Below are 243,793 nucleotides of genomic sequence, written 5' to 3'. Positions count from 1 at the left end.
ATTTTGGTCTGATGTCTTGCCTTTTAGGAAGGTAAATGGCAGTAATGCTGGGACGATGCGCAGATTTGGTGTCTTGACAGTTTCACTTACAACTACATTTTTTGCGGATCCCTCTAACGCAACTTGCATCAACTTATTTTAATGAAGCAATCATATATATTGCACTGTATACTTAAAATTGCTCATTTTACTCTTCTACTCAATTTAATTCTTCTCTTTTCCATTAGGTCTATGACATCACGCTATTAAAAACAGACTAGCTAAATCCTTTTAAGCTCTATGTAGAAACAGGAAGTCATTTTTCCCTGGATTTCGTAATGTATGTACTATAAGGTTGCTTGTGACTGCACCTTCATACTTCTGGTGAAAAACAATTCTGACTTCTAACGTAATACAGTAACTGCGCTGCGTGAGAACAAGGGAAAGGGCCATTTAGAATGGAAGAGAGGAACATGAAAGGAAGAAATGTTTCTATAATAAAATAACGCATACAGGTTCAGTCCTTCACTGCTGCTCAGGTAGTCCCCCCCCCCCCCCCCGCAGCAATGACATATCAGCACGTCATTCACATGATTGCTGCATAGCTGTACATACTTGTTAATACTTGTTCAGCAGTAACTTGCTGCCTTCATGTGAATGATGTACAGTATGTGTTTCGGAAAACAGCCATGTTTTTTTTTAATTCTATACAATTTTTTGCATTATATTTATATAACCCCATACAAGGGTACATTTGTTTGTCAAAACGCCAGCCTTTTAAATTTAAGTAAAATTTAAGAGAAAAATGAAATGAGCAAATACCCTGCAGTAAATAAATAGCAATAGTGCATGTAAATAACACAGGATTCTTAGTTAATATAATTTTGATTAAAAAAAAAATGTAAAAGCTACCCCACCGTCAAGGTGATCCTATTTGGTACAGTCCAAACCTCTTAGTATTAAAATCTTACCATATGTTAAATGACGTAAATGTGAATAAGGGCCAAGCAGGACCGAGACCACAGCTACATTTTTTTTAGTCAAAATTATGTTCAATGAAGTACCCTTTATTTTATTGCACTACTGCTATTTATTTATAGCAGGGTATTTGGTAATTTTGTTTCTATTTTAGATTTTGTTTATTTAGTGGCTAGTTTGAACATGCACCTACACATTGCATGCCCACCAACTTATATTCCAGATCATCGCTTTAAGTTTTTGTTTCAGGTTTTTGCATTCTTATGTAGGTAAGGGCATGGCCTCCCTTTTCTTTGAGCTGGACATTACGTTTTCTATAGTTTCACATGGCTGGGTGTCTATTAGTTGGGGTCTAGGTCCTTATAGGTGAATAGGGTCACCTTGATGCTGTGGAATGACTTTTACTTTTTTTGATCAAACTCATGTTAACCAAGTACTAGAGATGGGCGAACCCGAACAGTAAAGTTCAGCATCCGTAATGAACACCTACTGTTCGGGCACGGACACTAAACATGGACTTCAGGAAGCAGGAGCAGCTGATGGGAGTATTCATCAGCCGGCTCCTGCGCTGTAAATAAAGAATTTTTTTTTAAAAATGGCGCGGGCTTCCCCACTGTATTTTTGATAACCAGCCAGGCAAAACTTACAGCTAGGGACTGCAGGCTACTATTTATAGGCTGTGGAGGGGCAATATCCATGGCCCTCAGCTGTCTGGTTCAGCAAGGCTGGTTATCAAAAATAGAGGGGTCCCCACGCCATATTTTTAAATTATTTAAATAAATAATTTTAAAAAACGGTGTGGGGTCCCCCCCATTTTTGACGACCAGCCTTGCTAAAGCAGACAGCTGGGGCTGGTATTCTCAGGCTGGTAAGGGGCCATGGATATTGGCCCCCCTCCCCAGCCTAAAAATAGTAGCCCGTGGCTGCCCAGTAAAGGCGCATCTATTAGGGTAGGTTTCCACATTCAGGAAACCCAGCGCTTTGAACGCAGCGGATACCCCGCTCCTCCCAAAGTACCGCCCCTGTTGGATGCGTGGTGATTACCGGATGTGTTCATTGAACACATGCGGAATCACCGCATCGTATTCGTAGACCGGGTTATTTATCTTGCGGAGACGGAGCGTCTCCGCAAGATAAATAGACATGCTGCGGTCGGTAAAAACACGCCGCATGACCCGATTCGCAGGGCTGCCGGATGCGGCCCTGCACTCATAGTGGAGACAGGATTTCATAAAATCCCTTCCATTATTCTGTAACATCTGGATGCCGCGAATTGGACGCTACGACTGTACGCAGCGTCCAATCCTTAGCAAATCCTGATGTAACCGGCACGTGGAAACATTCTTAGATGTGCCAATTCTGGCGTTATGCCAGGCTCTCCCCACTGGCCCTGAAGCAGTGGCAAGTGGTGTTCATGTGGGGTTGATGTCCCCTTTGTATTTTCAGGTGACCTCAAGCCCATGAATTAGTAATGGAGAGGCGTCTGTAAGACACCCATCCATTACTAATCCTATAGTTATATGGTAAGTAAAGAAGCAGCAAGTATAAACTCCTTTATTTGAAATAAAACAAAACCTGCTTTTACTTTATTTAAAAATAACAAACACAGGTAGGTGAGTATAACGCCTAATTCCACTGAATCCCTCATTTCCTGTCAGAAAAACAAAAAATAAAAAAACACCGATATCCCTCACCCGTCAATCGTTTTGTCCCATGCTGTAATCCATGTCTGTGGGATAAACAGATTTTAACCTGGACGATGCCAAGATGTGACCTCCGGTCTGTGAGGCTGCGTTCCCAACCGGGCTGAACTGTGGTGACTTCGGTGACAGTGAGAAAGTCTCACTTTGTAGAGGAGAGGTCACCACAGTTCAGGGAACACAGCCTCAGTGACCGGAGGTAACTTTAATAATGTCACCGACAGGGATGTGGAGTCGGTAAGCCAAACTTCCGACTCCACCAAAATGGGCTCCGACTCCACAGCTCTGCCAGGACTGTGGAGTCGGTAAGCCAAACCTCCGACTCCTCAATTTCCATTACATAGACTCCACGAATCCAACTCCACAGCCTTGGTCACCGACGGTCACTGAGACTGCTCTCTCAGCAGTTCAGTCTCCAGTGGTTCTCAGCATGGACGGTCACATCTTGGCACCGTCCAAGTTGAAAACTGTTTATTTCCCAGACATGGATTATGGCGTGTGACAGAACAACGAACAGGTGAGGGATACTAGTAGCCCGCAGCCCCCAGCTGTGAGTTTTACCTGACTAATTGTCAAAAATACAGGGGAACCTTCGCAAATTTTTTTTTAATATTATTTATTTACAGCGCAGAAGCCGGCTGATGAATACTCCCATCAGCCCCTCCTGCTCTCACTGTTATTAGCGGTAGTAGGCACCAACTGATGAGAGCAGTAGTCCCATCAGCTGACACTAGTGAGGTAAACTTTATACCATCGATCACAGCTAAGCGGTAACTCTGTTTTTTTACAGCGGGGAACCGTGGCTGTCTGACTGGCAGGGATGATTCCACCGCCGTTCAGAAGCAATGTTTACTGCGCTGTCAGGCACATGACAGCATGGCAAACACTGGATGAATCGGGTCCAGGTATCGTTCTGGTACCCAAACCTGAACTTTTTGTAACTGTTCGGCCAGACCCAAACATCCAGGTGTCCGCCCATCTCTACGAAGTACCCTGTGTTATTTTCATGCGCTGTTGCTATTTATTTACTGCAGGGTATTTGTTAATTTTGTTTTTATCTAAGGTTTTGTCTGTTTAGTGGCCAGTGTGAACATGCGCATACACATATGCATACCAATTTATATTCCAGTTCATTGCTTTTGTTTTAAATTTTAAAGTAGCTTCTTTCCAGTATCTTTTCTGAGTGAGCTGCTGTGTGTGCATTAAAAATAATCATGAGTTCAAGTGTTGGTGGTAATTGGCTCATAAGTGGAGAAAGAAGAATATTTATCTGGATACAATATATTTACACGTTGCTTATATTTGTTTGCGCTGTGGATTTGTGCATTTTGTTTAAAGGATGGTTCAGATGAAAAAGGTAAACTGATCTCTGTATTTGGCATAGGCATCTACCACATTTTCTGAAGCCCTAGGAAATGGTTTGAAAATGCTTGAACTAAAATAATGTGAAACTTAGCAATAGTATTGTAACATTTAAAATCTTGACCATGTAGTAGTGGTACACCACCACCAGAAATGTTAGTCTGGTCAGGGACTGGAGACACTTTTCTAGAATATTATGCCACTTTAGTGGTGTATAAATGGTCAGGAATTGGGTATGCAAAGCAGGCCCCTTTTCTGCCCCAGATCTTCCCACTTCTCTATATGTATGCAAAGCTGGTCGGAAATGGTGTAAAAATGCCCAAAGTTGCTAAATTGTTGTGCAACTATGAGTTGTGAAAAAAGGTTTGCAACTTTTTCAAGTTGTTTTGTTCTGGTGAAAATACCTTGATGAACCAGGCCCATAATCTTGCTTCAATATTTCAAAAAGGCTGTCATACTCAATGGCTAGCTGCTGAACATGAGAAATTTCTAGAGGAAAGAATGGAAGATTTAGTGCTCCTTTTAAGACCCTGGTTGTCTGAAGGCCCATACATTGCTTCTATACAGAAAAATGTAAGGTCTTTGTATGTCCTGCAGTTGGCAATGCTACAAAATCCATGTGAAGCATAGCCATCCAAATCATTACAAACACTTTTGTGATAAGATTTTAAAGTCCTTTAAAATAATGACTGCAGTCATCCAGAAGATGGTACTATTGATCCTTCAGATTTAATTTGAGCAGAAAATAAATTTTTTCTTAATGTCATGTATAGTATACAGTGCTTTAAGCCACAAATCTGAACGCTATTCATGTGTATGGCTTCTGACTGGTCACTGATCCCTCAGTGGCCTGCCCCCTATTTTACATAATGAATAATATACATATTGAGAAAAAAAATGACCTGCAGCAGGCAGATGGCGGTGCCTATGCTGCAGTATGATTGTCTGTAAAATGTTCATATAATTATTTTATATCATGCTAGAAATAAATTATTTAAATGTGTCTCAAAATGGTGCCAGGAGCAGCTATTGGCGATCCAATAGATGCTACTGCTCAGGCATCGGCGGCTCCATATTGGAGGAGGCAGTTTTTTTCTCTAGCAAGATGGCACCACCGGCACCTGTGCAGTAGCAGCTATCGGATTGCCGATAGCTGCTACTGCACCGGCGCGGCCAACGCCATTTTGAGACACTTTTTAAATTTATTTATAGCATGAAATAAAATAATTATATACACTTTTTACATGCTGTCATGCTGCAGCACAGGCAATTTTTTTTTTTCTTCTATATATATAATATTCATTATGTAAACTAGGCGGCAGGTCAGTGAGGGATCAGTGACCTGTCGGCAGTCTGCTTTATGAATACCTAAGCAGAGCACCACATCTAGACCCAGCCCTCCACAGGCTCGTCCTGGGGTGCGAGCATATCATTAACTCAAAACTGAAAATATAGATTAAACAACCAAAAGACGGATTTCATCAATTGAGGTATCATTTTAATCAGACCTGACACTACCTGCAGCACAATCCTGCTGATGGGTTTCCTTTAAGGCTTGTAGGTCTATATATTTGTCAGGAATTGTTTTCTAGTAACTCTACCTAAACTATGATGAGTAGTCAAGAGCTCAACCATAAGAAAGAGTTTTTAATGTCTGCCTTTTAAAAGGTTGGCCACTTTATTTTAATAATTGTGCTGGTAGCCTGATTTTTGTGGCATTTGCTATTATGAATGTATTTCAGGTTTTCCTCCTGTTAGTATAGACCTCACAGACTGCACAGTTCTGTGATGAGGAGGCTGGGTGTGTAAGTCAGTTCGCCACCTTCTGTCTCCCCTTCATCTGTGATGGAAAGTACACTTAAACAAAATGTAAAATAAAAAATTTATTGTATATAACCACAGTGTAATATATGTACTTATACTTACATTTATACTATTTCCTACAGATGAAGTGCCCAACATCTAAATGGCGTTGAACCAATATTTACACTATCTGGAACCAATTATTTGTCTCTCTTTGGGTTCCAATTTAGTAGTCTAGCACATTTCTTTGTCATGTAAAGCACCTTCATCCTTCCGTTTCAGTTCTATAAAGATGGAGATAGTTGAGAAGCACAGTATCTGTACATATAGGACTCCTCCTGGTTGTGGTTATACAAAGCAGGTAGGTCATCATCTACATTGAAATTCAAGTTGACCACACAATCTTTAGATGTAGAATCCAAAACCAAGGAAGGCTCTAAGTTTGGGTACTGTGAGTTATGTATAGGTGACATTGCCCAGGCAAGATTTTCCAGTGGTTGTATGTAGTTGAAATCTGAGCCATTTACATCATGATTTGTATTCCCTGTATGCTGGTCTTCATCACTTTGAAGGTCAAAATCCATAGCAGAAGCAAGCCAATCTCCTTCATTGTACTCTTCACTCTCATTGAAGCTGCCACTTCTGGGATTTTTGCTCCACTCCAAATCATTTACATTTTCAGTAAAGTAGTTTTTCATCATGTGCTCGTTTGTTGACTGATCCATCTCCATGTCATTTAAGTGAAGGAAAGGAGGACAGCCTTGCTGACCTATGGCTGTGCTTGCAAGGTCTTCATGGTTCCTTATCTCGCGTGAGAAAGGTAGCTGGAAAAGAAGGGACAATCAATGGATTACATATTCTGTAGATCTTTTCTCGTGATTAAGGTATCTTTCTTGTAAGTACATCATTTATGATTGATAGTTGTAAATCAAAATCTTACTTTTTTGTTATGGGTAGTTATATCTGCCTATAGTGATATCCCATACTATGATAAAGGGTATGATTCTGCAATGTACTTCACAATGCTATTCCTTCATGAATGAGCCAATACATCCAGAATGTGCATGTCCCATCTATTCCATTTTGAAATCAAAGCTACATAGTGGTCATACAGCTTATTGGGCATGGGAAACGTTAACTGTTGGCTGCATTAAATAGGGCTGTTTCAAGGAGAGCCTTAACTCAGTGAGCCAGAATTGAGATCCTTTCTGCTGGAGTCTAAATGGCCCCTATGTTAAAATACTAGAAAATCTGCCTACTGTGGCTGCAATTTTAAAAACGCTCACCTTCATTAAAGAACTTCTTTAAAAGGAATCTCTCAGCAGAAAATGACTGATCAGGCTAAGCACAGGCACTCTGCACACTTGGCATTGCCATGCAGTTCAGTACACTTTCCCAACTACTTGTTTTGCATTTATCTCTGACTCCTCTTCCTCAATTAACAGCTCTAGCTTCACAGGGTGGAGACAGATGGAAAGGGTCAATGAACTACTATGCTTTCTTAGTAGCTGGACATGGCTATTTATTGTAACTGTGACAGTTAGAGATGCTCTTTGTAGCAAGTTGAATTAAAGAATTCATCACTATCAATGCATACGTACCTTTTATTTTGATAATGCTTTGTTTAGGGTCTACCACTATGACATCTCATATTATCTATATCTCAACATTGGTCTTCTTTCGTATTGCTGTCCTTTGTGGTACAGGACAATTGTTTATGTGCGTTCTAGATTTTTTTTTAGGGATCAACCAGTTCTACTAGGGCTAGACTATGAGGAGTGGGGGCACCATCTTTTGCGTTGCCTCAACGGTCAGGCAGCGCCAGTTGTTATGAACAGGTAATTCAGAACCACAATGGACATAGAAGTACAGAGCACGCAAGTGACCTGACAAAGACCAAAAATTAAGGACGAGCTCTGAGACGTGGGAACTCCCTAATCCTAACACACCACACTAGAGGTAGCCGTGGATTGCGCCTAACGCTCCCTATGCAACTCGGCACAGCCTGAGAAACTAACTAGCCCTGAAGACAGAAAAATAAGCCTACCTTGCCTCAGAGAAATTCCCCAAAGGAAAAGGCAGCCCCCCACATATGACTGTGAGTAAGATGAAAATACATACACAGAGATGAAATAGATTTAGCAAAGTGAGGCCCGACTTACTGAATAGACCGAGGATAGGAAAGATAGCTATGCGGTCAACACAAAAACCTACAAAGAACCACGCAGAGGGGCAAAAAGACCCTCCGCACCGACTAACGGTACGGAGGTGCTCCCTCTGCGTCTCAGAGCTTCCAGCAAGCAGAAAAACAAATATAGCAAGCTGGACAGAAAAAATAGCAAACTTAGCTTATGCAGGATAAACAGGCCACAGGAACGATCCAGGAGGAAGCAAGACCAATACTAGAACATTGTCTGGAGGCCAGGATCAAAGCACCAGGTGGAGTTAAATAGAGCAGCACCTAACGACTTAACCTCATCACCTGAGGAAGGAAACTCAGAAGCCTCAGTACCACTCATGACCACAGGAGGGAGCTTGGCCACAGAATTCACAACAGCCAGTCTTTAGGGCCATTTAGGGATTTCTTTAGTTGGATTGTAATTGCTTTCTCCGTTGCTTACCCTGTTTACTCACAAAATCCTTTTTATCATGGTAATTCTGTTTCGCTCGTCTTTTAATGCATATCCATTAAAATATTTACGATTTTAGTTTCAGAATTATAATGGGGGATTTTCTATAGTCTTAACTTACCTTTTTGTATCCTTTACATATATATACTTTTGTTAGTTTGTGTGCTTATTTCTTTTGTGATGGCATGATTCCAGGCCCATCAACATTAACTCTTGGTTAGAGGATGCAAATCTCTACAGATAAGTATTCGATTACAGCCAGTGACTATTTCACACTGAAAACACTATTTAAGGACTTACAGGTTTATTACTAGGAGAATTTTAGGTCATGGTGGGAAATAAAAGCCATTGAGAATTATATAAAACCGAAGCGAAGTCTCCCTAAGCTAGAAGATCGTTGGGTACACCCGGGACCAGCTGCTTCGAAAGCATCACCAAACCAGAGATTCAAGCTTCAGGAGGCTAATTTGCATATTCCAGGTGCCTTCTGGGAGAAGCGAAGTCTCCCTAAGCTAGAAGATCGTTGGGTACACCCGGGACCAGCTGCTTCGAAAGCATCACCAAACCGCGCGCCTTACGGCGCGCGAATTTTTGCCTGTAGGACATTATTGCAAGAGAGCTTGGCTGAGTAGATTACACAAGAAGGAAAACACACAGCAAGTCAGCAGGATCTAGGAGCAACATGGCAGATGTGACAACCTACATGGTGAGCTGCAGCATGTGCTACATGTTCACAGATCGACCAGAAGAAGAATTAAATTTCACCTGTCAGAAGTGTAGACTAGTGGCCCTTTTAGAAGAAAAGGTGCGGGGTCTGGAAGAAAGAATAGCAACCTTGAAACTCATCAAAGAGAATGAAGACTTTCTAGACAGAACAGAAGCATCTCTACTGGTCACAGAAGGTGAAAAAAGTGTCAGAGAACCTCCAAAAGCAGATGAGTGGAAGCATGTGACCAAAAGAAGCAAGAAGACCATGGAGAAATCACCAACCACACAACTGAAGAACCGATATCAAATCTTTGTAGAGGATGAAGATGGCACACCTAAGAATGAAGCAATACCAGCAAGCAAAAAAGAAAAGGGCACACAGCAACAAGTGACAGCAAAAAGTACAGCCAAGAAGCAACGAAGAGTGGTGGTGGTGGGAGACTCACTACTGAGAGGCACCGAAGCAGCCATCTGCAGACCGGACATAACTGCAAGAGAAGTATGCTGCCTTCCAGGTGCGATGATCAAGGATGTGACCGATAGGATACCAAAGCTCTTCAGCTCCAAGGACGTCCACCCATTTCTTCTGATACATGTTGGCACCAATGACACGGCAAGGAAGGACCTACCGACAATCTGCAAGGACTTTGAAGAGTTGGGGAAGAAAGTAAAGGAACTGGATGCACAGGTAGTTTTTTCTTCTATCCTTCCAGTAGACGGGCATGGCACCAGGAGATGGAACAGGATCCTTGATGCAAACAACTGGCTAAGACGATGGTGCAGACAACAAGGATTTGGATTCCTGGACCACGGTGTGAATTACTGGTATGATGGACTCCTCGCCAGAGACGGACTACACCTCAACAAACCTGGGAAACACACATTCGCCAGAAGACTCACTACACTCATCAGGAGGGCGTTAAACTAGAAGAAGAGGGGACGGGAAGAAAAACATTAGACTCGAACAAAGACGACCCAGGAAAACATACTCAGAAGGGAGGTAAGAACATTTCTAAAACAATCCACAGTGAGGAGATTGGAACAAAACAAAATCCTCTAAACTGCATGCTCGCAAACGCCAGAAGCCTGACAAACAAGATGGAAGAACTAGAAGCAGAAATATCTACAGGTAACTTTGACATAGTGGGAATAACCGAGACATGGTTAGATGAAAGCTATGACTGGGCAGTTAACTTACAGGGTTACAGTCTGTTTAGAAAGGATCGTAAAAATCGGAGAGGAGGAGGGGTTTGTCTCTATGTAAAGTCTTGTCTAAAGTCCACTTTAAGGGAGGATATTAGCGAAGGGAATGAGGATGTCGAGTCCATATGGGTTGAAATTCATGGAGGGAAAAATGGTAACAAAATTCTCATTGGGGTCTGTTACAAACCCCCAAATATAACAGAAAGCATGGAAAGTCTACTTCTAAAGCAGATAGATGAAGCTGCAACCCATAATGAGGTCCTGGTTATGGGGGACTTTAACTACCCGGATATTAACTGGGAAACAGAAACCTGTGAAACCCATAAAGGCAACAGGTTTCTGCTAATAACCAAGAAAAATTATCTTTCACAATTGGTGCAGAATCCAACCAGAGGAGCAGCACTTTTAGACCTAATACTATCTAATAGACCTGACAGAATAACAAATCTGCAGGTGGTTGGGCATTTAGGAAATAGCGACCACAATATTGTGCAGTTTCACCTGTCTTTCACTAGGGGGACTTGTCAGGGAGTCACAAAAACATTGAACTTTAGGAAGGCAAAGTTTGAACAGCTTAGAGATGCCCTTAATCTGGTAGACTGGGACAATATCCTCAGAAATGAGAATACAGATAATAAATGGGAAATGTTTAAGAACATCCTAAATAGGCAGTGTAAGCGGTTTATACCTTGTGGGAATAAAAGGACTAGAAATAGGAAAAACCCAATGTGGCTAAACAAAGAAGTAAGACAGGCAATTAACAGTAAAAAGAAAGCATTTGCACTATTAAAGCAGGATGGCACCATTGAAGCTCTAAAAAACTATAGGGAGAAAAATACTTTATCTAAAAAACTAATTAAAGCTGCCAAAAAGGAAACAGAGAAGCACATTGCTAAGGAGAGTAAAACTAATCCCAAACTGTTCTTCAACTATATCAATAGTAAAAGAATAAAAACTGAAAATGTAGGCCCCTTAAAAAATAGTGAGGAAAGAATGGTTGTAGATGACGAGGAAAAAGCTAACATATTAAACACCTTCTTCTCCACGGTATTCACGGTGGAAAATGAAATGCTAGGTGAAATCCCAAGAAACAATGAAAACCCTATATTAAGGGTCACCAATCTAACCCAAGAAGAGGTGCGAAACCGGCTAAATAAGATTAAAATAGATAAATCTCCGGGTCCGGATGGCATACACCCACGAGTACTAAGAGAACTAAGTAATGTAATAGATAAACCATTATTTCTTATTTTTAGGGACTCTATAGAGACAGGGTCTGTTCCGCAGGATTGGCGCATAGCAAATGTGGTGCCAATATTCAAAAAGGGCTCTAAAAGTGAACCTGGAAATTATAGGCCAGTAAGTCTAACCTCTATTGTTGGTAAAATATTTGAAGGGTTTCTGAGGGATGTTATTCTGGATTATCTCAATGAGAATAACTGTTTAACTCCATATCAGCATGGGTTTATGAGAAATCGCTCCTGTCAAACCAATCTAATCAGTTTTTATGAAGAGGTAAGCTATAGGCTGGACCACGGTGAGTCATTGGACGTGGTATATCTCGATTTTTCCAAAGCGTTTGATACCGTGCCGCACAAGAGGTTGGTACACAAAATGAGAATGCTTGGTCTGGGGGAAAATGTGTGTAAATGGGTTAGTAACTGGCTTAGTGATAGAAAGCAGAGGGTGGTTATAAATGGTATAGTCTCTAACTGGGTCGCTGTGACCAGTGGGGTACCGCAGGGGTCAGTATTGGGACCTGTTCTCTTCAACATATTCATTAATGATCTGGTAGAAGGTTTACACAGTAAAATATCGATATTTGCAGATGATACAAAACTATGTAAAGCAGTTAATACAAGAGAAGATAGTATTCTGCTACAGATGGATCTGGATAAGTTGGAAACTTGGGCTGAAAGGTGGCAGATGAGGTTTAACAATGATAAATGTAAGGTTATACACATGGGAAGAGGGAATCAATATCACCATTACACACTGAACGGGAAACCACTGGGTAAATCTGACAGGGAGAAGGACTTGGGGATCCTAGTTAATGATAAACTTACCTGGAGCAGCCAGTGCCAGGCAGCAGCTGCCAAGGCAAACAGGATCATGGGGTGCATTAAAAGAGGTCTGGATACACATGATGAGAGCATTATACTGCCTCTGTACAAATCCCTAGTTAGACCGCACATGGAGTACTGTGTCCAGTTTTGGGCACCGGTGCTCAGGAAGGATATAATGGAACTAGAGAGAGTACAAAGGAGGGCAACAAAATTAATAAAGGGGATGGGAGAACTACAATACCCAGATAGATTAGCGAAATTAGGATTATTTAGTCTAGAAAAAAGACGACTGAGGGGCGATCTAATAACCATGTATAAGTATATAAGGGGACAATACAAATATCTCGCTGAGGATCTGTTTATACCAAGGAAGGTGACGGGCACAAGGGGGCATTCTTTGCGTCTGGAGGAGAGAAGGTTTTTCCACCAACATAGAAGAGGATTCTTTACTGTTAGGGCAGTGAGAATCTGGAATTGCTTGCCTGAGGAGGTGGTGATGGCGAACTCAGTCGAGGGGTTCAAGAGAGGCCTGGATGTCTTCCTGGAGCAGAACAATATTGTATCATACAATTATTAGGTTCTGTAGAAGGACGTAGATCTGGGTATTTATTATGATGGAATATAGGCTGAACTGGATGGACAAATGTCTTTTTTCGGCCTTACTTACTAACTATGAATATAGTCCCCAAGTTTGCATGTGAATATCTCGCCCTCTCACAGACTAGAGAGTCCCCATCTATTGTTTCTTTGGAAGAGGGAACCTGTGGTTTCCTCTGAGAAGTTTATGAACATACTCCTGGAGGAAAAGAAACATTTTAGTGATTCAACTAAGAGGCTGATCTTATAACCAGGACATTACAATGGAAGACCATCCCAGTCTTTAGTAGAACTGAGACTATCTTGCAGACAACAGTTGAGAAGTATCAGAACGCACAGAAACAGTTCTTGAAGAACTTGAGTGACTTTAAGGAAAACAGCGTATAACTTTGTGACTGAATACTTGAGTTTGACGGATATTTCCACCTCACAAAAGGTTGAGCACAGGGGACAGTGGATACTCTAGTAATTCAAGTTGGCAGGGCCAAAGAGGCAGACTTTCATCAAATTCAATGCACAGGAACACCAATGGGTAGAGTGAGGTACAAAATCTCCCCATCACCTCTACCTCATCATGACCCTTGCCACCCTCCTCTTTTTTAGATCAGGGAACATAACATACCTACTAAGGAAACAGACTTAGCTTGGACAGGCAGCCCTCAATCTGGTCAGATCATTAATCTATCCTTTAATTTGACATGATATGCTTTTCGTACTCCATTAAGGTATGTCCTTTGACCCTATTGTCCCATTTAACATCATTTTTATTGGATAAAATAAGATCCATTTATTTGGTAAAAAAAACTTAAGTGGCACAGGTTCTTTACGAACCATGCCAAAGAACATTGTTTAAAACTGGATTTTCCCAGACTCCTTGCAGACATGCTTACATAGGGAGAACATGAGCAGGGCATTGGTCCCTTCACAGACAATAAACCGACTAGGAATTAATGCCTTCCTCAGCTCATTTGACAAGTATTGATATTTTCATCATAGTTGTAGAGGGCAAATTGAAGCTTATACAGTGATCTGCAAAAGTATTTTTTAACCTATTTTGTTACATCAATATACCTAATTTGGACGTGTCCGTGTATCTATGCACAATGAGTCATCCACAGTTGGGCGTACCCATGGATACCTAAGGAGAGAAGCTCCCCCTGGTGGTGAGTTAAGGCATAAGCCTTTTTTGAATGCTAGCCTGTGAGGCAACACTGTGAGGCAAGATTGCAAAGATGGATCAAATTGAGCGCGCTGCTGCACGTAGAGAAGCAAATCGCATACAGATGCGTAACCTGCGTCTTAATGAAACAGAAGATGAACAAAATTGTCGAAGAACTGCTGATGCTGCCTGACAGAGGGCGGCCAGAGCAAGAGAAACAAATGAAGTAACTGAATCACGTAGAGCATCTAATGCTGCACGACAACGAGCAACACGCAATGCACAAAGTGATACACATATTTCACAAAAAAGAGAACATGATAGAATGTGTCCAAAATGCAAGAGCCACTCGATGACTGCAAGTTACATTTGCCGCTAGAAGACTTCTCAATCAAATTGATGAGCCACGTATTGAAGAGCAATATGCTGGCGAAGGACATTTCGATGTCAGTTCTGCCAATCTAAAAATTTCAAAGACAAAATGGCGCAGGACAAAACATTCCCTTTCTGCTGCAAAGAGAGGGCACATCCAATTACGTCCCATTCGTATGGATGGACGATCAATTAGTCAAGTTGATGAAAAGAGAGCATCAGCACTTCAATAACTGTATGGCTAATATAAGGCACCTCCTAGGCATGGTCCATACTATTTTTGAATTCATGGACAAATTTACCACAGAACTTCCCCATTGCATCCCGCTGTGGGTAGTACTCCCAAGTTTGCCCAGATTTATATCTTGGACAGTGAAGAAGCATTAAGTACAAAAAATCAAGCAAATAAAAAGTGCCTCCCAGCACTGCTATCATTTCTTGGAGAGAAAATGAAAACAATTAACCCACTCGCAAGAGCCTTCACAATGATGAGGGAATTTGAAATAGAGGAAGAGAGGATTGCTGAATTAGAAAATCACGATCCACTCGAAATAACAATGTCAATTATAAATTAATACAATGATGACCAGAGGCGCTACAATGCACCAAGGTGCAATGAAGTAGCTATAATTTATCAAAATGCAATGGGTGAACCCCCATTTAATAGGGACATTAGAGTTCACCTCAAAAGTGAAAACCAAACTGTTCAAATCAACTTTCTTCACAGAAAGTGTAATGCAATGACATAACCACTTCTATTCCCATATGGGGACAGTGGATGGACAATAAATTTGACAACTCCAATTGCCCTAAGTGTGCAACATCAAGGAATTGGTGACATTCATCTACCATCCATACCAGTGGATCAAGATCGACAAGAAAAAATCACCCTGTTGCAGTACTATGCATACAGGCTTGCCATTCATGATGACTTCAATCCCCTTTTAAATGCTGGGAAGTTGACACAACAATTTATCGTTGACAGTTACATCAAAATTGAATCCGACAGGATCGAATATATAAAACAAAATCAAAAGGCATTACGCGTCGACAGTTATGCCGGGGTTATGGATCACATCCATAATGCTGCATTACACCAAGGGCTAAAAGCTGAGACACCAGTATTTTTACCGTCCAATTTCATTGGAAGCCCAAGAGCTATGCAGAAAAATTACCAAGACGCCATAACAATTGTCTGAAAATTCAGAAAGCCAGATCTTTTTGTTACGATGACCTGTAACCCAAAGTGGAAAGAAGTTACTGAAAACTTAGAACCATGGCAAATGCCAGAGTTCAGACCAGATTTGGTTGTACGAGTATTTAAAATCAAACTCCAAGCCATGCTTTACGAGATTTTGAAAAACACATTTTTGGCCGTATAGTTGCCTATGTGCATGTAATAGAACTTCAAAAGTGTGGACTACCACACGCTCACATGCTCTTAATCCTTGGAGAGGAAGATAAACCGAGGGACAAAGAAATAATTGACGAATTGGTCTTCTGAAATTCCAAATGAGACAGCAAATCCAAAACTGCATGAGGCAGTGATGAAGCACATGATTCATGGCCCATGTGGCGAAGATCAACCTGGTGCTATAAGCATGACAGATGGTCAATGTGCAAAAAAATTCCCAAAGGAATTTAATACACAGATAAACCCCAATGTTGATGGTTATCCACAGTACCGTTGACACAATACTGGGAAAACCAGAAGAGGAACGCGAGAAATCGACAATAGATGGGTAGTTCCATACAACCCTTATTTATTACTCAAGTACAATAGCAATATCAATGTTGAGATGGGTGCTTCAATAAAAAGTGTTAAATATCTTTTAAAACATGTATACAAAGGACATGACTGTGCCAATATCAAGTTTGATACATTGAACTGGAATGAACCAGCCATTTACCTAGATTCTCGGTATATAAGCGCCCCTGAGGGCATGTGGAGAATCAGAAAAAATAAAATGCATGATGCTTCACATACCATTGAAAGACTTGCTGTTCACCTTGACAACATGCAGCAAGTGTTTTTCGAAGATAGTAATATGGATATGGTTATTTCAGACTCAAAAGCCTCTACTCTGCAGGCTTATTTTGAGCTAAACAGAGTTGACGCTTCCGCCCGTCAGTATTTGTACAGTGAAATCCCTGAACACTATGTCTGGGATAGAAAAGCTGTACTAGAAGGATGGGAAAAAAAAGGACGGGCTCAATTTGGGAAAACAATTGCCCGAATGTATACAGTCTCTTTAACAGATGGTGAGCTGTATTACCTAAGACTCGTTTTACTTCACGTAAGAGGAGCAAAGTCTAATGCTGACTTAAGGACTGCCAATGGAGTCGTACATGACACGTATAAAAATTCTTGGATTGATCTTCATCTTTTGGAAGGCGATGCCCAATGGGAAGACAGTATAATGGATGCAATCACTTTCCAAATGCCCTACCAACTTTGCAAATTATTTGCTATAATTTGTGTATATGGGGAACCAGCTAAACCATTGGCATTATGCCAAAAAATATAAAACCAAATTTATGGAGGATTACACCAGGCGGTATACTCCAGAAATTGCTGAGCAACTGGCTCTTCGTGATATTAATGAAGTGCTCTTAAGCAATAAAAAGTCCTGTGCTGACTACAGATTGCCAACTCCAGTAAATGTTTCAGATGAAATACTGGACGAACTGAATTATGCTGTAATAAAGCAGGAGGCTGAGAAATTGAAAGCTATGCTTAATGAAGCTCAGAAATCAGCTTTCGATGCAATTATGCAAGCAGTCAATGCTGCATCACAGCCAGACAACACTAGCTCACACTGTTTATTTCTGGATGGCCCAGGAGGCAGTGGGAAGACATTTTTGTACAACTGCTTGCACAAGACACTACAAGCAGAAAAGAAGTCTATTTGCTCAGTACCCTCCACTGGATTGGCGGCTACATTACTACAAAACGGTAGCACCTACCATTCCAAGTTTGGCCTTGGAATTACAACAAACGAGACCACAGTGTAAAAAATTAAGCCAATCTCACTTCAAGCAAAGGAGCTTATGTTATTTGGACAAAGTAACAATGACTCCCTGTTTTAATATGAACCCTGTGGATAATTTGTTCCAAAACATATGTGGGGAAAAAAAAAGACCATTTGGTGGAAAAGTTTTCATAAACGGTGGTGACTTTCGTCAAACCCTATCAATAGTGGAAGGTGGAAAAAGAGCCCAAATTGTACAGTTCACCATTAACCCCTTAAGCCCCAAGGGTGGTTTGCACGTTAATGACCGGGCCAATTTTTACAATTCTGACCACTGTCCCTTTTTGAGGATATAACTCTGGAACGCTTCAACGGATCTTGGCGATTCTGACATTGTTTTCTCGTGACATATTGTACTTCATGATAGTGGTAAAATTTATTCAATATAACTTGCGTTTATTTGTGAAAAAAACTGAAATTTGGCGAAAATTTTGAAAATTTTGCAATTTTCCAACTTTGAATTTTTATGCCCTTAAATCACATACATATGTCACACAAAATAATTAATAAGTAACATTTCCCACATGTCTACTTTACATCAGCAAAATTTTGGAACAAAATTTTTTTTTGTTAGGGAGTTATAAGGGTTAAAAGTTGACCAGCAATTTCTCATTTTTACAACACCGATATTTTTTAGGGACCACATCACATTTGAAGTCATTTTCAGGGGTCTATATGATAGAAAATAACCGTGTGACACCATTCTAAGAACTGCACCCCTCAAGGTGCTCAAAACCACAATCAAAAAGTTGATTAACCCTTCAGTTGTTTTACAGGAATTACAGGAATTTTTAGAATGTTTAAAAAAATGAACATTTAACTTTTTTTCACAAAAAAGTTTACTTCAGCTCCAATTTGTTTTATTTTACCAAGGGTAACAGGAGAAAATGGACCCCAAAAGTTGTTGTACAATTTGTTCTGAGTATGCTGATACCCCATATGTGAGGGTAAACCACTGTTTGGGCGCATGGCAGAGCTCAGAAGGGAAGGAGCGCCGTTTGACTTTTCAATGCAAAATTGACTGGAATTGATATGGGACGCCATGTTGCATTTGGAGAGCCACTGATGTATCTAAACATTGAAACCCCCACAAGTGACACCATTTTGGAAAGTAGACCCCCCTAAGGAACTTATCTAGATGTGTGGTGAGCACTTTGACCCACCAAGTGCTTCACAGAAGTTTATAATGCAGAGCCGTAAAAATAAAAAATAAATTTTTTTACACAAAAATTATTTTTTAGCCCCCAGTTTTGTATTTTTCCGAGGGTAACAGGAGAAATTGGACCACAAAAGTTGTTGTCCAATTTGTCCTGAGTACGCTGATATCCCTTATGTGGGGGGAACCACCGTTTGGGCGCATGGTAGAGCTCGGAAGGGAAGGAGCGCCATTTGGAATGCAGACTTAGATGGATTGGTCTGCAGGCGTCACGTTGCATTTGCAGAGCCCCTGATGTACCTAAACAGTAGAAACCCCCCACAAGTGACACCATTTTGGAAACTAGACCCCCCAAGGAACTTATGTAGATGTCTTTTGACAGCTTTGAACCCCCAAGTGTTTCACTACAGTTTATAATGCAGAGTTGTGAAAATAAAAATTTATTTTTTTCCCACAAAAATGTTTTTTTTAGCCCCCCAAATTTTTATTTTAACAAGGGTAACAAGATAAATTGGACCCCAATAGTTGTCCAATTTGTCCTGAGTATGCTGATACCCCATATGTTGGGGTAAACCCCTGTTTGGGCGCACGGGAGAGCTCGGAAGGGAAGGAGCACTGTTTTACTTTTTCAACGCAGAATTGGCTGGAATTGAGATCGGACGCCATGTCGCGTTTGGAGAGCCCTGATGTGCCTAAACAGTGGAAACCCCCAATTCTAACTGAAACCCTATCCCAAACACACCCCTAACCCTAATCCCAACCATAACCCTAACCACACCCCTAACCCTGACACACCCCTAACCCCAATCCCAACCGTAAATGTAATCCTAACCCTAACTTTAGCACTAACTCTAACTTTAGCCCCAACCCTAACCCTAACTTTAGCCCCAGCCCTAACCCTAACTTTAGCCCCAACCCTAGCTGTAGCCCTAACCCCAACCTTAGCCCTAGCCCCAACCCTAACCCCAACCCTAGCCCTAACCCTAGGCCTAACCCTAATGGGAAAATGGAAATAAATACTTTTTTTATGTTTACCTAACTAAGAGGGTGATGAAGGGGGGTTTGATTTACTTTTATAGCGGGTTTTTAGCAGATTATTATGATTGGCAGCTGTCACACACTAAAAGACGCTTTTTATTGCAAAAAATATTTTGTGCGTTACCACATTTTGAAACCTATAATTTTTCCATATTTTGGTCCACAGAGTCATGTGTGGTCTTGTTTTTTGCGGGACGAGTTGACGCTTTTATTGGTAACATTTTCGGGCATGCTTTTTATTTTGATTTTTGTGAGGCAGAATGACCAAAAACAGCTATTCATGAATTTCTTTTGGGGGAGGCGTTTATACCGTTCCACGTTTGGTAAAATGGATAAAGCAGTTTTATTCTTCGGGTCAGTACGATTACAGCGATACCTCATTTACATCATTTTTTTATGTTTTCGCGCTTTTATACGATAAAAACTATTTTATAGAAAAAATAATTATTTTTGCATCGCTTTATTCTGTAACTTTTTTATTTTTTCGCTGATGATGCTGTATAGCGGCTCGTTTTTTGCGGGACAAGGTGTCGTTTTCAGCAGTACCATGGTTATTTATATCTGTCTTTTTGATTGCGTGTTATTCCACTTTTTGTTCGGCGGTATGATAATAAAGCATTGTTTTTTGCCTTTTTTTAAGGTGTTCACTGAAGGGGTTAACTAGTGGAACATTTTTATAGGTCGGGTCGTTACGGATGCGGCGATATTAAATATGTGTACTTTTATTGTTTTTTAGTTAAAGAAATGTATTTTTGGGAGCAATATATTTTTTTTTTCTTTATTTAGGTTTTTTTTTTTTTTTTTCACATCTAAAATTTTTTTTTTTTTTACTTTGTCCCAGGGGGGACATCACTGTATAGTGACAGATCACTGATCTGACACTTTGCAGAGCACTGTGTCAGATCAGCGATCTGGCGTGCCCTGCTCCTGGCTTACCAGCGCCTGCTCTGAGCAGGTGCTTGGTAAACCACCTCCCTGCAGGACCCGGAAGTAGCCCCGTGGCCATTTTGGATCCGGGGCCTGCAGGGAGGAGACGCTCAGTACAAGGTGAGCACATCGCCTTGTACCAATCGTCTCAGGGAAGCCCGCAGGGAGCCCCCTCCCTGCGTGATGCTTCCCTATGCCCCCGGAACACTACGATCATGTTTGATCACAGTGTGCCGGGGGTTAATGTACTGGGAGCGGTATATGACCGCTCCTGGCATATAGTGCCGGATGTCAGCTGCGATAGTCAACTGACACCCTGCTGCGCTCCCCCCGTGAGTGCGGCCGATCGCATATGACGTACTATCCCGTCCCTGGGAATTAAGTCCCAGGTCACCTCGACGGGATAGTACGTCATATGGGATAAAGGGGTTAAATACTTAAAATCCTGGAATCAGTTTTCACGGTTTTTTTACTTTAACGCTGGTAACCAGGGTAATCATCGGGTTACTAAGCGCGGCCCTGCGCTTAGTAGCCCGATGTTTACCCTGGTTACCAGTAAAGACATCGCTGAATCGGCGTCACACACGCCGATTCAGCGATGTCTATGGGAGATCCAGCGACGAAAGAAAGTTCTGGCCTTCTAGCTCCGACCAACGACATCACAGCAGGATCCTGATCGCTGCTGCCTGTCAAACTGAACGATATCGCTAGCCAGGACGCTGCAACGTCACGGATCGCTAGCGATATCGTTCAGTGTGAAGGTACCTTTAGCTGAAAAGCTTAAAAGCAAACGTTATTCATGCCATTGATTTAAATGGAAATGCAAAGGGTCAGACAGTTCTTATTCCAAGAATTGACCTGATTTCCAAAGATACAAACTTGCCAGTCCAGATGCGATGGCGTCAGTTTCCTGTCATGTTGGCTTTTGCAATGACCATCAATAAATCTCAGGGACAGTCCTTGGATATTGTAAGAATTTATTTGCCCCTCCCAGTGTTTTCACACGGGCAGTTATATGTGGCTTTCTCCAGGGGAAGAAAAATCCAACAAATAAGGGTCAAAATATTTGAGACACAAGCAAGGTAAACTTATTCCTAACGTTGACAAATGGCTTACTGTCAACTGTGTGTACAAAGAAGTCTTTTATTAAGCTTTTTAACAATTGTAAAAGCCAAAAAATGTTGTACACAAAAGCGGGACTAACTCCTAGCCGCGGTCTACGGACCAAACATTGGGCATGGGCAGGGCCTTGGGGGCAGATTCCAAGTGCACTCAGCCATGTGAAATAGCTTACGCTCAGGAACATTGAGGAATAGCACTATTGGATAGCTCTACCCGTTCATTTCCTTTAGGAATAGGGCTATGGGATAGCTCTACCCGTTCACTTTCTTCATGGATAGCGGTATGGCTACGTTCACATTAGCGTTCCGCTAATGTGCGTCGCTGTTGCGTCGGCGACGCAGCGGCGACGCAGCGGCGACGCGCCCCTATGTTTAACATAGGGGACGCGTGCGTTTTTTTGGTTGCGTTTTTCGACACGTGCGTCGTTTCCGACGCTAGCGTCGGACGCAAGAAAATGCAACAAGTTGCATTTTTCGTGCGTCCGATTTTCGGCAAAAAACGACGCACGCGTCGCAAAATGCAGCGTTTTTGCGCGCGTTTTTTGTGCGTCGTGCGTTGCGTCGCCGACGCACCGGCGCGCAACGCTAATGTGAACGTAGCCTTAACTGATAGCTGTACCGGAACAGTATTAACTACAGAGCTTTTATATACACAAGGTAGGAGTGGCAGGACAGGTACACCAGGTATTTATGTTTGCTATTAGTCTGCACATCCGCCAGTCTGGTGCGTGGGTACACCCCATTGCGTGGTTCGTAATCACTGCGCGCCCGAACTGTTTAAATATTTTTGTAATAAAATTTCTGTGTGATGCATCAGCATTAAATAGTCTGAGGTTGGTGAAGTGAGAAAAGTATCGTGCAAGAAATTACCTTCATAAGTCACATGCTTAGTGAAAGGAAATACCCCTGTGTGCAATCTAAGTGTCACATGGGCTGTCAGTATATACACACCTTTTCTGAAAAGCCACAGAGGCGGCAACACTATTACGCAAGAGGCACCACTACTCAAACACCATTAAGACCAAGGAGATCTACAAACGAGTCAGTGACAAAGTTATTGAGAAGTACAAGTCAGGTTGGGTTATAAAAAAAAAAAAAAAAATCCCAATCTCTGATGATCCCTGTTATGATCCGGTGATCTTGGAGCTGCATGAGAACTTTCACTGGAGAAAGTGGCCACTATACTGACCGCAAACCTAAACTTAACACCGCAACTAGAAGTAGCCGTGGAGTGTACCTTACACACCTAGACACCTTGTCACAGCCGGAGGACTAAATATCCCTAAAGATGGAAATCGGAATACTGTCTTGCCTTAGAGAAAATCCCCAAAGGATAGACAGCCCCCCACAAATATTGGCGGTGAGTCGGAGAGGAAAAAACATACACAGGCAGAAAAAACAGGATTTAGCACAGGAGGCCACTCTAGCTAGATAGGACAGGATAGGACAGAGTTCTGTGCGGTCAGTATTAAAACCCTTCAAAAAACCACAGCGGAATATACAAAAAACTTTCCTACATCTAACTAAAGATGTAGGAGCGTATATCTGCAACTCCAGTGAAACCAATCAGACTGAGAAAACACAGACACAGTCTAATCTGGACAAAAGAAAAACAAACGAATAGTACTGAAAATAAGCACACTGCATGTGTGCCACAGGAAAAGAAACAAACACTTATCTTTGCTGAACTGGCAGATAAGCAGGAGAGGCCAGGCTGAGATCCAACACTTCCAGAGAAACATTGACTACTGGCCAGGGCTAAAGAATCCTGCACACTTAAATATCCCAGTCAGAACAGCAATTAGCAGATACACCTGGCCAGAACTGTGACTCAGAGACAACTGCATTCCCAGCTACAACCACTGGAGGGAACCCAAGAGCAGAATTCACAACAGTACCCCCCCCCTTGAGGAGGGGTCACCGAACCCTCACCAGGACCTCCAGGACGATCAGGATGAGCCAGATGAAAGGCACGGACCAAATCAGCAGCATGGACATCAGAGGCAAAAACCCAAGAATTATCCTCCTGGCCATAACCCTTCCATTTGACAAGGTACTGAAGCTTCCGCCTCGAAAAACGGGAATCCAAAATCTTCTCAACAACATATTCCAACTCCCCATCAACCAACACAGGGGCCAGAGGATCAACAGAGGGAACAACGGGTTCCACATATTTCCGCAACAAAGATCTATGGAAGACATTATGGATAGCAAAAGAGCCCGGAAGCGCCAGTCGAAAAGACACCGGATTAATAATCTCAGAAATCCTATAAGGACCAATAAACCGAGGCTTAAACCTTCATAGGAACTTGACGGGAAGACAACCAGACCAGATCCCCAACCCGAAGCCGGGAACCAACACACCGACGACGGTTAGCAAAACGCTGAGCCTCTTCCTGGGACAACACCAAATTGTCCACCACATGAGCCCAAATCTGTTGCAACCTGTCAACCACAGAATCCACACCAGGACAGTCAGAAGGCTCAATCTGCCCAGAAGAAAAACGAGGATGAAAACCAAAATTACAAAAGAAAGGCGAAACCAAAGTAGCCGAACTAGCCTGATTATTAAGGGCAAACTCGGCCAATGGCAAAAAAGCCACCCAATCATCATGATCAGCAGACACAAAGCATCTCAAATAAGTCTCCAAAGTCTGATTAGTTCGCTCGGTCTGGCCGTTTGTCTGAGGATGAAATGCAGAAGAAAAAGACAAATCAATGCCCAGCTTGGCACAAAAGGCCCGCCAAAACCTAGAAACAAACTGGGAGCCTCTGTCGGACACAATATTCTCCGGAATACCATGCAAACTGACCACATGCTGAAAAAACAACGGAACCAAATCAGAAGAAGAAGGCAATTTAGGCAAAGGCACCAAATGAACCATCTTGGAGAATCGGTCACAAACAACGCAGATAACCGACATCCTCTAGGAAACAGGAAGATCGGAAATAAAATCTATAGAAATATGCGTCCAGGGCCTCTCAGGGACCGGCAATGGCAAAAGCAACCCACTAGCACGGGAACAACAAGGCTTGGCCCGCGCACAAGTCCCACAGGACTGCACAAAAGAACGCACATCACGCGACAAAGAAGGCCACCAAAAGGACCTACCAACCAAGTCTCTGGTACCAAAAATGCCAGGATGACCAGCCAACATGGAACCGTGAACCTCAGAAATCACTCTACTAGTCCATCTGTCAGGAAACAAACAGTTTCCCCACAGGACAATGGTCAGGTTTGTCAGCCTGAAATTCCAGAAGAACCCATCGTAAATCAGGAGAAATGGCAGAAAGGACCACCCCTTCTTTCAGAATACCGACCGGTTCCAAGACCTCAGGAGAATCAGGCAAAAAACTCCTAGAGAGGGCATCAGCCTTAATATCCTTAGAACCCGGAAGGTACGAGACAACGAAATCAAAACGAGAAAAAAACAAGGACCATCGAGCCTGTCTAGGATTCAACCGTTTTGCAGACTTGAGGTAAATCAGATTCTTATGATCGGTCAAGACCACAATACGGTGCTTTGCTCCCTCAAGCCAATGTCGCCATTCCTCAAACGCCCACTTCATAGCCAACAACTCCCGATTGCCGACATCATAATTGCGTTCAGCAGGCGAAAACTTACGGGAAAAGAAGGCACACGGTTTCATTAAGGAACCAACAGGTTCCCTCTGAGACAAAACAGCCCCTGCCCCAATCTCAGAAGCGTCAACCTCAACCTGAAACGGAAGAGAAACATCCGGTTGACGCAACACTGGAGCAGAAGTAAAACGACATTTAAGTTCCTGAAAGGCAGAGACAGCCGCAGGGGACCAATTCGCCACATCAGCGACCTTCTTCGTCAAATCAGTCAAGGGTTTAACCACGCTGGAAAAATTAGCAATGAAACGGAGATAAAAATTAGCAAAACCCAAACATTTCTGAAGGCTCTTCACGGATGTGGGCTGAATCCAATCATGAATGGCCTGAACCTTAACAGGATCCATCTCTATAGATGAGGGAGAAAAAATAAAGCCCAAAAAGGAAACCTTCTGCACCCCAAAAAGACACTTAGACCCTTTCATAAACAAGGCATTGTCACGAAGGATCTGAAATACCATCCTGATTCCTGACCTGCTGCACATGAGACTCCCAATCATTGGAAAAAATCAAAATATCGTCCAAATATACAATCAAGAATTTATCAAGATAATCCCGGAAGATATCATGCATGAAGGACTGAAAAACAGATGGAGCATTAGAGAGTCCGAATGGCATCACAAGGTATTCAAAATGGCCTTCGGGTGTGTTAAACGCAGTTTTCCATTCATCACCCTGCTTAATACGAACAAGATTATAAGCCCCCCCGAAGGTCAATCTTAGTAAACCAACTAGCTCCCTTAATCCTAGCAAACAAATCGGAAAGCAAAGGTAAAGGATATTGAAACTTGACCGTGATCTTATTCAAGAGGCGATAATCAATACAGGGTCTTAAGGAACCATCTTTTTAGCAACAAAAAAGAACCCCGCTCCCAACGGTGAAGAAGATGGCCGAATATGCCCTTTCTCCAAAGACTCCTTAATATAGCTCCGCATGGCGGCATGTTCAGGTACAGACAGGTTGAAAAGTCGGCCCTAAGGAAACTTACAGCCTGGAATCAAGTCAATAGCACAATCGCAGTCCCGGTGCGGTGGAAGGAAACTGGACTTGGGCTCATCGAATACATCCTGAAAATCAGACAAAAACTCTGGAATTTCCGAAGGGGGAGAAGGGGCGATAGACATCAGAGGAACATCATTATGAACCCCCTGACAACCCCAACTAGTCACAGACATGGATTTCCAATCCAAAACAGGATTATGTACCTGTAACCAGGGAAAACCCAGCACGATAGCATCATGCAAATTATGCAACACCAGAAATCGACAATCTTCCTGATGGGCTGGCGCCATGCGCATGGTCACCTGTGTCCAAAACTGGGGCTTATTTTTAGCCAAGGGTGTAGCATCAATGCCCCTTAAAGGAATAGGGTTCTGCAAAGGCTGCAAGGGAAAACCACAACGCCTAGCAAAGTCAAAGTCCATTAAATTCAGGGCAGCGCCTGAATCCACAAACGTCATGACAGAAAATGATGACAATGAACAGATCAAGGACACAGATAACAGAAATTTAGGTTGTACAGTACTGATGGTAAATGAACTGGCGATCCTCTTTGTCCGCTTAGGGCAGACAGAAATGACATGAGAAGCGTCGCCACAATAATAACACAACCTATTGAGACGTCTGAAACCTTGTCGTTCTGTTTTAGGCCGGCGTCACACACAGCGTATGAAAATACGGTCCGTATATTACGGCCGTAATACGCTGAAAATTCCCGAAAATAGTGGTCCGTAGCTCCTCCGTAGGCAGGGTGTTTCAGCGTTTTTTGCGCATGGCATCCTCCGTATGTAATCCGTATGTCATCCGTACTGCGTGTTTTTATCGCAGGCTTGCAAAACCGACATACGGCTATACAAGGGATCCATGTGTAAAAAAAAAAAAAAAAAACATATATACTGTATGTATATATATATATATATATATATATATATATATATATATATATATATATGTCAGTAGACACATATATGTATATATATTATTATTTCATCCAGCGCGATCTAGCAGAAAGCCGGTAATTCAATTACCGGCTTTTGCTTTCTCCTTCCTAAACCCGACATGATATGAGACCTGGTTTACATACAGTAAACCATCTCATATCACCATTTTTTTTGCATATTCCACACTACTAATGTTAGTAGTGTGTCTATGCAAAATTTGGCCGTTCTAGCTATTAAATTAACCCCTTCCCGACCTTTGACGCATACGCTGCGTCATGAAAGTCGGTGCCATTCCGACCCATGACGCAGCGTATGCGTCATGGTTTGATCGCGTTCCTGCGGGTCGGGTGACCGGGGTCAATGAAATGTCACCCGACCCGCAGGTACGTGAGGACCTCTAGTTGACCCCAGGGGGGGTGGCTTTGCCCCCCCGTGGCCACGATCGCTCCTGTGCCCTCTGTTTCACCCCCCTCCAGCTCTGATTGGAGAAAGCGTCCATGTGACGCTTTCACTCCAATCAGCGGTGGAGGGGCGGAGTGAAACATGTCTGACATCACTCTCCAGCTTCATCCCGTCCGTGGAAGCTGGAGAGTGAGGTCCCTGCGTGCCGCACCCGCCGCCGCCACTGCCAGATCGCCGCCGCCCGCTGCCAGATCGCCGCCGCTGCCTGATCGCCCCCTGCTGCCTGATCGCCGCTGCTGCCGCCTTCCGGTACTTCCCCCTTTGCCTCCCTCTCCCCCCACCATCCGATCCCCCCCCCGCCATCCGTTAACCCCTGCACTCCCTCCGACGCCCCAGAAATCAGACCCCTGCCCAGTGATCACCCAGGCTCCTACATCTCCCCTGCCCCCTCCTCCCCCCCCCTCCCGCTCCTGACAGCCACCTTCTGACCCCCCCGTGATCACCCACCCCAGTGATCACTCTGATCACCCCCTGCCCCCCTGATCACCCCCCCTGCTGCTGCTGGCTCCTGCATTACCTTAGGCCCCTTCGCTTGACTGCTCCCCCGTGCCCCACTGATCGCCGCCTGTCCGCCTTCCCATCCACTGATCGCCACCTGTCCGCCTTCTGGTACTCCCCCCTCTGCCTCCCGCTCCCCCAACCGTCCGATCCCCCCCCTGCCATCCGTTAACCCCTCCACTCCCTCCCACACCCCAGAAATCAGCCCCTGTCCAGTGATCACCCTTCCTTGCTGCAGGCTCCTACATCTCCCCTGCCCCCACCTTCCCCCCGCTCCTGACATCCACCTTCTGCCCCCCCCGTGATCACCCGCCCCAGTGATCACTCTGATCACCCCCTGCCCCCCTGATCACCCCCCCACTGCTGCTGCCACCTCCTGCATCTCCTCAGGCCCCTTCGCCTGACAGCTCCCCCGTGCCCGGCTGATCGTCGCCTGTCCTCCTTCCGGTCTGCTGATCGCCGCCTGTCCGCCTTCCGGTACTCCCCCTCTCTGCCTCCCGCTCCCCCCGCCGTCCGATCCCCCCTCCCGACCGCCACTCCCTCCCACGCCCCGGAAATCACCCCCCTGCCCAGTGATCACCCTTCCCTGCTGCAGGCTCCTACATCTCCCCTGCCCCCACATTTCCTCCGCACCTGACAGCCACCTCCTGCCCCCCCCGGTGATCACCCGCCCCAGTGATCACCCTGATCACCCATCCCCCCCTCCCCCCCGCGATTCTGCTGCCGCCTCCTGCGTCTCCTCAGGCCCCTTCGCCTGACAGCTCCCCCGCGCCCCACTTATCGCTCCCGCGTGATCGCTCCCGCGCCCTGCTGATCGCTCCCGCGTGATCGCTCCCGCGCCCTGCTGATCGCTCCCGCGTGATCGCTCCCGCGCCCTGCTGATCGCTCCCGCTTGATCGCTCCCGCGCCCTGCTGATCGCTCCTGCGTGATCGCTCCCGCGCCCTGCTGATCGCTCCCGCGTGATCGCTCCCGCGCCCTGCTGATCGCTCCCGCGTGATTGCTCCCGCGCCCTGCTGATCGCTCCCGCGTGATCGCTCCCGCGCCCTGCTGATCGCTCCCGCGTGATCGCTCCCGCGCCCTGCTGATCGCTCCCGCTTGATCGCTCCCGCGCCCTGCTGATCGCTCCTGCGTGATCGCTCCCGCGCCCTGCTGATCGCTCCCGCGTGATCGCTCCCGCGCCCTGCTGATCGCTCCCGCGTGATTGCTCCCGCGCCCTGCTGATCGCTCCCGCGTGATCGCTCCCGCGCCCTGCTGATCGCTCCCACGTGATCGCTCCCGCGTGATCGCTCCCGTGCCCTGCTGATCGCTCCCCTTACTGCTGCTGCCGGCTCCTGCATCTCCTCAGCCCCCCACGCATGAAAGCCCCCTCCTGCAGTAAAGTTTGACTAAACACTCACACATACACACACGCACACTAATAAAGCTTAGTTTTTTTACACGCACGCACACACAATGTCCCGCTCGTCCCAGTCACAAAGGCTGTACTCGGCAGAGGAGGCATATTCTTTTATTGCCTCCGAAGCTGATAGTGAGGGAGAGGACCCTACCTTTCTCTATTCCTCCCACTCTTTCTCCTCCAGTGACACGGACTCGCCACCACCACGAAGTCGCAGGACAAGAAATCGTCCGCAGCCCAGGGAAGAAGAGCCGGAGCCCAGGGAAGAAGAGTCGGAGGCCGGGGGAGAAGACCCACAACCAAGTGTGAGTAACCCCCAACCTAGTGCTAGTCACGCCCAACCTAGCACTAGTACCCCCACCTGGACCCCCGTCCCTGAAAATTTTGCTCCACGGATTCCTGATTTCATTCCCCAATCAGGAATCCAATTTGAGACTGCCAACCTCAGGGAAATAGACTTTTTCAAAGTCTATTTCTCGGAGTCAATCGTCAGTCTCATGGTGGAGCAAACAAACTTATATGCCCTGCAATTTTTTGCCCAAAACCCAGTTTCATCATTTTCTGCTTGGAGTCCCGTTGACTCTGCAGAAATGTTGAAATATTGGGGACTGGTCCTTCACATGGGAATTGTGAAGAAACCAGAACTTCGCCAATACTGGAGTACTGATATTTTATATCAAACTCCAATATATGGCATGGTTATGATTCGCAAGCGTTTTGAGGCGATTCATAAATTTCTCCACTTTAGGGACAACACGGACATCCTTCCCCGCGATGACCCGAATTTTGATAGACTGTTCAAAATTCGGCCGGTCATCGAACACTTCAGCAACAAGTTTGCTGAAGTGTACATTCCCCAAAGGGAAATTTGTGTGGATGAATCCCTCATCCACTTCAAAGGGAGGCTTCAGTTCCGTCAGTACCTGCCCAGCAAGAGGGCGAGGTACGGGATTAAGCTCTATAAGATCTGCGAGAGTACCTCAGGGTACACTCTCAGCTTTAGAGTTTATCAAGGAAAGGACACCAGGATCCAGCCCCCAGAATGTCCACCTGCTCTGGGGGTGAGTGGGAAAATAGTGTGGGATTTGGTCCACCCACTGCTTGATAAAGGTTACCATCTGTACGTTGATAACTTTTATACAAGCATCCCACTCTTTCAATCCCTCTCTGCCAGAGCTACTGTTGCTTGCGGTACCGTGCGCAGAAACCAGAGGGGTCTACCTTTGTCACTAATTGAGCAGGTTCTCCCAAAGGGTGAGAGCCGGGCCCAATGTAGTGGCAACATGCTTGTGGTCAAGTTCAAAGACAAAAGGGACGTCTTTTTCTTGACAACAATCCATGGTCCCGGCACCACGGCCACCACCGTTCGAGGTACCACAGCACAGGTCCACAAACCGGACTGTGCGCTGGGGTACAACAAACACATGGGGGGAGTTGATCTTTCTGATCAAGTCCTCCAGCCCTATAGTGCCATGCGGAAGACAAAGGTGTGGTATAAAAAACTGGCTGTGCACATCGTACAAATGGCATTGTATAACGCATACGTGCTATCACGATGTGCAGGTCAGACCAACAACACCTTCCTTCAGTTCCAGGAGGCGGTGATAAAGGCCCTGATGTTTGGAGACGAGGAAGGAGCGGGCCCCAGCACTGCTGGAACTCAAGGTTCCCGTATGGTACCAGGGCAACATTTTCCCGGTGAGGGGCAAAAAAGAAAAAGGTGCCGGGTATGTTATAAAAGGGGGATAAGAAGGGAAACTCGTTTCCAATGTGAAACGTGTCCCGACAAACCTGGACTGTGTTTGGATGAATGCTTCAGAATTCATCACACGTCCGTGGACTAGCCACATCCTGATATTCGACTACAGCACTCACCCACACCAGGCTGATATACACAATACACCACACACACCAACCTGACGTACACTACACCACACACCAACCTGACATACACTACACCACACACACCAACCTGACCCCACGTCAGGTTGGTATGTGTGGTGTGTATGTCAGGTTGGTGTGTGGTGTGGTGTACGTCAGGTTGGTGTGTGGTGTGGTGTACGTCAGGTTGGTGTGTGTGGTGTAATATACACCACACACACACCAACCGGACGTACACTACACCACATGTACACTACCCACCAACCTGATGTGCACTACTCCACACTCGCCAACCTGACCCTACGTCAAGTTGGTGTATGTGTGTGTTGTAGTGTATGTCCGGTTGGTGTGTGGTGTGGTGTACGTCAGGTTGGTGTGTGTGTGGTGTATACTACACTACACACACCAACCTGACGTACACTACACCACATCCTGATGTACACGACGTACACTACACACCAACCTGATGTACACTACTCCACACTCGCCAACCTAGCCCTACGTTAGGTTGGTGTGTGTGTTGTAATGTATGTCAGGTTAGTGCGTGGTGTAGTGTACGTCAGGTTGGTGTGTGTGGTGTAGTATCCAACACACACACACACCAACCTGACGTACACTACACACCAACCTGATGTACACTACTCCACACTCGCCAACCTGACCCTACGTCAAGTTGGTGTATGTGTGTGTTGTAGTGTATGTCCGGTTGGTGTGTGGTGTACGTCAGGTTGGTGTGTGTGTGGTGTATACTACACCACACACACCAACCTGACGTACACTACACCACATCCTGATGTACACGACGTACACTACACACCAACCTGATGTACACTACTCCACACTCGCCAACCTAACCCTACGTCAGGTTTGTGTGTGTGTTCTAATGTATGTCAGGTTAGTGCGTGGTGTAGTGTACGTCAGGTTGGTGTGTGTGGTGTAGTATCCAACACACACACACACCAACCTGACGTACACTACACACCAACCTGATGTACACTACTCCACACTCGCCAACCTGACCCTACGTCAGGTTGGTGTGTGTGTTGTAGTGTATGTCAGGTTGGTGTGTGGTGTGGTGTACATCAGGTTGGTGTGTGTGGTGCAGTATACACCACACACACCAACCTGACGTACACTACAACACACACACACCAACCTGATGTACACTATGTATGTCAAAAAGTCAAATGGCGCTCCTTCCCTTCTGAGCTCTGCTGTGCGCCCAAACAGTGGTTTACCCCCACATATGAGGTATCAGTGTACTCAGGAGAAATTGCTCAACACATTTTAGGATCCACTTTATCCTGTTGCCCATGTGAAAATGAAAAAAATTGAGGCTAAAAGAAAATTTTTGTGAAAAAAAAGTACTTTTTCATTTTTACGGATCAATTTGTGAAGCACCTGGGGGTACAAAATGCTCACTATGCATCTAGATAAGTTCCTTGGGGGGTCTAGTTTCCAAAATGGGGTCACTTGTGGGGGTGCTCCAATGTTTAGGCACACAGAGGCTCTCCAAACGCGACATGGTGTCCACTAAAGATTGGAGCTAATTTTTCATTCAAAAAGTCAAATGGTGCTCCTTCCCTTCTGAGCTCTGCCGTGCGCCCTAACAGTGGTTTACCCCCACATGTGAGGTATCAGTATACTCAGGAGAAATTGCTCAACACATTTCAGGATCCACTTTATCCTGTTGCCCATGTGAAAATGAAAAAAATTGAGGCTAAAAGAAAATTTTTGTGAAAAAAAAGTACTTTTTCATTTTTACGGATCAATTTGTGAAGCACCTGGGGGTACAAAATGCTCACTATGCATCTAGATAAGTTCCTTGGGGGGTCTAGTTTCCAAAATGGGGTCACTTGTGGGGGTGCTCCAATGTGTAGGCACACAGAGGCTCTCCAAACGCGACATGGTGTCCACTAAAGATTGGAGCTAATTTTTCATTCAAAAAGTCAAATGGTGCTCCTTCCCTTCTGAGCTCTGCCGTGCGCCCTAACAGTGGTTTACCCCCACATGTGAGGTATCAGTATACTCAGGAGAAATTGCTCAACACATTTTAGGGTCCACTTTATCCTGTTGCCCATGTGAAAATGAAAAAAATTGAGGCTAAAAGAAAATTTTTGTGAAAAAAAAGTACTTTTTCATTTTTACGGATCAATTTGTGAAGCACCTGGGGGTACAAAATGCTCACTATGCATCTAGATAAGTTCCTTTGGGGGTCTAGTTTCCAAAATGGGGTCACTTGTGGGGGTGCTCCAATGTTTAGGCACACAGAGGCTCTCCAAACGCGACATGGTGTCCACTAAAGATTGGAGCTAATTTTGTCATTCAAAAAGTCAAATGGCGCTCCTTCCCTTCCGAGCCCTGCCATGCGCCCAAACAGTGGTTCCCCCCCATATATGGGGTATCAGCGTACTCAGGACAAATTGGACAACAAGTTTTGTGGTCCAGTTTCTCCTTTTACTCTTGGGAAAATAAAAAAAATGTTGCTAAAAGATCATTTTTGTGACTAAAAAGTGAAATGTTCATTTTTTCCTTCTATGTTGCTTCTGCTGCTGTGAAACACCTGAAGGGTTAATAAACTTCTTGAATGTGGTTTTGAGCACCTTGAGGGGTGCAGTTTTTAGAATGGTGTCATTTTTGGGTATATTCAGCCATATAGACCCCTCAAACTGACTTCAAATGTGAGGTGGTCCCTAAAAAAAAATGGTTTTGTAAATTTTGTTGTAAAAATGAGAAATCGCTGATCAACTTTTAACCCTTATAACTTCCTAGAAAAAAAATTTTTTTTTTTCCAAAATTGTGCTGATGTAAAGTAGACATGTGGGAAATGTTATTTATTAACTATTTTGTGTCACATATCTCTCTGGTTTATCAGAATAAAAATTCAAAATTTGAAAATTGCAAAATTTTCAAAATTTTCGCCAAATTTCCAATTTTTTCACACATAAACGCAAAAATTATCGACCTAAATTTACCACTAACATGAAGCCCAATATGTCACGAGAAAACAATCTCAGAATCGCTAGGATCCGTTGAAGCGTTCCCGAGTTATTACCTCATAATGGGACACTGGTCAGAATTGCAAAAAATGGCAAGGTCTTTAAGGTCAAAATAGGCTGGGTCATGAAGGGGTTAAAGGGTTAAATGGCGGAAAAAATTGGCGTGGGCTCCCGCACAATTTTCTCCGCCAGAGTAGTAAAGCCAGTGACTGAGGGCAGATATTAATAGCCTGGAGAGGGTCCACGGTTATTGGCCCCCCCTGGCTAAAAACATCTGCCCCCAGCCACCCCAGAAAAGGCACATCTGGAAGATGCGCCTATTCTGGCACTTGGCCACTCTCTTCCCATTCCCGTGTAGCGGTGGGATATGGGGTAATGAAGGGTTAATGCCACCATGCTATTGTAAGGTGACATTAAGCCAGATTAATAATGGAGAGGTGTCAATTATGACACCTATCCATTATTAATCCAATACTAGGAAAGGGTTAAATAAAACACAAACACATAATTAAAAATTATTTTAATGAAATAAAAGCAATGGTTGTTGGAGTATTTTATTCTACGCCCAATCCAGTCACTGAAGACCCTCGCTCTGTAAAAAAAAAACATAATAAACCAACAATATCCTTACCCTCCGCAGATCTGTAACGTCCAACGATGTAAATCCTTCTGAAGGGGTTAAAATAATTTGCAGCCACAAGCTGTGCTAATGCAGCTGCTCATGTCTGCAAAACCCCGGAGAATGTAGGTAAAGTAGGTCAATGACCTATATTTACCTGCATTTGCGGTGAGGCGCCCTCTGCTGGCTGGTCCTAGATCATGGGAACTTTCCTAGAAAGCTCCCAGACTCGAGTTCGATTCTGGGAGCTTTCTAGGAAAGTTCCCACGATCTAGGACCAGCCAGCAGAGGGCGCCTCACCGCAAATGCAGGTAAATATAGGTCATTGACCTACTTTACCTACATTCTCCGGGGTTTTGCAGACATGAGCAGCTGCATTAGCACAGCTCGTGGCTGCAAATTATTTTAACCCCTTCAGAAGGATTTACATCGTTGGACGTTACAGATCTGCGGAGGATAAGGATATTGTTGGTTTATTATGTTTTTTTTTTTTTACAGAGCGAGGGTCTTCATTGACTGGATTGGGCGTAGAATAAAATACTCCAACAACCATTGCTTTTATTTCATTAAAATAATTTTTAATAATGTGTTTGCGTATTTTTTTAACCCTTTACTAGTATTGGATTAATAATGGATAGGTGTCATAATTGACGCCTCTCCATTATTAATCTGGCTTAATGTCACCTTACAATAGCATGGTGGCATTAACCCTTCATTACCCCATATCCCACCGCTACACGGGAATGGGAAGAGAGTGGCCAAGTGCCAGAATAGGCGCATCTTCCAGATGTGCCTTTTCTGGGGTGGCTGGGGGCAGATGTTTTTAGCCAGGGGGGGGCCAATAACCATGGACCCTCTCCAGGCTATTAATATCTGCCCTCAGTCACTGGCTTTACTACTCTGGCGGAGAAAATTGTGCGGGAGCCCACGCCAATTTTTTCCGCCATTTAACCCTTTAATTTAATAGCTAGAACGGCCAAATTTTGCATAGACACACTACTAACATTAGTAGTGTGGAATATGCAAAAAAAAAATGGTGATATGAGATGGTTTACTGTATGTAAACCAGGTCTCATATCATGTCGGGTTTAGGAAGGAGAAAGCAAAAGCCGGTAATTGAATTACCGGCTTTCTGCTAGATCGCGCTGGATGAAATAATAATATATATACATATATGTGTCTCACTGACATAGAATAGGTATATATATATATATATATATGTATATATATATATATATATGTGTACACATTTATTCTACCTATTGTACTGTAAGCTGTCAGTGTGATTTTACTGTACACCGCGCTGAATTGCCGGCTTTTCTCTCTAACAGCGCTGCGTATTCCTCGCAAGTCACACTGCTGGTCCGTGTGTAATCCGTATTTTTGGGGCTTCCATAGACTTTCATTGACGTTTTATTTGCGCAATACGGTGACAAACGCAGCATGCTGCGATTTTCTACGGCCGTAGAAAGCCGTATAATACTGATCAGTTTAATACGGCAGATAGGAGCAGGGGCATAGAGAATAATTGTGCCGTATGTTTTGCGAGTTTTACGGACGTAGTTTCTGCGCTCTTACGTCCGTAAAACTCGCAAGTGTGATGCCGGCCTTAGACAGAATCCTATCACACTGCATAGGCTCAGGAATTTGCTCTGAGGATAACGCCATAGCGCGCACTGTTCTGCGCTCCCGCAAGCGTCGGTCAATCTGAATGGCCAGAGACATAGAATCACTCAGATTGGAGGGTATGGGAAACCCCACCATAATATCTTTAACGGATTCAGAAAGACCCTTTCTGAAAATTGCCGCCAAGGCATCATTATTCCATTTAGTCAACACAGACCATTTTCTGAATTTCTGACAATACAATTCAGCCGCCTCTTGCCCCTGAGACAGGGCCAACAAGGTCTTCTCAGCTTGATCCACCGAATTAGGTTCATCATACAGTAATCCTAACGCCTGAAAGAAGGAGTCTACATTAAGCAAAGCAGGATCCCCAGATTCCAGGGAAAATGCCCAATCCTGTGGATCACCATGCAGCAGTGAGATGATGATTTTAACCCGTTGAATGGAATCACCAGAGGATCGAGGTCTCAAAGCAAAAAACAGTTTACAGTTGTTTTTAAAACTCAAAAATTTGGACCGGTCACCAAAAAACAAATCAGGAGTAAGAATCTTCAGTTCTAAAACAGGAGTCTGAACAATGTAATCAGAAATACCCTGTACACTAGCAGCGAGCTGGTCTACACGAGAAGCTAATTCCTGAACATTCATGCTAGCACAAGGCTCTTCAGCCACCCAGGGATTAAGAGGGAGGAGTAGACAAAGTAGACTGCAGAAAAAAAAATAGCTCAAGACCTTTCTTCCCTTCTTCTGAGATGCATTTAACTCATTATCGGCCAGTAGTACTGTTATGATCCGGTGACCTTGGAGCTGCATGAGAACTTTCACTGGAGAAAGTGGCCACTATACTGACCACAAACCTAAACTTAACACCGCAACTAGAAGTAGCCGTGGAGTGTACCTAACACACCTAGACACCTCGTCACAGCCGGAGGACTAAATATCCCTAAAGATGGAAATCGGAATACTGTCTTGCCTCAGAGAAAATCCCCAAAGGATAGACAGCCCCCCACAAATATTGGCGGTGAGTCAGAGAGTTAAAAAAACATACACAGGCAGAAAAAACAGGATTTAGCACAGGAGGCCACTCTAGCTAGATAGGACAGGATAGGACAGAGTTCTGTGCGGTCAGTATTAAAACCCTTCAAAAAACCACAGCGGAATATACAAAAAACTTTCCTACATCTAACTAAAGATGTAGGAGCGTATATCTGCAACTCCAGTGAAACCAATCAGACTGAGAAAACACAGACACAGTCTAATCTGGACAAAAGAAAAACAAACGAATAGTACTGAAAATAAGCACACTGCATGTGTGCCACAGGAAAAGAAACAAACACTTATCTTTGCTGAACTGGCAGATAAGCAGGAGAGGCCAGGCTGAGATCCAACACTTCCAGAGAAACATTGACTACTGGTCAGGGCTAAAGAATCCTGCACACTTAAATATCCCAGTCAGAACAGCAATTAGCAGATACACCTGGCCAGAACTGTGACTCAGAGACAACTGCATTCCCAGCTACAACCACTGGAGGGAACCCAAGAGCAGAATTCACAACAGATCCCCCAGAGTGCCATCAAATGGAAAGAACATGGTACCACAACAAACCTGCCAAGAGAGGAACGCCCACCAAAACTCTCATCTCTGACAAAGAGGGCATTAATCGGAGACCAAAGGTAACCCTGCAGGAGATTCAGAGTTCCCAGTCAGAGACTGGAGTATCTGTCCATATGACCACAATAACCTGTACATGCCATAGAGGTGGCCTTTATGGAAGAGTGGGCAGAAAAAAAGCTTTACTTACACAAATTGTAAGGCTTGTTTTGAGTTTGACAAAGACATGTGCGAGACTCCCAAAATGTATGAAGGAAGGTGCTGTGGTCAGATGAGACCAAAATTGAACTGTCTGGCCACCAAGCTAAACGCTATGTCTGTTTCCAAATCAACACAGCTCATTACCCCAAGAACACCATCTCTAAAGTGAAGCATGGTGGTGGCAACATCATGCTGTAAGGATGTTTTTCACAGCAGGGATACGGAAAATGGTCTGAGTCAAGGGAAAGATGGATGGTGTGAAATACAGCGATACTTTTGAGCAAAACGTGTTTCAGTCTGTCAGTGATTTGAGACTGGAATGGAGGTTCACCTTCCAACAAGACAATGACCCAAAGCATACTGCTAAAGCAACACTCGAGTGGATTAAGGGGAAATGTGTACATGTTTTGGAGTGGCCCTGTCAAAGCCCAGACTTAGTCCAATTGAGAATCTGTAGTTCAACTTGAGGATTGCTGTTTACCAGAGAAAACCATCTAACTTGAAGAAGCTTGAGCAGTTTTGCTTTGAGGAATAGGCAAAAATCCCAGTGGCAAGATGTGGAAAGCCTCATAGAGACTTATCCAAAGCGACTTGCAGCTGTAATTGCTGCAAAAAAGAGGCTCTACAAAATACTGACTTTAGGGGATCAATAGTTATGCACACTGAAGTTTTCAGTTATTTTATCCTATTGTTCGCTTTACAAAAAAAGAAATAAAACATAAATGTTTACAGTTGTAGGCATATTCTTTACATGAACTGATGCAACGCTCAATTCCAGTTTGTGAGGTAGCAAAACACAAAAAATACCAATGGGAAGGGGGTGAATACTTATACAAGCCACTGTACATGTTAGACAAGGCATAAGCTTGAACTTCACTGTTAGTGAGAAGACTGCTCTAGAGGACCTGGGGACCAACTAAAATATAATCATCAAACCCTCAGATAAGGGGGGCAATCTGGCAATTTTGAACCATTATCTATTCTGTTTTTTACCCTCTTGGGATCAGTCTCAGGGTGGTCAGAGGTGTACACATCCTACCTCCTGTAAAACATTGTGTACATGTGTCCTACCCCATGTAAAACATTGTGTACGTGCGTCTCAAAGTGTAGAAGAAGGTTACTGAAGTCAGGTGTCTGTATAATCTCAAGATTGTATGAGTGAAGACCTCTGCAGAAAGGAAAATACACACTCCCCCCCCCAACCCTTCACACACACCCCAAATGCAGGACAGAAAATTCCAATGGAGGGCCTGATTGTGTTGTGGTCCATGGAGGCAGACTGGAAGTAATCTGACACTTGTTTTTTAATCATTTTTGGCTTTGGAATCCAAAAGTGACCCTAGTTTTCTCTATCACATCAACTTTTTAAGCTATAGGATACCCTCTGTTTGTTCCTAAAACCATACAAAATGTATGTTCAACCAAAAATTTAATGTTTATTTAGAGCTATTTTGTTCATACTAAAGGATATATTGTTACTGTAAGTCAAATTGTGTGCAAGTAGTAAAATTAGGTACCGGTTAAGGTAAAAATTTACCTTATAGCTTTTTTTTCGGAGTGTTAAATATGTGGACAATGTTGTCTGATGCTCCAACTATTGTCAGCCATCATATGTACTTCCCACTTACTCTGATTCCATACCTCCATAACCTTCAAATCTTGGTGGAATTATTCAGCTTGCTCTTCACAGACTGCACCAGGGTTTTCAGGGAAGTTAGCAAGATGGCTATACAGAAAATGTACCTTGATGCTCATGTTGCAACCAAGAATTTTGTAGCTCTCCAAGAGATTCTGGCTAATTTCATTGTAATTGTGTATTTCCAAGAAAGTCCTTGACAAGGTCTTTGAATGATAATTTTTCAAATGTCAAGCGAGGAAATGCCAAAATGAGGTACTTGAAACCAAACAAAAATTATGTTCAAAATCCTTCCTCGGTGTTAAAAGAAAGGCTCCCGCGTCCCAAAAGCCAACAACTCCGCCATCCAGGACAACCTCCTATAAGTGCTTAGTTTGAAAAAAGAATGTGTGCCTGTTCATCACACTCTATAAACTTCTCCTATTGGTCAAATAGACATGTCTGTCTTTTGCCAAGTGATGCCACCTCTTCTGTCAATGAAGTTGCCTGTAGATTATTGATGAGATGATTTGGTGCATGGTTCCTTCTCCATCTACCAGCAGGGCAAGTGGCCTGCAGATGCTCAGGCTGTCCACATCAATAGAATCTGCACTGTGCCACACTCTCTCCTCTCTTTATTCTTGGGAAGGAGGTAAGAGTAGCCGGTGACTGAAGCAAATGTGTCGATGAAAGAGATGGTCGTTAGCTTTGAGGACAAACTCTTAACTGATAAGCTGAGCATGTGACTTACAGATGCCCATGATGCCTACATCTATAACATTCACATTCTATTTTGCTCCCAGATGCATTCCAGAGGAGAAGGAAGGTTTAACTGGAAGCTGATATAAAAGGTAGATACATGTAGTGGTCTAGTTTAAGGATGGACATTAGGGACTGGAAGATAATGAGCCAGTTGTGCTGGTGTGTTGGAAGTCCTCTCTCCATCCACCAGCAGCTTCCAGTGAAGCTTGTTTGTGAGAACCTCATCAGCTAAAATTGCCGCTTGCTATACTGTCACTGATTTCCTCTTGCACACCCATTTGCTGATTTTAGCAGGGCATTTAACATAGAACTGCTCTTTTTGGGATGACCTGTAGAACCTCCAGAATTAAGGCTCACTCCTACCAGCCAGCAATTACATGCTTGTTTAATCCCATGGGCATACATTTTAAAAGCACTTTTCCCATGCTAGAGAACGTAAGTGACCTATGTAAGTCTTTGGATGGAATTACTGCGTGATTGTCACAACTCTTGTCGGGTGTCCTGGGACCAGGGGCTCATTCCCTGTCCCTAACGTTAAGGGCGTCCTAGCTTGCCCTGTTCCCCGGTTTTCCTCTGATGTTGAAGACCCCAGTGCCACGTACCTTGCCTTAGCTCCTGAATCTGCCCTAAGTCTGGACTCTTCTCCCACCCAGGGAAAAGGGGAATAGTAGTGTACCGTAATACACCAACCAAACTAACAAGGTACTATGAACAGGGATAATGAAAAATACCAAACATACAAATATACTCACACAAGACAACAATAACAAAAGAATGCAGTGGAGGATGGGGTTATAACAAAGTAGGAGAAGAAAGAAAATTATCACACATTTGAAACCTAGCAACTGTCACAGATAAATCCATGAAACGTCTCCAATAATAACCAACAACAACCTCCAGCCATGCAGCATAAACTAACTCTGACAATGCGTGCCAAAACGCATGAAAGCTGTGATTAAAAATCATAGTTATTCCACAAAATATTGATTTGTGATCTCTTCCCAAGTTAAAACATTAGTATTGTTGTTTCTAAATGATTATGAACTTGTTTTCTTTGCATTACTTGAGGTCTGAAAGCACTGTTTTTTTTTTTATTTTGACCATTTCTCCTTTTCAGAAAATAAATACTAAATTTATTGCTTGGAAATTCGGTGACATTTTGTCAGAAGTTTATAGAATAATTGAACAATTTACATTTTACTCAAAAATATACCTATAAAAAAAAAAATCAGACAAGCTGAATGTTTTGCAGTGGTCTCTTAATTTTTGCCAGAGCTGTATAATCTAGCAACAGATTATGTGTTAGGCTATGTTCACATCACATTTTATCCACATTTCAGTGGCTCCATCTTGGCTTCCGTCTGAAGCCCTAAAAAAATTGGATTCAGGCATAGCAGCGAACGGTATTATTGACTTTAACGAACAAGACAGAGTCAGCTTGTGTTCTGTCTGACCTAATTTTTGGCAATATCCAAAAGCCAGGTTGATTGTGTATTTTTGCCCACCTGAAAAATGCAGACACTGCTAAAAAGGAAGTTACACAGAACACAAAGTGACTCCATCTACTTTATTAAAGTCAATGGCCCAACCAGTGGCTATGCCTGACTGAAGCCCTGATGGAGATATTGGCTTTTGGCTAAATCATGATGAGAACCCAGTCTAATTGAATGAGAAAAGTTGAACTTGATGGACCAATGTATTTTTTCAATATATGTAATATATTGGGAGCAAACAAAATAAGTAATGTGAACAAATCCTTAGGTAGACAAAGCTGCGAAAGTCAACTCCTGGAAAATGACACAGTGGATTTCACTAGTGAGCCACGTAGCACTAAAGTAGCCATCTTTACAGGCCATTTTCTTTTTAGTTCACATTTATGCGTCCTAAGCTGCACTAAGTAATGGTAGACATAATGACAAATGGAAGCTGAGCTCTGTTGTAAAATGCTGTAGAGCAAGTTGGCATGGCTATCTATATTGCAATGAAAGTGTCGTAAAAAGTAGGTAAAATGTGTTCTACCCTCCGGCATAGTTCAGAGCATGCATGCGTAGTCAGTGGAATTTAAAAATCCTTGCAACCTACTAAATGAGATGTTAAAACAGAGAGAGTACAAGTATACTTCACTGCTATTTAAATCATTTAAAAAAAAGATGTCACCATGGAAGGATTGTAGCCTGCAGCATGGTTGTATGTCATACAAATGGGAACGGACACAGATCAGGTTCAAGAACACTTTGTCCTCGGCAAATGACCAATAAGAAAATATATGTATATACACATACAGCTCTGGCAAAAATTAAGAGACCACTGCAAAATGTTCAGTTTGTCTGATTTTTCTCTTTATAGGTATATTTATGAGTAAAATGTAAATTGTTCATCTATATATATAATTGTCACTTCTGTCTGTCTGTCTGTCCTTCTGTCACGGTTATTCATTCGCTGATTGGTCTCGGCAGCTGCCTGTCATGGCTGCCGCGACCAATCAGCGACGGCCACAGTCCCTCCCCTACTCCCCTGCACTCACTGCCCGGCGCCCGCTCCATAATCCCCTCCACTCACCGCTCACACAGGGTTAATGGCAGCGGTAACGGCCCGCGGTGTAGCGCACTCCGTTACCGCTGCTATTAACCCTGTGTGTCCCCAACTATTTACTATTGATGCTGCCAACGCAGCATCAATAGTAAAAATGTCATGTTAAAAATAATAAAAAAAAACAAAAAACCTGCTATACTCACTCTCCGCCGCCTTTCCCGCTCCTCGCCACGCTCCCGGGACCGCTCCATTGCAAGCGGCAGTTCCGGTCCCAGGGTTGGTGTGCGACAAGGACCTGCCATGACATCACGGTCATGTGATCGCGACGTCATCATAGGTCCTGCTCACATCAGCCCTGGGACCGGAAGCTGCCGCTTGCAATGGAGCGGTCCCAAGAGCGTGGAGAGGAGCGGGAAAGGCGGCGGATGGTAAGTATAGCAGGACTTCAACGGGCCTTCGGAAGGTGAGTATATGTTTTTTTTTTGTTTTTTTTTAAGTCTCTATACTACGTGGCTCTGTGCTGTATACTCAGTCGCTGTGCAATATACTATATGGCTGGACAATATACTCCGTCGCTGGGCAATATACTACGTGGCTGGGCAATATACTACGTGGCTCTGCTATATACTATGTGGCTGGGCAATATACTACGTGACTGGGCTATATACTACGTGGCTGGGCAATATACTACGTGCCTGGGCAATATACTACGTGGCTGGCCAATATACTACGTGGGCTGTGCAATATACTACGTGACTGGGCAATATACCGTACTACGTGGCTCTGCTATATACTATGTGGCTGGGCAATATGTAACTGGGCAATATACTACGTGGCTGGGCAATATATTACGTGACTGGGCAATATACTACGTAGCTGGGCAATATACTACGTGACTGGGCAATATACTACGTCGCTGGGCAATACACTACGTGGCTGGGCAATATACTACGTGACTGGGCAATATACTACGTGGCTGGGCAATATACTACGTCGCTGGGCAATGTACTACGTGACTGGACAATATACTACGTGGCAGGGCAATATACTACGTCGCTGGGCAATATACTACGTGGACATGCATATTCTAGAATACCCGATGCGTTAGAATCGGGCCACCATCTAGTTTATTCTATAAACTTCTGACATCATGTCTCCAAATTTCCAAGCAATACATTTTTTTTTCCTAAAAAGGAGAAATGGTCAAAATAACAAAAAAAAAAACCCCAGTGCTTTCAGACCTCAAATAATGCAAAGAAAACAAGTTCATAATCATTTAGAAACAACAATACTAATGTTTTAACTCAGGAAGAGTTCAGAAATCAATATTTTGTGGAATAACTAAGATTTTTAATCACAGCTTTCATGTGTCTTGGCATGCTTTCCACCAGTCTTTCACACTGCTTCTGGCGCAAACATTTAAGCAGTTCTTCTCTATCTGATGGCTTGTGACTATCCATAATCCTCTTGATTGCCCCCCCCCCCCCCCGCTACAAATACCAGTCCACAGCCGCCCCAGAAATGGTGCATCTGTAAGATGCGCCAATTCCAGCACTTAGCCCCTCTCCTCCCACTCCCGTGTAGCGGTGGGATATGGGGTAATAAGGGGTTAACGTCACCTTGCTATTGTAAGGTGACATTAGGCCGGGTTAATAACGGGGAGGCATCAATAAGACACCTATCCTTTATTAATCAAATAGTAATAAAGGGTTAATAAAACATACACACATTAAGAAAAAGGTATTTTAATATTCTTCATTTAACCATACTTACCATACTTCAGCGCCTTTAAAAAAAAACGTAAAATAATAAACCATATACTACCTGTCCACCGTAGTCCAATTAATAACGAATGTCCCACGACGATCTCCCCTATAGAACAGTGACATCGGGTGATGTCACTGCTCCATAGGACCCTCAGTGACACACTGACAGGAGACAATGGCTCCTGCAGTGCATCACTGAGGTTACCTTAGGACAAAGTCTCACTTTATGGCAATTGCTGCGTGGGAAAATTTCTCACACAGCAATACCAAAAGTGAGACTAGGGACTACTTTCTATTTACAGCGGCAGAGTAATACAGTGCGAAAGGATACCTTCCTCCCGTCATTGTGTTCCTGGAGCCCCTAGAGAGCGGTCGCATCAGCTGATGCTGCCGTTCTCTACGGGAGATCGTCGTGGGACACTCGTGGATTTCTGCGGACAGGGAGTATATTGGTTGTTTATTTTCATATTTTTTTACAGATGACACTGGCTTCGGGGAACAAAGTGACAAGTAATGGTGAGTATGAACTCTGTTTAATGTACTGTATGTCTATATGTATGTATTGTATGCCATGTATGAATGTAATGTATGTAGTATGTATGTAGCATGTATGTAGCATGTATGTATGTAGCATGTACACCATGTTCCAAATTATTATGCAAATGACAATTTTCTCGGATTTTCCTAAATGGTTGGTGCAAATGACAGTCAGTCTAAGGCTATATTCACACGTTGCGGTTTTTACCGCGGAACCGCAGCGATTTTGCCGCTGCGGGTCCGCAGCAGTTTCCATAGCGTTTACAGTAACATGTAAACCCTATGGATACCGCAAACCGCTGTGCACATGCTGCGGGAAAAACCGCGCGGGAACGCAGCGATTTACAACCCGCAGCATGTCACTTCTTTGTGCAGAATCGCTGCGATTCTGCACCCATAGGAATACATTGAACCGCTTACTTCCCGCATGGGGCTGTGCCCACGTTGCGGGAAGTAAGCGGATAATGTGCGGATGGTACCCGGGGTGGAGGAGAGGAGACTCTCCTCCAGGCCCCGGGAACCATATTTGTGGTTAAAAAAAAAAAAAATTTAAAATAAAAAATCATGTATACTCACCCTCTGAAGTCTCAGCGCTGCACGCGGCCGTCCGGTCAGAGTTGCTGTGCGACCAGGACCTTCGGTGACGTCGCGGTCACATGACCGTGACGTCACGAAGGGTCCTTCGCGCACAGCATCTTTGGAACCGGACCGCCGGGTGCAGCGTCGAGGAGATCCGGACGTCAGAGGGTGAGTATACCGATTTTTATTATTTTTAACATTACTATTGATGCTGCATATTGCTGCATATGCAGCATCAATAGTATAGGCGGAAACCGCGGAACAAACCGCGATAAATCTGCAGGGAGAACCGCAGTTGTTTTGCCCTGCAGATTTATCAAATCCGCTGCGGGAGAACCCGCAGGGACAGGACGCAAAGTGTGAACATAGCCTAATAAGTCATCACCCGTTAGAGGATACATCGGATTTTATTGAAGAAACCTCCCAATAATAACAGTATAATCTCCAAAATGAATAAAAACTCAAAATGCACTGTTCCAAATTATTAGGCACAGTAGAATTTCTAAACCTTTGATATGTTTTAAAGAACTGAAAATGCTCATTTGTGGAATTTGCAGAATTAGGAGGTCACATTCACTGAACAAAAAAGCTATTTAACTCCAAAACATCCTAACAGGCCAAGTTACATGTTAACATATGACCTCTTCTTTGATATCACCTTCACAATTCTTGCATCCATTGAACTTGTGAGTTTTTGGAGAGTTTCTGCTTGTATTTCTTTGCATGACGTCAGAATAGCCTCCCGGAGCTGCTGTTTGGATGTGAACTGCCTCCCACCCTCATAGATCTTTTGCTTGATGATACTCCAAAGGTTCTCTATAGGGTTGAGGTCAGGGGAAGATGGTGGCCACACCATGAGTTTATCTCCTTTTATGCCCATAGCAGCCAATGAATCGGAGGCATTCTTTGCAGCATGAGATGGTGCATTGTCATGCATGAAGATGATTTTGCTCCTGAAGGCACGATTCTACGTTTTAGGCCATGGAAGAAAGTTGTCAGTCAGAAACTCTATATACTTTGCAGAGGTCATTTTCACACCTTCAGGAACCTTAAAGGGCCCTACCAGCTGTTTTCCCATGATTCCGGCCCAAAACATAACTCCTCCACCTCCTTGCTGACGTCGCAGCCTTGTTGGGACATGCTCGCCATCCACCAACCATCCACTACTCCATCCATCTGGACCATCCAGGGTTGCTCGACACTCGTCAGTAAACAAGACTGAAAATTAGTCTTCATGTATGTCTGGGCCCAATGCAACCGTTTCTGCTTGTGAACACTGTTTAGGGGTGGCCGAATAGTAGTTTTATGCACCACAGCAAGCCTTTGAAGGATCCTACACCTTGAGGTTCGAGGGACTCCAGAGACAGCAGCAGCTTCAAATAACTGCTGCTTTGTAATGGTATTTTGGCAGCTGCTCTCTTAATCTATTGAATTTGTCTGGCAGAAACCTTCCTCATTATGCCTTTATCTGCATGAACTCTGTCTGTGCTCTATTTCAGTCACAAATCTCTTCACAGTATGATGATCACTCTTAAGTTTTCATGAAATATCTAATTTTTTCATACCTTGTCCAAGGCATTGCACTATTTGATGCTTTCAGCAGCAGAGAGATCCTTTTTATTTCCAATATTGCTTGAAACATGTGGCCTGCTTAATAATGTGTAACATCATTCTTAAGTAGTTTTCCTTTAAGTAGAATCACCTGGAAAACTAATTATCACATGTGCTTAACATTGATTTCAGTGATCCATTGAACCCAGAGACACATTACCATCCATGAGTTTATTTGAAAAACAAAACAATTAAATCTTTGACACTTAAATCCAATTTGCATAATAATTTGGAACACATTGTATGTAGTATGTATGTAGTGTGTAGCATGTATTTAGTACGTATTTAGTATGTAGCATGTATGTAGTATGTATGTAGTATGTATGTAGCATGTATGTAGTATGTATGTAGCATGTATGTAGTATCTATGGTTTTGTTTGCACAGAGCCCCGGCAGCCCGCACAGAGCCCCGCACGCCGCACAGAGCCCCGCACGCCGCACAGAGCCCCGACACACATGCACAGAGCAATGCACGCCGCACAGAACCCCGTCACGCCGCACAGAGCCCCGGCATGCCGCACAGAGCCCCAGCACACTACACAGAGCCCCGCACGCCGCACAGAGCGCCGACACGCCGCACAGAGCCCCGACACACACTCACAGAGCCCCGGCACGCCGCACAGACCCCAGCAGGCACGCATAGACCCCCCCACGGTCACGCACAGACCCCGCCCATACACACACGCAGTCTCCGCCCACGTACCGCCCACACTCCATTATAGTGCATCATTGCACTACAGGAACTTCCAATTCCGGTATCCGATATCGCAAAAGTATCGGAACTCGGTATCGGAATTCCGATACTGCAAATATCGGGTATCGGCTGATATTCGCTGTATCTGAATGCTCAACACTAGTCGTGGCAAAACAGCCACGACCAATCAGCGACGGGCACAGTCCGGCGGCAAAATGGCCGCTCCTTACTCCCCGCAGTCAGTGCCCGCTCCATACTCCCCTCCAGTCAGCGCTCACACAGGGTTAATGGCAGTGTTAACGTACCGCGTTATGTCGCGGTGTAACGCACTCTGTTAACGCTGCTATTAACCCTGTGTGACCAACTTTTTACTATTGATGCTGCCTATGCAACATCAATAGTAAGAAGATCTAATGTTATGTTTAACACCAATCTCTCCTTCACCTCTTCTATACAATCTCTTTCTCGATCTTGCCGCTTACACCTAAAGAACATCTCTAGAATTCGCCCTTTTCTCACCATGGAAAAAACAAAAACCCTCACTGTCACCCTGACGCAATCCTGCCTGGACTACTGGACAATTTTTTTTATATTTTTAAAACTTTTTATTTGCTTTTTGCATTCTTCTAGAGTCTCCATGTGAGACTAGAAGCTGCAGGGCGGTTCTCATAGCAATCTGGCTATGACAACCATAGAGGTCTGCTGCAGACGTTTGGTTGTCATGCCGACCCATCGGTGACTCGCAATCATTTGACGGGGTCACCGATGGGTGGGATTAACGACGCGCTTCCAGTAAGCGCTAGTTAAATGGCACTGTCAGAGATTGACAGCTGCATTTAACTAGTTAACAGCTGCGAGTGGATCACGATTCCACCCATGGCTGTTGCAGGCACATGTTAGCTGTATAGATCAGGGAAAGGGGGAGTGGAGACCCCTAGGCAGATGTAATAGCCCCCTACCTCCCCTACCGTCCCTGCATTGAATCCACACCAATCACCGAGCAGGAACCTAAGCCCATTATATCCCTAAAGTTAGGTCCTAAATAGGGAAGGGGGGATAAAACTAGTCAGTCCCCACTGTACACTAAAGAGAAGAAGGGAGACAAACAGGAGGAGGCAACTTGAGCAGACTCAGGGAGGTAACATCCAACAGCACCAGAGAAAAAGTAAGCTGACTGCTATAGCTACAAGCCTTCACAAGGGGAAAATGTGAATATTATCGGCAGCTCCCTGAAGCAGACTGGGAGTCTATAAACACCCAGGTCCAGGTGTGTCAATTAGAGCCAGAGGGAGGTTGCCACTCAGTCCAAAAGTCAGAAGGATTAAGAAGGCATCTGCAATGCCAAATACAGAGACCTTCTGCAGCCAGGTGCAGAGCAACTGTCTGTAGTATCTGACACACCCATGACACCGATGTGGGCGTACTATTATGCTCAACATTGAAATTGGGTTAAAATGCAAAAAATTACAATTTTTTTTGCCTAAAATACAAAGGATATATGTCCTTTTTAACTTTAGGCCTTTTAGAGATCATTTCATCTTCAACTTGCTTAACGGTTCACAATAACAGTAATTTTGACAAGGGGTGCTCAAACTTTTACATGCCACAGTAAGTAATTATTGCCCTCACAATTGGTTGTTAGAATTTTGCAGTAGAATTTTGGGGTTATTTTTTGTGTCGACATTCTCAAGATGCTGTTGCATGATGCATAGACTGTGTTTGTACGTTTCATTAATTCGTCTAATCTAAATCAAATTAATAAATCGACTGATATTAACAGCAGCAATCCCAGTAAGGTGCTATCGCATTAAGGCTAAGTTCACACGTTGCAGAATTGCCGTGGAAATTTCCTCTGCAATTCCGCAACTCCTGTCGCGGGTATATCGCATGCGGAATTGGCTTGCGTATTTCCGCTAAACACTAGCGTTTTGCAAGCGATCTGTAGCATTGCTTGGAAAACTGATTGACAGGTTGGTCACACTTGTCAAACATAGGGTTTGACAAGTGTGACCAACTTTTTACTATTGCTGCTGCCTATGCAGTATCAATAGTAAAAAGATAGAATGTTAAAAATAATTTAAAAAAAATCATGATATTCTCACCTTCCGGCGTCCCCGGCAGTCTTCCCGCTCCTCGCGATGCTTCCTTTCCCAATAATGCATTGCGAAAATGACCTGTGATGACGTGCGTTCTCGCGAGACCGCTACGTCATCTGAGGTCATTGCCGCAATGCATTATTGGGAACGGAATCATTGCGAGGAGCGGGAAGACTGCCGGGGACGCTGGAAGGTGAGAATATCATGATTTTTTATTTTAATTCTTTTTTTTTTAACAATTATATGGTTCCCAGGGCCTGGAGGAGAGTCTCCTCTCCTCCACCCTGGGTACCAACCACACATGATCCGCTTACTTCCTGCATGGTGGGCATAGCCACATGTAGAAAGTAAGCTGATCAATGCATTCCTATGTGTGCGGAATCCCCGCGATTTTGCACAAAGAATGAACATGCTACTTTTTTCTGGAATACGATTACCCCGCGGAAAAAAACACAACATGCACCAAAATTGCGGATTGCATTCTAATAATAGGATGCTTAATGTATGCGGGGTTTTTTTGCGGTTTTATCACGTTTTTATAGCGAAAAACAGCGAAAAATCTTGAACGTGTGCACACAGCCTAATGGTTCCATTCTGATTCTCAACAGTGACTATCATTTTCACAGTACGCTACAATATCAGGTTCAAGTTCCCTAAAAGGCAGTCTAAACACCAAAACTGAAAATGAAATATTTACACCTTCATATAGGGGACACCCCACAAGTAGCCCATATTTTAATCAAACTTGTTTTGTAGATTTTAGTAAATGGATTTTAGAGTAAAACAGTTATTAAATATGTAAACTAGGGGACTTGGTTTGCCTTTTTCCACCAGTTCAATTATAATACTCTGTCTCTCCCTTCATGGTGATTAGCAGTGCTTGGAGCAATGCCTGACCTGACTTCCCTAGCCCTGTACATTCTGACACTAGAGCAGCAGAGCACCTGCGTACAGTTTCAATGTGCACAGGAGCAGAGTTCTCATCCCTCTCTTTTTTTTATAGCCGCTACCCACAGGATTACAAGGCAGCAGCAGATGATGCTGACAGATGAGGGATGAGAACATACAATTTCAGTCTATGCGTACTCTCACCCCCCTTTCCTGTGTATAATAGCCACTGGCTACACACAGGATTACACAGTAGATGCGGTCAATATACATAGTAGCGGGAGATGAAAGCGGGCATACATTGGCATCCAATCAGGGATTATGTCATCTATAAGGCACCTGGATGTTTATTTGTGATACTGACTACATCTCATCAGTACTGTAGTTCTTATATGGTCTGATGATGGAAGTTAACAACAACTCCTACTATCTTCTTACTATTGTTAAGTATATACTTGGAGTTGTAGGTTTATATGATACTAGCTATTGAACCCGTTCTACGCCCGGGTGGTGAGCATTTATATTGGTATATGGTCTCCATCCTGGTATGTGCTGCTCCATCCTGCGTCCCCATCCTGTCATGCGCTGCTCCATCCTGCGTCCCCATCCTGTCATGCGCTGCTCCCATCCTGCGTCCCCATCCTGTCATGCGCTGCTCCCATCCTGTGATGCGCTGCTCCCATCCTGCGTCCCCATCCTGTCATGTGCTGCTCCATCCTGCGTCCCCATCCTGTCATGCGCTGCTCCATCCTGCGTCCCCATCCTGTCATGTGCTGCTCCATCCTGCGCCTCCATTCTGTCATGTGCTGCTCCCATCCTGCATCCCCATCCTGTCATGCGCTGCTCCATCCTGCGTCCCCATCCTGTCATGCGCTGCTCCAATCCTGCGTCCCCATCCTGTGATGCGCTGCTCCCATCCTGTGATGCGCTGCTCCCATCCTGCGTCCCCATCCTGTCATGTGCTGCTCCATCCTGCGTCCCTATCCTGTCATGTGCTGCTCCATCCTGCGTCCCCATCCTGTCATGTGCTGCTCCATCCTGCGTCCCCATCCTGTCATGCGCTGCTCCCATCCTGCGTCCCCATCCTGTCATGCGCTGCTCCCATCCTGCGTCCCCATCCTGTCATGCGCTGCTCCCATCCTGCGTCCTCATCCTGTCATGCGCTGCACCCATCCTGCGTCCCCATCCTTTGTGCTGCTCCATCCTGCATCCCCATCCTGTCATGTGCTGCTCCATCCTGCGTCCCCATCCTGTCATGCGCTGCTCCCATCCTGCGTCCCCATCCTGTCATGCGCTGCACCCATCCTGCGTCCCCATCCTTTGTGCTGCTCCATCCTGCATCCCCATCCTGTCATGTGCTGCTCCATCCTGCGTACCCATCCTGTCATGTGCTGCTCCCATCCTGCGTCCCCATCCTTATGTGCTGCTCCATCCTGCGTCCCCATCCTTATGTGCTGCTCCATCCTGCGTCCCCATCCTTATGTGCTGCTCCATCCTGCGTCCCCATCCTTATGTGCTGCTCCATCCTGCGTCCCCATCCTGTCATGTGCTGCTCCATCCTGCGTCCCCATCCTGGTATGTGCTGCTCCATCCTGCGCCCCCATCCTGTCATGTGCTGCTCCCATCCTGCGTCCCCATCCTGTCATGTGCTGCTCCCATCCTGCGTCCCCATCCTGTTATGTGCTGCTCCCATCCTGCGTCCCCATCCTTATGTGCTGCTCCATCCTGCGTCCCCATCCTTATGTGCTGCTCCATCCTGCGTCCCCATCCTGTCATGTGCTGCTCCATCCTGCGTCCCCATCCTGTCATGTGCTGCTCCCATCCTGCGTCCCCATCCTGTTATGTGCTGCTCCCATCCTGCGTCCCCATCCTTATGTGCTGCTCCATCCTGCGTCCCCATCCTTATGTGCTGCTCCATCCTGCGTCCCCATCCTTATGTGCTGCTCCATCCTGCGTCCCCATCCTTATGTGCTGCTCCATCCTGCGTCCCCATCCTTATGTGCTGCTCCATCCTGCGTCCCCATCCTGTCATGTGCTGCTCCATCCTGCGTCCCCATCCTGTCATGTGCTGCTCCATCCTGCGTCCCCATCCTGGTATGTGCTGCTCCATCCTGCGCCCCCATCCTGTCATGTGCTGCTCCCATCCTGCATCCCCATCCTGTCATGTGCTGCTCCCATCCTGCGTCCCCATCCTGTCATGTGCTGCTCCATCCTCCGTCCCCATCCTTATGTGCTGCTCCATCCTGCGTCCCCATCCTTATGTGCTGCTCCATCCTGCGTCCCCATACTGCCTCTGACCCGCTCGGCGCCGAGTGCTGGGGGGCCTGAGCAGGCAGGGACACCGGCGCGCTGTGGGGGTCAGGTGCCGGTATCGCCGCCAGCTCAGGCCCCCCAGCACTTACTATACTCACCTGTCTGTCCCGTTCCACCGCTGAGCGCCGCCATCTTCCCAGTCTCCTGGCTGTGACTGTTCACTCTGTGAGGCCCAGACTGCGCCGGCGCTTGCGCCTGCGCAGTCTATAAAGGCTTCGGACAGAGTGACGCTCCCAGCGTTATATTATAGATAATTGTATATGGGGTTAACCTGATAACTGCAATTGATCGGTGTACTAACCTTGGTGCTGTATTCTTGCACTGATGGTGGTTCTGGTAATGAATTTTTGTTCTGTTTGTGTTTCTGTTGAAGCTATATTTTTGTACTGTGGGTAATTTTGGTGCTTTATTAATCTACTAAAGGTGGTTCTGGTGATGTGTTCCTGTACTGTTGGTTGTTTTGGTGATATATTCCTGTATTGATGATTGTGATGTTATATTTCTATGCTGTTAATGGTTCTGGTTATGTTTTTGTGTAATATTATTGATTTTGATCCTGTTTAATGTAGCAATCCATACCTATTCAGATACCATGGTACATAGCTACATGAGTAAACTATTGTGCTGCCTGACAAGGTACTACATTTATTTTTTAGTTAAGTACTGTAGCATACAAAATACTAACATTGTGTAATATACTCATTGCCAGGATTTCACATTACCACTCATCTGTAATATTTGTACTTACGGTCATGTGACAACTATCTTCTCTTCCTTCTCTCAATGAAGCAGGGGCTATAGTTTTTCACTGAACATTGAGAGAATCAGAAAAAGAAGTTGGTCGGCATATGAGAGTATACATATGAGAAGTCACATGATGACTATGCAAACCGCTTAATTTGTGTATAGGAGAGGGTAACAAACTGAACTTTTGCAGGAAAACCTCGATTTGTCTCTGATATATGTATATTTACTCACACAAGAAAAAACCTACAATCAATACCTCAATATCAGTGTTTTGCTTAATCTCTGCAGATGTTGATACAATGGATGTGCGCTTCTTCTGTGCAGGCCTTCTGCCATCTGACTCTAGTTTTGTTTCTGGTTTTGGATGATCATGAACACCTTTTGTCTTGAGGGAAATAAAAGATTTTATAAGTAGATGTACTAATTCTGCTTAACAGCTCTTTCCTGTAAGATAACAACAATGATAATAATAATAATAATAATAATAATAATAAAACCTGTGAAACATAGGTTGGAATTCCTAATGGTCCTTTAGAAATTCTATATAAACAAGAGGTTGTAATGGTTTTCTATGCCCTTTGCATTTTCTGGGTGTAACTTGTGGCATGTGCCTGTAAGCAGCTCTTGTTTATCCTGTTTGGTTGTCACATAGTCCTTTAACATGGAGTAAGTCCTATAATTCTTAAGTCTCAAAAGAACTGCGAATAGTAGGATATGGATGTGCAGCATGATGTAGATTTCCTTAAGGTCGTTTAAGTCAAAGTACAACCGTAAAGGTATATTGGCATAGTAAGTGATTGTTGGTGATGGCTATTAATAATCTTTATTTTTATATAGCGCTAACATATTCCGCAGCGCTTTACAGTTTTGCACACATTATCATCACTGTCCCCGATGGGGCTCACAATCTAGATTCCCTATCAGTATGTCTTTGGAGTGTGGGAGGAAACCCACGCAAACACGGAGAGAACATACAAACTCTTTGCAGATGTTGTCCTGGGTGGGATTAGAACCCAGGACCCCAGTGCTGCAAGGCAGCAGTGCTAACCACTGCGCCACCGTGCTGCCCATTGCGCCACCGTGCTGCCCTATTCAGCAAAAGCAAGAAAAGAGACTTGCATAAGAGGATCAAGATGACATGAACTTTGATTTATGATTTTCCAATTCCAAAGTCATTGTCCCATTATAGTTTGTGCATACTGTACATTGATGACCTTTAAGACAATATGTTTCTGAGCTGCTATGTGTGGAAATCACATATTAAAACAAGTTATGCATCTCAGTAATTGGGGGATTTGAGAAACCATTATTAAAGTGGCCAATTCTAGCTGAAATCAAATCAATAGCTTGCAATCAAAATTATTCAAATCCCCATTGCAAATTAGGTTTATTAGTAAAATGTATAAACCTTTTGCTATTTACAATAAACCAATCAAACAAGAACACATTAAATATTTCAACACATGTAATATAACAAGGTTTTTCCAAATTCAACACAAAATGACGCTTTTACTGACAACTGCATTCTCAGAGATATTCATCCCTTCATGACAAGTATCCTTAGTACTTAGTTGAGCTCCTTTTTTGCTGCTATGACCTACTGCAAATGTGATGCATAGACAGATCCCAGCTTCTAGCTGTGTTCTTAACGTAACTTAGCCCGTTACTTGTGGGCAATGGGTTTCAGTTCAGTAATATTCTTCAGTTTTCATGCTATAACCACCTTTTTCAAATCCAGTGAAAAATGTTTTATGGGGTTCAAATCAGGTGGCTGTGAAGGTCACTCCAAAGTGTTTCTTCATACACCAAGTCTTTGTAGGATTTAGTTATGGCTGGGATCATTTTCCTATTGAAAGGTCCATTGATGTTCATACTTCAGTATTTTCATATAAGGCATGAATCTTTTTCCTAGAACTTCCTAATACTTGACTGAATACATCTTGCCCTACACATGATGCAGAGAAAACAAAACAGCCTCAGAGTGTCACCGAGCCACCTTCGTGCTTCACTGTAGGTAGTGTGTTCTTTTCAGTGTATGCTTTATTCTTCCACCACCAGACACACTGCTGATCCATAAGCCTGAAAAGTTCCAGTTTGGGCATGAGGACCTTTTTGTGTTTTATTATGCCTCAGAGGTGTATCTAAGGGTTCAGCTTGAGGCAAAACATCGGAGTAGGCCCCTAACCAGTGGTCCTGATTACAGCTACGGTCGCGCAGCCTAATCGCAGAGAATGGAGAACCTCACCAAATGACCGTGTTAGGCCACGTTCATAGGTTCAGAATTTGGTCAGTATTTGTAAGCCTAAACCACAAGTGGGTGAAAAATGCAGAAGTGGTGCACATATTTTTTATACTTTTCCTCTTTTCCACTCTTGATGTAAAAGTGAAAAATACTGAATATGGGAGTGTGGCCTTAGAGGTAGATGCCAGTCTTGCAGAACATATATGAGAATGCAGTATAGTTATAGATAGTGACTTAAAGCTTACTTTCTTTCTTATAGAATTATTCACTTTTCTCGTCTTTTCCATCTGGCCCAACCAGACATGACAACTTCTCAAGCCAGGACTCGTCTGCAGAAATTACAACAAAGACACATTTGACTTCTCACATTTCCAACAACATCCCCATCTATTCCTATCCTGCACACACTCCTCATCCTGCTGACACCCCAGTACTGAGCCACTGCTGCCATGTCCCTATTACTGCACCTGCTGTGTGGTACAATAGCTGCTCCTCTTACTGCCCCACATAATAATTCCCACCACTATGCCCCTTTCGTAGTAATATTGTCTCCTTTGTGCCCTCTAGATCAGTGGTCCCCAACTCCAGGCCTCGAGGGCCGCCAACAGTGCAGGTTTTCAGGATTTCCTTAGTATTGCACAGGGGTTGGAATCATCACCTGTGCAGATGATCACATTACCACCGATGCAATACTAAAGAAATCCTGAAAACCTGCACTGTTGGCGGCCCTCGAGGCCTGGAGTTGGGGACCCCTGCTCTAGATGGTAAAATTGCCCTTAGAAAATATTAATGCTTTTGCAAGTGCCCTAGAAAACAGTGTCCACATTTTGTCTCTGTGAAGTAAATATGCCCCTGTTCCCTTTTGACAGTCACAGTGCTCCAAGTACCCCAATAATAATAATGCTTCTTAAGTGCCCTGAGTGTAGTCCCCCAATGTACAGCTCCTCTATATACATTATGATGGGCCTCTACATTAGTTCCCAAGCTGTATAACTGCCCCCACATTTGCTCCCACACTGTATAATGGCCCCTGCATTAGTCCCCAAACTGTATAATGGCCCTTGCATTAGTCCTCAAACTATATAATGGCCCTTGCATTAGTCCCCAAACTGTATAATGGCCCTTGCATTAGTCCCCAAACTGTATAATGGCCCTTGCATTAGTCCCCAAACTGTATAATGGCCCTTGCATTAGTCATCAAACTATATAATGGCCCTTGCATTAGTCCCCAAACTGTATAATGGCCCTTGCATTAGTCCCCAAACTGTATAATGGCCCTTGCATTAGTCCCCAAACTGTTGTGTTAACCAATTCAGTACCACAATGGACATAGAGGTCAGAGCACATACAGTGATCTGACAAAACCCCAAAATAATAGAACGAGCTCTGAGACGTGGGAACTCTGCAGACCGCAATCCCTAATCCTCTCCAACAACACTAGAGGCAGCCGTGGATTGCGCCTAACGCTCCCTATGCAACTCGGCACAGCCTGAGAAACTAGCTAGCCTGAAGATAGAAAATAAGCCTACATTGCCTCAGAGAAATACCCCAAAGGAAAAGGTAGCCCCCCACATATAATGACTGTGAGTTAAGATGAAAAGACAAACGTAGAGATGAAATAGATTTAGCAAAGTGAGGCCCGACTTTCTGAACAGAGCGAGGATAGGAAAGGTAACTTTGCGGTCTACACAAAACCCTACAAAACCACACAAAGGGGGCAAAAAGACCCTCCGTACCGAACTAACGGCACGGAGGTACACCCTTTGCGTCCCAGAGCTTCCAGCAAACAAATAGACAAGCTGGACAGAAAAAATAGCAAACAAAATAGCAAAGAAGAACTTAGCCATGCAGAGCAGCAGGCCACAGGAATGATCCAGGAAGAAACAAGTCCAATACTGGAACATTGACAGGAGGCCAGGATCAAAGCACTAGGTGGAGTTAAGTAGAGCAGCACCTAACGACCTCACCACATCACCTGAGGGAGGAAACTCAGAAGCCGCAGTACCACTTTCCTCCACCAACGGAAGCTCACAGAGAGAATCAACCGAACTACCACTTGTGACCACAGGAGGGAGCTCTGCCACAGAATTCACAACAGTACCCCCCCCTTGAGGAGGGGTCACCGAACCCTTACCAGAGCCCCCAGGCCGACCAGAATGAGCCACATGAAAGGCACGAACAAGATCGGGAGCATGGACATCAGAGGCAAAGACCCAGGAATTATCCTCCTGAGCATAACCCTTCCACTTAACCAGATACTGGAGTTTCCGTCTTGAAACACGAGAATCCAAAATCTTCTCCACAATATACTCCAACTCCCCCTCCACCAAAACCGGGGCAGGAGGGTCAACAGATGGAACCATAGGTGCCACGTATCTCCGCAACAATGACCTATGGAATACGTTATGTATGGAAAAAGAATCTGGAAGGGTCAGACGAAAAGACACAGGATTAAGAACCTCAGAAATCCTATACGGACCAATGAAACGAGGTTTAAACTTAGGAGAGGAAACCTTCATAGGAATATGACGAGAAGATAACCAAACCAGATCCCCAACACGAAGTCGGGGACCCACACAGCGTCTGCGATTAGCGAAACGTTGAGCCTTCTCCTGGGACAAGGTCAAATTGTCCACTACCTGAGTCCAAATCTGCTGCAACCTGTCCACCACAGTATCCACACCAGGACAGTCCGAAGACTCAACCTGTCCTGAAGAGAAACGAGGATGGAACCCAGAGTTGCAGAAAAATGGCGAAACCAAGGTAGCCGAGCTGGCCCGATTATTAAGGGCGAACTCAGCCAAAGGCAAAAAGGACACCCAATCATCCTGATCAGCAGAAACAAAGCATCTCAGATATGTTTCCAAGGTCTGATTGGTTCGTTCGGTCTGGCCATTAGTCTGAGGATGGAAAGCCGAGGAAAAAGACAAGTCAATGCCCATCCTACCACAAAAGGCTCGCCAAAACCTCGAAACAAACTGGGAACCTCTGTCAGAAACGATATTCTCTGGAATGCCATGTAAATGAACCACATGCTGGAAGAACAATGGCACCAAATCAGAGGAGGAAGGCAATTTAGACAAGGGTACCAAATGGACCATCTTAGAAAAGCGATCACAGACCACCCAAATGACTGACATCTTTTGAGAAACGGGAAGATCTGAAATAAAATCCATGGAAATATGCGTCCAGGGCCTCTTCAGGACCGGCAAGGGCAAAAGCAACCCACTGGCACGAGAACAGCAGGGCTTAGCCCGAGCACAAATCCCACAGGACTGCACAAAAGTATGCACATCCCGCGACAGAGATGGCCACCAAAAGGATCTAGCCACTAACTCTCTGGTACCAAAGATTCCAGGATGACCAGCCAACACCGAACAATGAACCTCAGAGATAACTTTATTCGTCCACCTATCAGGGACAAACAGTTTCTCCGCTGGACAACGATCAGGTTTATTAGCCTGAAATTTTTGCAGCACCCGCCGCAAATCAGGGGAGATGGCAGACACAATTACTCCTTCCTTGAGGATACCCGCCGGCTCAGACAAACCCGGAGAGTCGGGCACAAAACTCCTAGACAGAGCATCCGCCTTCACATTTTTAGAGCCTGGAAGGTACGAAATCACAAAGTCAAAACGGGCAAAAAACAGCGACCAACGAGCCTGTCTAGGATTCAACCGCTTGGCAGACTCGAGATAAGTCAAGTTCTTATGATCAGTCAATACCACCACGCGATGCTTAGCTCCTTCAAGCCAATGACGCCACTCCTCGAATGCCCACTTCATTGCCAGCAACTCTCAGTTGCCCACATCATAATTTCGCTCGGCAGGCGAAAACTTCCTGGAAAAGAAGGCGCATGGTTTCATCACTGAGCAATCAGAACCTCTCTGCGACAAAACAGCCCCTGCTCCAATCTCAGAAGCATCAACCTCGACCTTGAACGGAAGTGAAACATCAGGTTGACACAACACAGGGGCAGAAGAAAAACGACGCTTCAACTCTTGAAAAGCCTCCACAGCAGCAGAAGACCAATTGACCACATCAGCACCTTTCTTGGTCAAATTGGTCAATGGTTTGGCAATACTAGAAAAATTGCAGATGAAGCGACGATAAAAATTAGCAAAGCCCAGGAACTTTTGCAGACTTTTCAGAGATGTAGGCTGAGTCCAATCATGGATGGCTTGGACCTTAACAGGATCCATCTCGATAGTAGAAGGGGAAAAGATGAACCCCAAAAATGAAACCTTCTGCACACCAAAGAGACACTTTGATCCCTTCACAAACAAAGAATTAGCACGCAGGACCTGAAAAACCATTCTGACCTGCTTCACATGAGACTCCCAATCATCCGAGAAGATCAAAATGTCATCCAAGTACACAATCAGGAATTTATCCAGGTACTCTCGGAAGATGTCATGCATAAAGGACTGAAACACTGATGGAGCATTGGCAAGTCCGAATGGCATTACTAGATACTCAAAATGACCCTCGGGCGTATTAAATGCAGTTTTCCATTCATCGCCTCGCTTAATTCACACAAGATTATACGCACCACGAAGATCTATCTTGGTAAACCAACTAGCCCCCTTAATCCGAGCAAACAAATCAGATAACAACGGCAAGGGGTACTGAAATTTAACCGTGATCTTATTTAGAAGGCGGTAATCTATACAAGGTCTCAGCGAACCATTCTTCTTGGCTACAAAAAAGAACCCTGCTCCTAATGGCGATGATAACGGGCGAATATGCCCCTTCTCCAGGGACTCCTTCACATAACTGCGCATAGCGGCGTGCTCAGGCACAGATAAATTAAACAGTCGGCCTTTTGGGAATTTACTACCAGGAATCAAATTGATAGCACAATCACAATCCCTATGCGGAGGTAGGGTATCGGACTTGGGCTCATCAAATACATCCCGGTAATCAGACAAGAACTCTGGAACCTCAGAAGGGGTGGATGACGAAATTGACAGAAATGGAACATCACCATGTACCCCCTGACAACCCCGGCTGGACACCGACATGGATTTCCAATCTAATACAGGATTATGGACTTGTAGCCATGGCAACCCCAACACGACCACATCATGCAGATTATGCAACACCAGAAAGTGAATAACCTCCTGATGTGCAGGAGCCATGCACATGGTCAGCTGGGTCCAGTACTGAGGCTTATTCTTGGCCAAAGGCGTAGCATCAATTCCTCTCAATGGAATAGGACACTGCAAGGGCTCCAAGAAAAACCCACAACGCTTAGCATACTCCAAGTCCATCAAATTCAGGGCAGCGCCTGAATCCACAAATGCCATGACAGAATACGATGACAAAGAGCAGATCAAGGTAACGGACAGAAGAAATTTTGACTGTACCGTACCAATGGTGGCAGACCTAGCAAACCGCTTAGTGCGTTTAGGACAATCAGAGATAGCATGAATGGAATCACCACAGTAGAAACACAGCCCATTCAGACGTCTGTGTTCTTGCCGTTCAACTCTGGTCAAAGTCCTATCGCACTGCATAGGGTCAGGTTTAAGCTCAGGTAATACCGCCAAATGGTGCACAGATTTACGCTCACGCAAGCGTCGACCGATCTGAATGGCCAAAGACATAGACTCATTCAGACCAGCAGGCATAGGAAATCCCACAATGACATCCTTAAGGGCTTCAGAGAGACCCTTTCTGAAAATCGCTGCGAGCGCACCTTCATTCCATTGCGTGAGTACGGACCACTTCCTAAATTTCTGACAATATACCTCTATCTCATCCTGACCCTGACAAAGAGCCAGCAAATTTTTTTCTGCCTGATCCACTGAATTAGGTTCATCGTACAGCAATCCAAGCGCCAGGAAAAACGCATCGATATTACTTAATGCAGGATCTCCTGACGCAAGAGAAAATCCCCAGTCCTGAGGGTCGCCACGCAAAAAAGAAATAATGATCCTAACTTGTTGAACTGGGTCACCAGAGGAGCGAGGTTTCAAAGCCAGAAATAGTTTACAATTATTTTTGAAACTCAGAAATTTAGTTCTATCTCCAAAAAACAAATCTGGAATAGGAATTCTCGGTTCTAACATAGAATTCTGAACCACAAAGTCTTGAATATTTTGTACTCTTGCCGTGAGCTGATCCACACATGAAGACAGACCTTTAATGTCCATTGCTACACCTGTGTCCTGAACCACCCAAATGTCTAGGGGAAAAAAAAGGCAAAACACAGTGCAGAGAAAAAAAAATGGTCTCAAAACTTCTTTTTTCCCTCTATTGAGAATCATTAGTACTTTAGGCCTCCTGTACTGTTGTTAACCAATTCAGTACCACAATGGACATAGAGGTCAGAGCACATACAGTGATCTGACAAAACCCCAAAATAATAGAACGAGCTCTGAGACGTGGGAACTCTGCAGATCGCAATCCCTAATCCTCTCCAACAACACTAGAGGCAGCTGTGGATTGCGCCTAACGCTCCCTATGCAACTCGGCACAGCCTGAGAAACTAGCTAGCCTGAAGATAGAAAATAAGCCTACCTTGCCTCAGAGAAATACCCCAAAGGAAAAGGTAGCCCCCCACATATAATGACTGTGATTTAAGATGAAAAGACAAACATAGAGATGAAATAGATTTAGCAAAGTGAGGCCCGACTTTCTGAACAGAGCGAGGATAGGAAAGGTAACTTTGCGGTCTACACAAAACCCTACAAAACCACACAAAGGGGGCAAAAAGACCCTCCGTACCGAACTAACGGCACGGAGGTGCACCCTTTGCGTCCCAGAGCTTCCAGCAAACAAATAGACAAGCTGGACAGAAAAAATAGCAAACAAAATAGCAAAGAAGAACTTAGCTATGCAGAGCAGCAGGCCACAGGAACGATCCAGGAAGAAACAAGTCCAATACTGGAACATTGACAGGAGGCCAGGATCAAAGCACTAGGTGGAGTTAAGTAGAGCAGCACCTAACGACCTCACCACATCACCTGAGGGAGGAAACTCAGAAGCCGCAGTACCACTTTCCTCCACCAACGGAAGCTCACAGAGAGAATCAACCGAAGTACCACTTGTGACCACAGGAGGGAGCTCTGCCACAGAATTCACAACACCAAACTGTATAATGGCCCTTGCATTAGTCCTCAAACTATATAACGGCCCTTGCATTAGTCCTCAAACTATATAATGGCCCTTGCATTAGTCCCCAAACTGTATAATGGCCCTTGCATTAGTCCCCAAACTGTATAATGGCCCTTGCATTAGTCCTCAAACTATATAATGGCCCTTGCATTAGTCCCCAAACTGTATAATGGCCCTTGCATTAGTCCCCAAACTGTATAATGGCCCTTGCATTAGTCCTCAAACTATGTAATGATCCCTGCTTTAGTCCAGAGCTGTATAATGACCCCCATATTAGTCCCCAAGTTGTATAATGGCCCCAACATTAGTCCCCAAGCTGTATAATGGTCCCCATATTAGTCACCAAACTGTACAATGGCCCCTGCATTAGTCCACATTTGTCCTCCAGCTGTATAATGGCCTCTGCATTGGTCTCCAAGCTGTATAATGGCCCAGCATTAGTCCTCCAGCTGTATAATGGCGATCGCATTAGTTACCAAAGTGTATAATGGCCTCCACATTGGCCCTTAAGCTGTATAATAGCGACCACATTGGTCACAAAGCTGTATAATGGCACCTGCATTAGTCCCCAAGCTGTATAATGGCCATTGCATTAGTCCCTAAAATGTATGAGGGCCTCCACACTGTTTTAGGGTCCTCCACATGATCTATGTGGGTTCCCCATTGTCTATGATGCTCCAACATCACACAAGTTTTATAAAAAAAAAATGCTCACCTAACCCTGGATCCCGACTAGTCCAGCGGCAAGGCAGCGCGCTGTTATATTGCAGGCACAGAATGTCAGAGTCCTGGTGGGATGCAAAAACGTCACCGCACAAGCACTCTGATATTTTGTGCGTGCATTGGTACCTCGGCATTTCTGTAGACTGCAGGCTTAAAGCAACCTGTGGTCTACAGAATAGAAAGCAATAGTGCGGGGAGACCATGTCTCTGCTCTACCGCAGGGGTGAACTGTAACAGTGTACTGTGCATGCTGAACAGTTAAGGGTAGCGTAACTCCATGTGGGCGTTTCTGAATGCGGGGCATACCCCCTCTGCCCCCCGGTAGATATGCCACTGGTATGTGCATTACTTTGGTAAATGAAACTTCTGTGCTTGATGACACCAAATCTTTCTTCAGATCTTTTGCAATCACTTGAGTGTATTTGACCACCTGCCTCCTCGGGAATCTGGTGGATTCCTTTTTCTGCCACACCCAGGTAGTGTAGCCAGTGTTCCTTTCACCTTGAACTTGTGAACTATTCTATCAACTCTGTCTTGGAACATTCAATGCCCTTTCTATATTTTTTGGATAAGTTTCTTGTTTGTGCAATACAATAATATAATTTAACTTTTTGTCCACTCCTGACAACCCAAGAATACTAGTGAACTGGAAGCCATGAGCAATAGGCCAAGATTATGGAACACTGCCATAAGGTGGTATTTGTCTGTACATCACATTTGCAGCATGTTATAACTGCCAAAATACTAAAGAACTCATGACAGAGGGTTGACTAATTCTTAGAGTGGAGTAGTAATTAAAATTGGCATTTTGTGTTGCATTTCCAATTGCTATATTAGTTATTTTGAGATATTTAAATTGTTCTTGTTTTAACAGTTTATTGCAAAAAGCCGAAAGTTTGTAAATGTTGCTAATAAGTCTAATTTACAATGGGGGTTAAATACAATGCAATTTTGATTGCAACTGTATATACAGTAGATGAACAATTGAATATGTTGAATTTCAACATGCTTAATACTGCGTTCCAGTGCCGACTGGCCTTCTGGCAATTCATGCGAATGCCAGATGGGCTAGTTCGGCAGTGGCCAGATTTGTCAGTTGACCAGTCCGGCCTTGGCACGCAGCATTAAGCATGTTGAAATTAAATTGTTTGTCATTTACTATATATACAATTGCAATCAAAATTATTTCACTCCATTGCAAATTAGTCTTATTACTAGCAACATTTACAAACTTAGTGCTGTTTGCAATAAACTAATACAACAAGAATGCAATGAAAACCCATGATCTTTGTCATGTGGGATATCTCTCTCCCTCCCACTTCACGATAAGTGGTTATTAAAGATGAGTGAATCGATTCAAATGACCCTAATCTTATAGCCTTAGACAAGAGCCCTGCAAACTACCTCCCAACTGCTGGCACACACAGTACTTTTTTTTTTATTAGCTGGCATTGTTGTGGCATGATGCACACACAATGTCACGCTAGTCTGAGGATCCTGGCAGATAGGAGGACGTTTTCAATTCGTTCATCTCTGTTGCACATACTGTACATTGTAAGTACATGCCACATGAAAATTTGGTTTGTCACTAACCTGAAAATATATGAATGGACCTTCATGTCTCCAAAAGTTGGTAACTGGAAATCCACCATGGCCACGACATGACACTAATTTCAATGATCCTTTACAGTTTGGGCATAGTTTACCTAGAAGATTTAGACATTTTATGTATGCTACTCTGCATTGAGCTAAATAACATTGATATCCTGTCAATAAATCATATCCATTTTCAACCCTGGGGTTTTCTCCAGGAAAGCTGATATCTATGGACTGGGGTATGGATATGGAGTATGGTGTGTGTGTGTGTGTGTGTTTTTTTTTTTACAAAAGCTAGAAAACCCATTATGAATGAGACCTATAGCAAAATTGAACTTTCCTACAAATTAATACAATTTCAAACAGACGAGAAGTCCATGAAAACCAAAAATATTTGTACAATTTCATGGACTAAAATAATTATTTATGTGTTTAACACATCATAAAATGTCTGATAAAGTTTGGTTCTGTGCCTCCAACCTGAGGTCTAAAGGTTATGGCGAAAGCTGTAGCAGCAATCCATCTGGTTAAACCTAGGGTTGCTAAAGGAGTTATCCAATAATCAACATGCATCACTTACCGATAAAATTACTAAGAGTGGTCGTTGTATAATCTTATTAACACTAAATTTATACAGGGTTCTATTTTACCCCTGTTCTCAGGATCCTGGGGTCTCCACCCCTTAGCTTCAATTGATCATACATTTATCTATCCTGTGGATAAGAGATAATTTTTTATTTTATTATAGTTTATCATACAAGTGAACTTAATTTTAAAGGGGTTGTACTTTACTGCATGGTGAATTTCACCGAAAACCTCCCCACAATTGTTACCTCTATTGTCTCTGCATCAGTAATAGAATCTGTTTTATTGGTTTTGCTCATCTTAATGAAATGTTCATGCTAATTGTTCTCTAGGTTAAAATTTAAATTTGAAAATATAGTCTATAATTAGGATTCCTGGTCATCAGACTTCGTTAGCTTGCAGCAATAGTAACAGTCCCTGTGAGTATCTGAACTTACTTTGCTGCTTTTGTCGAGCTTTGTCACATATGGCAGGCCTTAGGTATATCTTTCTGCCATCTGCTGTCGTACAGTCGTTGCTGCAGACTAAGACACCAAGACATGACTTCTTCAAGATTCGTGAATTATGATTATTGGTATTTCGCATTGCCCAACCACTCAGGTGTCTCTGTGCATTTTTGTCTGTAGAACTATAAATATGTTTCACGTAAGAATCTGGCCACTCTTGGAACCAATCTGATTTCTCCAAATCCTGGAAAGAAGAATAAATAATATAATACGCTTATTAAACTAACATGAGTTACTTGCTCAGAGGTGACAATATCATCTTACAATTCAAGGTTAAAAGAAAATCCACAAGATTGGAGTTAATGGTGTGGCAATCGCGCATCTGGCCATTAATTAATACCAATTAAATATCAAAATAATTAATATCAGTGTTCTACCATTTCAATTAAAGAAAGTGATAAGCACAAAGAACTGGTTAGGCCAGTTTCCTAAAGGATAAAGTTGACCATCAAGACAGACAAGTTGTGTCCAGCCTGAACCTCCTTTCTGTGCTGTTACACTGATAGAGTTGATAAGAAAGGGTGGATGGGTGCCTCTCCCAATTCATTGTACTAAAAGACTCGTCTCCGGTAACATATTGTCACTGCTCAGGAATTGCAGTGTCACGCCTCTCAGATAATTCAGAGTCACTAGTCTCAGGCATTTCAATGTGACTCCTCTCTAGGTCACTCCTCTCTAGGTTTCACAAGCTTTAGGTTTATATATAAACCACCTTTATCAGGCACAACTGGGAGACATTCAGTTAGGCTACTTTCACACATCAGGTTTTTTGTGGCTAAATCTGGCTAATGTTGTAAAAAAACGGATCCGACTTTTTTGCGAAAAACTGATGCGCTGGATCCGTTTTTTAGCCAGATCCGGTCTTCCTTAATGCACATGTATTTTTTGTGTTCCTGGTTCCAGAAGAGAGAGAGAGAGAGAGAGACCGAGACCAGGATGGAAAATCTCAATGATTTGCATGGAAAATACTGTGAAAACCTGATCAGGACGCCGGATTCTTCTTTCACACCTCCGTTTCATCTGTTTTTGTCCGATTCCGTCACTGTGCGGACAAAAAACGTTGCAGAGGACGTTTTGTCCGTCCGCCGGAAAATACTATTTGGACGGATCCGGAAAAAAAACCGGATGAAACGTGTGGCTATCAGGCACAATCCGGCGCTAATACAACTCTATGGGAAAAAAACGGATCCAGCGTAAAAAAAATGGATCTGTTTTTTTTTTTTTTTTTTTAAATTGCCGGATTGTGCCTGGAACAAAAAGCCTGATGTGTGAAAGTAGCCTCATTCAGGACCCAGTCCCTCTTCCCTCAGTTGCCTTAAAGCCTCACCTGTTCTACAAAAATTAAAGGGAACCTGTCACCCCGTTTTTTGAGATTGAGATATAAATACTGTTAAATAGGGCCTGCGCTGTGCGTTACTATAGTGTATGTAGTGTACCCTGATTCCCCACCTGCGCTGTGCAATACATTACCAAAGTCGCCGTTTTCGCCTGTCAATCAGGCTGGTCAGGTCGGGTGGGCGTGTTCACAGCGCTGTTTCTTCCTCAGCTTTACGTTGGTGGCGTAGTGGTGTCCGCACGTTGAGGTGACTAATCCACTGTGGGCACGTGAACAAGGAGCGCGCGATCTGCGCTATCACCGCCTGTCATCGGTGGGGGCGGCCATCTTCCTGGGGCCGCGCGTGCGCAGATGTAGTTCTCTGCTGCACGGGGCTTCAGGAAAATGGCCGCGGGATGACGCGCGTGCGCACAAGAGATCGCGGCGGCCATTTTCCCAAAGCCGAGTTTGCATCTCGGCTTTGGGAAAATGGCCGCCGCGATCTCTTGTGCGCACGCGCGTCATCCCGCGGCCATTTTCCTGAAGCCCTGTGCAGCAGAGCACTACATCTGCGCACGCGCGGCCCCAGGAAGATGGCCGCCTCCACCGATGACAGGGGGTGATAGCGCAGATCGCGCGCTCCTTGTTCACGTGCCCACAGTGGATTAGTCACCTCAACGTGCGGACACCACTACGCCACCAACGTAAAGCTGAGGAAGAAACAGCGCTGTGAACACGCCCACCCGACCTGACCAGCCTGATTGACAGGCGAAAACGGCGACTTTGGTAATGTATTGCGCAGCGTAGGTGGGGAATCAGGGTACACTACATACACTATAGTAACGCACAGCGCAGGCCCTATTTAACAGTATTTATATCTCAATCTCAAAAAACGGGGTGACAGGTTCCCTTTAAAAAAAAGAAGGTAGAATCATAGAATGGTAGCGTTGGAAGAGACCTCCTGGGTCATCTGGTCCAACCCTCTTCGGGATTCACATAGAATCATAGAATGGTTGGGACCTCATGTAATTAAAGCATAAAAAATACTTACCTTTACAATATGTTGGAAAAAGATTACATTTTCTTGTGGGCATTAAAGTGGTATTCCCATCTTCAAGATCATATCTCAATATGAAGTAGGTATAATAATAATAATAATAATAATAATAATAGCAAATACCTCCAATTAGCTAATCAGAAGAACTCTACTACATTTCTATGTGGCTTTCCCCATATGCAGGGCATTGCAGTAGCTTAGCCATCCACCCATGTTTATGACCGCTAGCAACTAACTGTCAATATTTGAATGATTGTAACCATGGATACCTAACCTCCAGGAATGCCCTGCACATGGGGTAAGCACCGTAGCTAATCAGAAGTACTATGCTACATTTCTAATTGGAGGTACTTTTTGATATTATTATTGTTACACATAGTAGATTGTTATGAACTGGTGGTTTAGGAGCAACATGGGACGAGCTCTGAAGGAGGTGGTACCTGTACTGACCGCAGTCCCTAAGCTCAACACAACACTAGAAGTAGCCGTGGGATGCTCCTGTCACTCCCTAGGCACCTCGTCACAGCCTGAGAATTAACTAACCCTAAAGATAGAAACAGGAAAACTATCTTGCCTCCGAGAAAATCCCCAAAGGATAGATAGCCTCCCACAAGTAATGACTGAGTGGAGAGGGAAAAGACATACACAGAATGAAACCAGGATGTAGCACAGGAGGCCAGTCTAGCTAGATAGATAGGACAGGATAGAATACTGTGCGGTCAGTATTAAAAACTACAAAAATCCACACAGAGTTTACAAAAATCTCCACACCTGACTAAAGGTGTGGAGGGTAAATCTGCTTCCCAGAGCTTCCAGCTTTAACTGAATTAATCCATACTGACAAGCTGGACAAAACATAGAATGCACAGAACGAATAAGTCCACAACATGTGGACAGAAAAGAGCAAAGCAAGGACTTATCTTTGCTGAACTGGTCAGGATATCAGGGAAATCCAAGCAAAGATGTGAATCCAACCAGGAACCATTGACAAGTGGCACTGGCTGAAGGGAAGAGCCAGGCATAAATAGCCAAGCAGAAAGACAAGTGGAAGCAGCTGCAGACTGCTAAATCCAAGGAGCAGCCATACCACTTACAACCACCGGAGGGAGCCCAAGAGCGGAATTCACAACAGTAGATATTGGGATAGGATCTTGGAGACGGGAATACCCATTTAATATAAGGATTTCCTAACTTTCAATCAACAGGAGATGTTAAGGGAAAAAAGAATCAGGCTTGCTGGATTTTAATATGCTTTATTGTTTGATTTTGTGGGAGAGAATTCACCAAACTGCCAACTCAAGCAAGCATGCCCTTTTATTTATTTCTTTTTATTTTTTTCACTATTTAAAATCAGATACTGATATTTTTCTCTAAGCTATTTCAGTTTTCTAATGGTAGGTTTCATTATTCTACTGTTTGCACATGATTATTGGGGTGTTCTTCTTGCCTGAGTAGCTATTATTAGCATTCATAGAAATGCTTTAAAACAGCTACATGGAAAAAGTAAACTAGATATGTTCATTGACTTCTATGGATGCATTTTTCTAGACCTGTTCTGTGACTAATCCCGAGGTTGTTGTACAGGGAGAAAATGATCTTTATTCTCTCCGCCAGCATTCGGTATGCTCTGAGTATACATGCCCCTGGCCTTGACTGACAGCCGCAATGTAGAGCCATTGTCAGTCAGGGCCGAGGTGACTGAACCAGTGGCAGCGCCGCCACCCATGACTGAATATCGAATGCTGGTGGGGAGACTAAAGATCATTTTCCCGCTGCTGCGAACAGGCGCTGGACAGCATCATAACGCTGTTAACCTGCACATATGCAGTTAATCTACAGGTTAACAGCGTTATTTCTGTTGACAGGTTCCCTTTCAAGCCTGCTTTGTTAACTATCCCTCAACCCTCAATCTACTAAAATGCTTGTGCATGCCCTCATCATCTCCCGCCTCAACTACTGCAACATCCATTTCTGCGGCCTCCCTGCTAACACCCTTGCACCTCTCCAGTCCATCCTTAACTCTGCTGCCTGACTAATTCATCTCTCTCCTCGCTACTCCTCCGCTTCTCTCCTCTGTAAATCTCTTCACTGGCTCCCATTCCCTCAGCGTATCCAGTTCAAATTACTAATACTGACCTACAAAGCCATCCATAACCTGTCTCCTCCATATATCTCTGAACTAATCTCCCGATATCTTCCCTCACGTAATCTCCGGTCCTCCCAAGACCTCCTTCTCTCCTCCACACTTATTCACTCCTCACCCAACCGCCTCCAAGACTTCTCCCGAATATCCCCCATTCTCTGGAATTCTTTGCCCCAACGCATCCGACTATCAGCCACATTCGGATCCTTCAGACATCACCTGAAAACCCACCTCTTCAGGAAAGCCTACAGCCTGCACTGACATCGTTGCCTCCTCACCACTACCAGAGCTACCGCCTCACCAACACCGGAGCTCCTACAACCCTCAACCTACTGTCTCCTTCCCCATAATCCAGTAGAATGGAAGCCCGCAAGGGCAGGGTCGTCACCCCTCTGTATCAGTCCGTGATTGTTAGTTTGTTTACTGTAAGGCCACTCAGCGTATGAAAATACGGTCCGTATATTACGGCCGTAATACGCTGAAAAGTCCCGAAAATAGTGGTCCGTAGGTCCTCCGTAGGCAAAGTGTTTCAGCGTTTTTTGCGCATGGCATCCTCCGTATGCAATCCGTATGTCATCCGTACTGCGTGTTTTTATCACAGGCTTGCAAAACCGACATACGGCTATACAAGGGATCCATGTGTAAAAAAAACAAAAAAAACATATATACTGTGTATATATATATATATCACAAAAACAGGCAGCACTCCATATTCTTAAGGCAATATGCAGGTGTTTATTGAGCCCACATCTCCATGCAACGTTTCGGCTCCAACTGAGCCTTTCTCAAGCAGTGAACAAACATTTTTGACACATATATATAGGGATATAACCCTACCATCCCCTAAGTACAGCCAATCAGTAAAACTCATTAGAATACATATGATTACAATATAAAGTGTATTAGTGCCAGCTTTGTACTATTAAAAACCTCATAGGACAATTCCTATACACAGGGACCATCTATTATAAACTATCATACCTTTGGAGAGACATATCCATTAATGGAGGAAACAGCGTGTAGTCAGCGTACCCTAGCTTCTAATGCGCATGTCAGAGCGCTGCTACATGCATCACGATCACACATCCTGTAGGAGGCCAATCACAAACGCTAACGTGTGTCTGACGCAATGCGCCTGCGCACTGGCGCTCGACCTCTCCATCTTGGTTGGGGAAACACAGAATGCCACTAGATTACTGCGCATGCCATAGCGCTTCTGCGTGCCACACACTCACGTGTCGGATGGAAAACCAATCCGGAACGCTACTTCACATTTGGCGTCATGCGCACTAGCGCTCTGCATTATCATCCCGATTAAGGAGTTATATCCGTAACTCCATAGTAAACTAGCGCATGCGCATTTACACCTTTCATTGTGTTGTGTTCATTGTATAAATATTCACACAGTATCCGGCTTAATCCGTATAACACCTTATGGTTCATAGAGGCTATATTCCTCCTTAAGTGCCATCTGGACTCATATATGTAGTGCATATTCCTGCTTTGACCCACCAGAGGATGTCTTCATTCAGACATTCACCTGGTACTCATACAGTGTCTAGAGGGTGCGCTTCCCCCCTCCGGGAAGAGCGCCACCGTTCATGACCCCTGTATAGCAGTAGCACTCTAGTCCTGGCTAATAAGAACACAGGTGATTATGATACTGTAGTACACAAATAAACATATTGCAACTAGCCCCTTCTGGCCTCCCTATCAACCATGAAAAAAAACATATACGAGCAGAGTAATAATTATCGGAATATTTATTAATTGGCCTCCCATTATCCATGTGCATGATACATCAAACTCTTCTAGAATATTAGATAGATAGTATGATTTTTAATAATGAATAAATGTTAGAAATTTTAGAAAACTATAAATCCGTTCATCCACAAGTTATGTCTCTCCAATTAGGCTTTACCATTATAAATAACGGCAACAGTACCTGGACAAAAAATATAAAAAATAAAATTAGGAACATACTCGAAAAATAAGCATTCCCAAATATAAAACAATACCAGAATTTTTTGACTACAACGGTTTAGTATGAAAACATCATCTTATATTACAGTATGCAATTTAAAATCTACATTGAGACCCATAGGCCTAAGTGTATTTAACCTATAGATCCACATAAGTTCTTTTTTACGGAGACGGGTTATCCTGTGAGTTTGCTGGAGTCAACAAGGAGTAAAGTATTAAAGAAAAATAGGAGAGAACTCATCCAGAACAAGACAAAAAATAGGTGTGAAATTAAAAGAGTGCCATTTGTGACTACGTATGGCGAGGAGAGCAAGGAAGTGTGATTAGTAAACATTGGGGGATGTTGGGTAGTTGTCTACCTGGCGTTAAAGAATTACAATTACCACCACTATATTCGTACAGGCGGAGTAAAAATATTAAAGATTATTTAATTAAGTCTGACAACCAGCAGAGGGTGCCCTCTTATGATCTCGAGCCAGGGAGCTTTCTAGGAAAGTTCCCACGATCTAGGAACAACCAGCAGAGGGCGCCTCACCGCAAATGCAGGTAAATATAGGTCAATGACCTACTTTACCTACATTCTCCGGGGTTTTGCAGACATGAGCTGCTGCATTAGCAAAGCTCGTGGCTGCAAAATATTTTAACCCCTTCAGATGGATTTACATCGTTGGACGTTACAGATCTGCGGAAGGTAAGGATATTGTTGGTTTATTATGTTTTTTTTGTTACAGAACGAGGGTCTTCAGTGAATGGATTGGGCGTTCAATAAAATATTACAACAACCTTTGTTTTTATTTCATTAAAATAATTTTTAATAAAGTGTTTGTGTATTTTTTTAACCCTTTACTAGTATTGGATTAATAATGGATAGGTGTCATAATTGACGCCTCTCCATTATTAATTTGGCTTAATGTCACCTTACAATAGCAAGGTGGCATTAACCCTTCATTACCCCATATCCCACCGCTACACGGGAATGGGAAGAGAGTGGCCAAGTGCCAGAATAGGCGCATCTTCCAAATGTGCCTTTTCTGGGGTGGCTGGGGGCAGGTGTTTTTAGCCAGGGGGGGGGGCCAATAACCATGGACCCTCTCCAGGCTATTAATATCTGCCCTCAGTCACTGGCTTTACTACTCTGGCGGAGAAAATTGTGCAGGAGCCCACGCCAATTTTTTCCGCCATTTAACCCCTTAATTTACTAGCTAGAACGGCCAAATTTTGCATAGACACACTACTAACATTAGTAGTGTGGAATATGCAAAAAAAATGGTGATATGAGATGGTTTACTGTATGTAAACCAGGTCTCATATCATGTTGGGTTTTAGGAAGGAGAAAGCAAAAGCCGGTAATTGAATTACCGGCTTTAAAGCTGTCTAGCGCTGGAAGAAATATTAATATATATACATATATGTGTCTACTGACATATATATATATATATATATATATACCTATTCTATGTGTACACATTTATTCTACCTATTCTACTGTAAGCTGTCAGTGTGATTTTACTGTACACCGCAATGAATTACCGGCTTTTCTCGCTAACGCCGCTGCGTATTTCTCGCAAGTCACACTGCTGGTCCGTGTGTAATCCGTATTTTTGGGGCTTCCATAGACTTTCATTGACATTTTATTTGCGCAATACGGTGACAAATGCAGCATGCTGCGATTTTCTACGGCCGTAGAAAGCCGTATAATACTGATCAGTTTAATACGGCAGATAGGAGCAGGGGCATAGAGAATAATTGTGCCGTATGTTTTGCGAGTTTTACGGATGTAGTTTCTGTGCTCTTACGTCCGTAAAACTCGCAAGAGTGAAGCCGGCCTAAGTGATATCTGTAATTTGTATGTAACCCCTTCTCATGTACAGCACCATGGAATCAATGGTGCTATATAAGTAAATAGTAATATAGTAAATACTGTACATTCTATATATTATTCATCCACACAAAGCAAAGAATCCTCATGAAATAAAAACAGTTGAAACATTTGAGGTGATAAAAAGGCTGTTCAAAGTCCATTGTAAACGTATATATATGAAAAGTCAGAAAAAGAAAATGTACTTTCTACCTCCTAGTTTACACTGGCTGACTCAAGGTTGTTTAATAGCCTGTTTAGACAGGCCGACATATCTTCTGGTGTACACAGAATTATTCTTAATAGACTGTTCTGTGCACATAGCTTGTCACGTTCTGTGTACACAGCTGCCAAAAATGATAATTTTTAAGCAAGCTTGAAAATAATTCCATCTATTGAAGGAGCGTTTTGCTCATTTGGAAGCTGGTTGGTAGCATGTTTACACTGCCTGATTATTGAGAAATGAGCAGCCAACGTAGAGTAGTGTTTAAAATAATAGCGGTCCAGATTAATCACTGTTTTTGGTATAAATTATATTGTCATTTGTCAAACAATTTCCCAGTTGGTGCAGTAGATTCTAAGAAAACCAAAAGACTCCAGATTCATAATCTGCATGTTTTTTAGTCTGTGTATTAGAATAATTAATTGAAAGGGGGTGTGTTCAAAATAATAGCAGTGTGGAGGTCAATCATTCTGTGAAGAAACAGGTGTCAAATAGGTGGCCCTCATTTAAGGGTGAAGTCAGGAAAGTATGTACATGCATTTCTCCTAAAAATAACAAACGGATAAATATTGGTCGTTCGAGACATTGATCGGAAGAACAGTGTACTTTGATTAAAAAGTTGATTGTAGAGACTAAAACTTAGAAGTGTAGACAAAAATAGGCTGTTCAAATAAAATGATCTCCAATGCTTTAAAATGGAAAGCCAAACCAGAGAAATGTGGAAGAAAATGGAAGACTACCATTTAAATGAATGGAGGAATAGCCAGAATGGCAAAGGCTCAGCCAATGATCAGCTCAAGGATGATCAAAGACAGTCTCAAGTTACCGGTGAATACTGACAGTTAGATGCCGATGTGAATCTAATGTCTCTTACCAAGAAGTCCCCCCCCTTCCCGCAGAGTCCCACTGTAAAAAAAAATAAAAAAACACATGTACTTTATCGGATACAATTTGCCAAAGAACACATAACTGGCCTAAAGGGAAATGGAGAAACATTTTGTGGACAGATGAAAGTAAAAGTTATTTTGGGTTCAAGGACCACAGACACTTTGTTAGACGTCCCCCAAACTCTGCATTCAAGCTACAGTACACTCTGAATACAGAGAGGCATGGTGGTTCAAGCATCAAGATACAGGCATGTTTCTCTTACTATGGTGCCGGACCTATTTACCACAAAAAAAGGAGATAATGACAGTGCCCACCGCTCACTATAGAAGTCCAGTATGCACCAAACCACAAACCGACCCCTTGTGTTAGGAATATGAAAGAAAGTAGAGGAAGTTCCAGCTGCTGGTAAAATTCTGGTATATGAATTTAATTTAATCAAAGGTTAAAAATTCCAAAGCGGGATTGCGAATAAGCTACACATTTCATACACCATTGTTCTTTGTCAAAGTTTAGTTTGGAATGACCAAGTAACAGCCTTAAATGCACAGGTGATCAATTAAAATCAACACACATGGGAAAATAATTCAACAATTAAGACTGACAAGGAGATGTGAAGAAACCAAATAAATTGTGAAAGAAAAATAAATAAAATAGAAAATAAAAAAAATGAATAAATAATCAAAAAGGGGAAGGAATACAAAAATTGTAAACTCAATAATGGTATGCAATTTAATTTCTCAGCTTAAGACCCAAAGGAATCCAAGTACCTAGATTAAAGATCCAGAAAGCTTCTCTCACAAATAAGCATCTTTGCATATTACCGCCTCAATCGGGTCTATTAACCTTTTCAAAACCAAAGATTTTTAAATGGGAAATATTCCCACGGTGTGTCGATAAAATGTCTAGATGCAGAGGATATGTGCCGGGTGCTGCGATTACGGTGCCATTGATGATGTCATTAATGTGTTTGTTGATACGTATTTTTAATTTGCAGGACATGCATTTAATGTATAATTTATTGTAAACTGTGCATTAAATTGCATAAATAACATGGTCAGTATTGCAATTAATAAATTGCTTAATACCATAGTTTTTGCTATTTGTTGAATTGGAGAAAGAGAAACATTGTCTGGCAAATTTGCAAGCCCTGCATCAAGACCAGCGAAAAAATCCTATGAAATTAAGCCAAGTGTAATTGTTTGTCTTTGCTCGAGAAAAAAAAAATGGGTGAAAGATGGTTTGCTAATGAAGGCACTTTCTTTGCTATCACTGAACATCCTGGTCTGAGAATAGAAGAAAGAATGTCATCTTCTAAGAGCAAAGGTAAATGTCTCTGCACAATGTTTTTAATGCAGGGAAACTGGGGACTATATTGTGTGGAGAAAACCGGTTTGTGAGAATTATTACCAGTGTTTTGATTGGACATTTTGTATCTAAGAAGTGAAGATCGGTTTCTTTTGTGTACAATGGAGCATGCTCTTTTGAGTACCCAGGTTGGATATCCCCGTTATGCAAGTCTAAGGTCTAAATGGTTGTTTTTTAATGTACAATCAATGGGGTTGTTACAATTCCTTTTAGTACGAATGTATTCACCCTTGGGAACAGATTTATCTACATGTTTCGGGTGACTACTATGTAGCACCGCTGAAAACATCATCTTGTCCCGCAAAAAACGAGCCGCCATACAGCATCATCAGCGAAAAAAAAAAAAGTTACAGTACTCAGAATAAAACGATGAAAAAATAATTATTTTTTCTATAAAGTAGTTTTTATCATATGAAAGCGCCAAAACATAAAAAAAGATACAAATGAGATATCCCTGTAATCGTTTTGACCCGAAGAATAAAACTGCTTTTTCAATTTTACCAAACGTGGAACGGTATAAACGGTTGTTTTTTAATGTACAATCAATGGGGTTGTTACAATTCCTTTTAGTACGAATGTATTCACCAGTGGGAACAGATTTATCTACATGTTTCGGGTGACTAATTTTGTAGTGCATAATAGTATTCAGTGCCAAAGGTTTCCTGAATATATCTACTGTACCGGTGAATTTCAAATCAAAAAATGTAATTGTGGAGGAATGATAATTGACAGTGAATTGTAAATTAAATTTGTTTGCATTAATATATTTACTGAAGAGTGATATGGCAGACACATCGCCACTCCAGATAAGGAGTATATCATCGATGTATCTGCCATACAGTGGCAGAAGTTGAGTGCAACAGAAGTCAAAAAGGGATTATGTGAAGAATAAAAAAAACCCACAAAATGACATCACCAAATTTGCCAGTGAGTTGGAAAATTTAGCCCCATCCACACTCCCCTGTGTTGTAAATAATAAGAACCATTGAACAGAAAATAATAGTGTGATATAAGAAATGAAGCAGTTTGAATAATTTAATTTTGAAGGATTGAACTGTAGTTACTGTTTTTATTGAGATGAAAAATTAAAGCTTCAATTGCTATGTGTTGTGGAATGGAGGTACATAAGGAGACTACATTGCAGGTAATCCAAAATAAACTAGATGGCCACTTAATTTTAGAAAATTGATCCAAATTGTCACTGGAATCTCTGATATACCCAGGAGAGTGTTGAGCTAGAGGTTGAAGGAGAGAATCTACTGTAACCAAACACCCAACAGTTCATTTTTATTTATGTTTTAGTTCTTTTTCTTTCACAATTTATTTGGTTTCTTGGTTTCTTCACATCTACTTGTCAGTCTTAACTGTTGAATTATTTTCCCATGTGTGTTGATTTTAATTGATCACCTGTGCATTTAACCCCTTAATCCCATATGACGTACTATCCCGTCGAGGGACCTGGGACTTAATTCCCAGTGACAGAATAGTACGTCATATGCAATCGGCCGCGCTCACGGGGGAAGCGCGGCCAATCGCGGCCAGGTGTCAGCTGACTATCGCAGCTGACATCTGGCACTATGTGCCAGGAGCGGTTACGGACCGCTCCTTGCACATTAACTCCCAAAACACTGCAATCAAACATGATCGCAGCGTTCCGGGGGCATAGAGAAGCATCGCGCAGGGAGGGGGCTTCCCTGAGACCCTCAGTACAAGGCGATGTGCTCACCCTGTACCGAGCATCTCCTCCCTGCAGGCCCCGGATCCAAAATGGCCACGGGGCTACTTCCGGGTCCTGCAGGGAGGTGGCTTACAAGCGCCTGCTCAGAGCAGGCGCTGATAAGCCTGCAGCCCTGCATGTCAAATTGCTGATCTGACACAGTGCTCTGCAAAGTGTCAGATCAGCGATCTGACCCTATAGTGTGATATCCTCCCCTGGGACAACGTTATAAAGTTAAAAAAAAAATATTTAGATGTGTAAAAAAAAAAAATTCCTAAATAAAAAAAAAAATATTGTTCCCATAAATACATTTCTTTATCTAAATAATAAAAAAACAAAAAGTACACATTTAATATCGCCGCGTCCGTAACGACCCGACCTATAAAACTGTCCCACTAGTTAACCTCTTCAGTGAGCGCAGTAAAAAAAAAAAAAGGCAAAAAACAACCCTTCATCATCATACCGCCTAACAAAAAGTGGAATAACACGCGATCAAAAAGACAGATATAAATAAACATGGTACCGCTGAAAACATCATCTTGTCCCGCAAAAAACGAGCCGCCATACAGCATCATCAGCGAAAAAAAAAAAAGTTACAGTCCTCAGGATAAAGCGATGCAAAAATAATTATTTTTTCTATAAAATAGTTTTTATCGTATGAAAGTGCCAAAAACATAAGAACATTATATAAATGAGCTATCGCTGTAATCGTTCTGACCCGAAGAATAAAACTGCTTTTTCAATATTAACAAACGTGGAACGGTATAAACGCCTTCCCCCCCCAAAAGAAATTCATGAATAGCTGGTTTTTGGTCATTCTGCCTCACAAAAATCGGAATAAAAAGCGATCAAGAAATGTGATGTGCCCGAAAATGATACCAATAAAACGTCAACTTGTCCTGCAAAAAAAAAGACCTCACATGACTCTGTGGACCAAAATCTGGAAAAATTATAGCTCTCAAAATGTGGAGACGCAAAAACTATTTTTTGCAATAAACAGCGTCTTTTAGTGTGTGACAGCTGCCAATCATAAAAATCCGCTAAAATACCCACTATAAATAGTAAATCAAATCACCCTTCATCACCCCCTTAGGGAAAAATAATAAAATAAAAAAAATGTTTTTATTTCCATTTTCCCACCAGGGTTAGGGTTAGGGTTGGGGTTAGGGTTGGGGCTAGGGTTAAGGCTACAGTTAGGGTTGGGGCTAAGGTTAGGGTTAAGGCTGGGGCTAAAGTTAGGGTTGGGGCTAAAGTTAGGGTTAGGGCTACAGTTAGGGTTGGGGCTAAAGTTAGGGTTTGGATTACATTTACAGTTGGGATTAGGGTTAGGGGTGTGTCAGGGTTAGGGGTGTTGTTAGGGTTATGGTTGGGATTAGGGTTAGGAGTGTTGGAGTTAGGGTTGGGATTAGGATTAGTGGTGTGGTTGGGGTTAGGGGTATGTTTGGATTAGGGTTTCAATTAGAATTGGGGGTTTCCACTGTTTAGGCACATCAGAGCTCTCCAAACGCGACATGGCGTCTGATCTCAATTCCAGCCAATTCTGCGTTGAAAAAGTAAAACAGTGCTCCTTCCCTTCCGAGCTCTCCCGTGTGCCCAAACAGGGGTTTACCCCAACATATGGGGTATCAGCTTACTCAGGACAAATTGGACAGCAACTTTTGGGGTCCAATTTATCTTGTTACCCTTGGGAAAATAAAAATTTGGGGGGCTAAAAAACATTTTTGTGGGAAAAAAATGATTTTTTATTTTCACGGCTCTGCATTATAAACTGTAGTGAAACACTTGGGGGTTGAAAGTTCTTACAACACATCTAGATGAGTTCCAATATGGGGTCACTTTGGGGGGTTTCTACTGTTTAGGTAAATTAGGGGCTCTACAAACGCAGTGTGACGCCTGCAGACCATTCCATCTAAGTTTGCATTCCAATTGGCGCTCCTTCCCTTCCAAGCTCTGCCATGCGCCCAAACGGTGGTTCCCCCCACATATGGGGTATTAGCGTACTCAGGACAAATTGGACAACTTTTGGGGTCCAATTTCTCCTCTTACCCTTGGGAAAATACAAAACTAGGGGCTAAAAAATAAGTTTTGTGGAAAAAAAAGAATTTTTATTTTCACGGCTCTGCGTTATAAACTGTAGTGAAACACTTGGGGGTTCAAAGCTCTCACAACACATCTAGATAAGTTCCTTAGGGGGTCTAGTTTCCAAAATGGTGTCACTTGTGGGGGATTTCAATGATTAGGCACATCAGTGGCTCTCCAAACGCAACATGGCGTCCCATCTCAATTCCAGTCAATTTTGCATTGAAAAGTCAAATCACGCTCCTTCCCTTCCGAGCTCTGCCATGCACCGAAAGTGGTTTACCCCCACATATGGGGTATCAGCGTACTCAGGACAAATTGCACAACAACGTTTGGGGTCCAATTTCTTCTCTTATGCTTGGGAAAATATCATTTTTGTGAAAAAATATGATTTTTTATTTTTACAGCTCTGCATTATAAACTTCTGTGAAGCACTTGGTGGGTCAAAGTGCTCACCACACATCTAGATAAGTTCCTTAGGGGGTCTACTTTCCAAAATGGTGTCACTTGTGGGGGGTTTCATTGTTTAGGCACATCAGTGGCTTTCCAAATGTAACATGGCGTCCCATCTCAATTCCAGTCAATTTTGCATTGAAAAGTTAAATGGCGCTCCTTCCCTTCCGAGCTCTGCCATGCGCCCAAACAGTGGTTTACCCCCTCATATGGGGTATCAGCGTACTGAGGACAAATTGTGCAACAACTTTTTGGGTCCATTTTCTCCTGTTACCCTTGGTAAAATAAACAATTTGGAGCCGAAGTAAATTTTTTGTGAAAAAAAGTTACATGTTCATTTTTTTTTTAAACATTCAAAAAATTCCTGTGAAACGCCTGAAGGGTTAATAAACTTCTTGAATGCGGTTTTGAGCACCGCGAGGGGTGCAGTTTTTAGAATGGTGTCACACTTGGTTATTTTCTATCATATAGACCCCTTGAAATAACTTCAAATGTAATGTAGTTCAAATGGTATTGTAAAAATGAAAAATTGCTGGTCAACTTTTAACGCTTATAACTCCCTGACAAAAAAAAATGTTGGTTCCAAAATTGTGCCGATGTAAGGTAGACATGTGGGAAATGTTACTTATTAAGTATTTTGTGTAACATATCTCTGTGATTTAAGGGCATAAAAATTAAAAGTTGGAAAATTGCGAAATTTATCAAAACTTTCGCCAAATTTCCATTTTTTTCACAAATAAACGCAGGTAATATCAAAGAAATTTTACCACTATCATGAAGTACAACATGTCATGAGGAAACAATGTCAGAATCATCAGGATCCGTTGAAGCGTGCCAGAGTTATAACCTCATAAAGGGACAGTGGTCAGAATTGTAAAAATTGGCCCGGTCATTAACGTGCAAACCACCCATGTGGCTTAAGGGGTTAAAGCGGTTATTGGTCATTCCAAACTAAGCTTTGACAAAGATCAACTGTGTTGGGACCTATTTACCGCATTCCAGGGATGATGGACCTGTTTGAATATATTAAAATACTTGAAGATGTCATGTTGCCTTATGCTGAAGAGGATATGCCCTTGTTAACAAGACAATAACCCTAAATACACCAGTAAACGAGCAAAATCTTGGTTCCAGTCCAACAAAATTGAGGCTATGGAGTGGCCAGTCCAATCCACGGATTTTAATCCGATAGAACACTTATGGGATGACATTAAAATGCGGTTTCTGAGGCAAAGCCAACAAATGCTCAAAAATTGTGGGATTTAGTCCAGGTATCCTAGGCTGGAATAACAGTTGACAGGTGCCAGAAGTTGGTTGACTCTATGCTACATAGATGTGAAACAAATCTAAAAAAAACTGTGCATATACAACTAAATATTAGGTTAGGGTGGTTTCACACTTGCGTTTTTGTCTGCAGCGTTTTTTGCACAAAAAAAGCAGGCGTTTTTTTTCCTATATTTAACATTGAAAACGCATGCGTTTTTTGTTGTACGCGTGCATGCGTTTTTTTGCTGCATGCGTTCTTTTTCAGAAATGCAACTTGTAGTATTTTTGAGAGGCGTTTTTTTACATAAAAACGCATGCGTTTTCATGTGTTTTTTTGTGTAAAAAAATACATTGTAGTCAATGGAAACGCATGCGTTTTTAAGCACATGCGTTTGTTTGCTTTAAAAACGCATGCGTTTTTATTAAAAAAAAAACAGAAAACACACTGATATGCCACCCCCCACCATAAAGGTGATAAAGGAATCCTAACCCTAACCCTAAAGGGATCCTAACCCTACCCCTAACCCTAATCCCGTTAGGGTTAGGATCCCTTTAGGCTTAGGGGTAGGGTTAGGGTTAGGATCCCTTTAGGGTTAGGGTTATGATCCCTACCCCTAACCCTACCCCTAACCCTAACTATTTATGTTTATAGTGGGTTTTTTACTTTATTTTGATGATTGGCAGCTGTCACACATTTCTCAGCATGCGTTTAAAAAACGCAAACGCATGAAAAAACGCATGTAAACGCGTCAAAACGCTGCTTTTTTTCACCACATGCAAAAACGCATGCGTAACAAAAACGCAGCGTTTGCACGCGTTTACATGCGTTTTTTCACCATGCTTTTTTTTTTAAACGCATGCGTTTTGAAACGCAAGTGTGAAACCAGCCTTAGCTATAAAAATGTATAATAATAATAAATAATAATAATAATAATTCACAGGAATGCTAAATCCACAAAAAAATTGTGCATATTGTGAGTCTGTAAAGACAAATGCAGACACTGCTATTTTATAGAACAGCCCAATGTTCATTTTTTGTTATTTTTGGTAAAGTAGGTAAAATTTTTATACATTTCTCTTCATGTTTGAATTAGAAAACAGTGTACAATGTTCCCAATATATGAAAATAAAAACTAGTATAAAGATTTTGTGATTAACTCATCTTTTCTGTAAATGTACTCTTAAAGTGAATCTCCATCAATCATAGCATCTCATTTTTAGGTCCATAGTTCTGTGCTGGTTAATCCTATTAATGAGGATTTTTTAGAGGGCAGCACTTTTTGTTTTTCTAGTATAGAGTTCCAAATTGCTTGCATATACAAATATTTAAAAGATAACTTTCTGGCTTTCTACAGCCGCATAATATATTGTTATTGAGGGATATGTATAGACAGTATGTAGTAAGATTTCCCCTACTTTCAACTGCAGACAGCCAGGCTTCAAAATTAATACCTAGGCAGGTTATTTAGTAATGTACTGTGCCGTAGAAAGGCAGCACTAGACAGGCAATCATTGTGTGCACGCCAGTAATACATATTTTACAAGTGAAATGCCCATGCTGGTTGATTGGATCTCCTAACTAATCACATGTTCCATAGATGCATTGTACGAGAAATGTGGTTTCAAGTTACCCTGGCCAAGGAAAGACGATTGTATTTTAAATATGAGACTTGAGGACATCGTAAGTCAAGTGAAGAATCGATAAAGATAGAAATTGAAACCTCTTTGATCTGACCACCCAAATTTGCAATGAAAAATCTTCTAGAGGGAGATGTCCTCTGAAGGTTGCAGAGAATATATGTGGAGAAGATAGGGGAATCTGTCACAGATCATGTCAAAGGGGCTATATGCACCAGAAACACGTTGGAGGTGTTTCGGTTTTGGTCGGTAAAGGATGTTTGGCAGAATTTTTAATATGAATTAATAAAAGTTCAAATTTTTATGTGTGTAGCTGGATCTATCCTTACTTTATCTGTCTTTCCACCTGAGCAGAGGCGCCAATCTGTGCTCCGGAGAACTATGAACTACTGTGGTGATCTTGTCACTAGTTACCATTTCAATTAAAAGTTTCTACAGTACGTGAATGAGATTTGTTCAGGCCTAAATAATTTGGTAGCTGTTATATTTTTTTGTGGATGCTGAATTGTCCTCAGAAAATGGTTTCCGTACATGTAAATTTACCCTACGTTTCTAAATATAATTTGAAAATATTCTCACAAATATAATTCTATTTATGTACTAGAACTTCAAGTGAACTTCTCAAGTGAGCGCTGTTTAGCATTAGGAGCCAAGGTTAGGAATGCAAGAAGCTTCATTCCTGCAACTGACATAGGGTATACGTGAGTTCCGTGACCTGGAAAAAATTACCCCAACCCCCTTAAACAGATCTCTTAACAATCTAAAGAATAAACTTCTAACGTACTCAAAACAGCAGACGGAGACATATGTTGGATTTAATTGGCCATAGCAGCCATTTTATTAAATAAAAGATAACAGAACTTTTATGACAACCCAGAATAGGAGGGGCGGTCCTCGAAGCCCCAAAGTTATAAAAAAACTCAGTATCCCAAAAACTCCACAATGTTCAGCCCAGGATGAGTCTTACCCCCAGCCGTAAAGCACCAGCTCAGGGATAGATAACAACCAATCCTGGTCCACCGAACCCACCCCCATGCCAGGGGTCCATAAATCCACCTCACGCGGAATAACCGTAAAGGCGCCTTGTTAAATTCTCTCATGGGGTGTCCAGGACCTCTCAAGATCCCCACCCCATTGAACCACGATTTACCATTTCCACCGACTTCGAGGACCTCCACCCCCGCCAACTGCCGTGACAATACCCTGACAGCATTCACATAACAAAATAAATACATTTAGACGCCTCTTAAAACAATACTCCAAAAGCCCACATATGCCGACTTCACCCCCCCCCATTACCCTAACCAAAAAAGGGAGGGTGGGCGGGAGATTCCTCACTTGTCACGCAGGCACCTAAAATGGATGCCTGCGTGAGGAGCATGCCCCTTTTTATGTGCCCCCTCCCCACAGTCCCCTAGTTCCACCCCTTATTTTCAAAAAATGCCCCTAAAGCCACCCCTCAAGTTCCCAGTTAACCCCTTACCACCGTATCCCTTCTAACTGCTCCAGCTCCCCAGGTCCCAGGTAACCCCGTCATGGCGGCCTCCCTTTACGTGCCGTGGGCCCCCAGTACGGCCTTTCTTGACATAGGGTATACGTGAGTTCCGTGACCTGGAAAAAATTACCCCAACCCCCTTAAACAGATCTCTTAACAATCTAAAGAATAAACTTCTAACGTACTCAAAACAGCAGACGGAGACATATGTTGGATTTAATTGGCCACAGCAGCCATTTTATTAAATAAAAGATAACAGAACTTTTATGACAACCCAGAATAGGAGGGGCGGTCCTCGAAGCCCCAAAGTTATAAAAAAACTCAGTATCCCAAAAACTCCACAATGTTCAGCCCAGGATGAGTCTTACCCCCAGCCGTAAAGCACCAGCTCAGGGATAGATAACAACCAATCCTGGTCCACCGAACCCACCCCCATGCCAGGGGTCCATAAATCCACCTCACGCGGAATAACCGTACCGCGCCTTGTTAAATTCTCTCATGGGGTGTCCAGGACCTCTCAAGATCCCCACCCCATTGAACCACGATTTACCATTTCCACCGACTTCGAGGACCTCCACCCCCGCCACGAACACGAATGGCCTGACACCTTAGCCATTCATGTCCCTCCACACCTTCAAGCTTAATTCAATGCCACTACGGATAGCCAAACACCACATATCATTACCCACCGCGTTCAGGTGCACGCCATCAGCTCTCCAGTAAGCTCCTTGACCCGATTCCAAGTCCACATGTCTCACGGCCAACGCGCCATTCCTCACCATAAACCGAGATATGGCCCTGTTTATTTTAATCCGGGCCCTGTTCACCCCCTCGTGTGATCTAGCACCTCTCCATCTTTTACGGGGAATGATGTCGGACCACACCAACAACACTTTTGGAAACATGACCCAGAACCTCAGGATATCGAATTTGATATCCTTAATCAGCTCCCTACAAGACCGTTTAGCCAAATCATTCCCCCCTAAATGTATCACCACGATCTCCGGCACTCTATCCAGTCTAACAAAACGATGAAATTCAGGTAACCATTCCTTCCACACCATCCCCCTTTTACCGATCCATCGTAAAGTCACTGTCTCTCGAGAAAGACCCAACTGACGACCGTCCGGACGAACCGCAGCACGCAACGCAGCCCATACAACATACGAATGCCCCATGATCCAAACGAGCATCGGATCAGGCCCTGCAACACAGAAAGAAAGGCAACAAACAATTAACTTAACACAGCTTCTAACTCACAATAGGTTTGGGCGAACATACGACTGGAATCTTGAAGATTCCCACCTCCCAATTCTCCGAACCACATCCTCACCAAGGCCCCACCTAGCGGCCTCAGTCGCTGCCCCGATCCTGAAGGAGTGACCACTATATTGTGTTGCAGGTAAGCCCGCTGCCGCCAAACATTTCCTAAAAACAGAAATAAACTGAAAACGGGACAAGAAAGACCCATTTTCGTGCACCAAGAATGGCTCGTCTAACACCCCGCCCTTTGCCATGTACTTCTTCACGGATGCCACCGGGCACACCGGGGATCCTTCAACATTGAACAACACCACTTTGCACCCTTTCCCATACACGTCCGTTTTGGAAGCCTTAATAAACACTACCACCTTATTCCCTTCGACATCCACGTTTTCTCTTAACAAAATACCTTTTTTACTAACGGACGGGCTAACCAACTCACCTAACCGAAATGCCCCAAAGAAGGCCAAAGAAAAGGCTGCACGGAACAGAACCACTTCCCATTCGGAAAAACACACCTCTTGCAACTTCCGCTCAATGGCTGAGAGCACCTCATAAGATACGGGTCGGCGACCGTCCGAAGCCTTCCAGCCTTTCTTCCAACCCCGAACAACTTGCCGAACCAAGAAGGATTTCGTTATATCCTTACCCCCCCTCCATTTAAGGTTGAAGGCTAGCCCCGCCAGAAACTTATTCAAACGTGTCACAGACCAACCTGCCTCCCAATGATGACCTAAGAACAACAACAAACCATACTCCTCCTCCATATCCTGGTCCATACTTGACATCCAGGATTCCCACAAGCTCCAAGCCTGATTATAATGAGACCAAGATGAATCCGCGAGCGATTTGGTAAATAACTCTGTTACGGCCCTCGCGGCAGGTTCCACAACTCCACTGGACAATCCCGGCCCGCGCTCTCCGCCTGTGGTGCCAAATCCCGGAAAAGCTGCCACTGAAATTGAGAAAGAGCAACAACTATTGGATCAGGCGCTGACAAGCTAACTTCAGATACAATCCATAAGTTAAACTTAAGACCCAGGAAAACCAAGTGCTGCAAGACCTTCACTACTGCAGGCGTAGCCGCTGACAACGAGTTTACCGCCGTCACCGTTCCAACATGCTCACAATGAAAAGAAATCTTCAAATTCCTCAATTTGTCACCCCACAGGGCCAACGCAACTACCCTGGGGAACACATGCAACAGTAGCCGGTTGTTTGTTAACCCCTCCTCCTTCCATTCTTCCGGCCAAGCCGCTGCTGACCAGCTACCATGAAAGAAAAGACCAAAGCCACTCATTTCAACGACATGCACCAAAATGCCCAAGGAGGTAGCATCTGCCACCGGCTGAATCCACAGAGATCTGCCATTGTACTCGTCCAGAAAATCCGCCCACATCTTCAAATCGTCCCGAAACTCTTTCTTTATCCTGATGAAATGCAAAGGGGACTTTACCCCTACTGTTGCCAAGGATAGGCGGCGGCAGAACGCTCGACCCATCGGCATGATCCTACATGCAAAGTTCAGTTTCCCTAACAACGATTGCAAACTGCGCAAATTTATCTTCTTCAAACCAATCGTATTAACCACATCTTGGCGCAACGCGGTAACCTTGTCTGCAGGTAGCCTACATTCCATTGCTACCGTGTCGATTTCAATGCCTAGGAAGCTCAACACTGTCACTGGACCAACTGTTTTGTCCTCCGCCAAAGGCACCCCGAAGTTTTTTGTCACACTCTCCATTGTATGCAACAAAATCGAAAAATCTGCTGATTCCGCTGGCCCTATAAACAGAAAGTCATCCAGATAGTGCGAACATGAGCGTATCCCAGACACATCTTTCACCACCCATTCTAGGAACGTGCTGAAGGCCTCAAAGTAAGCACATGAAATCGAGCAACCCATGGGAAGACAACGATCAACAAAGAAGCTGCCATCCCAAAAACAACCCAATAAATGCAAACTGTCAGGATGAACTGGCAACAAACGAAAGGCCGCTTCGATGTCGGTCTTAGCCAGCTTAGCCCCCTTTCCACATGCTCTAACCCACTCCATCGCTGAATCGAATGATAAGTACGACACCGAACTCAACTCGGGATCAATACCATCATTAACCGAAGATCCCTTCGGAAATGACAGGTGATGGATTAACCTAAATTTATTAGGTTCTTTCTTAGGGACCACGCCAAGAGGTGACACCCTCAAATTTGCAATCGGAGGGGCGACAAACGGGCCTGCCATTCTTCCCAGAGCAACTTCCTTATTCAACTTCTCCGACACGACCTCCGGGAATTGTAACGCCGATTTCAAATTTTTTCTTTTTAAACTAACATCCTGCTCAACATAAGGGATTTTGAAACCCTCCTTAAAACCGTCGCGCAATAAAACTGCAGCTGACCTATCAGGGTATCTACTTAGAAAGGCCTCCATCACGACCCACTGCACCGGAGTCACCCCTTTTGTCAGCTGAATCTCCAACTTTTTGCCTGTTACCCCTGAAACATTTTGAAGCGCTATGCACCCCCCCGCAGGTTGAACACTCGTGCCTATATTTACACTTGCTCCCGAATCTGCATATGCCATCATTGAAGGCGAAACACAGTCCCTTCTGCAAAGCCGCCGAGTGTCCTGACTGCTCTGAACTCCCGGCGCCCCCGTGAAAAGGCTGGCTAGTCTGACCTAAACGGGACGGGACCATAACTCTCATCCACAACGCTATGTCCTTGTGATCCCACCTGATACTTGGCCTAAAAGCCTTACGCTGACGAAACTGTTCGTCATAGCGTAACCAACCCTGTCCCCCATAGGTCCTGTAAGCCTCCCCTATGGCATCTAAGTAACAAAATAATGGCGAGCAATTTTCCGGGGCCTTCTCCCCGATTACGCTAGCCATAATAGCGAAAGCTTGCAGCCAATTTGAAAATGATCTGGGAATCAGCCTATATCTCCGTTTCTCCTCATCTTCTTTTTTAGAGTCCTCCCTTCTAGGTCTATCCAAATTAAATCTCTCTAGGGGTAAAAGAGAAAATATTTCTATGTACTCCCCTTTCCAGATTTTTTCCCTAACCTCTTGTTTTAAATGTGCCCCTAACGGGCCCTCGAAGCAGACATAGACCTCCCCCCTAGCCGCATCGTCTAGTTGCGGTACATCCTCCTTTTCCTTATCCTGCAAAGCTCCCTCACCTGGTGCATCAATTCCTGACCCAGGCCCTGGTGCTGTTCCGTCCTTCTCCCTTGATGAGCTCCCCGTGTCTGCCGCAGGACCCGCACTGCTGGATGTACCCGTAACTTCAGACAACTGTCTAGACCCCTCAAACGACCCCGTATTTCCCAACCAAGCAGCTGACGGCAAAGACCCCCTGCTAAGACCGGACCCCCACAAGCCCGCTAGCTCCCCTAAACCTCTAAGGATTAAACCCATACCCCCGCTAGCAACTCCCGAAGTAATGTCACTATTCCTAGCTTCAGGGGAAACTATGCCTGGCAAATTAAAGATAGGGAAAATGTTCTCACCTAGCTGCCTGGGTGCTGTGAGCCCAGCAGCCGAAGATCCAGCTCCCAGCCGAAGGTGTCCTGCATCCCGACCGGCTTGATCCGCGATGTTGCCCGCCGAACTCCTGGCGGCCGTATCCGTGTCCTGGCGACTCGGTGATGCCGTCGACTGCCCTGGTGCTGCGGAAAGGGAAAAGGCCGAGCCAGCATCCTGCCGCCCGATGGAAGATGTGCGGCTCCTTGCCACGGATACGTCCCCGGCACTGCGTACCGAAGCGACGGAATGTCGCCTGCCGGAATCCGGAAAATTTCCGCCACCACCAGCAGAGGACGCAGATCCAGGAAAGTTCCGGCCATCACCAGCAGAGGGCGCAGATCCAGGAAAATCCCGGCCATCACCAGCAGAGGGCGCAGCTGCAGGAAAATCCCGGCCAACACCAGCAGAGGGCGCAGAACTTGCAATATCCAGGCCACCACCAGCAGAGGGCGCTGCTGCGTTGAAGACTCCAGAGCTGTGCACTGCAGAAGGCCGCACGCTGATGCCAGGGCCAGCCGACTGCCGCCCGCATAATCCTCGGCGCTGAGGGGCCACCGCACCTGACCCCCGTCTCCTCGGCTGTCGCTGCCTCCCACGCTGAGCGGCGCCAGCGGGCATGCTGGCGGCCGCCGTACCGGCTCCTGCTCCTGCCGCCCCACGTCGCCCGGACACTGAAGGAGGGGAGGAAGGATCCACCCCCCGTTGTAGGCCCCGCCGCACTGGAGGATTCCTCCCGGCGCCGCGCTGTGAGGTGGAGGGAACAGCGCTGCTTACCGGAGGGTCCGCAGAGGGGCTCCTATTTCGGCGCCGGGCCCTGGGGATGATGTCCGGGCTTAGGCGCGCCGGAGGCCTAGTCCTCCGCGGCCGGCGCCCGTCCTGCGGTGCCTGCGATGGTGCTCCCGATGTCCCCTGGAGAAGGCTGTTAACGGATGCATTCAGCCAATCTGTCCCCTGGGAGCTGGCTGCCGTCCGGAGACGCTGGAGGATCGCTTCAACGTCCATTCTGGTAAGTGTGACAGAGATTCCTCACTTGTCACGCAGGCACCTAAAATGGATGCCTGCGTGAGGAGCGTGCCCCTTTTTATGTGCCCCCTCCCCACAGTCCCCTAGTTCCACCCCTTATTTTCAAAAAATGCCCCTAAAGCCACCCCTCAAGTTCCCAGTTAACCCCTTACCACCGTATCCCTTCTAACTGCTCCAGCTCCCCAGGTCCCACGTAACCCCGTCATGGCGGCCTCCCTTTACGTGCCGTGGGCCCCCAGTACGGCCTTTCTAGACTGTTGCCATGGGCTATCAAGTGTGATATGATCTTTGTCCTCCCAGCAATGTATACGGATGACAGTTTAAAGGTGTTTTTCACTTCTTGGACAACCCATTTTCAATCACCATACTTTCCCCATGTAAAATAATAGCAGCTATATTTGTCTCAGGTGTGGTTGCCATTCTAGCTATCTTGGCACCTGTTCTTCTGGGACTCGAGTGACATTTATGTCAGGCAAGCGCTGCAGCCAATCAGTGGCTATGTCCATCTCACTTCCTTCACAAGTAACTGACATTCGGAGGAAGTCAGAGAGCAGCAGTCTTGTCCGGAAGAAGTGAGAGGGAAGTGACCACTGAATGGCAGCAGTGCTCACATGGCATAAAAATGTCACATGAACCCCCAGGAGAGCAGGCATGACATCGCTGGAACCGCACCCGCACCAGAGGTGAGTAGAGCTGCTATTATTTTACATGGTGGAACTATGATGATTGCGAAGTAGTTGTTCGCTTTGTGGACAACCTCTTTAAAGGGAACCTGTCATCTGAATTTGGCGGGACTGGTTTTGGGTCATATGGGCGGAGTTTTTGGGTGTTTGATTCACCCTTTCCTTACCCGCTGGCTGCATGCTGGCTGCAATATTGGATTGAAGGTCATTCTCTGTCCTCCATAGTACACGCCTGCGCAAGGCAAGATTGCCTTGTGCAGGCATGTACTATGGAGGACAGAGAATCAACTTCAATCCAATATTGCAGCCAGCATGCAGTCAGCGGGTAAGGAAAGGGTGAATCAAACACCCAAAAACTCCGCCCATATGACCCAAAACCAGTCCCGCCAAATTCAGGTGACAGAGTCCCTTTAATTCTGATCATATGCATTAGATCACTATTAGGTATGTTCTCAATACAATAAGTTCCAAATTATTATAGAAATGCTATTTTTCTCTTATTTTCCTAAATGATGGATATAAATGAGTCAGTATAATCATGTTTTAGAGTATAAATTAAATTTTGTTGGGTATTGTGCAAACCTCACAAAACATTGCTTTTCAAAACTAAAAAAAAAAAAAATCAAAATGCACTGATTCAAATTATTATGCCCAACATCATTTCCAAACATTTTTTGGCTGTAATTAACAGAAAATGGTGATTTGTTGAATTTGCCACATTAAGAGGTCACATTTACTGAAATCAGAAGTTTTTTCAATCAAAAACATCCTAACAAGCCAAGTTTCATGTTAGGGATAGGACCCCTTCTTTAATATCATCTTTACAATTCTTGCATCCTTTGAACTTGTGAGCTTTTGGATAGTTTCTGCTTGAATTTCTTTGCAAAATGTCAGAATTGCTTCCCAGAGTTGCTGGTTTGATGTGAACTATCTCTCACTCTCATAGATCTTTTGCTTGAGAATACTGCAAAGGTTCTCAATAAGGTTGAGCTCAGGGTGTAATGGTGACCACAGCATGATTTTCTCTCATTTTATGCCCATAGCAGCCAATAACTTCGATATTCTTTACAGTATGAGAGGGTGCATTGTCATGCATGAAGATGATTTTGCTACAGAAGCACGGTTATTCTTTTTGTAGAAGAAAGTGGTCAGTCAGAAACTCTCTTAACCAGCTCTCACCACATGATTCCAGCCCAAAACATGACCCCGCCACCTCCTTGTTAACATTGCATTCTTGTTGAGACATAGTGTCCCTCCATCAAGCATCCACTACTTCATCCATCTGGACCATCCAGGGTTGCATGGCACTCATCAGTAAAAAAAAAAAAAAGTTTTAAAATTAGTCTTCATATATGTCTGTACCTACTGCAACCGTTTCTGCATGTGAGCACTGTTTAGGGGTGGCCGATTAGTAGGTTTAAGCATAACTGCAAGCCTCTGGAGGATTCTCCAATTTGAGGTTCACGGGACTCCATAGGAATTCTTCAAATTCGCATTTGCTGTTTTGTAATGGTATTTTAGCAGTTGCTCTCTTAATCTGATAAATTTGACTGGTGGAAATCTTCATTATGCCTGTATCTGCACAAACCATCTGTGCTCTGTAGTGATGAGCGAGTGTACTCATTGCTCGGGTAGTCTCCGAGTATTTGAAACTGCTCGGAGATTTAGTTTTTGTTGACGCAGCTGCATGATTTACGGCTGCTAGCCAGCCTGAGTACACTTGGGGGTTACCTGGTGGCTAGGGAATCCCCACATGTATTCAAGCTGTCTATTAGCTGTAAATCATGCAGCTGAGGCAACGAAAACTAAATCTCCGAGCAGTTACAAATACTCGGAAACCACCCGAGTGTGCTCGGGAAAAACCCGAGCAATGAGTAAAATGTTTAATTTTTTCATATCTTGTCCAAGGCATTGCATTTTTCCAAGGCATTTTATATTTTAAGCACCAGAGATTCTTTTTCTTTCCCATATTGCTTGAAATCTGTGGCCTGCTTAATGTGAAATGACCTTCTTCAGTAGTTTTCCTTTAATTGCGCTCACCTGGCAGACTAATTATCGCAGGTGTTTTAAATTGATTTCAATGATTCAAAGAGCCCAGAGACACAATGCCATCCATGAGTTTATTTGAATAACAAAAAATTACACCTTTATGACACTTAAATCCAATTTGCATAATAATTTGGAACACGGTATAAAGAGAAATGCTCAGAGAAAACAGATCATGCTAGCTCTGCTTTCCCCTTCCCTTGGTCACTTAATATTTACAAAGTTAAATAAGTTAGTAAAATTAGTAAATGCATAAAATTAAATTCAAAATAAAAGATATGCGCCTTAAAAAAGAAAATCAAACTAAAGAAATATAAATACACTAGATGGTGGCCCGATTGTAACGCATCGGGTATTCTAGAATATGTATGTAGTTTATTTATGAAGTTTTCGGAACAATGCATTTTATACACAGGATTCGGCCGGCCGCGACCAATTAGCGAAGCCAGGGCCGGCTCCAGGTTTTTGAGGGCCCCGGGCGAAAGAGTCTCAGTGGGCCCCCCTCTTTAACACATACCACGATTCATAATGCACAGATACAGCAGAGAAATATTGCACAGCCAAGTAGCGTACAGCCCACGTAGTATATAACACAGCCCACGTAGTATAATTCAGCGCCAATTCGCGGGCGGACTGCGCCTGTCACTGATTGGTCACGCTCAGCCGCGAACAATCACTGAAGCCAGGGCCGGCTCCAGGTTTTTGAGGGCCCCGGGCGAAAGAGTCTCAGTGGGCCCCCCTCTTTAACACATACCACGATTCATGATGCACAGATACAGCAGAGAAATATTGCACAGCCAAGTAGCGTACAGCCCACGTAGTATATAACACAGCCCACGTAGTATATTACACAGCCACATAGTATATAACACAGCCCACGTAGTATATAACACAGCCCACGTAGTATATAGCACAGCCATGTAGTATATAACACAGCCCACGTAGTATATAGCACAGGCACATAGTATATAGCACAGCCCACATAGTATATTGCCCAGCCACATAGTATATTGCCCAGCCACGTAATATATAGCACAGACACGTAGTATATTGCCCAGCCACATAATATATTGCACAGCCATGTAGTATATAGCACAGCCACGTAGTATGTCGCACAGAGACGTAGTATATAACACTGCCCATGCAGTATATAACACAGGCCACATAGTATAGAGCACAGCAATGTAGTATATTGCCCAGCCACGTAATATATACCGCAGCCAAGTAGTATATAGCACAGCCCACATAGTATATAACACAGCCCACGTAGTATATAGCAATGTGGGCACCATATCCCTGTTAAAAAAAAGAATTAAAATAAAAAATAGTTATATACTCACCTTCAGTCGGCCCCTGGATCCAGCCAAGGCGTTTACCGATGCTCCTCGCGACGCTCTGACCCCAAGAGTGCATTGCGGTCTCGCGAGATGATGACGTAGCGGTGAAGGTGAGAATATAATGATTTTTTATTTTTTTTAATTATTTTTAACATTAGATCTTTTTAATATTGATGCTGCATAGGCAGCATCAATAGTAAAAAGTTGGTCACACAGGGTTAATAGCAGCGTTAATGGAGTGCGTCACACCGCGGCATAACGCGGTCCGTTAACCCTGTGTGAGCGCTGACTAGAAGGGAGTAGGGAGCAGCCATTTTGCCGCCGGACTGTGCCCATCGCTGATTGGTTGTGGATGTTTCTAGTGATGAGTGACCATACTCAGATAAGGTGTTATCCAAGCACACTCATGTAGAACAGTATCTTCGGCATGATCAAATACTATGTTTGAGTAGTCGTGGCTGTATGTTTCACAGCTGTTATACAAACAGGCAATCCCTCCATGCAGGGCCGGCGTCAGCACCCGGCATACGGGGGCAAGTTCCGGGGCCCTGGCGAGACAGGGGGGGGCCCATTCAGGGCCGTTGTTAAGGGCAGGCAGCTGCCAGTGCCTAGGACCACCGGGAGGGGGAGCGGCCGGAGACTGTCTAATTATACTCACCTACCTACTCCTGGCGTGGTGCAGTCCCTGCAGGTCCCTGGCTCCCCAGCTTCTTCCTGTACTGAGCGGTCACATGGTACAACTCATTACAGTAATGAATATGCGGCTCCACCTCCCATAGGGTGGAGCGGCATATTCATTACTGTAATGAGCGGTAACGGTGACCGCTCAATACAGGAAGAAGCTGCCGCGCCGGGAAGCAGGGACTGCACCGCGCCAGGAGCATGTGAGTATACAGGGAGGGGAGTGCTGCGCTGCGCGATAGTCACCTGCTCCTCATTCCAGCTGCCGCTCCATTTTCTTCAGCATCTTCTGCAGTGACGCTGAGGTCAGAGGGCACGGTGACGTGGTTAGTGCGTGCCCTCTGCCTGGCGTCAGTGCAGAAGACGCTGAAGAAGATGGAGCGGCGGCTGGAACGAGGACAGGTGAATATTGAAAGTGCCGGGGATCTTAGCGACGGAGAGGTGAGTATGTGATTTTTTTTTATCGCAGCAACAGCAAATGCGGCAAGTGTCTGTATGGAGCATCTATGAGGCCATAATGTTTGTGCAGCATTATATGGGGCAAGTGTCTATATGGGGCCATAATGTTTGTGCAGCATTATATGGGGCAAGTCAAGTCTATATGGAGCCATAACGTTTGTGCAGCATTATATGGGGCAAGTGTCTATATGGGGCCATAACGTTTGTGCAGTACTATATGGGGCAAGTGTCTGTATGGAGCATCTTATGGGGCAATAATGTTTGTGCAGCACTATATGGCGCAAGTGTCTGTATGGAGCATCTATGGGGCCATAACGTTTGTGCAGCACTGTATGGGGCAAGTGTCTCTATATACTACATGGCTGTTCTATATACTACATGGGCTGTTATATGCTACGTAGGCTGTGCTATATACTAGATGGCTGTTCTATAAACTATGTGGGCCGTGTTATATACTACCTTGTTTCCCCGATAGTAAGACACCCCCGAAAGTAAGACGTAGTGGGGGTTTTAGCGGGGTCGGCTAATGTAAGACGTACCCCGAAAGTAAGACGTAGTAAATACCGTAGTGCTGAGTAGTGTCGGGGTCGGCCGAAACTCGATGGTTCCCATGGTCTGAAGGAGAGGAAACTCTCCTTCAGGCCCTGCGATCCATATTTAAGTGTAAAATAAAGAATTAAAATAAAAAATATTGCTATACTTACCCTCTGACGCGCCCTGGTACTAACCGGGAACCTTCCTTCCTTCGAATCAGCGCTTCCAGGACCTGCGGTGACGTCGCGGTGACGTCACGGCTTCTGATTGGTCGCGCGAGCGGTCACATGGTCGGTCGCGCGACCAATCACAAGCCGCGACGTCACCGCAGGTCATGGAAGCGCTGATTCGAAGGAAGGAAGGTTCCCGGTTAGTACCAGGGCGCGTCAGAGGGTAAGTATAGCGATACTTTTTATTTTAATTCTTTATTTTACACTTAAATATGGATCGCAGGGCCTGCAGGAGAGTTTCCTCTCCTTCAGATCCTGGGAACCATCCAGGGATACCTTCCGATACTTGTGTCCCATTGACTTGTATTGGTATCGGTATCGGCGATATCCGATATTTTTCGGGTATCGGCCGATACTATCCGATACCGATACTTTCAAGTATCGGACGGTATCGCTCAACACTAGTACGGTAGTAAACTGTACATTGGAAAAAAAACGCAGCGTTTTTTTTTCCAATGTAAGACATACCCCGAAAGTAAGACATAGTGGGACTTTTGAGTGGTAAAAGAATGTAAGACACTGTCTTACTTTCGGGGAAACACGGTATGTGGCTGTGCTATATACTATATGGGCTGTTATATGCTACGTGGGTTGTGCTATATACTACGTGGCTATGTTATATGCTAGGTGGCTGTGCTATATACTACGTGGGCTGTGTTATATACTACATGCCTGTGTTTATATGTGATCATGAATCGTGGTATGTGTTAAAGGCGGGCCCACTGAGACTCTTTCGCCCGGGGCCCTCAAAAACCTAGAGCCGGCCCTGCCTCCATGTGTTTGGCTGTCGAACAACCACGAGACATGCAGCCTCAGTGACTTGAAAATAGCATTCAAGCTCACTGAAGAGACTGTATTGGAACACAAGCGTGCTCGGATAACACCTTATTCGAGCGCAATCGCTCATCACTTCAAAGCAATACCACACGAGCAGGTCGAGAGACACTGGTGCTTCACAGCACACATGCTGCAATGCAAAGCCACCAGCAGCAACGCTAAGTGAAAGGAGGGAAAACAAAAAACATCACATTATGTTCACCAAGAACCTTGTCTTTAGTTTTGTAAATTTTTGCTTAGTCGGAATAAATCAATGTATATGTTTTGCATGAGCAGACCATGTTTGTTTGTTTTTTTTTACAATTGTCGCATTTTGCAACTTTCCCTTCTTTTTTTTTGTTTAATTTGATACCAACACAGCCCAGGTATTTTTAAATTAGCAGTAGACGGCAAGAGGGCTACCGCCTATTTTGTGCTCAGCTTTTTGACTAAGACCATGTGTAAGAGGAGGGTTTTTTATGCTCTTTTCACCTGGTGTTGGTGCTGTGTGGCAGCCATTCTTTTTGCTCTGGTGTTGTGTAGGGATCCAATAAGAGGTTTGCTGTGATGTGACAATTGGCTGCATACATTCTGATCATAATGCCAGCAGAGTCGAGTTTTGTACATTTTTGCTTAGTCATAGTAGGCCAATCTATAAATTTTCGATATGTTGTCTGTCTTTTTTTTTACAGTTATTGCAGTATGAAATGTTCTTCCTTGTAATAATATGTCAATATCATGCAAGTATTAAGCCCAAATACATGTGTTACGACCGACAAGGTTAAGACCAGTGGACGACACAACTTATACCTACAACGGGATGAAATGGGGTGAGGATGGCCCTAACCGTAGGGAACAAGGGATGGGGGCACCTCCTGAACTTCAACCTGAACCTGTCCCTACACTCCCCTAATGCCCTAATCGGGTCCTTCCCCCCACCACCGTCACGTGCCTGAAGCCTGATTGTCACCTCACTAATCCCTGGCTAGTGCTCTGGCCGGCAAGGACACTAGCCTCACCACTGCAAATGATGAACAACACAGGGAGAATGACACACACAAGACAAATAGAGAGGAACTTAACAACTGTCTCTGCTGCAAAGCACCACACAGCAGAGGAAAGGCACCAGGACCACAAACTCAGCAGATTCACCACTACAACCAGAGAGCTCCTTATTCCAGGCTTGTCAACTTGGATTACTCTATCACCGACAGTCAGCTAATGCATCAGGTAACTATTTAAAAGATGATGGGAGTGGTCACCACTCACATCAGCTGACCAGCAATGCAGCAGCTGTCAGCAAGGAAACAGTCATTAACCCTTGCTACATTTAAATTATAGCGGATCAAGAGCTGCCACGAATCCAAACCTGAATTGTGACACCATGCAAAAGATTACCATAATGTGCATCTCTCCGTCTTGCTGTGACTGCCCTTACCACCTGGAATAAACATGTCTGTTTACAGGTAGTTTGTTCGCTGACGTATCTAATATACCAGGTTATGGTGGGGGACATGATAGAACGAATATGGGGACCCCTGTTCTAGGGTGTTATAACAACTACATTGTAAAAAGAATATAAATTTGGCATTGCTATATATGTTAGATTGTGAGAATTATACTGTACTATGAAGTTTTTAATAGGCCTCCACTATATACGGTAGTTGTCAATAGGGAGTTATCATGTTGAAAGAAAAAAGAAAGCATACTTACCATGGGAAACGGAGTCCTTCTCTATCACTGCTGGCCTAATGGTCTCCATATGATCATGTCACAACCATCAGTGACCTGACTGATGTAGCCACTGATTGACTGTAGGGTCGACTAACTGGTAGTTAGAATGTCATCACTTTGGTCCAGAAGAGACCATTTGTGCAGCAGTACTAGACTGTGGAGCAGATTCCCTTATTAAGTACGTTTTCTTTTAATCTTCAACATGATATAGGGGGAAAACCCCTTTAAATTTAATAATATAATTTTTTTAAATATCATTTTCTGCATATGTAAAAGCTAAAAAAGAAAATTCTGTTTTTTTGTTCTGGTGACATATTAATCCATTCACGACCTTGGACATATTAATTCGCCTGCGATCGCCGCCAGGCGTCAGCAGATTCTGACAGCTGACACTCAGTGCCAGGGCTGGTTCGCACAACGTTCCCAGCACTTTAACTCCCTAAATGCTGCGATCAATATCGATCACAGCATTTAGAAGGCAAGCAGAGGGAGGGAGCCCCTCTGTCCTCCTATCGGCACCCCTTGTGACTTCATTGGGGGGCCCGATCCTTGCCACAGTGACCCAACATTTGGGTCACCAGACACTAGGAAGTTAGTTAGATCATGGGCATGATCTAATTAACTTGTGTTTGTAGAGCTGACAGGTTATAAAAATGTATTGTACCAATAAATTAATATTTTTATGAGAAAAAAAAAACAAAAAAACTTAAAACTATACGCTTGGTATCACCACTTCCAGAACGACCCGACCTGTAAAACTGTCCCACTAATTAACCCCTTCAGTGAACACAGGAAAACATTTAAAAAAACAAAACAAGGCGAGACACAATGTTTTATTATCTTTTTGCTGAACAAAAAGTGGAATAAAACGCTATCAAACAGAAGAATGTAAGTAAAAATGGTATAGCTGAAAACGTGATCTTGTCCCTCAAAAAACAAGCTGCAATATGGCTCAAGCAGCTGAAAACTAAAAAAGTTATAGCTCTCAAAAATACAGTGATGCGAAAATATTTATTTGCTCCTCAAAATTAGTTTTATTGTGTAAAAGCGCCAAAACATTAAGAAAAAACTATGAATGTAATATCACTGTAATCGTACTGACCTGAAGAATAAAGCTGCCTTTTAAATTTTACCACATGCACAATGGCATAAAAAAAGTACAATTCCTGAATTGCTGTTTTTTGTTCATCTTCCCAAAAATCGTAATAGAAAGTTATAAAAAAACTTCCGAAAATGGTACCAATAAAAATGTCAACTTGTACCACAAAAACAAGCCCTCACATAACTCTGTAGATGGATTGTTGGTGACTTCTGACTAGTGTGGAAAAATTATATCTCAAAATATAGCAATGCAAAAACATGTTTTTGCAATAAAATGCATTTTAGTGTGTGACAGCTGGTAAACATAAGAAAACTATATAAATCTGGTATCTGTGTAATTGCACTGACTCGAAGAATAGAGTCGTCTAATCACTTATACCGCATGAGGAACGGCATAAACAATAAATAAAACCAATTCTTCACATGTTGTTGACTTTTTCATTCTGCCTTCCAAAGATCACAGTAAGGCATGGTTCACATTTATCCTGCGCTCTATGCTGAGCGTTTATACCGGAGTTTCCATGTAAATTTCGGAAATATTTGAGTCAGAACCCTCTGCAGAAGATTCGCTATAATGAGACAAATGAAAGCAATGTGGACACCATCTATGAACTGGCGGTCTTTTTAGGCATGCATAAAAGCGTGGTCCTCCACAATTTTGTGCACTTCTGAAAAGGACAGAGGCCAGACACAGTCCAGAGTAAGTCTGCTGCCTCATTATAGTGAATGGATCCCTTGGAGATTTAGATGGAACTCTGAAGTGCTCAGGGTAGACCTCAGGATAAATGTGATCCAAAATGTTATGTAAGATGTTCTAAAAGAAAAGCTTCAAATCAATCCACAAAAAATCCCCAGTCAGGTCCGTCATCTGTTATATATATATATATCGCGAGACCGCTAAGTCTTCTGGGTAATTTCGCAATGCATCTATAGGAACAGAAGATGGCGGAGGCTGCGCGCGGCTCGGCAGACTACGGAGGGTGAGTGTAGCAGTTTTTTTGTTTTTTTATTATTTTTAACATTACATCTTTTTACTCTTGTAAAAAGTTGGAGACACACAGGGTTAATAGCAGCGGTTACGGAGTGCGTTACCCGCGGCATAACGCGGTCCATTACCGCTGGCATTAACCCTGTGTGAGCGGTGACTGGAGAGGAGTATGTGGGCGTCGGGCACTGACTGAGGTGACTGGAGGGGAGCATGTGGGCACCGGGCACTGACTGCGGTGACTGGAGGGGAGCATGCGGGCGCCAGGCACTGACTGTGGTGACTGGACGGGAGCATGCCGGGCACTGACTGCAGGGGAGTAGGGAGGGACTAATCGGACTGTGCCCATCGCTGATTGGTCACGGCAGCCATGACAGGCAGCTGGCGAGACCAATCAGCGACGCGGGATTTCCGTTACGGAAGTTACAGACAGAAAGACGGAAGTACCCCTTAGACAATTATAGATATAGGTGGCTTACATGTTCCGGGTAGTACAAAGGCTCTGGAAAAGCAAAATGGCTCCCCACCCCTTCAAAAGAAATTCATCAAATTATGTGCTCGCAAATCGCAATGCCCCCTCCCTTCTGAGCCCCATTGTGCCTAAACCACATTTTGTGTCCACATGGTTGGAATTTCTGTTGCAATGACAGCACGCATAATTTACAGGTGCATGCCTCCAGAAGCATAAGTTGGTCACTACAGCATACTGGTCACTACAATGTATTGGTTACTACAACTTACTGGGCACTACAATGGCAGTTTTGGCACGGCTTTTTATTTCTGTAAAACACCCATGGAGTCAAAAAGGTATAATTTCCAAAATGGATTCACTTGCAGGGGGAATCTGCTTTTCTAGCACTTAAGGGCTCTGTATATGGAGTCCACAAGCTATTCTAGCAAAATCTGCGCTCCAGGAGCAAATAGCGCTCTGTGCCTCCCGAATCTCGCCGTGTGGCTAAGCAGTACTGTACAGCCATATATGGGGTACATCTGCATTCAGCAGAAATTGTGGGACAAATTTTGGTGCCATTTTTGCCCATTTCCCCTTGTGTATATGTAAAATCTGGGGCTAACACTAAATTTTTGTGGTAAAAATGTAATTATTTATTCTTCATTGCCCAATGGTATAAAATTCTGTAACATACCTGTGGTGTCAATATGATCACTGCACCCCCTAGATGAATGTATTGATAGGTGTAGTTTGTAAAATGGGGTCATGTATGGGGGGATTTCTGCTGTTCTGCATCTCAGGGGCTCTCCCAATGAGACATGGCACCCTCAAACTAGTCCAGCAAACTCTGAACTCCAATATAGCGCTTCTTCCCTTCTGAGCTTTGCACAGCTAAAAGGGGATTGGGCGCACTGCCATATAATTATATAAAAACATTTATGAGGGTGCGGTAACAGTAATAAACACTATACTGAGAATCCAAAGAGAAAAGCATTACTGCAACAAGTCGCAAACCTGCAATTAATGAGCAACAAAATACATAAAATGGTTGTAGATGACGAGGAAAAAGCTAACATATTAAACACCTTCTTCTCCACGGTATTCACGGTGGAAAATGAAATGCTAGGTGAAATCCCAAGAAACAATGAAAACCCTATATTAAGGGTCACCAATCTAACCCAAGAAGAGGTGCGAAACCGGCTAAATAAGATTAAAATAGATAAATCTCCGGGTCCGGATGGCATACACCCACGAGTACTAAGAGAACTAAGTAATGTAATAGATAAACCATTATTTCTTATTTTTAGGGACTCCATAGCGACAGGGTCTGTTCCGCAGGACTGGCGCATAGCAAATGTGGTGCCAATATTCAAAAAGGGCTCTAAAAGTGAACCTGGAAATTATAGGCCAGTAAGTCTAACCTCTATTGTTGGTAAAATATTTGAAGGGTTTCTGAGGGATGTTATTCTGGATTATCTCAATGAGAATAACTGTTTAACTCCATATCAGCATGGGTTTATGAGAAATCGCTCCTGTCAAACCAATCTAATCAGTTTTTATGAAGAGGTAAGCTATAGGCTGGACCACGGTGAGTCATTGGACGTGGTATATCTCGATTTTTCCAAAGCGTTTGATACCGTGCCGCACAAGAGGTTGGTACACAAAATGAGAATGCTTGGTCTGGGGGAAAATGTGTGTAAATGGGTTAGTAACTGGCTTAGTGATAGAAAGCAGAGGGTGGTTATAAATGGTATAGTCTCTAACTGGGTCGCTGTGACCAGTGGGGTACCGCAGGGGTCAGTATTGGGACCTGTTCTCTTCAACATATTCATTAATGATCTGGTAGAAGGTTTACACAGTAAAATATCGATATTTGCAGATGATACAAAACTATGTAAAGCAGTTAATACAAGAGAAGATAGTATTCTGCTACAGATGGATCTGGATAAGTTGGAAACTTGGGCTGAAAGGTGGCAGATGAGGTTTAACAATGATAAATGTAAGGTTATACACATGGGAAGAAGGAATCAATGTCACCATTACACACTGAATGGGAAACCACTGGGTAAATCTGACAGGGAGAAGGACTTGGGGATCCTAGTTAATGATAAACTTACCTGGAGCAGCCAGTGCCAGGCAGCAGCTGCCAAGGCAAACAGGATCATGGGGTGCATTAAAAGAGGTCTGGATACACATGATGAGAGCATTATACTGCCTCTGTACAAATCCCTAGTTAGACCGCACATGGAGTACTGTGTCCAGTTTTGGGCACCGGTGCTCAGGAAGGATATAATGGAACTAGAGAGAGTACAAAGGAGGGCAACAAAATTAATAAAGGGGATGGGAGAACTACAATACCCAGATAGATTAGCGAAATTAGGATTATTTAGTCTAGAAAAAAGACGACTGAGGGGCGATCTAATAACCATGTATAAGTATATAAGGGGACAATACAAATATCTCGCTGAGGATCTGTTTATACCAAGGAAGGTGACGGGCACAAGGGGGCATTCTTTGCGTCTGGAGGAGAGAAGGTTTTTCCACCAACATAGAAGAGGATTCTTTACTGTTAGGGCAGTGAGAATCTGGAATTGCTTGCCTGAGGAGGTGGTGATGGCGAACTCAGTCGAGGGGTTCAAGAGAGGCCTGGATGTCTTCCTGGAGCAGAACAATATTGTATCATACAATTAGGTTCTGTAGAAGGACGTAGATCTGGGGATTTATTATGATGGAATATAGGCTGAACTGGATGGACAAATGTCTTTTTTCGGCCTTACTAACTATGTTACTATGTTACTATGTAAAATACAAGCTGATTTTATTGACAGATCAAAGAAAAAACACCATAAACAATAAAAACATAATTAAAAACATATAAGCACCATCAAAAACACACAGGAAAAACGGACCATAATAATGATCTTCCCTGACGAAGCCTGGTCCGCCGGGCGATACGCGTGGGGCATCACCACACCAGGTTGTATCTTTGTGGGAGGTTATCTCCCGTTTACCTTCTGTGACCCAGTGATTTCACCATATATAGGTTTCCCATTAGCCATTGTTTGGGCTCGCCTCTTTTTACTTCTGCTTGGGACATATTGTTGTGCCTACTATTGTTTTGTTGGCCTGGCACTGTGTGCATCCTGGCTTACTATTTTGGCACCGTCCCGCTATTTACAATTTTGCGCTGTACCCCATGAGCCATTTGGGTTTATTTTGGGTTACCTTATTACACTGTATTATGGTCCGTTTTTCCTGTGTGTTTTTGATGGTGCTTATATGTTTTTAATTATGTTTTTATTGTTTATGGTGTGTTTTTTCTTTGATCTGTCAATAAAATCAGCTTGTATTTTATGTATTTTGTTGCTCATTAATTGCAGGTGTGCGACTTGTTGCAGTAATGCTTTTCTCTTTGGATTCTCACTTCTGAGCTTTGCACGGCACCTCAAAAGTAATTTTCGGCCACATATGGGGTATCCATGTACTCAGTAGAAATTGCACAACAAATGTTGGGGTCCATTTTCTCCTGTTACCCTCGTGAAAATAATTTGAAGCTAAAATAACATTTTTGTGGGAAAAATGTTATATTTTTTTCACAGGTATACGTTGTAAACTTCTGTGCAGCACCTAGGCGTTCAAGGTGCTCACTACACATCTAGATATGTTCCTTGAGGGGTCTATTTTCTCAAATGGGGTCACTTGTGTGGGGTTTCCACTGTTTAGGCACATCAGGGGCTCTCCAAACCGGACATGACATCCGCTAATTATTCCAGCAAATTTTGCATGCATTAAAGTCAAATTGGGCTCTTTCCCTTCCGAGCTCTGCTTTGCTCCCAAAGAGTAGTTTTCCTGTACATATTGGGTATCGACGTTCTCTGGAGAAATTGGACAACAAATTGCATGGGGCAATTTCTCCTGTTACTCCTGTGAAAATGCAAAATTTGAGCCGAAAATTTTTTTTTTTAGCAAAAATGTCATTTATTTTTTTATTTTCACTGCTCATCTTTATAAACTTTTGTGAAGCACCTGGGTTTCAAGGTGCTAATTACCCATCAAAATAAGTTCCTTGCTGTAAAGTAGACATGTGGGAAATGTTATTTATTAACTATTTTGTGTGACATACCTCTATAATTTAAGGGCATAAAAATGTTAAGTTTGAAAATTGCTAAATTTTTAAAATTTTCACCAAATTTCCGATTTTTCACAAATAAACGCAAGTCATATCGATTAAATTTTACCACGTAATAAAGTATATGTCATAAAAGCAATCTCAGAATCACTGGCATCTGCTGAAGCATTCCCGATTTATTACCACAGAAAGCGACACTGGTCAGAATTGTAAAATTTGGCCTGGTCATGAATGTGAAAACGGGCTTGGGGGGTGAAGGAGGTAATTAGATTGACTGCCTGTCCTGCTGAAATGGGCAGGTTCAACTAGTGGTCATCTAGTAGTTATGATCCCAACTAGGGCCGACGTCACCACCCGGCGCACCTGTGCAAGTGCCGGGGCCCTCAGCAAGCGAAGGGGCTCACTTGCCATCAGGGACACGGCACGCAAGCGCTTCCACCAGGCCCCCCGTTGTGCTTTAAACTGTTTTTAAATAATTGCCTCTCCCTGTTCCTCCTCAGCTCCAGTCTCTTCTCCAGTGGGCATGATGACGTCACTACAGTGTGCCCTCTGCGCTGAATAGAGCAGAGGGTTACAATATGTTGAAGAGACCGAAGCTGCAGCCACAAGGAACAAGAAGCGGTAACTATTTGATTATTTTTTATGTATGGAGCAATATAAGGGGCCCATTCTGTAAGGTGCATTATATGGAGCCCATTCTGTATGGAGTATTATATGGGGCATTGGGGCCCATTCTGTATAGAGCATTAAATGGGGCCCACTCTGTATGAAGCATTATATGGGGCCCATTATATTGTATGGAGCAATATATAGGGCCATTACATACTGCATGGAGCATTATATGGGGCCCATTCTGTGTGGAGCAATATATGGAGCATTGGGGTCCATTCTGTATGGAGCATTATATGGGGCATTGGGGTCCATTCTGCGTGGAGCAATATATGGAGCATTGGGGTCCATTCTGTATGGAGCATTATATGGGACATTGGGGCCCATTCTGTGTGAATTATATACGGCCCACTTTGTATGGTGCATTATATGAATCCCATTCTGTATGGAGTATTATATGGAGCCCATTCTGTATGGAGAATTATAGAACGCCTATTATTCTGTATGGAGCATTATAAGGGGTCCATTAGTCTGTATTTTTTTCCTTTTAATTGTTCATGATACTATAATTTTTTGATCATTCTACTAATACAATGACAAATAATTGCATTTGTACATGAATATATATTTAGTACACTGAGGAAGGTCACTGTATGACCAAAACGTTTGTTGTACTAAATCTTCTCATCAAAACGCCTAAGTTGAGTACCAAGTTTATTATATTACTAGATGGTGGCCCGATTCTAACGCATCGGGTAGTCTAGAATATGCATGTCTACGTAGTATATTGCCCAGCGACGTAGTATATTGCCCAGCCACGTAGTATATTGCCCAGCCACGTAGTATATTGCCCAGTCACGTAGTATATTGCCCAGTCACGTAGTATATTGCCCAGCGACGTAGTATATTGCCCAGCCACGTAGTATATTGCCCAGTGACGTATTGCCCAGCCACATAGTATATAGCACAGCCAACGTAGTACGGTATATTGCCCAGTCACGTAGTATATTGCCCAGCCACGTAGTATAGAGCACAGCCACATAGTATATAGCAGAGTCACGTAGTATATTGCCCAGCCACGTAGTATATTGCCCAGTCACGTAGTATATTGCCCAGCGACGTAGTATATTGCCCAGCGATGTGGTATATTGCCCAGTCACATAGTATATTGCCCAGCCACGTAGTATATTGCCCAGCGACGTAGTATATTGCCCAGCCACGTAGTATATTGCCCAGCGACGTAGTATATTGCCCAGCCACGTAGTATATTGCCCAGTGACGTATTGCTCAGCCACATAGTATATAGCACAGCCCACGTAGTACGGTATATTGCCCAGTCAAGTAGTATATTGCCCAGCCACGTAGTATAGAGCACAGCCACATAGTATATAGCAGAGCCACGTAGTATATTGCCCAGCCACGTAGTATATTGCCCAGCCACGTAGTATATTGTCCAGCCACTTAGTATATTGCCCAGCCACGTAGTATATTGCCCAGTGACGTATTGCCCAGCCACGTAGTATATTGCCCAGTCACGTAGTATATTGCCCAGCGACGTAGTATATTGCCCAACCACGTAGTATATTGTCCAGTCACGTAGTATATTGCCCAGCGATGTAGTATATTGCCCAGTCACGTAGTATATTGCCCAGCCACGTAGTATATTGCCCAGCGACGTAGTATATTGCCCAGCCACGTAGTATATTGCCCAGTGATGTATTGTCCAGCCACATAGTATATAGCACAGCCCACGTAGTACGGTATATTGCCCAGTCACGTAGTATATTGCCCAGCCACGTAGTATAGAGCACAGCCACATAGTATATAGCAGAGCCACATAGTATATTGCCCAGCCACGTAGTATATTGCCCAGCCATGTAGTATATTGCCCAGTGACGTATTGCCCAGCCACATAGTATATAGCACAGCCCACGTAGTACGGTATATTGCCCAGCCACGTATTACATTGCCCAGCCACGTAGTATATTGCCCAGTGACGTAGTATATTGTCCAGCCACATAGTATATAGCACAGCCCACGTAGTACGGTATATTGCCCAGTCACGTAGTATATTGCCCAGCCACGTAGTATAGAGCACAGCCACATAGTATATAGCAGAGCCACGTAGTATATTGCCCAGCCACGTAGTATATTGCCCAGCCATGTAGTATATTGCCCAGTGACGTATTGCCCAGCCACATAGTATATAGCACAGCCCACGTAGTACGGTATATTGCCCAGCCACGTATTACATTGCCCAGCCACGTAGTATATTGCCCAGTGACGTAGTATATTGTCCAGCCACATAATATATTGCCCAGCCACGTAGTATATTGCCCAGCCACATAGTATATTGCCCAGCCACGTAGTATATAGCAGAGTCACGTAGTATATTGTCCAGCCACATAGTATATTGCCCAGCCACATAGTATATTGCCCAGTCATGTAGTATATTGGCCAGCACAGAGCCACATAGTATAGAGACTTAAAAAAAAAATAAACATATACTCACCTATAGCCCGTTGAAGTCCTGCTATACTCACCATCCGCCGCCTTTGCCGCTCCTCGACACGCTCCCGGGATCGCTCCATTGCAAGCGGCAGTTTGCGGTCCCAGGGCTGGTGTGAGCAGGACCTATGATAACGTCGCGGTCACATGACCGACCGTGACATCACGGTAGGTCCTTGTCGCACACCAGCCCTGGGATGGGAGCGGAACCTGCCGCTTGCAATGGAGCGGTCCCGGGAGCGTGGCGAGGAGCGAGAAAGGCGGCGGAGGGTGAGTATAGCAGTTTTTTTTTTTTAATAATTTTTAACATGACATATTTTTACTATTGATGCTGCATAGGCAGCATCAATAGTAAATAGTTGGGGACACACAGGGTTAATAGCAGCGGTAACGGAGTGATGTACACCGCGGGCCGTTACCGCTGCCATTAACCCTGTGTGAGCGGTGTGTGGAGGGGATTACGGAGCGGGCGCCGGGCAGTGAGTGCAGGGGAGTAGGGGAGGGACTAATTGGACTGTGCCCGTCGCTGATTGGTCGCGGCAGCCATGACAGGCAGCTGCCGAGACCAATCAGCGAACGAATAACCGTGACAGACAGAAGGACAGACAGACAGACAGAAGTGACCCTTAGACAATTATATATATAGATACTAAAATACAGAATTAGAAAAGATATATAGGTAGATTTAATTGTCCAAAATAATAATCAAAGCCAAGTATAAATATTTGCCATAACACCCCTGACTCAAAATCATCTCAACATTATGTTTAATTAGGTCTTTCTATGGAAACGTTTTGGTATGATGAGTTGATTTTTTTTTTTTTTTTACAAAACTTAAATCTTTAGTAAACGCTCGGGTCTATTCTGCTGATTCTGTGTAAATACCTTGTCAGAAAAAGAAGCAGAGACAAATGTTTACATTGACAACAGAGAAAAACAACAGAGAAAAAAATGTTTACATTGCAAATTGTATACATTTTTTTCTCGTTTGGAAATGTTTCGTTTTATTGATCACTTTTCACACCCGTCTATCCTTGTAGATATTTGGTATATTTTAGATTGTACGTTGTACTTTGAACATCGGACAAGTCCTGATGGACGAAGGATGATAAAGAGTTCTACATTTTCTGTCAAGCAATTTATTAATCGCTAGTGGTTGCACATATAGACAAAACCACATTCTTATCCAACATGAGGACTTAAGGTACCTTCACACTAAACGACGCTGCAGCGATCCAGACAATGATCCGGATCGCTGCAGCGTCGCTGTTTGGTCGCTGGAGAGCTGTCACACAGACCGCTCTCCAGCGACCAACGATGCCGGTAACCAGGGTAAACATCGGGTTACTAAGCGCAGGGCCGCACTTAGTAACCCGATGTTTACCCTGGTTACCATCCTAAAAGTAAAAAAAACAAACGCTTCATACTTACCTTCCGCTGTCTGTCCTCGGCGCTCTGCTTCTCTGCTCTGGCTGTGAGCACAGCGGCCGGAAAGCAGAGCGGTGACGTCACCGCTGTGCTTTCCGGCTGCTGTGCTCACAGTGAGTGCAGGAAAGCAGAGCGCCGGGGACAGACAGCGGAAGGTAAGTATGAAGCGTTTGTTTTTTTTACTTTTAGGATGGTATCCAGGGTAAACATCGGGTTACTAAGTGCGGCCCTGCGCTTAGTAACCCGATGTTTATCCTGGTTACAAGCGAAGACATCGCTGAATCGGTGTCACACACGCCGATTCAGCAATGTCAGCGGGAGATCCAGCGACCAAAGAAAGTTCTGGCCTTCTAGCCCCGACCAACGACATCACAGCAGGATTCTGATCGCTGCTGCGTGTCACACTGAACGATATCGCTAGCGAGGACGCTGCAACGTCACGGATCGCTAGCGATATCGTTTAGTGTGAAGGTACCTTTACTAACAGCACCCAAGCTATCTACAAATGGACTTTTCAATTTTAAGAGATTCATATGTGACATCATTATTGCACATGTTGTTACAGAATTCTGCATCAAACGTCTACAGCAACTCACAGTATAAGTCAAGTGTTGGTTTTAAAAATTCTATAGAAACATTTGTACTTTAAGAGAGTCTTAAGTATATGAAATCTGTAGTATGCTCTATACCCGTGATGGCAAAGCTATGACACATGTGTCAGAAGTGACATGCCGGAAGCAGGGCAACTCTCCTGCTCAGAGCGCGGCGCGAATGGCGGCCATCTTACCTCCATCAGTAAAGGATAATAGTTAGGCAATGAAGCCAGAGCTCCCATCTGCACTAAGTTTATTACGGACTTGCACCCAGACAGCTGGGAACACTAAAACTGTGTCCCACAGCTGCCTTGTTAATTCCAGTAACTACAGGGGGATAGGTGAGAGTCATATCTGGTGTGTGCTCCTTACACCCCGGCCATTATTTTAAACCAAAATCTCACCCTACTGCCAGTGTTCACACCACAGTTACCGCTCTGCAGAACTGGGGGAAGAGAACACCCCATCAGAGACCGTTAACCCTGCCAATACCTCACTGTGCTACCACTGTACCTCAACATAGTTACTGCTCAACAATTCTGGGGCAAGGGAATACCTCATCCAAAACTCTAGTTAACCCTTAACCCCTTTCTGATGTCAGACGGAATAGTACATCCGACATCAGAAGCCCCGCTTTGAGGTGGGCTCCGGCGGTGAGCCCACCTCAAAGCAGCGACATGTCAGCTATTTTTAACAGCTGACATGTGCCCGCAAAAGGTGCGGGCAGAATCGCGATCTACCCGCACCTATTAACTAGTTAAATGCTGCTGTCAAACTCTGACAGTGGCAATTAATGTGCGCTTCCGGCCATTGGGCCGGAAATAAGCGCAGCGTTGACCACGTCACGTGATTGGGGGTCAGCAGTGCATCGGCATGACAACCAGAGGTCTCCTTGAGACTTCTATGGTTGTTGATGCCAGTTTACTGTCAGCGCCACCCTGTGGTTGGCGCTCATAGCAATGCAGTAATTCTTCTACATAGGGGCGATCTGAGCATCGCCTCTATGTAGCAGATGCGATCGCGTTGTGGCAGCTTCTAGCCTCGAAGCATGCCAAAAGTTAAAAAAAAGTTTAAAAATATGAAAAAAATAAAAAAAACATAAAAGTTCAAATCACCCCCCTTTCGCCCGATTCAAAATAAAACAATAAAAATAAAATCAAACCTAAACTTATTTGGTATTGCTGCATTCAGAATCACCCGATCTATCAATAAAAAAAGTTGACCTGATTGCTAAACGGAGCAGTGAGAAAAATAATCGAAACAACCAGAATTACATTTTTCTGGTCGCTGCAACCTTGCATTAAAATGTAATAATGGGCGAGCAAGAGAATGTATCTGCACAAAGGTGGTATCATTAAAAAAATAAGCCCTCACCCAACTCCAGATCACGAAAAATAGAGACGGTACGGGTCTCGGAAAATGGCGCAATTTATTTATTTTTTTATCAAACTTTGGAATTTTTTTTCACTACTTAGATAAAAAAGAACCTAGACATGTTTGGTGTCTATGAACTTGTAGTGACCTGGAGAATCATAATGGCTGGTCAGTTTTAGCATTTAGTGAACCTAGCAAAAGAGCCAAACAAAAAACAAGTGTGGGATTGCATTTTTTTTGCAATTTCACCACTCTTGTAATTTGTTTCCCATTTTCAAGTACACGACATGGTAAAACAAATGGTGTTATTCAAAAGTACAACTCGTCCCACAAATAATAAGCCCTCACATAGCCATATTAATGGAAAAGTAAAAAAGTTATGGCTCTGGAAAGAAGGGGAGCGAAAAACGAAAACGCAAAACCAAAAAAGTTCCGATCATGAAGGAGTTAATTGCCTGCACGGCTAACAGGCTATCTATCCCCTGTCACGGCTCCCTTGATGGAGAACCCAAAAAATAAAAAAGATTAAATGAAGGAAGTGGTAGTAGCATTAGCCGACCCTTTCAAGAAATATGGACCGAGATGTATGGTATTCTCAACAAAAACAGCAGATCACTTTGCGTACTGTGTGACAAAATGGCAGTAATCAGAACGTGGAATATAAATAGACATTTTGAAACTAATCCTCAGCTCCTGTCAAAAAGTAAGGATGAAAGAATGGAGCATACATTTCAGGCATCTACACCTCTAAGAGTCAATCAAATGCTAACCTTAGGGTATGTGCACACATTGCGGATTTCCTGCGGACCCGCAACGTTTTTTGCAGTGCAGAAACGCTTCAGATCCACAAGTGATTTATAGTACAATGTAAATCAATGGTAAAAAAAAAACACGCTGTGCTGATGGTGCGGAAAATTCCGTGCGGAAACGCTGCGGATTCAAAGAAGTAGCATGTCACTTCTTTTTTGCGATCTGCAGTGTTTTTGTACCCATTCCATTATAGAAATCCGCAGGGGTAAAAAACGCTGCAAATCCGCACAAAATACGCGTCAAATCCGCACCTGCGTTTTCTGCCAGCAGTTGCAGAATCTGCACCAAAAATTCCTAAGCCTAATCCGCAACGTGTGCACATAGCCTTGAATTTGTAAGAGGCTCTGCAAATTTAACCCCTTCACACCAAGCCTGTTTTCACCTTCCTGACCGTGCCAATTTTTACAATTTTGATCACTATCAGTTTATGAGGTCATAACTCTGGAATGTTTCAATGGATCCCACTGATTCTGAGACTGTGATAAAATTTATTTGATATGACTTGTGTTTATTTGGGGAAAAAAAACGAAATTTGGCGAAAATTTCACAATCTTGAAACTTGATTTTTTATATCCTAGTAGAGAGTCATATTGCACAAAATAGTTAATAAATAACATTTCCCACATGTCTACTTTACATCAGCACAATTTTTGAAACATAATTTTTTCGTTAGGAAAATATAAGGGTTAAAGAATTCTCATTTTTACAAGAAAATTTGCAAAACCATTTTTTAGGGATTATCTCACATTTGAAGTGACTTTGAGGGGTCTTTATGACAGAAAATACCCAAAAGTGACACTATTCTAAAAACTGCACCCCTCAAATTGCTCAAAACCACATTCAAGAAGTGTATTAACCCTTCAGGTGATTCACAGGAATTTTTGTAATGTGGAAGGAAAAAAATGAACATTTACTTTTCTTTCAGAAAATTTTTCCTTTAGACCCAATTTTTTTTACTTTTGCAAGGGCAACAAGAGAAAATGGATCATACATTTTGTTGTACAATTTCTCCTGAGCATGCCGATACCCCATATGTGGGGGAAATCTACTGTTTGGGCACACGGCAAGGCTCAGAAAGGAAGGAGCGGCATTTTACTTTTTGAATGTAAAATTTGCTGGCATAATTAGCGGACACCATGTCATATTTGGAGAGCCTCTGATGTGCCTAAACGGTGGAAACCCCCCCAACAAGTGACACTATTTTGGAAACTAGACCCCTTAGGGAACTTTTCTAGATGTTTATTGAGCACCTTGGACCCACAGGTGCTTCACAGAAGTTTATAATGTAGAGTGGTGAACAAAAAAAATAACATTTTTCACAAATACATCTTTTTTAGCTCCAATTTTTGCATTTTCATAAGGGTAACAGTAGTGTTTTCAAGAAACATGCAGCAGTGAATGTTGCTGATTGAAAATTGCAAACTGCTGTTGGAGTCACCAGTAAGTTATGCCCAGCTCATGCTTCTGGAGACATGCACCTGTAAATTAGGCGGTCTGTCATCACTACAAAAAATGCCAAACATGTGGGCGCTAAACGTGGTTTAGGCACACTACGCTCAGACGGGAGGGGGGCATTTGGATTTGGGAGTGGAGAATTTGCTGAATTTCTTTTGGTACCATTTCTGTCGGTCACACTAGGTTACTGTCCTGATGAAGAGGTCTGCGTGGCCTTGAAACATGACTCTGCAAACCTATTCAATAAATCATTCAATATATCCCATTGGATATACTGTGGTTTCATCATCGGCAGTGCATGAGGGGCTCCTCCGTCACATTGTCTTCATCCAATTTGGTTCTTTCAAGACTGGTGTCCTTACAGCAGCCATATGATAATTATATATGCGAGATACATGTTGCTTTGTAGCAACCATACTAGGTGAGTGGAGTCCCTTCCTTCACATGTCATTTTTTATCGGTTAAGACCCTATTGCATTTTTTTTCCAGTTTTCTCTACTCCCATTTGTAGAAATTAAGGTATTTCTAGAGGATCTGGAAAACGTTCCTCAGGTCAATGATCATAAGTGGGTCAACACTGATATTTTTTTCAGCTCTCTCTGGTCAAATGAATGAAGTGAACTTAAAGTTACAAGGTTTTAGCAAAAGTATTGACTTAAAGTTTGGATACATAATAGCTTTTGAAACTAAACTGAAAATTTTTAAGTGCGATGTAGAAACTAAAAGTTATAAGTATTTTAGTCGAGTAACAAAGTATTTTGAAAAGGACGGTGCAACTGTGCAAAATGAAATTGAGACCTTGCATATAAAGTACCAGCATATTTTAAACTCATTACTTGACCAGTTTGGCGAAAGATTTAATCAATTTAGAAGCCTGGAACAGAAAATGAAAATAATTAAGTATCTGGATGCAGTAGTCTACAGTAGTTTGAAATGAAATGGTTTCCAATGGATGCAAATTGATGATTTGGGGATGCAACTTGCAGAATTTCAAGACAGCATCTGGGCTCAGGTGTTTGTCGACTTCTGGTCAAAGCTTGAGAGTCTGGAAAGGATTCGCTTGGAGAATCAAGAGGAGTACAACTACGAACAGGAAATTTGGAGCGCTTTCAACCAATTACCGGACACTTTTAGCACCCTGAAAAATCTATCGATGGCTTACTCACAAATTTTCCCTCTACATACTTTTGTGAGACCTTATTATCAGCATTAAATAATATTAAAATTAATTTAAAAAAACGACCGACAGATGAAGTTAGTAGTGCTTGCTTGGGCTTAAAGTGCACGAAATAGCAACCTTCAATTGAAGATTTATAGTAAATAAAATTCAGCAAGAAAAAAGTCACTAAGGTAAAGTAATTATTTGTTTTTGCTTTATTAAATACAGTACATATTAACCCCTTAGTGACAGAGCCAATTTGGTACTTAATGACCGAGCCAATTTTTGCAATTCTGACCACTGTCACTTTATGAGATTATAACTCTGGAACGCTTCAACGGATCCCGCTGATTCTGAGAATGTTTTTTTGTGACATATTGTACTTCATGTTAGTGGTAACATTTCTTCGATATTGCTTGCGATTATTTATGAAAAAAACGGAAATATGGCGAAAATTTTAAAAATTTAGCAATTTTCAAACTTTGTATTTTTTTGCCCTTAAATCAGAGAGATATGTCACGAAAAATAGTTAATAAATAACATTTCCCACATGTCTACTTTACATCAGCACAATTTTGGAAACAAATTTTTTTTTTGTTAGGGAGTTATAAGGGTTAAAAGTTGACCAGCAATTTCTCATTTTTACAACACCATTTTTTTTTAGGGACCACATCACATTTGAAGTCATTTTTAGGGGTCTATATGATAGAAAATGATGAAGTGTGACACCATTCTAAAAACTACACCCCTCAAGGTTCTCAAAACCACATTCAAGAAGTTTATTAACCCTTTACGTGCTTCACAGGAACTGAAACAATGTGGAAGGAAAAAATGAACATTTAACTTTTTTTTGCAAACATCTTAATTCAGAACCATTTTTTTTATTTTCACAAGAGTAAAAATAGAAATGTAACCATAAATTTTGTTATGCAATTTCTCCTGAATACGACAATACCCCATATGTGGGGGTAAACCACTTTTTGGGCGCACCGCAGAGCTTGGAAGTGAAGGAGCGCCGTTTTACTTTTTCAATGTAGAATTGGCTGGAATTGAGATTGGACGCCATGTCGCGTTTGGAGAGCACTTTGAACCCCCATGTGCTTCACAGAAGTTTATAATGTAGAGCCGTGAAAAAAAAAATCGAATTTTTGCTACAAAAATGATCTTTTTGCCCACAAATTTTTATTTTCACAAGGGTAACAGGAGAAATTAGACCACAAAAGTTGTTGTGCAATTTCTCCTGAGTACGCTGATACCCAATATGTGGGGGTAAACCACTGTTAGGGCGCACCGCATAGCTTGGAAGAGAAGGAGTGCCGTTTTACTTTTTCAATGTAGAATTGGCTGGAATTGAGATTGGACGCCATGTCGCGTTTGGAGAGCCCCTGATGTGCCTAAACAGTGGAAACCCCCCACAAGTGAAACCATTTTGGAAACTAGACCCCTTAAGGAACTTATCTAGATGTGTCGTGAGCACTTTGAACCCCCATGTGCTTCACAGAAGTTTATAACGTAGAGCCATGAAAAAAAAAATCGCATTTTTTCTACAAAAATGATCTTTTTGCCCACAAATTTTTATTTTCACAAGGGTAACAGGAGAAATTAGACGACTAAAGTTGTTGTGCAATTTCTCCTGAGTACGTCGATACCCAATATGTGGGGGTAAACCACTGTTTGGGCGCACCGCAGAGCTTGGAAGAGAAAGAGTGCCGTTTTACTTTTTCAATGTAGAATTGGCTGGAATTGAGATCGGACGCCATGTCGCGTTTGGAGAGCCCCTGATGTGCCTAAACTGTAGAAATCCCCAAGTGACCCCATTTTGGAAACTAGACCCCCATGGAACTTATCTAGATGTGTGGTGAGAACTTTGAATGCCCAAGTGCTTCACAGAAGTTTAGAATGCAGAGTCGTGAAAATAAAAAATATTTTTTTTCCACAAAAAAGATATTGTAGCCCCCAAGTTTTTATTTTCACAAGGGTAACAGGAGAAATTGGACTGCAATAGTTGTTGTCCAATTTATCCCGAGTACGCTGATGCGCCATATGTGGGGGTAAACCACTATTTGGGCACACGGCAGAGCTCGGAAGGGAAGGAGCGCCTTTTTGGAATGCAGACTTTGATAGAATGGTCTGTGGGCATTATGTTGCGATTGCAGAGCCCCTGATGTACCTAAACTGTAGTAACCCCCCACAAGTGACCCCATTTTGGAAACTAGACCCCCTAAGGAACTTATCTAGATGTGTGGTGAGAACTTTGAATGCCCAAGTGCTTCACAGAAGTTTAGAATGCAGAGTCGTGAAAATAAAAAATTTTTTTTTTTTCACAAAAAAGATATTGTAGCCCCCAAGTTTTTATTTTCACAAGGGTAGCAGGAGAAATTGGACCACTAAAGTTGTTGTCCAATTTATCCTGAGTATGCTGATGCCCCATATGTGGGGGTAAACCACTGTTTGGGTGCACGGCAGAGCTCGGAAGGGAAGGAGCGCCGTTTTGGAATGCAGACTTTGATAGAATGGTCTGTGGGCATTATGTTGCGATTGCAGAGCCCCTGATGTACCTAAACTGTAGTAACCCCTCACAAGTGACCCCATTTTGGAAACTAGACCCCCCAAGGAACTTATCTAGATGTGTGGTGAGAACTTTGAATGCCCAAGTGCTTCACAGAAGTTTATAATGCAGAGTCATAAAAAAATATATATATATATTTTTCCACAAAAAAGATTTTGTAGCCCCCAAATTTTTATTTTCACAAGGGTAACAAGAGAAATTGGACCCCAGAAGTTGTTGTCCAATTTATCCCGAGTACGCTGATGCCCCATATGTGGGGGTAACCCACTGTTTGGGCACACGGCAGAGCTCAGAAGGGAGGGAGCACCATTTGACTTTTTGAGTGCAAAATTGGCTGTCGTGTTTGGAGACCCCCTGATGTACCTAAACAGTGGAAACCCCCCAATTCTAGCTCCAACCCTAACCCCAACACACCCCTAACCCTAATCCCAACCTGATCCATAATCCTAATCACTAACCCTAACCATAATCACAACCCTTACCCCAAAACAACCCTAATGTCAACTCTAACCATAACCCTAATCAAAACCCTAAATCCAACACACCCCTAATCCTAATCTCAACCCTAACCTCAAACCTAACCCTAATCCCAATACACCCCTAATCACAACCCTAACCTTAACCCTAATCCCAAACCTAACCCTAATCCCAAGCGTAACCCTAATGCCAACCCTAACCCTAATACCAACCCTAATCCAAACCCTAACCCTAATCCCAACTCTAACCGTAACTTTAGCCCCAACCCTAGCCCTACCTTTAGCCCCAACCCTAACCCTAGCCCTAAGGCTACTTTCACACTTGCGTCGTTTGGCAGCATTCCGTCGCAATCAGTCGTTTTGGACAAGAAACGGATCCTGCAAATGTGCCCGCAGGATGCGTTTTTTGCCCATAGACTTGTATTGCCGACGGATCATGACGGATGGCCACACGTCGCGTCCGTCGTGCACTGGATCAGTTGTGTTTTGGCGGACCGTCGGCACAAAAAAACGTTCAATGAAACTTTTTTTTGTACGTCACATCCGCCATTTCTGACCGCGCATGCGTGGCCGTAACTCCGCCCCCTCCTCCCCAGGACATAGATTGGGCAGCGGATGCGTTGAAAAACTACAGCCGCTGCCCACGTTGTGCACAATTTTCACAACGTGCGTCAGTATGTCGGGCCGACGCATTGCGACGGCCCCGTACCGACGTAAGTGTGAAAGAAGCCTAACCCTAAATTTAGCCCCAACCCTAACCCTAAATTTAGCCCCAACCCTAGCCCTAACCCTAGCCCTAACCCTAGCCCTAACCCTAACCCTAATTTTAGCCCCAACTGCTGTTTTCCTGCCGGCCAGCAGATGGAGACAGATGGCGGGCGCACTGCGCATGCGCCCGCCATTTTCTTTTGCCGGCGGCCAGGAGGAGCAGCAGGAGGATCCAGGGACACAGGTGAGTATGATAGGGTCCCCGAATCCCCCTATTTCTCTGTCCTCTGATGTGCGATCACATCAGAGGACAGAGAATTACACTTTACTTTTTTTTTTTTTTTGCGGTCGCCGGTAAACAGTTAATTACCAGCGATCGCAAAACAGGGGTCGGTAAAACCGACCCCGATCATGCTCTTTGGGGTCTCGGCTACCCCCAAAGATTCTCGCGGGGCCGGCCGGCGGGCGCACTGCGCATGCGCCTGCCATTTTGAAGATGGCGGCGCCCACCGGGAGCCACGAAGAGCACCGGGGGAGACAGGTAAGTATTGGGGGGCTACCTGGGACCCCTTTTCTCTGTCCTCCGATATGCGATCACATCGGAGGACAGAGAAATTAAAAAGAGATCGCATTTTTTTTTTTTTTTTGCGATCGCCGGTAAACGGTTAATTACCGGCGATCGCAAATTCGGGGTGGGTAAAAAAAACCCCGAATCATGTTCTCTGGGGTCTCGGCTACCCCCGGCAGCCGAGACCCGGGAGAAAATCCGACTCTGGGGGGCGCTATTTACTTTTTCCACAGCGCCGTTAATTAACGGCGCTGTGGTTTAAGTACCCTTAGCGGCCGCCGTTAAAAGGCGTATCGGCGGTCGCTAAGGGGTTAAAAATATAACTTTTTGTTATTAAACTACAAATATCAGAAAATTATGGGTTTTTCTAGACGTGACACACCACCTGAGTTATACTTGTATTTTTTTATAAATTTTCACACACTGAGCTCAAAGGTTAGCCATCACTGCTCTATACAGTATGTATTCTGCATACAGCTGATTGCTGTGTAAGGAGATAGACCGGACCGCAGGTACCTGCATGCCGGGTCTGGAACTGAGAGAACTGCATCTTCTGTTCCCAGGGGGAAGCCTGAGTGGGGCAGACCTTCCCTCGCTGTCTGGGGGAAGCCTGAGTGAGACAGGGCTTCCTGCTGTCCCAGGAGGGCAGGAAGAGCTAAAGAAGTGCACACAGCAAAGGAGTAGGAGAGGAGGAAAGTGCGTGAAGCAGAGCAGTCTGGTGCTGGCAGAGAGCAGCACAGAGAACAGAGTGCAGAATGGTGAGCGGCGCGCCCTGCTTCCCCCACCTGAGAGGACTGATGTGGCGACGCGCCATATAAGAGCCCCCGTTGCCTGTGGAGAGAGCCGTGCAAAGCAGAGCTGTGCGGAGCAGAGTCTTGCAGAGCCGTGCCCGCAGAGCAGAGCCAAGCCGGGTGCTGCAGCAGCCAAAGAGAGGAGTGCCCTGTCCAGGGAGCACCAGTGCCACACAGACCAGTGACAGTTGACGCCCGCCATCAACAGCGGAGACCAGAGAGAGAGATGGGCAGTGTGTGCCTGGTGACCGCCATAATGACAGGTGCCAGTTGCTCCAGGATAGTGAGTACCATGCGCATGCTGCTTGACAGAGACCGGAGCATGACTGTCAGCTACTAGAGGTACCCTGACTGCTATGAGGTACCAGGATGAGATCCTCAGACACATTGCAAGACCATATCCAATCGAGCACATCTGGGACATCATGTCTCATTCCATCCACCAATGCTACTTTGCACCACAGACTGTCCAGGAGTTGATTGATGCTTTAATCCAGGTCTTGGAGAATATCCACTGCCTAATAAGGACCATGCCCAGGCATTGTAGGGAGGTCATACAGGCACGGGGAGGCTACACACACTACTGAGCATCATTTCCTTGTCTTGAAGCATTTCTACTGAAGATGGATCAGCCTGTAATTAAATTTTCCACTTTGATTCTATCATTCCAAATCCAGACCTCCATGTGATATTAATTTTGATTTATATTCATCACTTTAATGTTTTATTATTTTCAACACATTCCACTATGTAATGAATAAAGATTTGCAACTGGAATATTTCATTTATTGATATCTAGGATGTGGTATTTTAGTGTTCACTTTGTTTTTTGAGTAGTATACATAAATATGTATAGTACAACGCAAACGTTTTCAGAAAATGTGATAAAATGCTGCAATGTAAGAATGGTTTAAAAAATAGAAGAGTTAACCCCTTCATGACCCAGCCTATTTTGACCTTAATGACCTTGCCGTTTTTTGCAATTCTGACCAGTGTCCCTTTATGAGATAATAACTCAGGAATGCTTCAACGGATCCTAGCGGTTCTGAGGTTGTTTTTTCGTGACATATTGGGCTCACGTTAGTGGTAAATTTAGGTCGATAATTTTTGCGTTTATTTGTGAAAAAACTGGAAATTTGGCTAAAATTTCGAAAATTTTGCAATTTTCAAATTTTGCATTTTTATTGTTAAACGAGAGAGTTTTGTGACACAAAATAGTTAATAAATAACATTACCCACATATCTACTTTACATCAGCACAATTTTTGAAACAAATTTTTTTGCTAGGAAGTTATAAGGGTTAAAATTTGACCAGTGATTTCTCATTTTTACAGCAAAATTTACAAAACCTTTTTTTTAGGGACCACCTCACATTTGAAGTCAGTTTGAGGGGTCTATATGGCTGAAAATACCCAAAAGTGAGACCATTCTAAAAACTGCACCCCTCAAAACCACATTCAAGAAGTTTATTAACCCTTCAGGTGCTTCACAGCAGCAGAAGCAACATGGAAGGAAAAAATGAACATTTAAATTTTTAGTCACAAAAATGATCTTTTAGCAACAATTTTTTTATTTTCCCAAGGGTAAAATAAGAAACTGGACTCCAAAAGTTATTGTACAATTTGTCCTGAGTACGCTGATACCCCATATGTGGGGGGAACCACTGTTTGGGCGCACGACAGGGCTCGGAAGGGAAGGAGCGCCATTTGACTTTTTCAATGACAAATTGGCTCCAATCTTTAGCGGACACCATGTCGCGTTTGGAGAGCCCCTGTGTTCCTAAACATTGGAGCTCCCCCACAAGTGACCCCATTTTGGAAACTAGACCCCCCAAGGAACTTATCCAGATGCATAGCGAGCACTTTGAACAAACCCCAGGTGCTTCACAAATTGATACGTAAAAATGAAAAAGTACTTCTTTTCACAAAAAATTTCTTTTAGCTTCAATTTGTTCATTTCCACATGGGCAACAGGATAAAATCTGTTGGGCAATTTCTCGTGAGAACACCGATACCTCATATGTGGTCACAAACCACTGTTTGTGCAAAAGGCAAGGCTCCGAAGGGAAGGAGCGCCATTTGACTTTTGAATGAAAAATTAGCTCTAATCGTTAGCGGACACCATGATGCGTTTGGAGAGCCCCTGTGTGCCTAAACATTGGAGCTCCCCCACATGTGACCCCCATTTTGGAAACTAGACCCCCAAGGAACTTATCTAGATGCATAGTGAGCACTTTGAACCCCTAGGTGCTTCGCAAATTGATCCGTAATAATGAAAAAGTACTTTTTTTTCACAAAAAAATTGTTTTAGCCTCAATTTGTTCATTTCCACATGGGCAACAGGATAAAATGGATCCTAAAATTTATTGGGCAATTTCTCCTGAGTACACTGATACCTCACATGTGGGGGTAAACCACTATTTGTGCACACGGCATGGCTCGGAAGGGAAGGAGCGCCATTTGACTTTTTGAATGAAAAATTAGCTCCAATCGTTAGCGGACACCATGTCGCGTTTGGAGAGCCCCTGTGTGCCTAAACATTGGAGTTCCCCCACATGTGACCCCATTTTGGAAACTAGACCTCCCATGAAACTAATCTAGATGTGCGGTGACCACTTTAAACCCCCAAGTGCTTCACAGAAGTTTACAACGCAGAGCCGTGAAAATAAAAAATAATTTTTCTTTCCTCAAAAACGATGTTTTAGCAAGCAATTTTGTTATTTTCACAAGGGTAACAGGAGAAATTGGACCCCAATAGTTGTTGCCCAGTTTGTCCCGAGTATGCACGTACCCCATATGTAGGGGTAAACCACTGTTTGGGCGCACGTCGGGGCTCGGAAGTGAGGGAGCACCATTTGACTTTTTTAACGCAAGATTGGCTGGAATCAATGCTGGCGCCATGTTGCATTTGGAGACCCCTGATGTGCCTAAACAGTGGAAACCCCTCAAGTCTAACTCCAACACTAACCCCAACACACCCCTAACCCTAATCCCAACTCTAGCCATAACCCTAATCACAACCCTAACCCCAACACAGCCCTAACCCAAACACACCCCTAACCCTAATCCCAACTCTAGCCATAACCCTAATCACAACCCTAGCCCCAACACACTCCTAACCACAACCCTAACCCCAACACACCCCTAACCCTAGTCCCAACCCTAACCGTAACCATAACCCTAACCACAAGCCTAATCTTAACCCTATTTCCAACCCTAGCCCTAATTCCAACCCTAACCCTAAGGCTATGTGCCCACGTTGCAGATACGTGTGAGATTTTTCCGCATCATTTTTTAAAAATCCGCAGGTAAAAGGCACTGCGTTTTACCTGCGGATTTACCGCGGATTTCCAGTGTTTTTTGTGTGGATTTCACCTGAGGATTCCTATTGAGGAACTGGTGTAAAACGCTGCGGAATCCACACAAAGAATTGACATGCTGCGGAAAATACAACGCAGCGTTTCCGCGCGGTATTTTCCGCACCATGGGCACAGCGGATTCGGTTTTCCATAGGTTTACATGGAACTGTAAAGCTGATGAAAACCTGCTACGAATCCACAGCGGATCTGCAACCAAATCCGCACCGCGTGCACATAGCCTAATTCTAAGGGTATGTGCACACGCAGCAGTTTCCCATGAGTTTACAGTTCAATGTAAACCTATGGGAAACAAAAAACGCTGTGCACATGCTGCGGAAAAAACTGCGTGGTTTACATTCCGCAGCATGTGACTTCTTTCTGCGGATTCCGCAGCAGTTTTACAACTGCTCCAATAGAAAACCGCAGTTGTAAAACCGCAGTGAAATCCACAGAAAAACCGCAGAAAAAACGCGATAAATCTGCAGTTTTGATCCTGCCTTCCTCTATCTCTATTTTTACATCCAAAAATGAAAACATGTGGGACGGAGGAGAACGCAAGTTTAACGATTTTGTCAGCTTCTTAAATAATAATAACGATCAAAATATGAAATTTACGTCTGTATTTGGAGATAAACAACTAGAATTTTTGGATGTAAAAATAGAGATAGAGGAAGGCAGGATCAAAACTAGTGTCCACAGAAAAACAACGGCGACCAATAATGTGTTGCATTTTCAGAGCGCTCATCCAGTTCACACTAAGTGTGGCATCCCATATAGCCAGATGGTAAGACTAAGAAAAATTAATAACTGTGAGGATAGCTATAAAAAGCAGCTGGACGATCTCAAATTGCGCTTTAGAAATAGAGGTTATCCTAATCACATACTGCAAAAGGCAGAACAAAGGGCTGCCAATTTAACCCAAGTTGATCTTTTAAAAAAAGGGAGAAATAAGAGTAGAGGGTATAATAGTACGCTGAATAATCGTAAAGAAAACGGGACTTTTACTTTTTTATTTAAACATAGCCCACTTGATGATAACATCCATGCAGCCATCCGAAAAAATTGGCACGTGATTAAAAATTATACCGATTTTCGCGATTTAACCACTTGTATCCCTCGTTTTGCCTATAAATGAACAGTAAATTTAGGCGACTTGGTAGTAAAACACCGGCTGTCTGCTGATACCAGCAGCTGGATGAAAAAATCGCTCCCGCAAGGTAATTTCAGGTGCGGTGGTTGCAGTATGTGTCACCTCCATAATATTACTAACCCCCTCAAAATAGGCACTTTCTTTCATTTCGTAAAAGACTTCATAACATGTAAATGTAAATTTGTGGTATACGTTATCTACTGCCCTTGTCACCGATTTTATATCGGTAAAACCATAAGACCCCTATTTGTTAGGTTTCGCGAGCACTATAATTCTGTGCTCACAGGGAAGGGGCGTGTGCGCCTAGTAAAACACATACATGACGCGCATGGTGGCGACCCTAGTTCCCTTTGTTTTGCCGGCTTAGAGGTAGTTAAATTCCCTCAGCAAGGAGGCAATCATAATAAATTATTATTACAGCGCGAAGCTCATTGGATTTTAAAAACTGATGCACAAGGAGCTTGGGGTCTTAATGATAAATTAGACATGGCGGTTTTTCTCTAGATCCGTTAGTAAACTGAGATTGTAGAATGAGTTAAGTTGTTTTTACTAATTGTTAATTGCACACATATGTCGTAAGCAGTACGTCGACTCCTATAAGAGGATATGACGTTACTAACACAACTCACTGGACCCGTTGAAGCGATTGTTCGCGAAACGGCCGTCGTCTGTCTCGTCTCTGCACCCTCCCTCACCGCTCCCTCCTCATGTCGTAGCCTGCCTTGTCCCTAGCTGGGAATGTTGAGCCACGGTCAATAAAGGACTATATTATCATTGAAGATAACGGGTGAGTGCTGCTTTCATTCATTTCTTCATGTATTGGTGATTCTTTATTTTATTATTGTCCCTACCTATGGGGGTGATAAAGGGGGAGGTTAATTTACTATTTTTTTTATTTTGATCACTGTGATAGGTTTTATCACAGTGATCAAAATGTATATGGAACGAATCTGCCGGCTGCGCATGCGTCTGTCATTTTGGAAGATAACGGCACCCATGGAGAAGACGGACGGACACCAGGAGGCTCGGTAAGTATGAGGGGGTGGGGGAGAGCACGGGGGGTGGATCGGAGCACAGGGGGGGGTGGATCAGAGCACAGGGGAGCGGACAGGAGGATGGGGGGAGCGGACAGGAGAACGGAGGGGAGCGGACCACAGAACGGAGGACTGGGGAGGAGATCGGTGAAGGTGGGGGGGGGGGGGGGGCAGATCAGGGTTTCCAGCCATGGCCAATGATATTGCAGCATCGGCCATGGCTGGATTGTAATATTTCACCACTTTTCATAGGTGAAATATTACAAATTGCACTGATTGGCTGTTGCACTTTCAACAGCCAATCAGAGCGATCGTAGCAACGTGGGGGCAAAGCCACCCCCCCTGGGCTAAAGTACCACTCCCCCTGTCCCTGCAGATCGGGTGAAATTGGAGTCAAACCTCTTAAGTCATCTATATGGGTATGTAGGTTATATGCCAATCAGAGTCTAGCCCATAGCCCTGAACAGATCTTTTATATGTAAGAAAAACATGGATTTCCCTAGAATAAGACTGCAGATATCAAGGTATCAATTTGTTCATATACAATGAGGTAAAGGGGAAAAATATGAATTAAAATATAACTTTTAATTACCTGATAAGATTAATAAAACAGGTTGCTGAGTTTATCTGATATATAAAATCAGTGGCTTACTTAATCTGCCATATTAGTTATAAGAAATTCTCAGTATAATCTCATAGATGACTATAGAAATTTTTGGTCAATCTGTGTATGGTACAAGGCACTATGCCTTTAATATAAAGTGGGTATATAAACCATAACTTGAAAGGGTAGCCAGCCAGTTACATCAGATTGTAGTAAACTAAACCATAAAAATATGGATTAATATTCCTATTAAACTAATAGGCTAACAATGACTATAAAATTCTGAGTTTAATAGTGATCCGTTTGAGATCATATGGCTAGGTCACTGCACTTACAATTATGAATAAGATCTAAATCCCCTTCCAGTCAGTAAAAATCACTTAGAGTTCCCAAATTTTGCTATTAAACTGACCTGCTTAACTAGGAATTACAGAGCTGATATAAGTACTAAGTGCAGACAGCGTTCCACGTAATGAAGTCATTGTGCTTATAAATAAAAGTATGTGCAGTGATATAATTGTATAGCTCTGATAGTAGATGACCGTTATCTTAATATATTCACCGACCTCCATATTGGGACACCGAATTGATGTGTGTCTCAATATGGAAACTGCTGGTGGTACCAGCCTCTTGCGCGGTACCACCAGCGGAACACCGTCACGCCACACACACACACACACACTGTATAACCCGTAGGCATCACACACACACCAACACACACTGTATATGCCGTACGCAACACACACACTGTATATGCCGTATGCACCACACACACACTGTATACACTGTACGCAGCCTCTTGCACGGTACCACCAGTGGAACACCATCGCAAACACACTGACACCCGGATCAGCCGAATGATTCACTGACCGCCGCCATCTTTGTACAGGAGGAACGCATGTGCAGTTTTAATGTGACCGCCGCTGTCTGCACAAAGATGGCGGCGGTCTGATTTACTGCATCTGCGTGAATTCCACGCAGGCACAGTGAATCATTCGGCTGATCCCGGCGGCAGATGCGCGACGTGTCTACAGGCAGAGGAAGCCGGTCACATTAAAGGGGTTTTCCCACAAACGAAAGTTCATTTTAAAAACTGTCTGTGTCTGACCGTGTATGGAGCATACCACATCTCCTGGGCAGGGGAGGAAGCAAAAGACAATACTGACATTACAGCAGGGGATCACAGAGGATTTCTTTTGTCAGGTAAAATATTTCACTGACTGTGTTTAAGCAATATTTTACCTCACAAAATGTATCCTCTGCGATCTCCTGCTGTAATGTCAGTATTGTCTTTTGCTTCCTCCCCTGCCCAGGAGCTGTGGTATGTTCGGTACATGGTCAGACACAGACAATTTTTAAAATGAACTTTCGCTCATGGGAAAACCCCTTTAAAAAGCAAATATCAACGCCAACATGGCTCCTCCTAAAAAGTACGCCAGTGACAATGAAAGGAAAGCAGCAAAGGCACAACGTTGAAGACAACAAAAGGCAAATGAGACTCTTGAAGAGCAACAGAATCGCTGGGACAAAAACAATGCATATAAGCGTGAGCACATGGGGTAGAGATTCTCAACGCTGCAAAGCCTGCCCCCAACGTGACATTACCGCCCTCCCGATGCGATGGCATCGGGCCTCCATATAGTCAAAAATAATTCTAGAAACTCTCTGAAGCCATAATTATTATTATTATTATTTATTTATATAGCACCATTGATTCCATGGTGCTGTACATGAGAAGGGGTTACATACAAGTTACAAATATCACATACAGTAAACAAACTAACAATGACGGACTGATACAGAGGGGCGAGGACCCTGCCCTTGCGGGCTTACATTCTACAGGATTATGGGGAAGGAGACAGTAGGTTGAGGGTTGCAGGAGCACTGTATAGAGAGGTAAGGATAGATAGCATCTCAAGAGTTAATACCAGTCATCAATTCTTGTGCAAAAGAATGTATGGCTGGAACACAGTATCAGAAAAATGAGATCTTGACAGCACTAGGGCATAAGCTGTATGCAAAGCTAAATGCTGGTGGTGTCCCATGTGTTAATGGAGCCACTGTCCTTGTGTGAAGGGGCTGTTTCAATGGTGTGTATGTGACTGTAGAAACTGTCACTAAAGTACAAGACAAATGGCTGAAAGGAAACTGCTGCATTCATTGTGTGGACATATAGAACGGTATCCGTCACAGCATCTAGCATAATTCAGATCGTGCAGATAAATGCTAATTAAGTCAGCTTCTATCTAACCAGGGCTTTCTAGAGGGACAATCATTCCCTACTGCTGTACGTTCCCTAGCTCAAATTTTGCTAGCTATCCATAAAACTGAGACCTGGTCCCTGGCACGTGTTTCGCTAATATGTGTCGGCTTTTTCAATTTATTCCATTTTCTTTGACCTGCATACCTATACAAACAGCTTACTGATTCTACTGGTAGATTCCATTTAACAAGTTGCAAAACGAAAGAACAAACAAGAAATCTAAATCAAATCAATATTTGGTGTGACCATCTTTTGCATTCAAAACCGCATCAAACCATCAGTTCTTCTAGATACATTGCACACAGTTTTTGAAGGAATTTAGCAGTAGGTTGCTTCAGACATCTTGGAGAACCAACAACAGATCTTCTGTGGTTGCAGGCTTGATCAAATCTTTTTGCTCTTCATGTAATTTCAGTTCTGTGGGGCCATATAATCACTTCAAGAACTCCATTTTTCAGCTGAAGATAGTTCTGATTTTGGCTGTATGTTTGGGGTCACTGCCCTGCTGCATAATAATTTTGGAGCTAGTCAGACTCCCCCTTATAAGATTGCCTGATGTATAAGAGCCTGCCTGTATTTCTCAGCATTGAGGACACCAAGAAATGCAGCAGATGAAAGGCCTATCATATTTTCCTTCTAAATTGGAAGCTGTCCAGTTGTATCAGCTCAGAACTGGTAGCAACAAGTGGGGCCTAGCTACACCCACCTCCTGTTCACAGAACTCTGGCCAGAACTGGTATTCATAAATCAATGACTGAGGTGAAATCTCTCACAGCAGCAAAGTGAAGGACAGCATCCAATCCACATACCGCAGCAAAGTGAAGGACAGCATCCAATCCAGGTGAAGTATAAAAAGTCCTTTATTGTGCCAAATGCAACGTTTCAACCATATAGGTCTTTGTCAAGCTTGAAAAATACCTATATGGTTGAAACGTTGCATTTGGCACAATAAAGGACTTTTTTTACCTCACCTGGATTGGATGTTTCCTTCACTTTGTATGTACTTTTCCATTTAGGTCCAGTGGAACTAGGACGGGCATCCCTATATCAGTTGTGCTGTCGGCTATATTCTAATATTCAGGTGAAATCTCTATCTTTAAAAATCACTTTTATCCCAAATAATTAACATTGCCAATTTTACCACCATTCCTTATGCGCAGTATTTCCACTCTGCACCATAACATGTCAGAATTGGATACAAATACAAAAAAAACGATCTGATGTGCACACATATATACTCATTGGCTGTAAACCATAATCATCTACATTAACAGAAATAAAGACTTGAAATAGGTCACTCTGTTTGTAGTTACTAATATATGAGTTTCACTTTTTGTATTGAAGAACTGAAATAAATTATCTTTTGGATGATATTCTAATTTTGTGAGAAGAACTTGTATATTCCTCCTACGTCTCAATATTTCCACAATGCATATATTTTCGAATCCTCCATTTTTGCACTTGCCCTCAGATATTGCTATTGGACATCAAATCTTGTATGATTCCTGTGTACCTCCTTCTATTTCTCGCAACCCTAAATCCTTTGGTGATAAATGGATATTGGAATCCCCTACCATTGCACTTTGCCCTCATTCAGACAACGAACTACCAGAATAAATTCAATCATATATTATAGCAGTTTCTCATTCTTGAACATAACTGCTACAGATGACATAGTAACATAGTAACATAACTGCTACCGATGACGCTTCTCTAGATCAGACAATACCCTACACAATCAGTCAATATATTAAGACTGCTCTTATCGTAGCACCTTCCTAAATCAATGTGCTCTTTATTTATCAATGCTTCTCCGTTGTATTAGGTCATCACACTCTCCGTTATTAAGCACTCGGTGAGCCATATCATTTCCACCCATCCAATGCTAATACAGACTTTCTATTGGTTAAAGGGACACCGTCACCTGAATTTGTAGGGAACAATCTTCAGCCATGGAGGCGGGGTTTTGGGGTTTTTGATTCACCCTTTCCTTACCCGCTGGCTGCATGCTGGCTGCAATATTGGATTGAAGTTCATTCTCTGTCCTCCGTAGTACATGCCTGCACAAGGCAATCAGGTGTGTGTTGTGAATTCCGCTCTTGGGCTCCCTCCGGTGGTTGTAAGTGGCACTTTTGTGAGTTCTGCTCTTGGGCTCCCTCTGGTGGTTTCAAGTGGTATGGCTGCTCCTTGGATTTAGCTGTAAGCAGCTGCTTCTACTGATTGTCTTTTCTGCTCGGCTATTTATGCCTGGCTCTTTCCTTCAGCCAGTGCCACTTGTAAATGGTTCCTGGTTGGATTCACATCTCTTTGGATTTCACTGTTATCCTGACCAGTTCAGCAAAGCTAAGTTCTTGCTTGCTCTTTTCTGTCCACAGATTGTGGACTTATCCGCTCTGTGCTTTCTATGTTTGTCCAGCTTATCAGTATGAATTAACGCTGTGTTGCTGGAAGCTCTGGGAAGCAGATTTACCCTCCACACCTTTAGTCAGGTGTGGAGATTTTTGTAATCTCTGCGTGGATTTTTGTAGTGTTTTATACTGACCGCACAGTATTCCATCCTGTCCTATCTATCTAGCTAGACTGGCCTCCTGTGCTCATCCTGGTTTCATTCTGTGTATGTCTTTTCCCTCTCCACTCACAGTCATTATTTGTGGGGGGCTAATCTATCCTTTGGGGATTTTCTCTGAGGCAAGATAGTTTTCCTGCTTCTATCTTTAGGGGTAGTTAGCTCTTAGGCTGTGTCGAGGTGCCTAGGGAGAGTTAGGAGCATCCCACGGCTACTTCTAGTGTTGTGTTGAGCTTAGGGACTGCGGTCAATACAGATACCACCTACTTCAGAGCTCATTCCATGTTGCTCCTAAACCACCAGATCTTAACAGTACAAGTGGCCATAAATGAATTAAATGCATCTCAAAAAGAAGGAAAAAATTCTGAGCCATTTTTTTTTCTGTGCTCTCTTTTTGTCTTTTTTTTCCTCTTGACCTTTGGGTGGTGCAGGATTTGTGCTCTGGCATGGATGTTCAGGGTTTGTTTTCTCGTGTGGATCAACTTGCTGCAAGAGTACAGAGTATCCAAGATTATGTTGTCCAGACTCCGGCTTTGGAGCCTAAAATTCCTACTCCTGATTTGTTTTTTGGAGACAGATCCAAGTTTTTGAACTTTAAAAATAACTGCAAATTGTTTTTTGCTTTGAAACCCCGTTCTTCTGGCGATCCCACTCAGCAAGTAAAAATCATCATATCCTTGCTGCGTGGTGACCCTCAGGACTGGGCATTCTCCCTTGAATCAGGGGATCCGGCATTGCTGAATGTAGACGCATTTTTTCAAGCGCTCGGATTATGGTATGATGAACCTAACTCTGTGGATCATGCAGAAAAAACCCTGTTGGCCTTGTGTCAAGGTCAGGAAGTGGCAGAATTATACTGCCAGAAATTTAGGAAATGGTCTGTGCTTACTAAATGGAATGAGGATGCTCTGGCTGCTATTTTCAGAAAGGGTCTTTCCGAAGCCCTTAAAGATGTTATGGTGGGCTTCCCTACGCCTACTGGTTTGAGCGAGTCTATGTCTCTAGCCATTCAGATTGATCGGCGTTTGCGCGAGCGCAAAGCTGTGCACCATATGGCAGTGCCCTCTGAGCAGAGTCCTGAATCTATGCAATGTGATAGGATTTTGACTAAAACAGGACGGCAGGAATTCAGACATCAGAATAGGCTGTGTTTTTACTGTGGTGATTCTGCTCATGTTATTTCTGAGTGCCCTAAACGTACTAGGAGGGTCCCTAGGTCTGTTACCATTAGTACTGTACAGCCTAAATTTCTTTTATCTGTGACCCTGATTTGCTCATTGTCGTCCTTTTCTGTCATGGCATTTGTGGATTCAGGCGCTGCCCTGAACCTAGTGGACTTAGAATTTGCCAGGCGCTGTGGTTTTTCCTTGCAGCCTTTACAGAGCCCTATTCCTTTGAGGGGCATTGATGCTACTCCATTGGCCAAGGATAAACCTCAGTACTGGACGCAGATGACCATGTACATGGCTCCTGCACATCAGGAAAATTGCCGTTTTCTGGTGTTGCATAACCTGCATGATGTTGTTGTACTGGGTTTTCCATGGTTACAGGAACATAATCCGGTGCTGGATTGGAAAACTATGTCTGTGACTAGTTGGGGTTGTCAAGGGGTATATAGTGACGTTCCTTTGATGTCAATTTCCTCTTCCACCTCTTCTGAGGTCCCTGAGTTTTTGTCGGATTTCCAGGATGTATTTGATGAGCCCAAGTCCAGTTCCCTTCCTCCACATAGGGACTGTGATTGTGCTATTAACTTGATTCCAGGTTGTAAGTTCCCTAAAGGCCGACTTTTCAATCTGTCTGTGCCAGAGCATGCCGCCATGCGGAGCTATGTTAAGGAATCTTTGGAGAAAGGGCATATTCGGCCGTCTTCATCACCATTGGGAGCGGGTTTCTTTTTTGTTGCTAAGAAGGATGGCTCCTTGAGACCCTGTATAGAATATCGTCTTCTTAATAAGATCACGGTCAAATTCCAATACCCCTTGCCTTTGCTTACTGATTTGTTTGCTCAGATTAAGGGGGCTAGTTGGTTTACTAAGATTGACCTCCGAGGGGCATATAATCTTGTTCGTATTAAACAGGGTGACGAATGGAAAACTGCATTTAATACGCCCGAAGGCCATTTTGAATACCTTGTGATGCCATTTGGGCTCTCTAATGCTCCATCTGTGTTCCAGTCCTTCATGCATGATATTTTCCGCAATTATCTTGATAAATTCATGGTTGTATATTTGGATGATATTTTGATTTTTTCCGATGATTGGGAGTCTCATGTGAAGCAGGTCAGGATGGTGTTCCAGATCCTTCGTGATAATGCTTTGTTTATGAAGGGGTCTAAATGCCTATTCGGAGTTCAGAAGGTCTCTTTTTTGGGTTTTATTTTTTCTCCCTCGTCTATAGAAATGGATCCTGTTAAGGTCCAAGCTATTCATGACTGGATTCAACCCACATCTGTGAAGGGCCTTCAAAAATTTTTGGGCTTTGCTAATTTCTATCGCCGTTTCATTGTCAACTTTTCCAGTGTGGTTAAGCCCCTTAATGATTTGACGAAAAAAGGCGCTGATGTGACGAATTGGTCCTCTGCGGCTGTTGAGGCCTTTCAGGAGCTTAAACGCCGATTTACTTCTGCCCCTGTGTTGCGTCAGCCGGATGTTTCTCTTCCTTTTCAGGTTGAGGTCGATGCTTCTGAGATAGGGGCAGGGGCCGTTTTGTCTTAGAGGGAATCTGATGGTTCTTTGATGAAACCGTGTGCTTTTTTTTCCAGAAAGTTCTCGCCTGCGGAACGCAATTATGATGTCGGCAATCAGGAGTTGTTGGCTATGAAGTGGGCGTTTGAGGAGTGGCGACATTGGCTTGAGGGAGCTAAGCACCGCGTTGTGGTCCTGACTGATCATAAGAATCTGATTTACCTCGAGTCGGCCAAGCGGCTGAATCCTAGACAGGCTCGATGGTCCCTGTTTTTCTCCCGTTTTGATTTTGTGGTCTCGTATCTTCCGGGATCTAAGAATGTTAAGGCTGATGCCCTCTCTAGGAGTTTTTCGCCTGATTCTCCTGGAGTCCTTGAGCCGGTTGGCATTCTTAAGGAAGGGGTGATTCTTTCTGCTACCTCCCCTGATTTGCGGCGGGTGCTTCAGGAATTTCAGGCTGATAGGCCTGACCGCTGTCCTGTGGGGAAGCTGTTTGTTCCTGATGGATGGACAAGTAAGGTGATTTCTGAGGTTCATTGTTCAGTGTTGGCTGGTCATCCTGGGATTTTTGGTACCAGAGATTTGGTTGCTAGGTCCTTTTGGTGGCCTTCCTTGTCGCGCGATGTCCGTGCTTTTGTGCAGTCCTGTGGGACTTGCGCCCGAGCCAAGCCTTGCTGTTCCCGCGCTAGTGGGTTGCTTTTGCCTTTGCCGGTCCCTGAGAGGCCCTGGACGCATATTTCCATGGATTTTATTTCGGATCTTCCTGTTTCCCAGAAGATGTCTGTTATCTGGGTTGTTTGTGACCGGTTCTCTAAAATGGTCCATCTGCTGCCTTTGCCTAAGTTGCCTTCTTCCTCAGATCTGGTTCCATTATTTTTTCAGCATGTGGTTCGTTTGCATGGCCTTCCGGAGAATATTGTGTCTGACAGAGGTTCTCAGTTTGTCTCTAGATTTTGGCGGGCCTTTTGTGCTAGGATGGGCATTGATTTGTCTTTTTCGTTGGTGTTTCATCCTCAGACTAATGGCCAAACTGAGCGAACTAATCAGACCTTGGAGACCTATTTGAGATGCTTTGTGTCTGCTGATCAGGATGATTGGGTGTCTTTCTTGCCGTTGGCCGAGTTTGCCCTTAATAATCGGGCTAGTTCGGCTACTTTGGTTTCACCTTTCTTTTGTAATTTTGGTTTTCATCCTCTTTTTTCTTCTGGGCAGGTTGAGCCTTCTGATTGCCCTGGTGTTGATTCTGTGGTGGACAGGCTGCAGCGGATTTGGACTCATGTGGTGGACAATTTGACGTTGTCTCAGGAAAGGGCTCAACGTTTTGCTAACTGCCGTCGGTGTGTTGGCTGTTATGACCTGGTGGTCAGGACAATAATGGACCTGGTGGTTAAGAGCACACGGAATGACTTGATAGTTACTGATAATAAGGACGAGCTCTGGGACGTGGGAACTCTGCTGACCGCAATCCCTAAACCTATCAAACACACTAGAAATAGCCGTGGATTGCGCCTAACGCTCCCTATGCAACTCGGCACAGCCTAAGAAACTAGCTAGCCCTGAAGATAGAAAAATATAGCCTACCTTGCCTGAGAGAAATTCCCCAAAGGAAAAGGCAGCCCCCCACATATAATGACTGTGAGTAAAGATGAAAATACAAACACAGAGATGAAATAGATTTAGCAAAGTGAGGTCCGACTTACTGAACAGACCGAGGATAGGAAAGGTTACTTTGTGGTCAGCACAAAAACCTACAAAAAGACCACGCAGAGGGCGCAAAAAGACCCTCCGCACCCTCTGCGTCCCAGAGCTTCCAGCAAGCAAGACAACAAATTAAATAGCAAGCTGGACAGAAAAATAGCAAACCAAAGAAATACAAGCTGGAACTTAGCTTCTGATGGGAAGACAGGTCACAAGAACGATCCAGGAGTGAACAGACCAATACTGGAACATTGACAGGTGGCATGGAGCAAAGATCTAAGTGGAGTTAAATAGAGCAGCAGCTAACGAATTAACCTCGTCACCTGTGAAACTCAGAAACACCCACCAGAGGAAGTCCATGGACAGAACCAGCCGAAGTACCATTCATGACCACAGGAGGGAGCCTGACAACAGAATTCACAACAGTACCCCCCCTTGAGGAGGGGTCACCGAACCCTCACCAGAGCCCCCAGGCCAACCAGGATGAGCCAAATGAAAGGCACGAACCAGATCAGCAGCATGAACATCAGAGGCAAAAACCCAGGAATTATCTTCCTGACCATAACCCTTCCACTTGACCAGGTACTGGATTTTCCGTCTCGAAACACGAGAATCCAAAATCTTCTCCACCACATACTCCAACTCCCCCTCAACTAACACCGGGGCAGGAGGATCAACGGATGGAACCACAGGCGCCACGTATCTCCGCAATAACGACCTATGGAACACATTATGGATGGCAAAAGAAGCAGGAAGGGCCAAACGAAATGACACAGGATTGATAACCTCAGAAATCTTATACGGACCAATGAAACGAGGCTTAAACTTAGGAGAGGAAACCTTCATAGGAACATAACGAGACGACAACCAAACCAAATCCCCAACACGAAGTCGGGGACCCACACAGCGCCGGCGGTTAGCGAAACGTTGAGCCTTCTCCTGGGACAATGTCAAATTGTCCACCACATGAGTCCAAATCTGCTGCAACCTATCCACCACAGTATCCACACCAGGACAGTCTGAAGACTCAACCTGCCTTGAAGAGAAACGAGGATGGAAACCAGAATTGCAGAAAAACGGCGAAACCAAAGTAGCTGAGCTGGCCCGATTATTAAGGGCGAACTCAGCCAACGGCAAAAAGGACACCCAATCATCCTGATCAGCAGAAACAAAGCATCTCAGAAATGTTTCCAAAGTTTGATTAGTTCGTTCGGTTTGGCCATTTGTCTGAGGATGGAAAGCCGAGGAAAAAGACAAATCAATGCCCATCCTAGCACAAAAGGATCGCCAAAACCTTGAAACAAACTGGGAACCTCTGTCAGAAACGATGTTCTCTGGGATACCATGTAAACTAACCACATGCTGAAAAAATAATGGCACCAAATCAGAGGAGGAAGGCAATTTAGACAAAGGTACCAAATGGACCATCTTAGAAAAGCGATCACAAACCACCCAAATGACCGACATCTTTTGAGAGACGGGGAGATCCGAAATAAAATCCATAGAAATATGCGTCCAGGGCCTCTTCGGGACCGGCAAGGGCAAAAGCAACCCACTGGCACTAGAACAGCAGGGCTTAGCCCGAGCACAAGTCCCACAGGACTGCACAAAAGAACGCACATCCTGCGACAAAGACGGCCACCAGAAGGATCTAGCCACCAAATCTCTGGTACCAAAGATTCCAGGATGCCCAGCCAACACTGAACAATGAATCTCAGAGATAACTCTACTAGTCCATCTATCAGGGACAAACAGTTTCTCCGCTGGGCAACGGTCAGGTCTATCAGCCTGAAATTTTTGCAGCACCCGCCGCAAATCAGGGGAGATGGCAGACAAAATTACCCCCTCTTTGAGAATACCCGCCAGCTCAGGAACACCCGGAGAGTCAGGCACAAAGCTCCTTGACAGGGCATCAGCCTTCACATTCTTAGAGCCCGGAAGGTACGAAACCACGAAATCAAAACGAGAGAAAAATAACGACCATCGAGCCTGTCTCGGATTCAACCGTTTGGCACACTCAAGATAAGTCAAATTCTTGTGATCGGTCAAGACCACCACGCGATGCTTGGCTTTTTCCAGCCAATGACGCCACTCCTCGAATGCCCACTTCATGGCCAACAATTCTCGATTACCAACATCATAGTTACGCTCAGCAGGCGAAAACTTTATAGAAAAGAAAGCACATGGCTTCATCACCGAGCCCTCAGAACTTCTTTGCGACAAAACAGCCCCTGCTCCAATCTCAGAAGCATCAACCTCAACCTGAAACGGAAGCGAAACATCTGGCTGGCACAACACAGGGGCAGAAGAAAAACGACGCTTCAACTCCTGAAAAGCCTCTACAGCCGCAGAAGACCAATTGACCACATCAGCACCCTTCTTGGTCAAATCGGTCAACGGTTTAGCAACAGTAGAAAAATTAGCGATGAAGCACCGATAAAAATTAGCAAAGCCCAGGAACTTTTGCAGCCTCTTCACAGATCTCGGCTGAATCCAATCGTAAATGGCCTGGACTTTAACAGGGTCCATCTCGATAGTAGAAGGGGAAAAAATGAACCCCAAAAATGAAACCTTCTGAACTCCAAAGAGACACTTTGACCCCTTCACAAACAAGGAAATCGCACGAAGGACCTGGAACACCATTCTGACCTGCTTCACATGAGACTACCAATCATCCGAAAAGACCAAAATATCATCCAAATACACAATCAGGAATTTATCCAGGTACTCTCGGAAGATGTCATGCATAAAGGACTGAAATACTGATGGAGCATTGGAAAGCCCGAATGGCATAACCAGGTACTCAAAATGGCCCTCGGGCGTATTAAATGCTGTTTTCCATTCATCGCCTTGTTTAATACGCACAAGATTATACGCCCCTCGAAGATCTATCTTGGTGAACCAACTAGCCCCTTTAATATGAGCAAACAAATCAGACAGCAACGGCAAAGGATACTGAAATTTGACTGTAATTTTATTAAGAAGGCGGTAATCAATACAAGGTCTCAAAGAACCATCCTTCTTGGCCACAAAAAAGAACCCTGCTCCTAACGGTGATGACGACGGGCGAATATGGCCTTTCTCCAAGGATTCCTTTATATAACTCCGCATAGCAGCGTGTTCTGGCACAGATAAATTGAACAATCGGCCCTTAGGAAACTTACTACCAGGAATCAAATTAATTGCACAATCGCAATCCCTATGAGGAGGTAGGGCACTGGCTTTGGGCTCATCAAATACATCCCGATAATCCGACAAAAACTCTGGAACTTCAGAAGGAGTGGAAGACGAAATAGACAAAAATGGAACATCACCATGTACCCCCTGGCAACCCCAGCTGGACACAGACATAGATTTCCAGTCCAATACTGGATTATGAACCTGTAGCCATGGCAACCCCAAAACGACCATATCATGCAGATTATGCAACACCAGAAAGCGGATATCCTCCTGATTTGCAGGAGCCATGCACATGGTCAATTGGGTCCAATACTGAGGCTTATTCTTGGCCAAAGGCGTAGCATCAATTCCTCTCAATGGAATAGGATACTGCAAGGGCTCCAAGAAAAAACCACAGCGCCTAGCATACTCCAAGTCCATCAAATTCAGGGCAGCGCCTGAATCCACAAATGCCATAACAGAATAGGATGACAAAGAGCAAATCAGAGTAACAGACAATAGAAATTTAGACTGTACCGTACCAATGGTGGCAGACCTAGCGAACCACTTAGTGCGCTTAGGACAATCGGAGATAGCATGAGTGGAATCACTGCAGTAAAAACATAGCCCATTCCGACGTCTGTGTTCTTGCCGTTCAGCTCTGGTCAAAGTCCTATCACATTGCACAGGCTCAGGCCCATGCTCAGATAGTACCGCCAAATGGTGCACAGCTTTACGCTCACGCAAGCGTCGATCGATCTGAATGGCCAAGGACATAGACTCATTCAGACCAGCAGGCATGGGAAACCCCACCATGACATCCTTAAGGGCTTCAGAGAGACCCTTTCTGAAGATTGCTGCCAGGGCACATTCATTCCACTGAGTGAGCACAGACCACTTTCTAAACTTCTGACAATATATCTCCGCTTCATCCTGACCCTGACACAGAGCCAGCAAGATTTTCTCTGCCTGATCCACTGAATTAGGTTCGTCATAAAGCAATCCAAGCGCCAGGAAAAACGCATCAACATCACGCAATGCCGGATCTCCTGGCGCAAGGGAAAATGCCCAGTCTTGAGGGTCACCACGTAACAAAGAAATAATGATCTTTACTTGTTGAACAGGGTCACCTGAGGAGCGAGGTTTCAAGGCAAGAAACAATTTACAATTATTTTTGAAATTCAAGAACTTAGATCTATCACCAAAAAACAAATCAGGAATTGGAATCCTAGGCTCTGACATCGGATTCTGAACCACAAAATCTTGAATGTTTTGTATCCTTGTAGTGAGATTATCCATCCAAGAGGACAGACCTTGAATGTCCATGTTTACACCAGTGTCCTGAACCACTCAGAGGTAAAGGGGAAAATAGAGACAAAACACACTGCAAAGAAAAAAAAATGGTCTCAGAACTTCTCTTATCCCTCTATTGAGATGCATTAGTACTTTGGGCCACCTGTACTGTTATGACCTGGTGGTCAGGACAATAATGGACCTGGTGGTTAAGAGCACACGGAATGACCTGATAGTTACTGATAATAAGGACGAGCTCTGGTACGTGGGAACTCTGCTGACCGCAATCCCTAAACCTATCAAACACACTAGAAATAGCCGTGGATTGCGCCTAACGCTCCCTATGCAACTCGGCACAGCCTAAGAAACTAGCTAGCCCTGAAGATAGAAAAATATAGCCTACCTTGCCTGAGAGAAATTCCCCAAAGGAAAAGGCAGCCCCCCACATATAATGACTGTGAGTAAAGATGAAAATACAAACACAGAGATGAAATAGATTTAGCAAAGTGAGGCCCGACTTACTGAACACCCTATTAGCGGTGGATACCGCATTTATCCCTAGTGTCCTGGCGTACTGACAGCTCTTTTGAGCCTCAGCGCCACCCATTATTCTGACTCACCGTCAGTTGACCAGCCTGGTTCTGTTTCTTCCCGGCTTGTTGCTTTTTTTCCAGCATGTCTGATTGATGCAAATCCGAGTAGTCTATTGTTTTTGGGGCCATACAAGTATACAATTATACCTAGCACACTGATGAAGGTCCAGTATCGACCGAAACGTTTGTGATTTACTGTATGTAATAAATCCCCACTTTTTTGCATCACAACACCCTGGAGTGTGCTAGTCACTTTATATTGTATACGTTCAGGTTTGGGCACCTATGACTGTGCACCTCCCCTATTTAGGCTGTGCTTAGCATCTTCTATATCACGACTTACTGAACAGACCGAGGATAGGAAAGGTTACTTTGTGGTCAGCACAAAAACCTACAAAAAGACCACGCAGAGGGCGCAAAAAGACCCTCCGCACCCTCTGCGTCCCAGAGCTTCCAGCAAGCAAGACAACAAATTAAATAGCAAGCTGGACAGAAAAATAGCAAACCAAAGAAATATAAGCTGGAACTTAGCTTCTGATGGGAAGACAGGTCACAAGAACTATCCAGGAGTGAACAGACCAATACTGTAACATTGACAGGTGGCATGGAGCAAAGATCTAAGTGGAGTTAAATAGAGCAGCAGCTAACGAATTAACCTCGTCACCTGTGAAACTCAGAAACACCCACCAGAGGAAGTCCATGGACAGAACCAGCCGAAGTACCATTCATGACCACAGGAGGGAGCCCGACAACAGAATTCACAACAGTTGGCCCCCGGCTTCGTGTGGGGGATTTGGTTTGGTTGTCTTCTCGTCATGTTCCTATGAAGGTTTCTTCCCCTAAGTTTAAGCCTCTCTTTATTGGTCCTTATAAAATTTCTGAAATTATTAATCCGGTGCCTTTTCGTTTGGCTCTTCCAGCCTCTTTTGCCATTCATAATGTTTTCCATAGATCTTTGTTGCGGAGATATGTGGTGCCCGTTGTTCCCTCGGTTGACCCTCCTGCCCCGGTGTTGGTTGAGGGAGAGTTGGAATATGAGGTTGAGAAGATTTTGGATTCTCGTTTTTCGAGGCGGAGGCTTCAGTATCTTGTCAAGTGGAAGGGTTATGGCCAGGAGGATAATTCTTGGGTTGTTGCCTCCGATGTCCATGCCACCGATTTGGTTCGTGCTTTTCACTTGGCTCGTCCTCATCGGCCTGGGGGCTCTGGTGAGGGTTCGGTGACCCCTCCTCAAGGGGGGGGGGGTACTGTTGTGAATTCCGCTCTTGGGCTCCCTCCGGTGGTTGTAAGTGGCACTTTTGTGAGTTCTGCTCTTGGGCTCCCTCTTGTGGTTTCAAGTGGTATGGCTGCTCCTTGGATTTAGCTGTCAGCAGCTGCTTCTACTGATTGTCTTTTCTGCTCGGCTATTTATGCCTGGCTCTTTCCTTCAGCCAGTGCCACTTGTAAATGGTTCCTGGTTGGACTCACATCTCTTTGGATTTCCCTGTTATCCTGACCAGTTCAGCAAAGCTAAGTTCTTGCTTGCTCTTTTCTGTCCACAGATTGTGGACTTATCCGTTCTGTGCTTTCTATGTTTGTCCAGCTTATCAGTATGAATTAACTCTGTGTTGCTGGAAGCTCTGGGAAGCAGATTTACCCTCCACACCTTTAGTCAGGTGTGGAGATTTTTGTAATCTCTGCGTGGATTTTTGTAGTGTTTTATACTGACCGCACAGTATTCCATCCTGTCCTATCTATCTAGCTAGACTGGCCTCCTGTGCTCATCCTGGTTTCATTCTGTGTATGTCTTTTCCCTCTCCACTCACAGTCATTATTTGTGGGGGCTAATCTATCCTTTGGGGATTTTCTCTGAGGCAAGATAGTTTTCCTGCTTCTATCTTTAGGGGTAGTTAGCTCTTAGGCTGTGTCGAGGTGCCTAGGGAGAGTTAGGAGCATCCCACGGCTACTTCTAGTGTTGTGTTGAGCTTAGGGACTGCGGTCAGTACAGATACCACTTCTTCAGAGCTCGTTCCATGTTGCTCCTAAACCACCAGATCATAACAGGCGTGTACTATGGAGGACAGAGAATGAACTTCAATCCAATATTGCAGCCAGCATGCAGCCAGCGGGTAAGGAAAGGGTGAATCAAAAACCCCAAAACCCCGCCTCCATGGCTGAAGATTGTTCCCTCCAAATTCAGGTGACAGTGTCCCTTTAAGCAGCTCCCAAACAATACACTATAGACACCTCGATGCATTTCACCTATAGTTATCATAGGCACATCAGGAGATTTACGTGATCATTTAATGTAATGAAGTGTGCTGTCATAATCTTAATACGTGCATAGGAGCCCATTACTCCTGGCCACGATGCAAGCCTCTGATTCAATACTGGTGCTCATTGAAAAATTGCAACCAAGAACCATACCTTCAATAAGGATACAAGGCTGACTCAACTATGCATAAAAATAACGGATGCAGAAAAATTGCAGCAGGTGCTCTGAACTGATGAGTCAAAATGTGAAATATTTAGCTGTAACAGAGACCGGTTTGTTCACCTAAGAACTAGAGAGCGGTACAATAATAAGTTTCTGAAGGTAACAGTGAAGAATGGTTGAGGGTCCTTGCAAGTTTTGGGCTGCATTTCAGCAAATGGAGTTGATGATTTGGTAAGTATTAGTGATGTCCAGCTCCTTAATGCTAAGAAATATTAGAGGGTACTTATCCATCATGCAATACTCCAAAACAATCGCCTGATTTTCTACATATTCTGTAGCAAGACAACAACAACCTCAAACATATACAGGTGCATGTCACAAAATTAGAATATCATCAAAACGTTAATTTATTTCAATTCTTCAATACAAAAAGTGAAACTCAAATATTAGATAGTCATTAAAAATAGAGTGATGTATTTCAAAGGTTTATTTCTGTTAATGTTGATGATTATGGCTTACACCCAATGAAAACCCAAAAGTCATTATCTCAGTAGATTAGAATACTTTATAACACCAGTTTGAAAAAATGATTTCAAAATCTGAAATGTTGGCCCACTGAAATGTATGTTCAGTAAATGCACTCAATACTTGGTCGGGGCTCCTTTTCCATCAATTACTGCATCAATGAGACGTGGCATGGAGGCGATCGAGGGTACGTTCACATTTGCGGTTTGCGCCGCAGCGTCGCCACCGCAACACAACGCATGCGTCGTGCGGCCCTATCTTTAACATTGGCGCCGCATGGGGCCGCATGTGCATGCGTTGTGTTGCGTTTTACGCCGCATGCGGCGTTAGGGCGCACCTGTCTGGGCGCGGCAAACGCAACATGTTGGATTTTTTGTGCGGCGCCGACCTTTTCAAAAACGCATGCGTCGTGCGGCCCTATCTTTTAACATTGGCGCCGCATGGGCCGCATGTGCATGCGTTTTGCTGCGTTTTTGTTTGCGTTGTGCGTTGCGGCGACGACGCTGCGGCGCACAACGCAAATGTGAACTTAAACTGTGGCACAGCTGAGGTGTTATGGAAGCCCAGGTTGTTTTGATAGCAGCCTTCAGCTCATCTTCATTGTTGGGTCTGGTGTCTCTCATCTTTCTCTTGACAGTACCTCATAGATTCTCTATGGGGTTAAGGTCAGACAAGTTTGCTGGCCAATCAAGCACAGTGATACTGTTGTTTTTAAACCAAGAATTGGTACTTTTGGCAGTGTGGACAGGTGCCAAGTCCTGCTGGAGAATGAAATTTCCATCTCCAAAAAACTTGTCGGCAGAGGGAAGCATGAAGTGCTCTAAAATTTCCTGGTAGACGACTGTGCTGACTTTGGTCTTGATAAAACACAGTGAACCTACACCGGCAGATGACATGGCTCCCGAAACCATCATTGATTGTGGTATTGTTAATACAGTTGATAATCTACCCACTGTATTAACAATAGTCTAATACCAGAGATGTACCCCTAAAGTAAGAAAAATCTGAGCACTTAGTATCTCTATTCCTGTGTACTGCTGAAAAATGCCCAATTTGTGACTAAAGTGCAAAAACAGTGCAATAAAAAAGACTATTTGGGTTGTTTTGGGCACACTTATGGATAAAATGCTTATACTCGAATATCTTTGTTGACTGGATAAAATGCTTATACTGTAATGCCTTTGTTGACTAGAAGCCTTCAGTAGACATCAAGAGTGAAGGAAAAGTAGGGGCCTATAGTTGCATTAATAAGCCCTGTTGCCACTCCCTGCCTGACTGTGGAGTTTGACACCCTACTGCGTATGGTGCCCTCGCTCAATGTTGGCAGCCCTAAATACCCTAGGGTATTGCCCTAAACTGATACACTCTGTGCTAAAGAGATGATGGTACCCTATTTAGCACACAGTGGTGAGTCACCCATGTGCAGAGGATGCAACAAAAGATATATGGTAATCACTACTGATAGATAAAGGAGGAATAACACTGCATTAGCACAGAGTGTATCAGTCCTCATAGTTCATGGTGTATTACTTCTATCATATTTTGGCTTAGGGCTTATTAGGGTATTTAGAGCTGCTGATGTTGAGCCATAACATTTCACAGTAGGGTGCCAACCTCCGCAGTCAGGCAGGGAGAGGCCGCAGGGCTCATTAAGGGGACTATAGGCACCTACCTCTCCTTCACTCTTGATGTCTACTGAAGTCTTCTAGTCAACAAAGATATTTGAGTATAAGCATTTTATCCATACGTGTGCCAAAACAACCCAAATAGTCTTTTTTATTACACTATTTTTGCACTTTTGTCACGACTTGGGTAGTTTTCAGCAGTACGCAGGAATAGAGTTACTAAGTGATCAGATTTTTCTTACTTTAGGGGTACATCTCTGGTATTAGACTATTGTTAATAGATTCATACCCTATTTTTATCCTGTCGTACACTGTGTTGATTTGTGTGTGGATTGTTTTGTTTAGTCCTTTTAAATTATCAATAAAAGTTATATTTTGTTAGGGTCACCCCCCTTTTTTTCCTCTATTTTTTTTCTGCATATGAGACACTGTCTTATACTTTACTAGGTGTTTTTCACCCAGTGAGCAGCCAGTCACAGAAAATTGTACTTTTGTTGACCCTGCTATTGTTTTAGCCAGTGATCACCAGCTGTACAGTATTGGGACACCACATATCTTTCTTTCCTGAACCGCTGTGTTACATAAGAATACGGAGTTACTAGAACTGTGCAGGTTGTGTTAGGTGTGAAAAATAAATGCAAACAGTTAATGGAGTTTTCCATTTTAAAAAAAGTGGACCACATGCATTCTGGCCTGCTTAAAATATTCAGAGCAGCTACTCACCCTCCGCAGGTTCAGTGTCGGCTCCCTGCTGCTTGCATAACAGGTTTTTGGCTGGAATGGTGATATAACATTTACAAGGCGCATCACTGCTTCAGTCAGCAGCTATGCTGAGGTACATGGCAACGAGACCCAAGCAGCAGCTAAGTGCAACCAATGGACCCGAGGAGGGTGACAACTCGCTCCTTTTGGTATTTTAGGTATAAAAAAGCTTTAGGAGTTTACTTTTCGTAAGGTGGAAAGCCCCTTTTATATATTTATTATATAACTCTATATCTTGAATATGTTTTGGTAAACCGCTAAAATGCCAAAACTTATTTCACTGTCCAAATATTTCAGTTATATAATAAATATGGGCGTAATGGGAAGATTCTCAGCTTTAATTTGAGGGCATTTACATCCTAATTGAAGTATGAGTTTAGGAATTACAGTTCTTTAATATGTAGCTTCCTGTTTTTAAAGGGACCTAAAGTAATTGGACAGTTATCTCAAAACCTTTTTAATGGGCTGCATGGGCTATTCCCTCGTTAATCCATCAAGTAAGCAAGTAAAAGGTCTGAAGCTGATACCAGATGTAGAATTTGCATTTGGAGTCTGCGAACCCACAACATGCGATCAAGGAAGCTCTCAATATAAAAGAAACAGACCATGATTAGGCTGAAAAAAAGAAATCCATGCTTTCTATGGTGAATAAAAACCCTTCACAACATCAATCCACATGAAGAACGCTCTCCAGGAAGTATGTATTTCAGTATTTAATTCGTAGCATAAAGAGGAAACTTAATGAGAGCAAATACAGAGGTTTCACCACAGGGTGCAAACTATTAATCAGCCTTAAAAATAGACTAGACCGGATTATACTTTGCCAAAAAAAATCTAAAGAAGCCAACCTAGTTCTGGAAAAGCATTTTTTTGAACAGATGAAACTAAGATCAACTTGTATTAGAATGATGGAAAGAAGAATGTATGTCGAAGGCTTGGAAGAGCTCGTGATCCAAAGCACACCACATCCTCTGGGCATGCATGGCATCCAGTTGTACTGGATTACTAGAGCTTATTGATGATGTGACTGAAGACAAAAGCATGAATTCTGAGTGTACAGGGCAACACTTTCTGCTCAGATTCAACCCAATGCAGCACAGTTGATTGGGCAGCGCTTCACCGTACAGATGAACAATGACCCAAAACATACTGCAATAGTAACCCAAGAGTTTTTTAAGGCACAGAAGTGGAATATTCTGCAATACCCATGTCAATCACCAAATTTCAACCCTATCAAGCATACATTTCACATGCTTAAGGCAAAACTTAAGACTGAAAGACCCACAAATAAGCAACAACTGAAGTCAGCTGCAGTAACATCCTGTTAAAGCATCACAGTGTTTAGTGACGTCCATGCCTTCCAGACAGGGCCAACGTTAGGGAAGAAAAACACTGGGCATTTGTTCAAAGTCCGCACTCCCTACAGGGCCCCCAAATTTTACAGTTTGAGCTACACTAATGGCTTTATCACTGTAGTTTCTTATGTGGAGACTGCTTCAGGACATTTGGTGACATCACGATCATGTGCCTAGTCATGTGAACCTGATGTCACCACAGTTCTTGTACTCTTTGGGACTTCAGGAACTTTGATGATATCACAATCACGTGATCAATCATTCGACAGTGATGTCACCTCAGGCCTTGCACTCTGCGGGACTTTAGGACCTTTGATGACATCACAATCATGTGGCGAGTCATGTTACCGTGATGTAATCACAGGTCCTGCACTATGTGGGAGTCAGAAGAACTGAAGAGGAGATGGACTAGTGGCAAGTCCTCTATTCTCTGTGTGTCTGTCTGTCTTTGTATCGATCTGTGTGTGTTTGTGTGGTTGAACCGAGAATGTATAGGTTCCTAGTAGGTATATATTAGTGAAGTCATCAGAATGTATGGGCTCCTGGTAGGTATTTTTTACATTTTAAAAATTACAAAAAGGAAAATGGTCCGATGCAAAAGTTTGAGCACCCTTGGAGATTTGTGTGCTCAAATAACTTTGATCAAGATTTCAGACCTTAATTAGCCTGTTAAGGTCATGGCTTGTTCACTATCATTTTTAGGAATGGCCAGGTGATGCAAATTTACCAGCTTTATAAAAACCCAGCCTCCTTTCACCTTGTGCCAAAAAACTGCAGCCATGGGTTCTTCTAAGCAGCTGCCTAGCACTCTGAAAATGAAAATGGTGGAGGACCACAAAACATCTGAAGGCTTTAAGAAGATAGCAAAGGGTTTTCAAGTTTCTTTTTCATCAGTTCTAAATATAATTAAGAAATTTCAGTTAACAGGAACAGTGGAGGTGAAGATAAGGCCTGGAAGAGCTAGCTAAATTTCAGTGAGAGCTACTTGTAGGCTTGCTAGAGAGACAAATCAGAACCCATGCATGACCGCAAAAGACCTTTAGAAAGATTTGCCAGACTCTGGAGTTGTGGTACATTGTTCTACTGTTCAGAGACACCTACATAAATATAGCCTTCATGGAAGAGTCAGGAGAAGAAAACCTGCATCCTCATCATAAAATGCAGACGAATTCAACAGAGCATCTAAACAAACCTGATGAATTTTAGAAACAAGTCCTGTGGACTGATGAGGTTAAAATGAAACTCTTTGGCCACAATGATCAAAGGTATGTGTGGAGGAAAAAATGACACAAAATTTCAGGAAAAGAACATCTTGTCTACCATTAATCATTGGGGTGGATCAATCATGCTTTTGGGGTTGTGTTGCAGCCAGTGGCACAGGGAACATTTCAAGCGTGGAAGGAAGAATGGATTCAATTAAATATCAACAAATTATTGATGCAAACGTAACAGCATCTATAAAAAAAGCTGACGTTCAAAAGAGGATGGCTTCTACAAATGGATAATTATTCAAATCACACGTTAAAATCCACTATACACTGTGTTCCAAATTATTATGCAAATTGGATTTAAGTGTCATAAAGATTAAATTTTTTTTGTGTCTCAGGGCTCAATGGATCACTTAAATTCCACATTATTAAGCAGGCCACAGGTTTCAAGCAATATGGGAAATAAAAAGGATCACTCCGCTGCTGAAAAGCGTTAAATAGTGCAATGCCTTGGACAAGGTATGAAAAAATTAGATATTTCATGAAAACTTAAGTGATCATCATCCTGTGAAGAGATTTGTGACTGAAACAGAGCACAGACAGAGTTCATGCAGATAAAGGCATAATCAGGAAGGTTTCTGCCAGACAAATTCATTGGATTAAGAGAGCAGCTGCCAAAATACCATTACAAACCATTGCAAACAGTTATTTGAAGCTGCTGGTGCCTTTGGAGTCCCTCGAACCTCAAGGTGTAGGATCCTTCAAAGGCTTGCCGTGGTGCATAAACCTACTATTCGGCAAACCCTAAACAGTGTTCACAAGCAGAAATGGTTGCAGTGGGCCCAGGCATACATGAAGACTAATTTTCAAACAGTCTTGTTTACTGATGAGGGTCGAGCAACCCTGGATAGTCCAGATGGCTGGAGTACTGGATGGTTGGTGGATGACTACCATGTCCCAACAAGGCTGCGACATCAACAAGGAGGTGGAGGAGTCATGTTTTGGGCTGGAATCATGGGGATACAGCTGGTAGGGCCCTTTAAGATTCCTGAAGGTGTGAAAATGACCTCTGCAAAGTAAATAGAGTTTCTGACTGACAACTTTCTTCCATGGTATAAAAAGCAGAAATGTGCCTTCAGGAGCAAAATCATCTTCATGCATGACAATGCACCATCTCATGCTTCAAAGAATACCTCTAAGTCATTGGCTGCTATGGGCATAAAAGGAGAAACTCATTGTGTGGCCACCATCTTCCCCTGACCTCAACCCTATAGAGAACCTTTGGAGTATCATCAAGCAAAAGATCTATGAGGGTGGGAGGCAGTTCACATCAAAACAGCGGTTCTGGGAGGCTATTCGGACTTCATGCAAAGAAATACAAGCAGAAACTCTCCAAAAACTCACAAGTTCAATGGATGCAAGAATTGTGAAGGTGATATCAAAGAAGGGTTCCTATGTTAACATGTAACTTGGCCTGTTAGGATGTTTTGGAGTTAAATAGCTTTTTTGTTCAGTGAATGTGACCTCCTAATGCTGCAAATTACACAAATGAGCATTTTCAGTTCTTTAAAACATACTGTAGCAAATGTTTAGAAATTCTACTGTGCCTAATAATTTGGAACAGTGCATTTTGAGGTTTTATTCATTTTGGAGATTATACTGTTATCATTGGGAGGTTTCTTTAATAAAATTCGATGTATACCCTAACGGGTGATGACTTTTATTAGACTGACTGTCATTTGCACCGACCATTTAGGAAAATCCAAGAAAAATATAATTTGCATAATAATTTGGAACATGGTGTAGACTACCTCAAAAGGTGCAAGCTGAAGGTTTTACAATGGCCCTCACAGTCCCCTGTTCTGATAATCATTGAAAATCTGTGGCTAGACCTCAAAGTAGCACTGCATGCAAGACACACCAGGAATCTCATAGAGAAGGATGAAAATTCCTCAAAGAAGAATTGAAAGCCTCTTGTCTGGCTACTAAAAGCACTTACAAGCTGTGATGCATTGAAAAGGGGGTGCTACTAAGTACTAACCATGAACTAAACTTATGCATTGGCCCATTTTTCTTTTTGTAATTTTTAAATTGTAAATTTGACTATATACCATATATTCTCATGTATAAGCCGAGATTTTCAGCACTTTTTTTGTGTGCTGAAAATGCCCCCCTCGGCTTATACACGAGTCATTGAGTCCAGAAAGCCAGCGGAGGGAGTGGGGAGCTGGCGGCTGTAGCACTGTGACAGCTGCAGCCACAGGATTCCAGAAGGCATCAATACTTACCATCCGTCGCTGCTCAGCGGTCAGGTGGTACCGCTCATTAAGGTAATGAATATGCCTGCGTCTCCACTCCCATAGGTGGAGCGCATATTCATTACCTTAATGAGCGGTACTGCGTGACCGCTGAGCACAGGAACAAGGAAGAGCTGGGACAGAGATGCAGGTATGCGCGAGGAGGGTGAGTAGGACGGAGGGGTGTGAGCCATGTGGGACCGTGGGAGCCATGTGGGACCAGGGGAGCCATGCGGGACAGTGGAGCCATGCATACAATAGGGGGAACCACACATACCAGGACAAAACGGGGGAGCCACATACCAGGACAAAATGGGGGAGCCACACAGGGGCGGATTATAAGAGGGTCAATGTGGGCGGTAGCCCAGGGCCCAGTGGTGTGGGGGGGGCCTGGGCTACTGTACAGATTGACCCTCTGATAATCCGCCCCTGAGTGTGGTGGTGAATGCCCGCTGGCATTTGTGTCCCCACACCCGGTGGGCAGAGAGAGGGGGCCCGCATCAGGCCCCGTCTCGTCTGCTCACCAAGCCCCTTCCGGCGCTGTGGCGGTTTCCTATTGACGTGCGGCCGCGCGCCCGCACATCAATAGTTAACAACAACAGCCGCCAGCCAATTGGAGGCTGGCAGCTGATGTCGGCCGCAGCGCACACGTCGCTGGCGTCTGACGTCATTGTCAGTCGCCGGCCAGTGTGCATTACTGGAGGGAGCTCGCCGCTGGAGCGCCAGGTCAGGTGAGGAGACTCGTTTTTTGGGGGGGGTTTTGTAAGCTAACGGTGGACACACTGGGGGCAATGCTGGAGGACACACTGGGGGCAATGCTGGAGGACACACTGGGGCAATGCTGGAGACACTGGGGCAGATTGCTGGACACACTGGGGGCAATACTGGAGGACACACTGGGGCAGATTGCTGGACACACTGGGGCAGTTGATTGCTGGAGACACTGGGGCAATGCTGGAGACACTGGGGCAATGCTGGAGACACTGGGGCAATGCTGGACATACTGGGGCAGATTGCTGGACACACTGGGGGCAGATGATTGCTTGAGACACTGGGGCAATGCTGGAGACACTGGGGCAATGCTGGAGACACTGGGGCAATGCTGGAGACACTTGGGCAATGCTGGAGACACTGGGGCAATGCTGGAGACACTGGGGCAATGCTGGAGACACTGGGGCAATACTGGAGACACTGGGGCAATGCTGGAGGACACACTGGGGCAATGCTGGAGACACTGGGGCAGATTGCTGGACACACTGGGGGTAATATGCTGGACACACTGAGGTAGATTGCTGGACACACTGGGGGTAATATGCTGGACACACTGGGGCAGATTGCTGGACACACTGGGGGTAATATGCTGGACACACTGAGGTAGATTGCTGAACACACTGGGGGTAATATGCTGGACACACTGAGGTAGATTGCTGGACACACTGTCTGGGGGCAATTCTGGAGACACTGGGGCAATGCTAGAGACACTGGGGCAATGCTGGACACACTGGGGCAGATTGCTGGACGCACTGTGGGCAATGCTGGACACACTGGTGGTAATATGCTGGACACACTGAGGTAGATTGCTGGACACACTGTCTGGGGGCAATGCTGGAGACACTGGGGCAATGCTAGAGACACTGGGGCAGATTGCTGGACATACTGGGGCAGATTGCTGGACACACTGGTGGTAAAATGCTGGACACACTGGGGCAGATTGTTGGACACACTGGTGGTAATATGCTGGTCACACTGGGGCAGATTGCTGGACACACTAGGGCAATATGCTTGACATACTGGGGCAGATTGCTGGACACACTCTCTGGGTGCAATGCTGGACACACTGGGGCAATATGCTGGAGTCGGACACACTGGGGGCAATGCTGGACACACTGGGGCAGATTGCTAGACACACTGGGGGCAGGACTGGAGGCATGGGCAGAATGTAGATGCGGGGCATGATTGGAGACACGGGGCAAAATGAAAGACATGGGGCAGGATTGGATCATGGGGCAGGATGGATACGATGGCGACAGATGGGGCAGGATGGGGAGATCATATAGGGTAGAAATGTAGAATGGATACTCATGAGTGCAGGATGCGAGAACATATGGCTGGAGCCAGGAATGAGATAAACGGGGCCAGGATGGGGAATATTATTACCATAGGAGCTAAGTAAGGGATATTATTACTGCAGTGATGTATTTATTTTATTTTTGAGGACTCTGTTTTAAATGGGGGGGTGGTCCTGTTACTGTGCAGGGTGACACTATATTGCCTTTTTTTCTTCATGTGGGGTAATGTAGAAGTTGTGAAAAATTAAGTAATGTGTTCTGCAAGCGGCGCTCGAGATAACTGTGTTATTTCCTGCACAAACGAAATGATGGCGGTCTGTGCTGGATGAAAGATGAAGGACTTCACATAGAGACGTCACTGGTGAGTCAGTGTTACCTATACACTGACACTATACACTGTATACTATATACAGAGGTCCTGTGTACAATGTCACCAGTGATCACTGTATTACCTATACATTATATACAGAGCTCCTGTGTATAATACCACCAGTGATCTCTGTATTACCTCTACACAGACACTGCATACTAAGTACAGATCTCCTGTGAATACTGGCACTTATGGTGATAGTATTGTGTGACCCCCGTCACATGACCCGTCACATGACCCCCATCACATGACCGGGGGGGCCCACAGTGTCTGAACAGCCCGGGGCCCTGGCTACCCTTAACCCCTTTACCCCAAGGGTGGTTTGCACGTTATGGACCAGGCCAATTTTTACAATTCTGACCACTGTCCCTTTATGAGGTTATAACTCTGGAACGCTTTAACGGATCTTGGTGATTCTGACATTGTTTTCTCGTGACATATTATACTTCATGATAGTGGTAAAATTTCTTTGATATTACCTGCGTTTATTTGTGAAAAAAATGGAAATTTGGCGAAAATGTTGAAAATTTCGCAATTTTCCAACTTTGAATTTTTATGCAATTAAATCACAGAGATATGTCACACAAAATACTTAATAAGTAACATTTCCCACATGTCTACTTTACATCAGCACAATTTTGGAACCAAAATTTTTTTTGTTAGGGAGTTATAAGGGTTAAAAGTTGACCAGCAATTTCTCATTTTTACAACACCATTTTTTTTTTAGGGACCACATCTCATTTGAAGTCATTTTGAGGGATCTATATGATAGAAAATACCCAAGTTTGACACCATTCTAAAAACTGTACCCCTCAAGGTGCTCAAAACCACATTCAAGAAGTTTATTAACCCTTCAGGTGCTTCACAGGAATTTTTTGAATGTTTAAATAAAAATGAACATTTAACTTTTTTTCACAAAAAATTTACTTCAGCTCCAATTTGTTTTATTTTACCAAGAGTAACAGGAGAAAATGGACCCCAAACGTTGTTGTACAATTTGTCCTGAGTACGCTGATACCCCACATGTGGGGGTAAACCACTGTTTGGACGCATGACAGAGCTCGGAAGAGAAGGAGCGCCATTTGACTTTTCAATGCAAAATTGACTGGAATTGAGATGGGACACCATGTTGCGTTTGGAGAGCCACTGATGTGCCTAAACATTGAAACCCCCCACAAGTGACACCATTTTGGAAAGTAGACCCCCTAAGGAACTTATCTAGAGGTGTGGTGAGCACTTTGACCCACCAAGAGATTCACAGAAGTTTATAATGCAGAACCGTAAAAATAAAAAATCATTTTTTTTCACAAAAATTATCTTTTCGCCCCCAGTTTTGTATTTTCCCAAGGGTAACAGGAGAAATTGGACCCCAAAAGTTGTTGTTCAATTTGTCCTGAGTACGCTGATACCCCATATGTTGGGGTAAACCCCTGTTTGGGCACACAGGAGAGCTCGGAAGGGAAGGAGCACTGTTTTACTTTTTCAATGCAGAATTGGCTGGAATTGAGATCGGATGCCATGTCGCGTTTGGAGAGCCCCTGATGTGCCTAAACAGTGGAAACCCCCCAATTATAACTGAAACCCTAATCCAAACACACCCCTAACCCTAATCCCAACGGTAACCCTAACCACACCTCTAACCCAGACACACCCCTAGCCCTAATCCCAACCCTATTCCCAACCATAAATGTAATCCAAACCCTAACCCTAACTTTAGCCCCAACCCTAACTGTAGCCTTAACCCTAACCCTAACCCTAGCCCCAACCCTAACCCTAACCCTAGCCCTAACCCTAGCCCTAACCCTAATGGGAAAATGGAAATAAATACATTTTTTTAAAAATTTTAATTTTTCCCTAACTAAGGGGTTGATGAAGGGGGGTTTGATTTACTTTCATAGCGGGGTTTTTAGCGGATTTTTATGATTGGCAGCTGTCATACACTAAAAGACGCTTTTTATTGCAAAAAATATTTTTTGCGTTACCACATTTTGAGAGCTATAATTTTTCCATATTTTGGTCCACAGAGTCATGTGAGGTCTTGTTTTTTGTGGGATGAGTTGACATTTTTATTGGTAACATTTTCAGGCACGTGACATTTTTTGATCGCTTTTTATTCCGATTTTTGTGAGGCAGAATGACCAAAAACCAGCTATTCATGAATTTCTTTTGGGGGAGGCGTTTATACCGTTCTGCGTTTGGTAAAAATTAATAAAGCAGTTTTATTCTTTGGGTCAGTACGATTACAGCGATACCTCATTTATATCTTTTTTTATGTTTTGGCGCTTTTATACGATGAAAACTATTTTATAGAAAAAATAATTATTTTTGCATCGCTTTATTCTGAGGACTATAACTTTTTTATTTTTTTGCTGATGATGCTGTATGGTGGCTCGTTTTTTGCGGGACAAGATGACGCTTTCAGTGGTACCATGCTTATTTATTTCCGTCTTTTTGATCGCATGTTATTCCACTTTTTGTTTGGCGGTATGATAATAAAGCGTTGTTTTTTGCCTCGGTTATTTTTTTTTTCTTACGGTGTTTACTGAAGGGGTTAACTAGTGGGACAGTTTTATAGGTCGGGCCGTTACGGACGTGGCAATACTAAATATGTGTACTTTTATTGTTTGTTTGTTTGTATTTAGATAAAGAAATGAATTTATGGGAATAATATTTTTTTTTTTCATTATTTAGGAATTTTTTTTTATTATTTTTTTTTACACGTGTGGAAATTTTTTTTTTAACATTTTTACTTTGTCCCAGGGGGGACATCACAGATCGGTGATCTGACAGTTTGCACAGCACTCTGTCAGATCACCGATCTGACTTAGAGCACTGCAGGCTTCACAGTGCCTGCTCTAAGCAGGCTCTGTGAAGCCACCTCCCTCCCTGCAGGACCCGAATGTCGCGGCCATCTTGGATCTGGGCCTGGAGCAGGGAGGGAGGTCATCAGACCCTCACAGCAACACGATCCCATCGCGTTGCTGCGGGGGGCTCAGGGAAGCCCGCAGGGAGCCCCCTCCCTGCGCGATGCTTCCCTGTACCGCCGGCACACCGCGATCATGTTTGATCGCGGTGTGCCAGGGGTTAATATGCCGGGGGTGGTCCGTGACCGCTCCTGGCACATAGTGCCGGATGTCAGCTGCGATAGGCAGCTGACACCCAGCCGCGATCGGCCGCGCTCCCCCCGTGAGCTCAGCCGATCGCACTGGATGTACTATTCCGTCCTTGGGAAGTAGGTCCCACCCCACATGGACGGAATAGTACGTCCAATGACAGAAAGGGGTTAATCCACCCCTGGAGCCACACATAGCACGACAAAACGGAGGAGCTACATACAGGACAAAATGGAGGAGCTACACATACCAGCACAAAACACGGGAGCCACATACCAGGACAGGATGGAGTTGCCACACATGCAAGGAAAAAATGGGGTAGCCACATACCAGGACAAGATGGGGAAGCTATGCATAGCAGGACAGGACTGGAGAAGCCACGCATAGCAGGACAGGACGGGGGAGCCACACATAGCAGGACAGGGATGAGGGGACAATGCAAAAAAAGAATTAAAATAAAAAATAGGGATATACTTACCTTCTGATGGCCTCCGGAGTCCTCCTGGCTCTCAGTGGTGCACACGGCAACTTCCGTTCCTAGGGATGCTTTGCGCGAAGGACCTTTGGGACCTCAACGTCATCTCGGGTGATTCACGCAATGCATCCCTGGGAACCGAAGCTGCCGCGCGCACAGCTGAGAGTCGGCAGGACTCCGGGGGTCACCAGAAGGTAAGTATATCCCTATTTTTTTATTTACAGGAATATGGTACAGGAATATGGTACCTAGGGCCTGGAGGAGAGTATCCTCTCCTCCAGACCCTGGGTACCATCCGGGACCACTCTCCGCACCATATGTGGTGACCGCAGAGTTCCGCACACGCCGTATAAGACGCACACCAGGCGTATAAGAAGACCCCCGACTTATACAGCGAGTATATCCCAAACTCTATATTTTAAATGGAAAAGTTGGGGGTCGTCTTATTCGCCCAGTCGTCTTATATGCCGGAAAATACGGTAATTTTTCCCAAACTGTTACGTGCCACCGTATGTGTCTGCATGTATGTGCTGTTTGTATGCATGTGTCTGTATGTAGGTGCTCTTTTCATATACATGTCTATATGTATGTATGTGCTCTGTGTATACATATATGTCTATGTATGTGCTATGAATACATGTATGTATATGTGTTCTGTGTATACATGTGTGTGTGCTCTGTGTATATATGCGTGTATGCTATGTGTGTAAAAATATGTGTGTGTAACATGCAGCGTTTGTGTCATGTACTGTGTTCGTAGCATCCATTTGTAAATTAGTTCTGCACAGACAAACATTAACAGGCGAAAATATGTTGCCAATAACTTAAGAACAAGCAAACTGCTGCTCATTCATCAGGTGATTGAATTGCTTATGGCGGAACAAAAAATAAAAATCATTGTTTTCAGTGCACATCACTGTGTGATGTGACGGTGTAAACTGCAGATTTGCTGCTGATAACATGAAATATGAGGACAGTTTGATCTTATTCTGATCGTTCTGTGCCCGTCATACTTCGTCACGCTGTCAAAGGGCCTGGAAACAAATGCCGAACGACCTCAATATTGTCAATAGTGCTTGATTAATGGCCTGAACTCAGCATATGTAAATGCAAACCTAAATGTTTGAGTGTGATGGTACAATATGTGAGCATTTGGGGCCCAACTTTAGACTTTTTCCCAGGTCCCCACTTTGCCAAAACCGTCCCTGCCTCCAGACATTAGGCAGTCATTGCCTGCAAAGGATTTTCTACAAAGTACTAAAATTGAACATTTTATTTATGGTAAAGTTAATTTTGTCCACTTACTTCAGAGCCCCTGAATTGAGGAGGCATTGTACAAAAATGGCTGCAGTTCCTAAACGTTTCACAGAATATTTTTGCTTGACGCTTTTAATCATATGTGAAAGTCTACACTTCATTTGCATCTGTTGATTCATTTTATAAAAAATAGTGGCATGCAAAGCCCAAATCACAAAGATTCAGCCACTGTCCAAACATTTCCGAACCTAACTGTATATGTGTGTGTGTGTCTATGTATATAGCAGAAAACCCATTGATACAATTTTCTCAAATTACAGTTTACCTATTCTTGCAAGAAATCTAAAATTGATGCGCTTATGCTGCACATATTTATAAAGCGCCGATCACATTTCAATCACGAATGTTCACATGCATTATAAGACTGATTTATGCTCATATACATTAGACTATATTATATTTCTTAGTTAATGAAAAAGTCTATATATGAAATTACATTAACATAGCATAATATATAATTAACATAATATAGCAGTTCTAAGTTTGTGGTTTAAAGCTCAACTTTTCATAGGACTGTAGGTGACAAATGACAAGTGTAACTCTGCCACGTCTGTACCATAGGTTTGTGTCTCTCATAGATTTGTGGTGAATCACTGCTTTGTAGCTCATGGATAGAGAACACAAAGTTACAATACCTATGAGGACGAGTATGGAGTGAAGAGGAGCCGGAAACCCATACATCTTAGAGCCTGGTGTGAAGGTCATCAAGGATTGAAAACTGAATGTGAAAAGGAGAGAAAAGAGCAAGTTTGCATAATAAAAGCCATACCTGTGGAAGCTTCACATCATTAATGTCCCAGTTAAGAACTTTGCTTTGGGAAAGCAGGACATTCTGTTCCATGGTAGACTGGCTAACTTTGAGCATGCTGTGATTGCCGGGGGTCCGTGGACAGAATGTGAGCTTTTAGCTAGAGCTGACCACTTCCAAGCAGTTATGACAAGGAAGTCACTTCCTAACTCTACTGCAATAAGTGACACAAACAAGATAGTTTAGAGGTAGAAACCATCTTGTCTTGCCTGAAAAACTAGTTTCAGACGTTACTTCGCAAAACTGAGGCAAATGTACAGATAACATAAATGTGATGACAAACTGTGAAGAAAACACTTGGACTAGTGGTGAACAACAAGTAACATTCATTTTGATGAACTTCATTGACGTCATGTTCTACCTGAAGTCGCTTTGAGAAATGCAATAAAGAACTTTATCTGAGCATGTACCTTTAGCTATAGACTGAAGTACTGAACATATTGACAGCACCCTAGATGTAAAGTGGTTCATGATTTTTGTTATTTATATGAGTTCAATTGAGAGATGACAGCAATCTACTCCATGTATGGGGGGGATAGGTATGAAAGAATGAATTCAAAACAGATATTATTCAAATCATGTGAAAGCGTAACCTAGAGCATCTTTAAAGGGCTTTATGATGCCAAGTGGAATTTAAGGTGAAGATTTAAGCCCCTCAAAGAGAAGGTGGGACTTTCATTCTCATGTTACATTTACTTTTACAATCCAGAAACCAGTAAAAGGATGTTCCCAAAGGTTCCATGGTTTTACAAAAAATAGAGTTTAATCACTACAAAGTTTGCAACCTAACAGACTTTGTATGAGGTTTATAAAGTTTATCTTGCATCTTCCATTATCATTGGTGTTATCACACAAAGCTTCTCACTGGGTTTGCCAAGCTAATGTAAAGGGAAAAATTGAACTCTAGCTCCATCTATTAGATGTAGCAATTCCAAAAGTCTATTTTGACCTTTTAGTGATAAGAAGTCATATGGCAAGGCTAGTCATGTGGCAAATCTTACTAAAGGGTTAGTATTGCTACATCCAATAACAATTTAATAGAATTTATTATCTTATAATAATAATAATATAATAATTTTTATTTATATAGCGCCAACATATTCCGCAGCGCTTTACAAATTATAGAGGGGACTTGTACAGACAATAGACATTACAGCATAACAGAAATACAGTTCAAAACAGATACCAGGAGGAATGAGGGCCCTGCTCGCAAGCTTACAGACTATGAGGAAAAGGGGAGACACGAGAGGTGGATGGTAACAATTATCTTATTTGAAAAGGCTATTTGCATATGTAAAATTGTAGAGTAGCATTGCATGGTCCTCTTATGCCAGCTTTCCCCTCTTCACAAGGAGAAGCGTTTCCCTTTAGACCACCTGTGAGAAGCCTTTGACCCAGCCAAATCAGCTCTCCTGCTTTGCACTGATGAGGGTAAACACCTCGAAGCACGTCTGAAAATTGAGTTTAAATTTCTGCTTCTTATTCTAAGCCATATGGCAAGGCTTGTTAAAAGGTCGATAGTGACTTTTAGGATTGCTACATTCAATAAGTGGTGCTAGAGTTGAGGTCCTCTTTGTCTCTTAAGAGGCTATTTGGATACAGTACAGACCAAAGGTTTGGACACACCTTCTCATTTAAAGATTTTTCTGAATTTTCATGACTATGAAAATTGTAAATTCACACTGAAGGCATCAAAACTATGAATTAACACGTGGAATTATATACTTAACAAAAGAGTGTGAAACAACTGAAATTATGCCTTATATTCTAGGTTCTTCAAAGTAGCCACCTTTTGCTTTGATGACTGTTTTGCACACTCTTGGCATTCTCTTCATGAGCTTAGTCACCGGGAATGGTTTTCACTTCACAGGTGTGCCCTGTCAGATTTAATAAGTCGGATTTTTTGCCTTATAAATGGGTTGGGGCCATCAGTTGTGTTGTGCAGAAGTCTGGTGGATACACAGCTGATAGTCCTACTGAATAGACTGTATGTAAGTTTCCAGGGGAGCATTGCATGGCCTATTAGTCTCCTTACGCCGGCTTGGCACTATCTACAAACGTTCCTCTTTAGACTGTCTGTCAGAGGTCTCTCACCTGGTGAAATCAGATCTAATGCGTGATGAGGGGTAAACATCCCAAAATAAGTTTCTGTAAATCGAGTTTCTGGTTGGGCCTCTTATCGAAAGTCATGTGGCAAAGGCTATTTACACATTTAAGCTATTTTCCAGCGCTGACAGCTTTACTGTGTTGTGTGATTTTTTTTTTTTTACTTAGAAACCCAATAGCTACTTCTAGTCAGCAATAAAAAGTGAAATGTGAGTTCTTGTAATATGAATCCTTTGCATTCAAGAATTGTGTCTGCCAGTCATTGTAACATTTCTGAAAAGCCTATGGGTAATTATTAAAAGAAGATTGCCAAACTTTCTCATTTCTTTCACTACAAGGGAAAATGTAAAGTGAACTAAATAGTTGCCCAACACCTGATTAAAGGTACCTGGTTAACCTATGGGGGGCAACAAACATAAGTCCTAAGGATCCTCATTACACAGTATGAATTATTTATAAATTCTGGCATGAGGGGTAATTATAATGCACAATGCTATGTACTCCATAGTTACCAACACTCATGATGGCAATTTTGGGAAGCTTTAGTCCTGCCCTGACTCATTTTGTTGGCCCCATTTTATGTAAGCCCAGCCCTTTTTTGCATGGGACACTGCAAAGTTGTTGAAACTGTTTTCGAAATATTAAAACAGTCACAGCAAATTCAGTTGACCACCTTTATGGTATTTCCCAAGAGGGTTCACATGTGTTGAGGAATACAAAGCAATGTCAAAATAGTAAAACTTAAGAATCACTGCCCCTTTTATTGTAAGGCTCAAACAAATGGCAAGGGTGCTTAAATCTATGATGTTTATGGAAATACACCATAAAACTGCTGTAATGGAATTAATTAACTTTCCTCATTATATTTATTTTTGCCAAGGTGACAAGCTATTTTCTTATATAAATTAGAAAATTACATTTGTGTTCTTTTAATGGTACACCCTTTCCATCATTCTATTTTCTCAGACCATGAAAACTGCATTCACATTAACTGCATTTGTGATCTAACCATTAATATTTAAACACAGCTTCTTTTAAGAAGAAATACTGTCACATGAGGCAATATGAGGAACATTTTTAAGGAAAATTGGCAAATGATCATTGAAAAACCATGACAAAAATGCATGTATGAAAGGTCACATGGCAATTTCTCAAAACAGTAAGTGGAGCCCAATCATGACAGCTAAAGATGATGCCTGACCTGGAAAACCCCTTTAACCCCTTCATGACCCAGCCTATTTTGACCTTAAAGACCTTGCCGTTTTTTGCAATTCTGACCAGTGTCCCTTTATGAGGTAATAACTCAGGAACGCTTCAACGGATCCTAGCGGTTCTGAGATTGTTTTTTCGTGACATATTGGGCTTCATGTTAGTGGTAAATTTAGGTCAATAAATTCTGCGTTTACTTGTGATAAAAACGGAAATTTGGCGAAAATTTTGAAAATTTCGCAATTTTCACAATTTGAATTTTTATTCTGTTAAACCAGAGAGTTATGTGACACAAAATAGTTAATAAATAACATTTCCCACATGTATACTTTACATCAGCACAATTTTGGAAACAAATTTTTTTTTTGCTAGGAAGTTATAAGGGTTAAAATTTGACCAGCGATTTCTCATTTTTACAACGAAATTTACAAAACCATTTTTTTAGGGACCACCTCACATTTGAAGTCAGTTTGAGGGGTCTATATGGCTGAAAATACCCAAAAGTGACACCATTCTAAAAAATGCACCCCTCAAGGTACTCAAAACCACATTCAAGAAGTTTATTAACCCTTCAGGTACTTCACAGCAGCAGAAGCAACATGGAAGGAAAAAATGAACATTTAACTTTTTAGTCACAAAAATTATCTTTTAGCAACAATTTTTTTATTTTCCCAATGGTAAAAGGAGAAACTGAACCACGAAAGTTGTTGTCCAATTTGTCCTGAGTACGCTGATACCTCATATATGGGGGTAAACCACTGTTTGGGCGCACGGCAGGGCTTGGAAGGGAAGGAGCGCCATTTGACTTTTTGAATGAAAAATTGGCTCCACTTTTTAGCGGACACCATGTCACGTTTGGAGAGCCCCCGTGTGCCTAAAAATTGGAGCTCCCCCACAAGTGACCCCATTTTGGAAACTAGACGCCCCAAGGAACTTATCTAGATGCATAGTGAGCACTTTGAACCCCCAGGTGCTTCACAAATTGATCCGTAAAAATGAAAAAGTACTTTTTTTTCACAAAAAAATTCTTTTTAGCCTCAATTTTTTCATTTTCACATGGGCAACAGGATAAAATGGATCTTAAAATTTGTTGGGCAATTTCTCCTGAGTACACCAATACCTCACATGTGGGGGTAAACCACTGTTTGGGCACATGGTAAGGCTCGGAAGTGAAGGAGCGCCATTTGACTTTTTGAATGAAAAATTATCTCCATCGTTAGCGGACACCATGTCGCGTTTGGAGAGCCCCTGTGTGCCTAAACATTGGAGCTCCCCCACAAGTGACCCCATTTTGGAAACTAGACCCCCCAAGGAACTTATCTATATGCCTAGTGAGCACTTTAAACCCTCAGGTGCTTCACAAATTTATCTGTAAAAATGAAAAAGTACTTTTTTTTTTCACAAAAAAATTATTTCGCCTCAATTTTTTCATTTTCACATGGGCAATAGGATAAAATGGATCCTAAAATTTGTTGGGCAATTTCTCCCGAGTACGCCGATACCTCATATGTGGGGGTAAACCACTGTTTGGGTACACGGCAGGGCTCGGAAGGGAAGGCGCGCCATTTGACTTTTTGAATGGAAAATTAGCTCCAATTGTTAGAGGACATCATGTCGCGTTTGGAGAGCCCCTGTGTGACTAAACATTGGAGCTCCCCCACAAGTGACCCCATGTTGGAAACTAGACCCCCAAAAAAACTTATCTAGATGCATATTGAGCACTTTAAACCCCCAGGTGCTTCACAGAAGTTTATAACGCAGAGCCATGAAAATAAAAAATAATTTTTCTTTCCTCAAAAATTATTTTTTAGCCTGGAATTTCCTATTTTGCCAAGGGTAATAGGAGAAATTGGACCCCAAATATTGTTGTCCAGTTTGTCCTGAGTACGCTGATACCCCATATGTGGGGGTAAACCACTGTTTTGGCACACGGCAGGGCTCGGAAGGGAAGGCACGCCATTTGGCTTTTTAAATGGAAAATTAGCTCCAATCATTAGCGGACGCCATGTTGCGTTTGGAGAGCCCCTGTGTGCCTAAACATTGCAGATCCCCCACAAATTACCCCATTTTGGAAACTAGACCCCCAAAGGAACTAATCTAGATGTGTGGTGAGCACTTTGAACCCCCAAGTGCTTCACAGAAGTTTATAACGCAGATGTTAGGGTTGGCGGAACGCACCAAATATATAGTTTATTAAATGGAATTGGTGCGTTCGCAACCCGGGATCCACCGTGCAGGAAAGTACCTGCTGCTAAGTAAGACGGACTATATGGCGGTACTATAAGTATACATACAAGGGTTAACTTCACCCTGCGTGAAGGAAGCGATCCTGTTGCGTCACAGGACCGCGGTACCGCACATAGAGCGCGAGCAATAAGTCAGCGAACACAACCCCAACTAGGATTGAAGTCCGATTAGACCACTGCTGGCACAACACCGCAACTGGGTGTGTAAGGACACTATTGAAATAGTAAATAAAGGCACGAGAGTGCGTGCAGTGCCGCACAGACGGACGCCACTAACCACCCAGGCATGGGTAAGGAAAGCGCAGAGGAAGCGCACGGCGCCATACTGGCTGACACAGCAACTGGACGCTGTGATGTGTGTTACGTGCTGTTGGATAAGTCGGGCGCTAGATAGCAAACATACACCTTCCGCGCACAGACATTCAATAGGGAGGGTTGTTTAAAGAGCGACTTTCACTCACAACACACACACATATTTACAAGACAATACTAGCGCATGGCCGTGCGGTCATGCGCAGTTTATATAGTTGCAGCACAGGAAGCAGCTACCGAAGTTTTGCCCTTTCAGGACCTTCCTGGAGGACCAATGGAATGTGCTGCAGTACCTGAGCATGTGACCCTTGATCTCCAACGGGAGATCTTGCCCTGGGCATGCTCAGTGTGTGAAAATAAGGACTTAGTCCCAGAGAAGCCTGCTCGCCGCAGATGAGTGCAGGGTACAACAGGAGAGCCAGAAAAGGCAGTAGTAACCCTCTGCACAGAATCAGTCCCAGCAAGACGCTGGGAGCGACGCCTCCGCTGAGCAGACCCCACTGCGGCCGATGCAGAATGGGAGACCGCAGCAGACACGGATCGAGATTCCTCCTGTGCAGCAGAGGAAACTCGACTCCTAACATTACCCCCCCTAGGGCCCCCCCCTCCTTGAGCCTCACTATGCTCAAAAGCTGCAATAAGCAGCGGAGCCCGAATGTGCTCTACAGGCTCCCAGGTTCTATCCTCTGGGCCGTGACCCTTCCAGTCCACCAGATAAAATTTCTTGCCACGTACCACCTTGCACCCCACAATAGCATTCACCTCAAACTCATCCGTGGATGAACCCGATGTCCCAGCAGATGACTCAGAAAACCGGGACAAACGAACGGGCTTTAAGAGGGAAACGTGAAAAGTATCGGTGATACCAAGGCGTGGAGGAATAGCCAAACGGTAGACCACAGAGTTGACCTGTTCCAGAACCTTAAACGGGCCAATGTAGCGAGGAGCAAACTTAGTGGATTCAACTCGCAGCCTGATGTTACGGGCGGAGAGCCACACTAAGTCGCCAGGAGCAAAGACCGGAGCGGGGCTCCGGTGTGTATCATCCGAAACCCTCATTCTCTCCTTGGAGGCCCGGATGGCATCCTGTGTGCGGTCCCAGATGTCACGTGCCTCCACCGCCCAGTCTGCCACCCTAGAATCGGTGGATGACACGGGCATGGACACAGGGACACGCGGATGCTGTCCGTAATTAAGGAGAAAAGGAGTCTGACCAGTGGAATCGACTACGGCGTTGTTCAAGGCAAATTCCGCCCAAGGTAGCAAAGATGCCCAGTCGTCCTGCCTAGCAGAGACGAGATGACGCAAATATGTCACCAGAGTCTGGTTGGTTCTCTCCACCAACCCATTCGTCTCGGGATGGTATGCAGAGGAGAGGTTTAACTCTATGCTGAGTAAACGGCAGAGCTCTCTCCAAAACCGAGACGCGAACTGGGGACCCCGATCGCTGACAATCTTATCAGGCATACCATGCAATCGGAAAATGTGCTTAATGAACAACACCGCCAAGGCCCGTGCTGAAGGTAACCGAGGAAGCGGCACCAAATGCACCATCTTAGAGAAATGGTCGGTGACAACCCAAATAATGGAGCAGCCACGCGACTTGGGTAAGCCCACCACAAAAGTCCATCCCGACCATCTCCCAGGGCCTGTCTGCCACCGGTAGAGGGTAAAGCAACCCAGCAGGCCGTTGCCGAGGAGACCGATTCTGGGCACAGGAAACACACGCCTGAATATAGTCCTTGACATCTCGGGCCATATGCGGCCACCAGCATGTTCTCGCCAAAAGCTCAGATGTCCTCTTGGTCCCAAAATGCCCACCCACTCTGGAGGAGTGAGCCCAAGAGAGAACCTCCGGTCGCAAGTTAGCTGGTACGAAAGTCTTGCCCGGGGGCACAGACTCTAGCGAAACCGGAGCTACAGTTCTCAGGCTCTCAGAAGGGACAATAAGCCGAGGCTCCTCCTCCTCCGATGACACTACGGAGCGGGAGAGAGCGTTAGCAAGAACGTTCTTCTCCCCGGAGAGGAAATGGAGAGTAAAATGGAACCGGGAGAAGAACAGGGACCATCTAGCCTGGCGAGAATTCAGCCGCTGGGCCGTTTGCAGATACACCAAGTTCTTGTGGTCAGTGTAGACTTGGAAGGGAAAGCGAGCTCCCTCCAAGAGATGTCTCCACTCCGAAAAAGCCAACTTCATGGCCAGCAACTCCCTGTCCCCGATGGAATAATTCCTCTCCGCTGGTGTGAAGGTCTTGGAGAAGAAGAAGCAAGGATGCTTCCGACCTTGAGCATCCTTTTGGAAAAGGACTGCTCCAGCACCAACGGATGAGGCATCCACCTCCAAGATAAATGGCTTATCAACATCGGGGCGATGTAGGATGGGAGCGCTAGCGAAGTGTGACTTGATCGAGAGAAAGGCTTTGGAGACCTCCTCTGACCACAACTTGGGATTTGCTCCCTTCTTGGTGAGGGCAACCAAGGGAGCTACCAAAGTTGAGAAGTGTGGAATGAACTGGCGATAATAATTAATGAACCCCATAAAGCGCTGCACCGCTTTAAGAGAATGGGGTTCCTGCCAGTCCATTACAGCCTGTAGCTTGGCAGGATCCATAGCCAAACCCTGGGCTGAGATGATATAACCAAGGAAAGGCAAGGACTCCTGCTCAAACACACACTTCTCCAACTTGGCGTAGTGGGAGTTTGCCCGTAAGAGGTCGAAGACTTTGCGAACATCTCTCCGATGGGAGTCAATATCTGGAGAGAAGATGAGAATATCATCCAGATAGACTACAACCGAGGTGGTGAGCATATCCTGGAAGATGTCGTTCACAAAGTCTTGGAAAACGGCTGGGGCATTACAGAGCCCAAAGGGCATTACCAGATATTCATAGTGCCCATCCCTGGTGTTAAAAGCCGTCTTCCATTCATCCCCCTCACGGATGCGAATCAGGTTGTAGGCACCCCGCAGATCTAACTTCGTAAATACCCTCGCTCCCCGTAGCCTATCAAACAGCTCAGATATCAGGGGTAATGGGTACTTGTTCTTAACGGTGATGGCGTTAAGACCCCTGTAGTCTATGCATGGACGTAAGTCTCCAGTCTTCTTCTGTACGAAGAAGAACCCAGCCCCTGCCGGTGACACTGACTTCCTAATGAATCCTCTTGCCAGATTCTCTTGGATGTACTGAGACATTGCCTCTGTCTCCGGGAGAGATAACCGATAGACTCGACCCCGGGGAGGCTCAGCACCAGGCAAGAGGTCAATAGGACAGTCATAGGGGCGGTGAGGCAGAAGGGTCTCCACAGCTCTTTTGGAGAACACGTCTGCATAGGGCCAATAGTGCTTGGGGAGAGAGGAAAGATCTGCGGGTACCTGTGTAGTAGCAACCTGAACGCACTACCTCTGACATCTACCCTCGCAGGATTTACTCCATCCCAAAATTCTCCCAGAGGACCACTCAATATGAGGAGAATGGTAGCGAAGCCATGGTATCCCCAACAGGACCTCATCAATTCCCTCAAGAATGACTAATAGGGAGATTATCTCCTGATGAGATGGAGACACAGAAAGCGTGAAAGGAATGGTTTGGCGGGTAATCTGTGAGGGTAGTGTTGACCCATTTACCACTCGAACGGTCACAGGCTTGGCGAGCATCACCAAGGGTATTGCGTGACGCTGGGCAAAAGAGGAAGACATAAAATTACCCTCTGCCCCAGAACCCACGCATAGCTCGACCATAAGAGTGGATGGGCCTATGGTAATTGTCCCCTTGAAGGACAACTTTGAGGCAAACGTCGCCGTGTCTAGTGTACCTCCTCCAACCGCCACTAAACGCTGACGTTTCCCCGACCGCTGAGGACCCTTGGAGGCAAGATGTCCTGACTGCCGGTAAACATGACGGACCTTATGTGCACGGGCGGACTGAGACTTGGATCCCGCTCGTGTCACCTCTAAGGCCTCATGTGACTCGGACGCCTGGACTGGAGATTCCAAAGGTTTGGCGAAGGTGGGAGCCAGCCGAAACCTCTGCCTACACTGGGCTCGCTCCAACCTTCGCTCGTGAAAACGAAGGTCTATGCGAGTAGATATGGCTATGAGCTCCTCCAGTGTGGCGGGAATCTCCCTAGTGGCCAAAGCGTCTTTCACATGGTCAGCCAGCCCCCTCCAAAATACGGGAATGAGGGTTTTATCTGACCATTCCAACTCAGACGCTAATGTCCGGAAGAGAACAGCAAGATGGCTGACCATGGTTGAACCCTGAGTCAAAGCCAGTAGCTGGAGCGCTGTATCATGGGTGACTTGAGGTCCTAAATAGACCTGTTTCAGAGAGTCCAGAAACCGAGGAACACTCCGCACCACATGATCGTTGCGCTCCCACAGCGGCGTAGCCCACTCCAACGCTCTGTCCGACAAGAGGGAGATTATGAATCCCACCTTTGCCCGCTCAGTAGGGAAACGTGCAGCCAGGAGCTCGAGGTGTATACCACATTGGCTCACGAAACCCCTACAGGACTTACTGTCCCCAGAGTATCTCTCAGGCAAAGGAAGGTGAGATAGGGTCAGAACAGAGGTGGCAGTGGGTAAAGCTGCTGCAGCCACGCTAGCAGCCTGAACAGCTATTGCGGTAACATCCACCGCCGAGGTTGCACGCTCAAGAGACGCCAACCGGCCCTCCAGCAGCTGGATGTACCCCTGCAATCGCTGTTCATCCGCCATTACTTAGCCAGATCCTGGCGCTAGTATTCTGTTAGGGTTGGCAGAATGCACCAAATATATAGTTTATTAAATGGAATTGGTGCGTTCGCAACCCGGGATCCACCGTGCAGGAAAGTACCTGCTGCTAAGTAAGACGGACTATATGGCGGTACTATAAGTATACATACAAGGGTTAACTTCACCCTGCGTGAAGGAAGCGATCCTGTTGCGTCACAGGACCGCGGTACCGCACATAGAGCGCGAGCAATAAGTCAGCGAACCCAACCCCAACTAGGATTGAAGTCCGATTAGACCACTGCTGGCACAACACCGCAACTGGGTGTGTAAGGACACTATTGAAATAGTAAATAAAGGCACGAGAGTGCGTGCGGTGCCGCACAGACGGACGCCACTAACCACCCAGGCATGGGTAAGGAAAGCGCAGAGGAAGCGCACGGCGCCGTACTGGCGGACACAGCAACTGGACGCTGTGATGTGTGTTACATGCTGTTGGATAAGTCGGGCGCTAGATAGCAAACATACACCTTCCGCGAACAGACATTCAATAGGGAGGGTTGTTTAAAGAGCGACTTTCACTCACAACACACACACATATTTACAAGACAATACTAGCGCATGGCCGTGCGGTCATGCGCAGTTTATATAGTTGCAGCACAGGAAGCAGCTACCGAAGTTTTGCCCTTTCAGGACCTTCCTGGAGGACCAATGGAATGTGCTGCAGTACCTGAGCATGTGACCCTTGATCTCCAACGGGAGATCTTGCCCTGGGCATGCTCAGTGTGTGAAAATAAGGACTTAGTCCCAGAGAAGCCTGCTCGCCGCAGATCAGTGCAGGGTACAACAGGAGAGCCAGAAACGGCAGTAGTAACCCTCTGCACAGAATCAGTCCCAGCAAGACGCTGGGAGCGACGCCTCCGCTGAGCAGACCCCACTGCGGCCGATGCAGAATGGGAGACCGCAGCAGACACAGATTGAGATTCCTCCTGTGCAGCAGAGGAAACTCGACTCCTAACAGCAGAACCATGAAAATAAAAAAAAATTTCTTTTCTCAAAAATGATTTTTTAGCCCGCAATTTTTTATTTTCCCAAGGGTAACAGGAGAAATTTGACCCCAAAAGTTGTTGTCCAGTTTTTCCTGAGTACGCTGATACCCCATATGTGGGGGTAAACCACTGTTTGGGCACACGTCGGGGTTTGGAAGGGAAGTAGTGATGTTTTGAAATGCAGACATTGATGGAATGCTCTGCGGGCATCACGTTGCGTTTGTAGAGCCCCTGATGTGGCTAAACAGTAGAAACCCCCCACAAGTGACCCCATTTTGGAAACTAGACCCCCAAAGGAACTTATCTAGATGTGTGGTGAGCACTTTGAACCCCCAAGTGCTTCACAGAAGTTTATAACGCAGAGCAGTGAAAATAATAAATACGTTTTCTTTCCTCAAAAATAATTTTTTAGCCCAGAATTTTTTAATTTTCCCAAGGGTAACAGGAGAAATTTGACCCCAGTAGTTGTTGTACAGTTTCTTCTGAGTACGGTGATACCCCATATGTGGGGGTAAACCACTGTTTGGGCACATGCCGGGGCTCGGAATTGAAGTAGTGACGTTTTGAAATGCAGACTTTGATGGAATGCTCTGTGGGCGTCACGTTGCGTTTGCAGAGACCCTGATGTGGCTAAACAGTAGAAACCCCCCACAAGTGACCCCATTTTAGAAACCAGACCCCGAATGGAACTTATCTAGATGTGTGGTGAGCACTTTGAACCCCCAAGTGCTTCACAGAAGTTAATAACGCAGAGCCGTGAAAATAATAAATACGTTTTCTTTCCTCAAAAATAATTTTTTAGCCCAGAATTTTTTATTTTCCCAAGGGTTACAGGAGAAATTGGACCGCAAAAGTTGTTTCCAGTTTCTCCTGAGTACGCTGATACCCCATGTGTGGGGGTAAACCACTGTTTGGGCACACGTCGGGGCTCAGAAGGGAAGTAGTGACTTTTGAAATGCAGACTTTGATGGAATGGTCTGCGGGCGTCACGTTGCGTTTGCAGAGCCCCTGGTGTGTCTAAACAGTAGAAACCCCCCCAAGTGACCCCATTTTGGAAACTAGACCCCCCAAGGAACTTATCTAGATATGTGGTGAGCACTTTGAACTCCTAAGTGCTTCACAGACGTTTACAACGCAGAGCCGTGAAAATAAAAAATCATTTTTCTTTCCTGAAAAATGATGTTTTAGCAAGCAATTTTTTTATTTTCACAAGGGTAACAGGAGAAATTGGACCCCAGTTATTGTTGCACAGTTTGTCCTGAGTATGTTAGTACCCCATATGTGGGGGTAAACCACTGTTTGGGCACACGTCGGGGCTCGGAAGTGAGGGAGCACCATTTGACATTTTGAATACAAGATTGGCTGGAATCAATGGTGGCGCCATGTTGCGTTTGGAGACCCCTGATGTGCCTAAACAGTGGAAACCTCTCAATTCTACCTCCAACACTAACCACCCCACACCCCTAACCCTAATCCCAACTGTAGCCATAACCCTAGTCACAACCCTAACCACAACCCTAATTCCAACCCTAACCCTAAGGCTATGTGCCCACGTTGCGGATTCGTGTGAGATTTTTCCGCACCATTTTTGAAAAATCCGCGGGATTTCCAGTGTTTTTTGTGCGGATTTCACCTGCGGATTCCTATTGAGGAACAGGTATAAAACGCTGCGAAATCCGCACAAAGAATTGGCATGCTACGGAAAATACAACGCAGCGTTTCCGCGCTCTATTTTCCGCACCATGGGCACAGCGGATTTGGTTTTCCATAGGTTTACTTGGTACTGTAAACCTAATGGAAAACTGCTACGAATCCGCAGCGGCCAATCCCCTGCGGATCCGCAGCCAAATCCGCACCGTGTGCAGATAGCCTAATTCTAAAGGTATGTGCACACGTTGCGGAAAACGCTGCGGATCCGCAGCAGTTTCCCATGAAACCTATGGGAAAAAAAATCGCTGTACATATGCTGCGGAAAAACTGCATGGAAACGCAGGGGTTTACATTCCGCAGCATGTCACTTCTTTCTGCGGATTCCGCAGCGGTTTTACAACTGCTCCAATAGTAAACCGCAGTTGTAAAACCGCAGTGAAATGCGCAGAAAAACCGCAGTAAATCCGCGATAAATCCACAGCGGTTTAGCACTGCGGATTTATCAAATCCGCTGCGGAAAAATCCGCAGAGGACCAGAATACGTGTGCACATACCGAAACCCTAACCCTAGCCCTAACCCTAGCCCTAACCCTAACCCTAATCCCAACCTTAGTGGAAGAAAAAAATTCTTTATTTTATTATTGTCCCTACCTATGGGGGTGACAAAGGGGGGTCATTTACATAGTAACATAGTAACATAGTTAGTAAGGCCGAAAAAAGACATTTGTCCATCCAGTTCAGCCTATATTCCATCATAATAAATACCCAGATCTACGTCCTTCTACAGAACCTAATAATTGTATGATACAATATTGTTCTGCTCCAGGAAGACATCAAGGCCTCTCTTGAACCCCTCGACTGAGTTCGCCATCACCACCTCCTCAGGCAAGCAATTCCAGATTCTCACTGCCCTAACAGTAAAGAATCCTCTTCTATGTTGGTGGAAAAACCTTCTCTCCTCCAGACGCAAAGAATGCCCCCTTGTGCCCGTCACCTTCCTTGGTATAAACAGATCCTCAGCGAGATATTTGTATTGTCCCCTTATATACTTATACATGGTTATTAGATCGCCCCTCAGTCGTCTTTTTTCTAGACTAAATAATCCTAATTTCGCTAATCTATCTGGGTATTGTAGTTCTCCCATCCCCTTTATTAATTTTGTTGCCCTCCTTTGTACTCTCTCTAGTTCCATTATATCCTTCCTGAGCACCGGTGCCCAAAACTGGACACAGTACTCCATGTGCGGTCTAACTAGGGATTTGTACAGAGGCAGTATAATGCTCTCATCATGTGTATCCAGACCTCTTTTAATGCACCCCATGATCCTGTTTGCCTTGGCAGCTGCTGCCTGGCACTGGCTGCTCCAGGTAAGTTTATCATTAACTAGGATCCCCAAGTCCTTCTCCCTGTCAGATTTACCCAGTGGTTTCCCGTTCAGTGTGTAATGGTGATATTGATTCCCTCTTCCCATGTGTATAACCTTACATTTATCATTGTTAAACCTCATCTGCCACCTTTCAGCCCAAGTTTCCAACTTATCCAGATCCATCTGTAGCAGAATACTATCTTCTCTTGTATTAACTGCTTTACATAGTTTTATATCATCTGCAAATATCGATATTTTACTGTGTAAACCTTCTACCAGATCATTAATGAATATGTTGAAGAGAACAGATCCCAATACTGACCCCTGCGGTACCCCACTGGTCACAGCGACCCAGTTAGAGACTATACCATTTATAACCACCCTCTGCTTTCTATCACTAAGCCAGTTACTAACCCATTTACACACATTTTCCCCCAGACCAAGCATTCTCATTTTGTGTACCAACCTCTTGTGCGGCACGGTATCAAACGCTTTGGAAAAATCGAGATATACCACGTCCAATGACTCACCGTGGTCCAGCCTATAGCTTACCTCTTCATAAAAACTGATTAGATTGGTTTGACAGGAGCGATTTCTCATAAACCCATGCTGATATGGAGTTAAACAGTTATTCTCATTGAGATAATCCAGAATAACATCCCTCAGAAACCCTTCAAATATTTTACCAACAATAGAGGTTAGACTTACTGGCCTATAATTTCCAGGTTCACTTTTAGAGCCCTTTTTGAATATTGGCGCCACATTTGCTATGCGCCAGTCCTGCGGAACAGACCCTGTCGCTATAGAGTCCCTAAAAATAAGAAATAATGGTTTATCTATTACATTACTTAGTTCTCTTAGTACTCGTGGGTGTATGCCATCCGGACCCGGAGATTTATCTATTTTAATCTTATTTAGCCGGTTTCGCACCTCTTCTTGGGTTACATTGGTGACCCTTAATATAGGGTTTTCATTGTTTCTTGGGATTTCACCTAGCATTTCATTTTCCACCGTGAATACCGTGGAGAAGAAGGTGTTTAATATGTTAGCTTTTTCCTCGTCATCTACAACCATTCTTTCCTCACTATTTTTTAAGGGGCCTACATTTTCAGTTTTTATTCTTTTACTATTGATATAGTTGAAGAACAGTTTGGGATTAGTTTTACTCTCCTTAGCAATGTGCTTCTCTGTTTCCTTTTTGGCAGCTTTAATTAGTTTTTTAGATAAAGTATTTTTCTCCCTATAGTTTTTTAGAGCTTCAATGGTGCCATCCTGCTTTAGTAGTGCAAATGCTTTCTTTTTACTGTTAATTGTCTGTCTTACTTCTTTGTTTAGCCACATTGGGTTTTTCCTATTTCTAGTCCTTTTATTCCCACAAGGTATAAACCGCTTACACTGCCTATTTAGGATGTTCTTAAACATTTCCCATTTATTATCTGTATTCTCATTTCTGAGGATATTGTCCCAGTCTACCAGATTAAGGGCATCTCTAAGCTGTTCAAACTTTGCCTTCCTAAAGTTCAATGTTTTTGTGACTCCCTGACAAGTCCCCCTAGTGAAAGACAGGTGAAACTGCACAATATTGTGGTCGCTATTTCCTAAATGCCCAACCACCTGCAGATTTGTTATTCTGTCAGGTCTATTAGATAGTATTAGGTCTAAAAGTGCTGCTCCTCTGGTTGGATTCTGCACCAATTGTGAAAGATAATTTTTCTTGGTTATTAGCAGAAACCTGTTGCCTTTATGGGTTTCACAGGTTTCTGTTTCCCAGTTAATATCCGGGTAGTTAAAGTCCCCCATAACCAGGACCTCATTATGGGTTGCAGCTTCATCTATCTGCTTTAGAAGTAGACTTTCCATGCTTTCTGTTATATTTGGGGGTTTGTAACAGACCCCAATGAGAATTTTGTTACCATTTTTCCCTCCATGAATTTCAACCCATATGGACTCGACATCCTCATTCCCTTCGCTAATATCCTCCCTTAAAGTGGACTTTAGACAAGACTTTACATAGAGACAAACCCCTCCTCCTCTCCGATTTTTACGATCCTTTCTAAACAGACTGTAACCCTGTAAGTTAACTGCCCAGTCATAGCTTTCATCTAACCATGTCTCGGTTATTCCCACTATGTCAAAGTTACCTGTAGATATTTCTGCTTCTAGTTCTTCCATCTTGTTTGTCAGGCTTCTGGCGTTTGCGAGCATGCAGTTTAGAGGATTTTGTTTTGTTCCAATCTCCTCACTGTGGATTGTTTTAGAAATGTTCTTACCTCCCTTCTGAGTATGTTTTCCTGGGTCGTCTTTGTTCGAGTCTAATGTTTTTCTTCCCGTCCCCTCTTCTTCTAGTTTAACGCCCTCCTGATGAGTGTAGCGAGTCTTCTGGCGAATGTGTGTTTCCCAGGTTTGTTGAGGTGTAGTCCGTCTCTGGCGAGGAGTCCATCATACCAGTAATTCACACCGTGGTCCAGGAATCCAAATCCTTGTTGTCTGCACCATCGTCTTAGCCAGTTGTTTGCATCAAGGATCCTGTTCCATCTCCTGGTGCCATGCCCGTCTACTGGAAGGATAGAAGAAAAAACTACCTGTGCATCCAGTTCCTTTACTTTCTTCCCCAACTCTTCAAAGTCTTTGCAGATTGTCGGTAGGTCCTTCCTTGCCGTGTCATTGGTGCCAACATGTATCAGAAGAAATGGGTGGATGTCCTTGGAGCTGAAGAGCTTTGGTATCCTATCGGTCACATCCTTGATCATCGCACCTGGAAGGCAGCATACTTCTCTTGCAGTTATGTCCGGTCTGCAGATGGCTGCTTCTGTGCCTCTCAGTAGTGAGTCTCCCACCACCACCACTCTTCGTTGCTTCTTGGCTGTACTTTTTGCTGTCACTTGTTGCTGTGTGCCCTTTTCTTTTTTGCTTGCTGGTATTGCTTCATTCTTAGGTGTGCCATCTTCATCCTCTACAAAGATTTGATATCGGTTCTTCAGTTGTGTGGTTGGTGATTTCTCCATGGTCTTCTTGCTTCTTTTGGTCACATGCTTCCACTCATCTGCTTTTGGAGGTTCTCTGACACTTTTTTCACCTTCTGTGACCAGTAGAGATGCTTCTGTTCTGTCTAGAAAGTCTTCATTCTCTTTGATGAGTTTCAAAGTTGCTATTCTTTCTTCCAGACCCCGCACCTTTTCTTCTAAAAGGGCCACTAGTCTACACTTCTGACAGGTATTTAGTATTTTTTTTATTTTGATCACTGTGAGGTTTTATCACAGTGATCAAAATGCACTTGAAACGAATCTGCCAGGTGGCAGATTCGGCGGGCGCACTGCGCATGCGCCCGCCATTTTGGAAGATGGCGGCGCCCAGGAAAGAAGACGGACGGACCCCGGGAGGCTCGGTAAGTATGATGGGGTGGGGGGGAGCACGGGGGGGTGGATCGGAGCATGGGGGGGTGGATCGCAGTGCGGGGGTGGATCGGAGTGCGGGGGGGTGGATTGGACTGCAGGGGGTGGGATTGCAGCACGGGGGGGTGGATCGGACTGCAGGGGGGTGGGATTGGAGGACGGGGGTGGGATTGGAGCACGGGGGAGCGGACAGGAGGACGGAGCGGAGCACAGGATGGAGGGGAGCGGACTACAGATCGGAGGGCTGGGGGGCGATCGGTGGGGTGGGGGTGGGGGGGCACTTCAGGGTTTCCAGCCATGGCCGATGATATTGCAGCATCGGCCATGGCTGGATTGTAATATTTCACCAGTTTTTAGGTGAAATATTACAGATCGCTCTGATTGGCAGTTTCACTTTCAACAGCCAATCAGAGCGATCGTAGCCACGGGGGGGGGGGGGGGCTAAAGTACAACTCCTGCTGTCCCTGCAGATCGGGTGAAATGGGAGTTAACCCTTTCACCCGGCCTGCAGGAGCCCAATCCGGCCATGACGCATATGCTGCGTCACAGGTCGGAATGGCACGGGTTTTCATGACTCATACGGTGCGTCAAGGGTCGGGAAGGGGTTAAATAAAATTACTGAGTGATTTATGTATTTATGTATTTTTAAATATATATGGCAAAATGTATAAGGGGGTTTCCAAGATAATAAATGAGCTGCATACAGACAGTGAAATAATTATAGAATTGATATTCATCATTTTAGTCCCGGTACATCACAGACTATAAACAACAGGGTCGATTCAATGAGACTTGCGTAGCCCACATTTGTGCTGAAACATTCTTACTGGAGTACAAAGCATCGACTTCATTAGGAGGCACACACCACTTAATAAGTTACGGGCGTCTTCTGAGTAGCATGCACTTCATGCCAAAAATGCTACTCCAGTCACTTTTCTGTGTACAAAATGCTGGTAATTTTGATTAATTGAACAGGAGGGTGTGCATGGCCATGCCCCATCTCTGCCTCTTCCAAGCTTCAATAGCGCTCATTCAAATTGGGTTGAAAAAAAGCCAAAAGTTGCAAAATTTGCAAAGCTTTTATGCCACTTTTCTGGTGTAAAAATTTTGATGAATCAGACCCATAGCTTGGAAAGTCAGAGGCTATAAGGACAGACCTGTCAATCAACTGGAGAGGGGTGTGGCGCCCCAGGGTCCTGGTCATCACAGTAGCATTGTTTCCCTCATGGGGTAGAGTGATGTTACGTTTGGAGGCAAGAAGGGATAACTGTAACCAGGTAAACACAAGCATGCAACACATTCACACTCCAGGCCACCAGTAGGAGCTTTTGATCCTATTCACTAGGTGACTCCCCATATATATGTTAGCCTGTAGGGAAAGTCAGTCAGTTCTTGCCAGGAAACAGACTGGAGCAGTTTGAGGCAGAAGAGGGTTTACAGAGCTGTGTAGCCACAGTGCTGTAGCTCTTTGAAAGAGACACACAGAGAGCCAAATATATTGCAGTAGAGCGAAGCACAGGAGAGGAACACCAGTTGGAGACAAGCCATGAGGAGGCTGCCTCCTTCAGAGGTGCAGAGACCGGTAGCCAGAACACCAAGGTTGTAAGGGCCTCTATGACTTACATCAGAGCCCGGAAGGACAGCTGAACTCCAAGTTATCTGTCCGCCTTAGTACCCAGGAGGCACGGTGACACCCTTAGAGCCTGGGGCATGCTAGAGTCCCTATAAATCGGCTCAAGTCGCCAGTCATATGGGTCATGTCCTATCCTATACAGGGGACACAGAGAGAGAACATCTGTGAGGACCTTATCTGAAGCCATAGGCAGAAAGGGACTACAACACCACAGCACTAGAGGAAGGCTTTGATTTCCACCTGGATATCTTCCATCTACACACCAGAAGCCCTGGGGATATACTTCACCTGTGGGAAGGTATACCATCTAGCTGCCATAACATCACCCCAGAGGACCCCTTAAAGCAGCGTCGGTCCCCACTGACCGAATACCACAGGTGGAGTCACGAACATAAACTTTATTCCCCTTAAAGACCTTTACCTTTTACATGGGCACCCAGGGCCACGGATCGGGTCACCACCTCCCTGTGAACTCAGAACCCGTACCGAGTACCCCACGGCCCTGGCGGGCGACTCAGGGACGGGGAGAATTAACATGCAAACCACCTTGGGGGTAAAGGGGTTAAAAACATGTATGTATAGATAGGCCTATCACCTCAACTCTCTAACCTAACTCTCCCTGATTCCTCCTTCTAAATGTGAATCATAATCCCCCCCCCCCCCCGTTCATCGGTCTGCACATCCTCCATGCACCCAATAGCAAATGGTAACTGCATTCGGACAGATCGTGGCTGATGGCGGATCAAGCAGCTTAATATGAAAACCGTGATTTATTATAATGATGGCTGGACTGTACATAATAAGCACAGTCTACCTACAGTGTCCCCCTATTTCCTTATAGATTGTGAGTAATTGTTGAAATGTGTTACATTGTATGGTTTTTATTGTCTGTACTTGTCCCTGCTTAATTGTTAAGTGGTGCGAATATGTTGGCGCTATATAAATAAAAATAATAATTAGTATTATTTATTATTGGTACCTTTTTGGGCACATACAATTTTTTGATTGCTTTTTATTCTGATTTTTGCGAGGCAGAATTAACAAAAAAACAGCAATTCAAGACTTGTTTTTCGAGTGTTTTGTTTTGCCGTTCACCGTGTGGTAAAATTGATAAGACAGCTTTATTCTTTGGGTCAGTAAGATTACAGTGACACCCTATTTATATCATTTTTTTATGCTTTGCCTCTTTTACACAATAAAAAAAAATTTGTAAAAAAAGAATTGTGTGAGTATATCTATATTATGAGAGCTATAGCTTTTGTATTTTTCTGCTGATGGAGCTGTGTGAGCTTTACTTTTTGCGGGACAAGATGATGTGTTCAGTGATATCATTTTTATTTACATTCAAGCTTTTGATAGCTTTTTATTCCACTTTTTTCTTGCAGTATGATCAAAATACGTAATTTTTTTGCCATGTTTTTTAGTTTATTTTTTTGTACGGTGTTCACTGAAGGTATTAACTAGTGTGACAGTTTTATAGATCGGGTCGTTCTGGATGTGGCAATACAAACTATGTGTAGTTTATTTTTGCTTTTATATTAATATATGTATTTTTTTTGTTTCTTTTTTTATACTTTTTTTGAGATTTTTTTTTATATTTGTACAATTTTTTTAAACTTTTTTTTTTTTTTTTACTTTTTTACTTTGTTCCATTATGGGACATCAATTTTCCTGAAGTTGTACCATTATTACCAAGCAGCTTAACTTTGTTACAGACAGACAAAATCAGTATCAGCGGAGCAGCCTCAATTGGAAGAGGGGCTCAGTCTCAGTTAAATGAAATAATAAATCCAGTGAAGGTCTTCTTTCAGTCTTGTTGTAGAGCAGGTTTTAGATTCCAAGAGCGCTGGGCTGACTTTCCATTGGGTTACAATCTTTGTTCTGCTGATAATTTGCTTCTTAATAGAGGGGGGTCTGCTGTGTGGGGGAAGATAATTGCAGCAGGGGTGGCAGAGTATAATGACGGGGAATGGAGAAGGTGGAGAAACAAGGTAGAAAATAAAGGGATAGGGGTTAGACTATATACAATCACTAAATAATACCTATATATTGTATTGTATGTAACAAGCATAATCACCTCTACACCATACTGTTACTGAACAAAATCCAGTATACCAATATACCAAGACCAATATTACCATTAACACCACATATAAGTAATAAATATTAACATCACATCATAACAGCATATTATCATCACATAGTGGCCGAATAACACCACCATGCTGATCACTAATAAGAACCACTGTACCAAGACCAAAACTACCTTGAATATTGCATTATAAGGGCCAAATAATACCACAAGACCATTACAACATATTACCAGCATATTCACACTATACTATTTCTGAAAAAAATCCAGTATACTAGGCATCATGGTGACGTAGTTGTTGGTACTATTGATTTGCAACACTGGGGTACTAGGTTCAAATCCCACCAAGGACAACAGCTGGAAGGAATTTGTATGTTCTCCCCGTCTTTGCGTGAGTTTCCTCCCACACTCCAAAGACTTACTGAGAGGGATTTTATATTGTGAGGCCCAATGGGGACGCTGATGTGGAATTAATGACGCTATATAAGTGAGTAAAATAAATAAATATACCAAGACCAATATTAGATGAAGAAAGCAATAAATGTTGTACAACTACCAATGGTTAGAATGATCCCACCAAACAATGAATATAATACAGCATAGGTGGAAATTAAAACATAACTTTTAATGTGTGCATTAAAGATATCAAATAAGAAAAAGGGTCACCCTAAGTGAAATAAAACACAAGGGATTAAGTTTCAATCATGATAAACCAAGATGATTAAGAAACGATAACCCCCTTAAGATAAAAAGGATTTCTCTTGCAGTGGCTATAGCGAAATCAATACAGACCAGGGTATGGTATCTAGAACGTTAATGCACATGCAAATCACTTATGCAAGTAACAATAATAATCCTTATACCATTGACTGCATAAATAATTAACAATCAGGATGGCTGCATTATTGGTACTATTGCACCTGTGCTTCTGTCATCCACCATCTTAACTTGGGTCCGCTGCACTTTGGTTAGTGTAATTGTTTGGGGGCCTTGAACAGGTAAGCATCTCTGCCTGTGTACTGGGTTTTTTTCTGTCAAGAATAGTGGAGGTTTTCTTCTTATGGTGTGTTTTTGTTAGCGTAGGACTGGCAATACATAAGGACCCTTGGCGTGGGTTGCCAGCTTAAATATTATGGCCATAATACCAACCAATACCTTACATACATTGTTATGTTTTTGGGCACGTCATTTTTTCAGAGTGCAGCTGGGCCCTAGATGGCTCTGTAAACTGTGGCCTCTGTTCACACAGGATGCATTATAGCAATGGCTGGCCTGCTTTGTGGCATCATTAATAGGCCTTGAGCCATATGCTCTGCATTTCTGTGTGAACATGTGCAGCGCCCCAGAGATCTGGTCGTTGCAGTAACGTCGCTCTGCCACTAAGGGGAGTGATGGTACGTCTGACTGCACTAAAGGAGTTCTACTGACCAGGTATCACCAGTACACATTACACTTCACACTCTGGCCACTAGGGGGAGTAAAAGGCTTTACTTATTGGGCCACTCCTCACATTGGTAAAACTAGGGGTTGGACAGGAAGTTAGGCAGAACGAAGCCTGGGAGAGTTCCAGGGAGGACCTGTCAGAACTGGGAAATCTGGCAGGTACCTAGCGAAAGGACAGATTGTTACGGAACCGCGCCTGCACTACCTTGCGGCGGTATCTAAAGAAAGGACACAAAGCGAATGATATTGTGGACAGTGAGAAAATGAAATCAAGTACATAGGAGAGCCAGTAGGAGTCATGCCCCAAGAACGGCAACATCCTACTGAGGCGCATAGCCGGTGGCCGGAGCACCAAGGAAGTAACAGTCTCCACGCATTACTTCAAACAGCAGCAGGACAGTTAATTACAGGTTGGCTGTCTACCATACAACACCTAAGAAGGACATAGGAAGGAATCGTGGGAGAGGAGCGACACTAGGGTTCCAGAATAACTCCAGGCCTACCTGTCAATAAGGTGCGTCCTAGCCATGACATCCCTGGGGGACGGAGAAGAGAAAGATCTAGAAAGAACGAGGACAGAAGTTGTGAGGACTATCCTGAATGCTCAGCAGGGAAGCACTACAACACACAGGCGCTAGTGGGTAGACACTGATTTCCACCTGCAAAGGGAACTCTGGATGTGCCTACGGACCGGCCGGTCTCAGACAGCCCTGTGGACAGTGTCCTGGACTGAGGATCCTGAAACCTTCAGTAAAAGGTAAAGAAACTGCAACCCTGTGTCCTCGTTATTCCTCGCACTATGCACCATCACCCTTCTATTGGACGCCCCTTAGCAGGGTCACTGGCCGGGTCTAGCCACCGTGACAACCCCGGACCGAGTACCCCGTGGCCCTGTGTCTGGGGGCGATCCAACTTGGCGTCACGAACAGGATCTACTTAAGCCTGAGGAATCAGGTCATGTGTGCCTTGGAACTGTGATTGAACTGTGACTTATTGCAAAGACTGTGTATTGCTATTTGCCGCCAAAAATCCGCCGTGTGGAGCGCGAAGGGAGGAGCCATAGCTTCGTGGGTGGAGCCGGCTGGAAAAGCGCGTGGAGCGGAAGACGCGGTGAGGCACCGACCCCGGAAGGAGAGCCCCGACAGATTAGCAAGGGGAAGGAACGGCCATGTCGGATTCCAGAGGAGCGGAGGCAGCGGCCACAGCTGCAGACCCGGGAACACTTCTGGATTCCGCGGTAAGCGCAGCCACAAACCCGGTATCACCGCTAGAGGCCGTGGGGCTTACCGCTCCCACCAACCAGCCGGATACTGCCGCCGCTACAGCAGCCATAATGCCCTTCTCTATGCCGTACCTACCAGGGGCCGCCTGGCTCCCGCGATACTTTGGAGAAGCTCATACGTTAACTGACTTTAAAGAGGGGATTTGTAGCCTGCTCGAGTTTTATCCCTTGACGGAGCCTCAGAAGGTTCATATGATAATCGGCCAACTCTTTGGAGCGACATTGAGGGAAGTAAAGTCCTGGCCCGCTGCGGACAAGAAAACTGCGCAACAAGTATTTGCCAAGCTTAAAGCCATCTTTGACACCCGCACCGCTACGGAAATTAAATTGACGTTCTATGGGTGCAAGCAGCGGCCGCAGGATAGCTTACGGGACTATGCCCTTAATCTGCAGGAGGCACTGCAGCCATCAAGCAAAGTGACCCAAACAGCATGCAAGATGAAGATAAACTCCTGAAAGAGTGGTTCGTTGAAGGGCTCCTGTGCAGTAACCAAAGGGCCCAGCTACACTTCCTGGCCATGCAGAATCCAGCTCTGACTTTCGCGCAATTCAAAGATAAAGCTATCCAGGCACTACCGGAGCGGCAGCCCAGCCGTGCCACACTTTCCAGGCGGCAGGCCCTCACATACCACCAGGAGGTGGCGCCGGACGCACCTGTCTCCGCCGAGGCCGATGCCCAGATCCTGGAAGACGACTCCCCTGCAGGACTGCGCCTCCAGGTACAGGAACTGACCAGGAGCGTTGCTGCCCTAGCCCGGACCGTCCAGTCCCTACAGGAGGCCCCCAAGGAGAAGATCCAGCTGGCTTCCCGACCGGAGGATGTCCCCTGGCAACGACCAAGGAGGGTTCCATCGACCAGAGGCAGAGACAACGATCGTTTTCATCAGGATGGACAACCTATCTGCCGCCGCTGCCACCAGGTGGGCCATCTTGCAAGGTACTGTCAGTTAAACGAGCAACCCCTGGGGCCAAGGGCCAACCCCCAGGAGTAGAACGCCCAGGCCCGCAAAATTGGAGAGCCAAATACCTCGGGGGGCGTCCTGTTCTCCCCATCGTGATGAACGGTATCCCCATGAACGCTTTGCTGGACACCGGTTCCCAGGTGACAACTATGCCCTACATTCTGTATAGGCGTTATTGGGAGGACACTGATATTACCCGTGCCCCTGATGATGATTTCACAATAATAGCTAGCAATGGTCAGCCACTGCCGCAAGTGGGATATAAAGAGGTCACTATTAAGGTGGGGCTGGTAGAATTGGAGGCCCAAGGAATTGTCATTGTTCATATTGACCGACGTGAACGTTACCCCATGATGACCATCGGTACTAATGTCATAGAAAATTGTCTTGCAGAAGTTATTATCTTGTTGCAGCAAGTAGCAGAGACAGCTGGTCACAGTGAGCAACGTGCTTTGCAGAAAGAAATCAGAGCCCTAATGCGGAGACAGCAAGTGGAGCTGACTGGTGGTGAAATTGGCCGGGTCACAGTGAGTGATTCGAATCCTATTGCAATACCCCCCAGGAGTGAAAAGTTAATATGGTGTTGGGCAGCCATAGGCCTCGGGGGTAAGGACTATCAGGCCCTGGTAGAACCTGTGTATTCAGAGAATAGGCCTACCCTCCTGACAGCCAGAGGGGTGGTTGACGTCCGCAAGGGGAGGGTGCCAGTGCGTGTTCTTAACTGCGGGGAGGAGGAAGTCCACCTAACCAAATATGTCACACTTGCCAAGCTGTTTACTGTTAATAATAGTGTGATACACGCACCCGGGCCCTTGGCTCCGTCTAAGTCGGTGGAGGACAACGGCTCTGCAGAGCAACCAAAAGATTGGTGTCAGGAATTACATGTGGGCACTGATGCTACTCCATCTCACCAGATACAGGGGGCCTACAGGGTGGTTCACGAGTATGAGCGGGTATTCAGCAAACACCCCCTTGATTTTGGGCGGGTAAAAGGGATTCAACATCACATCCCCCCGGAGATCACCCACCCGTAAAAGAAAGATACCGTCCTGTACTCCCAGCTCATTATCAGTGTGCCAATGACATGTTACGAGAGATGAAGGAGGCTGGGGTAGTGAGAGACAGCTGTAGCCCCTGGGCAGCTATGTTAGTCCTCGTTAGGAAGAAAGATGGCACCATGAGGATGTGTGTGGATTATAGGCAATTAAACCGCATTACACATAAGGACGCATACCCCCTGCCTAGGATAGAGGAGTCCTTGGCTGCGTTAAAATCTGCTAATTACTTCTCTACTTTAGATCTCACCAGTGGGTATTGGCAGGTTCCCGTGGCAGAGGCAGACAAGGAAAAGACAGACTTCACGACGCCGATGGGTCTCTCCGAGTTCAACTACATGCCCTTCGGATTGTGTAACGCCCCGGGGACGTTCCAGAGGATGATGGAGTGCTGTTTGGGACACAAGAACTTTGAGACCGTGCTGCTGTATCTGGACGATGTCATTGTCTTCTCTAAGACCTATGAAGACCATCTGAAGCACCTGGCCGAGGTATTTGAAGCGCTGTCCAACTTTGGCTTAAAGGTGAAACCGTCCAAATGCCATCTGCTCAAACCCAAAGTACAGTACCTGGGCCATGTGGTGTGTGCCGAAGGAGTGGCCCCAGACCTCGACAAGGTCACGGTGATCAAGGACTGGCCACAGCCCAGTAACCTTCATGAGGTCTGGCAGTTCCTTGGGTTGGTGGGTTACTACCGGAGGTTTATCAAGGACTTCACCAAGAAGGCCGCGCCATTGCAAGACCTGTTGGTGGGCCAGCCCAAGAAACCCAAGGGTAAGAATACCCCGTTGGATTGGAACGACGGACTGGAAGGATCGTTCACTTGCTTAAAATCGGCACTAACGGGAGAGGAAGTACTAGCCTACCCGGAATACGACCAACCGTTTGTATTGTATACAGACGCCAGCAACGTGGGGCTGGGAGCGGTGCTGTCCCAGGTCCAGTAGGGCAAGGAACGAGTAATCGCTTATGCCAGCAGAAAGCTTCGCCCCACTGAAAGGAACCCAGACAACTACAGTTCCTTTAAGCTGGATTTCCTCGCAGTCGTTTGGGCCGTGACGGAGAGGTTCAAGCACTATCTGGCCTCAGCGAAATTCACCGTCTTCACGGATAATAATCCACTTACGCACTTGGACACAGCGAAACTCGGCGCCTTGGAGCAGCGGTGGCTGGCCCGGTTGTCCAATTACGACTTCACCATCAAGTACCGGGTGGGGCACAAGAATGTGAATGCCGATGCATTGTCCCGAATGCCTCACCTACCCGAAACGGAGGAGACCCAGAAGCATTTGAAGAAGTGGAGCTGCCCGCTTTCCATCATCCCAAGGCAACTCAGTGTTCCCATCAGGTGGAGAACAGGCGCAGAAACAAACAGGGCGCCCCGTTGAATCCCCTGCCCCACCATGGGTGGACAGAGAACCAGGATGGTGACCCTGCGGTCCGTCAGGTGAAAGAGCTCCTGACGCAGGCAGGTTTGCATCCTGGCCCGGATGATCCACCGGAGACATTACAGTTGTGGAAGGAGAGGGGCAAACTGTTTCTTCACGATGGCAAGCTGTGCCGAAGGAGCATCGACCCTCGCACTCACGAATTAGTGTGGCAGATTGTGGTCCCCAGACAAGATGTGCCCATGGCCCTGGGAGCGTACCACGATGGGGCAGGACACTTCGGATGGAGGAAGCTGGAGAGGCTACTCCGTGGGAGGTTCTACTGGATCGGCATGAGGAAGGCCATCGAGAGGTGGTGTCGAGAGTGTGGTCCCTGTAGCCTACGCCGGAAGGATCGTGACAGCCAACGGGCTCCCTTGCAGCCAATCATCACCAAACGGCCGCTCGAGTTGGTCGCGCTGGATCACGTAAAGCTAACACCTAGCCAGTCAGGGTATATCTACGCTCTCACCATTGTGGACAACTATTCCAGATTCCTGGTAGTCATACCAGTCAAAGATCTGACAGCCAGGACGGCTGCCAAAACCTTCCAGCAGTACTTCTGTCGACCCCATGGGTACCCAGAGAAGGTGTTGACCAATCAGGGGCCGGCATTTGAAGCGGAGGTGTTCCAGGAGTTCTGCAATTTGTATGGGTGTAAGAAGATCAGAACCACACCGTACCATCCACAGACCAACGGGATGTGCGAGAAGATGAATCAAGTGGTGATCGACTTACTGAAAACCTTACCTGTAGAGGAGCAGAACTTGTGGCCTACAAAGTTACCAGATGTGAGGAAGGTCTAGCAAGTTACCCGTCGATCTGGACATGGGGGTTCTGACCCCCAAAGATATATCACCAGATGCGGATTGGGATACCGAGAGGCAGCAGAGGTACCGCAAAGTACAGGAATGTGTGGAAAAGAGTCTCGCTCAGGCCAGACAGAAGCAAGAGAGGGACTACAACCAGCATGCTCCCGCGGCTCCATTGGCACCTGGTGAGCAAGTACTCAAAAGAAAGAGGAGACTACACAAGTTTGATGATCAATGGGAAGCGGAACCGTATACCATTCTCCCGTCCGACTTCGACAATACAAAGGTCTGTCTCATCAGTAAGAGAGGAGGGGAGACCTCAGCGGCCATATCCAGAGACCACCTGAAAATATGCCCTGGTAAGCTGAAAGATGGGGAAATAGATCCCAGGACTTCTCCGCCCGTGGAAGAAGAGAAGATGATACACACTGTTCTTGGCAATTTTCCCCAGTCCTGGACTCAAATAAATCAGGCCATTGTGGTACCTGTCCTAACGTTCCGTCAACCGAGACCGCCAGAACTAAATGTGGTGCCAGGGCAGCTGGACCCGCCAGCGCAGCTAACCCCGACAGAAGATGCGATGCCAATGGTCGAACTAGCGGGTCCTCCATCTGTCATCGGTGAATCTGCCATGCCCACCACGAATAGCGGTAGCACTGAGGACTCCAGTGTGCCAGTGCTGCCCAGACTCACTAGAAGTGTAGCTAGAAGACAGTGCACTACACTAGCGATAGCAAGCGTAGCGGGTCCTGTCAGGCCAGTAGCAGCCCCTGCGCTGCGGAGGTCCACGCGTAGCACCAAGAATCAGACTCCACTTCGTTATAGACCTTGGCGATATTAACGATAGTTGCTATTTGGTTGAAAATGCTTGTGTCAATATCTGTGTTATAGGTTAAAAATGGACAATGGTGTGATGGACAGTGAATCACTCCAAACCTTTCACAGGGCCCCTTTGTTTACCCGGGGTCCCTGCTATTCTATGGTTGCACCTACAGAACTGGGAGTCATGGACTGTGCATGACCAATCTTTTGCAACGTTCAAGCGTCCTTACCTTCCATAACGGAAAGCACTGTTATATTTATTTGTTCATAGTATATATATAAGAATTTTTGTGTGTTTTCTATTAACATGTATTGTTATTCTTCTTTTCCCAGTCCGGGAGTACTGGATTTAACCGGGGGGGAGTGCAGCGCCCCAGAGATGTGGTCGTTGCAGTAACGTCGCTCTGCCACTAAGGGGAGTGATGGTATGTCTGACTGCACTAAAGGAGTTCTACTGATCAGTTATCACCAGTACACATTACACTTCACACTCCGGCCACTAGGGGGAGTAAAAGGCTTTATTTATTGGGCCACTCCTCACATTGGTAAAACTAGGGGTTGGACAGGAAGTTAGGCAGAACGAAGCCTGGGAGAGTTCCAGGGAGGACCTGTCAGAACTGGGAAATCTGGCAGGTACCTAGCAAAAGGACAGATTGTTACGGAACCGCGCCTGCACTACCTTGCGGCGGTATCTAAAGAAAGGACACAAAGCAAAGGATATTGTGGACAGTGAGAAAACAAAATCAAGTACATAGGAGAGCCAGTAGGAGTCGTGCCCCGAGAACGGCAACATCCTATTGAGGCGCATAGCCGGTGGCCGGAGCACCGAGGAAGTAACAGTCTCCACGCATTACTTCAAACAGCGGCAGGACAGTTAATTACAGGTTGGCTGTCTACCATACAACACCTAAGAAGGACATAGGAGGCAATTGTGGGAGAGGAGCGACACTAGGGTTCTAGAATAACTCCAGGCCTACCTGTCAATAAGGTGCGTCCTAGCCATAACATACCTGGGGGACGGAGAAGAGAAAGATCTAGAAAGAGCGAGGACAGAAGTTGTGAGGACTATCCTGAATGCTCAGCAGGGAAGCACTACAACACACAGGCGCTAGTGGGTAGACACTGATTTCCACCTGCAAAGGGAACTCTGGATGTGCCTTCGGACCGGCCGGTCTCAGACAGCCCTGTAGACAGTGTCCTGGACTGAGGATCCTGAAACCTTCAGTAAAAGGTAAAGAAACTGCAACCCTGTGTCCTCGTTATTCCTCGCACTACGCACCATCACCCTTCTATTGGACGCCCCTTAGCAGGGTCACTGGCCGGGTCTAGCCACTGTGACAACCCCGGACCGAGTACCCCGTGGCCCTGTGTCTGGGGGCGATCCACATGCCACATACAGATCATTTGTCACAGGTGTGCCAGGCGGCTAGATACAGGGACATAAAGTCCTGCCACCCTCTATGCTGTACTGCAGAGGCAGGGAGTAACAGAGTATTGTCTTCCCCACGCATGGTTTCATCTCCCTTTCCTCCAGTCAATCAATACTTCAGTCACTACGAATCGTTGCAGGATGTACCATATCAAACAGCCATTATTTTGGCTTATTGCTTTTCTGGCACCCTCTTCATTTTTCCTGTCTTCTATACAAACTTAAAGCTAACTTGTCAGGATTTTGATAAGTAAAGGCATTGTAATGTTGGTGTTGTTACACCGATTAAAATTATATCTAGGATCACCTAGCCAAATTAGTTCTCATGCTTCGCACTGATGAGGGCCAACAGCCCGAAACACCGTGTCTGCGAATTGAGATACTAATTTGGCTCTTATCCTAAGTCATATTGCACGACTCGTTAAAGAGTTGATTGTGACTTGTAGGATCGCTACTTCCAACAGGTAGCGCTATAGAGTTTAAGTCCTCTTTTTCTCAGAAGAGGCAATTTGCATATCTAGGATGAAGAAATCCATATTGTGTTTCCTGTCTAATCAGTGTTAGAAGTGTTCAGTTAATGAGATGCCCGTGCTCTGGGGCAGCCTGTGGGCAGAGTCTTATCTCTGTGCTCTAGGCTACAGAAACCAAGGAAAGACCTGCCCACAGGCAGACCTGAAGCACAACCATGTTCCACATCATAGAGACAGAGAGGCACTGCACTTTAGTACTGTTATAACCAGCCATATTGCCCTAGATAGTAATAATGTTGAAAGTTGCCCCCCCATACCTCCATATAGTAGTATTGGCATCTCAGTGCCTGCATATAGTAATAGTGCCCTTCATGTGCTTCTACATGGAAATAATGCCCTGATTGTGCCTCCATATAGTAATAGCGCCCCCAAAGAGTAATATTGCTCCTAATATGCCTCCACATTATTAACACTGTGGTTACATATAGTAATAGTATCCCTTCTGGCTTTCCATATGGTAATAATACCCCCATCTGTGCCTCCATATAGTAACACTGCTCATCTTTCTTCCTCCATATGGTTAAAGTAACCTGTGTGTGAGGTTACAGATGCCATAACAAGGAGTGTAAACCCAAGTGGCCCATTGCTAGACCTGCCCACCTGGCATTTACCAGAATTGCTAGATGGGCAGTCTTGACCTTACCACAGAAGTTAATTTCCTTCTGATTCCTTATGTTTTTAGATGACGTTTGTTAAGAGTTGGTGCGACTCTAAACATAAACTGTTAGCAAGTTTTTGCTATTTAATCTTTTAAACAACCCTAAACCCACAACTCTAAACAGCTCTTCAACACTTTCAATTCTCTACTCCGTCCCTGAGCACCTCCTCCCTCTCCTCTCATTTCTGCTGAAGACTTTGCCTCTTTCTTCAAGCAGAAGATTGATAAAATCAGACAAAGCTTTGGCCTGCAGCCCCCAATTCTCCTCCTCTTGATTGCTCAGCCCTGTTCTTCCAAAGTCAGCTTCTCCACCAAGGCAGACAATAAGCTCTCCACCCTTCTGTCAAGATCACATCTCACCACTTGCACGCTTGACCTCCCACCTCATCCCTAACCTCACCAAACTCTTCATCCCAACGGTGTCTTCCCCTCTTCCTTCAAACATGCATCAATCACACCTATCCTCAAAAACCCTCCCTCGACCCATCCTCTCTGTCCAGCTATTGCCCGATATCCCTTCTCCCTTATGCCTCAAAACTACTGGAACAGCATGCCCATTTTGAACTGTCCTCCCACCTCTCCTGCTCCCTCTTTGACCGGTTACAATCTGGCTTATGACCACATCACTCGACTGAAACTGCCCTAACTAAAGTGAACAACGACCTACTAACCGCCAAGAGCAACTAACACTATTCTGTCCTCCTCCTCCTGGACCTGTATTCTGCCTTCAACACTGTAGACCATTCCCTCCTGTTACAGATTCTCTCATCTCTTGGCATCACTGACTTGGCTCTATCCTGGATCTCATCATATCTAACAGACCAGATATTCAGTGTCTCCCTCTCCCACACCACCTCCTCATCTCGCCCCCTGTCTGTCCGTGTTCCCCAAGGCTCAGTTCTAGGACCCCTGCTCTTCTCCATCTACACCTTCGGCCTGGGACAGCTCATAGAATCCCAAGGTTTACAATATCATCTCTACGCTGATGACACGCTGATTAACCTATCTGGACCTGACCTCAGTTCCTTACGAACCAAAATCCCACAATGTCTCTGCTATCTCATCTTTCTTTTCTGCTCGCTGTCTAAAACTGAACATGGACAAAACAGAATTCATCATCTTTCCCCCACCTCACTCTACCCCTTCACCCGACCTATCCATCAATGTCAATGGCTGCTCGGTGCCTCGGGGTGATCCTTGGCTCTGCCCTCTCTTTCAAGCCATATATCCAAGCCCTTGCCTCCTCCTGCCAATTCAAACTCAAAAACATTTTCCAGATCCATACATCCCTTGACCATCAAACAACAAAAACACTAGTGCATGTCCTTATCATCTCCAGCCTTGACTATTGCAACCTCCTACTCTCTGGTCTCCCCTCTAGCACTCTGGCACCACTCCAATCCATCCTAAACTCTGCTGCTCGACTAATCCACCTGTCTCCCCGTTATTCCCCAGCCTCTCCTCTCTGCCAGGCCCTTCATTGGCTTCCTATTGCCCAGAGGCTACAGTTCAAAACGCTAACAATGACATACAAAGCCATTCAGAACCTGTCACCTCCATATATCTGTGACATGGTCTTCTGGTACCTACCTACACGCAACCTTCGATCCTCTCAGGATCTCATTCTCTACTCTTCTCTCATCTCTTCCTCCCACAACTGCATACAAGACTTCTCCCCTGCTTCCCCTATACTCTAGAACTCTCTACACCAACACATCAGGCTCTCGCCTACCACGGAAACCTTCAAAAGGAACCTGAAGACCCACCTCTTTTGACAAGCCTACAACCTGCAGTGATCCTCTGTCTGCTGAACCGCCACATGACCAACTCTACCCTCTCCTAGTGTATCCTCACCCATCCCCTGTAGACTGTGAGCCCTCGCGGGCAGGGTCCTCTCGCCTCCTGTACTTTTGTGTGCCTTGTTTTATTCCTGTTTATTGCACTTGTCTATATTTACCCCGTTCACATGTAAAGCGCCATGGAATAAATGGCGCTATAAAAATGTATAATTATAATAAAGCATGATTTAGTTGCAGAGAGCCCAATTGCAGGAATGTGTCACATATTGGGCTGTGTGTTGCTGTTTCAGTAAATCAGTAAAACCAGTGTTTTACTAGGAGGAGATTATTATTACTTGCCTCATGACATGTAGTTCTCCTGCTCTGTGTAACAGCATCCTCACCACTGATTAGCATCTTCCTGCTAATCAGTGGTGTGGTTAGGGTTATACAGAGATCAACATTCAGAGAACTGCTAAATCCGGGAAGCACAGTGGCTCAGTGGTTAGCACAACATCTGCAAGGAATTTATATGCTCTCCCTGTCTTTGCTTGGGTTTCCTCAGTGTGCTCCAATTGTGAGCCTAAATGGGGACAGTGATGATAATGTCTGTAAAGTGCTGTGGATTTAATAATGCTATGTAAGTGAGTTAAATCTAATATATAAAGCTGAATGTGTGTATGTGTGTGTGTGTGTGTGTGTATGTGTGTATGTCCGGGATTGGCATCTGCACCGTCGCAGCTACAGCCACAAAATTTTGCACAGTCACACGTCTGGACCCCGAGAGCGTCATAGGCTATGTTGTGAGGCGAAATTTTAACCCCGCGCGTTCCAATTCACCAAACAATTTTGCCCCTATCTACATAATGGGGAAAAAAGTGAAAGGAAAAGTGTTGGAAGCGTCGCAGCTACAGCAACAAAATTTTGCACAGTCACACGTCTGGACCCTGAGAGCGTCATAGGCTACGTTGTGAGGTGAAATTTTAACCCCGCGCTTTCCAATTCACCAAACAATTTTGCCCCTATCTACATAATGGGGAAAAAAGTGAAAGGAAAAGTGTTGGAGGCGTCGCAGCTACAGCCACAAAATTTTGCACAGTCACACGTCTGGACCCTGAGAGCGTTATAGGCTATGTTGCGAGGTGAAACTTTAACTCCGCGCTTTCCAATTCACCAAACTATTTTTCCCCTATCTACATAATGGGGAAAAGTGAAAGGAAAAGTGTTGGAGGCAAATTGACAGCTGCCAGATGTGAACAAGGGGGACTTAAAGAATGAGAGCAATGGCGCCAAAGAGTATATACCGATCAGTTGCTAAGGTGGGGCCCCGACATGGGATACTCACCACACACGGGGATATGAACACACACACAAAATGCGCCACACACTACCACTTGCTTGAACACGTATACCACCCTCAGCACACATTTCACCACACATACACCAACCTCGCCACATAAAAGTCGAAACACAAAAGTCGCCGCTCAAAACTCGCCACGCGCAAAACTCGCCACATGCAAAAACTAGGCTCACGCAAAACTCGCCACAAGTGCAAAACTCACCTCATGGAAAACTCGCCACACGCAAAACTTGCACACGCGGAAAAATTGCCACATGCACAAAATTTGCAACATATGCAAAAGTTGCCTCACACAAAACTTGCACATACTCAAAAGGCACCAGACATAAAACTCACCACGCGCAAAACTCGCCATGCGCAAAACTTGCTGCACACAACTTGCTACACTAACCTGTCACATGCAACTCGACACACAAAAAGTTGCTACACGCATGTTGCCACACAAAACTCATCTCACAAAAGTCGCTACATGCATGTCGCCACACACAACTCAACACACACAACTTGACAAGCGAAACTCGCCCTAAAACACACACAAGTCTGGTATTAGCCTTCAAAAATAAAAATCTGATTAATAAGCAGACAAACTACAAGAGCAACAAATGTACCATATAGGAAATCCAGCAGCTGTCAGTCACATGACCTGTCTATTATGTGTATGTGTGAGCTAATATATACTGCCAGGGGGGAGGGCTTCCTGTTGGCTGGGGATTTATCAGGCTGCCAATTTAGCTTACAAATACTGAGGTAAAAATACTGAGCAAATAACGTGTTAACAAGGTCTAATACAGGAGATCACACAGGTATATACTATATACAGGGGAGATGACACACAGATATATACTATATACAGGAGAGATAACACACAGGTATATACTATATAGAGGAGGAGATGACATACAGGTACATACTATATACAGGAGGAGATGACATACAGGTATATACTATATACAGGAGATGACACACAGGTACAGTATATAGAAGGAGATGACATACAGGTATATACTATATATAGGAGGAGATGACATACACGTATATACTATATATAGGAGGAGATGACATACAGGTATATACTATATATAGGAGATGACATACAGGTATATACTATATACAGGGGAGATGACACACAGCAGGTATATACTATATACAGGGGAGATGACATACAGGTATATACTATATACAGGAGATGACATACAGTTGTATACTATATATAAGGGAGATGACAAACATGTATATACTGAGGTGAAAATGAGAGGTGTGAGGTGAAAATGAAAAGGTGTGAGTGCAAAATGAGAGGAGTGAGGGAAAATAGTGTAGTGATCGGAAAATGACAGATGTGAGGTCGAAATGACAAGTGTTAGGGGGGAATGAGAGGAGTGAGGGAGAAAATGAGAGGTGTGAGGGAGAAAATGAGAGATGTGAGGGGGAAAATTAAAGATGTGATTGGGAAAATGAGAGGCGTGATGGGAAAATAAGAGAAGTGACGTGCTATAACTAACCACAGATATTTACTATGCCCAGGCAACGCCGGGCTCTTCAGCTAGTAAAAAATAAAATCTGTAGAAATGAAAACTGGAATTTTATCAAAACTGCAGCAATCAGCCCCAGTATGTTATACATTATTTGAACCTGGTCTCTGCCCCTCTATTATGCAGCTCTCAGATGTGACAGCAAAACAATGGTCACAGAATCCGCTTTCTATAGTAACTGTTGTTTCAATATACAGTATTTCCATAAATCAATAGTCCATGTGAAGATGATAAACTTTGCAATATATCTTACCAGAGAAATCTGCTTCTTTCTCCTCCCGGATTGATCTTTCACTCTAAAGCCCTGTGTAAAATCTATTTTCATTGTGTTCAGATTAGTCTTTAATGGAAAGTGTAGAGGAGGAAGAAAATGGCTGATCTGCAGTGAATGACATAGGAATTTCTTTATATTATTTCTCAGTATTTATTGCATTTTGAGATAGGATCAAAGGACAGGAGACATTTTTATTTTCTTTTATATTTTCATTTGATTAGACTTTGTTCACATTTTCATTTGATAGTTCTGTTTGTTATATTTTAGCAACAGACAAATGGAGTTCATGCCCAAAGCAGACTCTGTTCCTAGAATGGAACAGAAAAGCAGAACTCCCAAATTTACATATGCAGTGGTATACTGCCAATGGCAGCAGACCATCTGGGCGCTATAGCGTCTGCATTCTGGATGCAGATACAGTTGACGCGCCCTCCTCCATCATTTTCAATCCGCGTCTGACCTCTCAGCACAGTAGACGCCATGACATCATTACAGTGTGCCTGCTGCTCTAAGCAGTGAGGAGCTGCAGAAGACACGCTGAAGAGACCTGAGCAGTGGAAAACGAGGAGAGGTGAGTATTTGTTTTTAATCAATCAGAACATTGTGGGACCCTTTATGCTTTGTGGAGGACTATGTAGACCCATTATACTGTATGGAGGACTATGTGGGGTCTATTGTACTGCATGGAGCACTATGTGGGTGCACATTATACTGTATGGAGGACTGTGTAGGGACCATTATACTATATGGAGGACTATGTGGTGCCTATTATACTGTGTGGAAGACTATGTGAGGCCCATTATACTGTATGGAGGACTATGTGGGGCCCATTGCCCTTTATGGAGGACTTTGTGGGCCAATTATACTGTATGGAGAACTAAGTGAGGCCCATTATACTGTATGGAAGACTATGTGGGGCCCGTTATACTGTATAGAGGACTGTGTGGGACCCATTATACTGTATAGAGGACTATGTGAGGCCCATTACACTGTATGGAAGACTATGTGAGGCCCATTATATTGTATGGGGGATTGAGGCAGCCATTGTACTGTATGGAGGACAATGTGCAGCCCATTATATTGTATAGAGCACTATGTGGGCCCATTGTACTGTGTGAATGCCTATGTGGGCCCATTATACTGTATGGTGGAGTATGTGGGGCTCATTATATTGTACGGAGGACTACGCAGTGACCATTATACTGTATGGAGGACTATGTGGCACCCATTGTACTGTATTGAGGACTATATGGGGACCATTATACTGCATGGAGGACCACGTGGGGGCCATTATACTGTATGGAGGACTATGTGAGGCCCATTATACTGTATGGAGGACTATATGGAGCCCATTGTAATAAATGGAAGGCTATGTGAGGCCTATTATATTTTATGAAAGGCATTGTGGGTGCTATTATACTGTTTGGAGGGCTATGTGGGTGCCATTATACTGTTTGGAGGGCTGTGTTGTGGTCACAGTTGGTCACCATACTTGCCAGGTGGGTACAGTAGGGTCATCATGCTATGTGTGTGGGGGGTACTATCGGGCCTCATGACTTCTATGTACGCTCCAGTACATATGGACTTAACCTTAGCTTTTTTTATTAATTTAAAATGTGAGCCTGCTAATATACGGTAATGTAAATGTGGTGGACATAAGTATGAGCTTCGTACATTCTCGTCTTTGTTCATGTAGCTTCACAATACCTTTCATGTTATTTTACACTTTATATGTGTTTTCATTTTTTTAAGCTTGAAGAAAAGTAAAACTTGAGCAATACTGTAGACTAAGATAACATCACATTCTCCTTTTTATTTTCAGTGTTAGATCTCTTCAGCTTTTCCTCTAAAATACTTTCACCAAGTGCTTAATTTTAGACCAGCAACTGACATGGCAAAACCAACAACTTTAATAGGTAATGCAATTTGTTTATTAAAGTGTTAGAAAATAAAAGGCATCTGATTACAGCCCCTAATGTACAAATGTAATCTGAGGTCAGCGTAAGTAAAAGAAGTGTTAGGCCTACATGAAATAAGATAATGTTTTTGTTGTTAGCAGTTTCTCATATGGTTAAGTGAAGGTGCTCTGTCTTTTGATTGATTTTGATATTTGATGTGTATAAGCCAGGAGTATGCTTAGCCACGTGAAGATAACAATTTGCTCAAGAAAATCAGTAATTTTACAAACTAAAAATGTAAACAATATACCTGGGCAGAATGGTTAGCTCAGAGGTTACCGCTGGGGTGCTGGGTGCAAATCCCACCGTGGTCAATACTGAATACATCTTCAAGGAGTTTGTATGTTTGAGTGGATTTCCTACAAATACATAGTGGATGGAAATTTATATTGTGAGCCCCAATGGATACAGAGATGATGCCTGTAAAGCGCTGCAGAATATGATGGCATTATCAATGCAAAGCATAACAACAATAGCGCTCTACAGTCTTCCCAAGCAGACTTGGAACACCAACTATGCAACATTGCAAACCACTTCAAACCTTTTAAAGGGAATCTGTCAACAGGATGAGCCCCTCTAAGCCACCTATAATGGCATATAGATCATAGGAAGCTTCCTTTTATTTAAAAAAGGCTCTGAATGCAGATTCTCATGTAAATCTATGTTCATCCCATAGCCCTGTCCAGCTCATTTAAATATAAGAAAGACATGGATGTTTCTGGAATATCATTTTATTCAGCTTCCTATGACCTATATACTCATATAGGCTTAAGAGGCCTACTGACAGATTCCCTTTGATCAGAATATGGTTTAAAAGCATAAAAGGAATCTCTTTAGATGTATATATCATTTTTAACTTGTTTTTCTGAGATGAGTATAATTGAAAAGTGGCATATAATCAACCCAAATCACTGACCCCCCCACCTAACCCCAACAAAACAAATTCATAAGTTAGTTAAAGAGGTCTTTCCCTTTCATTTAAGTTTCTACCCATGCAGGCATTTACTATATAATAACAAACTACGCTGAACTTGCCTTCTCTGGGTCCACCGTTGAGTCGCCGCCACTGCTCTCAGTACCTTACATTGGCTGTAACGCTAACATCACAAGGACAGCATGGCAGACAATCATTGAGTTCAGAGGCTCTAATGAAGGCATTCTATCTACACTGGCAGAGCCATTGAGCTCACAGATTAGCTGCCGCACTGGCATGATGTGTGATGTCAGTGCCACAGTCAATACCATACACCAGGAGCAGTGGCAGAGTGTCACGACAGTAACTCGCATGCGTTCCCAGCGCCATGTTACTCAATGTGTATGCCACTCTGCTCATTCCTGTGTCAGACCATCATATTTCAGATTCTCCACCTGGTTATAGGGAGGCATGGCCAGATCCTGCAGGAATTTAACTCGATTTTCAAATTCACAGAATATAAATTACACTGGGGAACACAATTTTTTAGGAGTTAGGTCAGACAACTGTTCTTAACTAATTTTTGGATGCTGAATCCAGAAATGATCTCAGTTTTTCTCTATCACGTCAAGTTTTTAAACTATAGGATTTTTGTCTTCTCAAAAATATGTAAACTACTGTACCTAAAAAGTGTTTTGTTTTTTTAAATAGTACAAATAGGCATTTATGACGAGAGGAAGAAGGAGCAGACATGATCTGAAACAAAGGAAATATGTACATATGTAAATAAAACACTGAGATGGAAAGTTACAAGCTTTGAAAACTAACAAAGAAAAAAATCATAAAATATATATAAATTACAACTAAGCGCCCAATGTTAAGAGAAAAGCTATCACAAATCCTATTTATTCCTACTATGATACATTTTTTTGTAAAGATATTGATAATTATGACGTATTGGGAGCGTGTCCACAAAGGACATTTCCTCTCTGAACCCTGCTCATACAGGTATTGTACAGATGACCAGGTGTTTAAATACATCAGATAGGGATTACATACATCAGTTAGGACTGCTCTGATATGGGTATACCTTGACGTTTGGTAGAGCGGCTTAGTATACATTGTTTGCAAAAAATGTACCAACCAAATACCCTGTTTTTTCCATCTTTGTACTAGCACTTGCTTTTCACTGTGATTTTTTGCAACAGAGTATTTTTGGTTTTACTATGCTTTTTTGTGTTTTCAAGTCTCTTGGTGGTGTGAACATGTCTACAGGCTTGTTCACTGTGCGCACGGCTCATGTATTCCTGTTTTTCATTAAAGGGTTGATTGTGACTTGTAGAATCGCTACTTCCAACAGGTGGCGCTATAGAGTTCAAGTCCTCTTTTTCTCTGAAGAGGCAATTTGCATATAAAATTTCTCAGAGGAGCATTGCACAGAGAATAAGCCTCCTTACCTTGAGAAGCCAGAGCTGGTATGTCACTCTCCACAAGGAGAAACTGTCATGAACATGAGGTATTTGATTGTGCATTATAGCGCACACTGAGCTCTGCTACATCCAAGAGCAGGGAACAGACACGCGGTGGGCCATTCCGATCCTCCCTCTTCTCTCTCTGCCTGCTGCTTGTGTGTGTGTGTGAATCCTAAACCCCTCCCTGAAGAATTTTTATGGTTCTATGCTGCAGGCAGAGCAGTCTCCCTAAAACTACTCATTCCCCCTCCAACTTGGTACTAGTTGAAACTGGTGTAGCCACCATGAGATTCTTTGTTCTATTAAAGTGACATATTCTGGCACTGATCCGGGCTAGAGATATAAGAATTGTATATTCCGGATGTCCATCAATAGATCTATCACTCACTGAAACCGCTAGCAGCTAAACACAACGAGGGCAAAGTGCGGATTTCTCAGTAAACGGTTCAGGAAATTGCTCCATGTTTACACTTAAAAGAATCGCCCTGATGTGGCGCACCTCGTGATCTGGGTGTATTCCAGATACGAGATTCCTACAGCGAGCTAGACATAAAAATAGTTTTCCTATGTCTAAGTAAAGGGGAGGTTTTAGCCCCTAAGTGATGTCACCGCAGGGGGAGTGCCTTGGTTTTAGGCTAAGAAACAAGTAGTGAAGCGAGCAGTCTTCTGAAGTCTTTTGTCTGGGGTCTTGCTGCTCTATAGATGTGACATGCATCTTGATGTATCTCCTGAGCACATGGGCAACCAGGAGGGGAAATGATCTGAACGACCTGTAAATGTTCTTTTCAATTTTAATCCTTTTTTTATTTGTAATTGTATTGTACACATGATTTGTCTTCTTTATATTTTTTTTTATACTTTGCAAACACTGCCTACCTTTTTTTGAAGTAAAATATGCAATTTATTAGCTTGTCTCGCCTTGTTTTATAACGAACTGTTGGGTCCTCTGAGGTGAATTACGCTACCGATTTGGGTTGGCTCCGGAACCCGTTAATACTTGGAAAATTGGAGCTGGTGGCAGCATACTTTGTCCTGTGCAATCGGGTGTCTTTGCGGCAACCGGCAGCATTGATAAATATTGTTCCCGCCAGTGTGGGAGTAGTTATATCGCCCTCGCTGCAGCTTGCCCAATAGCCGGTACATAGCAGGCAGCCTCTCTGGCGACTAATTATCCTAGGTGCAGTACCCTGACTGACCTGAGGGTAAGAAGGCGCCAGAGAGCTGCAAGTTCCAAACTGGAACTGAGAAGTGAGATATAGATAAATCTTCAGAAGTAACCAGGGGTAACCAAACAGCACAGTTTTGTGACAAATTGGTGTGAGTGGTGAGGATGATAAAGGTATCTTCCCTGCGAACCGTGACATATTGGTGGGATCCCGGGGGGATCCGTGACATATTGCTGGCAGCATGGGGGGATCCGTGACATATTGGTGGCAGCGGTGGGATAATAGAGCATTAGTGATCTGGTTTGAGCAATCATTCCTCTCACTAAAAACTTGCACAGTTCTTGCGAGGACTTGGCGCAAAAAAGATTTGGAGAACAAGCTCAGTGTTTACTAGTCTTGAGACAATAGTGTGCACTTGCAATTACTCCCTACGCTGTTGTGAATTCTGCTCTTGGGTTCCCTCCAGTGGTTGTAGGTGGGAATGCAGTTGTCTCTGAGTCACAATCCTGGCCAGGTGTATCTGCTAATTGCTGTTCTGACTGGGATATTTAAGTGTGCAGGATTCATTAGCCCTTGCCAGTTGTCAATGTTTCTTTCGAAGTATTGGATCTCTGCCTGGCCTCACCTGCTTAACTGCCAGTTCAGCAAAGATAAGTGTCTGTTTCTTTTTCTGAAGCACACATGTTGTGTGCTTATTTTCAGTGCTGATCTTTTGTTTCTATTTGTCCAGCTTAGACTGTGTCAGTTGTTTTTCCTCAGTCTGGTTGGATTCTCTGGAGTTGCAGTTATACTCTCCACATCTTTAGTTAGGTGGTGGAGTTTTGTATTTTCTGCTGTGGATAATTTTGTAGTATTTTTATGCTAACCGCTTAGTATCCTGTCCTGTCCTTTTCTATTTAGCTAGAAGTGGCCTCCTTTGCCAAGCCTGTTTTCTGCCTGCGTGTGTCTTTTCCTCTCCAACTCACAGTCATTATTTGTGGGGGGCTGCCTATCCTTTAGGGTCTACTCTGAGGCAAGATAGTTTTCCTATTTCCATCTTTAGGGGTATTTAGTCCTCCGGCTGTGTCGAGGTGTCTAGGTTTTGTTAGGCACACCCCACGGCTACTTCTAGTTGTGGTGATAAGATCAGGGTTTGCGGTCAGTATAAGTTACCACCTACTCCAGTGAAGGTTTTCATGCTGCTCCAAGGCCACCTGATCATAACACTACCCATCTCTTCGTTTTTCTATCCTATCTTTTATTTGGCAATGATGGCCGTAAAAGGAGAAGCCTGGTACACCCAGCAGAAGAAGGACACTCTTGTTGGAATATGCACATACCATGGCCTGGACCCCAGGACAAAATTAAGGCTCAAATGGTCACGGAACTGGTGCAATTTGAGAATGCCTCAAGACAGTATCGGCTGCCGGATGGCGAATGGGCCCCATACCTGACCCCAGGGCTAAAAGGCAAAGCTCTGGAGGCGTTTGGTGCTCTCCCTCAAGATCAAGATGGTGACTATGAGGCCATCAAGCAGGCCCTGATAACCAAGTACCAGCTTAAACCTGAGGTTTACCATTGAAAGTTCCGGAACCTCCAACGTGGCCCACACAACAGCTATGGCGATGTGGCGCATGGACTCAGGACCCACTTTAACCAGTGGATCCAAGGACTGTCAGTGGCCACCTTTGAGCAGCTGGGAGACCTGATGATCAAAGACCAATTTCTGCATCTTTGCCCAGCTGAGGTCCAACAGTTCATGATGGACAGAGAGCCCAAAGGCGTGACTAAAGCAGCACAGATTGTCGATGCCTATGAGGTCTAGAAGAAGAGGGGACGGGAAGAAAAACATTAGACTTGAACAAAGGAGACCCAGGAAATCATACTCAGATGGGAGGTAAGAACATTTCTAAAACAATCCACAGCGAGGAGATTGGAACAAAACAAAATCCTCTAAACTGCATGCTCGCAAACGCCAGAAGCCTGACAAACAAGATGGAAGAACTAGAAGCAGAAATATCTACAAGTAACTTTGACATAGTGGGAATAACCGAGACATGGTTAGATGAAAGCTATGACTGGGCAGTTAACTTACAGGGTTACAGTCTGTTTAGAAAGGATCGTAAAAATCAGAGAGGAGGAGGGGTTTGTCTCTATGTAAAGTCTTGTCTAAAGTCCACTTTAAGGGAGGATATTAGCGAAGGAAATGAGGATGTCGAGTCCATATGGGTCGAAATTCATGGAGGGAAAAATGGTAACAAAATTCTCATTGGGGTCTGTTACAAACCCCCAAATATAACAGAAACCATGGAAAGTCTACTTCTAAAGCAGATAGATGAAGCTGCAACCCATAATGAGGTCCTAGTTATGGGGGACCTTAACTACCCGGATATTAACTGGGAAACAGAAACCTGTGAAACCCATAAAAGCAACAGGTTTCTGCTAATAACCAAGAAAAATTATCTTTCACAATTGGTGCAGAATCCAACCAGAGGAGCAGCACTTTTAGACCTAATACTATCTAATAGACCTGACAGAATAACAAATCTGCAGGTGGTTGGGCATCTAGGAAATAGCGACCACAATATTGTGCAGTTTCACCTGTCTTTCACTAGGGGGACTTGTCAGGGAGTCACAAAAACACTGAACTTTAGGAAGGCAAAGTTTGACCAGCTTAGAGATGCCCTTAATCTGGTAGACTGGGACAATATCCTCAGAAATAAGAATACAGATAATAAATGGGAAATGTTTAAGAACATCCTAATTAGGCAGTGTAAGCGGTTTATACCTTGTGGGAATAAAAGGACTAGAAATAGGAAAAACCCAATGTGGCTAAACAAAGAAGTAAGACAGGCAATTAACAGTAAAAAGAAAGCATTTTCACTACTAAAGCAGGATGGCACCATTGAAGCTCTAAAAAACTATAGGGAGAAAAATACTTTATCTAAAAAACTAATTAAAGCTGCCAAAAAGGAAACAGAGAAGCACATTGCTAAGGAGAGTAAAACTAATCCCAAACTGTTCTTCAACTATATCAATAGTAAAAGAATAAAAACTGAAAATGTAGGCCCCTTAAAAAATAGTGAGGAAAGAATGGTTGTAGATGACGAGGAAAAAGCTAACATATTAAACACCTTCTTCTCCACGGTATTCACGGTGGAAAATGAAATGCTAGGTGAAATCCCAAGAAACAATGAAAACCCTATATTAAGGGTCACCAATCTAACCCAAGAAGAGGTGCGAAACCGGCTAAATAAGATTAAAATAGATAAATCTCCGGGTCCGGATGGCATACACCCACGAGTACTAAGAGAACTAAGTAATGTAATAGATAAACCATTATTTCTTATTTTTAGGGACTCTATAGCGACAGGGTCTGTTCCGCAGGACTGGCGCATAGCAAATGTGGTGCCAATATTCAAAAAGGGCTCTAAAAGTGAACCTGGAAATTATAGGCCAGTAAGTCTAACCTCTATTGTTGGTAAAATATTTGAAGGGTTTCTGAGGGATGTTATTCTGGATTATCTCAATGAGAATAACTGTTTAACTCCATATCAGCATGGGTTTATGAGAAATCGCTCCTGTCAAACCAATCTAATCAGTTTTTATGAAGAGGTAAGCTATAGGCTGGACCACGGTGAGTCATTGGACGTGGTATATCTCGATTTTTCCAAAGCGTTTGATACCGTGCCGCACAAGAGGTTGGTACACAAAATGAGAATGCTTGGTCTGGGGGAAAATGTGTGTAAATGGGTTAGTAACTGGCTTAGTGATAGAAAGCAGAGGGTGGTTATAAATGGTATAGTCTCTAACTGGGTCGCTGTGACCAGTGGGGTACCGCAGGGGTCAGTATTGGGACCTGTTCTCTTCAACATATTCATTAATGATCTGGTAGAAGGTTTACACAGTAAAATATCGATATTTGCAGATGTTACAAAACTATGTAAAGCAGTTAATACAAGAGAAGATAGTATTCTGCTACAGATGGATCTGGATAAGTTGGAAACTTGGGCTGAAAGGTGGCAGATGAGGTTTAACAATGATAAATGTAAGGTTATACACATGGGAAGAAGGAATCAATATCACCATTACACACTGAATGGGAAACCACTGGGTAAATCTGACAGGGAGAAGGACTTGGGGATCCTAGTTAATGATAAACTTACCTGGAGCAGCCAGTGCCAGGCAGCAGCTGCCAAGGCAAACAGGATCATGGGGTGCATTAAAAGAGGTCTGGATACACATGATGAGAGCATTATACTGCCTCTGTACAAATCCCTAGTTAGACCGCACATGGAGTACTGTGTCCAGTTTTGGGCACCGGTGCTCAGGAAGGATATAATGGAACTAGAGAGAGTACAATGGAGGGCAACAAAATTAATAAAGGGGATGGGAGAACTGCAATACCCAGATAGATTAGCGAAATTAGGATTATTTAGTCTAGAAAAAAGACGACTGAGGGGCGATCTAATAACCATGTATAAGTATATAAGGGGACAATACAAATATCTTGCTGAGGATCTGTTTATACCAAGGAAGGTGACGGGCACAAGGGGGCATTCTTTGCGTCTGGAGGAGAGAAGGTTTTTCCACCAACATAGAAGAGGATTCTTTACTGTTAGGGCAGTGAGAATCTGGAATTGCTTGCCTGAGGAGGTTGTGATGGCGAAGTCAGTCGAGGGGTTCAAGAGAGGCCTGGATGTCTTCCTGGAGCAGAACAATATTGTATCATACAATTATTAGGTTCTGTAGAAGGACGTAGATCTGGGGATTTATTATGATGGAATATAGGCTGAACTGGATGGACAAATGTCTTTTTTCGGCCTTACTAACTATGTTACTATGTTAACCGTAGATCTGAAGTGCAGAAGCCAGTCACCACCAGCTGGAGAGGGGGTAAGTCTGCAACCAACGACAGTACCCCTGCCAGCCAACTCATCAGAGGCCCTGTCCCTGTTGCCAACAGCACCAGACCTACCAATGACCCTCGCCAGTATTTTTTCTGCAAATGGACTGGACACATCAGTGCCCACTGTCCAGAGAAGCAGAAGAACCCCCCAGCCAAGGCTCCAGGGCCTAATGCAGCAGCTCTTTTGGTGGGTGGGGCAGTTGGGAGGGTTCATGACAACGTGCAGTACGTCACCATGGGAGGCCATGTCGCTTCAGGCCTCAAGGACACCAGGGCTGAACCCTCATCCGACCCGAACTGGTGGAAGAGATTATTCTGGGGAAAACCCTGACTGTCACCAGGATTGGGGGCATCAGCGGTCCCCTGCCAATAGCCCCGGTGTATGTAGATTGGGGTGCCAGGAGCAGGGTGAAGCAAGTAGGGCTGTCCGATAACTTGCCCACTGATGTTTTATTGGGGACTGATTTGGGGAGGATGGTTGCATACTATGTCCCTGACTCCCCTCCTCGATCAAATGCTGATGATAGCAATGGGAAATTGCATGTGTTAATTTTTATGAAAATGTCGAGGGTAATACTGATAATGCTGATGATGAAAATGTGCATGTGTTACCTGCCAACCATTTATGTCCCAAGGATGAGGTGTTCACAGGTGCAGGAATGATCAGTCACGCCACTCCACGGGGTGGGATGGCTGAGGAACCCCTAATAGGAGCAAGAGATGATGCTATGGGAAATGGGGAGATGCATGGAAACCGTGAGGAAGGTGATGCCGTGCAAGTGACCAGTGCCACAGAGGAAGGTAAATGCCCCAGGTGTAGCACTGCTCCTGGGATGTTGGGGGTGGATGGGGAGGTAATACCCATAGCAGTGTCGGCTGATGGGTCTGTGGAAATCCCCGGGGAGACAGCCTACGTAGCTGCTGTCACCCGCAGTCAGAGTGCCCAGAACGCAGATAACATTCTGCCTTCTGGACTCTCCTCAGTCACAGGTGTGGCTGAACCAGAGATGGACCCAGAGCAGGTCCCAGAGGGTTCCCGTAGGAGGGGACCCTGACGTCGCTTATGGCTGCCCCTAGCCAGGAGTTCCAGGCCGCTCTGCACTCAGATGCAAGCCTGGAGAATTTGAGACACTTCACTGAGACACCCACGTCAGTGATGGATAAGGAGAGGGTGTTCTGGGAACGAGGGAGATTGTACCGGGAGACAGTACCCGGAAAATCGCAAAAGGAGTGGTTGAGGGAAAGATAGCTGGTCATCCCGCACCAATTCATGAGTGAGTTGTTGTGGATTGCCCATGAGATCCCGCTCGCCAGACACTTGTGGATCAGCAAAACTAAGGCCCGCTGTCTCAACACTTCTATTAGCTGTTATGATCCGGTGACCTTGGAGCAGCATGAAACTTTCTCTTGAGTAGGTGGAAACTATACTGACCGCAAATCCTGAACTGACACCGCAACCAGAAGTAGCCGTGGGGTGTGCCTAACAAATCCTAGACACCTCGACACAGCCGGAGGACTAAATACCCCTATAGATGGAAATAGGAAATCTACCTTGCCTCAGAGCAGAACCCCAAAGGATAGGCAGCCCCCCACAAATATTGACTGTGAGTGGTAGAGGAAAAGACACACGCAGGCAGGAAACAGGATTTAGCAAAATAGGCCACTCTAGCTAAAATAGGAAAGGATAGGACAGAATATTAAGCGGTCAGTATTAAAACCCTTCCAAAAATATCCACAGCAGAAAATACAAAAAATTCCACCATCTAACTAAAGATGTGGAGCGTATATCTGCAACTCCAGAGAATCCAACAAGACTGAGAAAACACTGACACAATCTAAGCTGGACAAGAGAAAACAAATGAATAGCACAGAATTATTAAGCACACAACATGTGTGCCACAAATACTAAAACCAGACACTTATCTTTGCTGAATTGGCAGCAAGGCAGGAGGAACCAGACAAAGATCCAAAACCTCCCAGAATCATGGACAACTGGCAAGGACTAATGAATCCTGCACACCTAAATATCCCAGTCAGAACTGCAATCAGCAGATACACCTGGCCAGGACTGCAACTCAGGGACAACTGCATTCCCACCTACAACCACTGGAGGGAACCCCAAAGCAGAATTCACAACAGTACCCCCCCCCCTTGAGGAGGGGTCACCGAACCCTCACCAGGGCCCCCAGGACGATCAGGATAAGCCAGATGAATGGCACGGACCAAATCAGCAGCATGGACATCAAAGGCAAAAACCCAAGAATTATCCTCCTGGCCATAACCCTTCCATTTGACAAGGTACTGAAGCCTCCGCCTCGAAAAACGAGAATCCAAAATCTTCTCAACCACATACTCCAACTCTCCATCAACCAACACAGGGGCCGGAGGATCAACGGAGGGAACAACGGGCACAACATATTTCCGCAATAAAGGTCTATGGAAGACATTATGGATAGCAAAAGAGGCCGGAAGCGGCAATCGAAAAGACACCGGATTGATAATCTCAGAAATCTTATAAGGACCAATAAACCGAGGCTTGAACTTAGGGGAAGAAACCTTCATAGGAACATGACGGGAAGACAACCAGACCAGATCCCCAACCCAAAGCCGGGAACCAACACACCGACGACGGTTAGCAAAACGTTGAGCCTCCTCCTGAGACAACACCAAATTGTCCACCACATGAGCCCAAATCTGCTGCAACCTGTCAACCACAGAATCCACACCAGGACAGTCAGAAGGCTCAACCTGCCCAGAAGAAAAACGAGGATGAAAACCAAAATTACAAAAGAAAGGCGAAACCAAAGTAGCCGAACTAGCCCGATTATTAAGGGCAAACTCGGCCAATGGCAAGAAGGCCACCCAATCATCCTGATCAGCAGACACAAAGCATCTCAAATAAGTCTCCAAAGTCTGATTAGTTCGCTCGGTCTGGCCATTTGTCTGAGGATGAAATGCAGAAGAAAAAGACCCTCAAGCCAATGTCGCCACTCCTCAAACGCCCACTTCATAGCCAACAACTCTCAATTGCCGACATCATAATTGCGTTCAGTAGGCGAAAACTTACGAGAAAAGAAGGCACACGGTTTAATCAAGGAACCAACAGGATCCCTCTGAGACAAAACGGCCCCTGCCCCAATCTCAGAAGCATCAATCTCAAACTGAAGCGGAAGAGAAACATCCGGATGGCGCAACACCGGAGCAGAAGCAAATCAGCGTTTAAGCTCCTGAAAGGCAGAGACAGCCGCAGAGGACCAATTCGCCACATCAGCGCCTTTGTTCGTCAAATCGGTCAAGGGTTTAACCACACTAGAGAAGTTAGCAATGAAACGGCGATAAAAATGAGCAAAACCCAAAAATTTCTGAAGGCTCTTCACGGATGTGGGTTGAATCCAATCATGAATGGCCTGAACCTTAGCCGGATCCATCTCCATAGATGAGGGACAAAAAATGAAGCCCAAAAAAGAAACCTTCTGCACCCCAAAGAGACACTTAGACCCCTTCACAAACAAAGCATTGTCACGAAGGATCTGAAACACCATCCTGACCTGTTGCACATGAGACTCCCAATCATCGGAAAAAATCAAAATATCGTCCAAATATACAATCAAGAATTTATCAAGATAAGTCCGGAAGATATCATGCATGAAGGACTGAAAAACAGATGGAGCATTAGTGAGCCCGAATGGCATCACAAGATATTCAAAATGACCTTCGGGCGCATTAAACGCAGTTTTCCATTCATCACCCTGCTTAATGCGAACAAGATTATATGCCCCCCGAAGGTCAATCTTAGTAAACCAACTAGCCCCCTTATTCATAGCAAACAAATCAGAAAGCAAAGGTAAAGGGTATTGAAACTTGACCGTGATCTTATTCAAGAGGCGATAATCAATACAGGGTCTCAAGGAGCCATCCTTCTTAGCAACAAAAAAAAATCCCGCTCCCAACGGTGAAGAAGATGGCCGAATATGCCCTTTCTCCAAAGACTCCTTAATATAGTTCCGCATGGCGGTATGTTCAGGCACAGACAGGTTGAAAAGTCGGCCTTTAGGAAACTTACAACCTGGAATCAAGTCAATAGCACAATCACAGTCCCTGTGTGGTGGAAGGGAACTGGACTTGGGCTCATCGAATACATCCTGAAAATCAGACAAAAACTTAAGAATTTCAGAAGAGAAAGAAGAGGAGATTGACATCAAAGGAACATCATTATGAATCCCCTGACAACCCCAACTAGTCACAGACATGGACTTCCAGTCCAACACAGGATTATGTACCTGCAACCACGGAAAACCCAGCACGATAGCATCATGCAAATTATGCAACACCAGAAATCGACAATCTTCCTGATGGGCTGGCGCCATACGCATGGTCACCTGTGTCCAAAACTGGGGATTATTTTAGCCAAAGGTGTAGCATCAATGCCCCTTAAAGGAATAGGGTTCTTCAAAGGCTGCAAGGAAAAACCACAACGCCTGGCAAATTCAAAGTCCATTAAGTTCAAGGCAGCGCCTGAATCCACAAACGCCATGACAGAAAATGATGACAATGAGCAGATCAAGGACACAGATAACAGAAATTTAGGTTGTACAGTACTGATGGTAAATGAACTGGCGATCCTCTTTGTCCGCTTAGGGCAGACAGAAATGACATGAGAAGCATCGCCACAATAATAACACAACCTATTCTGACGTCTGAAACCTTGTCGTTCCGTTCTAGACAGAATCCTATCACACTGTATTGGCTCAGGAATTTGCTCTGAGGATAACGCCATGGTTCTGCGCTCCCGCAAACGCCGGTCAATCTGAATGGCCAGAGACATAGAATCACTCAGACCGAAAGGCGTGGGAAACCCCACCATAACATCTTTAACGGATTCAGAAAGACCCTTTCTGAAAATTGCCGCCAAAGCATCATCATTCCATTTAGTCAACACAGACCATTTTCTAAATTTCTGACAATACAATTCTGCCGCCTCTTGACCCTGAGACAGGGCCAACAAGGTCTTCTCCGCTTGATCCACAGAATTCGGTTCATCATATAATAATCCTAAAGCCTGAAAAAAGGAGTCTACATTAAGCAAAGCCGGATTCCCAGATTCCATGGAAAATGCCCAATCCTGTGGATCGCCACGCAGCAGGGAGATGATGATTTTAACCTGCTGAATGGAATCACCGGAGGATCGAGGTCTCAGAGCAAAAAACAGTTTACAGTTGTTTTTAAAACTCAAAAAATTTGGACCTGTCACCAAAAAACAAATCAGGAGTAGGAATCTTCGGCTCTAAAACAGGAGTCTGAACAATATAATCAGAAATACCCTGTACACTAGCAGCAAGCTGGTCTACACAAAAAGCTAATTCCTGAACATTCATGCTAGCACAAGACTCCTCAGTCACCCAGAGAAAAAGAGGGAAGAAAAAAAAAAAACAGACTGCAGAAAAAAAAATGGCTCAACACCTTTCTTCCCTTCTTCTGAGATGCATTTAACTCATTATAGGCCAGTTGTACTGTTATGATCCGGTGACCTTGGAGCAGCATGAAACTTTCTCTGGAGTAGGTGGAAACTATACTGACCGCAAATCCTGAACTGACACCGCAACTAGAAGTAGCCGTGGGGTGTGCCTAACAAATCCTAGACACCTCGACACAGCCGGAGGACTAAATACCCCTATAGATGGAAATAGGAAATCTACCTTGCCTCAGAGCAGAACCCCAAAGGATAGGCAGCCCCCCACAAATATTGACTGTGAGTGGTAGAGGAAAAGACACACGCAGGCAGGAAACAGGATTTAGCAAAATAGGCCACTCTAGCTAAAATAGGAAAGGATAGGACAGAATACTAAGCGGTCAGTATTAAAACCCTTCCAAAAATATCCACAGCAGAAAATACAAAAAATTCCACCATCTAACTAAAGATGTGGAGCGTATATCTGCAACTCCAGAGAATCCAACAAGACTGAGAAAACACTGACACAATCTAAGCTGGACAAGAGAAAACAAATGAATAGCACAGAATTATTAAGCACACAGCATGTGTGCCACAGAAACAAAAACTAGACACTTATCTTTGCTGAATTGGCAGCAAGGCAGGAGGAACCAGACAAAGATCCAAAACCTCCCAGAACCATGGACAACTGGCAAGGACTAATGAATCCTGCACACCTAAATATCCCAGTCAGAACTGCAATCAGCAGATACACCTGGCCAGGACTGCAACTCAGGGACAACTGCATTCCCACCTACAACCACTGGAGGGAACCCAAAAGCAGAATTCACAACAATTAGCCCAAGATGGGGACAGATGTGACAAACTACTGCCACTCCTGTATCACCTGCCAAAGAGTGGGGAAGGCGGGGCCTGCTCTTAAGGCTCCCCTGATCCCTTTGCCGTTCCAGAGGATCACTGTAGACATTGTGGGCCCGCTGGCCATCCAGAGCAGCTCTGGAAAGCAATACGTCTTTACTGTGGTAGACTACGCTACCCAGTACCCAGAGGCAGTGGCTCTGTCCTAAACTAGGCAAAAAAATTACTTGGCACTTAATATTTGAAAAAAATTGATTCCGTCTTTATTGTACATCCAGACCAAATAAATTAAATGTTTTCGGTCCGTCATAGGACCTTAATCAGAATATCCTTATTGGAGAAAACTGGATGTGTTTGACATCCAGTTTTCTCCAATAAGGATATTCTGATGAAAGTCCTATGACGGATCAAAAACGTTTAATTTAATTTATTTGGTCTGGATGTACAATATAGAAGGAATCATTTTTTTTTTCAAATATTAAGTGCGAAGTAATTGTTTTGCCTAATTGTATGGGTTGGGCACCCGACTTGAGCACCACCAGCAGTATTATTCTAGAGTGCCGTGTTATTTATTTCCTCTGTCCTGAACTAGGGCAGATAAGGTGGCAGATGCACTGTTAGCTATCTTTTCACGGGTAGGATTTCCCAGGGAGATGCTTACTGATCAAGGGACCCAATTCATGTCTTGCCTAATGGAGGCTCTCTGTAAGAAAAGGCAGGTGAAGCGTCTGGTATCGAGTGCGTATCACCCTCAGACCAATGGCTTGTGTGAGCGCTTCAATGGTACTCTCAAACAGATGCTATGCATGCTGGTTGAGACCCAAGGACGTGACTGGGAGTGGTACTTCCCATACCTGCTATTCGCTTACCGAGAGGTTCCGCAGGCCTCGACGGGGTTCTCCCCCTTCAGGCTCCTGTATGGGCTTCGACGGGGTTCTCCCCCTTCAGGCTCCTGTATGGCAGGCGAGTCCAGGGACCCCCTGGGTGGGTAAAGGAATCCTGGGAAGAGGAGCTGAACCCTTCTGAAGTGTCCATAGTGGAGTACATCATGCGCTTCCGTGACAAAATGCAGACCTTGACGCAGTTGGTCCATGACAACATGATGCATGCTCAGGCTGATCAGATGCACTGGTACGAGCAGAACGCCTGGGAGCGGAACCTACCACGTAGGTCAAAAGGTGTGGGTGCTGGTCCTCGTACCAAAGGATAAGCTTCAGGCAGCCTGGGAAGGCCCGTACGTCATCCACCAACAGCTCAACCAAGTCACCTACGTGGTCACGCTTGACCATGCTTGGGGTAGGCGTAAGGCCTTTCACGTCAACATGATGAAGGCTCATCATGAACGTGAAGCCTGCGTCCTACCAGTCTGCAGCCTGCTCAAAGACGGGGAGGAAGACCCCCTCCTGGACCTGCTGGCCCAAGCCAAGGCCAGTGGGTCCATCGAGGACGTGGAGGTAAGCGCCTTGTTAACCGAACCCCAGCAGTCGCAGTTGCGGACCACGCTGGAACCCTTCCGGGCCATGTTCTGCAACCGACCTGGAAGGACCATGTTAGCGGTCCACGAGGTGGACACCGGGAATTATGCCCCACTATGCAAACACCTTATCGGATCTGACGAGGTGCAGCAGGTTATGTACCAGGAGATCGATGAGATGTTACAGCTGGGGTGATTCAACGGTCAAAAAGTGCGTGGGCCTCGCCTGTAGTTCTCATGCCGAAGAAGGGTCGGACCACGCGATTCTGCATGGACTACAGGGGGCTCAATACCATCACAGCCTCTGACGCGCACTCAATGCCGCGCATCGAGAAGCTGCTTGAGCAGTTAGCCGGCACAAAATATCTGACCATAAAGGAACTGAGTCGCGGATACTGACAGATTCCCCTTAGCCCCTAGGCAGGAGAAGTCCACATTTATCACACCCTTCGAACTGTACTAGTCAACGGTCATGTCGTTCGGCATGAAGAATGCCCCTGCCACTTTCCAGCGGATGGTCAACCACCTACTTCAGGGACTGGAGAATTATGTGGTGGCGAACCTGGATGACATTGCCATCTTCAGTTCCTCCTGGGATGAACATCTGCAGCATCTCCAGAAGGTGCTCAGGCGAATTCACTGAGGCGGTCTGACCATCAAGCCGGGAAAGTGCCAGATGGGCATGAGAGAAGTCCACTAACTGGGGCACCGGGTAGGTAGGAAGTCCATAAAACCAGAGCCTGGGAAAGTGGACGCGATCGTGTCCTGGCCCACTCCCAGGACCAAGAAACAGGTGATGTCCTTCCTGGGCACTGTACTGTAGGTGCTTCGTACAGAACTATAGTAGTCTGGCAAAACCCTTGACAGACCTCACCAGGAAGAAGCTACCTTAAATAGTTGCCTAGACCGATGGTTGTGAGGGGGCCTTCCAGGTGTTGAACGTTGTGCAACGCTCCTGTGTTGAAAGCAGTCAACAGCAGTCGACCCTTCTTGGTGCAGACCGACGCCAGCGAGTTTGGCCTCGGTGCTGTGCTCAGCCAGGTCGACTCGGGGAATCACGAGCACCCCTTATTGTACCTGAGCCGGTAGCTTCTGCCGAGGGAAGTGGCCTACTCCATCGCCCTTGCTGTAGCATGCCCAATAGCCAGTACATAGCAGGCAACCTTTCTTGCGAATAATCATCCAAGGTGCAGTACCCTGACTGACCTGAGGGTAAGGAGGCGCCAGAGAGCTGCAAGTTCCAAACCGGAACTGGGAAGTGGGATATAGATAAATTCCCCGTGAACCGTGACAGATTGGTGGGATCCCGGAGCGATCCGTGACAGAAACCTTACCCCTTAGACCTCAGTCCAGAGTCTCTCACCTAGCCAAATCAGTTCTCATGCTTCGCACTGACGAGGGCCAACAGCCCGAAACACCGTGTCTGCGAATTGAGATACTGATTTGGCTCTTATCCCAAGTCATATTGCAAGACTCATTAAAGGGTTGATTGTGACTTGTAGGATCGCTACTTCCAACAGGTGGCGCTATAGAGTTAAACGCAATAGCTGGGATTATTCACAATAATAAGATTCCTGCTGCATGGAGAAATAAGCATAGACATAGCAATTATCCCATTGAGGGAAATATTGAAATAAATTACAACAACTGATTTGCAGGGAAACATAGAAACATGAGGAACCTAAGTATAAGTATAATGAAAATCCCATAAGGTGTAATAACGAAAAGGTGTTAGCAAAGTGAGAGTTAAGTTCCAGACATACTAATGAAAAAGGAAGGCACCAGATAGGCAGTCAGCCAATAAAGAATACCCCCTATGTTCCCTACGCACGTTTCGCGCTTCACATCATGGTGGACTATGTGATAAATTACCTGACAGGACCTTTTATTACCATAGAAACTGGTCACATGGTTGGACCGATGTCCAATGAAAGATGATGCGCACCCAAGTATCCGCGTCATGATTCAACCCCAAACAGATGTCGTGTGTGGAGCGGAGCGCATGTGTGGGAGCGTATCCATAGCTCCCAAGCATGCATGCCACACCGAAAAGATACCGCGGGGAAGAAAGGGAACAGGCAGATGAATGCACACATGATCAACAGAAAAAATATTTTTGTACAGGAGCAAATGCTCCGCATTAGCCAAGTGCACAAATATTTATACAAACACCAGAGCAAATATACACATGTTGAAAGTTATACAAGTAAACACAGACACAATGAGATAGGAGCATACAAGGATTTCTTCTTAATGGTACCAAATATTAAAAAATCATTGATTCCTTCCATACTTTGCCGTTTCATATTACACTATATTGACATGGCAAAAAATTCCACCATCTAACTAAAGATGTGGAGCGTATATCTGCAACTCCAGAGAATCCAACAAGACTGAGAAAACACTGACACAATCTAAGCTGGACAAGAGAAAACAAATGAATAGCACAGAATTATTAAGCACACAACATGTGTGCCACAAATACTAAAACCAGACACTTATCTTTGCTGAATTGGCAGCAAGGCAGGAGGAACCAGACAAAGATCCAAAACCTCCCAGAATCATGGACAACTGGCAAGGACTAATGAATCCTGCACACCTAAATATCCCAGTCAGAACTGCAATCAGCAGATACACCTGGCCAGGACTGCAACTCAGGGACAACTGCATTCCCACCTACAACCACTGGAGGGAACCCCAAAGCAGAATTCACAACAGTACCCCCCCCCTTGAGGAGGGGTCACCGAACCCTCACCAGGGCCCCCAGGACGATCAGGATGAGCCAGATGAATGGCACGGACCAAATCAGCAGCATGGACATCAGAGGCAAAAACCCAAGAATTGTCCTCCTGGCCATAACCCTTCCATTTGACAAGGTACTGAAGCCTCCGCCTCGAAAAACGAGAATCCAAAATCTTCTCAACCACATACTCCAACTCTCCATCAACCAACACAGGGGCCGGAGGATCAACGGAGGGAACAACGGGCACAACATATTTCCGCAATAAAGATCTATGGAAGACATTATGGATAGCAAAAGAGGCCGGAAGCGGCAATCGAAAAGTCACCGGATTGATAATCTCAGAAATCTTATAAGGACCAATAAACCGAGGCTTGAACTTAGGGGAAGAAACCTTCATAGGAACATGACGGGAAGACAACCAGACCAGATCCCCAACCCAAAGTCGGGAACCAACACACCGACGACGGTTAGCAAAACGTTGAGCCTCCTCCTGAGACAACACCAAATTGTCCACCACATGAGCCCAAATCTGCTGCAACCTGTCAACCACAGAATCCACACCAGGACAGTCAGAAGGCTCAACCTGCCCAGAAGAAAAACGAGGATGAAAACCAAAATTACAAAAGAAAGGCGAAACCAAAGTAGCCGAACTAGCCCGATTATTAAGGGCAAACTCGGCCAATGGCAAGAAGGCCACCCAATCATCCTGATCAGCAGACACAAAGCATCTCAAATAAGTCTCCAAAGTCTGATTAGTTCGCTCGGTCTGGCCATTTGTCTGAGGATGAAATGCAGAAGAAAAAGACCCTCAAGCCAATGTCGCCACTCCTCAAACGCCCACTTCATAGCCAACAACTCTCAATTGCCGACATCATAATTGCGTTCAGTAGGCGAAAACTTACGAGAAAAGAAGGCACACGGTTTAATCAAGGAACCAACAGGATCCCTCTGAGACAAAACGGCCCCTGCCCCAATCTCAGAAGTGTCAATCTCAACCTGAAGCGGAAGAGAAACATCCGGATGGCGCAACACCGGAGCAGAAGTAAATCAGCGTTTAAGCTCCTGAAAGGCAGAGACAGCCGCAGAGGACCAATTCGCCACATCAGCGCCTTTGTTCGTCAAATCGGTCAAGGGTTTAACCACACTAGAGAAGTTAGCAATGAAACGGCGATGAAAATGAGCAAAACCCAAAAATTTCTGAAGGCTCTTCACGGATGTGGGTTGAATCCAATCATGAATGGCATGAACCTTAGCCGGATCCATCTCCATAGATGAGGGACAAAAAATGAAGCCCAAAAAAGAAACCTTCTGCACCCCAAAGAGACACTTAGACCCCTTCACAAACAAAGCATTGTCACGAAGGATCTGAAACACCATCCTGACCTGTTACACATGAGACTCCCAATCATCGGAAAAAATCAAAATATCGTCCAAATATACAATCAAGAATTTATCAAGATAAGTCCGGAAGATATCATGCATGAAGGACTGAAAAACAGATGGAGCATTAGTGAGCCCGAATGGCATCACAAGATATTCAAAATGACCTTCGGGCGCATTAAACGCAGTTTTCCATTCATCACCCTGCTTAATGCGAACAAGATTATATGCCCCCCGAAGGTCAATCTTAGTAAACCAACTAGCCCCCTTATTCATAGCAAACAAATCAGAAAGCAAAGGTAAAGGGTATTGAAACTTGACCGTGATCTTATTCAAGAGGCGATAATCAATACAGGGTCTCAAGGAGCCATCCTTCTTAGCAACAAAAAAAAATCCCGCTCCCAACGGTGAAGAAGATGGCCGAATATGCCCTTTCTCCAAAGACTCCTTAATATAGTTCCGCATGGCGGTATGTTCAGGCACAGACAGGTTGAAAAGTCGGCCTTTAGGAAACTTACAACCTGGAATCAAGTCAATAGCACAATCACAGTCCCTGTGTGGTGGAAGGGAACTGGACTTGGGCTCATCGAATACATCCTGAAAATCAGACAAAAACTTAAGAATTTCAGAAGAGAAAGAAGAGGAGATTGACATCAAAGGAACATCATTATGAATCCCCTGACAACCCCAACTAGTCACAGACATGGACTTCCAGTCCAACACAGGATTATGTACCTGCAACCACGGAAAACCCAGCACGATAGCATCATGCAAATTATGCAACACCAGAAATCGACAATCTTCCTGATGGGCTGGCGCCATACGCATGGTCACCTGTGTCCAAAACTGGGGATTATTTTAGCCAAAGGTGTAGCATCAATGCCCCTTAAAGGAATAGGGTTCTTCAAAGGCTGCAAGGAAAAACCACAACGCCTGGCAAATTCAAAGTCCATTAAGTTCAAGGCAGCGCCTGAATCCACAAACGCCATGACAGAAAATGATGACAATGAGCAGATCAAGGACACAGATAACAGAAATTTAGGTTGTACAGTACTGATGGTAAATGAACTGGCGATCCTCTTTGTCCGCTTAGGGCAGACAGAAATGACATGAGAAGCATCGCCACAATAATAACACAACCTATTCTGACGTCTGAAACCTTGTCGTTCCGTTCTAGACAGAATCCTATCACACTGTATTGGCTCAGGAATTTGCTCTGAGGATAACGCCACGGTTCTGCGCTCCCGCAAACGCCGGTCAATCTGAATGGCCAGAGACATAGAATCACTCAGACCGAAAGGCGTGGGAAACTACACCATAACATCTTTAACGGATTCAGAAAGACCCTTTCTGAAAATTGCCGCCAAAGCATCATCATTCCATTTAGTCAACACAGACCATTTTCTAAATTTCTGACAATACAATTCTGCCGCCTCTTGACCCTGAGACAGGGCCAACAAGGTCTTCTCCGCTTGATCCACAGAATTCGGTTCATCATATAATAATCCTAAAGCCTGAAAAAAGGAGTCTACATTAAGCAAAGCCGGATTCCCAGATTCCATGGAAAATGCCCAATCCTGTGGATCGCCACGCAGCAGGGAGATGATGATTTTAACCTGCTGAATGGAATCACCGGAGGATCGAGGTCTCAGAGCAAAAAACAGTTTACAGTTGTTTTTAAAACTCAAAAAATTTGGACCTGTCACCAAAAAACAAATCAGGAGTAGGAATCTTCGGCTCTAAAACAGGAGTCTGAACAATATAATCAGAAATACCCTGTACACTAGCAGCAAGCTGGTCTACACAAAAAGCTAATTCCTGAACATTCATGCTAGCACAAGACTCCTCAGTCACCCAGAGAAAAAGAGGGAAGAAAAAAAAAAAACAGACTGCAGAAAAAAAAATGGCTCAACACCTTTCTTCCCTTCTTCTGAGATGCATTTAACTCATTATAGGCCAGTTGTACTGTTATGATCCGGTGACCTTGGCGCAGCATGAAACTTTCTCTGGAGTAGGTGGAAACTATACTGACCGCAAATCTTGAACTGACACCGCAACTAGAAGTAGCCGTGGGGTGTGCCTAACAAATCCTAGACACCTCGACACAGCCGGAGGACTAAATACCCCTATAGATGGAAATAGGAAATCTACCTTGCCTCAGAGCAGAACCCCAAAGGATAGGCAGCCCCCCACAAATATTGACTGTGAGTGGTAGAGGAAAAGACACACGCAGGCAGGAAACAGGATTTAGCAAAATAGGCCACTCTAGCTAAAATAGGAAAGGATAGGACAGAATACTAAGCGGTCAGTATTAAAACCCTTCCAAAAATATCCACAGCAGAAAATACAAAAAATTCCACCATCTAACTAAAGATGTGGAGCGTATATCTGCAACTCCAGAGAATCCAACAAGACTGAGAAAACACTGACACAATCTAAGCTGGACAAGAGAAAACAAATGAATAGCACAGAATTATTAAGCACACAGCATGTGTGCCACAGAAACAAAAACTAGACACTTATCTTTGCTGAATTGGCAGCAAGGCAGGAGGAACCAGACAAAGATCCAAAACCTCCCAGAACCATGGACAACTGGCAAGGACTAATGAATCCTGCACACCTAAATATCCCAGTCAGAACTGCAATCAGCAGATACACCTGGCCAGGACTGCAACTCAGGGACAACTGCATTCCCACCTACAACCACTGGAGGGAACCCCAAAGCAGAATTCACAACAATTAGCCCAAGATGGGGACAGATGTGACAAACTACTGCCACTCCTGTATCACCTGCCAAAGAGTGGGGAAGGCGGGGCCTGCTCTTAAGGCTCCCCTGATCCCTTTGCCGTTCCAGAGGATCACTGTAGACATTGTGGGCCCGCTGGCCATCCAGAGCAGCTCTGGAAAGCAATACGTCTTTACTGTGGTAGACTACGCTACCCAGTACCCAGAGGCAGTGGCTCTGTCCTAAACTAGGCAAAAAAATTACTTGGCACTTAATATTTGAAAAAAATTGATTCCGTCTTTATTGTACATCCAGACCAAATAAATTAAATGTTTTCGGTCCGTCATAGGACCTTAATCAGAATATCCTTATTGGAGAAAACTGGATGTGTTTGACATCCAGTTTTCTCCAATAAGGATATTCTGATGAAAGTCCTATGACGGATCAAAAACGTTTAATTTAATTTATTTGGTCTGGATGTACAATATAGAAGGAATCATTTTTTTTTTCAAATATTAAGTGCTAAGTAATTGTTTTGCCTAATTGTATGGGTTGGGCACCCGACTTGAGCACCACCAGCAGTATTATTCTACAGTGCCGTGTTATTTATTTCCTCTGTCCTGAACTAGGGCAGATAAGGTGGCAGATGCACTGTTAGCTATCTTTTCACGGGTAGGATTTCCCAGGGAGATGCTTACTGATCAAGGGACCCAATTCATGTCTTGCCTAATGGAGGCTCTCTGTAAGAAAAGGCAGGTGAAGCGTCTGGTATCGAGTGCGTATCACCCTCAGACCAATGGCTTGTGTGAGCGCTTCAATGGTACTCTCAAACAGATGCTATGCATGCTGGTTGAGACCCAAGGACGTGACTGGGAGTGGTACTTTAGAACCAATCGAGAAAAAGACATGTTGTATGGGAGATCAACAGGACTCAATAGTGACTAGATATCAAAGATATATATTTTATTTTAATTTTAATTAAACAGTCTAATAAGCACAAAACACAATTAAAAACAATTAAAAGCACAAAACATGCCCATAATGACAAGGAATACAAACATAGCCCACAGAAAGAAATATATAGTATATGGCACCTGAGGAGGCTGAGACAACAGTGAGGGCGTACCCCCCAAAAAAAGTGGAATCAGAGTGGTACATACATATATCTAAAGAATATAAATATATAATACTTCAACCATACTAAATATCCGTCCTAGTAACAAGATAGACTAGCACCACATACGGAGATATAGAAGACTGATGACTAATAAGCAATAGGGGCAAAAACTGCCAACATATTGTCCCCCAGAGAAAAAATTATTATGTGTATTTATAAGGACCACTGTAGGTTAGGTAAGGTAGCCAAACCCAAAATAAGGATAATCTCATAGCAAGAAAAGCATGTATATGCATACCAAAAAATGAGAGATATCCGAGGCCCAACAGGACAATGGCAAAAAAGTAATCAGTCCAAGTCATAGGTCCAGTCCATGCTGTCAGTCAGGATACCAGTCTGCATGTCAGAGCCAATCTGTGGGGCTTCCCATACCTGCTATTCGCTTACCGAGAGGTTCCGCAGGCCTCGACGGGGTTCTCCCCCTTCAGGCTCCTGTATGGGCTTCGACGGGGTTCTCCCCCTTCAGGCTCCTGTATGGCAGGCGAGTCCGGGGACCCCCTGGGTGGGTAAAGGAATCCTGGGAAGAGGAGCTGAACCCTTCTGAAGTGTCCATAGTGGAGTACATCATGCGCTTCCGTGACAAAATGCAGACCTTGACGCAGTTGGTCCATGACAACATGATGCATGCTCAGGCTGATCAGATGCACTGGTACGAGCAGAACGCCTGGGAGCGGAACCTACCACGTAGGTCAAAAGGTGTGGGTGCTGGTCCTCGTACCAAAGGATAAGCTTCAGGCAGCCTGGGAAGGCCCGTACGTCATCCACCAACAGCTCAACCAAGTCACCTACGTGGTCACGCTTGACCATGCTTGGGGTAGGCGTAAGGCCTTTCACGCCAGCATGATGAAGGCTCATCATGAACGTGAAGCCTGCGTCCTACCAGTCTGCAGCCTGCTCAAAGACGGGGAGGAAGACCCCCTCCTGGACCTGCTGGCCCAAGCCAAGGCCAGTGGGTCCATCGAGGACGTGGAGGTAAGCGCCTTGTTAACCGAACCCCAGCAGTCGCAGTTGCGGACCATGCTGGAACCCTTCCGGGCCATGTTCTGCAACCGACCTGGAAGGACCATGTTAGCGGTCCACGAGGTGGACACCGGGAATTATGCCCCACTATGCAAACACCTTATCGGATCTGACGAGGTGCAGCAGGTTATGTACCAGGAGATCGATGAGATGTTACAGCTGGGGTGATTCAACGGTCAAAAAGTGCGTGGGCCTCGCCTGTAGTTCTCATGCCGAAGAAGGATCGGACCACGCGATTCTGCATGGACTACAGGGGGCTCAATACCATCACAGCCTCTGACGCGCACTCAATGCCGCGCATCGAGAAGCTGCTTGAGCAGTTAGCCGGCACAAAATATCTGACCATAAAGGAACTGAGTCGCGGATACTGACAGATTCCCCTTAGCCCCTAGGCAGGAGAAGTCCACATTTATCACACCCTTCGAACTGTACTAGTCAACGGTCATGTCGTTCGGCATGAAGAATGCCCCTGCCACTTTCCAGCGGATGGTCAACCACCTACTTCAGGGACTGGAGAATTATGTGGTGGCGAACCTGGATGACATTGCCATCTTCAGTTCCTCCTGGGATGAACATCTGCAGCATCTCCAGAAGGTGCTCAGGCGAATTCACTGAGGCGGTCTGACCATCAAGCCGGGAAAGTGCCAGATGGGCATGAGAGAAGTCCACTAACTGGGGCACCGGGTAGGTAGGAAGTCCATAAAACCAGAGCCTGGGAAAGTGGACGCGATCGTGTTCTGGCCCACTCCCAGGACCAAGAAACAGGTGATGTCCTTCCTGGGCACTGTACTGTAGGTGCTTCGTACAGAACTATAGTAGTCTGGCAAAACCCTTGACAGACCTCACCAGGAAGAAGCTACCTTAAATAGTTGCCTAGACCGATGGTTGTGAGGGGGCCTTCCAGGTGTTGAACGTTGTGCAACGCTCCTGTGTTGAAAGCAGTCAACAGCAGTCGACCCTTCTTGGTGCAGACCGACGCCAGCGAGTTTGGCCTCGGTGCTGTGCTCAGCCAGGTCGACTCGGGGAATCACGAGCACCCCTTATTGTACCTGAGCCGGAAGCTTCTGCCGAGGGAAGTGGCCTACTCCATCGCCCTTGCTGTAGCATGCCCAATAGCCAGTACATAGCAGGCAACCTTTCTTGCGAATAATCATCCAAGGTGCAGTACCCTGACTGACCTGAGGGTAAGGAGGCGCCAGAGAGCTGCAAGTTCCAAACCGGAACTGGGAAGTGGGATATAGATAAATTCCCCGTGAACCGTGACAGATTGGTGGGATCCCGGATCGATCCGTGACAGAAACCTTACCCCTTAGACCTCAGTCCAGAGTCTCTCACCTAGCCAAATCAGTTCTCATGCTTCGCACTGACGAGGGCCAACAGCCCGAAACACCGTGTCTGCGAATTGAGATACTGATTTGGCTCTTATCCCAAGTCATATTGCAAGACTCATTAAAGGGTTGATTGTGACTTGTAGGATCGCTACTTCCAACAGGTGGCGCTATAGAGTTAAACGCAATAGCTGGGATTATTCACAATTATAAGATTCCTGCTGCATGGAGAAATAAGCATAGACATAGCAATTATCCCATTGAGGGAAATATTGAAATAAATTACAACAACTGATTTGCAGGGAAACATAGAAACATGAGGAACCTAAGTATAAGTATAATGAAAATCCCATAAGGTGTAATAACGAAAAGGTGTTAGCAAAGTGAGAGTTAAGTTCCAGACATACTAATGAAAAAGGAAGGCACCAGATAGGCAGTCAGCCAATAAAGAATACCCCCTATGTTCCCTACGCACGTTTCGCACTTCACATCATGGTGGACTATGTGATAAATTACCTGACAGGACCTTTTATTACCATAGAAACTGGTCACATGGTTGGATCGGTGTCCAATGAAAGATGATGCGCACCCAAGTATCCGCGTCATGATTCAACCCCAAACAGATGTCGTGTGTGGAGCGGAGCGCATGTGTGGGAGCGTATCCATAGCTCCCAAGCATGCATGCCACACCGAAAAGATACCGCGGGGAAGAAAGGGAACAGGCAGATGAATGCACACATGATCAACAGAAAAAATATTTTTGTACAGGACAGGGCTGGCGTCAGCACCCGGCGTACCCGGGCAATTGCCGGGGCCCTGACAAGACGGGGGGGCCCACTCATACTGTCTGGGATCAGGGCCGCCATCAGGGCATTACTGCCCTAACTGGTGTATGGGGCCCGATGAGCAGAGGAGGCCCGCATCGGGCCCCCTCTGCTCATCGGGCCCCAGCGGCAGGATTCAGTTAAACACTACAGTTAAAAGCTGAAGAAGGAACCCGGCGTTGGAAAGTGGTTTGGTCCTCATCACATCCTGTACATGCTGTGGTGTGGTCACATGGGCATCATGTGCTGACTGACGTCATGCAGGTCCTACACTTGCTCTCAGGACGCTGCACTTACACACCGTGACCGGCTCACTGCGGACTACTGGAGCGAGGCACACGGAGTAGCTGTCACCAGCGGGACAGCGCTCCCATCCATCAGTCTTATCTAGACTGCAACATCTTCTTACTATGTCAGGAATACAATTTACAGAACACAGAGGGGATTTTGCTACAAAGACAAAGGTACTGCCCCTCCTCTAACTTTTTATTGCCTTGCTAATAGTGGTTAGAGATAACCCTGACCTCTTCTTTGCTGTATACAGCTATCTATTTTTTGGAGTCTGCACCAGTGCACTTTAGAAGTGGATGTCTCATGCTAATTGCACCATCTATGGGACACTAACCCTATGTACTGAGGTCTGTGCCCGATTATTGCCTGCTACTAGCCATCTCTCTACCTGACCGCCAATCTAACCAACATTTTAATGTATTTAAGCTACTGACTGGTATCTGCCGTAACCTACATATGGTCTTATATGTTTTAACTGTTTTAACCCTATTTGCATTAAATTGTTTTAATTCCATAGGAGGATAAGCGCAAACACTCTTCATTGAATGGTTAAAAGCCGTCAGCCAATCAGCATCTGGCAGGTGACGTTAGTGCGCACATCGCCAGTGTATGATATCATTGTCATCTGCCAGCAAGTGCGCACTTGAATTGCGTGGAGGGATCATCGCCGCAGGAGCGCGGCCATTTAAGTAGACAGTTTTTGTTTTTTTTCATTGAAAGCAGCAGGGGGCAGGATGGGAGACACAGGGGGAAGAATAGAGACACAAGGGACAAGAATCCTGTATATATACACTGATGCAATGCAAGGCTTGTGCATCGCTCTCACATAATTGGCATATTGGGGGTTGACTTATATAAAGCCCCTCTGCTGTATGGTATTGTGGAATTTACAATAGCTATCACTCATGTAAGAAGTGAAATCTTTGGCATTGTACTATAGCCATATTTCTCTGCTGTATCTGTGCATCATGAATCGTGGTATGTGTTAAAGGGGTAGGGCCCACTGAGACTCTTTTGCCCGGGGCCCTCAAAAACCTGGAGCCGGCCCTGGTACAGGAGCAAATGCTCCGCATTAGCCAAGTGCACAAATATTTATACAAACACCAGAGCAAATATACACATGTTGAAAGTTATACAAGTAAACACAGACACAATGAGATAGGAGCATACAAGGATTTCTTCTTAATGGTACCAAATATTAAAAAATCATTGATTCCTTCCATACTTTGCCGTTTCATATTACACTATATTGACATGGCATCACACGTAGCCCCTAATACCACATGATTCAGCAAATCCTAGTAGATTGAGCCAAGCCAGTAAGATAAGTCATGATGAAAGCTACTTTGGCCCAATCTGAGGCACTGGCAGGAGCAGACTGGTACTGCTGATACACAGGTTAGCACAGCAAGTGCTGACTGGACTGGCTGTATGTACAGACTGGCATAGCAGGTGCAGGTGGGTCCGGCTGATATACAGATTGGTATGGCAAGTGCAGGCAGATACCACTGATAAACATACTGACATGGCAGGTGCTGGAGGACCCGACTGATGCACAGAATGGCAAAGCAGGTGCTGGCAGATCCAGCTGATGTACAGACTGGCACAGCAGGTGCAAGTGGATCCGGCTGATATACAGATTGGTATGGCAAGTACATACTGGTCCGGATGATATACAGTCTGCCACACCAGGTGCAGGCGGGTCCGGCTGATGTACAGACTGGCACAGCAGGTGCAGGCGGGTCCGGCTGATGTACAGACTGGCACAGCAGGTGCAGGCGGGTCCGGCTGATGTACAGACTGGCACAGCAGGTGCAGGCGGGTCCGGCTGATGTACAGATTGGCACTGCAAGTGCAGGCAGGTACTGCTGATATAGACTGGCATGGCAGGTGCTAGAGGATTCGGCTGATGTACAGACTGGCATGGCAAGTGCTGGTGTACCTGGCTGAAATACAGACTGACAAGGAAAGTACTGGCAAGGAGGTTAGGAACAGACAAACACTAGCGCGAAATAGTGGACTGGGACCTGAGAATTTGCAAATGTGTTTGGGAACAGACTTACAACGTTTTCTCTGTAGTTAGCTACTGAAACAAATGTTACAATGGCATATAGAATAGTCTACTGCTGGATATCTTTAAAGCTTTATGTGAGTTTCATATTTTAAGAGTATGTGCCAAATGTCTACAAAAAAAAACACACCAAACAGATCCCCAGTTTACCTGGAGCCAGGCTGATGGTAGCGAATAAACAATTCCTAAATAAATGTGGTGAGCCCACAAATTCCACAATGGCACCCAGTCATATAATCTCTGACTAGTGCTCTGCAAATATGAAGAGATTGTTTATTGACAAAATACAGGTAAATAGATAGGATGAATGCAATACGGTAAGTAATTCTTGTTTTTGGCACAGGCAGCCTCGAAACTGGATGAAAGCCCTGTACATGGCTGCACCCAGCTAAGACAGCAAAGCTGTAACATTCATAATGCACATCCATGTTACCCAGTCTTTTCTTATTATAGGTGAGCTTAGGTACTATTTTAAAATCTTTGGGAAAATATTGGCTAACCATTTAAATTAACTTTTATATGTGAAATGTTCAATATTTAGGAACAGCTTTGTGCCAGTATTTTGATTTCAATTTCTGGAGCATCGACATAGTATGCGCCAAATTTATCAGGTTGAGGAGCTATATTTCCCTCATTGTACAGTAGGAGACTTGATTTTAAGGCTATGTGCACACGTTACGGATTTCTGTGCGGATTTTTCCGCTCAGTTTTTGAAAAATCAGCGTTTTTTCTGTGGATTACCAGCATTTATTGTGCAGATTTCACCTGCGTTTTACCACCTGCGGATTCTTATAAAGGATCAGGTGTAAAACGCTGTGGAATCCTCACAAAGAATTGACATGCTGTGGAAAATACAACGGATTCGGTTTCCCATAGGTTTACATGGTACTGTAAACCTGATGGAAAACTGCTGTGAATCCGCAGCGGCCAATCTGCTGCAGATCCGCAGGCAATTCCGCAACGTGTGCACATACCCTTAGACTTGCGTATGAAAATGCTAAAGTAAAATCTACGTAAATTGCCCCCATCATCGTTAATATTAACAACCAAACTAACCACATCATTGATGATGTTCATTCAGGTCACGGTGCCATCATTTTGGCTAGTAAAATGCTCGTATAGCCACAATATGGTCATGTGAACCTTCCTTTTAGAGATTCCGAGGAGGAGACGCATGCAGCACAGCTCGAACAATGAGAGTAGGGAGAGTGAATATTCATCACAGAGAACACTCACCAACCTTGCAGATTTACTGCAGGTCACTAAAAAAAGAATAACCATAATAAAATGAATCTTAAACCTTTGTAGGCAAACATAATTTAGATTTACAATTTTATTTTATGCTAAAGGTGCACATATGGTTATATTTACCATCTGATAATCTAGAAATTGTGTTTTTTCCAGCACAGAAGTTTTAACATTTTGAGTGCTGCATTCTAGAACTAGTAGACCGATGAGATAGTTGCATCTTCTGTAATACCATTTTTGGGGAGTTTTTCTAGAACTTAGCTTCTTAATAGCTGCCAATATTTTGATCGTGGGCAGTATAGGTCCGAAGTTTTTATTTGACATTGTTCATGATCGCCATTTGTCGCCTAGCAAAGGAGACCTGCTGGGCATTGACAGATGCAAATCAGTTCTGCCACTGACTGATGTCATTTAAGGGTGATGTTTTCCTATTGATGCCCAAAAACATTGTCATTCGTTGCAACTTTTTTGTGCAACTTACAAGTTGCACAAAATTTAGTAGCGACATTTGTCCTAACTTGCCAGCTGTGCCAAAATAGGTATAACATGGGCAGGACAGGGTGTACTTGTCTAATTTATTAAAACGTATGCTACCTTGGTGGCATAAATTTCACCAGTAATGTACTTTTAATTAATTCAGCGCATTGCACTCCAGAGAGACGGCTCGTTAAGACTGGCATGCACAACGCCAGTTTGATTAATCGGGTCCTCAGTGTGCACATACTGATAGAGAATGCTTTCTGCAGAATGTCTTCTTCTCAAAAGCTAAACAAATACTGCATAACAAATTTGGCACTCCAGATAATGATGCAAAATAAATTATTTCATGGAGTAACAACTCTATTGCAAAAAAATTGACGTTTCGGCCACAAACAGCCTTCTTCAGAACAGAGAGTGGCAAGAAGTGTGAATGGCTGGAGTTACACAGCATAAGATCATACAGGCCAAACGAATTGAACAAAGTTGTACCAAGCCAATCAAAGAATAAAAGAAAAAGTAAATATCTATAAAACAATGAATATATGTAATATTAATATCAATAAATTCATATATATATATTAATATACTAAGATATGGCCCATACACTAGAGCAAAGAGTGGCAGACCACTCGGGATAGTAGGTAAAAACACTACCAAAAGAAACCCAGACAATACAGAACCAAATGGAAAAATATAGAAGACACATATATGAAAAATAAGCCTTTATTATAATAATTATGGCAATGGCACTAACAATGTGCCTGTATATGGAGTAAAGAAATATATATAATTGTACATAAATAAACGGACGGAACTAACAGTAAAAAATACTAAGAGATGGTATATGTAAAGGATATATATATATATATATATACTGAAAAAGTCTAAGAACCCAATGTAACTAGAAACAGACACACCCTAAATCTAGTCCATATATCCCTATGTACACAGCCATAAAAGATCGGTGCGTATAAAAAGAAAAATAAGCAAGTAAAAATAAAACACAAAAGTGTGAACGAATATATGTGTAAGGAAATATATGTAAAAAAAATATATATATATACAGAGTAAAAAATGTATAACAACAATATGTGCAAAGAAAGTATAGTGACCTATAAATATGTGTTCACTAATAAAACATCATGATGCTTATATAGAAGGAAAATATAAATGTGTGTACAAGTGAATGAAATATATAATACACAAGCTAATTTAGCTAATTACGCACAGGAGACCTATATGGCTATGTGTACATAGTACTACTAGGGAATATATGTCAATATAAATCAGTATATGGCTGATTTATATACAGGTGTGCTGCAGGGCAAAATATAGGGTAAAATATAGCTGATTTATATATAGGTGTACTGCAGGGCAAAATATACCCACCGGCCAGGGCATATATACTAAAGTGCCTGATATATTGCAGGGCCCGGACTTATATATAGGTGTGTTGCAGGGCAAAATATACCCACCGGCCAGGGCGTATATACTAAAGTGCCTGATGGATTGTAGGGGCAGGACGCAGTATCAGCGTCTCCGTAAAACCAGCGCACAAAGGGTCAGACTTTAAAGTTAAAGAGATATACCTGATTCAGTCCGTTCCTCCAATACAGGACACCCCGACGCGCGTTTCGGACGCTAGTCCTTCGTCAGGGGGTGATGTATGGATGGAACCGGGGTGGCTTTTATACCTAACAATAGGGAGCCGATAGGAGGAAGCTGGAGCGTAGGCGGCGCATGCGCCGTCAGGAGGACCCGGAAGTCGACAGCGCCCGCGTCATAAGCCAGAGGACAGCAGAGCCGCTGTCATGGCAACCCTGACGCGGGATGTGCGGCCAACGAGACACAGGCTGCGCAGGCGCACCGCCCCAGCTCACCCGTAATCAGCAGCCTATGGGACAATATGGTGGTATATGGATTAGCTGATTATGAAACAAGGGAATAAGCAGGAGGATATTTAAGAAGATATTTGACCACAGAGGTGTAACGGGGAGTAATATATATGATGTAAATGAAAAGAGACTTGTGTAGAAATAAATAATAAGATGAAATGGGAAGTAAATAATATGAAGATAAAAAATAAGATATACCAAATAATAAAAAATAAAAATAAATATAGATAAGTGAATAAAAAAAGGAAAGAAAAAGAAAAAGAAGGAAAATCAATAAGAAAAAAATTATAATAGATACAATACCAGATATGACACACAAAGCACATATAGGTAAAAATGACAAAACCTATTGAAAATAGAGTACGATGTTTTTATGTATAGAGAATTATTTTTCATATATGTGTCTTCTATATTTTTCCATTTGGTTCTGTATTGTCTGGGTTTCTTTTGGTAGTGTTTTTACCTACAGGCCAAACGAATGTAGAAACAGCATTTTTTCATTTTTTGACTAGCACTTGCTTATTTACTGTGACTTTTTTTTACAACAGAGTATTTTTTTACCTCTCTGTGCGTTTTTGTGTCTTCAAGTTCTTTGGTGGTGTGAACAGGTTTCTACAGACTTGTTCACTATGCAAGTAGCCCATGTGTTTTTGGTTCTATAATTGTTCTCTTGTTTCTACAAGACTGGGGAGTCCACCACTCCTCTGTGGTCATTTGCATTGTAGCTGTGCCATCCTGCATGTCCACATGCATATTTTTTCTCTCTGAACCCTGCTTATACAGGTACTATACAGATGATCAGGTTTTTAAATACATAAGATAGGGATTATATACATTAGATAGGACTGCTCTATTATGGGTATACCTTGGCGATTGGTGGAGCAGCTTAACATACTTTTTTTTGCAAAAAACGTATTAACTAAATACCCTGTATTTTTCTTTTCTTAATTTTTTGACTAGCACTTGCTTATTTACTGTGACTTTTTTACAACAGAGTATTTTTGACCTCTCTGTGCGTTTTTGTGTCTTCAAGTTCTTTGGTGGTGTGAACAGGTTTCTACAGACTTGTTCACTATGCAAGTAGCCCATGTGTTTTTGGTTCTATGAATGTAGAAACAGCGCAGGAGAATGGCATCATGGAAGCTTCTCTCCTATGCACCAGGAGAGAAGGAGAAGCTTGGCCATTTTTAAGTCAGATTAAGTCTCAATGAGAATAACTGTTTAACTCCATATCAGCATGGGTTTATGAGAAATCGCTCCTGTCAAACCAATCTAATCAGTTTTTATGAAGAGGTAAGCTATAGGCTGGACCACGGTGAGTCATTGGACGTGGTATATCTCGATTTTTCCAAAGCGTTTGATACCGTGCCGCACAAGAGGTTGGTCCACAAAATGAGAATGCTTGGTCTGGGGGAAAATGTGTGTAAATGGGTTAGTAACTGGCTTAGTGATAGAAAGCAGAGGGTGGTTATAAATGGTATAGTCTCTAACTGGGTCGCTGTGACCAGTGGGGTACCGCAGGGGTCAGTATTGGGACCTGTTCTCTTCAACATATTCATTAATGATCTGGTAGAAGGTTTACACAGTAAAATATCGATATTTGCAGATGATACAAAACTATGTAAAGCAGTTAATACAAGAGAAGATAGTATTCTGCTACAGATGGATCTGGATAAGTTGGAAACTTGGGCTGAAAGGTGGCAGATGAGGTTTAACAATGATAAATGTAAGGTTATACACATGGGAAGAAGGAATCAATATCACCATTACACACTGAATGGGAAACCACTGGGTAAATCTGACAGGGAGAAGGACTTGGGGATCCTAGTTAATGATAAACTTACCTGGAGCAGCCAGTGCCAGGCAGCAGCTGCCAAGGCAAACAGGATCATGGGGTGCATTAAAAGAGGTCTGGATACACATGATGAGAGCATTATACTGCCTCTGTACAAATCCCTAGTTAGACCGCACATGGAGTACTGTGTCCAGTTTTGGGCACCGGTGCTCAGGAAGGATATAATGGAACTAGAGAGAGTACAAAGGAGGGCAACAAAATTAATAAAGGGGATGGGAGAACTACAATACCCAGATAGATTAGCGAAATTAGGATTATTTAGTCGAGAAAAAAGACGACTGAGGGGCGATCTAATAACCATGTATAAGTATATAAGGGGACAATACAAATATCTCGCTGAGGATCTGTTTATACCAAGGAAGGTGACGGGCACAAGGGGGCATTCTTTGCGTCTGGAGGAGAGAAGGTTTTTCCACCAACATAGAAGAGGATTCTTTACTGTTAGGGCAGTAAGAATCTGGAATTGCTTGCCTGAGGAGGTGGTGATGGCGAACTCAGTCGAGGGGTTCAAGAGAGGCCTGGATGTCTTCCTGGAGCAGAACAATATTGTATCATACAATTATTAGGTTCTGTAGAAGGACGTAGATCTGGGGATTTATTATGATGGAATATAGGCTGAACTGGATGGACAAATGTCTTTTTTCGGCCTTACTAACTATGTTACTATGTTACTATGACTCATTTGTCCATGAAGTCTTTCTCTGAGAATGACTCCAAAGCTGAGACCCCGAGCAGCAGCCGGAGAAGGAGGACGAAGTGAGGGACAGGGGCCGTGTCAGTGAGTGAGTTGGCATCCCTGTTGGGGATAGAGAGTAGGGATACTGGCACAGCTTTCAAATGCCATGAGATATTAGTCCTTTAGCAGTAGCTTCCTGCTATTGTAGAATTATATTCTCAATGGAGTCCACAGGGAATATTTTGCTACGGTCATTTAGACGTATCTCCCTGGAATCTGGAAGGCTTTAATCAGTCAGTTAAACTAACAGCTTGAACTATGGCCCTCATTATTGTCATTAATAGAACAGCCATATATAAACATGCTGTGTGTAGCGCCAGTGTCTCTGTGAGCAGTCCCTCTCTCCTTGAAGATGCAAGCGTACTCACCACCGTGGCCCCCATCCTGCTCCTTCTGGGTCTGCTGCTACTTGGGGTTCATGCTTAGAGCAAACGCGCACTCTTCCCCTTTCTTAAATGAGCCATTCCTCAAAAGTTGTGAGTTCTCAGGTCCCAGTGCTCATATCCAAGCTTGCTTGTACCTCCCAGTGCTTATCTCTACATCAGCAGGTTCCGCTGCACTTGCCAGTGCTCATCTCGACAGCCGGTCCAGCTGCACCTGCTAAGGCTTATCTCAATGGCAGCTGGTCCCGCTGCACCTGCCAGCACTCATATCAATGGCAGCCGGTCCAGCAGCACCTGCGAGTGCTCATCTCTGTGTCAGATGGTCCTGCTGCACCTGCCAGTGCTCATCTCGACAGCTGGTCCAGCTGCACCTGCCAAGGCTTATCTCAATGGCAGCCGGTCCCGCTGCACCTGACAGAGCTCATCTCTAAGGCACCTGGTCCAGTTACACTTGCCAGTGCTCATCTCTCTGTCAGCTGGTCCCGTTTTCTGTGGTACCTGTCATCTTACTACGCCTACCTGCATCTATAGGACATTATCTTGGGCCACTCCAACTACCCGTACCTAGGGGGTCAGCTGCCATCTACCCAAGGTTAGTCCTTGAGTAGCACCTGGACCACCTCACTTATCTCTCCTTGGATGTCGGTGTCGTTAGCTGCTGCGTATCTGTGATTGATTTGGTGAGACTCCTAGTCACACCCCTCCAGATCTTCCCTGGGCTTCGGCACAGTGATTCCACCACCCAGCACGATACACTGTGTTACTGAGTTCCCAATTGGATGATCTCATGGAGAACTTGTCCAATGAAAAAGGCCATTCCAAGCCCAACTATTTCTATTCTATTTGTTTACTGCAGAAGATCTATCATTTTTTTGTATCTTCCTAAGTAAAGCTTTCCAGGGCCTAAGATAATCTTGATATTTATTAGTTACAGTCTTATACAGTAATATCTTCCCGAGTGCCACAATATATATTTCTCCTCTCATTGTAAATTCTACACAAAGCCGTGATTTCCTCTTGCCTGTTCTAGGGGACTGGCAGCTAATTTACGCAAAGGATTCAGGTTCAAGTACTTGGAGGACGCACTTGGGTAGAAGTAATAAGATGTAGAACTATGTGCTTAATTCTAAAACTCTGGGCAAAACCGTCAATGAAAAAGACCTGAGTGTATGGGTGGATGACAAACTCATATTCAGTGACCAGTGTCAGGCAGCTGCTACTAAGGCAAATAAAATAATGGGATGCATTAAAAAAGGTATAGCTGCTCATGAGGAGAACATAATTTTACCTCTATACACGTCACTTGTTCGACCACACTTAGAATACTGTGCACAGTTCTGGTCTCCGGTGTATAAGAAAGACATAGCTGAACTAGAGCTGGTGCAGAGAAGAGCGACCAAGGTTATTAGAGGACTGGGGGGTCTGCAATACCAAGATAGGTTATTACACTTGGGGCTATTTAGTTTGGAAAAACGAAGACTAAGGGGTGATCTTATTTTAATGTATAAATATATGAGGGGACAGTACAAAGACATTTCTGATTATCTTTTTAATCATAGACCTGAGACAGGGACAAGGGGGCATCCTCTATGTCTGGAGGAAAGAAGGTTTAAGCATAATAACAGACGCGGATTCTTTACTGTAAGAGCAGTAAGACTATGGAACTCTCTGCCATATGATGTTGTAATGAATGATTCGTTACTTAAATTTAAGAGGGGACTGGATACCTTTCTGGAAAAGTATAATGTTACAGGATATATACACTAGATTCCTTGATAGGGCGTTGATCCAGGGAACTAGTCTGATTGCCGTATGTGGAGTCGGGAAGGAATTTTCTTCCCCAATGTGGAGCTTACTCTTTGCCACATTGTTTTTTTTTGCCTTCCTCTGGATCAACATGTTAGGGCATGTTAGGTTAGGCTATGGGTTGAACTAGATGGACTTAGTCTTCCTTCAACCTTAATAACTAAAATATTGCTTGACCCAGTGACTACATTAATGACCAAATGTTTTGAGACTTACACATTTTAGTTTTTTTTTACAGAGTTTGCTGCTTCAGTGTTTTTAGATCTTTTAGTCAGATGTGTCTTTGGTTACTGAAGTACAATTATAAGAATTTCTTAGGTATTTAAACTTTTATTGACTAATACATTAAGTTAAAAAAAAAACACAAAATTGAGCTTAAATTGAGTTGGTACACATGCAGAGGTTAAATGCATGTTCACATTGGCCACAAAACATTGAAACCAACAAGAGAAAAAAGTAAACCAAAACTCTGATGTAACTAAGTAAAAAAGCAAAAGTGCATTTAAATAACACAGAGTTTTTAGTAATACTTTTTTTTTTATAAAAAAAATAGCACAAAAGTCATCCCACCTCGTCACGGTAACTCTGATCGGGACAGTCCTACACTGTCTAATATTAAAACCTTACATTGTGTCAATGTTGACCTCAGTGTGAATAAGGGCAGACAAAAGGACTGGGCCCAACCAGTGAAACTCTAGACTGGGGAAGCCTTATATAGTCTCTAGCTCAGAAACAGGGAGGCCACACCCCGGCTTGGGTGTGGCCTCCCTGTTTCTGAGCTAGAGACTATATAAGGCTTCCCCAGTCTAGTGTTTCACAGGTTGGGCCCAGTCCTTTTGTCTGCCCTTATTCACACTGAGGTCAACATTGACACAATGTAAGGTTTTAATATTAGACAGTGTAGGACTGTCCCGATCAGTTACCGTGACTAGGTGGGATGGATTTTTTTTTTGCTATTTTTTGATCAAAAAATAGTATTACTAAAAACTCTGTGTTATTTAAATGCACTTTTGCTTTTTTACTTAGTTACATCAGGGTTTTGGTTTACTTTTTTCTCTTGTTGGTTTCAATGTTTTGTGGCCAATGTGAACATGCGTTTAACCTCTGCATGTGTACCAACTCAATTTAAGCTCAATTTTGTGTTTTTTTTTAACTTAATGTATTAGTCAATAAAAGTTTAAAAACCTAAGAAATTCTTATAACTTATACTTTTTTCTCTTGTAGGTTTCAAATATATTAAGTTGATGCTTTTCTGGCCTAATCAGTACTTAGAGTTTATCGCAATTTCTACATTTTTGTTCTTCGACACAATTTTAAAGATTGACTGCAGGTTACCAATGGTACTGAGATCTGGGGAGTTTTGGGACCATAAATCCAATCTTTAAATGTTTGGTTCACCGAGCCACGTAGTTATCACTTTTTCCTTGTGATAGTGTTCAGTCATTCTGGAGAAACCAATGTTCATTACCAAACTGCACCTGGATCATTGAGAGAAGTTGCCTTTGGAGGATGTTCAGACACCAATCTTTATTCATGGCACCGTTCTTAGGCAAAATTATGAGTGAGCCCACTCCTTTGGATGAAAAACAAACACACACATAAATGGTCTCAGGTTGCTTTACTGTTGGCACACACAAAATAAAAATTGGAAAAAATAGGGCCTGCATACCTTTAGTATTAAATTAATGCACAGCTGCACAAACATTTTATATGAACGTATACATACACGATGCACCAGCACACTTTGATGAATACATGAACTCCACTATTGCGGTATGGGCTCATAAACACTTGCGAGAAACTCAGATGAGTCTTGCATGTTAATACCCGACGCTGCTGCCGGCACTCAGATCAGAGCGTGCGACCGCATACAATACATGCTCCTGAGTGTGGGGTGCAGTGCCGGGTATTGCCGTGCGAGACTCATCCGAGTTTCTCGCAAGTGAGTATGATTCCTAAACGTTACCCTAGAGGTAGGACATATAGTGGTTAGGCTTATGTGTAGTACATTTCGGTGGTGTTGCATCCTTGAGAGCTTATCACCCTTATTCACCTATCTTTCCCATTCAAGATTTTAATTGTGAGCTACGGCTGGTTTCCTTTTCACTTCCCATTCACATAAGGCTGATTTGTCACATGGAGAGGAAGGATATATAGTGGCTAGGCACCCTCTATATTAAAAAGTACACCTTGACGTAGTTGGATGGGTTTTGAGCTCTTTAATCAAAAAAATGCTAACTAAGTATCTTACGTTTTTAATGTTTTACAGCAATATTGGATTTCATGTATTCTTTAGTCTCAGTGTGCTGGCGCATGACGTATGTATATGCTTTACTGTCGGCATGGCACAGGCTGATGGTAGCGCTCACCTTTTCTTTTCCGGACAATCATTCTTCTACAATAAATGTTCCAAATAGTCTGAAGGGGGCATCATCAGAAAAAATATCTTTACCCCAGTCCACAGCAGTCCAATCCATGTACTTCCTGTAGAATGTCATTTTGTCTTTTATGTTTTCCTTGGAAAAAAAGTGGCTTCTTTGCTGCCTTTCTTGACATCAGGCCAGCCTGCAAAAGTCTTCGCCTCATTGTGCATGCAATTACACTGACACATGCCTGCTGCCATTCCTGAGCAAGCTCAGAAAGCAGGCAAGCAGCCTCTTTAGAAGTCGGTTCTGGCACTTGCTAGACTTTCTTTGGTGCTCTGATGCCTTCTTCACAGCAACTGAACCTATCACTGTAGTTCTTAATGATAAATGGTTGATATAAGGGTAATATTACAAGCAGCAAAGCCCTTTCCTGTAAAGCCTTTTTGATGCAGAGCAATAATAATTGCACGTTTCCTTGGAGGTAAAAGTGGTTAGCAAAAGAAGACGACAATTTTGACCACCAGCTCCCTATTAAAGCAACCAGTCTGTTCTTATAATACAATAAGTATGACAGAGGGATATTAGCTGCCTTGTCCTTATTAACACTTTCTCCTGAGCTAACGAGAGGATTGCTGAAATTATCTAAGCAGGTCATTTTGCGGCAGAACTAAAATTCAGTGGAAAGGAGTTTTGTTTAAGTTCATTTTCATGGCAAGGAATGGCTTCACAATTTTTTGCAATTCTTTTGATCACTGTTCTTAATTTAGAGACAATGCAAATCTCCACTATAGAAACTGAAAAGCAGCAAATTTGCGGAAACCAAAATTTGTTTTGGTCTAAAATATTTTGTCCGTAACTGTACTGTGACTGATATTTAGAATATGCAGATTTGAAATGTTGTGTCCTCAAACAAGGGAATCCTGTTGGGTTGACCCCATTTCCTGTTGGTATCATTTTTAAAGAATATTGTTGCCATTATTCTTTAGACCCGATCCTTGGTGCTACTAAGTCTCTTTCTTTTGGCTTTCTCTTGTGTGTCCAAAGGTATGATAGCAGAAACAAGCTTTTAAAAGAAGATTGCGGAGTAATCCTGCACTGCTAGTTCATAGCTTTGTGCTTCGGAATCCAAACAACTCCACTTTCTGTTTCCAACATAGTGACATATAGTGGCAGAATGAAAGCTGTGTCCAATTTTGTGCCAGAGAGACAGTTATCAGAAATTATACATTTTCTTACCACCTTAAGCGTTTGGACAGCAGAATAAAGATGCTTTTTCTCTAACAGCAAGGAAATGAAAGCCACATCATCTTCTGTAAGGCTTGGTTGTCCAGGTACGGTCTGAGAACACAACCACAATGACATACATAAATTGGTAGGGTATAGCAGTATCTCTGTGCATCCTTAAAGCAACACTGATTCTGAATTGGGCAGGTGCATATATGAATGACGTGACAGGTGGTCAGTAGCTTAACTGTTTGAATTATTATTATTTATTCATATAGCACCATTAATTCCATGGTGCTGTACATGAGAAAGGGGTTACCTACAGAATTATAGATATAGTTTACAGTAAACAAATTTACAATGACAGTCTGGTACAGAGGGGTTTGAATTAAATGTCTCAGCATTTTTCTGATGACCTACTGTCTTCTCTCAACTTGTGGACAGATAGAGACTTCCAGTGATTAAAGATGAGCAAATCTTTTGAAATTCAAATTTACCAGTTTTGCTGAATTTTACCCCCAAAATTTGTTTTGCCCTAAAAGATGTGTATGCTATGTGTGACACATGTATGACACTATGAAGTCTCCTAGATTGTATCCAAACACTTTTAAGTTCTTTTTATCATCCTTAGTAATGTTAAAGTAATCATAACATATATGGCTGTGGGCAAATGATGGTAACCGGATCACTATAGTATCTAATGATCTACTAACAGCTAAATCTAATGGTCACTACTCCATGCTGATTCTCTTGGATCTCTATGCAGCATTCGACATTGTGGATCAACAGCTCCTCTTCACTATGCTCCGCTCTATCAGACTCAAGGACACTATGCTCCGCTCTATCAGACTCAAGGACACTGTTGTTTCCTGGTTCTCCTCCAACCTCTCTGACCGCTTCTTCACTGTATCTTTTGCTGACTCCTCTTCCCCTTACTGACAGGGTCCCAAAAGGTTCCATCCTAGGCCCCCTCCTTTTCTCCTTGTACACTGCCTTTATTGGACAATCAATAGATTTGGTTTTCAGCACCATCTCTAGAC

The 243,793-nt window shown here is 44.2% G+C and overlaps 1 protein-coding gene across 1 annotated transcript; it reads right to left on the bottom strand.

Annotated features, from left to right (window-relative positions):
* Window positions 1-5,889: 5,889 nt before the first annotated feature.
* On the bottom strand, window positions 5,890-162,035 carry GCM1 (glial cells missing transcription factor 1). Its single transcript, XM_069726794.1, has 5 exons — window positions 161,858-162,035; window positions 67,553-67,805; window positions 66,528-66,640; window positions 55,104-55,232; window positions 5,890-6,646 (listed from the first exon to the last, which is right to left on the bottom strand). The coding sequence occupies exons 1-5, from the start codon at window positions 161,951-161,953 to the stop codon at window positions 6,107-6,109; spliced, it is 1,131 nt and encodes a 376-aa protein (XP_069582895.1). The 5' UTR covers window positions 161,954-162,035; the 3' UTR covers window positions 5,890-6,106.
* Window positions 162,036-243,793: the final 81,758 nt, after the last annotated feature.

This window comes from Ranitomeya imitator, chromosome 5, assembly GCF_032444005.1.
Source record: "Ranitomeya imitator isolate aRanImi1 chromosome 5, aRanImi1.pri, whole genome shotgun sequence".
Taxonomy (NCBI): Eukaryota; Metazoa; Chordata; class Amphibia; order Anura; family Dendrobatidae; genus Ranitomeya; species Ranitomeya imitator.
Note: the sequence above shows the minus strand (reverse complement) of the source record. Positions and strands in the feature narration are given on the sequence as shown.

Coding starts and splice junctions, on each gene's coding strand:
- GCM1 (XM_069726794.1), bottom strand. CDS start 161,953: ATGCTCAAAGTTAGCCAGTCTACCATGGAACAGAATGTCCTGCTTTCC. Junction 55,233..66,527: donor GTCCATTCATATATTTTCAG/GTTAGTGACAAA, acceptor ATTTCCCTCAAG/ACAAAAGGTGTTCATGATCA. Junction 6,647..55,103: donor AGCAAAACACTGATATTGAG/GTATTGATTGTA, acceptor CTTCTTTTCCAG/CTACCTTTCTCACGCGAGAT.